This window comes from Mauremys mutica, chromosome 9 (assembly GCF_020497125.1).
Source record: "Mauremys mutica isolate MM-2020 ecotype Southern chromosome 9, ASM2049712v1, whole genome shotgun sequence".
NCBI classification, from domain to species: Eukaryota; Metazoa; Chordata; order Testudines; family Geoemydidae; genus Mauremys; species Mauremys mutica.
Genome location: NC_059080.1, coordinates 45,072,093 through 45,358,893, shown reverse-complemented (window position 1 = coordinate 45,358,893; position 286,801 = coordinate 45,072,093). Strand labels below are relative to the sequence as shown.

At 49.7% G+C, this 286,801-nt stretch overlaps 2 protein-coding genes and 1 long non-coding RNA gene across 19 annotated transcripts; 2 read left to right on the top strand and 1 right to left on the bottom strand.

Moving 5' to 3' along the window:
* The first annotated feature begins 53,519 nt into the window (after positions 1–53,519).
* On the top strand, positions 53,520–140,217 carry PHKA1 (phosphorylase kinase regulatory subunit alpha 1). Of its 6 annotated transcripts, none has more exons than XM_045030397.1 (34): positions 53,520–53,638; positions 56,874–56,981; positions 58,503–58,661; positions 65,665–65,712; positions 67,625–67,793; positions 70,442–70,524; positions 72,379–72,459; positions 74,035–74,133; positions 75,036–75,182; positions 79,539–79,592; positions 81,288–81,410; positions 82,435–82,530; positions 87,625–87,732; positions 90,516–90,594; positions 91,630–91,764; positions 99,916–100,025; positions 102,105–102,249; positions 112,702–112,780; positions 114,492–114,667; positions 118,068–118,229; positions 123,533–123,627; positions 124,372–124,511; positions 125,273–125,429; positions 126,018–126,097; positions 126,487–126,565; positions 126,686–126,815; positions 127,372–127,473; positions 128,080–128,195; positions 130,527–130,565; positions 132,118–132,162; positions 132,977–133,147; positions 134,288–134,341; positions 136,723–136,923; positions 137,355–140,217. In XM_045030397.1, exons 2-34 carry the CDS (start codon positions 56,904–56,906, stop codon positions 137,526–137,528), a joined length of 3,714 nt encoding a protein of 1,237 aa, XP_044886332.1. In that variant the 5' UTR covers positions 53,520–53,638; positions 56,874–56,903; the 3' UTR covers positions 137,529–140,217. The 6 variants fall into 6 exon arrangements, with proteins under 6 accessions (XP_044886332.1, XP_044886333.1, XP_044886331.1 ...); XM_045030398.1 differs by lacking the exon at positions 53,520–53,638 and adding an exon at positions 55,963–55,981; XM_045030396.1 differs by lacking the exon at positions 53,520–53,638 and having other exon boundaries at positions 56,369–56,981.
* Positions 136,921–138,956, bottom strand: LOC123377464. The gene is made up of 3 exons (XR_006582223.1): positions 138,814–138,956; positions 137,575–137,682; positions 136,921–137,105 (listed from the first exon to the last, which is right to left on the bottom strand). It is a non-coding gene; the product is annotated as an uncharacterized LOC123377464 (long non-coding RNA).
* Positions 140,218–154,915: 14,698 nt separating the features above from the next.
* On the top strand, positions 154,916–273,968 carry HDAC8 (histone deacetylase 8). 12 transcript variants are annotated; one of them, XM_045030402.1, is made up of 12 exons: positions 154,916–155,045; positions 157,114–157,166; positions 170,190–170,320; positions 173,044–173,185; positions 191,349–191,461; positions 193,563–193,640; positions 195,731–195,839; positions 222,317–222,489; positions 224,351–224,445; positions 240,714–240,805; positions 252,772–252,877; positions 273,437–273,968. In XM_045030402.1, the coding sequence occupies exons 1-12, from the start codon at positions 154,956–154,958 to the stop codon at positions 273,443–273,445; spliced, it is 1,191 nt and encodes a 396-aa protein (XP_044886337.1). In that variant the 5' UTR covers positions 154,916–154,955; the 3' UTR covers positions 273,446–273,968. The 12 variants fall into 12 exon arrangements, 9 of the variants coding, with proteins under 9 accessions (XP_044886337.1, XP_044886340.1, XP_044886341.1 ...); XM_045030405.1 differs by lacking the exon at positions 240,714–240,805; XM_045030406.1 differs by lacking the exon at positions 273,437–273,968 and having other exon boundaries at positions 224,347–224,445; positions 252,772–252,871.
* The last annotated feature ends 12,833 nt before the right edge of the window (positions 273,969–286,801 follow it).

The following is a 286,801-nucleotide window of genomic DNA, read 5'->3' as shown; positions in this document are numbered from 1 at the left end:
GCAGAGGAGTAGGGGGAGGGGTGTGCTGCACATCCACCTTTTAAATGGCAAACCCAACCGACATTGCTTGCTATGGGAAAGGAGGGTGCTGCAGTTTGAAAACATTCCCACATGTTATGAAGGCATTAGAAACCAAACCATGTACCCTTTGGCTTACCATGGCTGCCTGGAAACCGGATTCTGTTGGCCAGCCATGTGTGATGTGTCACCATACCAGCAGGCGCTCAATATAAAAGGCAAAATGCGACCTTGTACCTAAAGCATATGTGCTGTCTGCTGTGAATTGCATGATTCACTGTGAAAGAGTCTCCCTTTTGTTCTCAGAAATGTATCATCTTTAATTTTACTCTCCCATTTTATCCCCACACAGGTGCAAATGTTCTGTGCTCCCCCTATCATCTCCGTCCCTGAGGTTATTGCAGATTAGAAGGCGAAAAAAACGCACTCCTGATTACATGTTTTCTGAGCTCATGCAGTCGTCCCGCACTGATAAGGCACAGCTGAATGCATGGAGGCATTCAGTGGCAGAGTCCAGGAAAGCATTGAGTGCGATAAGAGGCAGGATGCAATGCTGAGGCTAATGGGGGAGCAAACGGACATGCTCAGGCATCTGGTGGAGCTGCAGGAAAGGCAACAAGAGCACAGACTGCCACTGCATCCACTGTACAACCGTCTGCCCTCCTCCCCAAGTTCCATATCCTTCTCACCCAGATGCCCAAGAACATGGCAGGGGAGGCTCCGGACACCCAGCCACTCCACTCCAGAGGGTGGCCCAAGCAACAGAAGGCTGTTATTCAAACAGTTTTGATTTGTAGTGTGGCTACAATAAGCAATGTGGCCTTGTCCTCCCCTCCTCTCCCACCCCACCCTACCCCTCCCAGGCTACCTTATCAGTTATCTCCCCTTTTTTTTAAATAATAAAGAAATAATGCATGGTTTCAAAACAATAGTGACATTATTTCCTTTGCCAGCTGTGATCGAAGGGGGGAGGGTGGTTGGCTTACAGAGAGTTAAAATCAACAAAGGGAGCGGGTTTGCATCAAGGCGCAACACACACAACTGTCACACCGTAGCCTGGCCAGTCATGAAACTGGCCTATCTGTGCTCTTCTAATCGCCCTGGTGTCTGGCTGTTCAAAATCGGCAGCCAGGCGATTTGTCTCAACCTCCCACCCCGCCATAAATGTCTTCCCCTTACTCTCACAGATATTATGGCGCACACAGCAAACAGCAATAACAATAGGTTTCAGAGTAGCAGCCGTGTTAGTCTGTATCCGCAAAAAGAACAGGAGTACTTGTTCCATTCTATGCATCTGAAGAAGTGAGCTGTAGCCCACAAAAGCTTATGCTGAAATAAATGTGTTAGTCTGTAAGGTGCCACAAGTACTCCAGCAATAACAATGGGAATATTGGTTGCACTGAGGTCTAACCTAGTCAACAAACAGTGCTACGGCTTTTAAACATCAAAAGGCACATTCTACCACCATTCTGCACTTAGTTGAACTGCTCTTTACTACTGTCCAGGCTGCCTGTGTATGGCTTCATGAGCCATGGGAGCAAGGGGTAGGCTGGGTCCCCAAGGATAATTATTGGCATTTCAACATCCCCAACAGTAATATTCTGATCTGGGAAGTAAGTCCCTTCTTGCACCTGCTCAAACAGCCCAGAGTTCCTAAAGATACGAGTGTCATGCACCTTTCCTGGCCATCCCACACTGATGTCGATGAAACATCCCTTGTGATTCACCAGTGTTTTCAGCACCATTGAGAAGTACTCCTTGTGGCTTATGTACTAGTTGTCAAGGTGGTCCGGTGCCAAGATAGGGATATGCATTCCGTCTATCGCCCCACCACAGTTAGGGAACCCCATTGCAGCAAAGTCATCCACTGTTACCTGCACATTTCCCAAAGTCACTACCCTTGATAGCAGAACCTCAGTGATTGCATTGGCTACTTGAATCACAGCCAGGGCCGGCTCTAGGCACCAGCAAAACAAGCAGGTGCTTGGAGCAGCACATTTGTACAGGGCAGCATAGAGGCCATCCTTACATTTCCCAGCAATCCCTTGGCAGCTATCAACAGGAAAGGGAGGGGGAGGGAGTGAGATAGCTGAGCCATGCTGCAGCTTGCTGTGAGTCAAGAACTGCTAGAAGGGGGTGACACTGTGAATGGGGAACAACTATGCCCAAGGAGTAGACTTTGCCGCAGATATCCCCTTCAGAAGACTTCCCCAGATTGGATTAGGGATACTGGTGTGACCTCACCTTGCAGCCCCTAAAGAAGGAATTGGGTGGATTAAATGGACAGTGCACCTCTCTGTCTGAAGCCTAGCAAGGGAGGTACGTGGATCCCACTAGAATTTAAAATGAAGCGTAAGGGAGGGGCGGCTCTGCTAGGGGACTTCGGCAGCTTTAGATACGGTACCAGGCAGGTAGGAGGATTTCCACTTCTGAGCCATGGAAGCAGAAATTGACGTTTCCTTTCCAGATTTAGCTAATATTCAGAAAGGGAATCTAGCACCTGCCTTCCAGATTTGACCACCCTCAAAATTCAGGAGTGCTCAAGCTCAATTTGGGAAGCTGTTACTTCGTTTCTCTCAAATCAAATATACTGATCCACTCACTGTAACTTGCTGTAGAAAAAGTAGGATAAAATTGAGCAAGAAATGCTTCCCACTGGTTTTTAGGACTGGAATTGCTATTTTCAACAGCTATTGCCTTTTTTTTAAAAAGTTTTATTTGTTTAAAAGGAAGACAGTGATATTGCATTGGCAAATTCCCCATAGAAACAAAGAGTGGAACAAAAGAATAATAAAGGCATCTCAACTTTTCCTCATTTATGTAGCACAGTCTTATAATATGCATCCAGATATCCTCCAATCACACAAGCTGAAAATTGTTCCACTTTACTGCAGTTCTGTAACCATATGGGAACCAATCCTGTCTGTGTTCTGTGCACATCCAAAATTCCTGCTGAATAACCCACACTGGGAGCGAGTTACCAGTGACCCAGGCAGGGCCGGCTCCAGACCCCAGCGCGCCAAGCGCGCGCTTGGGGCGACGTCCCAGCGGGAGGGCGGCAGGCGGCTCCGGTGGACCTCCCGCAGGCATGCCTGCGGAAGGTCCACTGGGACCGCGGCTCCGGTAGACCTCCCGCAGACATGCCTGCGGAGGGGCCGCTGGTCCCGCGGCTCCGGTGGAGCATCCGCAGGCACGTCTGCGGGAGGTCCACTGGAGCCGCGGGACCGGCGACCGCTAGAGCGCCCCCCGCGGCGTGCCGCCCTGCTTGGGGCGGCGGAAATCCTAGAGCCGCCCCTGGACCCAGGGCTGGGACAGCAGGAGGGTGCAAGTTGAGGGGAAGAGCCCAGGGCTGGGGCGGCAGGGGAGTGCGGGTAGGGGGAGGGCACTGATGGGGGGGAAAGGAGGGAGCCCAGTGATAGGGCGGCAGGGGTGGGGGGGGGAGCCCAGGGCTGGGGCAGCAGGGGAGTGCGGGGGGGGAGCTCAGGGCTGGGGTGGGGGGGCAGCCAAAAATTTTTTTGCTTGGGGCGGCAAAAAACCTAGAGCTGGCCCTGCTCACAGCAGTCCCCACAGTAGACTTGCCCACTCCAAATTGATTCCTGACCGGTAGCACTCAGGCGTTGCAAGCTTCCACAGGGCTATTGCCACTCGCTTCTCAACTGTCAGGGCAGCTCTCATCTTGGTATTCCTGCACTTCAGGGCAGGGGAAAGCAACTCACAGAGTTCCAGGAAAGCGGCCTTACGCATGTGAAAGTTTCGCAGCCACTGGGAATCATCCCTGCAACACTATGCAGTCCCACCAGTCTATGTTTGTTTGCCGGGCCCAGAATTGGCATTCCACTATATCAACCAGCCCCACTGCCGCCATGATGTCCCAATTGCCACATTCTGTGCTTTCAGGAAGGTCTGTGTCCATGTTCTCCTCACAATTGTCCTCGTGCTGCCATCTCTTAGCCAGGTTCTGCACATACTGCAGTATCATGTGCGAGATGTTTACAATGCTCGCAACAGCAGCAGTGAGCTGAGCAGGCTCCATGATTGCTGTGCTATGGCGTCTGCACGGGCAACCCAGGAAAAAAGGCGCGAAATGATTGTCTACAGTTGCTTTCACAGAGGGAGGGAGGGGAGACTGATGACGTACCCAAAACCATGCGCAACAATGTTTTTGCCCCATCAGGCACTGGGAGCTTAACCCAGTATTCCAATGGGCAGCGGAGACTGCGGCAACTGTGGGATAGCTTCCCACAGTGCATCGCTCCGTGAGTCGATGATAGCTACGGTAGTGAGGACACACTCCGCCGACTTAATGCGCTTAGTGGGGACATACACAGTCGACTGTATAAAATTGATTTCTAAAAAGCGACTTCTATAAAATCGACGTAATTTCGTAGTGTAGACATACCCTTAGTTGCTTAACCTGGTGTGGAAGCAGGGAAAGAATTAATAAGGATTTGAAGGGGATTTTAATGGATGTCAGTCAGTTAGCAAGAGTCAGGCCATACTGTAACCCTAATGACGTGAGACTTGTAGAAGCAAGGATAGTGCGAGGCGAGAGGACAAGAACTGTGTACAAAGTTATTACGACCTTGCAACAGTCTAACCAAATATGCAGGCTTGCTTTTCTTAGGAGTGAGACAAATAAGATAGCAGAAAGGCTTATGTATAAACAAAATGTATTTGTTGCTTTTTACCGTCTGTATTATTGCTAGAAATTGTCTGTAACAAAGGTATAAAGCTTGCTGTAATTGTTTACCAGTTGAGAGACCTGTCTGGGACTGGGGTGACCCTGTGTCCTATGGCACTCTCTCCCTCCATTGTAATTACTGGAGAAATAATAAAGTATTTGATTTTGCTGCACCCAAACAAAAAGCGAGAACTGAGTTTTTCTCCGACAATTTGGGGGCTCGTCCGGGATGGCAACGCCCATGGACCCACAGACGGCTACTATGGATCATTCCCCTTCGAACCCCATGGCGCCACATGAGAGGTATGAGAACTTTTGAAATCTCTATTGGGGTATCGGAGGAGGACTGTCCGTGAGGAAATAAGGAAACAGATCAACAGAGCCAGACGTGTACCCAGAAGCCTCCTACTGGAAGACAAACCCAAGAAAGAAACCAACAGGACTCCACTGGCCATCACATACAGTCCCCAGCTAAAACCCCTACAACGCATCATCAGGGATCTACAGCCCATCCTGGACAATGATCCCACACTTTCACAGGCCTTGGGTGGCAGACCAGTTCTCGCCCACAGACAACCTGCCAACCTGAAGCATATTCTCACCAGCAACTGCACACCGCACCATAGTAACTCTAGCTCAGGAACCAATCCATGCAACAAACCTCGATGCCAACTCTGCCCACATATCTACACCAGCAACACCATCACAGGACCAAACCAGATCAGCCACAACATCACCGGTTCATTCACCTGCACTTCCACCAATGTAATATATGTCATCATATGCCAGCAATGCCCCTCTGCTATGTACATCGGCCAAACTGGACAGTCTCTAAGGAAAAGGATAAATGGACACAAATCAGACATTAGGAATGGCAATATACAAAAACCTGTAGGAGAACACTTCAACCTCCCTGGCCACACAATAGCAGATCTTAAGGTGGCCATCCTACAGCAAAAAAACTTTAGGACCAGACTTCAAAGAGAAACTGCTGAGCTCCAGTTCATCTGCAAATTTAACACCATTAGCTCAGGACTAAACAAAGACTGTGAATGGCTTGCCAATTACAGAACCAGTTTCTCCTCCCTTGGTTTTCACACCTCAACTGCTAGAACAGGGCCTCATCCACCCTGATTGATCTAACCTCGTTATCTCTAGCTTGCTTCTTGCTTGCTTATATATACCTGCCCCAGGAAATTTCCACCACTTGCATCCGAAGTGGGTATTCACCCACGAAAGCTCATGCTGCAAAACGTCTGTTAGTCTATAAGGTGCCACAGGATTCTTTGCTGCTTCTCCTGTGTGAGTGCCCTGTAGGGAAAGATCCTTAGTTTCTGAGCCGCTAGCACGGACAGGGCACCCTCTCTGTGTGTGTAAGTGGAAAATGGGTAAGGGACAGTCTAAACATTCCACCTTACCCCCTAAGGGTACCCCAGCATATTACATGTATGTACATTATGGTCCTAAAACCTGCAGGTATTTAGAGAATTGGAATCTTCACACGCGTGAAAATCCATCTAAACAATGCCCATTAGAAGGTACCTTCAATCTAGATAAGATCATATATCTCAGAGGAGCCTTTAATCACCAAAGAAAAGCCTCTGACACAGTGTGAGCAATTTGTCTAGGAACGGGTTAATTTGAAATTCAGCTTAGCCCAGAGATAAAGGAGAAGTTGTTTTGTGTTCAAGGTCAAGAATCAGCGCGGACTATGCTAAGTGCAAAGAAAAACTGCTTTCAGCCTCAGCTGATGTGGAAAAATAGAGACAGAGGCAAACCAAAGGCAGTACAAGTTACAGAATTGGAATTATATTTGCAAAGCTTAACTTTCCAGTGAGACATGTGAGAGTATTAAAGTGGTTTAAGGCTTGGGGCATTCATATTTTTCCTGAGTGAGGTGGGAGCATTCCCAACACTCTCCATTGTTGTTTTATTATTTTTAATGAAGCTTTAAAATTTGGTTATATGGTGTGTTTTCTTCCCTCAACCTCCTGCAGTGTCAGTCTGATCACCTGACATGAGGGATAAATTGGTAACAGGAATTTGTCACAGTTTGGTGAGCAACTAATAATGGGGGAGCCCTGCAGAATTTACACCATCTATCTGTTTTACCCTTGTTATTTTATGTTTGCTTTGTTTGGTATTGTTGGTGTTATATGATAAGGATTGTATGATTAAAGGTGAGCCCTAATAGAATAAGGAAACACTATCTGGTTTTGGTGCACTATCTAGTTTTGGTTCTGTTCTGTTTAACCGGTTACTGTTGTTTTTCTGCTCTGTTCATTTGGGCATTGGGTGTGTGGGCGGAACTGAACTTCTCGTTCGTAATTCCTCAGAGTGGAAGCCATGTGTGCGATGAAGCTCTGAGGTTGTATTGAGATCTTTCTGTCCCGCCCCCTGTAACGGACAATGTAATAGAAGTAGAAAAATCTGGCTTAGACTGTAATTTTCTCTGCTTTCTGTGTAATTTTCTTTCCTGTTTAACTGTCAGCAGACAAGTGGGTGGGTCTCTGGGTAGACCCCCTATAGTGGTTTGGATTATGTGTTAAGTAAATGGCCTTTACCCAATGGCCATGTATTTTTGCCCAGGTGGCAAGCCTTACAAGGGAGGACTCGGGTAGTCTTGTGAGTAGAAATGTTTTGGGGAAAAGACCAGAAGGGTGGGGCTAGTTGAGAAGCTCACCATCCTAGCTAAACTGGTAATGGAGCAAATTGGTGCTAATGGAAGGGACGGCTCAGCAAGAAAAAAAGGATCGGGCCCAGGCGGGCAGGCAACAGACAAAGAGATTGGAAAACAGGTTGGAAACTTTTGAGGGTGTAGTGGAAGGAAGGAGTAAGTGAATATAAGCATGAGGATTTCAAATACTCAGGAGGATATTTGGAATGGTGATTTGAGTTGATAAAAGTGACTGTTGGGAGACAAGCAAGTGATTTTTAAGGAAAGTGAAAAGTTGACTTTGTAGTTGCTGGAGGGAACAGCAGTTGAACTTTGTAAAAATGCTAAAGAAAAGTTTTTGGTGTCTTTGAAATGTTTGTAGATAAATTCAGGCAAAGAAATTATTAGATTGCAATCGTTTGGCTATGAACAATTTTGTTAAATCAGTTGAAGAATGTATACAGTGCTATGTAATGAAAATTTTATTAGGCTCTAAAGGCACTATAAGTGGTGATGTTTTCTTTCAGTGTTTAACAGGAGGAGTTAAAAGTCAAAAAAAAGCAAGCCAGAAAGCATCTGTGTTAATGCAAATTAACTAACTGATAAGGTAGAGGCCGCTGAACCAGGGCTGTCTAAGAAACACATACGAGAAATATGGGGTAATTCCTCTATTTTGCCTGAAATCAACAAGAGTATTTGTATATTTTAAGTAATGATTGACTGCCCAGAAGGGGTAGACCTGTTTTTGTCTTTCAGATAATCAAAGACAACTAATGCCAGCTGCACAGCATTCAACGTACCATGATTTACTGGCACAGTCAAAAAATTATGTTGTGTGTTCTATGTTCTGTCTTGTGGTGTTTGTCTCGTGGCCAGAATTGTTGTGTTTAATATTTTCATGAGATGGTCTGATTTAAAATCAAGCGGAAGTGTTGGATTGAAATGCAGATACTTGTTTTGTTCAACTTAGAATACAAAGTGTTTGGTTACATCAGAAAAATGTGATATACTAAAGTCTAATACATTTTCTTAAGTAAGAGAAAGAAACTACATTGGCCAAATATTTTTAATTAGAATTGTTGTTAAAATTTGCATACCAACAGTCTTTGGAAGCAAGGACATGAAAAGTTAACCCACTCCCCATATTGTACAAGGGATCCTTCTGGCTACCTCAGACTTTTAGCCAGAGGGCTGGGGATGGTGGAAAGCTATTGGACTAGAGGTTATATTAAGTGAACTTCTCAAAGTGGGTGTGCTTGTCCTGGCTTGTTGTTCCAAAGTTCTGTAATAAGGTTATTTTAGTGAAAGGGTATATGTGGCATACATTGAATAATAAGACTAATGTACTGTATAACAGTAATGTTTATGTGTTCATGGTATAGAAGAAGGTGTATAAGTAAAGAGTAAAAGTTTCCTTTGTAGGTTAAAAAAAAAAAGCCAAGAAGGGAGAAATAAAAGAATAGCTAACATGCTCGGTTTAAGGAGAAGGCGCTGGCCCCAGTCAAGGACACCGCTCTCGGCTAAGACTTGGCTGACTACCAAGGAAAGGGGGGGATGGTTGCTGCAGTTAAACGAGATTGGTGTGCAGCGGGCAGCCCACCCTCCTCCTTGGGGACCTTTTGTAAATATTCAGACTGATTTTATTTAAATGTCTAAATGTTGTGGTTATGAATAGGTATTAGTTTTAGTTGATGTATTTACCAATTGGGTTGAAGCTTTTCCTTGCAGGAAAGCAGATGTCAGGACTGTTGTGACATTTTGCTTAAAGATTTTGAACCACGTTTTGGCATCCCTGTGAGTATCAACAGTGATCGTGGAACTCATTTTACTGGACAGATTGTAAAGGAGTTATGTGCAGCTCACTGCCCTCACCACTCACAGTCTGCTGGGACAGTGGAACGCCAGAACGGGATTTTAAACAAATAAACTGGCCAAGATTTGTGCTGAAACAAACTTAAGGTGGCCAGATGCCCTTCCTTTGGCACTGATGAGTATGAGAGCCCTTCCCAATCGAAAGACTGGACTCAGCCCTCATGAAATTTTGACAGGACGCCCAATGCGGCTACCAGCTGCACCCCCACTAACCCTAGCTCAGATGGACATTCATTTGATGGATGACATAATGCTTAAGTATTGTCAGGCACTAATGAAATATGTTAAGTCTTTTTATATACAGGTGAAGGAAGCACTACCGAAGGATCCTGTGCAACCTTGCCACTCGTTGGAACCAGGAGACTGGGTCTACATAAAGATCCATCAACGAAAGACTGCTTTGGCTCCACGCTGGAAAGGCCCTTTCCAAGTCCTGTTGACTACCAACACCGCTGTGAAGTGCCACAGACTGATTGCTTGGACCCAGGATTCTCACTGCAAAAAGACCCCTCCACATCAGGAGAATTTTCCTACTGATGATTAGCCTATTCTTTCTTCTAGTTCCACTGTGCTTCTGGACGGCAGGAAAAAGGACAAGGTGACGTGCTCGTAACCTCTTCCTTGTCCACTGACAGACCTACTGTGCCTTTGAACTTTTCTAGAAAAAGCTAAACCATTATAGGGTGATGTCCTGGTAATCTCCCCTGTAGGATGCTGAACCACGACTGCTTCGGGAAAGGAGAAGAAGAAACACTCACTCCACTGAAATTGCCAAAGTCCAGGGATTCCTGACTGAAAAGAACATTAAGAACTGATCCTGGTGAAGAAACAAAGAATTATACACTGGCAGGAAGGAATTTGTGGGACCCATGCTTGGGAATGTGGTATTAATTGGATTTTGGAGTTTATTCTACAGGCTGCGCCCTGTGTTCTGGATAAGTCCTTCAGTATGTATTGCCCTCCCTAATTGGATTTTAAATGACATTGCCCTTATCCAGTTTTCAAATCACTTCTACATACCCAGATTGCTCACAAGGGGCTGCCATTAGATTAGCACAACAAAAAGGCCTGGGTTATTTCCTCTGGACAAAAAGGGAATTGACCAGATCCCTGAGGGCTGGGGCCAATAGTGTAGTAGCCATTTGGACTATTCTTAAAGGCCAAGAACATGATAAGAAATTGGGCCAACTAGAAAAGGCCACTAGCCTTATTTTTGAAGCTCAGCTATCTTAAGTACAGGCTGGAGTTGGTGAGTTACATGTCATTTCCACCCTTAGTTCTATGACCCAGAAGTTACTGACAGAGATGGTATTGAATATCACTGAGGCTGGGAAGGCATTGCAGTGGGATCTAGACCAGACTTGGCCCACTGCCCTTACAGACACATCAGGAGTACCATCTGATTTATGGTCATGGAAACATACTTGGACACTTTCTGGATGGCAGTGTGAACATTTACAGTGCTCCTTCCAAGCATATGGACTGGTGAGGGGGGGTGTGGGCTCCCACATACCGAATCCTGCCAGGTCCATGGGGAGGATGCATGTGGGACTGAATTATTTACCGAGACATCTGGGAAATTAGACCACCTGGTGTACCTAACTGATTTATAGACAGTACCCCTAGAATAACACCTGACATTTTGGATAAGAGTAGAGAGTCAATGGACATTTTGGCCGTTAGAACCACCACAGCTCAGTGTATCTATAACCTGAAGCCAGGGGAAGTTGTCACTGTTTATGACAATATTTGCTGAGAGGGTGGAGGTCAAGGAACTACCCTGACGGGACACCCACTTTTTCATGCTAATGATAGCTGTGTGTACGTTAAAGCCACACATTGCAAGATATACATATTAATCTTACCACTGCTGCAGGCAATCATATCATTTCCTGGTCTGCAGAGAGAATGTTGCAAGTAGCTCTTAGATTTCAGGTATATTTTACTTGGACTGGAGTAGTGCCTGATCGGTTTCAAAATTTGCTTTCATTGTTACCAAAGGTTCAAAGAATCTCTGAATTGCAAGGGCAAATTCACATGCTTCAGAATATATATCAAGCTGAAAAGAATGCCTTTCATACAGCTTATAGAGTGTCTACTTTATGTACTAAGTATGATGTCTTGTGCTTTGTAACCAAAATTGTACAACAGCCCCATTATATTATTCCTATGGGAATGTTATTGTTTGTAGTGTTGTTAGTTAGCTTAGGATTATGTTATTGTTGTTGTTGAAAAAAACGTAATAATAGCAATACCTTTCATGTTCATGCTAATCATGCATTGTCATTACATCCAATCAAAACTCCTAAGGTTGAAACATCTGATGTAGAATCTGAAATCCACGAATTAATGCAAATAGAGATTTGAAAATATTTGTTGTACTAGAAGTACAAAAGGGGGGAGTGTGGAAGCAGGGAAAGAATTAATAAGGATTTGAAGGGGATTTTAATGCATGTCAGTCAGTTAGCAAGAGTCAGGCCATACTGTAACCCTAATGACGTGAGACTTGTAGAAGCAAGGATAGTGCGAGGCGAGAGGACAAGAACTGTGTACAAAGTTATTACGACCTTGCAACAGTCTAACCAAATATGCAGGCTTGCTTTTCTTAGGAGTGAGACAAATAAGATAGCAGAAAGGCTTATGTATAAACAAAATGTATTTGTTGCTTTTTACCGTCTGTATTATTGCTAGAAATTGTCTGTAACAAAGGTATAAAGCTTGCTGTAATTGTTTACCAGTTGAGAGACCTGTCCGGGACTGGGGTGACCCTGTTTCCTATGGCACTCTCTCCCTCCATTGTAATTACTGGAGAAATAATAAAGTATTTGATTTTGCTGCACCCAAACAAAAAGCGAGAACTGAGTTTTTCTCCGACAGGCTCCATGCTTGCTGTGCTATGGCGTCTGCACGGGCAACCCAGGAAAAAAGGCGCGAAATGATTGTCTACAGTTGCTTTCACAGAGGGAGGGAGGGGAGACTGATGACGTACCCAAAACCATGCGCAACAATGTTTTTGCCCCATCAGGCACTGGGAGCTTAACCCAGAATTCCAATGGGCAGCGGAGACTGCGGCAACTGTGCGATAGCTTCCCACAGTGCATCGCTCCGTGAGTCGATGATAGCTACGGTAGTGAGGACACACTCCGCCGACTTAATGCGCTTAGTCGACTGTATAAAATTGATTTCTAAAAAGCGACTTCTATAAAATCGACGTAATTTCGTAGTGTAGACATACCCTTAGTTGCTTAACCTGGTTACTAACAAATGATTGTTGCTACCAGCTGGTGGCTGTTTGGTAGCTCATGGGGAAGGAAGTACAAGGGACAGGACAGGCATGACAGGGCCTGTCTGAGGTCTGTGTTTCTCAGCATGGAAGGGGCTGGGTGCTATGGGGGAAAGGGGAGGGAATGGAGCCAGCTGGGGAGGAGATGGGTCTGTGGACTGTCACATATGGGAGGTGAGTGGGCAAAGTCTATGGCAATAACTTGGCACGTGTGTTATCCATCAGGCCAGAGAAATGGAAACAGAGGCATAGTCTGGAGACCTGGGCCATGGAAGGACCAGGACCACCCCCAAACTAGATGTGGGCTCAGTCCTCAGCTGAGGTCTTTGATCAGTGGAGGGAGGGGGCAAAGGTGGATTTATGCCTAGATCCTGGGGCAACCAGGGGACAGTCCAGCCCTGGCACAACCTAGAGCAGCCTCAGGGCTGTTCTGACTTATGTCTGAGGCCATTCTGTCAGCTGCAGATCACTGAAGAGCAACAACATTATGGCCATGGCACTTTCACTGGCTGCACCCCTGTGGTCACAGAGCCTGAGGATTCCCCTGGGCTGGGCAGATCACAGTTCAGCCCGTTAAGTCAGAGTAGCCCAGCGCAGCCAGAGTGGGGGCAGGATCTGGCTCTTTCTTTCCTCTGATTCCCAGTTTGGGTGTTGGGGAGGGGCTCAAGGGGTGCCCTACCCTAAATTGCTTGGACTCCCAGGAGACCTCAGCTCTGCTTGAGGGTTTGATCTGGTGCTGGCTCCTGGTGAGCAGATGTCTTCCTTGACAATCTGTGCAGGTTTGTGCTGTTAGTGGTGTGGGAGGGGCAAAGAGTGGGAATGCCTTAGCGATGCCCATCAACACGCTTTGGTGGGCCTGCAAAACCCCTGTCTAGGCTCCAGCTGTGCACCTGAGTGCTATCCAAGGCCCCATGCATGCCCATTGCATGGCTATTTATGGCTATCCAGACTCAGAGTGATGTGATCTCAGCTTCCTGTGGCTCTTTGAGACTTAGTCCAGCAGCCAAAAGCCCAAACCCTGGCCCCATCCCAGTCACGTGGCCTCGGGTCAGAGCAGGGGAAGCAGATTAGGGTTTTTTTTTAGCCCCAATGATCTCTCAGTGGTAAATAAACCTGTTCTGATAGCAGGTGAGGGCACAGGCTGGGAATTGGCCTGGTCAATTATTAAACAAAGCATATTGAATCATTTTGACCAGAAATGGTGCAATATGCTGGGTCTATCCAGTCCCAGCTCCAAGCCCAGCTCTGGTGTGTGCTGGAGAGTTGGTCCAGTGGGCTCTGGGCTTGGCCTTTTCAAATGCAAGCCATAGGCATGGGAAAGAAAGGCTATGCCCGATCTCCAGGTGCTCCATTCCTTACAGGACACGCTCTCTTCTGTGTTGTTGGCAGCTTCTCCTCTGGAAAGCGACTGTAGAAACAGCTACTGCACAGCTCTGTCCCAATGCATGGCAGAGGCAGTGCTGCTCCCTGTAGCTGTCAACCTGGCGGAGTCAGCACAGCTAGAGCCAGGGAGCCAGAGTGTAGCCTGGCTTGCCATCAGCTTCATTACATAAATCACCTGGATATGTTCCAAGTGTGGGGGAGACTGTGACCTCGGGGCAGCTGGGCAGCTTTGTCCCTGAAGCCCACGGCATTGCTCAGGGAGCACCATCGGAAGGTGAGGGGGCTCCCTGGCTGTTATCAAGGACAGACTCCAGCCCAACCTGCAGAGCATTTCAGGGGGGCCATGTCCTTGCTGTCCCAGTGTCGGATGTTGGGTGGGAAGGCCTTGGTGATCATATCACTCCTGAAAGCTGCCAGGGCACCTCTCTGAGGTTCAGACAGCCCTCAGCTAATGACAGGAATGGGAGTTCACAGTCCCAGGGCCAGATTCAGCCCTCAGCTGCAAATCTCGAGCAAGTGATGCTACACAGCAGAGTCTGGCCCTGAGCTGCATCAATGCAAAGGCCAGTTGGGTCCTTTCACATCCAGGAAAGGAGCTTTGTGCAGTGCTAGGTCTGTAATGGGTACGTTGAATGGGGAAAGAGCAGGGACATGGCCATGGGGAGAAAGCTGAGCTCAGGTGGCATACTCAGCCCTCTGGGGTGAGGAACATGCTGCCAGGAAGTGCCACACTGGGGCAGCACAGCAGACTTCTGCACTTCAGTGAGAATGGCATCATGGGCCCTCAGGATGGAGCACCTGGAGATCGGGCATCACATGGTGCCCAGCCACCCAACCATCTGTCTTGTAGATGGATGAAATGGCCTTCAACCTGCTGTTTGCTACAGGCCATTTAGTCCTGTATCCCTGCCTAGGGGAGGACAGGCAGGGTCACAGTGACTGGGTTCTGGATTTCCTGGGGGCCTTGGGATGCTAGGTCATGACTCAGCATCATGTGGTGATGTTGCATCTCTACAAAGTAACTTTTCCTCAGGAGGCTGCTACTCAGCACTGAGTGCCCAGCTTAGCAGGGCAGCTGGGCACCGCCATGTGCAGGGGTCATAGGAGTTCAGTTCCAGCACTACCTGCCCACTGGGGCTGTGTGGCTGGGGCAGCAGCAGAGCTTCTCCAAACCACATGACCCTGACCCAGAGAGGGAAGCCCAGTGGCAGATGTTCAGGATCTGCTGGGACACTCAGCTGCAGAGCTGGAGGTACCCCTGGACCAGGCCATGGCAGGACCACTTTTGGGCCAGGCAAAACCTAGGTGGTGCTGCAACCCTTTATGCCAGATCACACAGCCACTCGCAGATTTGGAGGGGATGGACATAGGGGCTCACAGGTTCAAGCTGCTGGAGCAGAGGTGGCAGCTCCTGAGAGGGGAAGAGGAGAGTTGGGGCAAACCAATGGCCCCCAACTTGAAATGGCTCTCTGCAGCCCCTGGCTGGACTCTACCCCTTTTAGCTGCACCCTGGGGTCTGGTTTGTGGCCCACAGGTAGCAGGTGGGTGGGCTCCTGGATTAGCACCCATGTGCTGCTAAATTAGCAGCTCACTTTAGAAACACTTGCTGCCTTCCAATTGCCAATACTCTTGGGCCTCCTGAACTGGCATGGGTGGTGGCAGCTGGGCTCTCAGATGAGCTGCTGGAAATGCCAGCTCAGTCCTCAGCCACCCCTGTAGCACTCAGGGGCGGCTCTAGGCACCAGCAAAACAAGCTGGTGCCTAGGGCGGCAAAATCTAGGGGGCGTCCCCTGCGGCCGGGGGGGGCGGCAGGCTGGGCCGGCGGACCTGCCGCAGTCATGCCTGCGGGAGGTCCACCGGAGCCCCGGGACGACTGGACCTGCCGCAGGCATGACTGCGGAGGGGGCGCTCGTCCCGCGGCTCGGCTGGACCTCCCGCAGGCATGACTGCGGCAGCTCAAGCGGAGCCGCCGGACCCGCGAACCGTCCGCAGCCGCGGGAGGTCCAGCCAAGCCACGCGGGACCAGCGGTCCCTCTGCAGTCATGCCCGCGGGAGGTCCGCTGCTCCTGCGGCTCCGGAGCGCCTCCCGCGCATGACTGCTTGGGGCGGCCAAAAACGTAGAGCCGCCCCTGGTAGCACTCAGGGCCCAGCATGCTGCCCTGGCCCAGGGATTCCACATGCTACACTGAGGAAGGTTTGGGGATTTTAAGCCATGTTTGACCTTTCACCCAGTATCAACCCGCATGTTGTTAGCTTAATTGCACTGATTAATTCCAGCTTGGGAACTGGCTTATCAAAGTCAGTTAAAGTGGCAAACCAAACCCGGGTCAGGTCTCTGGCCTGTGTTCTGCAGGTTAAACAGATGATCACAAGGGTCCTGTATGGCCTTACAATCTATTAACTCTACCCCACCGAGCAGCCTTTCCTGAGCTTCTGTGCACGGAGAGGGGGATGTGGAGCTGGGCACCCCCTGTGCTCCTGGCCGCAAGTAATGCCCTAGGGAATCACACCAGCTTCCACCACGTCAGAGCTGGGTCCATTGTCTCTAATTCCTCTTTGTGTGACAGTCACCCCGAGTTGGCCCAGCAGCTGTTGTGATGGGAGCTGCACCCACAGCTAGTGAGAGACAGGCTCTGCCCCAAAGAGCTCATGGGCTAAATAGACAAGGGGGAGGGGAAACTGAGGTACAGAGCAGCAGCAGAGGCTGGGACTATAATCCAGCTATCTAGGTGCCTGGCCCAGTACCTGCTCTGCTAGGCCTCACTGGTTCTGTTATAGCCTGGAGAGCATTCAAAGCCTGATCCTGCTGCAGTCACCGAAGCACTGCCCCACAGACTTCCTAGCCTGATGGGAGAACAGGGCCAGGGCCAGGGGCTGACGGGGCAGGTGTGCTCAGTGGCATGGAGTCCAGGAGCACTTGGGCTGTGTGCTGGGTGCCAAGTCTTCCTTGCTCTGCTGGGTCACTCAGCTGTGTGCCCCCCATGGTGGATCCTCATCTCTCTAGGTTGCAAGGGGCTGACTGGGGATCTGGCCTGGAGCCTTGTGGATTCAGTCACGGGGGGAGGGATAGCAGGGAAGCTGGATAAAAGGCAGGGGTGAGGGAGTTACCAAACAGCAGGCACCTGTCAAATATTTGATCACAGGAGAGACGGGTGCCAGGAAACCCAGGGGGACGGAGGAATCACATAGGAGCCCGGGGCTAGTGGCTGGTGTGTGCTGGGTGGGTAGCACCGGGGCCGTAACCACACATGCCCTCTTCCCCAGCCGTGAACACAGGCAGCATGGCCAGCGGGCTCCCCTCTGTGCTGTGGGGTGCAGGCACCAGGAGGGCACTGCTCATCTGCATCCTGCTGCTGCTGCTCAGCTCCTGGCAGGTGAGTTCAGTCTGTTTGCACAGAGCATGGGGGATCAAGGGCTGAGTGTTGCTTGGGGGACACCAGTGTGAATCTGGAGCCACTCTGGCTCTGCAGTGGAGCAGACTGCCCTGGAGAGGGGTATTAATATCAATGTGTGCGCTGGGTGATTGCCAAGAGAGAGCATCGCCACCTGCCCCCAGCCCGGAGCTTAGTCAGAGGCTTAGACTCACACAGAGAGCCAGAGCCTCAGTGGGTGAGGTGGGCACAGGGTGCTATAGGCCTGGGCACTGCTTAAAGGGACTATTCCTCTGCTATAACAGTGGGGAGAACACATGGGCAAAGCGCAGTGCAAGGAGGGATGGCTCCCCAAGACAGGGATTCTCAACATGTGGTCCCAGCACCCTTCAACAGCAGGGCATGGGGGAGAGGGCACCACCCAGCAGGAACTGGAACTGAGGAAGCTGTTGCCAGAATGGAGAAGCTGGAGCTGCACAAATGCTGAACTCCTTTGTATTTACACCAGTGCCACTGAGTGAGAGCAGGATGGGGCCCACTCAGATATTTATCTACAGGCATTTCTATGGGACTGATCCCCAGAGAGTCCCAGTGCTGTGCAGCCCCACACCCATCAGGGAGGGCAATACTGTTAGCCCCATGTTACAGTGAAAACTGAGGCACAGATTGGGGAGTGGACTTGCCAGGGAGTTTGACTGAGGCAGGGGTTGAATCCAGAACTCCCAGCACCTGCTCTAAGCACAGACCATCCAGGCAGGCTCACACAGGATAACCAGGCACACACTCCCCAAGTCTGGCTGTAGTTTTACCCAGGGATCCTCAGCAAACAGCAGCACAGAGCTCAGACAGCCCCTTAAGGCTCTCTCTGTTTTCCCTGGGACTGGCCAATAGAAGCAGAAAGCCCTGGCAGCCTGGGGCCAGGGGTTCATGTGGGTTTCCAAGTCACTGCAGCAGGACTCAGGGGTTTCGACTACCTGCAAAGATATTGCATGAGGGTCTGGTGCTATGAACCCAGCTCCTTTTCCCAGACTGCTCCTCTCACAGGGCACTATTGGATCCTACCTGTGCCTGTGAGAAACTGTACTTTATGGGCTTTCCACATACAGTTCTGCTGGTGACCCTCAATCCTGACCCACAGCCCCTTGCTAACCCAGCCCTGGATTCCTCCTCTCCCACCAGAGCTCTGCAGGTGACCCTTAATCCCAACCCATAGCCCATTGCTATTCCAGCCTTGGACTCCCCCATGACAACTCTGCCAGTGCCCCTCAATCCCAACTTGCAGCCCCCTGCTATTCCAGTCCTGAGCTTCTCACCCATCTCTGCTGATGTCATAGAATCATAGATTAGGGTTGGAAAAGACCTCAGGAGGTCATCTAGTCCAATCCCCTGCTCAAAGCAGGACCAATGCCAACTAAATTATCCCAGCCAGGGCTTTGTCAAGACTTTGTTAAAAACCTCTAGGAATGGAGATTCCACCACCTCCCTAGGTAACCCATTCCAGTCCTTCACCACCCTCCTAATGAAATAGTGTTTCCTAATATCCAATCTAGACCTCCCCTACTGCAACTTGAGACCATTGCTCCTTGTTCTGTAATCTGCCACCACTGAGTACAGCTGAGCTCCATCCTCTTTGGAACCCTTGTTCAGGTATAACCCTTGTTCAGGTATGAAGGCTGCTATAAAATCCCCCCTCACTCTTCTCTTCTGCAGATTAAACAAGCCCAGTTCCCTCAGCCTCTCCTCGTAAATCATGTGCCCCAGCCCCCTAATGATTTTCATTGCCCTCTGCTGGACTCTATCCAATTTGTCCACATCCTTTCTGTAGTGGGGGCCCCAAAACTGGACACAATACTCCAGATGTAGCCTCACTAGTTCTGAATAGAGGCAAATAATCACTTCCCTCAATCTGCTGGCAATGCCCCTACTTATACAGCCCAAAATCCCATTAGCCTTCTTGGTAACAAGGGAACATTACTGACTCATATCCAGCTTCTCATCCACTGTAATCCCCAGGTCCTTTTCTGTAGAACCGCTGCTTAGCCAGTCGGTCTCCAGCCTGTAGCAGTGCATGGGATTCTTCCTTCCTAAGTGCAGGACTCTGCACTTGTCCTTGTTGAATCTCATCAAATTTCTTTTGGCCCAATCCTCCAATTTGTCTAGGTAACTCGGATCCTATCCCTACCCTCCAGCGTATCTACCTCTCCCCCCAGCTTAGTATCATTCGCAAACTTGCTTAGGGTGCAATCTATCCCATCATCCAGATCATTAATAAAGATGTTGTACAAAACTGGCCTCAGGACCAGAGCCGTAACAAGGAATTTTTGTGCCTGAGGCAAGGGCCGGCTCCAGGCAATTCGGCGGAAATTTGGTGGTGGGTCCCTGAGTCCCTCTTGGAGAGAAGGACGTGCTGCCAAATTGCCACCGAAGAATGAATGAAGTGGCGGCAGCAATTGGGCGGCAGGTCCTTCCGTCCAACAGGGACTCAGGGACCTGCCACCGAAGAAGTGGTGGTGGTAGAGCTGCTGCCGAAGCGCCGCCGATCGCGGTAGGCCTGCGCCCCTCCGCTTTGTGCGCCCAAGGCAAGTGCCTCAGTCACCTCGCCCTTGTTACAGCACTGCTCAGGACCGACCCCTGGGGCACTCTGCTTAATACCGACTGCCAACTAGACATCAAGCCATTGATCACTACCGTTGAGCCCAACAATCTAGCCAGCTTTCTATCCACTGTGATAGACCCAGGCCAGTTGGGTACAGCAGAATAGCAGAAGGCAGATATACTGGCCACTGGATTAACAGTTTTCTGTTCCCTGACTGACCAGAGCAGGGGCTGCTCCAGGCTAATGAGAACACCTGACTCTAATTAACCTGTAAAGAGTCAGGTGAGGCCATTCAGTTAATGTGACCACCTGACTCTAATTAAGGCCCTGCTGATACTATAAAAAGGGCTCAGTCCAGTCAGGCAGGGAAGTCAGGGAGCCAGAGAAGAGGAAGTGTAGCTGAAGGGCTGGTTACTGAAGACACCCTCAAACCATCGTTAAAGGAGCCCTAAGGTAAGGGTGAAAAAGGGAGAAGCAGGAGAGCTGTGGGGAAGTGGCCCAGGGAAATGTAGCAACTCTGGCAGTGAAAGGTTGGCTGCCAACAACTGCTGCCATTAGGGTCCCTGGGCTGGAACCCGGAGCAGAGGGTGGGCCTGGGTTCCCCCCAACCCACCACTACAGGAACAGCTCCTGGAAGGGGAAGTCAGGTCCCTGTCAGGACAGGAGGCTGAACAAAGACTCTGGGAGTTCTCTCACCAACCTCCTTGCTGACCTATGATGAAAAGGGCTCAGTAGACTGTAACCCTGGTTCTAGAGGGAGAAGGGCTACGTGGAGGGTCACAGTGAGCCACCGAGGCTAGCATAAACCGCCTAGAAGCGCAGGACCCACGGGAGCAAGGTCAGAGCTCTGCCACACCACCTTATAGTCCATTCATCCAATCCATACTTTTTTAACTTGCTGGCAAGAATACCGTGGGAGACCATATCAAAAGCTTTGCTAAAGTCAAGATATATCATGTCCATTGCTTGCCACATATCCACAGAGCCAGTTATCTCATCATAGAAGGTAATCAGGTTGGTCAGGCATAACTTGCCCTTGGTGAATCCATGTTGACTGACTGTCTTTAAACCACGATTTGAGGACTTCAATAATTCAGACATAGGTTAGGGGTTTGTTACAGGAGTGGGTGGGTGAGATTCTGTGGCCTGCTTTGTGCAGGAGGTCAGACTAGATGACCATAATTGTCCCTTCTGACCTTAAGTCTGAGTCCCTCCATCCTGGCCTGAAATGGGGCATGGAGCTCAGAGTTTAGAAAGACTGAGAAGCCATGCAGATGGGAGGGGCTGGGACAGGAATGAGAGCTGCTCCTGTAACAGGGCTTAACTAAGGAAAGCTCATAGCCCAGTTTGTCCAGACTATTCCCCCACTCCCGCTCTGACCTATCTGCCTTTCCTCCTGCTGAGCAACTCCACACTGGGGCCACATTCTCAATGCTGATATTTAGATGACTAACTCCCCTTACTCCCTTTGAGGCTCTGGGTGCATGTGTACAGATCAGCACCACATGGGGTCTCCCCACACAGGGCACATCCATGCCCACACTCCCAATGCAAGGCACTTTGAAGTGGCAAGTGAATCCTGGCCTAACACTGTGAGTGGCCTCCTGGCGAAGGGTCCCAGCAGTCACACAGCTCCTCATCCTTGAGAAGAGATGGGCCTACCTGACTGAGAAGGGGAAGAGCAACTTTGTGCACCAGCTCGCCACCCTAGGGAGAAGGATTTTAAATGAGGTTGTAAAGGGCAGGTGATAAAAGCTCACAGGTCAGTACCCACCTTAAGAGAGGATTAGATTTTGGGGGAACATGGAAAATTACAACAAGGTCATAAAAACAACAAGAGGGGAAAGAGTAGGGGAATCTGCTTGACATCTTAGATGTCTGTACACAAATGAAAAGCATGTGGGGAATAAACAGGAAGAATTGGAAGTATTAATTTTGTAAGGTAAATTATTCCTTAATAGGTACCACAGAGACTTGGGGGGATAATCTCATGACAGGAATATTGGTATAGAGGGGTACAACTTGTTGAGGAAGGACAGGCAGGGTAAAAAGAGAGGAGGGGTTGCATTGTACATCAAGAATATATACACTTGTTCTGAGGTCGAGGTGGAGGCAGACCAGTTAAGAGCCTTGGAGTAAAGATAAATAGGGTAAAAAACAGGAACTACATCATGGTAGGGGTCTGCTACAGACCACCAAATCAGGAATAGAAGGTGGATGAGGCATTTCTAGAACAAATAACAGAATATCCAGCACGCAAGCCCTGGTAGTAATGGGGGATTTTAACTATGCAGACATTTGTAGGAAAAGTGATATGTCAAAACAACAAATTGCCAATAAGTTCTTGGAGTGTGTTAGGGATGACTTCTTGTTTCAGAAAGTGGAGGAAGTAACCAGGGAGACAGCTTTTTAGACTTGATTCTGCCCAACAGGGAGGAACTGGTAGTGAATCTCAAGGTGGAAGGTAATTTGGATGAAAGTGATCATGAAATGATAGATTTCATGATTCTAAGGAAGGAAGCATGAGTAGGGTCACCAACCCTCCAGCGTTGTCCTGGAGTCTCCAGGAATTAATCTTTAATTAGAGATTATGTCATGTGGTGAAACCTCCAGGAATATGTGCAACCAAAATTGGCAATCCTGAGCATGAGAGCAGCAGAATAAGGACATTGGACTTCAAAAAACAGACTTTAATAAACCAAGAACTGGCAGGTAAGGTCCTGTGGGAAGAAAATCAAAGGGAAAACAGAATTCAGCAGAGCTGACAGTTCTCAGGGAGAAAATATTAAAGGCACAATTGCAAAGTATCCCAATGCAAAGAAAAGATAGGAAGAACAGGAAGAGGTCAATATGGTTCCATCAGCTCTTTCATGACCTGAAAATCAAAAAGGAATCCTACAAAAAGTGGAAACATGGACAAATTGCTAAGGAGAAACAAAACATGTAGGAACAAAATCAGAAAGGCTAAGGCACAAAATGAGTTACAACTAGCAAGGAACATATAGGGCAATAAGGAGAGACTCTTTAAATCAGGGCCGCCCAGAGAATTCCGGGGGCCCGGGTCTTCGGCGGCGGGGGGCCCCGCTTCAGCAGTAATTCGGCGGCGGGGAGCCCTTCCACCCCTCTTGCCCCGCCCCCCCCCGCCTGGGCAGCCCTGGTCTCACGTCGGGCACAAGAGCGAGACTGGCCCCGCAACCAGCGGGTCCGTGCTGGGAGCAGACCCCGGGCTGCCCGGCTCCCCGCCCGCCCTGTACCTCAGCTAACGGAGACACGTCCTCCCTGATCAGTGTCCCGGGGCCAGGACAAAACTCCCGGGGCTCCCTGCCGCCTCCCGCGACCGCGCGCGCTGCCCCTCCCCCCCCCCCCGGGGCTCCCTGCCGCCTCCCGCGGCCGCGCGCGCTGCTCCTTCCCCCCCGGGGCTCCCTCCCGCGGCCGCGCGCGCTGCCTTCCCCCCCGGGCTCCCTGCCGCCTCCCGCCACGCTCCGCAGCCCCCTCAAGGACACACCGGCCCCGACCTCCTGGTGCTCTCTTGGTGACCCCGCCCCGCGGCCGCGCTGTGTCGGCACCTCCGGCGGGTCTCGAAGATGGCGGCGGCCCGGCTCCTGGCCCCGCGGTTGCAGTAGCCGCGCTCGGTTCCCTGCCGGGGCCCTCGGGCGCCCCCTCTCCCGCGCCGGCTGCCCCGGAGCTGAACGATCCCCCTCCCGCCAGCGAAGACGGGAGAGGAAAAGTTTTCCGGGCTCCCTGGAGTGAGTGAAGGACCCCGCTCCAGGGGCCCCGGAAAACACTCGTGGGGGCCCCTGCGGGACGCGGGGCCTGGGGCAAATTGCCCCTCTTGCCCCCCCCTCTGGGCGGCCCTGCTTTAAATACATTAGGGCAGGGGTGGGTGAACATTTTGGCCTGAGCATATGGGTATGGAAATTGTATGGAGGCCATGCTCACAAAATTGACAATTCAGTGATGTAGAGTTTATTTCTCTTTAAAAAAGATACATTAGGATGTTTTGTTGAAAAATGGTGACTCAAATTGTACTCCTTGAACACCATGATGCTCCCCTAACTGCTGCCCTTATTTCAAACTGCTGTTTTACAAGATTGCACACACTGTGAAAAAAATGGGCCCGCTCTGTAGGCTGGATTTGTTGGACGTCAGTGCTCCTGACAATTTTGAACCATAGCACTCTAGCCCAGAACCCATATGGATGGACAAGAGGCAGAGACAGGTGTAAACTCACTTGTAACTTTATGCCCCACCCTCCTCCCAAAAATGGCATATTTGAAGCAGTGCGGTGAAGTCACACCTGCAGTGTGGCTCTGTGTGCAGAAAGATGGTAGAATTGTGAGTCGGGGGCTGAGGAGTGCCAGGCAGAGCGGAGCAAGCCCCCAACCCTGGCTTCCTGGCCGGCGTACTGAGTGGAGCAGAGCAAGCCCCCGACCCTGCTCCCCAGCCAGAGCGCTGAGCTGAGCAGAGCAAGCCCCCAACCCCACTCCTTAGCAGGAGCTCGAGGGCCAGATAAAAAGGTCTGCTGGGCCAGAGGCAGCATTAGAGGCAGGAGAAAGATGAAGGAAAATGTAGGTCCTCTACTTGGCAGGGAAGGAAATTTAAAAACTGATGACATCAAGAAAGCTAAGCTGTTTAATGCCTATTTTGCTTCAATCTTTACTAAAAAGTTTAATGGTGAACAGAGGCTCGACATAGTTAATATTAACAAGCGGGAAGGGATGCACATCCCTTGTGGGGAGGGATAGCTCAGTGGTTTGAGCATTGGCCTGCTAAACCCAGGGTTGTGAGCTCAATCCTTGAGGGGGCCACATAAAGATTTGGGGCAAAAATCAGTACTGGGTCCTGCTACTGAAGGCAGGGGGCTGGACTCAATGACCTTTCAAGGTCCCTTCCAGTTCTAGGAGATAGGATATCTCCATTATAAAAAATCAAATAGGGGAAGAACAGGTTAAAGAGTATTTGAATAAGATAAGTTAGATGTATTAATGTCAACAAGGCCTGATGAAATTCATCCTGGGGTGTACATAAGGAACTAGCTGAAGCAATCTTGGAACCACTAGCAATTATCTTTGAGGGAAATCCCAAAAGACTGGAGAAGGGCAAATATACCTGTATCTGCCCTTACAAAGAGGACCAGGGAATTATAGACCAGTCAGTTTAACACCAGTACCTGAAAGATATTGGAACAAATTATTAAACAATCAGTTTGTAAGCACCAGGAGGATAATAGGGTTATAAGGAATAGCCACCATGGATTTGTCTTGAACAAATCATGTCAAATGAACCTAATTTCCTTCTTTGACAGGATTACTGGTGTAATGGATGGGGGAACCAGTAGATGTGATATATCTTGACATTAGTAAGGCTTTTGATAAGTCCCACATGATATTCTCATAAGCAAACTAGGGAGATTTGGTCTAGATGAAATTACTGTAAGGTGGGTGCACAACTGATTGAAAGACTACTCAGGGACTAGTTATCAATGCATAGTAGTCACACTGGGAGGGTGTATCTAGTGAGATCCCACCTGAGTCAGTCCTGGGTCCAGTGCTATTCAATATATTCAGCAATGGAGTGGATAGTATGCTTATAAAATATGTAGCTGACACCAAACTGGGGTGAGGGATTGCAAGTATTTGGAGAACAGCATTAGAATTCAAAATGATCTTGACAAATTGGAGAATTGATCTGAATTCAACAGGATGAAATTCAATGAAGACAAGTGCAAAGTACTACACATAGGAAAAATCAAAAGCACAACTACAACATGGGGAATAAGTGGCTAGGTAGTAGTACTGCTGAAAACGATCTGGCACTTATAATGGATCACAAATTGAATGAGACAATGAAGTGATGCAGCTGTGAAAAAGACCAATACTCTGGGGTGTATTAACAGGAGTGTCATATGTAAGATATGGGAGGTAATTGTCCTATTCCACTTGGCACTGGTGAGGCCTTAGCTGTATGGTGTCCAGTACAAATTGTCCGGGAGAAATTGGACAGCAACCAAAATGATAAAAGGTTCAGAACACCTGACCTATGAGGAAAAGTTAAAAACCTGGGCATCTTTAGTCTTGAGAAAAGAAGACTGAGGGGAAACCTGATCAGTCTTCAGATACATTCAGGGCTGCTCTGAAGAGGACAGGGGTCAATTGTCCTCCATGTCCACTGAAGGTAGGACAAGCAGCAATGGGCTTAATCTGCAGCAAAGGAGATTTCGGTTAGATATTAGGAAGAACTTTCTAACTCTCAGGGTAGTTAAGCTCCAGAATCAGCTTCCAAGAGAGGTTGTGGGATCCTCATGCCACAGAGTGCACCTCAGCTTGTGCCTCACTGCCTGGCCCATTGGAGTGGCCTCTTACTCACAGCAAATGCACAGGCCATTGCTTTGGGTATCTTTAATCTTTAGATTCCAAGCATTACAACAGTACAGGCATATCAGGAGCAGCCTCTCACCCAGCTTTTTCTCCACACCCAGATCCCTCTCTGCACTCTCCCACTTTACTTGCTGTTTTCCACATTATAGATCTTCTCCTTATTGAGCTTATTACACCATTAGCCTCACTATTGCCCCAAGGTGTCAACAATCCCCACCATAACAAGCTAATTGACCCAATTAAGCCTGTAATCTCTGTTAGGCAGTTGCCTAAGTGACTAGGGTGCTACAACCAGCACTCTGTCACACCCCATGGTGTTTAAGAGCAGGCTGGACAAACACTGCCAGGGATGGTCTAGGTTCACTTGCTCCTGCCCCAGTGCTGGGGGCCGGACTAGATGACCTCTCAGGGTCCCTTCTAGACTTATATTGCTATGATTCTATGATTCTCACCCTTTGCTTGTATAGGGACCATGGCCAGAAATCCCAGCCAAGTGGACAATGCTGGAGCCCACTGCTGCCCATGCTGGGACCATCTTGCTCCCTCCCTTTCTGATTGTGAGGCCACAGGGAGATCTGGCCCATCCCACCAGCATCAGTGGGACTCACACAGCAGGGGCTGCTGGATGGTGACCCCAGCCACAGAGACCGAGCTGCACTGCAGGGTAGTGGCCTGCATGGTCCCTCCCACCTGCTTCTTACTGCCACCTGGGATCTCTTCCTCTACCATGCTGCTGGAGCCCAACCCTGCCAGCCTGCATGTCCTAGCTGTGGGGCTGGGGTGACACTGATCTGTGGGCTTAACAGGCACACGGTACATACCCCTCTGCAGCTCCAGGAGGAGCTCTCACCCACTCAAGAGGAATTGCCATCTGCTAGAGCAGAGAAGGAGAGGACTCCTGGGTCCTATTCATGGCCCTGACGCTGCTTCCATGTGTGTCCCTACATGAGTGGCTTTGATCCCTCTGTGCCTCAGTTCCCTATCTGTTACACAGGGCGATGGGCATGGGGGCAGGGCTTTGGGCACCAATATGTGAGGCTTTCTGAGATGCTAGAGCCAAGTGCTTCCCCCAGAGAGCCCTGTATTGCCCCACCATCATCATGGATTGAACATCTTAACTAGCCTCCAGGTGGGGAAGTCCCTTCACACCCCATCCACTGGATCTCTCCACACCACAGCCAAGGCCTTATCCAGCTGCCTTGATGTTAGATCGACAGGCTGAGCATTAGAGGACAGGTGATGACTGAGGAGGAGGAGGTCCCTATACTGAGCTGGGAGGGCATAGGGCTGTGCCCTCCTGAACTTCTCCCAGACCGAGGCCAGAGCTCCCCCTGCCCCACCGCAGCGTGGCCCTTGGAATGCCAGGTGGCTACCTCTTATGTTGGTGCTTCTCCCATTCCAGCTTTCCTTGTCCCAGGGCCTCTGGATCACAAAGCCCATGCTGTGACTGGCCTGCCCTATTGTGGAGTATAGTGCTGACCTGATGCCAGCCCCAGAGGAGTTGGTGGGGACGGAGGTGAGCCCTAGCAACTCCCTCTGTGGGGCTGACCAGCCCTTTCATGTCACTCTAGGGAACATCAGGTCCTGCTGGGAGCAGGATATTGCTCAGCACCACAGCCAGCCAGGTCTCCTCCCCACCTGCCATTCTCAAGTCAGGCCTTGATGGGGGACCCGCACGCCACCGGGCAGTCAGGATGACACCCTTCTGGAGGATGGTGGGCAGCAAACCACTGGGAGCCTACTGCCGGCACGGCCTGGAGTGCAGCACCAAGATGTGCAGGTGAGTCTGGAGCTCCGGGGGAGCGCTATTATTCCAGCTCTGGGCTTTCCACCCCGCTCTGCTGGTGCCCCTCAATCCCAACCTGCAGCCCCCTGCTAACCCAGCCCTGGGCTCCCCACATGCACAGCTCTGCCAGTGCCCCTCAGTCCCGAGCCACAGCCCCCTTCTATTCCAGCCCTAGGTTCCCCCCCCCCAGCTCTGCTGGTGCCCCTTAGTCCCGACCCATAGCCCCCTGCTATTCCATCCCTGGGTCCTGTCCCCTGCACCCTAGCTCTGCTGGTGCCCCTCAGGAGGGTGGTTGGAGCTGGGGACTGGGTTTGGGCCTGTTTCTACAGTTCACCCTGTTGAGATGGGGGCACTGATAGTGGGTGTGCAGGGGATGGAGATGAATTGGGGAGCAGAATGGGGGCATGCAATCAGGAGATCCCACTGCCTAGGGTATGGGGGTGATGTACTCTCCCCCTAGGCTCACGGCTGCTTTGCCTCCCCAGGAACAGGCACTGTGCTCCCCCACAGTACGAGTGCTGAAAGCTGGAAGCTGATGCAATCCTGGCTGGAGACAATGCTCCCCATCTACCCCCAGGCTCAGAGCATCTGCAGACTGGAGGCCATCAATACTTGCCCCTGGGGTGGGACTGTGAGAGACATGACCCAGAGCCCTGCAATCACCACTTGGGGGCAAGGGTTCCAGCCTCCCCACACAGGTGGGAGTATGTCCCAGTTTCCTCACATGCACCCTCAGTGAAGGAGAAAGTATTCATAGTCCCAGTAGGGGCGAATTCCAAGCCTGACCCAGCATCCCCCCAGCAGCAGCCATCTCAGGGGCTCCCACAGCGAAGCCTGCACAGACCCAAGCTGCTTGCAGGGACTGCAGTTGCTCCTGATACTGAATGGGGGCTGAGAGTGCAGGGATGACCCCAACAAGAGCTGGGAGACCAGACCCTTCCTGGCCCCAGCATTGCTCTGTGCAAGGAAAATTGGGGCTCTTAAAGGAGCCACATGCACAAGTGGTTGCCACTCTATAGGGGCTGAGATCCCTCCTCAGAGCCAGCCTGAAGGAAATGCTCCCATGGCCCATACTCAGCAGAGGGATCTTTTTTGTGCCTTCCTGCCAAGCCAAGAAAGAGTCCCACCTTGGGGTGCCTCTCCTTCCCCAGGGGCTGGGCAGACTCCCAGCCTGCCCCTGGGGACAGGCTCTAGGTGCAGACTGGAAGTCTATTGGGGGGGATATCTTCCTGAGCTGGGGGTTCCCACACTCCCCCATTGCAAGGTGATGGGAAGCACCCAAACTGCCCCTGCAGGGACTTCTAAACATGGACTTCTTACTAGATCACCCAAGGCTCCTGGCTGGCTGTGTCACCTGCAGCACGCTGGGCACCCCACGTCTGCACCTCACAGACTGTTTGAACCTACGCTGCTTGCCCAAACAATAAATGCATCTGGCCTGAAAGTCTGACTTCCTGACTCTTTCTGAAGGGAGCAGAAAGCAGTCGCTCCCTGGTTTCCCCAGCAATGCAATCCTGCAGCTGATCAGCTCTGGGCAGCTATGCCTAGGAGCTGGGATGTGTTAGTTGCCATCAGGGCTGGGCAAATACCCATGTCCCCCAGTAGTCCCTTGGCTGCGAGCTGAGCTCCTTTGGCCTGTGTTCCCAGGGAACGTGCGTTAGTGGGACCATTCTAACGCACAGGTTTGTTGGCAGGGCGCGTGGGAACGGCAATGTGGAGAATATCAGCAGTCGGCAGAAGGCCAGTGTATGACCGCTTGGTTTCCACAAGCTCCCCCACAGCCAGTTAGGGACTTGGCCTCTGTGCTGTCTGAACTGCAAACACTGCAGGTTGGCAGGCCCAGGCCATACCACTTTGAAGAGATAACTGAGCCAATAGCACCAGGTCCGCTGATGTGGCTTAGCTGAAAAGCCAAAGAAATACGTCCCAGGCCGACAGAAGCACCTGTGCCAAGTGAGGCAGGGGAATAGTTTCCTGCATGTAAGGCCTGATCCCGAGCAGTGCTGAACTCACCCCACATGGCCTAAGTGTGCTCAACAACAGTTCTTTGCCCAGTTCTAAAGGCACTGTGTCAGCTTGGCCTGCTGCACTGCTCCAGGGACCAAGGCCAGCCTGGAAGAGGTGGAGTTGTGGCGCTTAGGGCAGCAGTAGTGCGCAAAACATTTTGCACTGTAAGGTATAGCCGCATGCTGGAGATGTGCCTGCCCAGCCCTGGGGAGAGGCTGACCTCAGGGGGTGCTGTTACTATAAGTAATGCTGCTGTACAGCTGCCCCCCTCCCTGATTCTCTAATATGCTTTGCATGGCTTTCCATTGCAGAGATCCTGCCCCACATGGGACTGGGGCTCCTGCTTTGGGTCTCAATACATGTCCCAGGTTCCAACACCCCCCACATGCCCACAGCAAAAATTCAGGTGACACCCCCCCCTTCAGTACGGATGGTCTCCAGCCCAGAACAGATGCTGCTGTAAGTTTGCTCCCATCACTTGGCAGTAGGGTGTCAAGGCATCCAGTTTGCCGACTGGGCCATTAAAAGCACAGCGGGGCCCGCTCCCTAGCTCCACGCAGCGCCTGGAAGTGGCTGCCCCAGGTCCCTGCAGCCTCTAGATGCATGGGCAGCCATGGAGGCTCAGCGAGCTGCCCCCACTCCGAAGGCCGGCTCTGCAGCTCCCATTGGCTGGGAATCGCGACCAATGGGAGCTGCAGGGGTGGTGCTTGTGGCCGTGAGGGCAGCGTGTGGAGCCTCTCTGGCCACCCATGCATCTAGGGACTGCAGGGACCTGGCAGCTGCTTCCTAGGAGTCACGGTAAGTGCTGCCGGGACCCCCTACCACAAACCCTCTCCTGTGCCCCAATCCCCTGCCCTATCCCAGGGTCCCCTCCCACATCCAAATTCCCTCCCGGAGCCCACCCCCCCCAACACCCTGTCCCAGTCCCCTCCTGCACCCCAAATCCCTCATCTCCAGCACCACCCCAGAGCATGCATCCCCAGCTGGAGTCCTTACCCCCCTCCTGCACCCCAACCCCCTGCCCCAACCTGGAGCCCTCTCCCGCACCCTGAACCCCTTATTTCTGACCCCACCCAGAACCCGCATCCCCAGCCCAAATCCCATACCCCCTACACCCCAACCCCCTTCCCCAGCTCTGAGCTCTCTCCTGCACCCCAAACCACTCATCCTCAGCCCCACTCCAGAGCCCACAGCCAGAGGACCCCCCACACACAATCCCATCCCCCTGCCCCAGCCCAGTGAAAATTTAAGTGGGGGTGGGGAATGGAGCGAGCGGAAGCAGTATCCCCGAGAAGGGGCAGGGCAGGGGTGTTTGATTTTGTGTGATTAGAAAGTTGGCAACCCTACTTGGCATTGGCAGGCTGGCACAAAACAGGGCCCAGGACTCCAACCTGTAACTTCTCATTTGCCAGGCTCCAGTGCAAGGGCTGTGTTTGCTGTGCTTGCACTGCCACCTGGTGGCTGATCTCAGCAGGTTCCGCTCTAATCTATAAATTCCCTTGAGATGGTTTGTGCAGTCACTGGGCTGTGAGTTTCTTGGTGCTGAGCAAGGCTGCTCCATCCACAGCATAGAGATTCATAGAGTCTAAGGTCTATGAACAGGGGCTGCTAACAGGGAGTTTCGCAAGGGAGTTTGGAAGGGGAGCGGGAAGCGGGCAAAGGCCCCTTGCTGCTGTTTGTGTTTTAAAACCTATAAACTAAACTACAGTCAAAACTTCTTGCTTTAAACAACCCCTTCATTAACTAGGAGACAATGCAGGCAGACCCCCAGCAACAGAGTGGGGGCTATCCAGTTTATTGCGCTGAGTGCAGCATGTATGATTACCTACCCTGTGGGCGGGTGGCATATGTGTGCAAGTGGTGCAAGGAGCTCCTGGCCCCCAGAAACCTCATACGGGCTTTGCAGGCCAGGGTGGCGGAACTGGAGCAGCTAAGGGAGGCAGAGAGGTATATTGATGAGGCTTTCCAGGATACTGTAGAATTGTCCTACCTCTGGTCAGACAGCCCCTGCACTGTTAAGGAGGATGAAAGGCCCAGGGAAGCAGAGCAGTCTATGGGAGCAGAGGGAAACCTTCCCATAGTTGGGACCCTCTTTCCAGATGGTGTTGGGGTATCCTCTCACACTGAGGTTACCTCTTCAGGGGAGGGAACACCAGTTACTAGGAAAAGGCAGGTGTTAGTAATGGGAGATTCAATCATTAGAAACATAGATAGCTGGGTTTGTGATGACCCGGAGAACCGTATGGTGACTTGCCTGCCTGGTGCGAAGGTTGCAGATCTCTCGAGGCATCTAGACAGACTTATGTGTAGTGCTGGGGAGGAGCCGGTGGTCGTGGTACATGTAGGTACCAATGACATAGGGAAGGGTAGGAGAGACGTCCTGGAGGCCAAATTTAGGCTGTTGGGAAGAAACTGAAATCCAGGATCTCTATGGTGGCATTCTCAGAAATGCTCCCAGTTCCGCGCATAGGGCCAGAGCATCAGTCTCAACGCGTGGATGAGACGATGGTGTAGAGAGGAGGGGTTTAGATTCATTAGGAACTGGGGAAACTTTTGGGATGTGGGGAGCCTATACAGGAGATATGGGCTCCACCTAAACCAAAATGGAACCAGACTACTGGCTCTAAACATTAAAAAGGTTGTAGAGTAGTTTTTAAACTAGGAGATGGAGGAAAGCCGACTGCTGCAGAGGAGCATGTGGATTGGACAGAGACTTCTCTTAGGGTATGTCTACATTATGGGATTATTCCGATTTTACAGAAACCGTTTTTTGAAACAGATTGTATAAAGTCGAGTGCACGCTGCCACACTAAGCACATTAATTTGGCGGTGTGCGTCCATGTACCGAGGCTAGAGTCGATTTCCGGAGCGTTGCACTGTGGGTAGCTATCCCAGAGTTCCCGCAGTCTCCCCCACCCATTGGAATTCTGGGTTGACATCCCAGTGCCTGATGGGGCAAAAACATTGTCGCTGGTGGTTCTGGATACAGCCTCACCCCTCCCTCCGTGAAAGCAGCGGCAGACAACCGTTTCATGCCTTTTTTCCTGGGTGAACTGTGCAGACGCCATACCACGGCAAGCATGGAGCCTGCTCAGCTCAAGACAGCAATCATGGATGTTGTAAGCACCTCGTGCATTCTTGTGCAGTCTATGCTGAATCAGGACCTGCAAAACCAGGCGAGGAGGAGGCGGCTACGGCAGCACGGCGACGAGAGTGATGATGACATGGACACAGAATTCTCTCAAACCGCGGGCCCCGGCGCGTTGGAGATCATGCTGGTAATGGGGCAAGTTCTAGCCATTGAACGCCGATTTTGGACCCGGGAAACAAGCACAGACTGGTGGGACCGCATAGTGTTGCAGGTGTGGGACGATTCCCAGTGGCTGCAAAACTTTCGCATGCGTAAGGGGACTTTCATGGAACTTTGTGACTTGCTTTCCCCTGCCCTGAAACGCCAGAATACCAAGATGAGAGCAGCCCTCGCAGTTGAGAAGCGAGTGGCGATAGCCCTCTGGAAGCTTGCAACGCCAGACAGCTACCGGTCAGTTGGGAATCAATTTGGAGTGGGCATTGGTGAGGCCTCATCTGGAGTAGTGTGTCCAGTTTTGGGCCCCACACTACAAGAAGAATGTGGAAAAACTGGAAAGAGTCCAGCAGAGGGCAACAAAAATGATTAGGGGGCTGGAGCACATGACTTATGAGGAGAGGCTGAGGGAACTGAGATTGTTTAGTCTGCAGAAGAGAAGAATGAGGGGGGATTTGATAGCTGCTTTCAACTACCTGAAAGGGGGTTCCAAAGAGGATAGATCTAGACTGTTCTCAGTGGTACCTGATGACAGAACAAGGAGTAATGGTCTCAAGTTGCAGTGCGGGAGATTTAGGTTGGATATTAGGAAAAACTTTTTCACTCAGAGGGTGGTGAAGTACTGGAATGGGTTACCTAGGGAGGTGGTGGAATCTCCTTCCTTAGAGGTTTTTAAGGTCAGGCTAGACAAAGCCCTGGCTGGGATGATTTAGTTGGGAATTGGTCCTGCTTTGAGCAGGGGGTTGGACTAGAGGATCTCCTGAGGTCCCTTCCAACCCGGATATTCTATGATTCTATGAAATCTACTGTGGGGGCTGCTGTGATGCAAGTAGCCAAAGCAATCCCTAAGCTGCTGCGACGAAAGATAGTGACTCTGGGAAATGTGCAGGTCATAGTGGATGGTTTGCTGCAATGGGATTCCCTAACTGTGGTGGGGTGATAGATGGAACCCATATCCCTATCTTGGCACCGGAGCACCAGTGCACCCAGTACATAAACCCCAAGGGGTACTTTTCAATGTGCTGCAAGCACTATTGGATCACAAGGAACGTTTCACCAACATCAATGTGGGATGGTCGGGAAGGGTTCATGATGCTCGCGTCTTCAGGAACACTACTCTGTTTAAACGGCTGCAGCAAGGGAATTACTTCCCAGACCAGAAAATAACAGTTGGGGATGTTGAAATGCCTATAGTTAGCCTGGGGGATCCAGCCTACCCCTTGATGCCATGGCTCATGAAGCCATAGACAGGCAGCCTGGACAGTAGTCAGGAGCTGTTCAACTACAGACTGAGCAAGTGCAGAATGGTGGAAGAATGTGCATTTGGACGTTTAAAGGGACGTTGGCACACATTACTGACTCGCTCAGACCTCAGCCAAACCAATATCCCCATTATTATTGCTGCTTGCTGTGTGCTCCACAATCTCTGTGAGAGTAAGAGGGAGACCTTTATGGTGGGGTGGGAGGCTGAGGCAAATCACCTGGCCGCTGATTACGCGCAGCCAGACACCAGGGTGATTAGAAGAGCACACCAGGAAGCGGTGCGCATCAGAGAAGCTTTGAAAACCAGTTTCATCACTGGCCAGGGTACAGTGTGACTGTTGTGTTTGTTTCTCCTTGATGAAAACCCGTCCCCTTGATTGACTCATTTCCTGTAAGCAACCCACCCACCCCCTTTGATTACAGCTTGCTTTCTAAGGAAATAAAGTCACTATCGTTTAAAAATCATGTATTCTTTATTAATTGATTATAAAAAGAGGGAGAGAACTGACAAGGTAGCCCGGGTGGGGTTTGGGAGGAGGATAGGAGGGAAGGAAAAGGCCACTAAAAAAGTTCAAAATAATGACAGCCTTTTGGTTGGGCTGTCCACTGGGGTAGAGTGAGTGGGTGCACGGAGCCTCCCCCAACGCGTTCTTACACGTCTGGGTGAGGAGGCTATGGAATTTGGGGAGGGGGGAGGGCAGTTATACAGGGGCTGCAGCGGCACTCTGTGATCCTGCTGCCATTCCTGAAGCTCCACCAGACGCCAGAGCATGTCAGTTTGATCACGCAGCAGCCCCAGCGTTGCATCATGTCTCCTCTGATCTTCCTGCCGCCACCTCTCATCTCGAGCGTCTCTCCTCTCCTCACATTCATCCCTCCTGTCCTCACATTCAGTGGCATCTTTCCTGTACTTTGATACCACGTCCTTCCACTCATTCAGATGAGCTCTTTCATTGCGGGTCACTTCCATGATTTCCCAGAACATTTCGTCTCACGTCCTTTTTTTTTGCCGCCTTATCTGAGATAGCCTTCGGGACAGAGGAGGGAGGCTTGAAAAATTTGCAGCTGCAGGAGGGAGGGGAAAAAAGGGAGAGAAGTATTTTAAAAGATACATTTTACAGAACAATGCTTATACTCTTTCACGGTGAACAACACTATTCACATTACATAGCACATGTGATTTCAGTACAAGGTTGCATTTTGCATCTTAATATTGAGTGCCTGCAGCTTTGGTGTTAGAGATCACAGACGCAGGTCCGGGCAACAGAATTCGGCTTGCATGCGGCCATGGTAAGCCATTGTCTTTCGGCTTCTGCAGCCTTCATATATCCAGCGCCCTCCTTTCCCAAATACCAAGCAAAGCCCGTTGAGTGCTGCGTCTTTCCTGTTAATGTGCAGCAGCAGAAACCAAACTCCCCCCACATCCAATTCTCTGGGATGATCGCTTTACCCCTCCCGCCACTGCGTGGCTGGTATCATGGAAGATCCCTGCTAGCCCTCCCCTGCCCCTCACCCCGTGGCTGGTATCAGGGAAGATCCCTGCTAGCCAAATGCAAAAAAGCTCAGTGCCAATCACCCCCCGCCTCCTCCCCCTGCTTGGCTAACTGCAGGGAAGGATTTTTTTTTTCAGCCACAGGCAAACAGCCCAGTAGGAATGGCCACCTCTGCTCCTTAATTAAATTCCCGTATTTCAACCAGGTTACCATGAACGATATCACTCTCCTGAGGATAACACAGCGAGATAAAGAACGGATGTTGCTTGAATGCCAGCAAACACCGGAACCATATGCTGCCAGGCTTTGTCATGCAATGATACCAGATTACTTGCTACTAGCATGGCGTGGTCAAGTGCAGGGGCAGCTCCAGGCCCCAGCATGCCAAGTGTGTGCTTGGGGTGGCAAGCCGCAGGGGGCGCTCTGCCAGCGCTGCGAGGGTGGCAGGCAGGCTGCCTTTGGCGGCTTGCCTGCGGAGAGTCCGCTGGTCCCGCGGCTTCGGAGGACCTCCCGCAGGCACGCCTGCAGAGGGTCCGCTGGTCCCACAGCTTTGGAGGACCTCCCACAGGCACGAAGCCGCAGGACCAGCGGACCCTCTGCAGGCAAGCCGACGAAGGCAACCTGCCTGCCGTGCTTGGGGCGGCAAAATGTCTAGAGCTGCCTGTGATGGGCCAGGTGCCCCAGCGCCCCCTCGTGGCAGGGGCGGGTTGGGGCCTAGCGCTGCACCACTCGCTTGTCCTTCGGTCTGCCCCTGGTGGCCGGCGTATTACGGCCTAGCGGCCAGAGTCTATGGACACCCCCTCCGGGGTGGAGTAGCGCGGCCTAGCGGCCGGAGTCCACAAGCGCCCCCTTCGGGGCGGGGTAGCGCGGCCTAGCGGCCGGAGTCCACAAGCGCCCCCTTCGGGGCGGGGTAGCGCGGCCTAGCGGCCGGAGTCCACAAGCGCCCCCTTCGGGGCGGGGTAGCGCGGCCTAGCGGCCGGAGTCCACAAGCGCCCCCTTCGGGGCGGGGTATTACGGGGTGGGGTAGGGGGGCTCAGGCCCTCCCTCTCCACCGAGCCCCGACCCAGGGCCCTGTTTGTGGCAAGTTCTCCTTGCCTCCCGCTCGGCGGGGATCCGCCCGCAACACGCCGAGCGGTACTGCAGCTTTAAGGCTGTCAGTCTCTACAATGCCCCTGGGTCACTTCCTACCCTGCCTGGCCGGACGTCTGCGTTGTGGGAGCGGCTCCCCCGTAGGTCCGTCGCTGCCGGCGTCCCTCCCCGGGGGCTCCGGGTCGGCCCCGGTTCGGCTGGCGCCCCGGTCCGAGCTCCTGGGCTCTCCCTCTGCAGAGGCTGACGGTTTACATCCTTCTCCCCCGGTGGCCAGCCCAGACTGAGCAGACCTGCAGGCTTTTATACAGGTCTGCCAGTTGGAGCATGCCCAGCAGAACTTCCTGGGCGTGGCTTCCTCTGCTAGTAGAGAAGGGTTAACCCCTGCTGTACCAGTGCGGGGCTGCCCTGCCCCGTCACACACCCTCCCCCTTAAGACAGCCGCCGAGGCCGGCCGACCCTGGACTCCCGCCTCCCCTTCCTCCTCCCTGATGCGGGAGAAGAAGTCCGCGTTCCCATGAGCCCTGCCTGGCCGATGTGACACGCGGAAGGCATAGGGTTGGAGGGACAGGTACCACCGCATGATCCGGTTATTTGTCTCCTTCATACTATTAATCCATCGGAGGGGCGCGTGATCGGTCACCAAGGAAAAGGGGTTCCCCAATAGGTAGTACCTTAGTGCCTCAATCGCCCACTTTACTGCCAAGGCCTCGCGTTCTATGGTGGAGTACCGGGTTTCGCGGGGGAACAGCTTGCGGCTGAGGTACAAGACCGGGTGTTCTTCGTCCCCTACCTCCTGTGACAGTACGGCCCCCAGTCCCACCTCCGAGGCATCTGTCTGTAGGATAAAGGGCTTTGAAAAATCCGGTTGGACTAGTACTGGTTCCCGGGTTAATTGTTCCCTCAGGGCGCGAAAGGCCTTTTCGCAGCCCTCCGTCCAACGTACTTTCTGGGGTTGTGAACTGCGTGTCAATTCTGTTAGTGGGGCCGCGAGTGTGGCGAAGTTAGGCACAAACCGCCGATAGTACCCGGCCAGCCCCAAGAACTGTCGGACTTGCCGCTTGGTTGTGGGCGTGGGGTACGTCCTCAACGCTTCCACCTTATCCACGAGGGGACGGATCTGACCCCGACCTACCGTGTAGCCCAGGTAAGTCACCTCCTTCTGGCCCAGGTGACATTTCGCCGGGTTCGCGGTGAGGCCGGCTTCGCCTAATGCCTGCAGAACTTCAGTCAGGTGTTGTAGATGTTCCTCCCAAGTGCTACTATAGATGACAATGTCATCGATGTACGCTGCGGCGTAGTCGTTGTGGGCGTTCAGCACCTGGTTCATGAGTCGCTGGAAGGTCGCCGCGGCCCCGTGCAATCCGAACGGCATCATCGTAAACTGGTAGAGTCCGAACGGCGTTGGAAATGCTGTCTTTTCTCGTGAGGCCGGTGTCAACGGGATCTGCCAATATCCCTTCGTCAAGTCCAGGGTGGAGATGAACTCGGCTTTTCCTAGCCGCTCTAGCAGCTCGTCCACCCGGGGCATGGGATAGGCATCAAACCGTTAAATGGCATTTACCTTGCGGAAGTCGATGCAAAACCTGACTGTTCCGTCTGGCTTGGGGACCAGTACTATGGGACTCCTCCATTCACTCCGCGACTCTTCCACCACCCCTAAGGCTAGCATCAGCCCGAGCTCCTCCTTCACTGTCTCCCACATCTTCCTGGGGAGCGGGCGGTGTGTGTCCCGTACTTTGTGTCCTGGAATGGTAGCGATGTGGTGGTTTGCTAACGTGGTTCGCCCGGGTCGCGTCGACAAAACCACGGGGAACGCCGCCACCAGTCGTTCTACCTGGTCCCGCTGGGTCGGGGTAAGCTCGCGGCCTATGTCCGCCGTCCCGGCTGCCTCGGGCTCTCCCACCAGCGGCCCCAATTCCGGTTCTGGCGGGTATGGGGCTATCAGCAGGCCCTCCCGGTCCCTCCAGGCCTTAAGGAGGTTCACGTGGTAGATCTGGGTATCCCTCCTCCGCCCGGACAACCGTACCTCATAATCGACCGGCCCCACCCGCCTGACCACTTCAAAGGGGCCCTGCCACTTGGCTAGCAGCTTGGACTCTGAGGAAGGAAGTAGCAAGAGGACCCGGTCCCCTGGCCCGAAAGTTCGTACCTTGGCCCCCTTGTTATACTGAGCCTCCTGAGTCTGCTGAGCTCTCACCAGATTTTCGCGGGCCAAGGCCCCTAGCTCCCGGAGACGTTCCCGCAGATGGAGGATATACTGCACCGATCCCCGAACACGGGTCTCCTGCTCTTCCCAGGTTTCCCTTAGGAGATCGAGGATACCCCTAGGCTTCCTCCCGTAGAGGAGCTCAAAGGGGGAGAACCCCGTAGACGCCTGGGGTACCTCTCGCACCGCGAAGAGGAGTGCGGGGAGTAGTTTATCCCAGTGTCGTGGGTCGTCTTCTACAAACTTCCTCAGCATGGCCTTCAAAGTGCCATTGAATCGCTCGACCAAGCCATCCGTCTGGGGGTGGTAGACGGAGGTCTTTAGTGCCCGGATGTTCAGCAGCCTGCACAGCTCTGCCATCAACCTAGAGGTCACGTTCGTCCCTTGATCCGTTAATATCTCCCTCGGGATACCTACCCGAGCGAAGATTTGTAATAGTTCGTTAGCAATGACCGGTGCCGTGGTGGACCTCAGTGGCACCGCTTCGGGATAGCGTGTGGCATAATCGACCACCACCATGATGTACTTATGACCCGTGCCGCTCTTTTCCAGGGGTCCCACGAGATCTAGGCCTATCCGGTCAAAAGGCGTCCCCACCACGGGCAAGAGTACGAGGGGGGCCTTTGGTACACCTTTTGGGCCGGCTCTCTGGCATTCTGGGCAGGAGGCGCAATAGTCTCGTACCTCTGCATGGATGCCCGGCCAAAAGAACCTCTGGGCCACCCTTTGTAACGTCTTCTCTCTGCCTAGGTGTCCGGCCCACGGCACCGAATGTGCCAGACGGAGCAAGTCCCGACGGAACCGCCGCGGGACCAATAGCTGGCGTAGTTCTTCTTTTGTCTGTGGTTCGGGCACCACCCGATAGAGTAAGTCCCGATGGATCTCAAAGCGGGGCCCTTGTGGCTGGCGATGGGGCGGGTCGTCCTCCCCTGGTGGACTAGTCGCCTGTTCCCAAGCCCGGCTGAGAGTGGCATCCCCTCGTTGCTCCTCGAGGAAGTCGGTGTCCACATCTAGCCAGCCCGGGCCCTCTGTTGCCGGCGCTTCGGTAGGGACTTGGCTCCTTACCCCTCTCCCGGAGCTCCCCGAGGGTCCCTCTAGGGGGTCCTCTGCCGTTGGCTGGCCTAGAAATCCCGGCCGTCTAGCCCGTTCCCCAGTTCTCCTCCCTGGCGGCGTAGCCCCTTCCCTCAAGAGGCTTGTGAAGCCCGGCCAATCACGCCCTAGGACCACGGGGTACGCCAATTTGGGAGCCACCCCCACTAGACACCGCGCCCGGTGTTGGGCCGCCTCCAGCTGTACCCAGACAGTGGGGTAAGGCTTCACATCCCCATGGATGCACTGTAGCTGGATGGGGGCCCCGGCAGGGCCGGTGGGCTTGATCAGCCCCTCCCGAATAACCGTCTGGCTACACCCGGAGTCCACTAAGGCCCAGGCAGACGTCCCATCCACCTTCACTGGCAGAACAATTTTCCCCGGCTCCCAAGCCCGGGCCCGGTGACCCGCAGTCAACACTTGCCCATAATTGCAATCCATGTACGGGCACTCCCTCCTGAAGTGCCCTACCTGGCCGCACTCGTAGCAGCGGTCCCGTCTCCCTTCTTCGGTAGGGTTGTGGCGGGGGCTGCCAGGCCTTGCGGGGGCCTCCTCCGAGCGTCGTGGGATATCGTCCCGGGGTGTCGCCCTAGGGCCCCGGGTTACTGGTATTTCTGGGGGCTGGGGTAGCCGCCGAGGGCCCCCCCGTCCCCTTTACGTGGGCCCTGGGCCTGTCCTGGGCTCCGTCTACTGGGCTCACCCCCCCTGGGGTTGGCCTTCACGTCCCCATCTGCTGCCTGGTAGTCCTCCATCAGGGAAATCGCGTCAGCGAGGGTCTTGGGGCGGTGTCGCTGTACCCATTCCTTCCCTCCCGGGGGCAGGGCTTGAAGGAACTGTTCTAAGGCTACCATCTCAGCCACCTGAGCGCCTGTCCGCCCTTCCGGTTCCAGCCACCGCCAACAGAGGTCCCGGATTCGCTGGGCCACGGCCCGCGGCTGGGCCCCGGGCGCATATCGTTCCCGGCGGAGCCGCTGGCGGTAGGTCTCAGGGCTGATGCCAACTTCGTCTAAGATGGCGGCCTTAACCTTCGGGTAGTCCAGTGCATCCTGGGAGCCCAAGTTCCGGTACGCCGCTTGGGCTGAGCCCGTCAGGTAGGGTGCCAGTATCGTGGCCCAATGAGCGAGGGGCCACTACATGGCGGTCGCGACCCTTTCAAAGGTCACGAGGAAGGCCTCGGGATCATCCCCTGGTCCCATCTTAGCTAGGCGCACGGGTAATCTCCCAAGACCCTCGTCGGGGTTGCCCCCGACGGCCCCTAGAGGCGTACCCGGTGCCGGTCCGATTAGCGCCGCCATCTGTTGAACCAGCCGCTCCTGGTTCGTCTGTTGCTGGGCCGCCAGTTCCCGGACCAACTGCTGCTGCTGTTCCTGTCGCTGGGCGGCTTGTGCCTGCTGTTGGGCCGCCAGCTGCTGGAGCAGCTGCGCTTGCTGTTGCTGCTGTTGTGCCCTCTGCTGCTGCTGATTCTCCAGCAGCCACTGTAAAAGCTTCTCGGGGTCCATCTTGGGCCCTGCGGCCTTATCTCAGGCCCGTTCAAATCTGTGGTCAGGTGCCAATTGTGATGGGCCAGGTGCCCCAGCGCCCCCTCATGGCAGGGGCGGGTTGGGGCCTAGCGCTGCACCACTCGCTTGTCCTTCGGTCTGCCCCTGGTGGCCGGCGTATTACGGCCTAGCGGCCAGAGTCTATGGACACCCCCTCCGGGGCGGAGTAGCTCGGCCTAGCGGCCGGAGTCCGTAAACACCCCTTCGGGGCGGGGTAGCGCGGCCTAGCGGCCGGAGTCCACAAGCGCCCCCTTCGGGGCGGGGTAGCGCGGCCTAGCGGCCGGAGTCCACAAGCGCCCCCTTCGGGGCGGGGTAGCGCGGCCTAGCGGCCGGAGTCCACAAGCACCCCCTTCGGGGCGGGGTAGCGCGGCCTAGCGGCCGGAGTCCACAAACCCCCCCCTTCGGGGCGGGGTAGCGCAGCCTAGCGGCCGGAGTCCATAAACACCCCTTCGGGGTGGGGTAGCGCGGCCTAGCGGCCGGAGTCCACAAGCGCCCCCTTCGGGGCGGGGTAGCGCGGCCTAGCGGCCGGAGTCCATAAATACCCCCTTCGGGGTGGGGTATTACGGGGTGGGGTAGGGGGGCTCAGGCCCTCCCTCTCCACCGAGCCCCGACCCAGGGCCCTGTTTGTGGCAAGTTCTCCTTGCCTCCCGCTCGGCGGGGATCCGCCCGCAACACGCCGAGCGGTACTGCAGCTTTAAGGCTGTCAGTCTCTACAATGCCCCTGGGTCACTTCCTACCCTGCCTGGCCGGACGTCTGCGTTGTGGGAGCGGCTCCCCCGTAGGTCCGTCGCTGCCGGCGTCCCTCCCCGGGGGCTCCGGGTCGGCCCCGGTTCGGCTGGCGCCCCGGTCCGAGCTCCTGGGCTCTCCCTCTGCAGAGGCTGACGGTCTACGTCCTTCTCCCCCGGTGGCCAGCCCAGACTGAGCAGACCTGCAGGCTTTTATACAGGTCTGCCAGTTGGAGCATGCCCAGCAGAACTTCCTGGGCGTGGCTTCCTCTGCTAGTAGAGAAGGGTTAACCCCTGCTGTACCAGTGCGGGGCTGCCCTGCCCCGTCACACTGCCCCTGGTCAAGTGTCCTACAATGGAGGACGGAATAAGGCTGCGCTGCCCAGAAACTCTCTGCAAAGGCTTTTGGAGTACCTCCAGGAGAGCTTCATGGAGATGTCCCTGGAGGATTTCCGCTCCATCCCCAGACACGTTAACAGACTTTTCCAGTAGCTGTACTGGCCTCGAATGCATCCCAAGTCCTCAGGGTAAATTAATCATTAAAAAACACTTGCTTTTAAACCATGTTTTATATTTACAAAGGTACACTCACCAGAGGTCCCTTCCATGGCTTCATTGTCTGGGATAGTGGCTTGGGAGGGCTGGGAGGGTAATTCCGTCAGGCTGAGAAAAAGGTCCTGGCTGTTGGGGAGAACGGTGTGCTGTGTGCTCTCTGCAAGCTCGTCCTCCTCTTCCTCCTCCTCATCTTCCCTGTCCACAGAATCCTCAGGCATGGCTGAGATTACCCCCACCTTGGAATCCACGGTCAGGGGTGGGGTAGTGGTGGCGGACCCCCCTAGAATTGCATACAGCTCAGCGTAGAAGTGGCATGTTTGCAGCCCTGCCCCAGACCTTCCGTTTGCTTCTTTGGTTTTCTGGTAGGCTTGTCTGAGCTCCTTAACTTTCACACGGCACTGTACTGAGTCCCTAGTGTGGCCTCTCTCCATCATGGCCTGGGAGATTTTTTCAAATGTTTTTTTCATTTTGTCTTTTGGAACGGAGTTCTGCTAGCACACAATCATCTCCCCATATAGTGATCAGATCCAGTATCTCCCCTACGGACCATGCAGGAGCTCTTTTTCGATTCTCAGACTGCATGCTTACCTGTGCTGATGAGCTCTGTGTGGTCACCTGTGCTGATCAGCTCTCCTCGCTGGGCAAACAGGAAAATGAAATTCAAAAGTTGGCGGGGCTTTTCCTGTCTACCTGGCCAGTGCATCCAAGGTCAGATTGCTGTCCAGAGCGGTCACAATGGTGCACTGTGGGATAGCACCCGGAGGCCAATACTGTCGAATTGCGGCCACACTAAACCTAATCCGAAATGGCAATACCGATTTCAGCGCTACTCCCCTCGTCGGAGAGGATTACAGATACCGGTATTAAGAGCCCTTTATATCGATATAAAGGGCTTCGTTGTGTGGACGGGTGCAGGGTTAATGTGGTTTAATGCTGCTAAATTCGATATAAACTCGTAGTGTAGACCAGGCCTTTGAGGAGAGTCTATTGATAGAGATTTTCTAGGTTACAGTCAGGAACAGAGGATGGAAGAGGATAATGTAAGGACCAGCTCAGACGAGAAACATTCACATAAAAAGGAATCGGACACATCAGAAAAGGGCAGACAAATAAACAGTGACACGTTTTTAAAGTGCTTGTACACAAATGCTAGAAGTCTAAATAATAAGATGGGTGAACTAGAGTGCCTCGTGATAAAGGAGGATATTGATATAATAGGCATCACAGAAACCTGGCGGACTGAGGACAATCAATGGGACACAATCATTCCGGGGTACAAAATATATCGGAAGGACAGAACAGGTTGTGTAGGGTGGGAGTGGCACTATATGTGAAATAAAATGTAGAATCAAATGAAGTAAAAATCTTAAGTGAATCCACATATTCCACAGAATCTCTATGGATAGTAATTTCATGCTCTAATAAGAATATGACATTAGGGATCTATTATCGACCACCTGACCAAGACAGTGATAGTGATGATGAAATGTTAAGGAAAATTAGAGAGGCTATCAAAATTAAGAACTCAGTGATAGTGGGGGATTTCAATTATCCCCATATTGACTGGAAACATGTCACCTCAGGACGAAATGCAGAGACAAAATTTCTCAATACTTTAAATGACTGCTTCTTGGAGCAGCTGGTACGGGAACCCACAAGGGAAGAGGCAACTCTAGATTTAGTCCTGAGTGGAGCGCAGGAGCTGGTCCAAGAGGTAATAATAACAGGACCGCTTGGAAATAGTGACCATAATATAATAACATTTAACATCCCTGTGGTGGGAAGAACATCTCAACAGCACAACACTGTTGCATTTAATTTCAAAAAGGGGAACTATGCAAAAATGAGGGCGTTAGTTAAACAGAAATTAAAAGGTACAGTGACTAAAGTGAAATCCCTGCAAGCTGCATGGGCACTTTTTAAAGACACCATAATAGAGGCCCAACTTAAATGTATACCCTAAATTAAGAAACACAGTAAAAGAACTAAAAAAGAGCCATCGTAGCTTAACAACCATATAAAAGAAGCAGTGAGAGATAAAAAGACTTCCTTTAAAAAGTGGAAGTCAAATCCTAGTGAGGTAAATAGAAAGGAGCATAAACACTGCAAAATTAAGTGTAAAAATGTAATAAGAAAAGCCAAAGAGGAGTTTGAAAAACAGCTAGCCAAAACCTCAAAAGGTAATAACAAAATGTTTTTTAAGTACATCAGAAACAGGAAGCCTGCTAAACAACCAGTGGGGCCCCTCGATGATAGAGATAGAAAAGGAACGCTTAAAGACAATAAAGTCATTGCGGAGAAACTAAACAAATTCTTTGCTTCAGTCTTCACGGCTGAGGATGTTAGGGAGTTTCCTAAACCTGAGCCGGTTTTTGTAGGTGACAAATCTGAGGAACTGTCACAGATTGAAGTGTCACTAGAGGACATTTTGGAATTAATTGATAAACTTAACATTAACAAGTCACCGGAACCAGATGGCATTCACCCAAGAGTTCTCCCAAGAGTTCTGAAAGAACTCAAATGTGAAATTGCAGAACTATTAACTAGGGTTTGTAACCTGTCCTTTAAATCAACTTCTGTACCCAACGACTGGAAGATAGCTAATGTAACGCCAATATTTAAAAAGGGCTCTAGACGTGATCCCGGCAATTACAGACCGGTAAGTCTAATATCGGTACTGGGCAAATTAGTCGAAACAATAGTAAAGAATAAAATTGTCAGACACATAGAAGAACATAAATTGTTGAGCAAAAGTCAACATGGTTTCTCTAAAGGGAAATCGTGTTTTATTAATCTATTAGAGTTCTTTGAAGGGGTCAACGAACATGTGGACAAGGGGGATCCAGTGGACATAGTGTACTTAGATTTCCAGAAAGCCTCTGACAAGGTCCTTCACCAAAGGCTCTTATGTAAATTAAGTTATCGTGGGATAAAAGGGAAGGTCCTTTCATGGATTGAGAACTGGTTAAAAGACAGGGAACAAAGGGTAGGAATTAATGGTAAATTCTCAGAATGGAGAGGGGTAACTAGTGGTGTTCCCCAAGGGTCAGTCCTAGGACCAATCCTATTCAACTTATTCATAAATGATCTGGAGAAAGGGGTAAAAAGTGAGGTGGCAAAGTTTGCAGATGATACTAAACTGCTCAAGATAGTTAAGACCAAAGCAGACTGTGAAGAACTTCAAAAAGATCTCAGAAAACTAAGTGATTGGGCAACAAAATGGCAAATGAAATTTAATGTGGATAAATGTAAAGTAATGCACATTGGAAAAAATAACCCCAACTATACATACAATATGATGGGGGCTAATTTAGATACAACAAATCAGGAAAAAGATCTTGGAGTCATCATGGATAGTTCTCTGAAGACGTCCATGCAGTGTACAGCGGTAGTCAAAAAAGCAAACAGCATGTTAGGAATAATTTAAAAAGGGATAGAGAATAAGACGGAGAAAATATCTTATTGCCCTTATATAAATCCATGGTACACCCACATCTTGAATACTGCATACAGATGTGGTCTCCTCATCTCAAAAAAGATATACTGGCATTCGAAAAGGTTCAGAGAAGGGCAACTAAAATGATTAGGGGTTTGGAGAGGGTCTCATATGAGGAGAGATTAAAGAGGCTAGGACTTGAAAAAAGCTTGAAAAAGAGGAGACTAAGGGGGGATATGATAGAGGTATATAAAATTATGAGTGATGTGGAGAAAGTAGATAAGGAAAAGTTATTTACTTATTCCCATAATACAAGAACTAGGGGTCACCAAATGAAATTAATAGGCAGCAGGTTTAAAACAAATAAAAGGAAGTTCTTCTTCACACAGCGCACAGTCAACTTGTGGAACTTCTTACCTGAGGAAGTTGTGAAGGCTAGGACTATAACAGCATTTAAAAGAGAACTGGATAAATTCATGGAGATTAAGTCCATTAATGGCTGTTAGCCACAATGGGTAAGGAATGGTGTCCCTAGACCAGGGGTCGGCAACCTTTCAGAAGTGGTGTGCCGAGTCTTCGTTTATTCACTTTAATTTAAGATTTCGCGTGCCAGTAATACATTTTAACATTTTTAGAAGGTCTCTTTCTATAAGTCTATAATGTATAAACTAAACTATTGTTGTATGTAAAGTAAATAAAGTTTTTAAAATGTTTAAGATGCTTCATTTAAAATTAAATTAAAATGCAGAGCCCCCCGGACCGGTGGCCAGGACCCGGGCAGTGTGAGTGCCACTGAGAATCAGCTCGTGTGCCGCCTTCGGCACGCGTGCCATAGGTTGCCTACCCCTCCCCTAGACTCTGTTTGTTTGTCAGAGGGTGGAGATGGATGGCAGGAGAGAGACCACTTGATCATTACTTGTTAGGTTCACTCCCTCTGGGGCACCTGGCATTGGCCACTGTTGGTAGACAGGATACTGGGCTATATGGACCTTTGGTCTGACCCAGTATGGCCGTTCTTATGTTCTTATGTAGGAGGAGCCATTGTGATAATCTAGTCTGACCTCCTTCTGACGGGTTCGGTCACAGAAACCCCCTTGGGACTGTCACCTGATGCGCTGAAATTACCTCTGAGCCCCTTTTTCCTGCCAGCGTGGGACTCCAGAACCCTGCCTTGTTGAGCCAGACATGCTAGCTTGCTGCAACACAGACCCAGGTCTGGTCCATGCCCCCAAAGCTGCAGACTTTAACCAAAAACTGCTCAGCAGGTCACCGATCTCCAGCACCCAGACACCCAGCTCCCAATGGGATCCAAACCTCAAATAAATCTGTTTTACTCTGTATAAAGCTTATACAGGGTAAATTCATACATTTTCCACCCTCTATAACATTGATAGAGAGATATGCACAGTTGTTTGCTCCCCCAGGTATTAATCATTTACTCTGGGTTTACTAATAAACAAAAATGATTTTATTAAGTATAAAAAGTAGGATTTAAGTGGTTTCAAGTAATAACAGACAGAACAAAGTAAGTCACCAAGCAAAATAAAGCAAAAACATGCAAGTCTAAGCCTAATACATTAAGAAACTGTTTACAGGTAAAATCTCACCCTCACAGATGTTCCAATAAGCTTCCATTCTTCCAGGGCTGGCCCGTATGCACCCAGGAAGGTTTGCAAGTAAACAGACCATTTACAACCAATCGTCCTAGTCAATGGGAGCCATCAACCACCATTAATGGCCCACACTTTGCATAATTATGATAGGACCTCGGAGTTAAACTTCATATTCCTAGTTTCAGATACAAGAATGATACATACATACAAATAGGAGGAATATATTCAGTAGGTTATAAATTTTGTTATGATACCTTACAAGAGACCTTTTGCATAAACCATATTCCAGTTACATCATATTCACACTCATAAGCATATTTCCATAAAACATTATGGAGTGCAAAGTCACACTGCTGTCTAACTCAGGCCGGGGAACTACTATGATTTCTCATCAAGCCCATAGCTTCTGGTTGACCTAGAGCATACATATAAAAAGACTTCAAGTGATGGAGAAGCCACTCTCACGCTGGGTAAATTGTTCCAGTGGTTAATTACCCTCTGCCATGGATCCACAGGATCAGTGCTATGCTCCCAGCTTTGGAAATGAGTCCCGCTTCGATGGTGCCTGACCCCCCGCAGTGGTCCCACTCTTCCTTCAGGATAGGCCACATGGCCTCATCTCCTCCTGAGACTGTATCTCTGGGCTCCAACCCTTCTGCTTCATGCTGTGAACTCAGCCCAGCAAGTCCAACTGAAATAGACTCACTCCTGGTAGAGACATGTACATCCTGCAGGGATTAATGCACTGCACCCAGTATTAGCTGTAACACTGGAGAAGCACTGTCAAAACAGTCAGGTTTATTAGCAACTGGCACACAGCAAAGGAAGTCCTTAGGTTAGCACAGAGGAATGAAGGTTAAAGCATAGTCCATTCTAGTCAGCCAAGCTATAGTGAATCTAAGGGCTTGTCTACACTATGCAGCTTTTAGTGACAAGGCTCTGTCGACACAGCCTTGTCGCTAAAAGTCAGTGTGTGTAAATGCTCTTTGTTGGTACTTTATCAGCACTTTTGCCGACAAAATACTTCCAGCCCCGTGAGCAGCGTTAGCTTTTTCGGCAGGAGCACTAGTCACGTTCACACTGCCACTTGCATCGGCAAAACTTTTGTCTTTTGGGGGGGGGGGGGAAGGTTGGTTAAGTAACCGTGAAAGACAAAAGTTTTGTCTTTCAATTTCTCAGTGTAGACATACCCCCATATTCAGGCTCTGTATGTCTCTCTCACTCTCACCTCCTTAGCCAGTTCCTAGGTGAGAGAGCCCCCAGCTTCCTCCAGAAGAAAACATTCCATCCCCCACCTCACACCTCTCAGTCTTTTATTCTCCAGATAGAGTCTCTGTTTGGCTTCCCTGCTGAGAGGTGGGGAAGTCCACCCCCTCTGGGTCATTGGTTGCTAGGTATCAATGTCTCAGTGATTGAGTTTTCCATTGTTTTCTCAGATTTTCCACTGATATGCCCAAGTAAATCTGCCAGTCTCTAAGGTGCCACAAGTACTCCTTGTTCTTTTCACAGATATGGGGTCATCCTCAACCAGTCCTTTTAATGACTCATTCAGGGACAGCTAGGCAACACACACAGAGCTACATCTCTTAGCCTGCCCTGAAAGCAAACTTACTCCTTTTCCCTCCACTGGGTAGCCATGCAAAAAATGTGGAAGCTGAGGCACAGAGTATTCATAAAAATATTACAGAAAATTCCCACTTCATCATACCCTGTCTTTTAGAAATAGACACTTTATTGCCAGCCTGAATTTGTATAGCTGCAGCCTTCAGCCATTGCAGACTGCCTTTGTCTGCTAGATTAAAGAACCCTTTACTACAAACTAATCCTCTCTCCCCCTAGATGCTTAGGTACTTAGAAACCATCCCCTGGGGAGGGGAGTCAGTCAAGGGATCACGTGGGCTCACCTTAGGCAGTGGGAGACAGGCAGGGGATCCCCCACACTCCCCTCAGGCAGAAGGAGACAGGCAGAGGATCATCCACACTCCCCTCAGGCAGGGGGAGACAGGCAGGGGATCACCCACACTCACCTCAAGCAGGGGGAGACAGGCAGGGGATCATCCACACTCCCCTCAGGCAGTGGGAGACAGGCAGGGGATCCCCCACACTCCAGGCAGGGGGAGACAGGCAGGGGATCACCCACACTCCCCTCAGGCAGGAGGAGACAGGCAGGGGATCACCCACTCTCCCCTCAGGCAGGAGGAGACAGGCAGGGGATCACCCACTCTCCCCTCAGGCAGTGGGAGACAGGCAGGGGATCACCCCACTCCCCTCAGGCAGTGGGAGATAGGCAGGGGATCACCCACACCCCCCTCAGGCAGGAGGAGACAGGCAGGGGATCACCCACACTCCCCTCAGGCAGGGGGAGACAGGCAGGGGATCACCCACACTCCCCTCAGGCAGTGGGAGATAGGCAGGGGATCACCCACACTCCCCTCAGGCAGTGGGAGACAGGCAGGGGATCACCCACACTCCCCTCAGGCAGTGGGAGACAGGCAGGGGATCGCTCACACTCCCCTCAGGCAGGGAGAGACAGGCAGGGGATCACCTGCACTCCCCTCAGGCAGGGGGAGACAGGCAGGGAATTGCCCATGCTCCTCTCAGACAGGGGAGACAGTCAGGGGATCCCCCACAGTCCCCTCAGGCAAGGGGATACAGTTGGGAGATCAGCAGCCCATGCTTACCTCAGATGCGGCCAGTCAGGGAATCACCCACACTCCCCTCAGGTAGAGAGATGCAGTCAGGGACGGCTCTTACTCCCCTCACACAGGGGGAGACAGTCAGGGGATCACCCCAACCCCACTCAGGTGAGGGTGTACAGTCGTTGGACCGCCTGCGCTCCCCTCAGGCCGAGGGAGACAGTCGGGGGACCAACCATGCTTCCCTCAGGCCAGGGGGAGACAATCAAGGGAACACTCATGCGCCCCTCAGGCAGGGGGAAGCAGTCATGGGATTGACTGCACTCCTTTCAGACAGGGGGAGACAGTTGGGGAATCGTCCACGTTCCCTCAGGCAGAGGGAGACAACAAATATGGTTGGCAAGTTGGCAACATTGTAAATGTGAAGTCATAAGATTTTCCTGTATGATGTTCAAAACTCATGTAGCGCAAACTGGTCAAACAGGCTTGTCTTGAATAAAGGATGTATGTTTGCCTTAAATTATATAGAAGCAGTAAACAGAATCATCAAGCAGAAAGACTAAACACAGGAAGCTCAAACAGGTGAAAAAGAAACACTAGGGAACATCCTTCCACACAGACTCTGTCTCTGAATTCCCAGCTGGAAATGTTTTTCAAGAGGGGGATTGAAACTATAAAATGAAGGGGCAAACACCCCAAGACACCACTCTCTCTTCCTGCCCCTTCACATTCTCTGATCCTGAGAAGACTAAAGGAAAAAGTCATGGATTTTGTGGGAAGGATCCTGACCTGAAGAGTTTGGTCAGTAATGTTGCTGGAAGCACGTGATGAGAAATTTTGCTTGAATCTAATGGAGTTTAAATTATGCACTAGTAACTTATGTGCTAATAACATGTTATTTATTTTTCTTTTAACCATTTTTTACTTATATGCCTCATTACTTGTACTCATTTAAAATCTCTTTGTAGTTAAATTTATTTTACTGTTTTATCTAATCCAGTGTGAGTAACTCTATTAGCTAATATATTATTCCCTCAAAGGAATAACGGACTTAAAATATTTGTACTGTCCAGGAGATGGCGGGGCAGTACAAGACATACATTTCTGGGGGAAAATCTGGGACGGGGGGGTGTTGGGATCACTCTGCAATGTAATCAAGGGCAGTGAGAGCCAGGGTGTAACTGGCTGGCTGCCGTTACACACAGACACTCAGGGTGTGGCTTGCATGCTGGAAGACTGTTTGTGAGCGGCAAAGGTGGGAGCTACTTCTGCAAGGCATTGTAAGGCACCCAGGGTTGCATGGCAGGGGTGACACAGCCCCCCCACCCCACACTAGTCTGGATTGTACCCCAGTATGTCACACCCAGGTTACATAAGGAAGGAATGCTGAGGATCATCCAGCCCTCTGACTACTACCCCACGCTGCTCATCCCTGTGGGCACTAATGGTACTGCAAGGTATGACCCTGAGCAGATCAGAAGTGACTACAGGGCCCTGAGCATGAGGGTGAAGGAGTTGGGGGTGCACGTGGTGTTCTCACTGATCCTACCAGTCAAGGGCAATGGCACATCCTGGAAGTAAATACATGGCTGCATGGATGGTGTCACCAGGAGGGCTTCGGCTTCCTCAATCATGGGATGCTGTTCTGATAAGGACTGCTGAGAAGTGATGGGGTCCAACTACTGAGGAAGGGGAAGTTTCTTCACATACAGACTAGCTAACCTAGTGAGGTGGGCTTTAAACTGGGTTCCACGGTGGGAGGAGACAAAAGGCCAAAAGTCCAAAACATGGAGACCTGAGTGAAGAGTCAGAATCTGGGGGGAATACGGGCAATCACAGCAGGGACAGAGGAGAGACAGGAGGGAATATAGAGAGGAAATCTAATGAACATTTTAGATTTCTGTATACTAATGAAAGAAGTTTGTGGAGTAAACAGGAAGAACTAGAAATACACCTCTACCCTGATATAATGCGACCCAATATAATGCAGGTTCGCATACAACGCGGTAAAGCTCTGACACGCTGCTCTGAGCAGCATGTTAAGGGTGCCGGGCCAGACCAGAGCCTAGGGGTTCGATAAGGGGCAAAGGGTCTCAGGGGCAGTCAGGGCCCTCCCCCCCCCCCCAGGATCTGGGGGGCAGGAGCTGTGGGAGGGCACTTTTCAGGGCCCCGCAGTCCCAGAGTGGCCCCAGAGATTAGCGGGGGGCCGGGAGCAGCCCCCTCTGCTTCCCTCGCCCCAGCCCCAGCCGTGTCGCTTGGGGGAGGGGGCTTGGGGGAAGGGATCCCCCCCGCACTCACCAGCAGCGGCGAAAACAGAGCAGCCCGGCCCCAGCCCGTTCCACTCTGCCAGCTCCCAACCGCAGTGCTCCACTTCCCGCCGCAGGTGAGTACGGGGGCTGTCCTTTCCCCAACCTCCCTGCACTCATCAGGACCGTGGGAGGAACTAAAAGCAGCCAGGAGATCCCAGGACCCACCTACCCAACCAGGAAAGGATCTTCATGGCCAATTTCCCTGTCATAGAAGCTGAGACAGTTGGAGTTTGAAATGGAACTGAAACTGAAAGAGCTGGAGGACCGTGAGAAGGAACAGTAGGATCATGAGATACAGAGGCAGCATGAACTGGCGATGGTGGAGCTGAGAAGCAAAGAGACCCGTGCTGGGGTGAGTGGGGATGGGCCCAGGGCCCAGTGTGGCTAAGCCCACAGGGAACTCTGATATAAAAGTGCTGGCTCGGTTTAAGGAAGGGGATGATATGGATGCCTTCCTCACTGCCTTTGAGAAGGATTGCAATGTGAACCAGGTTGACCTTGCAGACAGGCTTCAGCATCTCACCCCCTTAACTGGGTCCAAAGGCCTTAGGGATGTTCAGCCAGATGGATGGGGTGGAAGCAGGAGACTATGAACTGTTCAAACAACCCCTGCTGTGCAAGTTTGAGCTGGAGTACAGAGATCTCCCTGCCCACTCTGTGACACTTTTCAGGGTTAACTGAGGTGTCCGGGATGAATCACTGCTACCTGATTACAGGGTGAGAGAGCCTTGTCTGTGCCCACCAGGGGAACTCTCCTACAGCTGCACTGCTGGCTACTGGCAACACAAGCACTTTGCTCTGGGCTCCATGAGCCCCACTCTTTTTCTATAAACGTTACCAATTTACATGCCCCATTTTGTTACACTAGAGTGCTCAGTCCCCTATCTACTGGGCATCCGCAATGTACCCCAATTTGCTGCCTCTGGGGAAGCAGTGTACCCAGTTCACTAGTTTCACCTCCGTTCAACACTCTCTTCAGCTAAAGGCACTGAGGGCTGGTCTACACTGAAAAGTTCCATCTGCACAGCTATGTTGGTCAGCAGTGTGTAAAATCCATGCCCCTCAGACTCATAGCTAAGACAACCTATCTAACCCTCCACTGTAGACAATGCTAGGTGGATTGAAGAATTCTTCCGTGAACCTTAGTGGATTAACTATAGTTAGGGCCCTACCAAATTCACGGCCATGAAAAACGAGTCATGGACCGTGAAATCTGGTCTCTTCCCGTGAAATCTGGTCTTTTCTGTGATTTAACCTATACTATATAGATTTCACAGGGGAGACCAGCATTTCTCAAATTGGAGGTCCTGAACCAAAAGGGAGTTGCAGCGGGTCACAAGATTTTCTTTTTCTTTTTTCTTTTGTGTGTGTGTGTGCGTGTGCGCGCGCACGCATCGCAGTATCACCACCCTCACGCTGCCTTCAGATCTGGGCCTGGAGAGCCGCGGCTCTTAGCTCTGACGGTGGCGCTCCGCCAACAGCAATGCATAAATAAGGGTGCAATACTATACCATGCCACCCTTATTTCTGAGCTGCTGCCTTCAGAGCTGGGCAGCCAGAGAGTGGCGGCTGCTGACTGAGGGCCCAGCAGTACAGGCAGCAGCACAGAAGTAGGGGTGGCAATACCATACCATGCCATCCTTACTTCTGCGCTGCTGCTGGTGGCGGCTCTGCCTTCAGAGCTAGGCTCCCGGCCAGCAGCCACCGCTCTCCAGCTACCCAGCTCTGAAGGCAGCACTGCTACCATCAGCAGCACAGAAGTAAGGGTAGAAGTACTGCAACCCCTCCCCTACAATAACTTTGTGACCCCCCCAACTCCTTTTTGGGACCCCCCTACAATTACAACACCGTGAAATTTCAGATTTAAATTTCTGAAATCATGAAATGTATGATTTTTAATATCCTATGACTGTGAAATTGACCAAAAGGGACTGTGAATTTGGTAGGGCCCTAACTATAGTGATGGGAGAATGTCTCTCCTCCTGTAAGCTGCAGCTGTAGCATGTTAAGTGTAGGTTTATAGTAAAACCAAGGTGAAGTTTACTTAAGGCTTGAGCTGAAGATTCAAATAAAATCAAATATAAGGATTTAGAAACATAAGGTTACAGGTAAAAGAAAAACATAAGAGGCAATCTATAGCCTATACTTATTGACAGGTTACTTTCCTGTCTAACAATCTACTTCTCACCTATTCCCTGCAGTACTTGACCAGTCCAAGAGTTGGGAACCACTTTTCATGAGACATCCCCATTGACAGAAAGTCTCCTCATGTACTAGATACCAATTTGGGCCATTTCTTCTGCTCTCATATAGTAACCCAGGCCCAAGGGACCACCTCTTCAGAGAACCCTCCTGGGATGTGTTTGTCTTTGTCAGTGCTCAAGTCTCCACCTGGATCGGACGTTAAACATGGGCTGGCTCCGGGGATGTCCATTGTTCTCCCTGTTGATTGAGTTAGCCCTGAGACCTGCCTTAGGTGGCAAGTCTCACTTCAACAGTTTTGAAACCTAATGTTCTACATTTTACACATCTCATCAGCTATCGGCCTAGAAACATCTGGCAGTAACCAGGGCATTCTGCTAGTTCTTATCTCTCTGAAAAGACCACACGCAACCCCTTCGCTGTAATAGCAGGAAAATGGTCGGACACGGATGTGTCACACCCGCCGAGCTGGGTGCACACACCCGCACCCCAGGTAGGCTGGTGGCTCCGTGAACTACCCTGTGCTGTGGGCTCTCTAGCACACCAACAGGGCCCAGGGGTGTACGTGTATACCCCAACCCAGCGCCGTTCCCCCTCTGGTCTGCGCGAGGGTGCGTGCGACTCACACCTTCCCCGTCCTCCGAGTCCAGCACTTTCCCCACAGCCCCTAAAAGTAACAACAACATTCACGTAAACTTCCGAAAAAGACGTTGCCTCTGCTGGGTCCTGGCAGCTCAGTAGCTCATAGGGTCCTGACGGGGGCGTTCCAGTCGCTCGGGGAAATAGTGGCGTCGCGCCCAGTCCTTGTTGGCTCGGCTCACTCCGGCTCTATACACTCTGCCTTGCTCCGCCTTTCCATCCTTTAATGGACTCTCTGGGCAGCTATGGTGCTGCCAGGACCTAGGGAACTGAGGCCCCGTCCCCTCTTTTATCAGCCAATCAGCGTGTACCGGGGTGGCTAGCCGGGGTCCATGCGCAAGGGAAACTACTGGTGCGGGCTGTGAGCTTCGGCCGGGTTTAGTCTGCTCGGGCGGGGCAGCGGGGAGTGAGTGGAGCCGATCCTGGCGCGGGACCGACCGAGCGCTCCCCCCGCCGGCATGATCCGCGTCCCCGCCATGATCCCTTCCGGCCGCCGGTGAAGGGTCCCGGCGAGCTGAAGTCTGCGAGGGGCTGTGGGCGGCAGCAGGACCGCGCCCGGCGAGCTGCGCTCTTCGCCTTCCCTTCCCCCCACTGGCTTTGAGTAGAGGCTGGCTCCGCTTGGCGGGGGTGCGACTCGGAGCTGGCGCCTCGGTGTGTTCGGGCTGGCCGGAGCGCGCTGCCAGACTACAGCTCACCGGCGCCTCTCGCGCCTACAGCAGTGGTGTGTTGCTTATAATTGCTGGCAGGTTTGACGCCGAGACCCCTTCGACCAGGCCATGAGGAGCAGGAGTAACTCCGGGGTGAGGCTGGATGGCTATGCCAGGCTGCTGCAGCAGACCATCCTCTGTCACCAGGTGAGGTGGGCTGAGCTATCAGGGCGGCTGCTGGCGGCCAAGGGGAGGTGGGCGCCGCCGCGCTGACTTGGAGGCTGCTAGCTCAGCTCAGCGCTTTGCACTGGGGTGTCAGGCAGGTGGGATGATGGCACTTAGTGTTGGCAGTGTGCTGCTCCATTCTCGTGACACTTAGCAGACTCTACTAGATCATTGTAACCCAACGCTGGAAATGGGGAAACTAAGGTAGAGAAGAGTCTTGTGGCACCTTATAGACTAACAGATGTTTTGGAGCATGAGCTTTCGTGGGTGAATCCCCAGTTCGTTGGATGCACCAACCCACGAAAGCTCATGCTCCAAAACATCTGTTAGTCTATAAAGTGCCACAAGACTCTTTGCTGCTTTTACAGATCCAGACTAACATGGCTACCCTACTGATACTAAGGTAGAGAGCGTCAGAGGGGTAGCCGTGTTAGTCTGGATCTGTAAAAAGTGACAAAGAGTCCTGTGGCACCTTATGCTCCAATAATTCTGTTAGTCTATGAGCTTTCATGGGTGAATACCCATTCATCAGAGGCATGTGGTGGAAATTTCCAGAGGCAGGTATAAATATGCAGGCAGGAATCAGCCTAGAGCAGGGGTCGGCAACCTTTCAGAAGTGGTGTGCCGAGTCTTCATGTATTTGCTCTAATTTAAGGTATCGTGTGCCAGTAATACATTTTAATGTTTTTAGAAGGTCTCTTTCTATAAGTCTATCATCTATAACTAAACTATTGTTGTATGTAAAGTAAATAAGGTTTTTAAAATGTTTAAGAAGCTTCATTTAAAATTAAATTAAAATGCAGAGCCCCCAGGACTAATGGCCATTACCCAGGCAGTGTGAGTGCCACTGAAAATCAGCTTATGTGTTGCCTTTGGCACCCGTGCCGTAGGTTGTCTACACCTGGTCTAGAGGTAATGAGGTTAGCTCAATCAAGGAGGATGAGGCCCTCTTCTAGATGTTGAGGTGTGAACACCAAGGGAGGAGAAACTGCTTTTGTAGTTGGCTAGCCATTCACAGTCTTTGTTTGAGCTGCTTCAAGTCCACAGGTCGCATCTGTGTTAGAGCTCGGATTGTCTAGCTATCTTTAGTACTTGCCTAAATCAAGGTCCAGTTCCCCCCACTCTTCCATAGCTCCTTGTGTGACTTTGGCCAAGTCACTGAGACTCTGTGCCTCAGCTTCCCCATCTGTAAAATGGAGACAGTAGCACTGCCCTACCTCACGGGGAAGAGGGGTGGGGGTTGTAAGATAAAGACCTCGTGGTAATGGCGGGCCAAATGGGTAATCAGATAAGTATGCTGATGTTGCCTTGGCATATGATACTGAGCCCTTGCTTTCCCTTTTATTATTTGTTTTCTTCATGGATAAACAAGACTCTCTAGTTTTCCCCCCATTCACAACCTGTTTATCTCCCTAATGGCCAGCCTTCCCCCAAGTTTTCAGGGCTGGAAAGCTAATTTCATGTCTCTTTTCCTCCCTCACCTGACCTCCCCTCATGCTGCAGGACCCGGTGACAGGATTGCTCCCAGCCAGCAGTGATCACAAAGATGCCTGGGTCCGGGATAACGTCTACAGTGTGCTATCTGTGTGGGGCCTGGGTTTGGCGTACCGCAAAAATGCAGACCGTGATGAGGACAAGGCAAAGGCATATGAGCTGGAGCAGGTATGAGAAACCTACAGGAGGGATGGCTTGGAAAGCTCACAGCTGATGTCCCGAGACTCGCATGCAACTCGAACCCTCTAAACACTGGAAACTGAACTAAAGATTAAACTCTTCTTGTAAGCAGGGCCCCTTGTATTTCATCACACAGTAGTAGAGGAATTTGCTGTGGAATCTCATGTTACTCACAAAACAGTGCACCAGAATCACTGTTTCGTTCATTATTTTCATTAAATGGAGATATACCTATCTCCTAGAACTGGAAGGGACCTTGAAAGATATTGAGTCCAGTCCCCTGCTTTCACTAGCAGGACCAGGTACTGCCCCTGTTGATTTTTCTTTCAAGATTAAGGCTTCTAGCCCTTACAGTTGGCTCTGACGCGTAAGGTTAACAGGTGCACCCAAAGTCTGTCTGCTGACAGCCTGAAACGATGGTTCTGAGAGGAGTGAACTTCTCCAGTTCGACTCACCAGGGTGTTTGTCACCATTAGCCTTCAGAGTTAACATGACTGCTCTCCATTTGAGTGAAGCTTCTGTCTACAGTATCTATCCCACAATCCCCAAACGCTTCCTAGGAGCCAGAAGTCTGAGCTGCTGAACCCTCCAATCTCCCCACCTCTCTTCCCCCAATCCACAGAACCTTCTACATTGGCTTTTTTCAGCAGAGAATTTTGCAGCATGGTGGAAATGTAGGGGCAGTATTGAACTTAGTATATTGAATTACACAGTTGGGGATCTGATAGCACAATGACAGGCACTGGTGTAAGAATCATAACTAGGCAGATGGAAAAGGAATTCTGTTCTGAATGTCTTAATCACTTTCATATTTAATTCAGTAAAATCCCCTCCCCCTCTGTCTTTGTTCTTTACTCTATACTCGGGAGTAGAATCTAGTTCACTTGCCATGGGATCTTGTTTGTCAGACTAACATAAAATAAACCCCAAAAGGGTCTGACATTGGAGATGCACCAAGAGCATAGTAACAGACCCATGGAGTTTAAGGCCCAATCATCTAGTCTGTCCTCTTGTATATCACAGGCCCCAGCACCCACACACAATCTCTCCCTTTTGCACCTAGCCTTCTGGGATGAAAAACCTACAGATTGCTTAAATTCAAACAAATCAAGTGTCACTTGCTCTTTAAGCTATGCGGTAACAAATCCCTCTCTGAGGAGAGCTGTATATGATGGACAGGCTGTGTATTTGTTAAAGTTCCCATGCTGTATTTCCAATATTGTTCTTGCTCTCTTTCACGGAGGTCAGCCATAAGAAGAGAGGCAGGATGGTCCAGTGATTAGGGTGCTAGCCTATGATTGGGAGCCCCAAGGTTCAATTCTCTGCTCTACCACAGACACTGTGTGACCTTGAACAAATCACTCAGCCTCTCTGGGCTTCCGTTCCCCACCTGTACAATGGGGATGATAGCAATGCTCTGCCTCATGGGGAGTTATGAGGATGAATTTATTAAAGATTGTGAGGTTCTCAATACTTTGGTATTCGGGGTGGGGGGGGGACACGACCATAGAAATACCTTAGATAGAAGATTGAGGGAAGGAGTCTCTGTTAATCATTATCATTCAGAATTAACCCCAGAAATAGCCAAAGGAGATGTGGAGCCATTTTGGACTGGTGCTCTTCAAACTGCTGACAGTATCTTAAGGCCTCAGATGGGGAAAGTCAGGGATCTAAAAGCTGTTCTCGGCCAAAGGGTTTGTTCTCTGACCTGAAGCTTGCTGAAAAATTCCAGGTGAGCCACGGGAGTTCCCTGAGTGAGCCTTACTAGGATCAGAGGAGAACTCTGGAGTGCAAACAGTTCATGTGTGAACTGCTTAGAACTCTGGGGAATCTATATTTGTATCATCTGAGAAACACTTGATGACTCAAACATTTTAGAGCCTGGGCTATTTCTCATAGCACCCTAACCACTGGCTTCAGGTTAAATTCACTCCATGGGGAGCCCTGCAACCAGAAAAACACATGGAACATATAGTCTAACGGGGGAGCTGATTGCCTTGGCAGGATGGCATTTCAGACCCTCTCTTCCCATGACATGCATCACCTACACGTCCCTGGTGGACGGTTTCAATTTCCCTTGTATGTCTTTTCTGTAGATAGTTGGCTCTTTTGGGCAGGAATGCAGAACTCAATGCTCCCTTCAACGGGGTGGGCGGGAGAGAATCAGGCAACTCCCTGATCCTGCACCAGCCTAGCTCTGGAATCAATTATTTCAGCCTCGTGAGGAATGGAGGGTAGGCCCAGGAATAGTGTCTTTTGTGGCAGTGTAAAGCCTGCATTACAGGGATAGGAGCATTAAAACTGCATGGCTGGAATGCTTACAGCTCAATGCTAGCACTTCTAGTGAGAGAGACACTTAAGGTATTTCTGCACTCTCTATTGTGTGACATGAAAAACCCGAGTACACACTAGGGGAGAGAGAATAACTAACTACCCAGTTTCAGTGACACAGGGCAGTGGGATGTTATAGCTGAAGTACTGCATGCAGTGGGCAAGTATCTGGGTTACAGTTGGATGATTCACTTCTTGTGGATGACACAGAAGAATTGAACATTAAGAGGGCCTTGAATACAGCGAGGATTTGAGGCAGGATGGTGGGGATCTGCTGCTGGCAAGATGGTATAATTGCAGACCAAATGCAGGGGGCAGTTTGGAAAAGGTGCAGGGGTGGGAGTGGGTGGAGATGACAGGTGGGATGCAGAGCTGGCATTGTTAACAGAATAGACGTGGCTGGAGATACAGACCCAAGTGGGATTGTGTTGGGTAGGGAATCATTCAGGTGATTATAGAATATCAGGGTTGGAAGGAACCTCGGGAGGTCATCTAGTCCAGCCCCCTGCTCAAAGCAGGACCAACACCAACTAAATCATCCCAGCCAGGGCTTTGTTAAGCCTGATCTTAAAAACCTCTAAGGAAGGAGATTCCACCACCTCCCTAGGTAACCCATTCCAGTGCTTCACCACCCTCCTAGTGAAAGTTTTTCCTAATATCCAACCTAAACCTCCCCCACTGCAACTTGAGACCATTACTCCTTGTTCTGTCATCTGCTATCACTGAACAGTCTAGATCCATCCTCTTTGGGACCCCATTTTAGACAGTTGAAAACAGCTATCAAATCCCCCCTCATTCTTCTCTTCTGCAGACTAAATAATCCCAGTTCCCTCAGCCTCTCCTCATAAGTCATGTGCCCCAGCCCCCTGATCATTTTTGTTGCCCTCCGCTGGACTCTTTCTGATTTTTCCACATCCTCCTTATAGTATGGGGCCCAAAACTGGACACAGTACTCCAGATTCAAAATGATCTGGACAAATTGGAGAAATGGTCTGAGGTAAACAGGATGAAGTTTAACAAAGACAAATGCAAAGTGCTCCACTTAGGAAGGAAAAATCAGTTTTGCATATACAAAATGGGAAGAGACTGTCTAGGAAGGAGTACGGCAGAAAGGGATCTAGGGGTTATAGTGGACCACAAGCTAAATATGAGTCAACAGTGTGATGCTGTTGCAAAAAAAGCAAACGTGATTCTGGGATGCATTAACAGGTGTGTTGTGAGCAAGACACGAGAAGTCATTCTTCCGCTCTACTCTGCGCTGGTTAGGCCTCAACTGGAGTATTGTGTCCGGTTCTGGGCACCGCATTTCAAGAAAGATGTGGAGAAATTGGAGAGGGTCCAGAGAAGAGCAACAAGAATGATTAAAGGTCTTGAGAACATGACCTATGAAGGAAGGCTGAAAGAATTGGGTTTGTTTAGTTTGGAAAAGAGAAGACTGAGAGGGGACATGATATCAGTTTTCAAGTATCTAAAAGGGTGTCATCAGGAGGAGGGAGAAAACTTGTTCACCTTAGCCTCTAAGGATAGAACAAGAAGCAATGGGCTTAAACTGCAGCAAGGGAGATTTAGGTTGGACATTAGGAAAAAGTTCCTAACTGTCAGGGTGGTTAAACACTGGAATAAATTGCCTAGCGAAGTTGTGGAATCTCCATATCTGGAGATATTTAAGAGTAGGTTAGATAAATGTCTATCAGGGATGGTCTAGACAGTATTTGGTCCTGCCATGAGGGCAGGGGACTGGACTCGGTGACCTCTCGAGGTCCCTTCCAGTCCTAGAATCTGAGGCCTCACCAATGTTGAATAGAGGGGGATGATCACGTCCCTCGATCTGCTGGCAATGCCCCTACTTATACAGCCCAAAATGCCATTAGCCTTCTTGATAACAAGGGCACGCTGTCGACTCGTATCCAGCTTCTCATCCACTATAACCCCTATGTCCTTTTCTGCAGAACTGCTTCCTAGCCATTTGGTCCCTAGTCTGTAACAGTGAATGGGATTCTTCCATCCTAAGTGCAAGACTCTGCACTTGTCCTTGTTGAACCTCATCAGATTTCTTTTGGGTCAATCTTCTAATTTGTTTAGGTCCCTCTGTATCCTATCCCTACCCTCCAGCGTATCTACCGCTCCTCCCAGTTTAATGTCATCTGCAAACCTGCTGAGGGTGCAGTCCATATCCTCCTGCAGATCATTAATGAAGATATTGAACAAAACCGGCCCCAGGACCGACCCCTGGGGCACTCCTCTTGATACCGGCTGCCAACTAGACATGGAGCCATTGATCGCTAGCTGTTGAGCCTGACGATCTAGCCAGCTTTCTATCCACCTTATAGTCCATTTATCCAGCCTATTCTTCTTTAACTTGCCGGCAAGAACACTGTGGGAGACCATATCAAAAGCTTTGCTAAAGTTGAGGAATAACATGTCCACTGCTTTCCCCTCATCCACAGAGCCTGTTATCTCCTCATAGGAGGAGTGTCTCCAAGTACCTCTGTTTCCCCACCTGTCCAATGGCTTGAAATAGCTTTTGACTATTTAGGTGGTCAGGTTTGGGACTGTCTCTTAGTGTGCATATGTACAGTGACAGGCATGATCAGGCTCTGCGTTCGTTTGGGGTCTGTGCAGCGTCGGGCACAGTGAGGGCACCAATCTCAGTAAGTACCTGGCACAAGGAGCACACATTGGTGATGGGCATCTCTGCAATGCCTGGCACAATGGGGGGCCCTGAGCTCCGTTGGGGTTTTTCGCCTTCCTCTGCAGCATGGGGCACGAGTCACTTGCTGGAGGATTCTCTGAAGCTTGAGGTCTTCAAACCACAGTTTGAGGACTTCAATAACTCAGACATAGGTTAGGGGTTTGTTACAGGGGTGGGTGGGTGAGATTCTGTGGCCTGCATTGTGCAGGAGGTCAGACTAGATGATCATAATGGTCCCTTCTGACCTTAAAGTCTGTGAGTCTATGAGAAGGCAATTAGGTTAGTCAGGCATGACTTATCTTTGGTGAATCCATGCTGACTGTTCCTGATCACTTTCCTCTCCTCTAAGTGCTTTAGAATTGATTCCTTGAGGACCTGCTCCATGACTTTTCCAGGGACTGAGGTGAGGCTGACTGGCCTGTAGTTCCCTGGATCCTCCTCCTTCCCTTCTTAGCCTTTTTCTAGTCATCCAGGACCTCCCCCGATCGCCATGAGTTTTCAAAGATAAGTTTCCAGAAGCTAACGCCAGTGTTACTTGTGCTGGTGAGTAGCTTGGATGCTGAATGTCACTGCTGTATGGTGGAGGAGAGCTGGACCAAATCCCCACCACATGTGTTGGGGGCATCTGACTCTAGTCATTAACTTCACAGCTGGCCAAACTTAACCACTGGATCTAGATATCCTGCTGGGAATTCTGTGTCGTGTGCCTTTCTCAGAGTACAAATGCTAGGCCCCCTGAACCCTACCAGGTTTATTTCAGAGATCCGCAGTAGTAGGACAAGAGAGAGTCCACTACAATAAGGCACTTTCTTTGATTGATGTTAGGTTGTATATTAAATAGATGAGGTCCAAAGTGCTGGGCTTCTCTTCCCAATGTGGGGGTTAGTGTCTATCTGGCTGAGGGATATGACACAGCTAAATGACTTGTAACCTCTACCTCAATATAACACTGTCCTTGGGAGCCAAAAAATCTTACTGCGTTATAGGTGAAACCGTATTATGTTGAACTTGCTTTGATCCACCGGAGTGCACCCGCCCCCTTCCCTCCCGGAGCACTGCTTTACCGTGTTATATCCAAATTAGTGTAATATTGGGTGGCGTTATATCGAGGTAGTGGTGTATTTTTAAATCAGAATGTAGTGTTTGTACTGGGTGTGGTGTGGTGGGACCTGTTGATGATGCTGCAAACCTAGCAGCCATGGGTAAGGTCTGCTTTCAGTGAAGCATCTGCCTTCTGGATCCTCAGCAGGCCTGCTCCGAGCTTTGCATGAGGACCCAGACTGGCTGGTCAGCTGGGGGCTCCCTGGCTGTAGTGCCCAACATGCGGTGTGCAGCCTTGTTCCTCTTCTGTTAGGGAAGGGGTGGGCATTGCCCAGTCTGGGCCACCATCTAGGCAAAGATTCCCTGGGGAGTTCCAGGGGTTACTTCCTGGGGCTCTGGCAGCACCATATGGCATGGGACACGAGCAGTACATGTCTCAGCAACATCTGAATTTGCCCCAGGTAGGGTTGGGCTACCAAGGAAGGAGGGGTAGAGGGGTCCTGCTCCCTGGGGAACCATCAGATTGGTGTCTCCCACTCCCTTCTGGGGTCTTGCAGGTAAAGGCAGAGGTGTGCTGTGCAGTGTGGGACAGATTGGCTCTCTGACCTCTCTCTCTGCCCTCAGTCCTGAGCCTCTTTCTGTAGGTGTAAATGTCCTTTACCTTAACTGATTCAAGGCTGATGCAGTCCTGGGGATTTTCTCCTCCCGCAGCAGCAGATCAGGTTGTCCCTCGTGATCTGCTCTGCCCCAGCAGCTCCTTCCTCAGCCACTTGCCCAGAAAGTAAATGCTGTGGAGAATCTGAGCTGTGGGTACGATTACAGGCCGCAGGGCTCTCGAAAGGTCACGGGCCAGATGCCATTGCTGAGTCAGTGCTCTTCCCATCCAGGGATGTGTTTAACAGGCCTGTTTTTTGTTCCTTTCTGCAGAGTGTAGTGAAACTGATGCGGGGATTGCTGCAGTGCATGATGAGACAGGTATGGTACATATGGTGTATTTCCAGCTGAAATTCTCCTGTTGTAACACACTGACTCAGCAGAGATCTGCCATCAGACTGATCGCAAAAAAGCAGTCCTGGCCCAGGCACAAGGGTCTTTTGGGGAAGGCTTAAAACAAGCCTAGACCCCAGTATCCATCCAGTCACTGAACATTCTGTCCATGGCATGGATGTAGTGTTCTTATCTGTGCTAGCCTAGTGTCCTAAAGGAACCCTTTCCCCTACAGGCTGTCAGTGCCATTGCCCCACTGGCATTGCCTCCTTCAATCGCTTTGTGTTCATACCATCAAAGTGTGACCCCTTTCTCTAGGTGTGCCGCATGATGCAAACACACCTGGGAAGCTTCCCTCTGCGGCCAGAACTCCTCCCCTCATGGCAGTGGAGTTGTGTGGCCCTATAGCCTGTTGAGGCATGGAAAGTAAAGTACCATGGACCTGGAATTTCCTGTCCCAAATAGGATTAAAATCTCAGCCTTTCTGCCCTCATAATGATACCAAGTGTGAATGAATCACAACTCTGTTCCCATAAGGTCCCCTGGTCTCTGTTGCTGTCCTTCTGTGCTCTTGTCCTTCTCTGAATCACTGTTTCCCTTTTATTGCTGCTGCCCCCTGGTCTCTGAACCACCCAGTGGCTGTTTCCCAGCTCCTGTGTATCCTTTGGGCCCCAGCGTGTTCCAGCGAGCTGCCTCCTAACGGAGCAGTCCCCACAGCACCAGCTAGGGAAACGGAAAGGCTGCTACCCACAGTCTAATCCCTCCATGTAGATCTTCTCCATTCAATACTAAAGCCAGCTGTGCCAAGCCCCAGCCAGACACCAGGCTAATAATAATATCTTGCTCTAATATGACTCCTCCTCTCCTCTGGGCTTGTACCAGCTATGCCAGAGCTAAGGGCCCCTTCGTTCTCAGAATATGCGTGGCCAGAGTGGTATTTTTTTTGTTGCCCTCTGGAGTTCAAGTACAAAATGCTGCAGTGTCTCCCAGTGCACTCTCCTGTGTTATCTGCTGGATCAGTTACCATGATGTATGGGGTGGCATAAGAAGTGGAATAGACTGTTTGTGTCCTGGTATGACAGTCGCGCAGCAAACGGTTACAGCCTGTGTGAACCACAAAATGTCTGCCTGCTTTCCTCGCTGCCATCCAACCAGTGGCTGAAGTGAGCATACATGACCTGGAGTGCCTGTGCTGCTTGGGTTGTGGACATGCAAACCTAGAATGCTGTCCATCCTCAAAAATGGGTGCTGGGGGCTTGCTGTGACCTAGGCAGGGGGTGAAAGAATCCTCCTCCAGGCTCTGGGGACTGGGTGGATATTCAAGGTCTTGGGTTCCTGAAGAGCTGCTCCTCCCCCATTGACTCCAAAGAACCTATTTCATGTTAACCATCCTCCTTGTCAAGGAAGGCGGGACGCAGCTCCCTTCAGAGCCAGCGCACGCCTGCCCTCAGGGGCTGCTGGTGCTGTTAGAATGGCTGGATATCTTCCCTCTTCCCCCCTGCCCGCACACTCCCTGTGGGTACTGGGCTGCCATATAACTCACATGTTTCATATGATGAACTTGACTCCACTGAACTGATAGCAGTGGCCCCTCTTTGTGTTAGTCCTGGCATGCATGAAACATGCACACCTGTCCCTTGCATGTAGGCCCTGGAGCTATCCAGGAACCTCACTCTGGCCACTGAGTGCAGTTCTTAGCAGGCAGCAGTTCCAAGAAACCGGTAACTTGAAGCTGTTTACTCTGCAGCGACTCATAACCTGCCTACAGGGCTACATGGAGGGCTGGGCTAGGACATCCTGCTAGATCCCTCCTGTGCCCCTGGCCCGCCACGCAGCCCCAGCTGTGAGCATGGCACTGGGGAAGCTAACTGTCTATTCTTTTTCTAATGGAATGCTGCAGGTGGATAAGGTGGAGGCATTCAAGCACAGCCAGAGCCCCAAGGACTGTTTCCATGCCAAGTACAACACCCACACTTGTGCCACTGTGGTTGGAGATGACCAGTGGGGTCACTTGCAGTTAGACGCCACATCAATTTACCTGCTCATGTTGGCACAAATGACAGCCTCTGGTAATACTTGCATCTAGGCATCTCTCTAGTGCTAATTGCTGTGGGGTGTTAAGGAATTAAGCCTCTCTGCTCCCTGAGAACCAGGGAAGTATTATTATCCCTGGGGTACAGGTGGGGAAACTGGGGCACGAGGGGTGGGAATTGATTTATCCAAGGCTGCAAGGGGGTTGGTGTCAGAGCTGGGAAGAGGACACAGATCTACTGAATTCCAGTCCTGTGCCCTGTCCGTAACTGTGAACTACTACTCCTGAGCCTGACAAAATTCCTCTGCTCCCGGGTTTATCATCATGTTACCCTCAATGTGATCTAGTGCTTAAAGTAAAGCCTAGGAAACAGGGACAGATCCCAGATCTCCTGGCTTTGCTAAGATTTATTGTGCAGCCCTGGGCAACTTGGGTCTCACATCTGTGCCTCAGTTTCCTCATCTATAAAATGGAGGTGATAATGCTGACCTACCTCAGAGGGTTTGGGAGGCTTCGTGGATGACTGAGTGTAAAGATCTTTGAGGTGCTTAGCTGGAAGGCACTGAAGAAGGCCTGAGTATTATCCAGCACCACCAGCTGTCTTATTGCCTGTACAGAGAAACCCAGAATCATGGCTGAGACTGAGCTGTGCCTCTTGGGCGGGGGGGTGGAGGGGAGAGAGGGAACAGCACAGAGGGCACAGCTGGCGGGGAGGAGACAGCTTCCGGCAGTCATATGCTGTTCCTGCACTGAGGTAATTCACCCTCTGCTCCTTGCAGCATGTTTCTAGTGCGTACAGGGCTGGGTCCCCAGAGGATGTCTTGGAGCCCTAAAGTTCTCTACCCTGGCCTTACTAGCCCCGCACTTTAGAGAGCGCATGACTCTTGAGCAACAGTGAAACTTGCTTGATTGCTCGGCTAGCCAGCTGGAGGTGGCTTTGTAAGGAAGGTGGAGCATCACTTACTTTAGGGCACACTCCCAACACATAGTGGCCTCCTTCATAGGCTTCACGGCAGAGTGAGCTCAGCATGCAGAGCCACTGTTCAGAGATGGCCGGGATACACTGGCTGGTGCAGGACCTCCAAAGGCAATGCATGCAGACAAAGGGAAATCAGGAGGAACTGACAGTGTTAACAGGGAATGTAGACTCTTGAGCTGACAAGTGCCCAGCCTGCAACTACCGTGTATCCCCCAGTGCTCTCTGAATGCTGACAGATCAGATAACCACACTTAGCTGTGCACTGGTTCCCTGTATCTGTATGAAGTCCCTACTGCCTCTAATCTGCTGTCCTACAAGTACGGCATGTGACTGGCAGCTGCGGGCAACACAGATTCAAATTCAGCCCTAGAGTAAGTGGATGCAACAGGGCTGAAGCCGGCACAGCTGTGCCTGCTTATCCCAGAGCTAGACTTGGCTGGCAGTTCCCATAATATGGCAGTTCGGATTGGGTGGGTGCTGGGGACAGCAGGAGTCTGGTTCAGATTGAGCTCAGTTGCTGCTCTGTGGGCTATTTGGTGGTGGATGATTTGGCCTCAGATCAGTTCTTAGGAGACAGGTGCCCAAACGACACCAGCACAATTGGCAGCCTCAGAAGATGGACCTAGGACTGAGTGTGCCACGGAGCCAAGGTTGCCTGGGTCTGGGCTGAAGCGTGTTGGCAGGGGCAAGTGTGTGGAGGCAGCTTCTGTTGTTTCAGCCTGATCTGCACCTGTTCTGGGGATGGCTGGCTGGATGGAGGTGTCTGGTCTCCAGAGGTCTCAAGTTGGTGCCTTCAGTAGGGTGAAACTCGCTTTGTTTTTAAATGGCTCAGACTCCCCATTCTTGTCTAAGGTTGGTCTAAACTCAGAAGCTGCATGGGTTAAACTAAAAGGATGATGCTAAATAATACACTATGTTTAAGCTGCCATGAGAGCATACATGTGGGCAGTCACACTAGTTTAGCATCCCACATTCGGTTAAACTGGTGGAACTCCTAGACTCCGTGTACGCGTAACCCTCATTTGGGACTGAAGTGGCATCTCAGCTCTGTCACCTTCTCTGTTAGGTACAGGATGCTGGGGAATGTTAGAGAAAACAACCCCCTGCTTAACTCTCCAGTGGATGTTATTTGTAGCGCCCACAGGCTCCAGGCAGGCTCAGTACCTGGCTTGTGGCTTCCGTGTATCTTTGTGGTGCACTCTGAACACTGACAGATAAGATAACGGCACTTTGCTGCACACTGGCTCCCTGTATATGTGTGAAGTTCCTGCAGCCTCTAATCTGCTGTCCTACAAGTGCAACCCATGACTGGCATCTGTGAAACATACAAACACAGGGAAAAGAGCCACTGCTCCAAAATTGCTTCCAGTCCATGGCCTTGAGTCTGCAAGCTACTCCACTTGGGTGGACCCACATTGAAGTACCTGGGATTCCTCATGCTTTTATTGTGTGGAGTTAATTACAGGATTGAGGTCTTTACAGGGATGACACACAGCAAGGGGGATGGGGGGCTGTGAAGAACACTACAAAGGCTAGGGGTGGGGAAGAGATAAGAGACATGCTGCTTGAATTCTTATCTAAGTGTGTGATCTGGTGGCTTGCGTGTGTATGTATTTTAATAAGATAAATGGGTAAGAGTAATGGACCTCTAGCAACTGATTGGCTGACTGCTAGCCAATGTGTTCGTGGATTTTTCTCTGTTTCAGGGCTTCACATTATCTACAGTCTGGATGAAGTCAATTTCATACAGAACATTGTGTTTTACATCGAAGCAGCGTATAAAACTGCAGTGAGTAGCCCTTCCACAAACAGGCCTTGGCTTACTAAACAAATTGTTGCTGGTTTTCCTGCATCTGTTGCTGGCTGGCGAAGTAGTTTGGCCTCTGGGGCATGTGTGTTGGGGGAGTTGGTTTGCACTTGTGTAGGACCATAGGCATAGTGTGAAAAGCTTACTGGTCTCTTCCTAGCCCTGGTGTGACATGCCTGTGCTGCTACGATGCATGGAACTTACTGCTGGGGCTGGTCAAACAGCAAAAGGAAACATATTGAGCAGCTTTTTGTTGTCACAGCAGCACTGGGGAGCTCAGCCTCTCCATGCCAGCGCATTGGGGCTGGAAGAGCTGCTGTCTCTGTATGTCAGGGACATTAGCACCAGAGGAACCTTTCAGCTGCCAGTGACTCTGTGCAGGGATGCTGTGCTCCACTCCCTCCTTCTGACCCTGCTTAAAGCATAATCCATGTGGGCCAAAGGAGAATCGCTGTTGGTGTGATAGTTCCTGTGACACAGCAGCAGAGTTCTCATCACACCCACTAAAGGGAAGGGTTTAAGTAGAAAACGTTTCAGAATAAATTTTTTGCTAGCAGCAACGAAACCCCTGATATTACTTCAAAGTACAATGGTTGTTAGGATACAGTCAGATTTTCCTTTCAAGCATCCTGCATGGAAAGTAAGCCCAACCCTGAGTGTCTGCCCCCTTGAGCCTTCAAATGCACATTCCTATCCTCCAGCTATTTTTTTGAATGTGCATTTTTGCCTGTTACCTTGGGAGGTTTACTAGCACTCAAGTGATTGTCTAATTTTTCTTTAAACTTCATACATTTTGCCAGCATCAGTTGAGGATTTGGAAATGTTTTTCACCCATTTTTGGCTGGAGGGTGAAATGATTGAAATGGAAGTCTTCCATGGCCCAATGGCTAGGGGCACTGGAGTGTGAGTCAGGAGTCCTGTGTCTGGTTCTACTGCGGATGTTACTGAATGACTTTGGGCATGTTGCTGTTTTTTTCTGTGCCTCAGTTTCCCCACCTGTAAAATAGGGTTGTTATGGGGTTCCACCACTCTGAGATCTATAGGTGAAAAGTCCCAGTAAGTGCTTGTTTCAGATTTAGGATATAGTCACTTTAAAAATAATAAAATCCGTCGGTCTTCTAGTTCCCATAGAAATCAGCTTTAATTGTCATTCCTCCCAAGGGTGGCTGTACCAGGCAGCACAGCAACCTCCAGCCATTGTGTTTTTTTTGTTTGTTTGTTTGTTTTTAATGGACAAAATTCACATTTGAACAAGACCAAATACTGAAAACAAGACTTGAGACCAGCTGCTTGTCCCTGTTAGAGGAACGATGGCCTAGTGGTTAGGCACTGGCCTAGTGGTTAGGCACTAGCCTAGGACTTGGGAGGCCCATGTTCAATTCCCTGCTTCATCACGGACTCCCTGTGTAGCCTTAGCTACTTACTGTTTGGGCCTTAGTTCCATCTGTATAATGAGGTAACAGCTATGCCCTGACTCCCAGGGGGAGGGGAGGAGGGTAAAATCTTTCAAGATGAAGCACTTTGAGATCTAGTGATGAAAATCACTATGTAAGAGCTAGGGACTATTATAGAGGTGTTTTTAGGTGTCTGGGACCCTGCAGAATTCTTCTCTCTGCCTTGCGTGACTGTGGTATACAGAGATTTATTACTTCCATCCTATTTAGTGTGGACCAAGTGGATTTTTTTTCTACTCTCAAGCTGGTCTGTGACTCTGCCATGTGAGGTGCCAGGGCATTCCCTTGTGCAGTGACTCCCTGATATGATCTAGATGCTGACTATGCTGTGTCACTGCTGTTTCACCTGCTGCACTGATGTGCTGATGTTGATTCATGGCAGGACTTCGGGATATGGGAACGTGGAGACAAGACAAACCAAGGAATCACGGAGCTAAACGTGAGCTCAATCGGCATGGCTAAGGTAAGTCTGATAAAGGCGCTGGGAGGACATCTGGTGACCTTCAGCAGTTCGTCACCCAAGATGGATTTTGGAGGAGGATGAAATATAACTCCTCCCAGGGTACATTGAGAAGCTATGCTCTCTAGCCTGTTTGATGCAGCTACTCATTGCTTGTGAGACAGGGGGGGCATAAAACACCCACCAGTAGCAGCACCCAAGTTGTTAGCCAGGCTTGGCAGCTGCTAAATAGCAGCTATTCATGGGTACCCAAGTCTCAAGAAAGAGTTAAACCCATCTCCAGTTGGGATGTGTGTAGGCTCATCTCTATTTGCAGTGTATAAGGTGAGATATGGATCTTTCCCTATGTTATCCTAGCTTATTGTTCTTTGCAAATTTGTCAGGCCAAGATCGCTAGATTAGCAAGGAGAGGTCCTTTGAACAGCAGGTTAGTTTATCAGACCTGCTCTACACTGTGGGGGGAGGAGAGATTGATCTAAGTTATGCAACTTCGTAGCTGAAGTCAATGTACTTAGACCTATTCACCACGGTGTCTGCACTGTGGTGAGTCGACTGCTGCTGCTCCCCTGTCGAATCCTCTCATGCAGGTGGAGTACAGGAGTTGAGGGGAAAGCGCTCGGGGGTCGAGTTATCGCGTCTAGTCTAGACACGATAAATCAACCCCCGCTGGATTGATTGCTGCCTGCTGATCTAGTGGGTAGTGTAGACATACCCATAGACAGAAAGCACCTCTGTCTATTCAAGCTGGCATATAGAAGTCTCTGTCGTAGCCCATCAGTCTCGCTGAAGGGTCTGCACTAGAACCTCTTCATGCTTGGCCAGAGTTTCCTCTCCTTGTATTATCTTGGTTAATTCATCTTAAATCTTTCCCCAGATGTTTTAAAGAGGAAAGGGTTTCCAAGATTTGATCTCTCTGGCATGGGACTGGAGGATCCTCTGCAATAGTGGCGATAGCGTATGGCTATGTAGCCTCATACTGCCAAGCCTGGGGGCAGGGCAGCCCAGCAGGTTCTACTCCTGCAGTGAGACTTTTTTGTGTGTGACCTTGAGCAAGCTGTTGTCTTTCTGTGCCTCGGTTTCCCTACCTGCAAAATGGGGTTCTCATGTTTTGTAAAGCTGCCTATTCAAGGGCACTCTGAGTGCAGTCAAGTGATGAACATGTTGTAGGCTAGTGTAACTGCTGTAAAATTGTCCTTTAAAGTCAAGTGGTGGAGCCCCTAGCTTTCTGGCTACTGTTATTTCAAAATACCCTCTGCTTCTGGAGTCTCTTGGGTGAGATCCTAAGAGAGAGGGTCTGGGCTAATGGGGCGGTGGGGGGGGGGGGGCGGAGACAGGGACAGGGATGGAGTTCCAAAGTCCAAGCCCAGATCCAGCCCCTGGCTCTCCTGTGGTCACCTCTCAAATCTTGTCTTTATGTTCCTTACACTGGTAGAGGTTGGTGCCTGGGCTGGGAGGAATGCTCAGGTTTCAGGATCTGTAGCTGTCATACTAGAGCTACCATGTGGTGCTGCAGCATCAGCAACTGTCTTCACGTGCTCTATTCTCTGCCTGGTTTCCTCCCCCCATCCCTGGTCACAGGCAGCCCTTGAAGCCCTGGATGAACTCGATCTCTTTGGTGCCAAAGGAGGCCCTCAGTCAGTGATCCATGTCCTGACGGATGAGGTGCAGCATTGCCAGGTACGAGTGCTGCTCTGAGGGTCCAGCAACTAGTGCTTCCTCCTGCCAGTCCAGCAGCCTGGAGTCTTGCTCTTGTCCTACAGAGAGGAAGAGCTGTCTGACTTCTTTACTCCTCCGAGTTTAGAGAGGTTTGATCCTAGACCATGTTGCTCTTGTCTCAGCTAACTGCACTTGATTGATGGGAGGGAGATGTGTCTTAGGGCACAGCCCTGCACTGGCAGGGGTGGAGTAAACGATCCAATAGGTGTCTCATTCCAGTGATTCATCTCCATCCTGTAGGATCCCTCCAACTTGGTGCTCTGCTGAGGCAGAATGTTTATGCTGTAGGAAGCAGTAGCTCATGGCATGTGGCTCCCCCAGGAGTGCTGGTAGGGGAGTGGCAAAAATCAAGTTGGCAGGGGTGCAACAAGGGGGGATGCAGTCCTTCCCTTGGCTCTTGACCAGAGGTGGGTGGCGTAATGGTAGATCCCCTTCCCTGCAAGCATGACAGATGGGCTGCCAGGCCAAATATGAGTGGTTGGCATAGCAGCCTGGCTCACGGGGTCACCACACCACTCAAATCTGGCGCATTTTGGTTGCTTCTCCCCACCCTCTCCACATTGCTGCACTCCTTCCAGCACCATTGGGCTCTCCCAGGTCACAGCCCTTTATAAATTACAAATGGTTCCAGTCCAAGCACCCTGAACTCTTAAAGTTTGGATCTGAGCCTCCTGGCCCAGGCCCATCTCTAGAATAACCCTTGCTCTTCCCTCTGCCCAGAACTGCCCTGCAATTCCCAGGGCGCACCCCACTGCCATAACATGGTCATGCTGTGGCCCGTGGAAGCACTGACCCCCATTGCCTCGGCACTGTTAAATGTGCAGAGACCAGTGTTTGGTATCAGTGTTTCTCCTTCTTCCTAGTCTATTCTCCATTCCATGCTGCCAAGGGCTTCGACTTCCAAGGAAATTGATGCCAGCCTCCTCTCAGTCATCTCGTACCCCGCCTTTGCCGTGGAGGACAGTGAGCTGGTGGAGATAACGAAGCAAGAAATCATTACAAAGCTTCAGGTAAGCATTTCTCTAGGCTGCTCTTGACCCTTTCAAGGAGAGCTGTCCAGAACTGCAGGTCCTACTAATCTTCAGTGTCACAGGGAATAGCTGCTAGGGCTCTACCCCAACAGAGAAATCACAAACACCTCTGTCAAGACCAATTCCCCCCCCCCCCCCCGCCACTTTGAGTGCAGAAGGTGGGGCCCACAAGAATTTTAAAAATTAATACTTGTCACTCCAGACTTGTATTAAACGCCAAAGTTTACAACTTTTCTCTGACCTTGGCTTGGTAAACATTGCCACCACCCAAATGCAAACCCCTTGGAACCCAGAAAAGTGCACTTGGGAATTCCTTCCTAAGGGATACCCTCAAGCCCTTTCACCTCCCCTCCGGGGAAGAGCTGAGAAAGAAAACAAAAGAAATTAGCAGTTGACCCCTGCTAATTAAACAACATGCACAAACCTCTTAGGGACACACAAATCCAATCCTGTTCTTAAAAAAGGTAAATTTTATTTAAACCCAAAAAGAAAGGAAATACATTTGGAACTTAGGCTTTTTGCTAGATCTTAAAAGAAACAATTAAAAAAACTAAGCATCAAGATAGCTCTCTTGAGGTTCAGCTTAAAGGTTACAAGTAAAACAAAAGTATCTGGGGTTAGCACAGAGGAGTCCACAAGCCAATAAGAAATAACCCTAATCGCGTCTTTCTAGACATTCCCTAATTTACTTACATATCTGAGGCTTCAGATAAGTAGGTTTGAGGTATGAATTGATGATCTATGATCATACCTGGCTTAAAGCTGCATACAGCATTGCTGCTCTGTGTTTCTGCTCTCTCCCAGAGAACCACAACACACAGAGAAAGGGAAGTTTTTAAAATTGAGAAAAAAGTTCTAGCCTCCCATTGGCTCTTTTGGTCAGGTGCCCACTCCTTTTCCTTTACCTGGGGGACTTTGTTAACCCTTTACAGGTAAAGCAAGAAGAGAACAGCCACCAAGAGGGACTTGATAGCTAACTGCCTGGTTGGGTGTCCATAAAGGGGAGCTATCCCCCTTTCATTTATCACAACCTCCCTGAGACCTGTCCCTTCTCCTAGGACCTACAGGTCATTGAGCTCTGCTACTGTAGCCTGGCTAGCTAGCCAGTGGAGGTGCTGTAAGGGATGTAATCTCAACCCCATACTGACACACAAACCGAAGTGAGCCACCTTGGCTGGTGTACAGCTAATGAGAGGACAATGAAAGGGGATGGGATAGGTGAGAAAGAGGGCCTGAAAGCCATGGTGGGCTGTATATTGGGTGGCTGTTCTTTAGTGACACTCTAACTCTGCTGTACAGTAACTGCTCACTTAAAGTCATCCTGGTTAACGTTGTTTTGCTGTTACGTTGCTGATCAATTAGAGAACATGCTCATTTAAAGCTGTGCAATGCTCCCGTATAACATTGTTTGGCAGCCACCTGCTTTGTCCACTGCTTGCAGAAAGAGCAGCCTGTTGGATATAACTGGTGGGGGCTTGGAACCAGGGTGGACTGGCAGCCCCCTATCAGACCCTTGCTCCCCTAAGTTCCCTGTGCGGCAGCCGCCCAGCAGGCTATCAATTGCCTGGCAGTTCAGCTGTGCCTCCCCCCACTGCTGGCTGCTGCTCCTGCCCTCTGCCTTGGTGCTGCTCTCGGGAGCCTCCTGATGGCTGTGTGGGGGGATGGGGAGAAGGGTGATAATGTCAGGGTGTCCCCATCCCCCTGCTCCTGCCCCCTGCTTACCCCATCTTCAGAGAGCTGGGGTGGCATGGGGATGATGGACATGACAGGGCTCAGGACAGGAGGAGCTTGCTGGCAGCCGCTGCTGTCTCAACTTGCTGATCTACTTAAAAGGGCAGTGTACTTAGAGTTGGGTCAGCGTACTTAAAGGGGCAATGCGCGTGCTCTCTCACACACGGTCTGTCTGTCTCCCCTCCCTCCATTCCTGCTGCCTTGTAGAGTGTGAGGCTACATTGTTAATGTGTTAACCCTTGAGGGCTCAGCGGAGTACTAGTTCATCATTTAGCAGTAAGGCATTCCCTGGGAAATATTCCACCCTCTGACTCCACCACCTCAACCAAGCTTCACAGTCATCATTGCTGTATACAGTATTAAATTGTTTGTTTAAAAGTTATTGTGTGTGTAAAAATAAAAAATACAGCCTTTTGTCTGGCAAAAAAAAAAAAATTAGGTCTGGAACCTAACACCCCCTGCCCCTCCCCCATTTACATTAATTCTTAGGGGGAAATTGGATTTGCTTAACATTGTTTCGCTTAAAGTAGCACTCTTCAGGAACATAACTTGTGTTTGTCTTAAACACAAAAAAACAGCTTACAAGAAGTGGAAGATTGGACAAATAACCAGGGAGGAGTATAAAAGTATTGCTCAGGCATGCAGGAGTGAAATTAGGAAGGCCAAATCACACTTGGAGTTGCAGCTAGCCGGAGATGTTAGGAGTAACAAGAAGGGTTTCTTCAGGTATGTTAGCAACAAGAAGAAAGTCAAGGAAAGTGTGGGCCCCTTGCTGAATGAGGGAGGGAACCTAGTGACAGAGGATGTGGAGAAAGCTAGTGTACTCAATGCTTTTTTTGCCTCTGTCTTCACAGACAAGGTCAGCTCCCAGACAGCTGCACTCTGCAGCACGGTATGGGGAGGAGGTGACCAGCTCTCTGTGGAGAAAGAAGTAGTTCGGGACTATTTAGAAAAGCTGGATGAGCACAAGTCCATGGGGCCGGATGCGCTGCATCCGAGGGTGCTAAAGGAGTTGGCCGATGAGATTGCAGAGCCATTGGCCATTATCTTTGAAAAATCATGGTGATTGGGGGAGGTCCCGGATGACTGGAAAAAAGCTAATGTAGTGCCCATCTTTAAAAAAGGGAAAAAGGAAGATCCAGGGAACTACAGGCCAGTCAGTCTCACCTCAGTCCCTGGAAAAATCATGGAACAGGTCCTCAAGGAATCAATTCTGAACCACTTAAAGGAGGGGAAAGTGATCAGGAACAGTCAGCATGGATTCACCAAGGGCAAGTCATGCCTGACTAACCTAATTGCCTTCTATGATGAGATAACCGGCTCTGTGGATGAGGGGAAAGCAGTGGATGTGCTATTTCTGGACTTTAGCAAAGCTTTTGATACAGTCTCCCACTGTATTCTTGCCAGCAAGTTAAGGAAGTCTGGGCTGGATGAATGGACGGTAAGGTAGATAGAAAACTGGCTAGATGGTCTGGCTCAACAGGTAGTGATCAATGGTTCCATGTCTAGTTGGCAGCCGGTATCAAGTGGAGTGCCCCAAGGGTCGGTGCTGGGGCCGGTTTTGTTCAATATCTTCATTAACGATCTGGAGGATGGTGTGGACTGCACCCTTAGCAAGTTTGCAGATGACACTAAACTGGGAGGAGTGGTTGATACGCTGGAGGGTAGGGATAGGATACAGAGGGGACCTAGACAAATTAGAGGATTGGGCCAAAAGAAATCTGATGAGGTTCAACAAGGACAAGTGCAGAGTCCTGCATTTAGGACGGAAGAATCTCATGCACTGCTATAGACTAGGGGCCGAATGGCTGGGCAGCAGTTCTGCAGAAAGGGACCTAGGGGTTACAGTGGACGAAAAGCTGAATGAGTCAACAGTGTGCCCTTGTTGCCAAGAAGGCTAATGGCATTTTGGGTTGTATAAGTAGGGGCATTTCCAGCAGATCGAGGGATATGATCATTCCCCTCTATTCAGCACTGGTGAGGCCTCATTTGGAGTACTGTGTCCAGTTTTGGGCCCCACACTACAAGAAGGATGTGGAAAAATTGGAGAGAGTCCAGCGGAGGGCAACAAAAATGATTAGGGGGCTGGAGCACATGACTTATGAGGAGAGACTGAGGGAACTGAGATTGTTTAGCCTGCAGAAGAGAAGAATGCGGGGGGATTTGATAGCTGCTTTCAACTACCTGAAAGGGGGTTCCAAAGAGGATGGATCTAGACTGTTCTCAGTGGTAGAAGATGACAGAACAAGGAGTAATGGTCTCAAGTTGCAGAGGGGGAGGTTTAGGTTGGACATTAGGAAAAACTTTTTCACTAGTAGGGTAGTGAAGCACTGGAATGGGTTACCTAGGGAGGTGGTGGAATCTCCTTCCTTAGAGGTTTTTAAGGTCAGGCTTGACAAAGCCCTGGCTGGGATGATTTAGTTGGGTTTGGTCCTGCTTTGAGCAGAGGGTTGGACTAGATGACCTCCTGAGGTCCCTTCCAACCCTGAGATTCTATGATTGTATCATAACTCCTTGCTTAAAGTTATAGTTACTGTAACTGCATTGTATCCAGCAGTGAGGAATGGATCCTTGTCCCAAAGTGAATTTCCCTTTCTCTTCCAGGGGCGTTATGGCTGCTGCCGGTTTCTCCGAGATGGGTACAGGACCCCTAGAGAGGTGTGTATTATGGGGTTTGCTGGCTGGATTTTCCTTTGCTTTGCACCAGGCAGCTGCCTGATTGATGGGGTGGTGGTGGGGGTGGGTGTCTCGAGTTCCTTTTACTACACTTAAAACATCAGCCCTGAGATAGTTTAGGTTAAAGGAAGTCTGTCTAAGGCTGTCTGGCACAGGAGGAGATAATGGAGGGGCCCTTTAATTCAGGAATCACTAAAGCTTCCACGTAGTAACACAGCCAAGAGAGCCAGCGTGCAGTGGCCAGTGGAGCAGCAGTGTTGGGTCACAGAGGGAACCCTGGCGACTAAGGGCTATGGAAGGAGAAGAGGAGTGTTTGCTGTTCATTGCTGCTAGGGGATAATATCTATCCACCCTGGCGCTGGGGCCTGCTGTGGGGATGGGGCATGTTTCCTGGGTTAATGTCTCCAGGAGAGGTAGAGGGGACCTGCCATCTCTTGCAGGAGTCCTGCATAGTCAGGGCCTTTGGTCCCCTCCCAATCCTCCTCCTGCTCTGCTCTGTTTGGGCAAGATTAGCAGCACTTGGACAGCGACCAGCACTGAGCTCCATACTGATCTGCATCTGTGAAGACCCTTGCCCCTGGGAAATACGACCTTCCAGGAGGGGGAAAGTTGCTTGGGAGAAGCTCATTTTCTCCTCTTCCTCTCTAGCACTCCCATCCTGCCATCACACAGCTGAATGCCTGTGAAAGATGGAACCCTGCTCCTCACCATCCTTGGGGTTTCTGTAGGACCTGCCTCCTCCCCACTGGACTTCTGCTTTGAAGCTGTGTACATTTGTAACAATTACATAACAGATGCTGAGGGTGAACTATGTACAACTCCACTATACTCCCTGTTCCTGCATCTCAGCTTAACTCTGCCAAAGCCAGGCCAGACATGTCTCTTCTGGGCCTTGTGGGAACACATTATACAGAGTGAGGCTCACAGCTATTGTATGCAAAACCTTGAGCTTTGGTGTTAATGACAGCTACCAGTCAGCTGCCAGGAGAGGGAATCCTATGGTTTCTAAGTACATATTTTAATACACACATTATAAACAGTATTTGGAATACTTACACATTTTAAACAGAAGCTATTGGGTAGCAAATCTACTGGTGTTCCTTGCACTGACTTTCACCACTCTGCTGCTGTCACATATATTTCACGGTGAGCGCTACACTTTTTAGCAGGCACGTTCCCTACTGATCTTAAAATGTAGTCTGTGTCACCTGGATTCTTCCCAGCTTGAGAAGAAAGCGTTCCATAGCTTTGTCAGCAAATAGCAGTCTGGGGATCCTTTCAGCTAGCAGCATTCTAGTCCTTGGGTTAATAATGATGATGTAAACTGTAGTAATAGCTATGTAATAGCAATTTATATGGCTATGACCTAGGTATTGACTGGTCTCAGTTTCTGGGGAGATAGGAAAGCTGTAGCCTGTATCCAAAATGATATGTTGGGATCAGCGTGTAAAATCACATGCTTCCCTATAAACCTGGGTTATGCAGTCATGCACGATGGGCAGCTACCTCCTGCCTTTGGATACAGTTCCCAGGGCTGGAGCAGTTCATGGCCAGATGGTCACCATGTGAGCACCCAGCTGCTGAAGCAGTCAGGAGAGGGGGTTGGGCCACTGGGCCAGAACAAGCCTCCAGCTGTAGCTTTGCGTGACTTGACTCAGGAAACATGCCTTTGCATAGGACCCAAATCGCCTCTATTACGAGCCTGCTGAGCTGAAGCTCTTTGAGAACATTGAGTGCGAGTGGCCTTTGTTCTGGACCTATTTCATTATCGACGGGATCTTCAGCGGCAATGTAGAACAGGTAAGGGGTGGGATGGAGAGGGCACTCGGGTTGGGGAGGGGAGCCTGGCTTTAAGGGGAAAAATAAGCGAATTGCTTGCCTGTTAAACACAGTCCCCTGGGTGCCCTTGTCAGTCTCTCTATCTCCTCCGCTCCAGGTGCACTCTGCTTTGTTATCCTGGGGTCTCAGAACTGCTGGGCTGCCTTCGTGTTTGTTATTACTGTAGTGCCTAGGAGCCCAGTCATGGGCCAGGTCCCCCATTATGCTCGGCCCCATACAAACCGAGCAGAAAGACAACCCCTGTGCCCAGTGGTTTACAAGGGAATAAACACACTGAACTGCTGGCATGGCAGCTGGGGGAGCGGGGCCAGGCTCTGCGCTCCCCTGTGTGCATAGAGTGAGCACATCGGTTTTGCATGTTGCTATTTAACACTTACATGCGCATTCCTAATCCCAGCTGCTCCCGTGGGGGCGGGGAGGTCTGGGGCTAAATTCCCTGTAAGCCACATGGTCATGTAGCAACCTATTAAGTGCTGCACAAGCGCTTGGGGAACCCACCTGGCCGGGACCTGCCGCAGCCAGGGGAGGGGCACCCTGGACCCATACCTGGCGGGGGGGGGAGATGCACTGTGGGGAGTCCTCTCTCTCTCTCTCTCTCTCTCTCTCTCCCCTCTGTAGCCCTGGGGCAGCCTGCACCTCATCCCCCTGGCCCCATCCCAGAGTCCATACCCCCTCCCCCCAACCTTCTGTCCCAGCATTGAGCCCCTCATCCCAGGCCCCACCCCAGAGCCTGCACCTGAACCTTCTGCCTCAGCCCATAGACCTTCATCCCTGGTCCCACCCCAGAGCCCGCATCCCCAAGTGGAGCCCTCACACCCCTGCCCCCCAACCATCTGCCTCAGCTGTGAGCCCACACTCTGAACCACTCAGCCCCACCCCACCACATGAATTTTGTTATGCACCAATATGGAGGTGATGTGTCTGGGAGCTCTGCCCTTGGGGATGTTGTGTTGGGAGCTGATTTCCTGTGGTGCTTCCCCCTCAGGTCCAGGAGTACAGGGAGGCCCTTGAAGGCGTGCTCATCAAGGGGAAGAACGGAGTTCGCCTGGTGCCGGAGCTGTACAGCGTCCCTCCCAATAAGGTAGCAGGGCAGCCTCCATCTTGAGCACTTCCCTAACGGCAGGCTGTGGCATGACACACCTGCCTCCATTTCCCTTTCACAGTCTGTGTCTCAGCAGCAAATTCAAACCCTTTTATTCGTGTGAAGAGCCACAGTCTGCAGATCCCTCATGGTAAAAGGCAGCTTCTCCCTAAACTCCAAAGTAAAACACGGTCCCAGCACAGCAGCTCTTCAATCCCATTCAGAGGTCACCCACCAGAGTCATTAATCGTGATGTGATTGGAATAACAGAGACTTGGTGGGATAACTCACATGACTGGAGTACTGTCGTGGATGGATATTAACTGTTCAGGAAAGACAGGCAGGGCAGAAAAGGTGGGGGAGTTGCATTGTATGTAAGAGAGCAGTATGACTGCTCAGAGCTCCGGTATGAAACTGCAGAAAAACCTGAGAGTCTCTGGATTAAGTTTAGAAGTGTGAGCAACAAGGGTGATGTTGTGGTGGGAGTCTGCTATAGGCCACTAAACCAGGGGGATGAGGTGGAGGAGGCTTTCTTCAGGCAATTAGCAGAAGTTACTAGATCACAGGCCCTGGTTCTCATGGAAGACTTTAATCACCCGGATATCTGCTGGGAGAGCAATACAGCAGTGCACAGACAATCCAGGAAGTTTTTGGAAAGTGTAGGGGACAATTTTCTGGTGCAAGTGCTGGAGGAACCAACTAGGGGCAGAGCTCTTCTAGACCTGCTGCTCACAAACAGAGAAGAATTAGTAGGGGAAGGAAAAGTGGATGGGAACCTGGGAGGCAGTGACCATGAGATGGTCGAGTTCAGGATCTTGACACAAGGAAGAAAGGAGAGCAGCAGAATACAGACCCTGGACTTCAGAAAAGCAGACTTTGACTCCCTCAGAGAACTGGGATCCCCTGGGAAAATAACATGAGGAGGAAAGGAGTCCAGGAGAGCTGGCTGTATTTTAAAGAATCCTTATTGAGGTTGCAGGAAAAAAACATCCCGATGTGTAGAAAGAATAGTAAATATGGCAGGTGACCAGCTTGGCTTAACAGTGAAATCCTTGCTGATCATAAACACACAAAAGAAGCTTACAAGAAGTGGAAGATTGGACAAATGACTAGGGAGGAGTATAAAAATATTGCTCAGGCATGCAGGAGTGAAATCAGGAAGGCCAAATCACACTTGGAGTTGCAGCCAGCAAGAGATGTTAAGAGTAACAAGAAGGGTTTCTTCAGGTATGTGTTAGCAACAAGAAGAAAGTGTGGGCCCCTTACTGAATGAGGGGGGCAACCTAGTGACAGAGGATGTGGAAAAAGCTAATGTACTCAATGCTTTTTTTGCTTCGGTCTTCACGAACAAGGTCAGCTCTCAGACTGCTGCACTGGGCAGCACAGAATGGGAAGGCGACCAGCCCTCTGTGGAGAAAGAAGTGGTTCGGGACTATTTAGAAAAACTGGATGAGCACAAGTCCATGGGCTGGATGCGCTGCATCCGAGGGTGCTAAAGGAGTTGGCGGATGTGATTGCAGAGCCATTGGCCATTATCTTTGAAAACTCATGGCGAATGGGGGAGGTCCCAGATGACTGGAAAAAGGCTAATGTAATTCCCATCTTTAAAAAAGAGAAGGAGGAGGATCCAGGGAACTACGGGCCAGTCAGCCTCTCCTCAGTCCGTGGAAAAAATCATGGAGCAGGTCCTCAAGGAATGAATTCTGAAGCACTTAGAGGAGAGGAAAGTGATTCAGGAACAGTCAGCATGGACTCACCAAGGGCAAGTCATGCCTGACGAACCTAATTGCCTTCTATGAGGAGATAATTGGGTCTGTGGATGAGGGGAAAGCAGTGGATGTGTTATTCCTTGACTTTAGCAAAGCTTTTGATACGGTCTCCCACAGTATTCTTTCCAGCAAGTTAAAGACATATGGGCTGGATGATTGGACTATAAGATGGATAGAAAGCTGGCTAGATCGTCGGGCTCAATGGGTAGTTATCAACGGCTCCATGTCTAATTGGCAGCCGGTATTAAGCGGAGTGCCCCGATGGTCGGTCCTGGGGCCAGTTTTGTTCAATATCTTCATTAATGATCTCTGGAGGATGGCGTGGACTGCACTCTCAGCAAGTTTGCAGATGACACTAAACTGGGAGGAGTGGTAGATACGCTGGAGGGTAGGGATAGGATACAGAGAGACCTAGACAAATTAGAGGCGTGGGCCAAAAGAAACCTGATGTGGTTCAACAAGGACAAGTGCAGAGTCCTGCACTTAGGACGGAAGAATCCCATTCACTGTTACAGACTAGGGACCGAATGGCTAGGAAACAGTTCTGCAGAAAAGGACCTAGGGGTTACAGTGGACGAGAAGCTGGATATGAGTCGACAGTGTGCCCTTGTTGCCAAGAAGGCTAACGGCATTTTGGGCTGTATACGTAGGGGCATTGCCAGCAGATCGAGGAACGTGATCATTCCCCTCTATTCGACATTGGTGAGGCCTCATCTGGAGTACTGTGTCCAGTTTTGGGCCCCACACTACAAGAAGGATGTGGAAAAATTGGAAAGAGTCCAGAGGAGGGCAACAAAAATGATTAGGGGGCTGGAGCACATGACTTATGAGGAGAGGCTGAGCTAACTGGTATTGTTTAGTCTGCAGAAGAGAAGGCGGGGGGGGGCAGGGATTTGATAGCTGCTTTCAACTACCTGAAAGGGGGTTCCAAAGAGGATGGATCTAGACTGTTCTCAGTGGTAGAAGATGACAGAACAAGGAGTAATGGTCTCAAGTTGCAGTGGGGGAGGTTTAGGCTAGATATTAGGAAAAACTTTTTCACTCAGAGAGTGGTGAAGCACTGGAATGGGTTACCTAGGGAGGTGGTGGAATCTCCTTCCTTAGAGGTTTTTAAGGTCAGGCTTGACAAAGCCCTGGCTGGGGTGATTTAGTTGGGAATTGGTCCTGCTTTGAGCAGGGGGTTGGACTAGATGACCTCCTGAGGTCCCTTCCAACCCTGATATTTTATGATTCTATGAACCGCTCAGTCCCAGTTCTATTCCTCTGTCCCAGGGACCCACTCTCCAGGCCTCCCACTGAGAGTTCTCAGACCTGCTGCTCTCCCATGAGCCATGAAGCGTTGCTCTTCCTTGAAGCCTTGGGGCTCAGCTTTCTCCTGTAGCCCCAAGTCAGGTCTCCTGTGACAGGGGCTCCTCTGCCCTAGGGCTCCTCACCTGTGTACCCCATCCTGCTCCAGGGAACCTCCCTCCAGGGCCAACCCTGTGCTGCTGGGCTCCTCCCACAGCCCTCCCTCCACTCGGTTTTCTGCCAAAGGGCGCCCTGCAATGTTAGTCTCCTAGGCCTCCCAACTTGTGAGGCCTCCTCTGCTCCTGGGATCCACCCTCGAGAATCAACCCCTTGCTTCTGGGCCCAGCTTGCACTGACTAAGCTGGCTCTGCCACAAGCTCTCTGTCCCCTTGGTAGGGTCCTCCAGCTCTAGCCAGTGCTCCCGACAGTTTTCTTCTGGCGGGTCTCCTACAGTTCTTTCCCTCAGACAACTCCCTGCTTCTTCTGCCTGTTGCCTGGCCTCAGGCAGCTCCCACTTGCCCAGTCTTGTCTCCATCTCTCTGTGTATGTGGCCCAGGTGCCTTCTCTTAAGCCCCATTGGGCAGCAGCTGCCCTGTCAGTCACTGGGCCCCGCTCCCTCTTAAACGAGCCAGTGAGTGACGGGGCTGCACCTTATGCCCAGGGCCCAGGCTCTTGCTTGAAGCATTAGAGGTAACAGGAGTCAAAAGGGATCCAATCTCCCTTCCCCTGCCTCATGCTCTTGCTGCCACCCCATAGATGCTCCCTCTACCAGTGCTCGAAGTGGGGAGGGGCAGTGATGACAGCTGTTATCCAAGACACCTGTGCATCGCTGTCCATCTGCCTGGCCAGGGGCAATGTGGGGTGAAGCTGGGCACCCCCTGCTGGAGGCTCAGAACAGCTGGGGCTGATCCCTGCAGGAATCCCCCTGCTGACTTCCCCTCCCCCTTCTGCATGGGCTGGGTAGAGGGTGAGCATGGCTTGCTGGGTCTCATCTCCAGCATGCTTCATTCCTGGTCAGGACTAAGACTGGGCATTGCTGTGACCCCTGCCCTGTGAGTTGAGGGGATGTCCATCACGCCAGTTCTCTGGGTTAATGCTGCCCCCTTACCAACTGGTGTGTGAGGCTCGGGGGGTGGGAGGGTGGGCAGGGGCTGTGTGCTCCCTTCCCTCTGAGGTCAGAACATCTGGCTCCAACACCCCCTGACCCCAGGCCTGCTCTCCTCAGGATGGAGTGGGTACATCTGCGCTGCAGCTGAGCACGAATCTGTCTACCTGAGCTGGCAGGCTTGCCCCCAGCTGCAGTGTGGACGCAGCTAGCACGTCCAGCCAGGAAGCACAACTCCATCTACCTCCATGCCCTTCAGCTCATTGCAGCACTCACCGTGCACACGCCACTTGTTCCAATGGGTGTCGCTCGCTGTTGAGGCACCTGCCCTGCCAGGCAGTGCTTTAGCGGTGTTCTAAGCTCTGCTGGCTGCCCTTTGCCCCCCCTCTGTCAGTCTCTAGGTCTGTCTGCCTGACCCCAATGAACCAAATGTCTGAAAGCAGCCAAGGAGGAAGGGGCGTGCAGGGGCAGCTATGATCTCCTGGGGGTGGGTACTTTTTAAAATGTGTCAATTGCCTTTAAAGTCAGCATCCAGCTACCAAGAGTGAGAGGACGCCACAGCCACACTGGGGATCCTCTGGTAACTTAAGAACTCTGCTGCACTAAATCAGGAAGATCCATGGGAATGTTGCTACAATGCTGTGTGGAAACTCTAGCTGCTTCCAAGAGATTTGCACTGGGAGGCCCTGAATGTGTGGTATTGGCCTCCCCTAGCTAACTGGGAGGAGGTTGGGAGGGGGTCTCCCATCAGGGCATGGGAGGGGAAGCTTGCCTGGGTAACACCCCACCCCGATAAGAGAGGGGCCCCCAGGTATGTGATAACAGTTCTAAAGAAACGTTCCCTGCTGGGCGGTGGGTTGGTGCCTTGCAGCATCTCCTAGGCTGTAGCCACTGTCGGCTGCCCAATCTCACACTTTTTTTTTTCTTTTCCAGATGGATGAGGAGTATGTGAATCCCCACACTGTTGACCGAGTCCCTATGGGCAAGCTGCCCCACATGTGGGGCCAGTCTCTCTACATCCTGGGGTGCCTGATGGCAGAGGTGAGATCACACCTGTCACTCTGGCCTGTCGGTTAGTCCACACTTAGCAGCTCTGGTCGCTGAGGTATTTGTCTGCTCAGGAGTCAGTCTTTGTTCCTGTTGCATTAAACATCGAGTTGCTGAGCACTCTTGCCTCCACCATGGTCAGTGGGAACTGGGCGAACTTAGCACCAGGCCCGGAAGATCTTTACATTTGCAAGAATTGTCCATAACTTCATGGAATATGTGGCTTTTCCTTATAGCGCCCTACTCCTAGGTACTCTCTGCATCTGCCTCTGAGTAGCACTTGTCTTTCTGACAAACACATGGGGCTGTTCTGTTGCATTCTACTCAAGGCCTATCTCCAGCCTTTCTTCTTCTGGTCACTGCACTCTGCTTGGCCCTGTTTGCTGGCTGGTGTGTTGGGTGAACAACCTTTTCTGAAATATGCTCATATGAGTGTCTGGAGGCTTGTCTAAGTAACATTGTCCGCCACACCATCCCCTCTGCAGTAAAACATCCCTCCGCCAGGATAGTGAAGTACCCAGTCAGCATCCAGGGGCTGCTATTCAGCATAGCAGTGCGCTGTACTATGACCACTGTAGCTCGTGGCTACTTCATTCATCTTTCAGGCCTGTTTTTAGGAATTGCCCTGTCTGGATGAGCTCTCTTCCTGCCAAACTATAGCAAATGGGGGCTTGGTGGGATTAAAGAGTTAAATGTTCTTTCTCACAGACTCACAGACTTTAAGATCAGAAGGAACCATTATGATCATCTAGTCTGACCTCCTGCACAATGCAGGCCACAGAATCTCACCCACCCACCCCTGTAACAAACCCCTAACCTATGTCTGAGTTATTGAAGTCCTCAAACTGTGGTTTGAAGACCTCAAGCTTCAGAGAATCCTCCAGCAAGTGACTCGTGCCCCATGCTGCAGAGGAAGGCGAAAAACCCCAACTGAGCTCAGGGCCCCCCATTGTGCCAGGCATTGCAGAGATGCCCATCACCAACGTGTGCTCCTTGTGCCAGGTACTTACTGAGATTGGTGCCCTCACTGTGCCTGACACTGCACAGACCCCAAACGAACGCAGAGCCTGATCATGCCTGTCACTGTACATATGCACACTAAGAGATAGTCCCAAACCTGACCACCTAAATAGTCAAAAGCTATTTCAAGCCATTGGACAGGTGGGGAAACTGAGGTACTTGGAGACACTCCTCCTATGAGGAGATAACAGGCTCTGTGGATGAGGGGAAAGCAGTGGACATGTTATCCCTCAACTTTAGCAAAGCTTTTGATATAGTCTCCCACAGTGTTCTTGCCGGCAAGTTAAAGAAGAATAGGCTGGATAAATGGACTATAAGGTGGATAGAAAGCTGGCTAGATCGTCAGGCTCAACAGCTAGCGATCAATGGCTCCATGTCTAGTTGGCAGCCGGTATCAAGAGGAGTGCCCCAGGGGTCGATCCTGGGGCCGGTTTTGTTCAATATCTTCATTAATGATCTGCAGAAGGATGTGGACTGCACCCTCAGCAGGTTTGCAGATGACACTAAACTGGGAGGAGCGGTAGATACACTGGAGGGTAGGGATAGGATACAGAGGGACCTAAACAAATTAGAAGATTGACCCAAAAGAAATCTGATGAGGTTCAACAAGGACAAGTGCAGAGTCTTGCACTTAAGATGGAAGAATCCCATTCACTGTTACAGACTAGGGACCAAATGGCTAGGAAGCAGTTCTGCAGAAAAAGACATAGGGGTTATAGTGGATGAGAAGCTGGATATGAGTCGACAGTGTGCCCTTCTTATCAAGAAGGCTAATGGCATTTTGGGCTGTATAAGTAGGGGCATTGCCAGCAGATCGAGGGACGTGATCATCCCCCTCTATTCAACATTAGTGAGGCCTCATAGATTCTAGGACTGGAAGGGACCTCGAGAGGTCATCGAGTCCAGTCCCCTGCCCTCATGGCAGGACCAAATACTGCCCAGACCATCCCTGATAGACATTTATCTAACCTACTCTTAAATATCTCCAGAGATGGAGACTCCACAACCCCCCCAGGCAATCCACTCCAGTGCTTAACCATCCTGACAGTTAGGAACTCTTTCCCAATGTCCCACCCAAACCTCCCCCGCTGCAGCTTAAGCCCATTGCTTCTTGTTCTATCCTTAGAGGCTAAGGTGAACAAGTTTTCTCCCTCTTCCTGATGACACCCCTTTAGATACTTGAAAACCGATAGAAAGCATAAGAATGGCCGTACTGGGTCAGACCAAAGGTCCATCTAGCCCAGTATCCTGTCTTCTGACAGTGGCCAATGCCAAGTGCCCCAGAGGGAGTGAACTTAACAGGTAATGATCAAGTGATCTCTCTCCTGCCATCCATCGCCAGCCTCTGACAAACAGAAGCTAGGGACACCATTCCTTACCCATCCTGGCTAATAGCCATTAATGGACTTAACCTCCATGAATTTATCCAGTTCTCTTTTTTTTTAAATGCTGTTATAGCGTTATAAGCAAAATAACTCTGGGTGAAGGAGGGTCTGGCTCCAAATTGAGTCATCCATGAGTACCAGAAAGGGGAAGAGGTTTTTTCAAGCTATCTTTTTCCAGTAGGCTTTAAGAGCCCATTGTAATGCTGATTGACTGAACCTGACTGATGGGGGTTCTCCATCTGATCTGGTCCTCGGTGTGTGTGATCTGTGTTGCTGATGTGTTCTGCTGCTAGGGTAATGTTAGCAGGGGTCTCTGTAAGCAGCTTGTCTTCTCTGAGGGCAATTCCTCTCTCTGGTTATTTCTTCACGCAGGGATTTCTGGCTCCAGGTGAAATTGATCCCCTGAATCGCAGGTTTGCTACTGTCCCAAAACCGGATGTGGTAGTCCAAGGTGAGCATGGCAGTCTGATGTTACAGGTTGCTGTAGGTATGCTACACAAGAAGGGATGGAAACAGTCTCTGGCTGCAAAATGCAGAATGGCTTCCTGCCCACCAGCAGGGCTGGCAGCTTTACCACACTGGATCTGGTAACTGACTTGATTTGGCAGATGTTATTTGCGTCTGGCAATGGGTGGTGCAGCTGGTTGCCCTTTCAGGGGGTTGAAAGGCTTCATACAGGTGGTGAGTGGTGCCATGAGGTGATGGCAAAAGTAACATTTCCCCCTTACAGTTTCTCTGATCCTGTGAGATCACTCAAGCTAAGCAGGGTCAACTCAGATCAATACTTGATTGGAAGACCTCTCAGGTGTCAGTGTGTCTGTGGGGACTCTCCCCTCTGAGTCAGTGCTGAGCGAATGCCCCAGGCTGGTTTGCTGCCTGAGATGCTGTTCTTTTGGATGGCACTCTGAGAATGAAGGGGCCAGGACTCTGATTTAAAGATTCCTTGTCTCCCTTCAGTTAAACCAGCTGCTGTGGTGTTCTACAGAGGTAGCTACATTTCAGCAGTGGCCCAAGTGACATGGGAGCTATATAAAGGAATCTGTTTAAGTATGTAACGCTCTTAAGGGTCCTTCAGGATGGAAGGAGCTATAGAAATTTAAGTGCTCCCTTTAAACCATGATCTCCTGCTAGTGCCATTGCTGGCTCATATCGAGATGAGTCTTGCTCTCACCTCTGTCACCTGCTAACCTGGACCTCTCATCCAGTCCACTGGGCAATGAAAGCTTCAACATGGCAATTGTTGCTGCCAGGGGGATGGCTCTCAGACCCCTACCCGTCATGGCGGAGAGCCCAGGTTGTTCTCTAGGGTGCCAGGTTAGTTGGGATGGGTGCTGACCCTAACGATGATGGAACGCAAGCAATCATCGCCAAGAAACTTGCACCCAGTCTCTGAGCAGCCTCCACAAATGGAGAATGGCCATTTGGCAGTGAAGTTCCTGGCCTGAGATCTCCAGCTGCTGATACTACCCTCTCCGCCCTCACCCAGTGTGCATCCTAGCAGAGACAGACCACATCAAGGCCATCCTGAAGAAGCAGGGCATCGAGGTGGAGACAGTGGCTGATGTCTACCCCATCAGAGTGCAGCCGGCCCGGATCCTCAGCCACATCTATGCCAGATTAGGTGAGTGGCTGGAGCTTTGCCTACGCACCTGGGGTAGGGGGTGATAGAACATCTGGATGGGACAGGGAAAGGCAGCTTGGGAAATGACTCGATCCTCCCTGTGTCTGACTTTCCAATGTGCACTAATGGCCAGCGGAGCAGCAGGTCTTGTCTCAGCTGTGGCAGCGCCTATGACACACTATCAGCTCCTTCCCCCACACCCCCATTTTTTGTTGGAGAATGTCATGAGGCTGCCAGTAACCCTCTTTCCTGACTGAACACAGGTGTGTTGTTCTCTAATGGTCCCTGCACACCTTCTAACCCCCTCTTTTAGTGGGCAAAGGACTCTTGGGAGAACTCCCTACAGCCCTGTCACCACCCATTTCTTCCCCCTCCCCCCCCCCCCCCCCCCGAATCCCTCTTTCAAGCACCAGTGTCGGTCTCCAACCTGCTGACTGTAAGCCCAGGCTGCCGTCAATATGGCCATGTTGGTCAAGCTCGCTTCCAAATCTAGATCTTGTTATAACAAGTTTCAACAGAGCTGTAGATCGATGGAAATGGTTTTCCTCTCATTTAAAAACCTCACAACCTCCAGTGCGGAGCCTGCCGCCCAGATGCTGTGGTGCTGGGCTCCTGCATGCAGACCTCCAATGGGCTCTGTACCCTCTGACTGTCCAGGCAGCTTTCATGGGGTGAAAGTCTGACAAGGGGCATGGAGGGTGAAAGGTCAGTTGGAGTCTGAACTCCTTTGTCATCTAGATAAGGCAGGGGTACATGTATCCCTGGGGATACGCAGAGCTCTGCCAGGAGGTACATCAACTCATCTAGATATTTGTCTAGTTTTGCAACAGGCTACAGGAAAAGCACGAGCAAAGTCAGTACAAACTAACATTTCATACAGACAATGACTTGTTTATGCTGCTTTATATAGTTTACACTAAAATATAAGTACAATATTTATATTCTGATTGATTTATTTTATAATTACATGGCAAAAATGAGAGTCAGCAGTTTGTCAGTAACCCTCTGCTGAGACAGTTTTTTGTATTTTAGGTCTGATTTTGTAAACAAGTAGTTTTCAAGTGAAGTGAAACTTGGGGTACATAAGACAATCAGACTCCTGAAAAGGGTACAGTCAGCTGGAAAGGTTGAGAGCCACTGAGATACGGGAACACTTCAAAAAGACAGGAGCCCTGTTATCATCCAAAGCCCTTGACCTATCCTCTCTTCCTATGGCCAGTTGAATGCAGGCGAGGGGAGGTCTGAATTAATACTGAGACTCCTTCCCTCCTCCTCTGGAGACTGCTCGCTCTTCAGCAGTCCCCTCTTGTGTTGCTTGCTTGATCTCTAGAAGGGGCCTGTTTTGAACCAGATGCTGGGTGTTGTGAAGGGATTGCCTGGGGAAGGGAGACCTCTCAAGTCCTATCCCAACCTTTTGCTTTGTGTAGCTCCAGCCAGTACTGCTTCTGAAAGCCCTGTGGAGCGCATTGCTAGCACAGCCTTCAGCTTCTTGAAAATCTGCCTATAATGGGTCACAGAGACCCCCTTGAGACTGTCACCTGATGTACTGAAATTACCTCTGAGCTCGTTTTCCCTGCCAGCTTGGGACTTCAAGAACCCTGTTTTATTGAGCCAAACATGCTAGCCTGCTGCAACACAGACCCAGAGTCTGGTCCAGGCCCCCAAAGCTGCAGACTAAACTGAAAACATCTGAGCAGGTTACCTGTCTCCAGCACTCAGACACCCAGTTCCCAATGGGATCCAAACCCCAAATAAATCAGTTTTACTCTGTATAAAGCTTATACAGGGTAAACTCATAAATTGTCCGCCCTCTATAAATATATGCACAGCTGTTTGCTCCCCCAGGTATTAATCACTTACTGTGGGTTTATTAATAAACAGAAGTGATTTTTATTAAGTATAAAAAGTAGGATTTAATTGGTCTCAAGTAATAGAACAACGTAAGTCACCAAGCAAAATAAAGCAAAAACATGCAAGTCTAAGCCTAATACACTGAGAAACTGATTACAGGTAATATCTCACTCTCAAAGATGTTCCAATAAGCTTTCACAGCTCCTTCAAACTCTGGGCCTAATCCTTTCTCCTGGTACAGTCTGTGTTAGTTCCAGCAGACATCTCAGGTGGTAAGCAGGGGTTTTCTCATGAGTGGCAGCCTCTTTTGTCCTGCTCCCCTCCCTTTTACAGCTTTGACACAAGGCAAGAATCTTTTGTCTGTGCTTGTCCCCACCCCTGCCTCATCAATGGAAAAAGTACAAGAATTAAGATGGATTCCAGTATCATGTGACATGGTCACATGTCACTGTAAGACCCCTCTCGTCTCCATGCTTCCTGGGTTGGGCCACAGTACACAGGAAGTCATGCAGATAGATAAACCATTTACAACCAATTGTCCTAGTCAGTGGGAGCCATCAGCATTCTAAACCACCATTAATGGCCCACACTTTGCATAATTGCAATAGGACCTCAGTTATATTTTATATTTCTAGATTCAGATACAAGAATGATACATGCATACAAATAGGAGGAATATATTCAGTAGGTTATAACCTTTGTTATAGAATCATAGAATATTAGGGTTGGAAAAGATCTCAGGAGGTCATCTAGTCCAATCCCCTGCTCAAAGCAGAACCAATCCCCAACTAAATCATCCCAGCCAGGGCTTTGTCAAGACGGGCCTTAAAAACCTCAAAGGATGGAGAGTCTACCACCTCCATAGGTAACCCATTCCAGTCCTTCACCACCCTCCTAGTGAAATAGTGTTTCCTAACATCCAACCTAGACCTCCCCCACTGCAACTTGACCATTGCTTCTTGTTCTGTCATCTGTCACCACTGAGAACAGCCTAGTTCCATTCTCTTTGGAACCCCCCTTCAGGTAGTTGAGGATTTGATAGCAGCCTTCACTTCTACAGACTAAATAAGCCCAGTTCCCTCAGCCTCTTCTTGTAAGTCATGTACTGTTGCCCTCTGCTGGTTATGATATCTTACAAGAGACCTTTTGCATAAAGTATATTCCAGTTACATCATAGTGACATTCATAAGCATATTTCCATAAAACACATGGAATGCAACATCACACTGCCTCCTTCCTCTGTTCTGAGAGCACATCTTCATTTACATACCGAATAGCTTCCCCACTGCATGTGTCTGCTCAGAGAGGTGGAAGCATGTCTGTGCACCCCACTGCCTGGGATTTGCTGCATGCTGGTGAGGAAAACCTTCATTCAGTGGTGCCAGTATATTAACAAGGGACTCAAACATCTTGGTACAAGCAGTGTGGGACCTAGGAGTTCAAAGGAGGGAGCATATGATTGTTCTAGCAGCTGGATTTCAACTAAGCTACAAATCCTCAGTTTCCCCTACAACGATAACAATAGAGCCTGATCCAGTGGGAGGGCTGTAAATGTTTTAACTCTCCAGTGCAAGAAGCTTGTTGGAACAGGGCATAATAATGAGTCCCTAGCTCTTATCTAGCACTTTTTCATAGCAGTATTGTCCCAATTTTACAGATGGAGAAACTGAGGCATAAAGCAGCCATGTGACTTGCCCAAAATCATCCAGGAGGCCAGATGCAGGAATAGAACCCAAATCTCCAGAGTCCCGGTCTAGTGCTCAGATGGGCTATAATGCCTAAGGTGCAGCATAGCACATAGAATCTCAGGGTTGGAAGGGACCTCAGGAGGTCATCTAGTCCAACCCCCTGCTCAAAGCAGGACCAAAGCCAACTAAGTCATCCCAGCCAGGGCTTTGTCAAGCCTGACCTTAAAAACCTCTAAGGAAGGAGATTCCACCACCTCCCTAGGTAACCCATTCCAGTTCTTCACCACCCTACTAGTGAAAAAGTTTTTCCTAATATCCAACCTAAACCTCCCCCTCTGCAACTTGAGACCATTACTCCTTGTTCTGTCATCTTCTACCACTGAGAACAGTCTAGATCCATCCTCTTTGGAACCCCCTTTCAGGTAGTTGAAAGCAGCTATCAAATCCCCCCTCATTCTTCTCTTCTGCAGACTAAACAATCCCAGTTCCCTCAGCCTCTCCTCATAAGTCATGTGCTCCAGCCCCCTAATCATTTTTGTTGCCCTCCGCTGGACTCTCTCCAATTTATCCACATCCTTCTTGTAGTGTGGGGCCCAAAACTGGACACAGTACTCCAAATGAGGCCTCACCAGTGCTGAGTAGAGGGGAATGATCACATCCCTCGATCTGCTGGAAATGCCCCTACTTATACAACCCAAAATGCCATTAGCCTTCTGGGCAACAAGGGCACACTGACTCATATTCAGCTTTTCGTCCACCGTAACCCCTAGGTCCTTTTCTGCAGAACTGCTGCCCAGCCATTCGGTCCCTAGTCTGTAGCAGTGCATGGGATTCTTCCATCCTAAGTGCAGGACTCTGCACTTGTCCTTGTTGAACCTCATCATATTTCTTTTGGCCCAATCCTCTAATTTGTCTAGGTCCCTCTGTATCCTAGCCCTACCCTCCAGCATATCAACCACTCCTCCCAGTTTAGTGTCATCTGCAAACTTGCTAAGGGTGCAGTCCACACCATCCTCCAGATCGTTAATGAAGATATTGAATAAAACTGGCCCCAGCACCGACACTTGGGGCACTCCACTTGATACCGGCTGCCAACTAGACATGGAACCATTGATCACTACCCGTTGAGCCCGACCATCTAGCCAGTTTTCTATCCACCTTACCGTCCATTCATCCAGCCCATACTTCTTTAACTTGCTGGCAAGAATACTGTGGGAGACTGTATCAAAAGCTTTGCTAAAGTCCAGAAATAGTACATCCACTGCTTTACCCTCATCCACAGAGCCGGTTATCTCGTCATAGAAGGCAATTAGGTTAGTCAGGCATGACTTGCCCTTGGTGAATCCATGCTGACTGTTCCTGATCACTTTCTCCTCCTTTAAGTGGTTCAGGATTGATTCCTTGAGGACCTGTTCCATGATTTTTCCAGGGACTGAGGTGAGACTGACTGGCCTGTAGTTCCCTGGATCTTCCTTCTTCCTCTTTTTAAAGATGGGCACTACATTAGCTTTTTTCCAGTCATCCGGGACCTCCCCCGATCGCCATGATTTTTCAAAGATAATGGCCAATGGCTCTGCAATCTCATCGGCCAACTCCTTTAGCACCCTCGGATGCAGCGCATCTGGCCCCATGGACTTGTGCTCATCCAGCTTTCCTAAATAGCCCCGAACTACTTCTTTCTCCACAGAGAGCTGGTCACCTCCTCCCCATACCGTGCTGCAGAGTGCAGCTGTCTGGGAGCTGACCTTGTCTGTGAAGACAGAGGCAAAAAAAGCATTGAGTACACTAGCTTTCTCCACATCCTCTGTCACTAGGTTCCCTCCCTCATTCAGCAAGGGGCCCACACTTTTTCCTTGACTTTCTTCCTGTTGCTAACATACCTAAAGAAACCCTTCTTGTTACTCCTAACATCTCCGCTAGCTGCAACTCCGAGTGTGATTTGGCCTTCCTGATTTCACACCTGCATGCCTGAACAATACTTTTATACTCCTTCCTGATTATTTGTCCAATCTTCCACTTCTTGTAAGCTGTTCTCTTGTGTTTAAGACGAGCAAGGATTTCACTGTTAAGCCAAGCTGGTCGCCTGCCATATTTACTTTTCTTCCTACACATCGGGATGGTTTGTTCCTGCAACCTCAATAAGGTTTCTTTGAAATACAGCCAGCTTTCCTCGACTCCCTTCCCCGTCATGTTATTCTCCCAGGGGACCTTGCCCATCAGTTCCCTGAGGGAGTCGAAATCTGCTTTTCTGAAGTCCAGGGTCTCTGTTCTACTGCTTTCCCTTTTTCCTTGTGTCAGGATCCTGAACTTGACCATCTCATGGTCACTGCCTCCCAGGTTCCCATCCACTATTGCTTCCTCTACTATTTCTTCCCTGTTTGTGAGCAGCAGGTCAAGAAGAGCTTTTCCCCTAGTTGGTTCCTCCAGCACTTGCACCAGGAAATTGTCCCCTACACTTTCCAGAAACTTCCTAGATTGTCTGTGCACTGCTGTATTGCTCTCCCAGCAGATATCGGGGTGATTAAAGTCCCCCATGAGAACCAGGGCCTGTGATCTAGCAACTTCTGTTAGTTGCTGGAAGAAAGCCTCGTCCACCTCATCACCCTGGTCTGGTGGTCTGTAGCAGACTCCCACCACGACATTATCCTTGTTGTTCATACTTCTAAATTTAATCCAGAGACACTCAGGTTTTTCTGCAGTTTTTCATACTGGAGCTCTGAGCAGTCATACTACTCTCTTACGTACAACGCAACTCCCCCACCTTTTCTTCCCTGCCTGTCCTTCCTGAACAGTTTATATCCATCCATGACAGTACTCCAATCATGTGAGTTATCCCACCAAGTCTCTGTTATTCCAATTACATCATAATTCCCTGACTGTGCCAGGACTTCTAGTTCTCCCTGCTTGTTCCCCAGGCTTCTTGCATTTGTGTATAGGCACTTAAGATAACCCGCTGATTGTCCCGCTTTCTCGGTCTGAGACAGGAGATCTCCCCTCTTGCAGTCTCCTGCTTGTGCTTTCTCCCGGTATCCCACTTCCCCACTTACCTCGGGGCTTTGGTCTCCTTCCCCCGGTGAACCTAGTTTAAAGCCCTCCTCACTAGGTTAGCCAGCCTGCTTGCAAAGATGCTCTTCCCTCTCTTCGTGAGGTGGAGCCCGTCTCTGCCTAGCAATCCTTCTTCTTGGAAGACCATCCCATTGTCAAAGAATCCAAACCCTTCTCTCCGACACCATCTGCGTAGCCATTCGTTGATTTCCACGATTCGACGGTCTCTACCCTGGCCTTTTCCTGCCATAGGGAGGATAGACGAGAACACCACTTGCGCCTCAAACTCCTTTATCCTTCTTCCCAGAGCCACGTAGTCTGCAGTGATACGCTCAAGGTCATTCTTGGCAGTATCATTGGTGCCCACGTGGAGAAGCAGGAAGGGGTTGCGATCCGAGGGCTTGATAAGTCTCGGCAGTCTCTCCGTCACATCGTGAATCCTAGCCCCTGGCAAGCAGCACACCTCTCAGTTTTCCCGGTCAGGGCGGCAGATAGATGACTCAGTCCCCCTGAGGAGAGAGTCCCCGACCACCACAACCCTCCTCCTCCTCCTCTTCGGAGTGGTGGTCGTGGAACCCCCATCCCTAGGACAGCGCATCTCATGCCTTCCAATCAGTGGAGTCTCCTTCTGCTCTGTTCCCTCAGGTGTATCATCCACTCCACTCTCTGCACTAGTACCTGTGGAGAGAACATGAAAACGGTTGCTCACCTGTATCTGTGTTTCTGGTACTCTTTCCCCTTCTGGAAGTCACATGCCGCCACTTACCCTCGCTGGTCTTCTGTCCCCGCTGCGTAGCCTGCTCTGAATCTTCAGAACATTGTGCCCGCTGCAGCTGATCCTGACGTCTATCCAGGAAATCCTCATTTTCTTTTATGGAACGCAGGGTTGTTATTCGTTTCTCCAGACCTTGAATCTTCTCTTCCAAGATGGAGATCAGCTTGCACTTTGTACAGACAAAGTCGCTCCTATCCTGTGGAAGGAAGACGAACATGGCGCATCCTGTGCAGGTCACAACGGCAGATTGCTCAGCATCCATGGTCTCTTCCTTCTAAGAGCTCTCTCCAGGCGAACTCCCAGGCAAACTCCTTCTGTTTGCCTCTCTGCTGTTCACTGCTCAGCTGGTTCGCAGCTGACTGCCTTTTTATAACAGTCAGGCCCAGCTGGAACAAAGCACTCCCAAATCAAACTGGTCAAACAAGCAATCAAACAATCAAGCACACAGTCAAACTGCCAAACTGCCCCCCCAACAGACACTCAGATACTCACCAGCGCAGTCCCCCTACTGCAGCACTTAGCGTACCTCTGCTCAGAGGGATCCCAGGCAAACTCCTTCTGTTTGCCTCCAGAGTGGGGAGCTGTCCTCGGACCGAAGCGTTGTCCAAAAGTGACAAGATTATCATTATTGGAAACACTCTTGCTCCAGATGTGTCTTGGATCAAGTGGGTTTCTTTGCAAGTGGACAGCCGTTAAGCCTGAGCCTTTTTGCTCAAATGTCCTGTCTTAGGTGTCCTCTCAGAGCATTTCAGTAACAGAGGCATTGACCTCTCCTCTTTCCACTTCTCACAGGTCGCAACAAGCGAATGAACCTGAGTGGACGACCCTTCCGGTACATGGGAGTCCTGGGCACATCCAAGCTCTACGACATCAGAAAGAACATCTTCACCTTTACACCCCAGGTAGGTGGCTGGGCAGTGTGGCAGCTGAGTTGTGTGTCATGGTAGTAGATGTGTATTGACCATGCTGTGTAAGCGGTGCAGCTCCAACCAGGTAAGTGCATGGCCTTTATGAATCGAAGCACAGGCTTCTTTTTTAAAGGATACCGCAAACTGCTAAGTGTAGTTGTAGCCATGTGGATCCCAGGGTATTAGAAAGACAAGGTTGGGGAGGGAATGTCTTTTTACTGGACCAGCCTCTGTTGGTGAGAGCCACAAGATTTCAAGCCACACAGAGCTCTTCTTCTTAGTCTCTCTCACCAAGAGAGGCTGGTCCAATAAAAGGCTGGTCCACCTATCTGGTACCTCAAAGAGGCACAAAGTCAGAGATGGGACCTGCCAATCTTGACCCAGTCCACAGAAACCTCTGTCAGTTTCTCCATAGCAGGTGCTTCAATGCTGTTTTTTTTTTTAAAAGGAAGTGATCCATGGCAGCAGTCCAGGCCCTGTGTGGACCCTACCATAAAAGCAGTGTGTGCATAGGAAATGGAAGGAAATGTCTCTTTGCTCAGCCAGTCCTGGGAACAGCATGGCTACCTGTGGTACCATGTGATGCCATGGTGGTCAAGGCCCTGCAGCTGAATGTAGCACCAAAGCAGTTTGTGGAGAGCGCCTCACAAGAAGGGAAAGGGACCAGCTAGAGCCTCCTGGTTGGGGAAGCACTGGGTAGAAAGTGCTCCTGTAAGCAAGTCTTCCTTTTCTTTACAAACAGGGAAGCCCTCTAGAGGCTGCTGTGAATAGGGAGAAATTAGGAAAAGGACCTTGACTGTGGCAAGCTGTAAAACCTGATTTTTAAAGACACTAAAATCTCTTGGTTTCCTCCTTTTTAAGAACACCAAGAGGGATTGGTAATAGAGCAGGGAAATTTCCACCTCCTAGGTCCCTGGTTCTAGCCCCGCCTAGGGGTGCAATGATCAAAAGCCAGGGTGCAGCAGGCTGCCCCATGGCTCCTATATGCAGAGAGTAGGTAGGCAATTAAAATCTACCAACTGTCCCCCAGGCTGGCAGGCTTGACAGAGAACCTGAGGGCTGTGTGGGCAGAGGCAAGTCGTCCTCTTGCTGCAGCAGGTGACTTCTCTGCATCAGGGCTGTGCACACTGGAGAGGCTGTGAAGCCTGCACCATCTGCAGCTCTGTAGACAAATGGAGGCTGTCAGCCCAGCCTAAAATCCACAGGCTGTCAGGAGAAGTCAGCGCTCCAGTCACCAAGATGATACAGCAGCTACACTTGTGTCTCTTGGGCTGATGACTTGTGTTTATGGGTGGTGTGAAGGTAAGTGGGGAGAGAAGCAGACTGTGTGGGAATGAAGTGACACCCCCCCCCCCAATTGCCACCCCCATGAGGGCATTCATCTAACAGCGATTTAACTGAGTCTGTGTATGCAGCACCTGCTGTTAAATGCCTTGCTACAGAAATGTTGAAATCTGGTCTGTCTCTTTATTGATGTGTGCTTTGTCACTAAAGTAGCTGCTAGAAATGCAGTGGAAGGGCACTTCCTCTCACAGCAGGATGCTGCTCAGCAGTGCCCATTGCTCTTCTCTCCAGAAGTGTCACTGCCACAGATTCCCTGGTTAATTACTCTGTGACAGTGAGCAGGTTCCCACCCCTGTATGACAGCATTAGCACCTTCCCACACCTGCCTATCAGCTGGAGAGCTGGCAGCCATGCCTAAAGCAGGAGTCTTGAATCTGGGATTGTCAGTCTCCAGGCAGGTTATGTAGAAAGGATTTCCAGTGGGACCTAGCAGCCAAGAACTAGCTTCTCCCATACAACCTCTGTGATTCTCCAGTATTGCCTGTCTTGGCATTCATGCAGCCTACAGCACATGCCACCTGTAAGACCCCTAAATCCTGCAGATGCCCCAGAACCAATCCATGGCAATGGACTGACCCGCTTGCTGTGCTGTTGCAGAAGCCCTTTCTAGCTTTGCTCCTTTGTCCCATGAATGGTCCACTTCTCATCTCTCCCTGTGCTGCAGTAGCAGTCTGAGTCCTTGTGGCTTTCATCCTCTCACGCTCACCTCTGCTCCTGTGTCCCCTGCAGTTCATCGATCAGCAGCAGTTCTACTTGGCCTTGGACAACAAGATGATCGTGGAGATGCTGCGGACAGACCTCTCCTACCTGTGCAGCCGCTGGAGGATGACTGGACGGCCGACAATCACCTTCCCCATCTCGCAAACCATGCTTGGTAAAGGCCCTCTGGCCTGTCTCTCTGCGTATCCAGAAAGGCAAAGTCAATGCATCCCTTAAACACAGCGTAGCCTCTTGGCCCCAGCACCTAGCAGAGCTGCACTAAGAAGTTCTGTGGAGCTGGTCCAAAGGCCCCAGCTGATCAATGGGAAGGAGGCAGAGCTGTGCTGTCATGCTCTGATCTGTTGTAACAAAGCGGCCTTTGTTGGGGCATAACTGAGAGTATCAATTCAGGACAAATTGCTTAGAACAGGGCAGTCACAGCCGAAGGCTGGGGGTCCTTTACTACTAAGGCATGCCAAACCAGCCAGAGAGCACTTTGGTTTTACCCCACTGGCTAACCAGAAGTCATATAAGCAATTCCCTCAGACACTCCAGTTTCCCAGTATCACCACCAGCGCCACTTTGTATGGGGATGAATGGGATCAGGAGAACCTTTTTTCTTTTACTGGGGTATTGGTTTTCATAACCAAAGGACCAAGCCCCAGACCCAGCTCAATATACCAGTCAGATCTTACCCACAAATCATGCTGTTGCCCATCCTTTAGAATCTAAGGTTTATTCATAAAAAGAAAGAAATATAGAGTTAAAATTGGTTAAATGGAATCAAATACATACAACAATTGCAAAGTTCTTAGTTCAGGCTTGTTTCAGGCTTGATGGGATTACTGCTGATTTAAACCAGTCAAGTCTCTGGAGTACAAACATCCCAGCTTGGATGGGTTGCTCAGTCCTTTGTTCAGAGCTTCAGTTTCAAGCACAGTTCCTGCAGAGGTCAGAAGCAGAACTGAAGACAAAATGGAGAAGATGCAGCTGCCCTTTATAATCTCTTGCCATGCGGCCCGTACTTCCTTTGTTTCAAACACAAGCTGCCCAGCACATGGCTTGGAAGCCTTAGAGTTCTCTCCATAGGCATGTCCCTGCATGCCTTGGTGAGTCACAAGGTGCATCTGCCTTCTCTCAGTGAGTCAGTTGTATAGCTGATGATCCTTTATCTGGCCTGCTTGATGGCCCATTTTGCTGATGCCAAACTGTCTGGGGTGTCACCCAGAAACATAGCACAAATTTGAAATACATACTGTGTGACAGACCCAGGCCAGTGGGTCACAGGAGTCTGGTAAAGGGCAAATATACTGGTCACTGGCTGAGTAGTTTTCTGTTCCCTGAGTGACCAGAGCAGGGGCTGCACTAGAGTAATCAGGAACCTGCTAGAACCAATTAAGGCAGACAGGCTGATTAGAACACCTGCAGCCAATCAAGGCAGGCTAATCAGGGCACCTGGGTTTAAAAAGGAGCTCACTGCAGTCAGGGAGGGGGAAGCTAGAGGAGAGGAAGTGCGTGTGAGGAGCTGAGAGTGAGAAGGTGTGCTGCTGGAGGACTAAGGGTATGTCTACACTACAAGAGGTAGTTCGATTCAACTTAAGTTGAATTTGTGGAATCGACCTTACGAAGTCGAATTTGTGTATCCACACTAAGGACACTAATTCGAATTTGTGAGTCCGCACTAACGGGGCAAGCGTCGACTTTGGAAGCGGTGCACTGTGGGCAGCTATCCCACAGTTCCCGCACTCCCCACTGCCCATTGGAATGCTGGGTAGAGCCCCCAATGCCTGCTGGGGGAAAAAATGTGTCGAGGGTGCTTTTGGGTAACTGTCATCATTGAACCGTCACTCCCGTCCTCCCCCTGAAACCGCCGGCGGGCAATCTGTTCGCGCACTTTTCTGGTCAGTGACAGCGCGGACGCCACAGCACTGCGAACATGGAGCCCGCTGCAGTTATGGCCGTTGTCAACTCCTCGCACCTTATCGTCCACCTCTTCCACAGTCAGCTGCTGAGAAATCGGGCTACTTTTCAATGGTGCTGCATGCACTGGTGGACCATAGGGGACGTTTAACCAACATCAACGTTGGGTGGCCGGGCAAGGTTCATGACGCGCGTGTTTTCAGGAACTCTGGTCTGTTTAGACGCCTGCAGGAAGGTAGTTTCTTCCCGGACCACAAAATAACTGTTGGGGATGTGCAGATGCCTATAGTGATCCTCGGGGACCCAGCCTACCCGCTAATGCCGTGCCTCATGAAGCCCTATACAGGCGCCTTGGACACTGACAAGGAACTCTTCAACTACCGGCTGAGCAAGTGCAGAATGGTGGTGGTGTGCTTTCGGATGTCTCAAGGGGAGATGGCGAAGCTTACTGACTGGCTCGGATCTCAGCGAAACCAATATCCCCATTGTTATTGCAGCTTGCTGTGTGCTCCACAATCTCTGTGAGAGCAAGGGGGAGACCTTTATGGCGGGATGGGAGGTTGAGGCAAATCGCCTGGCTGCTGATTACGCTCAGCCAGACACCCGTGCGATTAGAAGAGCCCAGCGGGAAGCGCTATGCATCCGGGAGGCTTTGAAACCTAGGTTCCTCAGCGAGCAGCGTGACCTGTGACTGTTCAGTTTCTTTACAGAGAAGCTGAACCTGCCCCGATTTCTTTACCCAGTTACTGGTGACTATCCTCTGCAGTTACATACCCCGTTTCCCCCACTTCCAACACACGTGTAAAAATAAAATACATGTTCCATTGTTACTTAACAAAGGTTTCTTTATTAATGACTTTGCGTTAAAAGGGTTGAAACTGGGACGCAGACTGTGCTGGGTAGGGTGTGCGGTGATGTAAAGACCGCCTCTAAACTCGAGGAATGACAGGCTCCTGCTCCTAGAGCGGTCCGCAGTGCCGGACTGGTTGTTTCAATGGAGCCTGCCATCCCTCCTTTTTGGGACTCTGTGTGCGGGGGCTATGTGACCTTGTGGCGGAGGAGGACGGATACAGATTCCTCTGCTGCGTGGCTCTGTGGTCCAGGACAAGGACCGCTGCATAAGATCTGTAACCGCCCTCCCCCGCTACAAAGTCACGTACCCCCATACCCACACAGAACCTGGAAACCACCTCCCATACCGACCAGGCTGCCTACTGACTGCACTGTGTGTGTGACCTGCTGCTGATCCTGCCCCCATGTCTGTACCCTGGTAAAGGTGACTGTCCTATGCAATTACCAACCCCCTTCCCCACCCCTCCCTTCAAACACAATCTTCTGTAAAAAAAAACAAAAAAAAACATGAGGGAAACAGTAATTAACAGCAAAGTATTTTTAATAATCAACTAGACAGGGGATGAAACTGGGATTGGGGCTTGGGTGAGTCAGCAAGGGAAGGACTTTTCAAAATTTAGGGTATGAGAGCTTTTGGGTACTTGAGCACTCTGCTGGGGTGCGGTGACAGTTTTCACGGCCCTTGGCGCCCCTCCTTCTGGTTATTTTGGGTGCGGGGGGTATGGGACTTTGTGGCGGGGGAGGGCGGTTGCAGATACACTGCAGGGGGGCTCTGTCCTCCTGCCTGCGGTCCTGCAGAACATCCACAAGGCGCTGGAGCGTGTCCGTTTGCTCCCTCATTAGTCCAAGCAGCGTTTGAGTCGCCTGCTTCTCTTCCTCACGCCACCTCTCCTCCCGTTCGCTGAGTGAGCGCTGGTACAGAGAGAGGGTCTCCCTCCACTGGCTCTGCTGGTCCGCCTCGTCTCGGGAGCAGCCCATAAGTTCAGCGAACATCTCGTCCTGTGTCTTTTTCTTTCGCTGCCTAATCTTTGCCAGCCTCTGTGAGGGGGATGCTGTGGCAGGTCTGGAGACAGTCGAAGCTGTGTGATGGGAAAAAGGGAGTGAATTCCTTGCAAAGATACATTTCTGCGAACAATGAACACAGTGTAGTCTGTCTCTGTGAACAAGACCATGCACAGCACCTGTCTCATGCGCACTCCTGCTCCAGGCAATCCGGAAAGCATAAACTCTGCCCCTGTTCCACCCCATCGCAGTCTCCCCCGACCCTTGGAATTCTGGGTTGAGATCCCAGTGCCTGATGGGTCAAAAATCATTGTCGTGGGTGGTTCTGGGTAAATGTCGCCAGTCATTCCTTCCTCCGGGAAAGCAACGCCAGACAATCATTTCGAGCCCGTTTTCCCTGGATTACCCTGGCAGACGCCATAGCGTGGCAACCATGGAGCCTGTTTTGCCTTTTATCACTGTCACCGTATGTGTACTAGATGCCGCAGACAGAGGCGATTCAGCAGCGCTACACAGCAGCATTCCTTTGCTTTTGCATGACAGCAGAGATGGTTATCAGCCATATTGTACCATCTACCATGCCATTGTAAATTGGCAATGTGATGACGGTTACCAGTCCTACTGCACTATACCTTCTGCTGCTGTCATAGGTGCCCCTGGCCGAGATCAGCCAGGGGCGCAAAAGACAAAACTGGGAATGACTCCCTGAGTCAATCCCTCCTTTATGGTATCTAAAAATAGAATCAGTCCTGCCTAGAATATGGGGCAAGTGTACTAGGGTTGCAGTGTGGGGCAAGTGTACTAGGGTTGCAGTGTATCAGAGAACTAGAGAGCACAGCTGCTCTGTGTCAGATCATGCAGGAATGATGAGCCGCATGCCATTCACAGGGGGTGCCCCTGCAACAACCCCACCTGTTGCTTCCCTCCTCCCCCAGCCTTCCTGGGCTACCGTTGCAGTGTCCCCCCATTTGTGTGCTGAAGTAATAAAGAATGCAGGAATAAGAAACAGTGACTTGTTAGTGAAATGAAATGAGGGGAAGGCAGCCTCCAGCTGCTATGATAGTCCAGACAGGACAGAATCTTTTCTTTACACATGAAAGGCGGGGGCTGATGGAGCTCAGCCCCCTGTTGCTATGATGAAGACGGTTAGCAGGCCGTCTACTTATGGGCTGATGATGAGGACGGATAGCAGTCCTACTGCACTACACCATCTGCCACAAGGCTGATGATGAGGACGGATACCAGTCGTATTGCACCGTCAGCCACCCATGAGGTGGTGGGGGGAGGATGCTACAGTACAGTGCCAGCAGCATTCAGTACACATAGGGTGACATTTAAAAGAGTCAAGAGACGATTTTTTTTTCCTTTTCCTTCTGGGGGTGGGGGTACATTGACGAGCTATGCCCTGAACCACCGTGGACAATGTGTTTGACCGTACAGGTATTGGGAGCTCAGCCAAGAATGCAAATGCTTTTCAGAGACTGCAGGAACTGTGGGATAGCTTGCGTCCTCAGTCCCCCTTCCCTCCCTCCATGAGCATCCATTTGATTCTTTGGCTTTCCGTTACGCTTGTCACGCAGCAGCGTGCTGAGTCTCTGCTACGCCGTCTGTCTGGAGATTTTTTAAAAATACTTTGGACCAGGCGTAACATTACAGTAATTCCCCTAATTAGATGCAGGAGTCGCCGAGCGATATCACCCTGAGGAGGGTCACTGAAGGAGAAAGAGCGCATACTGCGTGAAAGCCAGCACAAACCAGGGGCCTATGCTGCCATGCTCGTGGAGGCAGTGCTCCCAGAATACCTCATGAAAGCCTGGCGCAGAAAAGTGTGCTACCACAGAGCACCCAATAAGGCAGCTCTCCCCAGGAACCTCCTGCGGAGGCTTTTCGATTACCTCCAGGAGAGCTTCGTGGAGATCTCCCAAGAGGATTTCTATTCTATCCCCATATATATAGACCTCCTTTTCACATAGTTCAGATTCCTGTTACATTAATAATAAAAGTTTACATGTTTAAAGCACTTACCGACTGATCCTTCCCCTGATTCAGGGTCTGGGGTAACTGCTGGGGAGGGTTGGTAGGGGATCTCCATGAGGGTGATGAAGAGATCCTGGCTGTCGGGGAAACCAGCGTTGTAAGCGCTGTCGCCTGCCTCGTCCTCCACAAACCCTTCCTCATCTTCCCCGTCCGCGAACATCGCCGAGGAACTGGCTGTCGACACTATCCCATCGGTGGAGTCCACGGTCACTGGTGGGGTAGTTGTGGCAGACCCACCGAGAATGGCATGCAGTGCCTCGTAGAAGCGGCATGTCTGGGGCTGGGCTCTGGAGCGTCCGTTTGCCGCTTTGGTCTTCTGGTAGCCTTGTCTCGGGTCCTTGATGTTCACGCGGCACTGCGTTGCATCCCGGCTGTATCCTCTGTCTCTCATGGCTTTGGAGATCTTCTCGTAGGTCTTTGCATTCCGTTTTTTGGAGCGCAGCTCCAAAAGCACAGACTCCTCGCCCCACACACCGATCAGATCCAAGACTTCCCGGTCAGTCCATGCTGGGGCCCTCTTTCTATTCAGAGATTGCATGGACTCCTCTGCTGGAGAGCTCTGCATCATTGCCGGTGCTGCTGAGCTTGCCCCGATGTCCAACCAGGAAATGAGATTCAAACTGGCCAGACAGGAAAAGGAATTCAAATTTTCCCGGGGCTTTTCCTGTGTGGCTGGTCAGAACATCCAAGCTCGGACTGCTGTCCAGAGCGTCAACAGAGTGGTGCACTGTGGGATAGCTCCCGGAGCTACTAAGGTCGATTTCCGTCCACACCTAGCCTAATTCGACATAGCCATGTCGAATTTGACGCTACTCCCCTCGTCGGGGAGGAGTACAGAATTTGAACTAAAGAGCCCTCTAGGTCGAACTAATTAGCTTCCTGGTGTGGACGGGTGCACGGTTAAGTCGACTTAACGCTGCTAAATTCGACATAAACGCCTAGTGTAGACCAGGCCTAAGGAGTACAAGTGTTATCAGACACCAGGAGGAAGGTCCTGTGGTGAGGATAAAGAAGGTGTTTGGAGGAGGCTATGAGGAAGCAGCCCAGGGAGTTGTAGCTGTCATGCAGCTGTTATAGGAGGCACTATAGACAGCTACAATCCACAGGGCCCTGGGCTGGAACCCGGAGTAGAGGGCGGGCCCGGGTTCCCCCCCCAAACCTCCCAACTCCTGATCAGACACAGGAGAAGTTGACCCAGACTGTGGGGAAGATCACTGAGGTGAGCAAATAAGCGCAGGACCCACCAAGGTAGAGGAGGAACTTTGTCACAATACATACAATTCATAATACAAAGGGGATACAAACATATAAACAAGATGATCATGTCTGGCAAATTATAACATTTTTGCAGATATCTTGCATAGCATATCTGGCTGATTACTTTGTGGGTGTTACCCCAGGAGCCAACATTTGAAACGGGTATAGGGCTAATACTTATGACTTTAAATACAAAAATTATACATGCATACAGTTAGTATAATCATAACCCTTTATAGATACCTTACTTGACCTCCTTTGTATAAGATTTGGTGCAACTTCTGTTAGTCTATAAGGTGCCACAGGACACTCTGTTGCTTTTTTATAGGACCTTGGTTGTAACAATGATCTATACGGTCGTAGTTCATGTCAATAATGTCACACCTGTGAAGAGCTTGCCTTGCTGTGGAAGGCACTGCATCATGAGGGAAGGGTCAGACTGGACACCATTGGGGCTGAGAGCTCAACTCGCAGTTGCCTCGGAATGCAGATCTTTGCTAAAGAGGCTGCATTGTGCAATATTGGCAAAACATCAGTGTTAGATGCCTCCCTCCCCGCCTGTAGGAAGTGCCTGTGCCTTGAGACATCGCGGGTATCTCCAGAGTCCATGCTAGCCTAGAGCTCTGCTGTTGGCTTGAGCTGGTTGAATTTTGATGAATGAAACACTACTTTGTAGAAAAAACTGCCTCATCTAGGACATCATAATTTGCAACAATTTCCATCTGAATTTTCATTTCTGTTTTTCCACTTCCCTCCCCTCCACCTTCCTCCATCACTTAAAAAAGAAAAAGTTTGTTAAATGGTTGTGAAGGAAAAAGAACCAATAAAATATTGGCAAAGTGAGCAGTGGCTCCATCCAGCCCAGAAACAAGGAGCAGAACCGGTCTTCCCTGGCCAGCCAGCCCTGCCGTTGGCCCTCCATGGAGAAGGGGACTTTCCTCATCCTGCCCCTCTCATTTTCACTGTTGCCCCAGTCTATTTTAAGCCCAGTCTGGGTATTTCTAATGTGCTCCTTGCTGTGGCATCCTATTGTTCTCCCTGCAGTTCCCCTGCACTCTAGTACCTGGGGATGATATTTCATTCCCCTGCCTGCAGCAGCCCTGTCCCTGGAAGCCCTCGAGTTGGGCTGGCTGTGCTTGCAGCCCAGGCCCTGTCAGTATAAATCCTAAGTGCTTAGGATGGGTTTGTTTTGCCTGCCCATGGCAGTCTGGCTGGGATTCCCCTATGAGACTGGCATCTGGGAAAGACTTTATATCCTGCCTACTCAGCATCTGTTTCCTTTTTGAAGACTGGCTGCCCTTGCTTCCTTCCCATATGGACATTCCTCCCTGATCTCCTCCAGCCTGTCAGGTGCATAAGTGGCCTGTGACGTTACAGGGAGGTTGTTTGATCACAAGGTAACTCTGGAACAAAGGCACTCCCTTGAGACAGCTGAGATTTGGCTAGAGGACAGCTCACCTGTGCTGAAGCCATTCCTGTTCCAGGGTGTGATCCCTTTCATTGCCACGTTTGGCAGAGGAACTTGCCCCTCATGACCTGTTGCTAGCTTGGTTCTGTAGTGAGACCTCTTGGCTTGGGGAAAGTGGAGGGAGCCCCATTGCTTGGCACAACTTAAATAATCAGCCTGGACAGAACCCAAGTCCACGCATGCTAGGAAACAATCCTGCACTGGAGAGAGAGAGAGGTTCTACTGGGTCATGGGTCCCTTTGATCTAAGGAGGGGATGAACCATCTCCTGAGGCTGGGTGGAGTCACCTTTGCTCTCACCCACTCTCTGTTAATTTCTCTCTTTCTCTGCTATTGATGACCAAGCTCATTCCCATCACTCAGTCCTTTAATGAGAGGCTTTCTGGCTATCCTCTTGGAGGTCTCTCTAGAAGAGCAGCTGGGAAGATGACTTGGTGCAAAAAAAAAAAAAGCCCTTTGGAAGCCTGTAGTTCTGTAGAAGAACTAGGATTGGATCAGCCAAGTGTCCTGGCTTCAATGCCACCTGCTTCAGAGGGCGTGCAAGAAAACTTGACAGACAACTATAGAATAACCTGCGATAACTGCAGTGCCTTCCTGGCCTTAGTGATTGGTTAATGCTGAGAAGCATAAGGGCTTACATCCTCATCATCCATCTATGGAAACATCTAACCCTTTTGTTTGAATCCAGCTAAGCTCTTGGCCTCTGTATCTAGTGGCAATGAGTTCCATATGTTATGCATTGTGTAAAAAGGTATTTTCTTTTATTGCCCTTAAATTTGCTGCCTTTGAATTAAATTGACTATCCCTTTGTCCCTCTTTTAGGGGAAAAGGTGACTAAGAGCATTTCCGTCTCTGTCCCACTCTGTATAACTCTCTCATGTCTCCTCACTGCAGTAGTCAATCCAGCTGACTTACGCTGGTGTCTAGTCTTTGAGCAACAGTATACACTGTCTGTTACAGTTCAAATGTCCATTGTTCTCCTAACATGATTAGGAAACCTCTGGTCACTTTTAGAGGTACCTAATCAACCTTGTTACACCTCCTAATGAGGTACCTCAATTATGGAGACTGCCTGTTGGGCAGAAGGACTGATCTCCTTGCCCTTACTAACTCTCTGTCTCTTTCACTATGTATCTTGCCACTGCATGGATGGTAAGCTGCAATGCGTTGACTATCACTCTGAGCCCCACACGAGGGTATAGGCCAGGCCTAGCACAGCACACAACTGCTTATGCCTGGGACTCCCAAGAAGTCCTGGCTGGGTGTGTCTTGGATGTTAAATTACCTTGTTACTGCTTGATGCTTCAGTGGAAGGCAGCCTGCTAAGAGCAAAGGGGAGCCTCTTTAGGCCTGGTCTATGCTACAAAATAAGACTGTGACCTGACCTAAACTAGAGTTAGGTTGACGTAAAGCAGCTTGCATTGATCTACGTGCCATACTGCATGTACGTGCCCTACTACACTGACATCATAACTCCACCTCCTCAAGCGGTGTAGGGCTTATGTTGATGTCATTAGGACGACACAGTGTCAGCTCCATTGGGTGTTGGCTGTCATTCTTGTCAATTTCAGGGTTTTGTGCTGGAGCTGTGAAATTGACAAAGTCCGCCTCACAGCTCGGGCTGTCTCCCTGGATGGATGAGGGGCTGCCCAGGGAGGAGCTGTGCATGGAGCTGAGAGCCCAGGCTCTCAGTGCTCCCACCTGCCACCCCTCTTAAGAAGGTAGAAGCGCTCCTGGTGAGGATGTGCAACAATGACTGACGGAGGGTAGTGTGGATGTGAGCTGGGCTGTAATTTGACCTAGCATAGGCTGATTGATTGATTTAAGTTTATAGTGTAGCCATGCCCTGTGTCCCAACACAACAGCTAGGTCTTTGGGTGACCAGGGAAGCCATTTTTTAGAATAAAAGGGAGGCGGGGAAAAGTCTGTGTGTTGGGCATGCAGGAAGGGGCCTCACAGAGTTGTATCCTTCCAATGGTTGGAGAGAATAATAAATGCTATAAAACAAAATGCCCTGTCTGGATTGCAGAGAGATTCTAAATGAATGTGTCTCCCTTGAGTCATTCTCATGGCCGGTATCTCTCTGTGACAGATGAAACTGGAACCAGCATCCACCCGACGGTGCTGGCAATGCTGAGGAAGCTGCAAGATGGGTATTTTGGTGGGGCAAGGTAAGCAAGAGCTACTGTTGCCATAGCGTGTACCCACTGGCTGATGGGTACAAGGACTGTGTGAAGCAGGGTTTGAAGGAATGCTCCTGTGGCAAAGCATTGCCAGCCAGCTCTGATCTGAGCAGATGCAGTCTCAGCTTAATAAACGCCCAGCAATCTCCCCGCATGGTGACATGTTTAAGCATTCCTACTTGGTAGTAACCTTGTCCCTCAGTCGCCACTCTGGGGTAATCCAAGGCCTTTAAAGCCCTAGGGGCAAAGTGGTCGGGTTTGGCATACCTTTCAGCTCAAAGAGAGGCCCTATTTTACCCTGTTCAGCTTGGGACGCGGTGGGGAGGAGGAGTGCTACTCCTACCCATGGGCAGAAGAGGTCCCAGAGAAGGGGATTTGAAGTGCTTTGCAACAGGAAGTGTTTTTACTAAACCTTCAGTTACAAAGTCTGCACAGAGACATAAACCAACACATCAGCTGGGAACCTGCAAAGCACTGCGCAGTCTTGCCCCAGATCACAGTGCCATGAGCTAACCCTACAAACCCTTATTCCCATTCCTAGTGTCCAATACTTTGATATTGCAGTGGTGGGTGTTTTATAAATAGCAGAGGTAGATATCAATGGGACTGCATTGCATCGGGGAGGAGGCACTATACATGGGGGTGAATAGTTTCAGGGGTTGGATTCGTATACTGCAGAAAAGAAAAATTCTCTAAATTTTCCCTTTGGTCCCTGAGTGACCTATGGGACCTGCCCTCTGTTCCCACCCCATGTCTGGTCCCATAGTCCAGTTTTGGCCATGTCTGGGTGCTTTGTCCCACTCTAGTGGCTGGATCAAAGAGGTGTTTAAGTCTACTACAGTCATTGAGCTACCAGAGCTGGGTCTTAGCTCAGGCAGGAGAGAGCTGTACATCTAGGTCCAGAGGTCCTAAGTTTCACCCCTACTGCCAACAACCCACCAAGAGGCATTACGTTACCTGGTTCATGTTGATTTGCAAGGTGATTTCAGGTAGACCCTCAGGCATTCCTCCCTCTTTCTGAAGTTCCAATTCCTAGCTGGAGGGGGTGGCTGTGGCACAAATGCTGCCTCAGCAGTGTGCCATGTAATAGAGGTTTCAAGAGACATTCACATTCTTAGAGCCTCTTCCTCTTTCCAGCTAACTTGGCATCTGTTTTTGTGTAGTGTTCTGACCTCCCAATAACTCTGTCCATCAATCTCTGTCCCATTCTGCTTTGGTGGCTGTGGATATCTTTCTCCAGTGGCCTTTCTTCTGATTCTCCCTCTCCCGCCCCTGAATTTCTAAGCAGAAGTAAGCATGGCTCCCTATGCTTGTTTGCATCCCCCTTGCTTAGCTGGGTCACTGTCAGGCGCAAAAAAAAATGCAGTACTGGATGGGTTTTCATTTATTGCTTCTCCAGGCCTGCAGAGGGCGCTCCTGATAAAGGTTAAAGCCATTAAAGGTTTGGCTCTTAAGAGATCTAAGGTCAAATCACACTTGATGGTCACAGTATTGCACAATATCTCCATTGAGGGCTGTAGTGGTCTAGGGCTCGCTGAGCAGTCTGATGTTCCAGCCAGTAGCGGGCAGTGCGTGTGGACACCATGCTAGCCAGTACGCTACAGTTCCATTGGCCCCATTGGGTCCTCAGCCTGATGCAAAGCTAGCAGAACAAGCCCATGGCACTTCTGATCTGACCTCTTCTCTCTGTCTCACCCAGGACCCAAACGGGTAAGTTGTCTGAGTTCCTGACAACTTCGTGTTGCACGCACCTCAGCTTCATGGATCCCGGGCCAGAGGGTAAGCTCTATGCCGATGATTACGGGCTCAGCATTGACAGCTACAGTGAGCTCAATCCCGAGGAGTGGCTGCATGGCTTTCAATTAGCAGATGATGGTAAGGAGGAAGGGGTTGGTGACCTTGGTGCGCTGGAATAGGCTGTGCTCAGGAGTGCTCTGCTTATCAATAAACCAATTAACTCTGAGGCTCTCAGCAGGGAGCCTCAGTAACTTATTTAGTGTACTTGGATTTCCACCTTGGTTTTGTTCTCCCTTGACCCCCCACCAATTAACTGTCTCTCTAACATGACTGTGATGTTAGGAGGATTGAGGGCTGGGTGGATCACTGGCCTGGACATTGAGTCTCTGCTTTTGTGGGTGTGGCAGGCAAAAGCCAAGAACAAGGGGAGGAAGTTCTGATTGGAAGCTAAGGAATTTGACTTTCTGCTTTAGGCCCAGTGCCGGGAAAATACAAAGGGTGATGTTGCACATTAGCATCTGAATTGCAAAGAACCTACAAAGGACCTGTTTAAAATCCTGGGATATCTTTAGGAAGAGATGGTACATGTCTGCATCCAGTTAGCTACATTAAATAGTCTGGAAGGAAGGCTTTAAGAACTGATGAAAGTGAACGTTTTCTAGCTCCATGTGGAGTCCAAGGTGTCAGTTTTAGGGGAAAATTTGTGAGACTTTAGGTCTTAAGTACTTTTGCTGAGTCAGGGCTCTGGTCTCTTGGGCTGTATGTCCTGATATGGAGCCAGGTGAGAGCAATCTGTTGCCCTGTTACAGAAACCACCCCGGAAGGGTATCCTCCCAGGTTGGGCCACTATAGCTGGCTGAAGTTGGTTGTTTCCTCTCCCGTGATGTTGTCTTCGATCTCCTGTTTGCAAAGATCTCTCATAACCAAGTGTCTGTCCCAATCCCTTTCCTTAACTCTCCTCTATTCTCTTGACTTGTTCCCTAACCCATTTAGACCATTAACTGCCTGTAACCAGCTTGCTATTGCATCTCCACCCTCACTCCCAGATAGCTGGTATCCCTGCTCTGGACTTGGCATAAGGTTTTCCTTTTAAGTTCTCCTTTTGCCTCTTTTTGGCGCATATGCTGCTAATCTAGATTTCCTTTTGCTGTGATGCCTGCATCTTATAGGCAAGGTGCCTGTGTCTGTGCCTGTATGCAGCAGCTGTAGGGCTAAGCTGTAGCCTCTGCTCAGGCCAAATGTGCTCTTTTAACTGGAACCTCCTTGAGGCAGCACAAAAGATGAGTGCTTCTGAAGCTTCCCAGATATCAAGGCTACAGTTCAGTTGCCTTCTGCAGCATCTCATAGCCCCACATAAGATGATTAAAAGTCTCCTGCACTGTATCTTTGAGTGGCGGCTCTGCTTATGACTATTGCAAAGAGCCCCTGTCTGAAAGCCCATCCAGATGCCTGCTAGCCAGGGTGCTAGGGAAGTGCCCCATTCAGACCTGAACATGGGGCAGATGCTGAAATACCTCTGCCTGTATGGACGCCCAGACCCCAAAACTGGCTAGACTGTTTGTACAGGAAATCGAATGAAGGTGTATATGCTCTAGAGTAAGTGTTCACATGAAAGCTGTATGGCCATGCTCGTGTACAGTTGAAGCAAGGGTGTTCCAGCATGACCTTTGCATGAAACTGTCATGGCCTTCATCCTGATGGCATTGCATTTACAAAGAATCCATCTATATTATGTTATACTATAAATGTTCTCCTGCAGAAGGCAGAGCGTTGCAATTCATGCATGTTCACTGTACCAGAAATCTGTATGGTGTTCTCCATGTTGCATGGCTAATTGACTTTGGTACTGCATGGGCTAGCAATCTGTCACTCCTCATCTGCAAAGACCCAGACCCTGCCATCCAAGGATGTTCAATTGCTGCCGCAGAGAGCGAGAGACAGCACGGCTGCATGCATGTGACTTTGTAGGCAAGTGGTGTAAATCACACTACAGGCTTGCTTCACTGTGGCTTGTGTGTCAAAAACATCTGAGGTGCACTCTTGAGAGAGCCCTGTCAGCAATGTGCTTCCATGTGAGGCAAAGCACAAGTTGTCTTTGTGTTGCAGCCTCTTGGCCCGCTGTGCAACGCAATAAGGCTTTGATGCGATACTGGTTCTGTTAACAATGTGGTGGTAATGCCAGAGTGGGGGAGGTGTTCAGCTAGCCATCATAGAAGGCGTAGGACAGGCCAGGAGTCTAATTGCATATAAGCCTTTCCACTCCACACCAGACTTGTCTTGGTTACTGCTAATCCTGAGCTGTGGGCAGGCAGCGAGGAGATCATGGGTCCAGCAGGTGCCAGGGCTATTTGGGTTTTGACTCCAGGCGGGAGGGCTAGTGGGATAGAAAAGAAGTGGATGAAGTGAAGGGGGTTTCCATTCTCACCTGTGATGGCTTGAAGGCAAACTTTGTCTAATGGTTCTCGATTATGTATTAGAAGTAATTTATTCATAATAAGAAATAGCATTTTGTGTCCTATCAGGGCCCTGCTGTGCTGAGTCTTGCACAACTAGGAAGAGACAGTCCCTGCTCAGAAGAACTCGGTCTGGGTGCAGAGAAGTAGTAACAAGGGGATGTATCAAATCAATGGGAAACATCAAGGCCGGGGGCCACAGGGCCCAGCAGACTTGCTTTGTGGGAGTCTTGCAGGGTTTGAGTTCATATCTCCTTTCTTTATATTAAAAGATATGAATGATATTGATGACCCCGGGCAGGAGCCTAATGGATGCAGTGCTCTGTTCACCAAGAGCCAGGCTGGAGAAGCGTATGAAGTGGAACCAAGGAGCATGGTCATGACTGTACTTAAGCCCACTGTGATCTCAGTAACTCTACATTGGCTGTTCCCTGGAGCGGCTAGGGTTGAATTGTGCTGGATGCTTGAGATGTGCTGAACTGATTTAATGTGGTGTTGTCTTTTAAATGGATACTGCTCTTGCTTTTAGAAACAGCATAAAAATATGCACCTGAAATACTTGGGCTAACCCAGTGAAAGGCTCCACCTCATTTCCCAGATGATGGATAAACTAGGCTTCCTTTGGGTTCTCACTAGGATCACATGCAGCCAGGGGAGGGGGCTGGCGAAGCCCAGACTGATTTAGTTGAGGGATTTCACTTTGGTATGTCTGTGCTGCAGCTGACTGCCTCACCCCGCATCAGAAAGGAGAACAGCAGCAGGATCGAAGGGACAGATAGCACTGCTGGAGTTGGATACTGGGTTTCTGAGGACTGGATTGATGGCAGGCATTGCAAGGTGTGGAGAGGAGGGACTAGGAACCATGTCCGATACAGGAACTGCTCTCTGAGGCTGCTGTTGGTTCTGTACCTGTGTCTGCCTAGTGAGTGAGTCAGGCATGCTGTTGCTGCATCGTGTAGGGAGACTGCGCCTTCTCCTGTTGCCTCCAGTGCGCTGGTAACATGGAGTTCTCCCTAAAGCAAGGAAAACCCAGGGGAGCCCAGGCATAAAGTGACTAAACCCCTCTCTTCTGCCTGCTCTTCCAGCTGACGTTTGTGATGAAGTGGCTCAGTATTTAGATCACCTTTTGGAGCACACAGCTCCCAAGGCTGCCCAGAAAGGAGGGCTGCATCGCTTCCGAGCCGCAGTGCACACCACTCGTGACCTCATGTCCCTGGTGTCCCAGGCCAAAGAGCTGCACGTACAGAGTGAGTAACACACCAGGTGCTGCCCCCGGGGAGCAGCCATGTGGCTGGGGTCGTGCATGGACTCTTCCTCTCTACAGAGCTGAGCTCTAGGCCCCAGGTGACTCACTGGGAGGTGGGAGACCTCCACCACCAATGGAGGTATTCCCACCCCTTGCTCTGGGGCAGGTTGGCACGACTGGCAGCCTCTGGAGCAGCAGGGGTGGCATTTCAGGCACGAGGTATGTTGAGGAGCGGTGTGGCATGGCAGGCCATGGGAGAGTCAGCCCTTAGAGAGGGTCAGTGCCACGGTGAATCTTTCATCCCTGGTGTCCCTGGAAGTGAAGATTCTAGCCCAGCCTGTATTACAGCACAGCTGTGAAGATGTGAAACTCTCCCTGGGGCTCCCTTCCCAGGCCCCCAGAGCTTTCCCTGGGCCAATGGCTGCAGGCTTCACAGCCTCATTGATTATGGAGGGAACACCGAGACCTGCAAGGGGTGGTGAGGGGGGTGAAGTAGCCCAGGTGGTAGTGCTGGCCCTGGCTCCTCTGCTAAGCAGTCACTGAGACCTCTCCCCACGAGGAGGGGTAGCTCAGATGTGTGCTAGCTGCCAGTGGATACCTGCCTTCCAGTCCCGACTCTGACACTGACTTCCTCTGTGGCCTTGGTCAGAATACTTACCCTTCCTCATTATTCTCCCCCAGATTAGAGGGGGAAGTGACTGCTCCCCTGTCTCACAGCAGATATGGCTGTTGGCATTTCTGTAGCTCATAATATCTATTCACCAAGTGTTAGTGTCTGACAGAAGCACGGGCGGGGGAGATGGCAAAGGAGCTCTGGGACTCACGGTGAGCAAAGGGCACTGAGCAACAGGGAAGAGGTGATGTAATGGGGAGTGGGGGTGAGTAGGCAGGATGGATTCAAAGTTAGAAATGGGACAGCTGCATTTTCCAATCCTTCCCCCGTGTTCCATTGGCTCCCTCCATCGCCAGGTTTTGCAGCCTGGTGTCTGTCATGCAGCCCCATTGATGTAGCGTAGTTTAATTTAGCTGGGAAGCTATTGGCTTCTCAGGAAGCCAGGTAAAGCCCAGGGCATTGGGCTGACCTCTACCACATGTGTGTCTGTAAGTCATAGGGCTGAAGCTGTGAGCTAATTAAAGATGTGTACACTGGAGGAGCCTGAACAGCCAGAGCAACACTGTCCAGGTGAGCGTGGAGCACGGCACCTGAGCTTTGAGTTCTCCTGTAGCGGTGACTTTCTCTGCCCGTTAGTCTGTTAGCGTTACAGGGCTGGTTGTTATGTATGGCTGAGACAGGAAGGATGGTTGCAGCCTGGTGCCTCCTGTGGCAGGGTGAACAGTGCCTGCATCAGACACTCGTGAACAGGCCACAAGAAGCAATCCTGCCTCGGCTGGGGCAAACCCAAATTTCACATGGGGAGCCAAAGGTCTTTTTACCACTTTCTGGCTTGTTCAGAAAGTTCTCACCTTGAAATGGCAGCACTCCTATGGCACATTCTGGAGTTCTCATGCTGCAGAAGTGAAGGGGTAGTGCATGGATGACACCAGCATACAGACAGCATGGCAGAGCTGTGCAGGCCACTGGAATCATGCATAGCAATGTCCTTAATGGAGCATGTTCCTCACACTGTGTCCTGGTGTTGATCCTTGCCCTCTTGCTTGTATTGGGAGATGGCATCTTAGCCCCACACCTGCCTCTGCACTGACCTAACCTCCTTTGAGCAGGTAAAGCTTCCTTAGGCCTAGAGCTCTGCAGTATCCTCTGCCAACTGCCCCCGATGAGCATGCAGCATCTGAGCGTTGGGTTCCCTAGGGGTTTGCTACAATTGCAGCCAGGGGTGGTGCAGACCATTGTAACCCAGTGCGGCTTAATCTAGCTTGAGGCAGGGGTATACTGAACTGGTGTAAACAGCAGTTTGCCTGTCTGCACTGGGGGGGTCCACACTTGTGGCTGGTCCCTAATGCCTGGAATTGGGGCTCTATCTATATTCCCCCAATGTAGATAGAGCCTTTATTTAAATCTGTATGGGGCCAGGAGCAGAGCCAGCCCCCAGTGCCCTTTCCCTTCTCTCTGTCCTGGTCTCAAGTTCCTCCATGGCTGGCACAGAGTAGGTCAGATGCAGGGGTTCTCCTGTCTGTCTCAGATATGGTCACCGATCAGGTTCATAAGGTGTTTCTTAGGGTACTGCCTTAGAGGTGAGGTGGTTGGGGCTTTTCCCCCGTTCTCTGAGTGGGGTTGTTGTGTTCCCTCCCCCCCCCTCCCACACACAGACACACCTAAAACTTAATATTTCTGCTGCTGACAGAGGAAGCTGCTTCACTGGATGCCTCGTCCCCTTTACATCCCATACTCCAGTTACTTCCTTCCCATTTGTCTGTTGTCCCACTATTTGTCTGTCACTGCCAGAGTTGTGCTGCCCAGGCTGGGATGCGAAGTGCTTAGTGACAGCCATGTCACGACACAGCAAGGCTCATGGCTACCGGAGTTCAACCACAGTAGCAACTAGTAGCACTGTGTGCCAGTCCAGACTGACCAAACCAGAAGCCCTGCCTATGCTACAGATGTTACCATGTTGGAAGCATCCTCCTCTCTCCACCAACTGTCTCTTGTCTGTGTAGACTGGACCTGTTGATACCTTGCGTGGCTTTGCCTAGAACAGAGTTCACTCAAAGAGCTTGTCTGCTCTAAGGAAATATTGTATCCCTTTTTCAGCATCCATGTGGCTGCACTGCCACTAGCAGTGATGTACATGCTAATGCATGTGGGCCTCAGCTGATGCTAGTATTTACATATTTGCAGATGCACCATTGCTAAAAAGCGGGTACAAAAACATCTTGTATAGATGCTAACTCTGTCTGCTATAAGAAAGGAGAGGTTGGCAGCAGCCTTCTGAAGTCTGTCAGAACCCTTACAAACAGGCGGCTCCAGGCCCCAGCACGCCAAGCGCGTGCTTGGGGCGGCATGCCGCGGGGGGCGCTCTGCCAGTCGCCGCCAGGGCGGCAGGCAGCCAGCCTTCGGCGGCATGCCTGCGGAGGGTCCGCTGGTCCCACGGCTTCGGTGGAGCATCCACAGGCACGCCTGCGGGAGGTCCACCGGAGCCGCGGGACCGGCGACCAGCAGAGCGCCCCCCACGGCATGCCGCTGTGCTTGGGGCGGCGAAATGTCTAGAGCCGCCCCTGCTTACAAATTGCTGCTTCCACAATGCCTCTTATTTGCAAAGACACTGGGACCAAATTATGTGTAACTGTGTTGCCAAGTTGTGTGCCAGCCCTGCAAAGGTCAGGGCTGTTGCTGTTTTGATAGCATGGTTATAATGTGGGTTGGGTCCAGCCTAGACAGAGAAGACAGATTGTGTTCACAATAGGATTGAAATCTGTAGTGGAGATGGATCCACTGACCACATACCTAGGTGGGCAGGTAGAGTCTGATGTGGGTTCTCGGTCTGTGGGTTGCAACCAGGTACCACAAATAGAGCTGGGCAAAAATATTTGGCTGCATCATTTATTTGCCACAAGATGCAGTTTTGGCTCAAGCAAAACTACTCACAAATTGGGGTGGAATTTGGCGAATACTTTCGAACAAAAGGAATAAAAACTTTTTTTTTTTGTTAAACTTTTGTTTAGAAATTTAGCTAGCTTTTTTTTTTTTTTAAACAAGGATAATTCCTGAAAACAAAACAAAATGAAAAACAAGGAAATTATTTGTTGCAGGTCAAATTAAACATTTTGTTTGACCTGAAACATACATACCTGTATATAGAGAGATTTTTCAGATGTTTTAGGCATGGCAACCAAAAAAATCAGTTTACCCTAGCTGAAGTTAGGGCCACTGGGCCCTTCCCATATGGCTGAATGGCAGGAGGGTCCTGGATAAACAGGTGAGGATTGGTCCATGAGCACCATCTAGAGCAGTGATTCTCAAACTGGGGGTTGGGACCTCAAAGTGGGTTGGGACCCCATTTTAATGGGCTTACCAGGGCTGGCTTAAACTTTCTCGGGCCTAGGGCCGAAGCTCAAGCACCACTGCCTGGGGCTGAAGCTCTTGGGCGGCTTCTGCTTTGTTCCCCCTCCCCAACCAGGGTGGTGGGGCTCAGGTGGGCTCAGGCTTTGGTCCCCCCTCCTGGGTCATGTAGTAATTTTTGTTGTCAGAAGGAGGTCATGGTGCAGTGAAGTTTGAGAACCCCTGATCTCTAGAGCATGCTGCCAGGATGCTGCTGTAGCAGTTTAACTGTTCGAATCCTGTTGGTCTGTAACCACTGGGAAAAGTTAAATGGGGTTACAAGTCATGGCAGTGCCATGACTCTCTGCTCTTGAGTTAACCCAAGTGTTACAACTGACCAAAGATTAACTGTGCTGTGTGCGAGGCATGGGGCATTGTCCAGGCTCAGTGTTCACTGTTAAATACAATGGGTTAAAAATCTAGAAAGAAACCTGACTGTCCTGATCAGCTCATTTGCACTTCCTTTCTCAAGGCTGATGACACTACAGTGAGTAGGTAAAGCTAATCTGCCTCTAGAGCGTTATTAGTGCTCTACAGAAATTAACCCATAAAGGTAAGGTGGGTAAGTATTACCCTCATTTTACAGATGGGGAAGCTAAGCGGTTAAGTGACTTCCTCAAGGCTGCAGAGGGGTCGGTGTTAGAGTCAGGCTTAGAGAGTTCCTGATTCCAGGGCTGCACAGCTGTTAATAAAACCCACAGAGTAACACCTCCCTGTGTCATGGCCAGCGTGCCCCAGCTGCCATTCTTCTCCTGCCCTCTTCTGCTGATCTAGCCCCTTGTTAAAGCTGCCCTAGGAAGACCCTCTCTCATCAAGCTTCCAAAGAGCCACTTATAGTAACTCACAGGGAAGGCTGCAGAGCGCTGCCCTCTCTGGTCTCCCCTCTAGGCCTCCAGTGTGTGTGAAATTAAGTAGTTCTTTTGTGCTGGATTAATCAAGCAATTAACTAGTGTATAAAATCCTGCAGTGCTTGAAGGCCCATGTAATTAATCTTGGCTGCAGCATATGCGCCCAAGTGTAAGCCCTCGTCAGTTAGAGTTCTGATGTCTTGCGGCCTCTACACAAATTCCTGAGAGATTAGGGGCTATTAAATAGCCATCAATTCCCCTCCCAGTCCTATTCACCTGTGGTGAGGCCAGAGGACTGCTTATCCCTTAAGCACAGTAGGCAGCAGCGCTGACTGGAGGCTATGAGTTAACAAGGATTTAAAACTCTCCTGAGCAGGATAGGGCCCCAGACACTGTTCTGGATAAATTGCAATGTGCTGAAGTCTAAAGCCTTCCAGAACAAATGTTGGTTTCTTGCAGATGTCAACATGTACATCCCGTCCAAGCTGTTCCAGGCCTCCCAGCCTTCAGTGCACTTGCTGGGCTCCACCCACACACCTGAACAGGACAGCCAGGTGACCCTGAGCTGGGAGTGGGGTGGGTACTGGGGGTGCTGAACACATTCTGGCTTGAGAGTCAGCTGCCTGGCTCCTAACAGTATCCAGTGTGCCAGGTAGGACATACACAGACTGCTGCCCTTGGGTGGAGCAGCAGAATCCATGGGGGGGAAGTGATCTGGGTGTCACCTGGGAACAGCTAGAGACATGGATAGTTCTGTTATCCAGCTGCTCTCCACAGCCCTGTGACTCACTGGCTGCAGGAAACTCAAGAGCCAGGAGGGGAGCAAACTGTAGCAGACAAGCAAGCAGGTAGAAGCCCTGGCCTTGGCAGAGCAGAGTCTGCTGGGGAAGAAGGGAAGTGCTGCTGCTCTGGCATGTAACATGAAGGGGAAGGGGGAGGTGAATCTGCAAGGAGCGGGTGTGGGGCAGGAATCTGCCCACAATAGAGAGGAGGATAGGTTGGGTGGGGAGTTATTAGCAGAGCATCCTGGCTCATAAGCCAGCCCCGAGCTGGGGTCCTTGCAAGCAGAATGCTGTCCCAGCCCCTAGCAGCGGGGTGGGTCCTGCTTAGTGGAGATGGCCAAGACGTTAGCTGGTGCCATGGCTCTGGCCAGCTTTAGGAGACAGCATTAACCAGAGAAGAGCAGAGCCAAGGGCCAAGTCATCTGTTCTAAGTGGGGTGCTCTGGGATTCTAGAGCAGGGGTTGGGACACCAGCTAGAGCTCTAACATGGAACCTAAGTGACCTCTCCTCCTCCAGATTCCCTCGCTCCACACCATGGTAAACCTCCCTCAAGACAAGGCTGGAAATGTGGACTGCAAGGCCCTGGTGGATCAGCTGCGAGAGTGCCCCACCCTACAGGAGCAGGCTGACCTTCTTTACATGCTCCACACCATCAAGTAGGAGCCCCCAGCCTGCATTACCCAGGAAGCCCTTTATATTGCTTTGCCCCTGGCTTTATCTTCCTGATCATGGCATTACCACCCCCAATGAGAAGCCCACTCAGGAGAGGCGAGATGGCTAGCTCCCTGTGTTTCAGCCTTTATAACTAGGTTGGGAAATGTTTGCCAGATGGGAGGCTGGTGTGAGTGTCTGAAAAAATGCCCTTAGCGTGGATTCGCCTCTTAGCCACTTTGATAATTATCATAGCAATGTAGGGCTGACAGGGACCTTGAGAGGTCATCTAGTCCAGCCCCCTGCACTGAGGCAGGACCACAAACCTAGACCATCCCTGAAGGGGTTTGTCAAACCTGTTCTTAGAAACCTCCAATGACAGGGGTCCCACAACCTCCCTAGGTCACCTGGTCCAGTGCTTTTGTGTTAGCACCTCTAATGAGATCTGGGCCTTGTTTTGCTGGGTACTGCACATGTAATAAGAGATTCAGAATTTGCTGTCTCTAAAAGGATTAGTTGGGTACAGTTCTCAAGAGCTGGTGCTTCCAAACAGATAGCTCCATTGCATTGCCTCAGCCCTGTGCATTGCTGAGCATACTATTTACTAGCTCGGAGTAAATAGTTCGGAGCTGGAATGTTATCATAGTGTTCCTTCTGAACAGTCATATGTTACTCTGTAATGGTGCTGCTGTAGAGTTTGTGGGGGCTGGGTAAATAATCCTGCTCACATAGCCTTTGCTGTGACCTGGCATCTCCTTGAACACAGGGGGCTTGACTGGGACACGGAGATTGATGGCCAACCTGGTGCTACAGTCAAGGACCTCCTCACTGAGCTATATGTCAACGTGGGGGCTACCCGACAGTGGGCCCTGATCCGCTACATCTCCGGGATCTTGAAAAAGAAGGTGGAAGCTCTCGATGAGGTGAGGACTGGGCACAGGGGCCTTGCTCTGATCCCTGGCTTGGCTGGTGGGACGAGGCAGCAAGTGGACAAATCAATGCCTAACTTCACAACTACCTCTGAGAAACAACTTACTTGTAAGAGACCTTTCCATCTGAGAGGTGGCCACTGAAATGCCAGACTTTCTTGTGTTTTCCCACTTCATGGAAAGTACGAAGGTCACTTAAATTTTTGAGACGCCACAGGGGCGTACTGATTTATGTGATCACTTAGAAGTATGTGGCCTGAATGTCCATGGCTCTGACAGCTGGAATGGGGAGCGCTGGGCCCTGCTTAAAGCCTGGCCCATAGTGATTTGGATTTGCAGAATGTACAGAAAATCCTGGTCTGGAGGCAGGGGCAGGGGATCTCACACCAAGCTGAGCCCAGTACAATCCCTGCAGTGAAGATGGAACTTCAGAAAATAGTCCAAAAGCCACACTGTGTGTCTTAGAGGTGTGCGTGAAGCTCTCGCTGGGAGGGAGGGAGGGAGCGCACTTGTAAGGCCGCTGTGGGTCTGTGGCTGTTAAGTATCCATAACCAAGTGTGTGGTGGTGATATCTCTGTCTAGGCCTGCACTGACCTCTTGTCTCATCAGAAGCACTTGACAGTGGGGCTGCCTCCAGAGCCTCGGGAGAAGACGATCTCTGCGTGAGTTCAGTGCCTTTTGCCTCAGTGTACCAAGGGGGCCGAAACCATTGCATTAGTCAGCCTGATCCGGGGGTCAACTTTGCAGGGGTGGGGAGGGGGAACATAACAGAAGGTGAGCACTGCCAGGCTCCGCCCACCTCTGAGGCTCCGCCTCTGCCTGCCCATAGGAAAGAGGCCAGGCTGGATCTGTATGAGCTCCCTCTCCCCTGAGCCTCGCTAGTTGTGCACATTGTGCTGTACATAGTGACCTCAAAGCAGGTGGGGCAATATGTGGGGGCTGTCTAAAGTCAGGCGAAGGGGCATTAGCCCTGCATTGAGGGGCTGTAGATCATGCCTGCCCTGTGTCTGTGTGTACTGGGATCTCCCCTTTATTCCCATTGTCTCCTCAGCCCTGTCCCGTATGAGGAGCTCACCCGCCTGATTGACGAAGCCAGTGAGAAGAACATGAGCGTCTCGATCCTGACTCAGGTGACAGGGCTGAGTCCAGCCAGTTTTCAGGCAGCCTGTCCATGCCCTCACAGGCCAGAGGATGCGCCTGTCCCACTGGGCGGCTGCCTTGTGACCTGTCTCCTTGCTTTTCCCGTTCAGGAAATCATGGTCTACCTGGCCATGTACATGCGTACCCAGCCCGCCCTCTTCGCTGAGATGTTCCGCCTTCGCATTGGGCTCATCATCCAGGTGATGGCAACGGAGTTGGCACACTCCCTGCACTGCTCAGGTACCCAGCCTGAGTCCGGTGTCCAAATAGTCAAGACAGACAAAGGGTGGGAGCATCCCTCTTAACTCCTAGCCTGCAAGTGGCTGACTGGGGGCCCGTGGTATATGGAACGCCCAGGCTTTGTTGCATGTTGCCTCACAACTGGCCGAATAGCAGAGTGGCTGCCTTTTTTCTGACACGAACAAGGTGGGTGGTGTGTCCAGCCCAGTGTCTCACACCAGCCAAACCTTCCCTGGGTAGGAAAGGGCTGTGATAAGAAACTCCCTCAAGCTTTCACTGCAAGACCTCTGGAGTATCTAGGGGAATCTCCGTGGGCCCATGTATGTGGGCACCTTGTGTCTGAGTAATGTGGTTCTACCGGTGGTTCTCAACCGGAGCCCATGGCCCAATTATTACTAAGCTGCGGCCAAGCTCAGCTGTGTGCTAAAGGCCTTGGGCTCCGGTTGAGAATCACTGATATAATCACATTACTGGGTTATACAGCAGATTGTAACCTGGGAGGGGAAGGAGGTGACCTTGTTGGCAGTCTCCCTTGCAATTAATCTCTGATCTCTAGCTGAAGAAGCCACTGAGAGCTTGATGAACCTCAGTCCTTCAGATATGAAGAGTCTTCTACACCACATCCTCTCTGGCAAGGAGTTCGGAGTGGAGAAGAGCGGTGAGTCTCTGTCTGTCTGATTAAGCTGAAATCTTGAAGTGGCTGCCTCTAAAATGGTTAGAGATGAAACTGCACCATAACCACCCTCTGGTCTGGCCTTAGTCTCATTTCCAGCAACTCAGAGGTGTCCATTTCTCTGATGTCTCAGGCACTGCATCTTGCCATTACTTACTCTGGGCTGCCATATCCTTCACACACCAGTGCCGTGGCTGTTGGCATCCTGAGGGACCCTGGTCGTTCATCCTCATGGTCCATTGCAGTTCAGGCTGCCTGAACACACACAGGCGTGTGTGTATGAGCCCAGTCCAAAATTCAGTATTAAAATAACTCCCCCTCCTCTGGTGGTGAAACAGGCCCTACCAGTTCATGGCGCAGGCATCAGTCAGGGATGACAGGACAGCCACTGGTGATAAAAGAAACTCCTCCTTCTGTGGCAGTAGTTTCTGTAGTTAGGAGCTTCTAAGAAGGTTAAAGCAGGGGCACCTCAGGTCCTGCTCACTGGAGGTGCTATAAGAAGGGCCTTGGGAGCATGAGGTGCCCTGACTGTTGCTGAGTCTGTGTCCTCAGAGCCCTGGCAGTGAATTCTGACCCCCTCCTCCCTTGCAGTGCGTTCTGTTGATTCAGCCCTAACCCCTGCTATTTCCATCCGCGAGGTTGGTGCTGTCGGAGCGACTAAAACAGAGCGAGCTGGGATAGTGAAGCTAAAGAGTGAGATCAAACAGGTGTGTGTTGGTGGGTGGAGGGGTGAGTTTGGGGAGAGGCTGGGATGTTGATGGGGTGGGGGTTGGGCTATGTGTGAGCCTGCTGGAGGACACTGATTGGGGATACCTGTGGGATGGGCTGTGGGCATTTTGTCGGTATATTGATTTTGCTTGTGTTTCAGAAGGCCATAGGTCAGGGGCAGGCAAACCTTTTGGCCTGAGGGCCGCATTGGGTTTCCAAAATTGTATGGAGGGCCGGCTGTGCCTCCCCAAACAGAATCCGCCGCCCCTATCTAACCCCCTCCTGCTTCTCGCCCCCGCTGGACTCCTGCCCCATCCAACCCCCCCGTTCCCTGAAAGCCCCTGGAACCCCTGACCCTGACTGCCCCCTGCTATCCCATCCAACTCCTTCTCTCATTCCTGACTGCCCCCCGGGACTCCTGCCCCCATTCAACCCCCCGTTCCCTGCCTTCTGACTGCCCTGACCCCTATCCACACCCCCACCCCAAACTCCCCTGCCCTCTATCATAGAATATCAGGGTTGGAAGGGACCTCAGGAGGTCATCTAGTCCAACCCCCTGCTCAAAGTAGGACCAATCCCCAGACAGATTCTTACCCCAGTTCCCTAAATGGCCCCCTCAAGGATTAAACTCACAACCCTGGGTTTAGCAGGCCAATGCTCAATCCACTGAGCTATCCCTGCCCCCTTACCGTGCTGCCTGGAGCACCGGTGACTGGCAGCACTACAGCTGTGTTGCCCAGAGCACCAGGACAGGCAGCCATGCCGCCCGGCTGGAGCCAGCCACACCACTACACAGCACAGAGCACCGGGTCAGGCCCTGGCTTTGCAGCTGCACTGCCCCAGGAACTTGCAGCCCCACCACCCAGAGCACTGCGCCGGCAGCAGGGTGAGCTGAGGCTGTGGGGGAGGGGGAACAGCAGGGGAGGGGCCGGGGGCTTGCCTCCTGGGGCAGGAGCTCCGGGGCTGGGCAGGTGGATCCTGTAGGCCATAGTTTGTCCACCTCTTCCATAGGTGGAGAAGCTGTAAAGTAGCAAGGCATGTGTGGCCTCTGCCCTCTGCTGGATGGGATGAGAACTACCCAGGGTTTCTTCTCATCCACCTGACTCTGCGAGCCCGCTCCTGTACCTTCCCCATGCATACTTGCTAGTGGGCTGCTGAGCCAGGCTTAGGAGACCCTTGAGATGGCAGTAACAGTCACTGAACGGACATTTCCGGGGCTACTCTTTAACCCTGCCTCTCCCTGGGTCCTTGGCTCCAGCATTGCATCTAAGGTATAAAGAAAACTAGGAATCCTGCATCCCAGGGTATATTTCACTGTGAAACCTGTGGTGCGTCTGTCTTCTGTGTACTCTGAACTCAGTAGCCTGGCAGTCTGCTGTGAGCTGGTTGCCTCAAAGAGTGAGGGATGGCACCCAACATGTGCTCCCCTGGTGACTCTGTAGGACTTGTTTGTGTGGAAAGCCAGATTAGCCCGAGGTATGAATCTGGACCAATGTTAAGTGCACTGGTGTGCACATCCACACACCCACTTGTGGATTTCAGTTTAGCTTAAGCTGGCTGGGAACAGACTTAAATTAAACAGAAATAAACTTGTCAATGCAAACCCCTGGATGGCCTTTCACATGTAGATAGACCCTTAGATCAGGGGTTCTCAGACTTTTGTACTGGTGACCCCTTTCACCTAGCAAGCCTCTGAGTGCGACACTCCTCCTTCCCCCCTTATACATTAAAAATACTTTTGTATATATTTAACACCATTATAAATGCTGGAGGCAAAGCAGGGTTTGGGGTGGAGGCTGACAGCTTGCGACCCCCATGTAATAACCTCATGACCCCCTGAGGGGTCCTGACCCCCAGTTTGAGAACCCCTGCCTTAGATTAAGAGAAATCAAACAAGCAAACATGCAGATTGTTCTGATGCAACAATCTGTTCTGAGTGTAAGTGGAAAAGCCATGAGGACTGGCGGTGAAGCTGGGCTCGTAAGAGGAAGGATGGCCCAGTGGTTAGGGCACTGAGCCATAGGACACCCAGATTCCATTCCCTGCTCTGCCAGAGCAAATTACTCAGTTCCCCACGTGTACAATGGGGATATAGCCCTACCCTGTGATTAGCAATGGAGACGTTCTGAGTAGGGCCATAGAAGTACCTTAGACAAAGACGCAGGCCTCGGAGTGAAGGGGGTGAAAGGGAATGGAGATGTAAATTATGTGGTCCTAGATGTAACTGCACTGTGGTCACAAGCCAGACTCTTCCTTGGGCTGTGGAATGCAGCACAGCTGTATTGCTGCCCCAATCATATCTGTATCGTGATCTCCTTTTTATCTTTCAGCAACTGGATAAACGTAGGCAGTCTCTGAGGGAGAGTAAGGTGAAACCACCAGTGTTCCCTTTAAGCCTTATCTTACTCAGCAACCTTGCACACCCAGAAAGCTTCTGAGCATGCATGAGCTAACGGGCTTGTTTCAAGCCGTAGCAAGCAAGCTGGCTTCCCCTCTGACAGCTTAGGGTTTGGGGCTCAGCTCTCCGCCTGGAGATACCGTGAGCTACAATTCGGTCACTTGAAAGGACTAACCAGCAAACAACAGTCCAGTGCTGTGAGCAAGAGTGTCTTGTGTTCCCTGAGCTCTCGACTGGTGGTGACTTGTTGCCTGGGAAGCTGTAAAGAACAGATGGGATCCAGTGTTGGGTCTCTCTAACTCAGACTAATAGCATTGCCATTCTGGAACCCAGTCTGGGAACTCCTGTGGTTCTCTGGCCAGAGGTCAGTGTGCTCAAGTTCTGGTGGGGCTGGGAGAGGAATAGGAACATTGGATGTACCATAGTATGCAATTCTGGAGGCTCAACACTGAGGAACATTCAGCAGGCCTCTGACCCTCTTTTTTTCTCAAAGCTCTTCCCAGGACCTTCCAGGGGAAAAGCTTTGTGCCAGAGAAGCCCACTAGTCTTACCCAGCTGTCTTAGCAATGTAGGCCTGGCCCACAGTGGGAGAAGGGGTGGGGAGACACAGAACAGAACCCAAATGATGGTGCTTCGTTCCATGCTGTAGGACAGACTGGGCCTGTCCACATAACCACGGATGTTTGACCTACTAGAACACACTGGGTCAGGAGCCTGCAGTGAAGCTAAGCAGACAGCATGTCCTGTAGCTAACTACGCTGTGCCCACCAGCCAGATTCTGCCTTGCACTGTGGAATGCAGCACAGCTGTATTGCTGCCCCTAATCACACTGCAGGACTCCTGTCTAGTGCCAAAAATGGTCAAATAACCCCACCAGCTAAGTCAACTTCTGCTCTCCCTTCCCAGCTGCCTGATAGAGCAGTAGGGAACATGGCTCCCTCTGAATCCACTGCCGCCTCCTGCGCACTCCCAGGCTGACAGTCTGGAACTAGCTAGCTACTACTGCAGTGCTGATGTGATGAGCTCACTGGCTCTCTCCAGGCCACACCTTAAATGGCCTCTAGTTGGGGTACTGTAAGCTTCTGTGCCTGAGTAGATCTAAACCTCCAGGACCACCCCCTCCCTGCTAGATTCTAACCAGACTGAGGGGCTGACAGTGCCCAGCCTGTAGCTACTGTGTCCTAAAGCCACAGTCTGGCACAGTAATTCTGGAAGGGGAGCCCAGCTGCTTGGATTTCACACTGTGCAGTGTGTCACCTTGTAAACACTAAACTGTTTAACTAGCATCTCCAGGCACCAACCTGGCTCTTTAATCTCCTGCCCTGGTATGCCCTCTTCCAGCTTTGGTTTAATGTGAATCTCTGTGGTGCAACTTCCTAAACTGGCTCTAAAGTCTCTGGCTAGCCTCAATCACCTGGGATAGACACTGAATGAATGACACCAAGCTTTGCCCATGCTTCTGCTAATGCTTCTGCTGCCTGCTCCATCCCATCAGGCTTTGACTGTCTCTCTCTCCTCTCTAGTCCTGTGGCTTCCACTCTCTGGAGATGGATTCAGGATCTCCTCTGGTAATGTGCATCTTATGTTTACACATGCAGTGTGTTTGTCCTCGCAGGTCCCAGAGCATTTTGCTAGCTAGAGGCAGGGCTCTCTTCACCCTGGGGTGGAATGCAGCCACCTGTGGAGTGGAATACAGTAGCCCGTTAGCAGTGGCTAGGAAAGCTACACAACCATTTAGGACAGGACACATTAAGCACAAGCTAGGGACACAGCCACTTGGGAAGACTCTTTCAAGGCAGGCTCTGACACTCGGGCCTAATGTAGCTCTCCTGAGGAAGCAGGCCAGGAGGAAATAGTGCTGTCTGGTCAGTCTCCCCAGCCTAGGCTTGATGGTGGAACCAAAAGGCAAGGTGGTGCTTGATACCCTGCAAACTGCAAGGCCAGCTGTGGAAATGGAGAATTCCATCTCCAGATGCAACTCTGTGGCTCTAGAAAGGTGGAATGTAATAACCCTCTCTGGATTGTCCCCCAGGGCACTGGACTAATGTCCTGACTTGGGCAGAGATTGCCAGGGAATCTCTAGTGGCCACAAGTGGCTTTGTCTCATCAGACAGCATTCTGTGTATCCTAGCCCATATTAGGACATTGGTTAATGCTGGTTGGGAGAGTGTCCGCTTCTGAATTGTGTTCCTTGGTCTCCCCTTCAAGTACTAGCCCGGCCTGATCCTTCTTGTGTAGCTTGAGAGCTGCTGAGATCACAGCCCAGGGGGAACAGAGGCCAAGTGCTTCTCTGCAGTTAGAGCTCCACAAGCTAGGGGAGTGCGCTCTCTAGTGCTTCATCCTGGTCCTGTTGCCTTTACTGTAACTCTGTTTTGTTCTCAGAGTTCTGGACGCTCCATCTTGCCTGCTGGCGGATCCTTCGCTAGCATGTTGGAAGATCAGGTCTCCAGAGATGGCCGCCATGGCCAGTGGCAGCGGAGAAGGCGACTGGACGGAGCACTCAACAGGGTCCCGGTGGGCTTCTACCAGAAGGTCTGGCAAATCCTGCAGAAGGTAAGCTGGTCTCATGTTGCCGTTGTTCAGCTGTCTCTTCCATGTGTGCATGCATGTATGTGTGAGCGCATATCCATGCACCTGGATCCCCCGGGCCAGTGTTTTCACGTCATGGGGATGATCCATCAGCAGCGCGCACACCTCATCGTTGTGCTTTCTAGCCAGCTGAGCAACTACCCTATCCCTGCCTTTGAGGGCCTATTCCAATAGCTGCCAGCCGTACCGGTTCCCAGGGTTTGCTTGGGAGCGCTATGACAAAAGCCCAGGTTTGGGCCCCATAAAGTAAGGTGCTTTTTATTACAGCTGGGAGCCCCGCCCTGTTGGCTGGCTTTGCAGCTAAATCCTGTTTCCAGTGCTGCATAGATGTAAAGGGCCCATTTCATCCCTGTGTTGGCAGAGGGAGGCAGTTTGTGACTCTCTTGTTCAGGGGCTGCAGGGGCACATGTGACCCCCTGCATTAGCCAGGACAGCCCAAATTTGCCCCTATGCTGTTTGTAAACTGCAGCTAGAAGCCCAGATGGGTTTACTGCCTGGTGCAGGCGGTGCTGGGGAGGAATTCCTGCACAGACATAGCTGCCAGTCTGGAGTGGTAGGTCATGGTACCAAACCTGCCAACTAGAAGTGCGGTCATACAGCAGGGCACGGATGTGAGACATATGGCACTAAACTTGGGGCTTGTGTACGTGGTAAATGGAAGCAAAGAGACTGTTGCAATCCACCCCTTCGTCATCATGCTGGACGTCTGGGTCTGGACATTCGCTTTCAGTAAAAGGGCTTTATCCTTCAGTAAAAAGCCTGTCTCTTGAGAGAACTTATCCAGCTTAACCAAACTGATATGAAGGCACTTGTACTGCAGTGTGTGCCCCTGCCCAGACTTCAGTTGAAATAGCTAGAGGGTGAGTTACAACTGCAATTGTTGTTTCAAGTCCCCTTACCATGTAGAAAAATCCTGAACTTTACCATGTGTCCACCACATCTGGGTGTTAACTGCATTTCTCAAGGCCGCGTGCTCTGCGTGGTGAATGGAAAATGCAGTTATTGGTTTGCTGGGTTTTAAACACTCCACTGGGGGGTGGATCCAGGATAGTGAACAGGGCCCTGTCTGGGCTGCAACCTCTAACCCTTGGTCTTATTCTGCAGTGCCATGGCCTCTCTGTGGAGGGCTTTGTCCTTCCAGCCTCAACAACCAAAGAGGTAAGAGCTTTGGGGACGGGGGTATCAACTGATCTTATGAGGGTAGATCCATGGGAAAGTGTGTGTGAGAAATAATGTCAAAAGTGTTAAGGTTGCAAATTCAGGCACTCAGGTTAGGATGTGCCAGAATTAAGGCTGCCCATACCACAAGCATTAGAATTATTATTTTACTGCTAACACAGCTGACCTTTCCCCAGCCTTATTCTCAAACAGCCAGACTGTCTTTGTTCTAACTCCATTGTCCTCCTCTTCCTCCCAACCCCCAAAATAAATCCGGCTCAGGCAGAGAACGCACGTGGAAAGGGCAGCCTGGAGAATTGTTTGTCAGTTTGCAAAGCAATTGAGAAGGGTTAGAATGAGAAGCATCAGGTACCTCTAATGTAGGTGTTGCTACCTCCCCACCCTGCAAGTATTTGCATAATGCACCTCTTCTTCTCCCTCCCTGCCCATCTCCTTTCATCTCCAGGGAGGACTAAACAGGGCCTGGCTCTCCCAGAATATCAGCCCTTCTCCCTTTTCCCCTGCCATCCCCTCACTGGGGCTCTAAACGATCCCCCACCCACTTGTCTGACTCTCACCAATCAGGAGGGGGAACAGTATCTCGCTGCTTCCTCCCCCTCTTGACTGTGGAACAGCAGGGTCTTGACCGCTGGTTTCCCCACGTGGGTGAGAGAAGGCCCAGCAACTCCCAACAGTTCTGAGCCTCTGGACTGGTCAAGCGCCTGCTCTCAGGCACGGAGCAGAGCGTTGAGTGGCTTTGCCATGTCATGAGCTAGACCAGTTTGTGATGGTGGCTGCTTCTCCCATATTGCGGCTGGCTGCTCTGTTACTTCTGGGGGAATTCTGGGCCAAAAAATAAAAAATTCTGTGCACAATATTTTAAAATTCTGCACAATTCTGCATATTTTATTTGTTAAAATAACAATATAATCACACCAGTTTCCATTATTTTTGGTCATTTATTTTGAAATACTTGTGAGCAAGTATGTCTGTAACAATATAGATAACAAAAAAAAATTCCTGAATATTTTGACAAATAGATTCCTTACTAGCCATATTAATACAGAATTCTGAGTAATAATGCATTTAAATTACAATACAGAACCGTATTTCCCACACCCCTCAGAAGCAGTGCAAAGGCCTGTGGGGGTCCGGGAGAGGGAAGTAAATTGCTGGGAAGGAGCCTGGGTGTGAACTAGGGTATGGGTGGGAAAAGTATGGAACAAAAGTATGGGGGGCGGGGAGGGATTGTTAGGGAGCTTCCCCCCCCATGCAGACCCTGGCTGACCCCTAGCCGCTCCCATTCAGTCAGGCACATCTGCCCCATCCCCATGTGTTCCTGCACCCCTATCTATCCTTGCACCCTTTGTCTAAGTGTCCCTCCACCCCCAATCAGACACCTACTCCCCCTCCATCCTCATATGGCCCTGCACACCCTCCCCCATCCCCATGTGTCTTTATGCCCTCCCCTGGCCCCATGTGGCCCTGCACCCCTCCCCTGTCCCCGTGTGTCTCTGTGCCCCCACCCAACCACCGCCTGTCCCTATGTGCCCATGTGTCTCTGTGCCCCCTCCACCTGTCACCATTTGTCTTTGTGACCCCACTCAGCCACTCCCTGTCCCTATGTAGTTCTGCACCCTCTCTCATCATCATGTGGCCCTGCACCCTCCTCCCCCCTGTAGCCCTGTGCCTCCACTCCCATTCAGCCCTACCTCAGTCTGTCCACCACCCTTAAGAGCCCGTCTGCCCCTCCCCCACCAGCACCCCATGGTGTCTGTCTCCCCATAGCCCCTGTCTCCTGACCTGGCCTGACAGGTACTGAAGGCTCTCTTTTCCTCGCTGGTTGGGAGCTGCTGCTTTGTTCTATCGCCACAGTGTCCTCTGGTGGGCAAAAGGCAGAACTGCAGCAACATTTCGGCAGAAGCTTTTTTTCTGTGCAAAAAATTAAAAATATGCATGGCTCATTATCATGGCATGCACGCAGTAGCATCGAATTCCCCCAGGAGTACTCTGTGAAGCACGATCTTCAGTGCTCCTGAACTCAGGGGTCCCACCAGCCTCAGTCAGCCAGTTGCTCTGTCAGCATGTCACCCCTGCACCGGCACGTCCCTTATAGAGGGAGGCACTCAGAATCCAGGCTCCTAGGTTCCATCCCACTGACTTGCTGGGGAACCCTGGGCAAGGCACTTTCCCTCTTTGTGCTTCTGTTCATCCACTTACACAACGGGGCTAAGGATACTGAGCGATTTGCTGCCTGCTATGAAATGCTACAAAGCGCTAGATTGCAGGTGCTGGGCTGGGCGTGCGCTGTGAGGGTTGTGGGGTTCACTGGAACCTGGGAGACACCTGCATGTGTATTAATAGGCTTTTGGTTCTCACAGATGACTCCTGGGGAGATCAAGTTTTCAGTCCATGTGGAGTCAGTCTTGAACCGTGTCCCACAGCCAGAATACAGGCAGCTCCTGGTAGAAGCCATTCTTGTCCTGACCATGCTGGCAGATGTGGAAATACACAGCATTGGGGGCATCATTGCAGTGGAAAAGATTGTGCACATAGCAAATGACTTATTCTGTCAAGAACAGGTACGGAACCTGCCCTCTGCCGGAGGGAATGAGTGAGACGAACCTGGCCTTGGTCTGTGCGGGGCTGTGGTGGCAAGCGTGCATGTCGTACGTTCCTTAGCACGTGTGGGTCCTGGCACAGAGAACTTGCAGCAGCAGTGCAGTCAAAGGCTTCTACTGAGTGTCCACTTGAGACCCTAGCCCTGATGGTTAAAAGCAATTTTACGTGTCACCTCCAGGGCATATTTCTAGCGAAGGTGATGAGGGTGGAGAGGAGGCCGTGGTGGCAGGGTTTGGGCAGTGGAAATGGGGATGCTGGGGGTGCCTGCTGCTGGAGTGTAGGCAGGATTGGCTCAGGCTGTGAGTGTGGGGTGGAAGTGATGTGGCACTTGGGGGTGCACAGGTGGCTGATAACTCCCTTCTCTCCTTTTCCCCACTCCTCACCCACACAGAAAGCACTTGGCGCAGATGACAGTATGCTGGAGAAAGATCCTGCCACAGGCATCTGTACCCTGCTATACGACAGCGCCCCTAGTGGCAGGTTTGGCACCATGACCTACCTCTCCAGAGCAGTGGCAACATATGTGGAGGAGTTCCTCCCCAGCAGTGGCTGCACCATGCAATAGACCCATTTGGGCTTGCATCTGGAGTTTACAAACTGCCTTGGGTTACCTTTTAGGAGTCAAAGGCAGGCGTTAAGCTAGCTTGCTGGTAGACTGTCTCCATGCCATGACAACTTGTTGAATTCAGCGGTGGAACCTGCCATTTCCTAGCTTCACCCTGGGGGAAAAAACTCTGCTGCAATAGCTGTTCTCAGCACAGGGAGTGTGTCTCTGCTGATGCCAAGTGATGTTTCAGGAGAGCATGTTTGTGTGATTAAACCATGGCTGTGTTTGCATACAGCCATCCCAGCTCTTTCCTGGCACTGAACCCAGGACCGGGTTCACATGTGAGAGGCCTGTGCTGAGGGTCCCGGGATTTGATCCCTGCTCGGCTCTGGGGTGTCTGTATGTGTGTTACAAGTCCGAGCTTGGGGTGGGTTTCACTCAGTGAGGTGGTGAATGGGGGACGGCTCTGCAGATGCACGCTATGGTGCTCAGGCTGGTCTCACCTCACTGGTTTCAAAACCCAACACACAATGGAGGGAACAGGCTCTTGCTGCTCTAGCCCCAAATGTGTGTTGAATTTTGAAGGAGGGTTTTATAAAGTGAACAGTAGCTTACCCTGTTGTCGTAGGAGCTTGGGCCCAGAGCAGACCCTGCTGGCATTAACTCGCTGAGCAACGCAAACCTAATCCCTGTGCCCTGCCAGTTAGTCCCATGGGCTTCTTCCCACAGTGCAGTCTGGACCCATAGGCTCCGACTCCATGGGTGCTCTGGGGCTGGAGCACCCACATGGAAAAATTGGTCGGTGCTCTGCACCCACTGGCAGCTCCCCAGCTCGCCTCCGCCTCCTCCCCTGAGCATGCTGCCGCGTCCTGCTTCTCCCCCCTCTCTTCCAGCACTTGCGCCATGAAACAGCTGTTTTGCGCGGCAAGCCTGGGAAGGAGGGGATTTGGAGAGGGCTCCAATAGGGGCACGGAGGGGTGGAGTTTGGGCGGGGACTTTGGAGCAGGGGTGGATTCAGGTCGGGGGTGCAAGCACCCACTGGCAAAGAAAAAAGTTGGCACCTGTGTCTGGACCCCCTGGCTCCTCTGCCCCCCAGAGATGTGAAGCTTTTAGAAACCAGACAGAGTCACTTTGGAAGGCGGGTGTATCGAGACCCTGACCCACTCTCCCCATCTGCTGGGAGCCGTGAAAGAGAACGCTGACTCTCGGCACTTTTGGCTGGCTCTCCAGCCCCATCTCACACCATGTTCATCCAGGCTTTGATGTGCTGTATTCCTGCCAATCAGGCCTGTTGTCGACTCACCCTCCTGGAGTGCCCCTTGTGGCCTGGCGTAGTGTTTTGGTGACTCCGCCTCTCTCTCCTCATCAGGACTTCAGTGGGGACGTGGCCCTCTGGCCAGGCTGCTCTGTTGCTCCTCCTCTTCCGGGGTATCGGTGTCACCAATAAATCCTATCTGACAGAATACCGGCAATGAACAAGTCTTCACCCCAGCCTTCTCTCCCGTCTCACTCGTTTGCCAGAGCAGTGACTCTGAGCTTCCCCCCAGAACCCCTCAGCAAAATACAAACCCAGCAACTTGTGCCCAGCCCCAGCTTGAGTTTGTAGCCAGCTTAGAAGAGCGGAGCACCGGGGAGAACCTACACAACAGTGACCCCCACCCCCCAGGGTTTCCTCCCTGGAGTTCTACCCCCTTTCGAAGGCCCACCACAAGCATGAATTCCACTCCTGGCCGTTTCCCACCATACTCATCCTGCTCAGCTCCTGCAGAGAGGGCCTCCAGACAACCTCTCCTGGTTTTCCCTCCCTCCACGGCACTGACATCCAGCCTGGCCCCCCTGCAGGTATAACAAAGTGGGGCCCCTTCATAGTGGGGGGTGGTTTATGCACCCCCTCAAGGCTGTGTCCAGCATGGTACAGATGGTTTGCACCTCTGAGGTGCAGGACCTGGGCACACAGGCGGTCCAGCTCCTCCTTACACTCGTTCATAGTCAGGAGCAGACAGTCCCTACCCTCCAAGGACTTCAACACCCAGAGCAGTTCTCCCTTTCACAGCGCCTGCTTTGATTCCAGCAGCTTCTTTTGCACGTTCTCTGCCATTGCAACTATATGCTTGCACCCTGTCCCATTCAGTGCCTCTGCAGTAAGGGCCTCAGTCTTTTCACCTAGCTCCCGGCAAGCTGGAGAGTTGGTAGTCACCCACACTTCCCCTGTTTTATTTAAGGCAGTGTCCGAGTCCCTGCTGCGGGCTATTCAGCCTCTCATGTGGGCTCCGCTCCCCTGTGCTCATCTCAACCCAGAGGGAAACCTGCTTCTATACCTGCTGCTGCTGCTTCCAGTGTTCTTCCTCTGCCATTGCCAAGGCTGGTTCTTTGTCTGGCCGCTTGGGCCATCACTTCTTTTCAGGCAGTAACTGTTTCCACCTGCTCTCACTTACAAGCTTTCAGCTGGCCAGGCAGAATCTGCAGGTGACTCATGGCTGCCGGTTGGCCTCCTTCAGCAGTCTCCAGCTGGGTTTCTAACACCTTTTGAGTCCTCCCCAGCCTCAGCGGTCCTGGGCTGCAGCTCTTCGTTCAACCTAGCCCTTCCCTTCATAGAATCATAGAATCTCAGGGTTGGAAGGGACCTCAGGAGGTCATCTAGTCCAACCCCCTGCTCAAAGCAGGACCAAACCCAACTAAATCATCCCAGCCAGGGCTTTGTCTAGCCTGACCTTAAAAACCTCTAAGGAAGGAGATTCCACCACCTCCCTAGGTAACCCATTCCAGTTCTTCACCACCCTACTAGTGAAAAAGTTTTTCCTAATATCCAACCTAAACCTCCCCCTCTGCAACTTGAGACCATTACTCCTTGTTCTGTCATCTTCTACCACTGAGAACAGTCTAGATCCATCCTCTTTGGAACCCCCTTTCAGGTAGTTGAAAGCAGCTATCAAATCCCCCCTCATTCTTCTCTTCTGCAGACTAAACAATCCCAGTTCCCTCAGCCTCTTCTCATAAGTCATGTGCTCCAGCCCCCTAATCATTTTTGTTGCCCTCTGCTGGACTCTCTCCAATTTTTCCACATCCTTCTTGTAGTGTGGGGCCCAAAACTGGACACAGTACTCCAAATGAGGCCTCACCAGTGCTGAGTAGAGGGGAATGATCACATCCCTCGATCTGCTGGAAATGCCCCTACTTATACAACCCAAAATGCCATTACCCTTCTTGGCAACAAGGGCACACTGTTGACTCATATTCAGCTTTTCGTCCACCGTAACCCCTAGGTCCTTTTCTGCAGAACTGCTGCCCAGCCATTCGGTCCCTAGTCTGTAGCAGTGCATGGGATTCTTCCGTCCTAAGTGCAGGACTCTGCACTTGTCCTTGTTGAACCTCATCATATTTCTTTTGGCCCAATCCTCTAATTTGTCTAGGTCCCTCTGTATCCTATCCCTACCCTCCAGCGTATCAACCACTCCTCCCAGTTTAGTGTCATCTGCAAACTTGCTAAGGGTGCAGTCCACACCATCCTCTAGATCGTTAATGAAGATATTGAATAAAACCGGCCCCAGCACCGACCCTTGGGGCACTCCACTTGATACCGGCTGCCAACTAGACATGGAACCATTGATCACTACCTGTTGAGCCCGACCATCTAGCCAGTTTTCTATCCACCTTACCGTCCATTCATCCAGCCCATACTTCTTTAACTTGCTGGCAAGAATACTGTGGGAGACTCAGGGCCACCCGGGGGGGGGGGGGGGCAAAGGGGGCAATTTGCCCCGGGCCCCGGGTCTCTGCAGGGGCCTCCAAGAGAACAGCTGAGGCTCCCGCCTCCGCCCCTCCCCTGGAGCCCTAGCGCATCAAGCGCTGTCCTCACACAGCGCCGCAGTGTGTCTCCGCCGGGGCCCCTGAGCCCCGCCCCGCTCAGAGCCGCGTTGGGAGGGGGTGGGGCTGCGAGCTCCGGGCTGAGCTCAGCTGCCTCCGCTCGTTGTGGAGCCGAAGACCGAGCGGGACCCGCCGCCGAACTGCAGCCTGGTCTTCGGCGGTAATTCGGCGGCGGGGGGGCCCTTCCGTTCTGGGACCCGCCGCCGAAGTGCCCCAAAGACCCGCGGCGGGAACCCGCCCGCCAGCCGAATTACCACCGAAGACCGGGCTGCACTTCAGTGGCGGGTCCCGCTTCGGCGGTAATTCGGCGGCGGGGGGTTCCCGCCGCGGGTCTTCGGGGCACTTCGGCGGCGTGTCCCGGAACGGAAGGGCCCCCCGCCACCGAAGACCCCGGGCCCCTGGAATCCTCTGGGCCGCTCTGGGGAGACTGTATCAAAAGCTTTGCTAAAGTCCAGAAATAGCACATCCACTGCTTTCCCCTCATCCACAGAGCCGGTTATCTCATCATAGAAGGCAATTAGATTAGTCAGGCATGACTTGCCCTTGTTGAATCCATGCTGACTGTTCCTGATCACTTTCCCCTCCTTTAAGTGGTTCAGAATTGATTCCTTGAGGACCTGTTCCATGATTTTTCCAGGGACTGAGGTGAGACTGACTGGCCTGTAGTTCCCTGGATCTTCCTTCTTCCCTTTTTTAAAGATGGGCACTACATTAGCCTTTTTCCAGTCATCCGGGACCTCCCCCGATCGCCATGATTTTTCAAAGATAATGGCCAATGGCTCTGCAATCTCATCGGCCAACTCCTTTAGCACCCTCGGATGCAGGGCATCCGGCCCCATGGACTTGTGCTCGTCCAGCTTTTCTAAATAGTCCTGAACTACTTCTTTCCCCACAGAGAGCTGGTCACCTCCTCCTCATACCATGCTGCAGAGTGCAGCTGTCCGGGAGCTGACCTTCTCTGTGAAGACAGAGGCAAAAAAAAGCATTGAGTACAGATAGCTTTCTCCACATCCTCTGTCACTAGGTTCCCTCCCTCATTCAGCAAGGGGCCCACACTTTCCTTGACTTTCTTCCTGTTGCTAACATACCTGAAGAAACCCTTCTTGTTACTCCTAACATCTCCGGCTAGCTGCAACTCCAAGTGTGATTTGGCCTTCCTAATTTCACTCCTGCATGCCTGAGCAATACTTTTATACTCCTCCCTGGTTATTTGTCCAATCTTCCACTTCTTATAAGCTGTTTTTTTGTGTTTAAGACGAGCAAGGATTTCACTGTTAAGCCAAGCTGGTCGCCTGCCATATTTACTTTTCTTCCCACACATCGGGATGGTTTGTTCCTGCAACCTCAATAAGGTTTCTTTAAAATACAGCCAGCTTTCCTCGACTCCTTTCCCCGTCATGTTATTCTCCCAGGGGACCTTGCCCATCAGTTCCCTGAGGGAGTCGAAGTCTGCTTTTCTGAAGTCAAGGGTCTCTGTTCTACTGCTCTCCTTTCTTCCTTGTATCAGGATCCTGAACTCGACCATCTCATGGTCACTGCCTCCCAGGTTCCCTTCCTTTACATCATCATCTTTTGTACCAGGGTTGGGAATTCCCACCAATCCCTCCCCAGGATCACGTGCTGAGGAAGAGTCTTGGCTGCTCCAACCTGCATATGCCACCCCTGGCCCCTTACCTCCAGCTCTAGTCGGTTGTGGGACACCCCCCTTCCCCTTTTCTTCCTGTACACAAGATGTGCATTGGCAGGTGTTGGTCCACATTTCCTTAGCCCAGCATTTGACCACACCCTGAACCCACCAGGACATCTACTGCTACTCCTCCCCCTTAGATAGCCCTGTGTTTGACAGCTTTTTAACCTTATCCAGGGAGGACCCTGCTCCACAAACTTCAGTGAAATAATTCATGTATCTGTGCTCCATCAATGGACAGTCCCTCCCAAAGCATCCTGGCTTGCTGCACTGACTTCCTTGGCTGCCCCCAGAGTAGCTCCGTTCAACTGAGGGACTGACCGGAAGGCTGGTAGATCTGGAGTGCCCTGGAGAAAACGTCCTCAGTTTCCTGGCAACTCCCCAATTGGGACACCTCATCCACCTGTCTCCCTTGCTTGGACACTCCCAGTCTGGCCCATCGTTCAGGCGTAGCCCTCTTGGCTTCAAAACAAGCTTTGGTAGGGTGGCCAATTTTGGTTGGATGTATTTCTGGAGGTTTCATCACATGACATAATCTCTAATTCCTGGCAACTCCAGGACAGTGCTGGCAGGTTGGCAACTCCAGGCTTTGGCCTGCTCTCATGTCACCTACTGATGCAGGCCAGAACCATCTTACCCCACTTCAGACCCCTCAGGGCAGGAGCTGTACAAATTACTGCAGGACCACATGGTCCATGACTTTTCCACTGAGCTCGTCAAGGCACAGCCATCAGGACACGAGGTCCTGCAAGCGTTGTGCCACTACTTGTGGCAGAGATTTTTCCCCCCCGGGGAGGGCTGGCCCCAGAACCAGAGCTGATATGCTGCTAGAGTCAGTCCTAGCCTGTTGGGTGCAGGGGCAGCTCTAGTTTTTTTGCCGCCCCAAGCACGGCAGGCAGGCTGCCTTCGGTGGCGTGCCTGCGGGAGGTCCCCGGTCCTGCCGATTCGGTGGCTTGCCTGCGGGAGGTCCACCAGTTCCGCAGCTTCGGCGTACCCGAATTGCCACCGAATCCACGGGGGACCTCTTGCAGGCAAATGGCCAAAGGTGGCCTGACTACCGCCCTCACAGTGACCGGCAGGGCTCCCCCCAGGGCTTGCTGCCCCAGGCACACGCTTGGAGCGCTGGTGCCTGGAGCCACCGCTGGTTGGGTAGCAAATGGTGCTGCTTGCTGGTTGTCCATAGTTGGAGGAGGAGCACCTGAGTGTGCCATTGCTGCTGTTGTAGCACAGCCATCTGCAGCTGTCACTGGGTCGCTGCCAGCAGATGTGCCAGCCCCACTCTTCTTTGCCTTCCCAAATTCTGGGCCAGGTTCCTCTGGCCCTATTTCAGAGGCTGATTTGAGGTGCTAACATGCTCTGTGTTCTATTGCAGATGCACTGTCCTGGAGCACCCCCTTGTGGCATGACATGGCATTTCAGCAACTCTGCCTTACTCTCCCCCCCTCTGGCCTTCAGTGGTCTGGTGCAGTGGCCCTCTGGCCAGGCTACGCTGTAGTTCCACCTCTTCCAGGGTATCTGTGTCCCAAACGAATCATATCTGATAGAATAATGGCAATGCACATAATGGCTTCTGCCCCACAGGCTCTTCTTCAGGCTCTCATTTGTCAGAGCAGTGATTCTGGGCTTCACACAGGAGCCCCTCAGCAAAACCTAACACCAACTGAAATACAAACCTAGCAACTTCTGCCTGGCTCTCAGCAGCCTTCACCTTCCCCAGTCTGGAATCTGCCAGGAGAAAGGGCCTACCCTGACAGGAGCTCTTAGCCCATCTTAGGTTCTCCCCAAGTGTGATCCCCTGCAGGTGTAACCTTGCAGGGTTGTTAATGCTCTCAGCAGTAGCTAACCCTGTGGGGCTGTTAAGAGTTAGCTACAGCTGAGACCTCTTGGTTGGTGTGGGATCTGCATCCCATCCCATCCCCTTTCATCTCCCCAGGTGAAACCAGCAGTAAATTAACTGCTTCCCAGTTGCTGCAGCAGTGGACCATGGTGGCACTGGTCCTCCCTTTCATCACCAGTACCTGGGTGGGGTGTGTTCACCTCTTGGACAGCTGGCTGCTGGCTCCAGTTCTTGAGTTTCACCACTTAGTGATGGTATCTGCTGCAGAGCTCTTTGGGGGCTTCAAATATTGTATGAATCTGCACTAGATCTTTCCTAATCTAACAGGCTAAACCCTCCCCAAAGTAGGTCAGTGCCACATAAAGCAAGTCAGTGCATGAGCAAACATCTCTTGCAGTCTGTGGATTTCTCTGCTGGCTTCCCAAGGCAGCACTGTGGCCAATAGAGTGAAATGGTTTTCCTGTACAGTAGCTGATGTCTTCGTTTTCTTTGCCTTTAACAAAGTGTATGCTCCCCTGGAGGCATTGGGTGGATTGTCCTCCTTGCACAGAAACAACACTAGAAAAATCTCCTAGGTGGTAAAGTTCTTTTTTTCCATCTTAACTTCTTTCCTCCCATAGTCCCCCAGCCACAAATGAACTCCCCCATCTGATCTTTTAATAGCATCAGAACATCTGAGGCCAGGGGTGTTAGCGCTGTGTGTGCTGTAGGGGTTCCCTACAGCTCCATGGAAAGGGAGGCTAGGATATCTGCACTGGCCAGAAACCACTTCCCCTCCCACCCTCTTCACGTAATATAATAACCCTAAATAGGGAAGCAAAAGCCATAGACTAAATGATGCTCTCTAATTGTCTGTCAGAGAATGATGTTGAATGCCATAGATGGGGCTGGTTCTTATTCATGCACGTCAAGTTCCTTTCAAATTTGGGAGTAGTTGACAGTGTATGCACTTTGCAGGCTGCTCTGGGGGTGATCGGAGAATGTAATGGTCAAAAACCAGCTCCTTATAGTACCAGAGATTTTTACCCACTATAAAAGGTTACAGTGAATGTATAAGGGGGAGCCTCTCCATTTGAAATGGTTCATATGTAGGATGCTTGTGCTCCCTTTGCAAGGGGAAAGTGCTGCTCAGCCACTGCTGAAAGCAGAGTTTGAAGTACTTGGCACCTAACACACACTGGTAATAAGGCCACCGTAGTTGGAGTCTAGGAATCAGGTGTCCTGGTGTGGGGCTTCTGTTTAGCTGCATTTTTATTGTGGGATTTCTCTTAAAATTTGCTTTTGGAGAGTTCCTGCCCAGAGAGCAGGAGCTGAGCTGCACCTCCATAGATGTCATGAAGTGCTAAAGCTTTGTAAACCCAGCTGAGGCCAAGTAACACCCAGTTGAGTAGGTAAATAGTGTTCCAGCATAAGGGCTGCTTGCTGCACTCCACTTTGATGGTTTACTGATTGTAAACAGTTGCACTCTCACACTTAGCCATGTAACATTTTCAAACTCCATTTCCTAGATCTTGCCTTTGTTTTCAGGGGATGAGGGCTGAGATGCATATAAACATTAGTCTTTTTTCTCTAATAAAACAAAAAAAGGCAAAACCTGCTGAAACCTGAAAAGCTAGAATAAAATGCCTCTATTTCCAACTTGCCTGTGTTTTCATTTCTAGCCCTGGGGGTAGTTTGTGAATGAGCTGTGTGGCGGAGAGGTGACTGAGCATCCTCGCGTGCTGCTCATAGTCTGAGTTGGGGGTGGGGTTGGCGTTGGCTACTGCTGAGGTAGAGCTACAGGCTCTGGCCAAGGGTAATAGCTTGGGACCAAAGGGAGTTTGCAGCTTTGAGTGGCGGGGGGTGGTTTATGTGTATTACTGTAGTGCCTAGGGTGCAAGTCTGATGGGGGCTTCTTTGTGCTAGGTGCTGTACAACTCCATCCCAGCCTCAACAGGCTCAGTAGAGCCTCCTGCTCTCTGTATTTATGTATATCTTAACCATGGCCCTTGTAGCCACAGGCAAGCTTAGCTAGGGTAAGAGCAGCATACCTAATTCATCAGCTGGGCTCCTGTTACTAATGTTTGTATTGCGGTGGGGCCTAGAACTTCTCAAGGATCAGGACCCCATTATGCCAGGTGCTGTCTGCGACTCTGACAAAAAGTCAGTCCCTAAGAGACCACATGTTCAGGGCAGGGTGGAGCCCAGGACAACAGCAAGCAATAATTTGTGTAATAATATCATTAGCCCAAGCCAGATCTAAAAGTGAGTCAGGCCACAAAATTCACAAGCTTGGTTTTAATCACATGTGGGTTGTGTTTTTTTAAATGGGGTGGTTCTCTGTGGAGACTGAGTAACATTGTCAAACTTGTTTGTGTGAGCAAGAGAGCTCGAAATGTACTTTTCCATATTCTAAATCAGGGGTGGCCAACCTGTGACTCCAGAGATATGTGCAACTCTTCAGAAGTTAATATGCAGCTCCTTGTATAGGCACCATCTGCGGGGCTGGGAGCTACAGGTACCAACTTTCCAATATGCTGGGGGGTGCTCGCTGCTCAACCTCTGGCTCTGCCTCAGGCCTGCCTCCCCACTCTACCCCTTCATGCTCCATCCCCTGAGCCTGCTGTGCCCTCATGCCCCGAGCCTCCTGCTTGCCACAAAACAGCTGAGGGGGAGGTGCTGATTGGCGGGGGCTGCTGGTGGGTGGGAGGTGCTGGGATTGGGGGAGCTGATGACATTTTACTGTGGCTCTTTGGCAATGTACATTGGTAAATTCTGGCTCCTTCTCAGGCTCAGGTTGACCACCCCTGTTCTAAATGAAAGCGATCATTCTCACTCTAGTTAATTTATCCCACTGAAAACTAAGGCTTGACTTGTTCATAGTTGATAGGTGCCAACAGGGTAAAGAGATTTCTGCCTGTAGAGGGCTCTTCAATCTAGCAAAGAAAGGTATAATGAGAAACTGAAGCTAGACTACAAATAAGGTGCATATTTTGAATAGTAAGGGGAATTTAACCATTAGAAAATACTGAGAGAGGGCTATGAGGGATTCTCCATCACCAGCTATCTTAAATCCAGCTGAGCTATCATTCGTAAAGGATGAATTATACTTCCACCCAGAAGTAATGTGCTTGATGCAGGAATTATTGAGTGGGGTTCTTTGGCCTGTGGTAAGCAGGGGCTCAGACTAGATGATCATGCTGTTCTGTTCTGGCCTTAAAAATCTATGAATCTTCACATAATCTGATGACTCCGGGAGCTGGGATTTGAAGAAAAAGACCAAATATAATGAGAACCTCACTGAATTGGTGAGAGTTAGCAACACAGGAGTGAGCAGCACATGAAGAAGCTGTTGCTGCACTAGCTTTGTCCCTGCCAGTTAAGGACCTGATTAGACTAGGACCAGAACCTTTAACTGCATGAACCACCTTTCATCCAGCAGAACCAAACACCCCCAAACTTACAGCTGTACCCAGTTCTGTCTCTTGCAGTGTTGTAACTCAGTTGAAGTGAATGAAGTCACACCAATTAGAGCAGTGAAAATGAGAGAATGGGGTGTTCACACTGCTGGCATGGGCTATCATAGGCTATTTACCAGCGTCAGCGACATTAGCCAGGACTCACTCATCAGTATAGAACTGCAGAAGAAATGTTGGGAAATCTAAGCATCCTTGGACTTTCAGGACCTTTACCTAAAGCTCTTAAGCAAAGGAAGCTGTCATGGCTCAATAACTGGTTAAAAGACAGGAAACAAAGGGTAGGAATAAATTGTCAAGTTTTCACAGTAGAGATAGGTAAATAATGGGGTCCCTTGAGGATCTGTACTAGGACTATTGCTGTTCAACATATTCATAAATGAGCTGGAAAAGGGGGGTAAACAATGAGGTAGCCAAGTTTTCAGATGATACAAAATTACTCAAGATAGTTAAGTCCAAAGCTGACCACAAAGAATTACAGATCTCACAAAACTGGGTGACCGGGCAACATAAGAACGGCCATACTGCGTCAGATCAAAGGTCCATATAGCACGTTCCCTAGAGGGAATGAACAGAACAGGTCATCATCAAGTGATCCATCCCCTGTCACCCATTCCCAGCTTCTGGCAAACAGAGGCTAGGGACACCATCCCTGATCATCCTGGCTAATAGCCACTGATGGACCTATCCTCCATGAATTTATCTAGTTCTTTTTTGAACCCTGTTATAGTCTTGGCCTTCACAACATCCTCTGACAGAGATCCACAGGTTGACAGTTTGTTGTATGAAAAAATACTTCCTTTTTTTTTTAAACCTGCTGCCTATTAAAAAATGGCAGCTGAAATTCTATGTTGATAAATGCAAAATAATGTACATTAGAAAACATCTTCCCAACTATACATAGAAAATGATGGAGTCTAAATTAGCTGTTACAACTCAAGAAAAAAGGTCTTGGAGTCATTATGGAAAACATCCACTCGATGTGCAGCAGCAGTAAAAAACAAAACAAAACAAAAAAACACTAACAATGTTAGAAACCATTAGGAAAGAGAGAGATACTAAGACAGAAAATATCATAATGTCTCTATATCAGTGGCCAAATCACACTGGGAGTTGCAGCTAGCAAGAGATGTTAAGAGTAAGAAGAAGGGTTTATTCAAGTATGTTAGCAAGAAGAAGAAAGTCAAGGAAAGTGTGGGCCCCTTACTGAATGAAGGAGGCAACCTAGTGACAGAGGATGTGGAAAAAGCTAATGTACTCAATGCTTTTTTTGCCTCGGTCTTCATGAACAAGGTCAGCTCTCAGACTGCTGCACTGGGCAGCACAGCATGAGGAGAAGATCACCAGCCCTCTGTGGAGAAAGAAGTGGTTTGGTACTATTTAGAAAAGCTGGATGAGCACAAATCCATGGGGCTGGATGCCCTGCATCCGAGGGTGCTAAAGGAGTTGGTGGATGTGATTGCAGAGCCATTGGCCATTATCTTTGAAAAATCATGGCGATCGGGGGAGGTCCCGGATCATAGAATCATAGAATCTCAGGGTTGGAAGGGACCTCAGGAGGTCATCTAGTCCAACCCCCTGCTCAAAGCAGGACCAAACCCAACTAAGTCATCCCGGCCAGGGCTTTGTCAAGCCTGACCTTAAAAACCTCTAAGGAAGGAGAGTCCACCACCTTCCTAGGTAACCCATTCCAGTTCTTCACCACCCTACTAGTGAAAAAGTTTTTCCTAATATCCAACCTAAACCTCCCCCTCTGCAACTTGAGACCATTACTCCTTGTTCTGTCATCTTCTACCACTGAGAACTGTCTAGATCCATCCTCTTTGGAACCCCCTTTCAGGTAGTTGAAAGCAGCTATCAAATCCCCCCTCATTCTTCTCTTCTGCAGACTAAACAATCCCAGTTCCCTCAGCCTCTCCTCATAAGTCATGTGCTCCAGCCCCCTAATAATTTTTGTTGTCCTCTGCTGGACTCTCTCCAATTTATCCACATCCTTTTTGTAGTGTGGGGCCCAAAACTGGACACAGTACTCCAAATGAGGCCTCACCAGTGCTGAGTAGAGGGGAATGATCACATCCCTCGATCTGCTGGAAATGCCCCTACTTATACAACCCAAAATGCCATTAGCCTTCTTGGCAACAAGGGCACACTGTTGACTCATATTCAGCTTTTCGTCCACCGTAACCCCTAGGTCCTTTTCTGCAGAACTGCTGCCCAGCCATTCGGTCCCTAGTCTGTAGCAGTGCATGGGATTCTTCCGTCCTAAGTGCAGGACTCTGCACTTGTACTTGTTGAATATCATCATATTTCTTTTGGCCCAATCCTCTAATTTGTCTAGGTCCCTCTGTATCCTATCCCTACCCTCCAGCGTATCAACCACTCCTCCCAGTTTAGTGTCATCTGCAAACTTGCTACGGGTGCAGTCCACACCATCCTCCAGATCGTTAATGAAGATATTGAATAAAACCGGCCCCAGCACCGACCCTTGGGGCACTCCACTTGATACCGGCTGCCAACTAGACATGGAACCATTGATCACTACCCGTTGAGCCCGACCATCTAGCCAGTTTTCTATCCACCTTACCGTCCATTCATCCAGCCCATACTTCTTTAACTTGCTGGCAAGAATACTGTGGGAGACTGTATCAAAAGCTTTGCTAAAGTCCAGAAATAGTACATCCACTGCTTTCCCCTCATCCACAGAGCCGGTTATCTCGTCATAGAAGGCAATTAGGTTAGTCAGGCATGACTTGCCCTTGGTGAATCCATGCTGACTGTTCCTGATCACTTTCTCCTCCTTTAAGTGGTTCAGGATTGATTCCTTGAGGACCTGTTCCATGATTTTTCCAGGGACTGAGGTGAGACTGACTGGCCTGTAGTTCCCTGGATCTTCCTTTTTCCCTTTTTTAAAGATGGGCACTACATTAGCTTTTTTCCAGTCATCCGGGACCTCCCCCGATCGCCATAATTTTTCAAAGATAATGGCCAATGGCTCTGCAATCTCATCGGCCAACTCCTTTAGCACCCTCGGATGCAGCGCATCCGGCCCCATGGACTTGTGCTCATCCAGCTTTCCTAAATAGCCCCGAACTACTTCTTTCTCCACAGAGAGCTGGTCACCTCCTCCCCATACCGTGCTGCAGAGTGCAGCTGTCTGGGAGCTGACCTTGTCTGTGAAGACAGAGGCAAAAAAAGCATTGAGTACACTAGCTTTCTCCACATCCTCTGTCACTAGGTTCCCTCCCTCATTCAGCAAGGGGCCCACACTTTCCTTGACTTTCTTCCTGTTGCTAACATACCTAAAGAAACCCTTCTTGTTACTCCTAACATCTCCGGCTAGCTGCAACTCCGAGTGTGATTTGGCCTTCCTGATTTCACACCTGCATGCCTGAACAATACTCCTCCCTGGTTATTTGTCCAATCTTCCACTTCTAGTAAGCTGTTATTTTGTGTTTAAGACGAGCAAGGATTTCACTGTTAAGCCAAGCTGGTCGCCTGCCATATTTACTTTTCTTCCTACACATCGGGATGGTTTGTTCCTGCAACCTCAATAAGGTTTCTTTAAAATACAGCCAGCTTTCCTCGACTCCTTTCCCCGTCATGTTATTCTCCCAGGGGACCTTGCCCATCAGTTCCCTGAGGGAGTTGAAATCTGCTTTTCTGAAGTCCAGGGTCTCTGTTCTACTGCTTTCCCTTTTTCCTTGTGTCAGGATCCTGAACTCGACCATCTCATGGTCACTGCCTCCCAGGTTCCCATCCACTATTGCTTCCTCTACTATTTCTTCCCTGTTTGTGAGCAGCAGGTCAAGAAGAGCTTTTCCCCTAGTTGGTTCCTCCAGCACTTGCACCAGGAAATTGTCCCCTACACTTTCCAGAAACTTCCTAGATTGTCTGTGCACTGCTGTATTGCTCTCCCAGCAGATATCGGGGTGATTAAAGTCACCCATGAGAACCAGGGCTTGTGATCTAGCGACTTCTGTTAGTTGCTGGAAGAAAGCCTCGTCCACCTCATCACCCTGGTCCGGTGGTCTGTAGCAGACTCCCACCACGACATTACCCTTGTTGTTCATACTTCTAAATTTAATCCAGAGACACTCAGGTTTTTCTGCAGTTTTTCATACTGGAGCTCTGAGCAGTCATACTACTCTCTTACGTACAACGCAACTCCCCCACCTTTTCTTCCCTGCCTGTCCTTCTTGAACAGTTTATATCCATCCATGACAGTACTCCAATCATGTGAGTTATCCCACCAATTCTCTGTGTTGACTGGAAAAAGGCTAATGTAATTCCCATCTTTAAAAAAGGGAAGGAGGAGGATCCGGGGAACTACGGGCCAGTCAGTCTCACCTCAGTCCCTGGACAATCATGGAGCAGGTCCTCAAGGAATCAATTCTGAAGTACTTAGAGGAGAGGAAAGTGATCAGGAACAGCCAGCATGGATTCACCAAGGGCAAGTCATGCCTGACTAACCTAATTGCCTTCTATGAGGAGTTAACTGGGTCTGTGGATGAGGGGAAAGCAGTGGATGTGTTATTCTTTGACTTTAGCAAAGCATTTGATACGGTCTCCCACAGTATTCTTGCCAGCAAGTTAAAGAAGTATGAGCTGGATGATTGGACTATAAGGTGGATAGAAAGCTGGCTAGATTGTCGGGCTCAACGGGTAGTGATCAACAGCTCCATGTCTAGTTGGCAGCCAGTATCAAGCAGAGTGCCCCAAGGGTGGGTCCTGGTGCCGGTTTTGTTCAATATCTTCATTAATGATCTGGAGGATGGCATGGATTGCACTCTCAGCAAGTTTGCAGATGACACTAAACTGGGAGGAGTGGTAGATACGCTGGAGGGTAGGGATAGGGTCCAGAGGGACGTAGAGAAATTAGAGGCGTGGGCCAAAAGAAACCTGATGAGGTTCAAGAAGGACAAGTGCAGAGTCCTGCACTTAGGAAGAAAGAATACCATGCATTGTTACAGACCGGGGACCAACTAGCTAAGCAGCAGTTCTGCAGAAAAGGACCTGGGGATTACAGTGGATGAGAAGCTGGATATGAGTCAGCAGTGTGCCCTTGTTGCCAAGAAGGCTAACGGCATATTGGGCTGCATTAGTAGGAGCATTGCTAGCAGATCGAGGGAAGTGATTATTCCCCTCTATTTGGCAGTGGTGAGGCCACACCTGGAGTATTGCATCCAGTTTTAGGTCCCCCCTCCCCCCCGCTACAGAGAGGATGTGGACACATTGGAGAGAGTCCAGCGGAGGGCAACAAAAATGATCAAGGGGCTGGGGCACATGACTTATGAGCAGAGGCTGAGGGAACTGGGCTTGTTTAGGCTGCAGAAGAGAAGAGTGAGGGGGGATTTGATAACAGCCTTCAACTACCTGAAGGGGGGTTCCAAAGAGGATGGAGCTCGGCTGTTCTCAGTGGTGGCAGATGACAGAACAAGGAGCAATGGTCTCAAGTTGCAATGAGGGAGGTCTAGGTTGGATATTAAGAAACACTATTTCACTAGGAGGGTGGTGAAGGACTGGAATGGGTTACCTAGGGAGGTGGTGGAATCTCTATCCTTAGAGGTTTTTAAGGCCTGACTTGACAAAGCCCTGGCTAGGATGATTTAGTTGGGAATTGGTCCTGCTTTGAGCAGGGGGTTGGACTAGATGACCCCCTGAGGTCTCTTTCAACCCTAATCTTCTATGATTCTATGATAAATTGCCCCGTTCTGTTCATTTCTTCTAAAGCATCTGACACCAGCCACTGTCAGAAATGGATCGTTGATCTGGCCTAGTATGTCCATTCTTATGTTCTAAATAATGTGACCTGGTGTTTAGTCAAGGCACTAAAGTGAATGCTTCTCTTGAAAGAATGTGATCTATAATCACTACACCACTGGGAGGGTTTGCAAGCACTCTGGAGGGCAGGATTAGATTTCAGAAGGATCTTGATCAAGTGAGGAATTGGTCTGAAATCTACAAGATGAAATTCCATGAAAATAAGTGAAAAGTGCAACATTTAGAAAGCAAAATTGAAATGCACAACCACAAAATGGGGAATAACTGGCCAGGTTTGCACTGTGGGCAAGGATCTGGGGTGCTAGTGGGTCACTGATGGAATATAAGTGATGCAGTTAATAATGTATGGAGATATACCGATCTCATAGAGCTGGAAGGGATCTTAAAAGGTCATTGCATCCAGTCCCCTGCCTTCACTAGCAGGACCAAGTAGTTGGTGGTGGTGTTTTTTTGCTTTTGCCTCAGATCCCTAAATGGCCCTCTCAAGGATTGAGCTCACAATTCTGGGTTTAGCAGGCCAAAGCTCAAACCACTGAGCTATCCCTCCCCCTGGTTGTGAAAAAGGCTCATATTATTAGGGGTGTATTAACAGGAGTGGGGTATCTGAGACAGGGGAGGGAACTGTCCCGCTCTGCTCGGCAGGGGTGAGACCTCAGTTCTGGGCACTGCACTTTTAGAAAGAGGACAAGTTGGAGTATGTCCCATGGGACTACAGCTCCCAGCATGCCCTGGGACGGGCAGGTCGCGCGCTATAGGACTACAGCTCCCGGCGTGCCGTTGGTCTGCACAGGCCGGAGGGCGCGGAGCCGGCTCGGGAACCGATGGAAGCGGCCTCGTCGCTGCCCCCGGTCTATGTCTGCAGCCCGGAGTACCTGGCGCTGTGCGACTCGCTCTGCAAAGTGCCTAAACGGGTGGGTGAGCGGGGGGCCTGTGGAGGGCAGGACACTGGAGTGTGGTGTGCGGAGCTTGGGGGGGCTTTGTGGGAGTTTGGGGGGGTGGCGTGGAGAGCTTGGGGGGCACTGTGGGGTGCAGATGGGGAGCTTGGGGGGCCCTGTTGGGGGCGGTGTGGGGAGCTGTGATGGGCTGGGTGGGAAGCTGGGGGGACGGGGTGGGGAGTTTGGGGCGTCCTGTGTGGGGTAGGGTTTCTGGGTGGAGGGTAGTTGGCCCTGGGGAGCAGGCTGTGACTTTCCCATCCCAGCTGAGACGGGGTTGGTGTAATCCAGCGGCCTGGGAGTAGCAGTAAGGTGGGTACAAAAACAGTGTGAAGTGAAGTGCCTCCCATGCCAGTCAGAGCATCTGTGTTATAGTTGTTGTTTGTACATCTGGAGGCCCTGCCTGAGATCAGGGCCCCCTCGTGCCCAGCCCCGCACAGACACATAGCAAGAGATGCTCCCTGCTCCAGAGCCTCAGCTGGCTGAGGGGAAAAGGGGAGCTGCCAAGTGAAAGAGATTTATGTGAGGAAATAGCAACATGGGAGCTAATGTACCCCAGAAGGCTTTGTAAGGATCTTTAAAACCTGGCTAAGGGAGAAATCAGGAGCAGGGAACCTTGTTTAGAAAAATGGGGCATAAATCTGTTTTGCTTTGATAACATTTATGTAAAAATCTTCTCCTCTTCCCTATGCTTAACTCCAGAGGGGGGATCTCAGCAGACCTGGCAGTCTCTAACCAAGCTGCTGTCTTCTAGTCTCTTGGATTGCCAGCCTCTCCTGGTGGGGAGGAGGGCACCACATGCTAGGACATTTTCAGTGTCCTCTGAGCCAGGGAAGCTTAAGAGCATACAAAACTTCTGGTAGTTGAAAGAGTGAAACAGGCTTGAGAAACTCCCCCTTGCTTGAGTAGTACCAAAATTAGGGTGTTGGCTTGAGACAGACAGCTTTCAAATAAACCTGGATAAAATCTTTATGCCAAACTCTGCACCCCCATGTATTCTGCAAATGCCACATTCTTCAGAAGAACTATTTCATGTGTGAATAAGAGTGAGTGGATGTTCAAGCCTTGTATCTGTATTGCTGTTTAGGTTTCTCCACGGCTGCCTATAACCATAGTTTTCAAGCACTAAACCCATCCAAGTCACACTGGGAAGGAAATCCACATAAGGGTGGGGGGAAAGAAATATTTGAGTGATTCCTTTTAATTAAAGAAAAGGAAAATAAAGAAAAGGCTCTTTGAAGCTTTTCACAGCCCAGGAGTGGTTGACATAGTCCCTGGAAGATGGATCAGTGGGCAGAGTCCAAGTGAGATGGTCAAAGATGCATGATAAATGCAGTGTATCACATGGATGTCACCTGTGTGGTATATATAAGGCTCTTGGGTTTGTTTTTATTTTATTTTTTAATTTATTTGGATTTTCATTTTTTATTAATGTTTTTTAAAAAAAAAACTGGAGAAAATAGGTAGAAACTGAAATCAAAGGGCAGAGTGGGGGTGGAGGGAAGCAGAGTCTCACCATGTGGCAGTAGCCTTCCACTTCCTATAGCGGTCCAGCCCTTTCAGTTTCCAGGGCCTAGCTCCCCGCCCATCTCATTCTGCCACTGTGCGGAGGAAGCAGATGGGGCCAGGGTGAAGGGCTGAGTTCTGAAAGGGAGCAGAAGGCTGCAGCCCTGACTACTGGCCCCTGGTGTATAGAGCCCCTCCTAACCTGGCTCACCCTTCCACACAGTCCCATCTGGTTTCCCTGCGAAAGATTCCTGGGTCCTGAAAAAGCCAAAATTTTGATGAAAATCAGTAAAACCCGAATATTGTTTTTTTTCAAAACCCAGGAATTTTGGGGGGAAATCAGTAAAGACTAATAATGAAGGACCTTTGGTACATATCAGCACCATTTCAGTTTAGGATCTCTGACATATCTGCTCTATGTTTGTGTGGGGGTTACGTTGCAAGCTTCTGGGTTAGGGACATTCTTCTACGTATGGCGCAGGCCTGCTTGGTAACCCTTGCATAACTTGGTAACCTGTGCTCTTACTTTTCTATTCTGTAGGCCAGTATGGTGCATTCTTTGATCAAAGCATATTCCTTACTTGACCACATGAGGTAAGTCACATCATCTATTTCCTGAAGAGTGTATGCTAATTGCCTGATCCTGTAGGTGCTGAGTATCTTCAGCTCACCAGGAACTCAGTACCATGCTGCATAGTGCAGGATTGGGCCCTGCATTCTGTGCATTCATAAAACCCATACACTGACGTCTAGTGTTGTTGATTTGTACGCAAAGTTTGCTTGTTCTGCTAAATGGACAGTGTTACAGTAGTTATGACAGATGTGATTTATCATCAGAATCTGATGAGAAAAGTCTTCCAGGTACTAAATATCTAGTGCTTTTTTTTAAATGTGCCATGCCATCTTCAACTTTTATTAATGAGTGACAGTGACCAAGCACTGATTAGCTTTCCCACTGCTAATAGAGCCTGATGGGCAGCTGGGAAACCAACATAGACCATGTCAGTTTCTCGTTGCTGCTTGAGAACAGTCTAGCCAGGTCTTAGAGCTATTCGTGGAGTACAATGGACTCAGAATTTGTGGGGTACAAAAGGACTCAGGCAGAGGTTTGGAGTAGGGTATTGAAGAGTCCTTCCCTCAGGAGGGTGTTGGGAATTGGGTAAGGAGGAAAAGAGGTTTTCTCTTCCCTTCCAGTGCTTAAGGGGGCTGGTGTATGTGTTCAAACATACTGGATGCCTGTTAGCCTGCTACAGATGATAGAACCTCTGAGCAGTGTCCAGCAATAGCATCTTAAAGGAATCCCGGCTCTTCTTCGAATGCTTGTTCATGTCGATTCTATTCTAGGTGTGCGCATGTGCATGGTCATTGGAGATTTTTTCTTAGTGGTATCTGTAGGGTTGGAAGTGGTGCCTCCTTGAGTGCCGTGCTCATGCGCTGGTATATCAGGCACTGATGACCCTACGTCCTCTCAGGGCATGGCTACAGTAGAGTGCTGTAAGTTAAACCAGCCCTTGGAGACTGCAGCAGGGTAAGCACTGCAGTGTGTTCACACTGTCAGCTGCAAGAGCACTGGCGTGGCCACATTTGCAGCACTTGCAGCGGCATTGGGAGCGGTGCATTATGGGCAGCTATCCCCCAGAGCACCTCTTTCTATTCTGGTGCTGTGGCTTGTGGGAAGGGGGCGGGGGGATGCGGGACATTCTGGGGCCTGTCTCAATACCCCGTGATGCATTGCTTCGCATCCCAGCAATCCCTGTGCTTCTGTCCACATTTGGCACATTTTCAATTTTTTTTGTACTGTGTGCTCTCTTCCCTTTTGGCATGTGGAAATGGATCCCGAACCGCTGAGGAATATGCTGATGGGTCTCGCTAGCACATCACAAAGTGCAGTCGAGTTAATCCTTAAACTACTAAGTGACAGTGAGGAGTCCGACAATGATGTCAACTCACATAATGCTTACAACACGAGATTGCCTGTGGCATTCACGGACATGCTCACCACAGTTGAACGCCGCTTTTGGGCTCGGGAAACAAGCACTGAGTGGTGGGGTCACATCGTCATGCAAGTCTGGGATGACGAACGGTGGCTGCAGAACTTTTGGATGAGAAAAGCCACTTTCATGGGACTGTGTGCTGAGCTTGCCCCCACCGTGCGGTGCAAGGACACAAGATTGAGAGCTGCCCTGATGGTAGAGAAGCGGGTGGTGGTTTGTGAAGCTACAGGTGGGCTGGGTGGTGAAGCTACAGATGTTGAAGGCAGTTGGTGGCAATAAGAACCCGGATGTTGGGGAAAGTGGGTTGGCAGTGACATGGAGGCACAAGGGAAAGAGTTTTGGGACAAGGGCTGCAGGGGGGGAGTGGGCGCGGACGTGCTCCACCTGCATTGCTCCGAGCCCCTGTGTCGAGTCTGCTTGGCGCTCCATGATGCTTAGCAGCTGCTCCATGCTTTGGTGCCAGCGATCCGCATTCTGCTGGCGGACCCTCCTTTCACTCTCCTGCCACACCTGCATTTTTTGATTTTCATTAAGGGACTGCTGCATGACTTCATGCAGCACGTCCTCTTTGCTTCTTCACGGATGCTTCCTGATTCTTTGGAGTCTTTCAGCCATTGATGACAAGGATGGCTGGGCTCTCAAGGTTGCACCTGTAAAGCCAAAATGCAACACTTAAGAGGCAGCATTGTTCACGCCAGACAGAGCAATGATTCGGCCGTACTTAAAGACAAGCACAGTGTACACAATAGTAGAAATTGCCTGTCCCAAAGCGAGCACACATAACCCACAGGAGCCCCAAAATGGTGAGTAAGCACAGGGGCAAGGAGGACTGATTGTTTCACAGCTGTACTGTCCTCTGGGGTTCTGTGCCTTGGGGAGAGCCAACAGCTGCAGGGGGCCCCTATACTCAACACTGTCCCCACATTTTCCACAGGATGAGTTGGTTCTGGAAGATATCTCGCTGCTGAGGGTGACCTGGGAAGCAAGGGAGGGTTTTCTACTACAATGCGGCTTCCGCCCTGGCCCATATGCAGCTTGCCTGTGTGCAGCAATGGTCCCTCTGCCCGTCACGGCACAGTGGTGTGGACATGTTAGCATTACTGGGATGAGGAGCATAGTAGCTGTGCCAAGGAGCCTGTGCAAGCAGATTGCCCAGCTTCTGCATGAGACCTTTGAAGAGATCACTGAGGCCGATTACCGCGATGTGAGAGAGCACATCACCGCCCTATTTCGCATCTAGGCATGCATGCAGTCCTAACCCTCCTTGCCCCAAGAGCCCTCACCAAAAAACTTCCTTCCCAAAATAAAAGCCGCTTACCAGGCACCTCCTCTGGTGTTTGTTCTTCCCCAAGCACCATCCATTGCAACTGGCTACCTTCCTCCTGGCTTGAAAACAGCTCCTGGCTGCATGCATCTAGGGATGCCGGGCTGTCTCCCTCGCTCCCGCTTTCCTCCTTGTTGAACTGGGCTCTGAAGTGTCCATGGTGGTCTTAGGAGTGGAGGTGGGGTCACCCCCAAGTATTGCATTCAGATCTTTGTAGAAACGGCAGGTTGCACGGGCAGCACCAGAGCGGCGATTTGCCTCGTGTGCTTTGCGGTACACATTCCGCAGCTCCTTCACTTTAACCCTGCATTGCAGTGCGTCCTGGTCATGTCCCCTTTCCATCATGTCCCTTGTGTTGGAGAAAAAGAGTTTTTACTCTCTGGTTGGGTGTAGCAAATCAGATACTTTATTATCTCTAGCAATTGCATGGACGGAGAGAGCTAAACAGGTCTCTCTCCAGGTAAACAATTACAGCAAGCATTTATACCTTTTGTTACATACAATAATAAGCAACAGCTGCATTTTGTTTATACATAGGTTATCTTGATATCTTATTTTTCTCACTTCTATTTAGACTATAGTCTACATTCCATATCTAACACAAGGTTGCAACAACTTCTCACACAATTCTTTCCCACTCGCCTCACACAATCCTCACTTCTACAAGTCTTGTGTTATTAGGGTAACAGCTAGCCTGACTCTTGCTCACAGAAGCGACTGTTTGCATTGAAATCCCCTTCAAATCCCTGTTAGTTCTTGCTCTACTTCCACGCTTGATATCTGCCCGAAGGTATCCTAATTCCTACGACTGGAGCGCAGCTGGGACTGGACAGCTTCCTCCCCCCAAACACTGATGAGACCCAGCACCTTGCCATTGCTCCATACTGGGGATCGCCTGGCGTGTGGAGGCATGGTCACCTGGAAAGATTCGCTGAGATCACTCCACGTCTGGCTGAGCAAACAGGAAGGGGATTTTCAAAATTCCCAGAGAATTTAAAGGGCAGATCTGACAGTTCGTCGCCTGAGGTCAGAGCAGTAGGGTTCAAAGTGATGACTAGAGTGGCTAGACAAGGCATTGTGGGACACTTCTGGAGGCCAGTCAGAGCGCATTAATAGGCCGGGGTATCCACACTGGCGGCGCTCTGGCCGGAGCGCAGCAAGTATTATGCCTCTCATGGAGGTAGATTAGCAGGAGCGCTCCAGCCGTGGAGTCCAGGTGCTCTACGTGCCTTGCCAGTGTGTACGCATCATGAGTTAGGGCGCCCGGAGCTGTTTTAATGCACTCTAACTCGAAAGTGTATCCAAGCCCATAGTTCCTTCTTAGTGCCTGTGGTGATTAGTTGGAGTGCCTTTCCTTGCATTGCTAGGGCTAGCGGTTTTCGTCTTACTGACTTCGAGCCCTAGGGCCTTGTAAATAGTTAGTTTATAGTAGTTAGTGTAAAGTAGTTGTTAAGTGTATTAATAGTTAGCAGTTAGAGTCCAGCAGGGACTTCACCCCAGGTAAGCCCTGCATGGACTGCAACAAGCCTATTCACCCACGAAAGCTCATGCTCCCAAACGTCTGTTAGTCTGTAAGGTGCCACAAGACTCTTTGCTGCTTTTACAAGCCTATGCTTGTGAGTGACCCACATAGCACCTACCTCAAGTGCCTGGGGAAATCACACGATAGAGATAAGGGCCGAATTTGTAAAAATTTGCACTCCCTCATGGAGAAGGAGCAGGATATTCATTTACTGGTTCTCCTCATGGAGTCCGCCCTTCGTCCGGCTTCCATGCCATCCCACCAGGACTCACTGAGTGCCTCGGTGTGCTCCCGGGCACCGGGCTCCGCCCAGCACCATTGCCCATCGCCCGTGCCCAAAAAGAAGGCTAGGAAGCATGGCTCCCTGGCATCAGGCAAGAAGGGATATGGATCATTGGGCAAGGGACCCACTTTGAGCCACACGGCCACTCTGGAGCCCCACGCTCGTCCCTCCCTTAGCCCCTTGAAAGATCCACCACCAACTCCTGGGAGCGGCGTGGGACCTAAACCCCCGGATGGCATCGACGCCTTCACAAGCTTCCCTGGGGCTGAGAGAGCAAAGGCTTCTGCCTGCGCCGCCGATGCATCACGTGTCTCAGAAACTGGTAAAGGCTCCCCATGAGGGCAAGCCAGCTGCTAAGACCCCTTGGGGTAGTAGAGCACTGCCGATCCCCCAGGATGAAGCAATGCTCTCCACCTGCGCGCCACAGATCACCGGAATCACAGCCCAGACTCTCTGGGGCTCGCCCTAGGTCACGGTACTGTGATCGCGGTCTCCACCATCTCAGCATGGATCGCCTAGAGGAAGACGCTGGTCTCCATACGACCAGCACTGTTTGCCCTCCCACCAGTTGTCCTCTCGGCGCAGGTTCCGGTCGCCTGCCTTTTGGGAGTGCTCCCCATTGCATTTCTGGTCCCACTGGCACCGGTCCCCTCGATACCGGCACTGATCCCCTCGCTCCAGGCACTGGTCTCCAATGGTGACAGTCAGCAAACAAACTCAGGCGTTGACGGCCCCACCGTGGCACGGAATCTCAGTTCAGCCCCTCGCCTAGACTGCACCAGTGCAAGTGGACACCCTAGGCAGCATGGCCAGTGGCCAGGGCAGTGGTTTACTGGAGCGCGTGGGGAGTGCCAGTTATGTCATTGCCCCCTTCACACCGCTAATCAGCAACCGCCTCAGAGCAACAGCTGGTGGCTCCAATGGTCGAGGTCGAGGCAGAGGAAACTGCACCCACCCCTAAGCCTCTCTCCCCCAGCGGTGCAATTGTCATCTTCGTCCCCAGATGAGGCTGTTGCGGGACCCTCGAGGGCCAGCCCACCGGATGATTTTAAAGAACACCAGGCCCTGCTTCGTCGGCTGGCTGAGAACTTGGGCCTGGAGGTGGAGAAAATGGCTGAGCAGGTGGACATCTTTTTTGGATGTCCTGTCAGCCTCTACCCTAGTCCGTGTCGCACTACCAGTGCATGACGGTGTCCTCAAGATTGCCAAGCTCCTCCGGCAAACCCTTTTACCCATCCCTCCCACCTCAAAAAGGGCCAAAAAGAAATACTTTGTCCCTGCCAAAGGATCTGAATAACTTTACACCCACTATCCTCCGGACTCGCTGGTGGCCTCCGCGGCCAGTGAAAAAGATAAACAAGGTCATACCAGCTCGATCCCTCCCCCCACTACCCCCTGCCCCCCAAAAGAAAAATTAATGAGGCCAAAAGATTGGACTTGTTCAGAAGAAAAATTCATTCGACTGCCAGCCTGCAATTCTGGGTGGCAAACCATCAGGCCCTCCTAGGGAGATAAAATTTTAATTTATGGGACTCCCTCCGTAAGTTCAGAGTCCCTCCCGTTGGGCTTGGCCCAGGAATTTGGCAACCTGGTGGAGGAGGGTGCTCCCTCCAGATGGTGTGAGACGTGGCTGACTCCACAGCTAGGGTGGTAATGTCAGCGGTGGTTATGAGGCAGACCTTGCTACAAGACCTCCCATTTGATGTGGTTGGTCTTTACTCAGAACAGAAGGATGTGAGGCTGCATGGGTTGAAGGACCTCGGGCCACCCTTCACTCGTTGGGCATGCATACAGCCTGCAAGAAAGCAGTTCTGGCCATCTATGCCTTGGCAGCCTTGTACGGGGTCTGCAAGAAGAAGGGAAAGAGATGTTTAGTTTCAGCCACCATTGCCCTTCCTCTTCCCGCTCACCTGTGCAGCCTGGCCCAGCAAAACACCTTTGAGGGCCAGAAGCACTCATTTTCAGGGTGCGGTCGAGAGCTACACGCCAGTCACCTCCCAGGATCCATCCTGATTTCCTCAACCATCTTCGTCCCTTCTGTTCGACCTGGTCCCGAGTCACCTCGGACGGTTGGGTGCTGGAGATAGTTTCTGAAGGTTACAGCCTGCTGTTTTTGGCTGCTCCTCCCTTCCACTCCCCGTCCTTCCTGTCCCTCTTCAGGGACCCTTCACATGAGCAACTCCTCGTTCAAGAGGGGCAGTGGAGGACGTCCCTCGGGACATGACAGGGAAGGATTCTAGTCCCGTTATTTTCTAATCCTGAAAGCAAACAGGGGCTTCAGACCCATTTTGGATGTGTGATGCCTCTGCAATTTTCTCAAGAAGTTGAAGTTTCTCGTGGTCTCCTTGACCTCCATCATCCCCTCCCTGGATCCAGGAGACTGGTATGTTGCCCTTGACTTGAAGGATGCATATTTCCATATTCAAAGTCACAGATGTTTCCTCCATTTCATAGTGGGGAAATGCCATTTCCAATTTATGGCACTCCCCTTTGGCCTCTCAGCAGCCCCAAGGGTCTTCACAAAATATATGGCGCCAGTGGCCACTTACCTAAGACGTTGAGGGGTCCAGGTCTTCCCATATCTCAACGATCTGGCTCGTCAAGGGCAGGTCTCAGGAACAAGTGCAGAGCAGCCTCGATCTGGTGCTTTCCACCTGCCGCAACCTGGGCCTGTTGATAAACGAGAAAAAATCCAACTTGAGGCCAGTCCAATGCATGGAGTTTATTGGGATGGTTCTCAATTCCACACGAGCCAGAGCCTTCCTTCCAGAGGCATGCCTGATCTCCCATGTGAAGAACCACCTGCTCACCATGGCTCACACCTGCCTGCAGTTGCTGGGCCACATGGCCACCTGTACATACGTGGTCAGTCATGCCTGGCTCTACCTCTGGCCTCTTCAAGCATGGCTGGTGTTGGTTTACACCCCCAACAGACACAACGTACACTGGGTAATCAGGGTGCCGGATCACATCCTGTCATCTCTGAAGTGGTGGTTGAACCCTGGGTTGGTGTTGGAGGGTGTTCCCTTCATGGCCCCATCCCCGACCTTGGTTTCAGATGCTTCTGACCTCAACTGGGGAGCCCACCTGGGCAAGCTCAGCGCTCAAGGCCGCTGGCTGTGGGACAGTCTGGCCCTTCACATCAATGTTAGGGAGCTAAGGGCGGTTCGCCTGGCCTGCCAGGCTTTCTTGTCCCCCCTGAGGTGCAAGGTGTTGCAGGTCCTTATGGACAATACTGCCGCAATGTATTACATCAACAGGCAGGGCAGAGCTAGGTCGTCAGCTCTTTGCCAAGAAGCTTTCAGCCTTTGGGACTTCTGTGTGCGGCATGCCATTCATCTGGTAGCTGGGCACCTGCCCAGGACCAAAAATGCGCTAGCAGATTGCCTTAGCAGGACCTTCTTGTCTCACCACGAGTGGTCGCTCCATCTGGAGGCAGCTAGTATGATCTTCCAAAAGTGGGGAACTCCCCAGGTGGACTTGTTTGTGTCCTGCTAGAACAGGAAATGCTATGTGTTCTGTTCGCTCCAGGGATGGACAGGGGTTCCATGTCAGATACTTTCCTGTTCCTGTGGTCGGGAGCCCTGATGTATGCCTTCCCGCCAGTGCCACTGATCCACAGAGTCCTCGTGAAGATCAAACAGGACAGGGCGAAGGTTATCCTGATAGCTCCCAAGTGGCCTTGCCAGCACTGATTTGGCCACTGCTACTCCCTCTTTGTCCAGCCCTGCTGTCCCAGGAGCGCGACAATTTCCTGCATCCAAACCTAGAAGTGTTGCACTTGACAGCATGGCTACTGCATGGCTGAATGCGGAAGAGTGGGAACGCTCGACCCAGCTGCAACAGGTCTTGCTGGGTAGCAGAAAGCCCTCCACCAGAGCAACTTACCTGGCAAAGTGGAGAAGATTCACATGCTGTGCTTTGGATTGGTGGGTCTGTGCCAAGCAGGCCTCGCTGCAGGTGATCCTGGATTATCATCTGCACCTCAAATTTCAGGGTGTGACACTGTATCTTGGGGGAACACCCTGCACCCCCATGTTCATCCTTATAATATGATTGTGTGGTATCCAATGCAAAGTTTGTCATGTCGGGTGTCTTTGGAAGGCTCATGAGGCATTGTTGTTATAGTAATGTTATAGGTTGTAATTTCATGTATATAGTTATGAGGCTGAAAATGTGTCCTCATGGCTTAAAACAAGCCCAAACAAAACTCTCCAGGAACAGAGCGGCAGTTCACACCTCATCAGGGCATGTATGGGACAAGCCCAGCCCAGCCTCACAGGAATAAAGGACACTGGCTTAGGCAACAACAAAGGATCTGTTGGGCTCTTGAGTGAGTCACCCCCCCCCTTTCCTTTGGTCAATTTGGGACTACGATGCGGTAATGCTCACCTGACCCTGAAGGGGGAGGGGGGCAAAGCCAAGGGGGAAGAAAGAACGTGATAAAAGGGAGAGACGTTTGCCATACTCTCTCTCTCTGCCACCTCCGTTTACAGACACCACCACCAAGCGACTGAAGCACTGATCAAAGGAGAGAGCCTGGCTGAAGGGCAACTAGCCAGCCTGTGGTGAGAAGCATCTTAGTTTGTAAGATTACTGTAAGTGTTAAGATCAACTTAGAATGCATTTTGCTTTTATATCAGTTGACCAAATCTGACTTCTTGTGCTTTGACTTATAATCACTTAAAATCTATCTTTTGTAGTTTAATAAATTTGTTTTATTCTACCTGCAGCAGTGTGTTTGGTTTGAAGTGTGTCACAGACTCCCCTTGGGATAACAAGCCTGGTACATATCAATTTCTTTGTTAAATAGATGAACTCATATAAGCTTGCAGCGTCCAGCGGGCATAACTGGACACTCCAAGATGGAAGTTCCTAGGATTGTTTCTAGGACTGGAGATATTGGCTTGTGTTATTCAGTTGTACAATCCAAGCAGCAGTTGGCCAAAAGTGCTCGCTCACGTGCTGGGAACAGCTTACATGCTAGAGGCTGTGCGTGAACAGCCCGGGATTGGGGGTTCTCCTAGCAGAACAGGGTAAGGCTGGCTCCCAGGGTCAAGGATTGGACTGACATAGCAGATCGCCAGTCCGGATAACACCAGGGGAATGTCACAGCGTGTCCCTGTCATCGATCAGGCTGGCTGCTATTTCGGTGTTCCGCCCTCTGTTCCAAGGCTTTCGGTCTTTACTCATGACATGACGGCCTGGTTCTTGAAAGGTCTGTGGCATCTTTGCCCTCACATCCGGAACCCTGTCCCTCCCTAGGATTTAAGTCTTGTGCTGTCGAGGCTCATGAGGTCTCCCTTCGAACCTCCTGGCGTCCCGCTCTTTTCTCTTTCTCTCCTGGAAGGTTGTGTTCCTGGTGGTGATTATGTTTAGCCACATAGTGTCTGAGATCAGGGCACTTATGTCAGAACCACCCTATACAGTGTTCTACAAAGATAAGATCCAGTTGTGATCGCATCCAGCGTTCCTGCCCAAGATAGTTTCCCAGTTTCATACTGGCCAGGACATTTTCTTACTGGTCTTCTTTCTGAAGCCCCATAAATCCAAAGAGGAGTGCAGGTTACACGCCCTGGATGTCTGGAGGGTGCTGGCCTTCTGTCTCGACAGGATACGGCCGTTCCAGGACATGGCTGTTCATTGCGGTGGCAGACAAGATGAAAGATCGCCCAGTGTCTGCTCAAAGGATTTTGTCCTAGATCACAGCCTGCATCCGATACTGCTGTGAGCTGGCGAGTGTGCCTCCACTGGCGATAATCAAAGCGCACTTGACAAGAGTGTAAATGTCATCAGCGGGCTTGGCTCAGGTGCCGATCCAAGAGGTCTGTAGAGCGGCTACCTGGTCATCTGTCCATACATTTACATCCCATTATGTGCTGACCCAGCACGCATGGAGTGATGCTGGCTTCGGAGGGCAGTGCTGCATGCTGCAAGACTGTGAACTCTGAGCCCATTTCCATTGGCACTGCTTGTGAGTCACCAAGCATGGAATAGACATGAGCAAGCACTCGAAGAAAAAACAGTTACCTTCCTTTTGTAACTGTTGTTCTTCTAGATGTTGCTCATGTCCATTTCATTACCCGCCCTCCTAGCCCTCTGTTGGACTTGCTGGCAAGAAGGAACTGAGAGGGTGTAGGGTCAGCGGCACTTGATATACCAACACATGATTGCGGCACTCAAGGGGGTGCCACTGCCAGCCCTACAGATACCAGTAAGGCAAAAATCTCTGGCCACGCATGTGGTCGCGCGCACAGCTAGAATAGAAGGGACAACAGTTATGAAAGTTAGGTAGCCGTTTTTTCCTCTTGCCCGATGGGGTGATGCCTAGAAATTCCCCAGGGGAAGTTTTGGGGCAGAAAAGGTGGTGGCGGCGGCCAGTGTCACGGTTCCAGGGCTAGCTGCATATTTGTCCCTTCTCTAGTCACACAGATGACATGCCCTGTGTCTTCAGCTCTCTTCTAACTGTCCCTCAACCCCTACTCTGCCCCTGCTCCTCCCCCTCAATCCCAGCACCTCCTTCAGGCTGTGAAACAGCTGATCGCGGAAGGCATTGGGAGAGAGGGGAGGAGTTGATTGGCAGAGCCACTGGCAGGCAGGAGTAGGGGGGAAGAGGGGAGTTTGGCTGCTGGTGGGTGCTAAACACCCACTAATTTTTTTTCCGTTGGCGCTCCAGCCCTGGAGCACCCACAGAGTCAGCACCTATGATAACCAGAGAAAGGGGTTTTAAACACAGTAAAAAATCTATGGTCACACATATCTCTCTTACTATAGATGTAGGTACTGGTAAGGCCTTGCTTATCCCAGACACCCCCATCTCTGAGTACAGCGGTTCAGCCTACTCCTCTGCCTCGTTCTCTCCTGTTCTTCAAGGACTATTCTTTGTTCCAGTTTTTCCTACTTGGATCCCCTTCCTGTAGTTTCCAGACTGTTGAAGTCTGCCTGGTGTCAGAGGTCAGACTTCAAAGTGATTGACACCTGCATTGTCCTTTCTGATGCTCTTGTCTCCTTTTCTTGCTATGTGCAAGCAACTCCTGCTTGAATGTTATCCTATAACAAACACAATAATAGATCGAACGGTGGGCATATGATATTCATAAAATTTTACAGGTGCTCCCTGGTCTTTTAGACCTGATTAATGTTCTCTAAGCCAAGGGGCCAATTCATCATTAAAAACAGGAGACTAGCTGGGGAGACTGGAGGCAGGAGTGACTTTGCTTCCTCCAGGAGCACTGACCAAACACAGAGACTCACAATGGGGTAGGGGGTGAGATAAGATTGAGGGGGGATGCGTTCAGGAGTTTTGCTGTTTTCCATTGATCTGTAACTCTTGTGCTTCATAACAGTAAAGTGTGTGTGTGTGTGTGTGTGTGTGTGTGTGTTAATGTATTTGTTTGTTAAGCCTGGATTTCCTTGCTTTACTGTGATGTTGCCCCTGAAGGGGTTAACTAGAAAGCAGAGCTCCCATAGCCAGGTGGACTCCTTGGAATTTGTCTAAACAACTAGGGATTCAGGAAGGCTATGAAATTGGTTCTGGAGTCTGGGGGGCCAGACTGTAGGGTTCTACTGCCCAAGAGGGGTATTTCTGCACTGGGGAGTGCACCTGAAAGACACAGAGTTGCAACCAGTCACTCTCCAGTCCCAGGGGCTTAGCAGCATGTGGCATCCAGAGATTGGATCCCATCATAATGGACTGGTGTCCATTCAGAGAGTGGGACTAGACCAGGCTGTGACACGCAGGTGTTATCATGGGTGGTGAGTATCATAGGCAGGGGGAGGCTGTGCCTCCCGAAACAGCCTAGTGTGGCTCCGCCTCCAGGCCAGGCCCCATCCTGCAATTCCCAGCACTCTGCCCTGGCTGGCTGGGGCTGGCTGGCCTGCCTCACACAGGGACTCAGGGTGGCTGGTGCTGGGGTCGTGCTGCCTGGTGCACTGTGGGTGGCTGCAGCCGTGCCATCTGGGGCTGGTGCCCGGGGGTTGGAGCCGCTGTGGCCGGGCCACCTGGCGTACCGGGGCTGGGGCCGGGGGCCATGGTGGGGGTGGTCTGGGCTCCTGAGGGGGAAGGGGGAAAGAAGGGAGTGGGAGAGGGGGACTGGCCGCCCATGGGTGTCACCTATCTGTGTGTGTGACCAAAATGTTTGGATCTGAAGTCAGCCAAACTCAGAACAGCATCAAATAAAAGTGAAAATAGAAATGGAATCCAAACAAGGGCAAAAGATTAATTTGCACAGTAATCTGAAGCCAGTGCTTGCATGTGATCCACATCAAAGGCAACCATGATAATGTTGCCTCACACCCATTAAAATCAGTGGCCCAGCTCAGAGCAGGAGGCTTTTTTCAGTAGAATGGCAACCTTTGCTGTGAGTTTTGTGTCCTGTGTATCCTAATAACATAAGTTAATTTGAGATCCCTAACCTGAGGAACTTCCAGTCAAGCAGTTCCTGCTATGCCTCGTGAATCTGCCTTACTGCTCTTGTTCCATCTGTCTTGCTAGGATAGTCAAGCCCAAAGTGGCTTCCATGGAGGAGATGGCAAGCTTTCACACTGATGCCTATCTGCAGCACCTCCAGAAGGTCAGCGAGGAGGGGGACGATGACCACCCAGAGTCCGTGGAGTATGGACTGGGTAAGGAGCCTTTTTAAGCAAAGATGAATGGAAGATGGTTGTTTGTTTTGAGGTTGAAGTCTTGCACATTTTCCAGAAGGAGCCATCAAAGATTTTCTCGTTTTCAGCCTTTTAAACAAAGTCCGTTTCTGCTCTAAGTGACTGTAAAAATGGGCTGTTCTTACTGCACAGATCTTCTCCCTGTGTTAATTGGCAGAACTACTAGCTTTCCCAGTGCAAACCTTTCTAAAAATTGCTCCTTTTAACCTAGAAGAGGCAGCACAGCTTTGCGAGAGGGAGCTAGATTCTATTCTGGCTCATGCATCATTAACATAATGCTAATGGAGTCTCAGTTCAAGAATCTATATTACTGCAGCCCAGTGTGACAAGGAATGATTCCAGCATTGCACTTAGATCACTGGGTGAGTTGGCAGGCTGACAGCTAGACACAAAACAATGGTTTACTTGGAAACAAGTGCATTTGATCTGGTATGTCTACACAGCCTGCGGCAGCAAGCCTCGCAGCCTGGGTCAACAGGCTTCGGTTGGTGAGTGGGGCTTGTGCTAGTGCTCTAAATACAGCTGCATAGACAATGCTTTGAAGTTGCAGCCTGGGCTCTGAAACCTAGGGAGGGGGGTGTCTATATAGCTATTTTTAGAGCTCTAGTGAGTCCTGTTAATATGGGCTGGGAGGCATGTAGCTGCAGACTGTGTAGACATACTCCCCAAGATGATAAAGATGGAGCCCCAAGAGACATTTTGACAAGGCCGCTTTCAGAGTAGAACTGTACTTCAATGGCCATGGCTGAACAAAGAGTGACTTAAACCTTGTCTAGACTGCACATAGGTCCCGATTCTAGCCATTGGTATAACTCCATCCATATACCTCTAGTGTAGATGTGCAAAGCTGCTATTTGAACTGCTGGAGCTTATATATCCGATGAAGTGGGTATTCACCAACGAAAGCTCATGCTCCAATACGTCTGTTAGTCTATAAGGTACAACAGACCTTTGCTGCTTTTACAGATCCAGACTAACACAGCTATCCCTCTGATACTGGAGCTTATGGGTTTCTGGGGGGTAGGAGAGGGGTATTACACAATGATCATCATGCAGAACTTGCAGTGTTCCTGGGATCTGAGGCTTCACTTTCAGTTTCAAACAAGCAGAGGGCACCAGAGAGTGGTCCATGGTATAACCTGTTCCAGTGTTTCTTAAGAGGTCTGGGAGCCAGGCTTCCTGAACCAGTGATGCAAAGGGGGTGGGTGTGAGGGTGGTGTCTTCCTCCTCCTCCTCCTTCTCCGTGGAGCATTAACTTGAAAACCTAATGATGGCTACTTAATTGCCAATGCCATTAACTTCTTCTCTGCTGCTCAGTATGATTCTTGGTTATTCGATTCTCCACTGGATGTTTTGACATGTCCTGATGTTCCAGGCGTTTGAAAACCGTTTGATAGGAAGCAGCCACCCAAACCCATGTGCCTTGCAGCAGCAGAAAAGGCAGATGTCCAACAAGCTGGGTCTGGCCTTGATTTTAGCTCCAGCATATGCAAGCAGGAATCACGGGAATAGCAGGAGCTCAGTGAGCTCCAACCAAGTACAGTAGCATTGTGCTCTATAGTGGATTTATACTGCTCACTTGCCTGCCATGGCACTTGCAGCTACTCCTTGAAGTCAGCACTCTGGAGGGCTTTAGCATTTCCAGCTGCACAGTGGGAGGTGAAGTTTGTCATCTTTGTGTGAGACAGTGGGAGATGCTGCCTCCTTCTTGATGTTACACTGATCCCAACTGCAGATTCCTGAGTTCTGCACAAAACACCCAAGGCTCTTCCAAGGCGACAGGTTTAATTCTAGAAACTGGTCTTGGAATTCTGTCCTGCTCTGAGGGTCTGTCTGCAGTGCATCAGAAGTGTGACTGCAGCACATAGTTGAAATAGCTTTGATCTAGCAAGCTCCAATCACAGTAGCAGTGAAGCCAGGGCAGCATGTGTGGCAGCACAGGCTTTGGAAGCCCTCTTGAGTGACTAACCTGTGCTGCTGCAGCTCACCGCTATTGTTTGAGCTAGCAAGAGCAAAACTAACTTGACGTGCTGCTGCCATATCTCTGATTGCAGTGAAGACATACCCTGAGATTTTGGATATGCCTGGAAAGGTCTCCAATGCGTGGGGTGGTGCTGGAGGTGAGAGAGTGGGTTACGTTCTCGGTCCGCATCCACTGAGTTCTCATGATAGTGTTCAAGTGTAGAAGAGCTCTGCTTCTGGAGACTAAGGATGTGCTGTGTGGCTGTTGGGCAGGTAGAGGGGTTGCAGGTACTCCATGTGAAAGAGGGGAAATAGAGCAAAGCAACCCAATGTATCTGGTAACTGAACCAGTGTGTGTGGTGCAAATGGGGCTAACTGACCTGGCACCTGCTCGTTACTGAGCCAGGAGGGGTCCATACAACCCCTGAGTATTCTTGGTCTGAGAAAGCCATCTGGCTTTTAATTCTTTTTCCTGTGGAGCAGGGTCCAAAGAAACCCACCTTGGAAAGCCAGAGGGTGGCATCTTCCATATGGACCATGCTCAAAAGAGGTCAGTCCCCTTGCCAGCAGCTTCACTGTGGCTTCCTACAGTAGCCAGAATAGGAAGCCAGAACTGTAACTAAAGTTAAATATAGTTCCCTGGTGTACTTCCACTAGGAATGCAGTGATGTTCCCACTGGAGTCTTCTGTCCTGAGTGATGCTCTCTGGTTCTTACCCCTAGGTTATGACTGTCCAGCCACTGAAGGTATCTTTGACTATGCAGCAGCTGTAGGAGGGGCCAGCATCACAGCAGCCCAGTGTCTGATGGACGGCAAGTGCAAGGTAGCGATTAACTGGCCTGGAGGGTGGCATCATGCAAAGAAGTAAGAAGAAAACCTGTTACCTTGTGCTTTCCAACCTGGTATCTGAATCGAGCCTGATAGCTCCTAGCTTTCCACACAGACCATCAGGGCAAGGAGAAACAATAGCATCCAAAGAGACCAATACAAATGAATTGGGAATTTTTGGGGGGTGGGGAAGAGAATGAGTGGGTTGAAAGACAAGAGGCAGCTGGGGAAGAAGTGGTGTGTAGTGCAGAGGCGGGACTCTTGGCTCCCAGTTATCTAAGTTCTGGCTCTACCATGGGCTTTGCTGTGTGACGTAGACCAATCACTTACTTCTCTATGCCTCAGTTTCTCATAGTACCTCATGTACTTCATAGGGGTGTTGCGAGGCTTAATGCTAGTAAAGTACTTTGAGATAGAAGTGCAAGCTGCTGGTGTGTTGCCAAGCACTGAAGAGAATCGAAACCTGGAGACATATGAAGTATTTAAGAAGAGGTGAGGTGAAATAGAATTGGCTCTTCATATTCCTTCCTATGCTCTGAAAGTATCTGTTAGATCTGTATTGTAATATCTGAGATAGGGCAGTAATGTACTGTCAATAGCAATATTTCAGAGCAGCAGGAGAGGAGATGGGAACTTTGCCCCTAAGTTTCTCTCATTCCCAGGAGGTCACAGGACTAAAAATGTTTATAAAGTTAGCTGTGGCTTGTACCCTTATTGCTCTCTGAGTTTCAGGAGAAAGTAGTACTTTATCTTCTGAAGCACAAGGGCTGTGTTTAATAGCATGTGCAGATGAGAAAGTGACCCCTCTTTCTAATAGAATCATAAGATTTTCCATACCAGATTGGACCAACAGCCTGTCAGTTTTGGTATACTGCCTGTGATAGTAATCTATAGCTGATGCATTGGAAAAAAATCCTCAGGAAGTACCTCATCAATTGTGGAATGCTGTATTTAGGGACAGGGCAAGATTTCTTCCTGACCTCTGCGGCCCAGTGTTTTCCTTGAAGCATGAGATTTGGTCCCTCTATTCTGTGTGTCTACCAGATGGGGTCATTCATAAAGTTATAATAAATAATAATAATTGGAGATATACCAATCTCCTAGAACTGGAAGGGACCTTGAAAGGTCATCGAGTCCAGCCCCCTGCCTTCACTAGCAGGACCAATTTTTGCCCCAGATCCCTAGGTGGCCCCCTCAAGGATTGAACTCTCAACCCTGGGTTTAGCAGGCCAATGCTCAAACCACTGAGCTATCCCCATCCTCTTGAAATCCAGCTGCAGCTTTTGCTTCCTGCAGCAGTGCATTTCCTGAGCTGACTGGGAGCTCTGGGAAGAAGTATGGACAATATGCACACTTTGGGGATCCATCTAAAAATACTGGCAGTTTAAGGTGAACCCCCAGGTCAGCATTAGAACTGTCCAAATCTGGATTTGGTTTTTGTTTCCACTGAGTGGGCGGAGTTCAGATTAGTCAGGCAGAACAGTCTATCTGCCCAGGATGAATGGCTTTTTAATGACTTCTTGTGCTGTTCTGTTTTGACTACACTGCCTGGGATCTCCCTCCTGGGTGATGCCTGGAACTAAGAAACAACCTCAACAATTTTGCCTCCTATGTGCTGAGCCATTCATGCTGTTTTTCTGTGAGCAAGGCTAACGCTAAAAGACATCATTGCATCATTGTCAGTGCAGCTGTCCTGTGAGTGTTAAGTGTGCACTAGAACCCCTTAAGACATTTTCAGTGAGACATTTGGAGACTGATTTCAAAATCCCAAATACTTACTTTTCTATTCAACGTATGCTATATTCTGACTAGTGCCAGACAATTATGGCTGAGCTGTTAACTCCTGAGAACAAAGGAAAAAGGACTGTAAGCTGTCTAAACTCCTGCCTGCTACATGGGGCCACAACCGTGGTACCCCTAACCCACCCAGCAATATCGTCAATCTATCCAACCACACACTCAGCCCAGAAGAACAGTCTGTCCTATCTCGGGGACTCTCTTTCTGCCCTGCCACCCCCACCAACATGATACAGTTCTGCGGCGATCTGGAAGCCTACTTTCGCCGTCTCCGACTCAAAGAATACTTTCAGGACAACACTGAACAGTGCACTGATACACAGTTACCCTCCCACCAACAGCACAAAAAGAAGAACTCCACATGGACTCCTCCTGAGGGTCGAAATGACAGTCTGGACCTATACATTGAATGCTTCCGCCGACGTGCACAGGCAGAAATTGTGGAAAAACAACATCGCTTGCCTCATAACCTAAGTCGTGCAGAACGCAATGCCATCCACAGCCTCAGAAACCATCCTGACATTATAATCAAAGAGGCTGATAAAGGAGGTGCTGTTGTCATCATGAACAGGTCTGACTACCAAAAGGAGGCCGCCAGACAACTCTCCAACACCAAATTCTACAGGCCACTTCCCTCAGATCCCATTGAGGAATACACTAAGAAACTGCACCATCTACTCAGGACACTCCCTACACTTACACCGGAACAAATCAACATACCCTTAGAGCCCCGACCAGGGCTATTCTATCTACTGCCCAAAATCCACAAACCTGGAAATCCTGGGCGCCCCATCATCTCGGGCATTGGAACTCTCACTGAAGGACTGTCTGGATATGTGGACTCTCTACTCAGACCCTATGCCACCAGCACTCCCAGCTATCTCCGTGACACCACTGATTTCCTGAGGAAACTACAATGCATTGGTGACCTTCCAGAAAACACCATCCTGGCCACCATGGATGTAGAGGCTCTCTACACCAACATCCCACACGCTGATGGAATACAAGCTGTCAGGAACAGTATCCCTGATGATGCCACAGCACAACTGGTTGCTGAGCTCTGTGCCTTTATCCTCCGACACAACTATTTCAAATTTGATGACAACATATATCTCCAGATCAGTGGCACCGCTATGGGCACCCGCATGGCCCCACAATATGCCAATATTTTTATGGCTGACCTGTAACAACGCTTCCTCAGCTCCCGTCCACTCACGCCCCTTCTCTACCTACGCTACATTGATGACATCTTCATCATCTGGACCCACGGGAAGGAGACTCTAGAAAAATTCCACCACGATTTCAACAGCTTCCACCCCACCATCAACCTCAGCCTGGACCAATCTACACAGGAGGTCCACTTCCTAGACACTACGGTGCAAATAATTGATGGTCACATTAACATCACCCTATACCGAAAACCTACCGACCGCTATGCCTACCTTCATGCCTCCAGCTTCCATCCCGGGCACACCACAAGATCCATTGTCTACAGCCAAGCACTGAGGTACAACCGCATCTACTCTAACCCCACAGAGAGAGACCAACACCTACAAAATCTCCACCAAGCATTCTCAAAACTACAGTACCCGCACGAGGAAATAAGGAGACAGATCAACAGAGCCAGACGTGTACCCAGAAGCCTCCTACTGCAAGACAAACCCAAGAAAGAAACCAATAGGACTCCACTGGCCATCACATACAGTCCCCAGCTAAAACCCCTCCAGCGCATCATCAGGGATCTACAACCCATCCTGGAGAATGATCCCACACTTTCACAGGCCTTGGGTGGCAGGCCAGTCCTCGCCCACAGACAACCTGCCAACCTGAAGCATATTCTCACCAGTAACTGCACACCGCACCATAGTAACTCTAGCTCAGGAACCAATCCATGCAACAAACCTCGATGCCAACTCTGCCCACATATCTACACCAGTGACACCATCACAGGACCTAACCAGATCAGCCACACCATCACCGGTTCATTCACCTGCACGTCCACCAATGTAATATATGCCAGCAATGCCCCTCTGCTATGTACATCGGCCAAACTGGACAGTCTCTAAGGAAAAGGATAAATGGACACAAATCAGATATTAGGAATGGCAATATACAAAAACCTGTAGGAGAACACTTCAACCTCCCTGGCCACACAATAGCAGATCTTAAGGTGGCCATCCTGCAGCAAAAAAACGTCAGGACCAGACTTCAAAGAGAAACTGCTGAGCTCCAGTTCATCTGCAAATTTGACACCATCAGCTCAGGATTAAACAAAGACTGTGAATGGCTTGCCAACTACAGAACCAGTTTCTCCTCTCTTGGTTTTCACTCAACTGCTAGAATAGGGCCTCATCCTCCCTGATTGAACTAACCTCGTTATCTCTAGCTTGCTTCTTGCTTGCATATATAAACCTGCCCCTGGAAATTGCCACCACTTGCATCCGAAGAAGTGGGTATTCACCCACGAAAGCTCATGCTGCAAAACGTCTGTTAGTCTATAAGGTGCCACAGGACTCTTTGCTGCTCCTCCTGAAAACAGACATTTATAATGGAAATACTGACACAACCTTCAGGTAGAGCAGTGGTGGGCAAACTACAGCTCTTGGGCCGGATCTGGCCCCTCAGGGCTTTGGAGCCGGCCCATGGGATTGCCCCCAATGGCACTGCGGGCCCCATGCTGCTCTCAGAAGCGGCTGGCACCAGGCCCCCACCAGTGCCACTGCGCTTCCTGGAGCGGTGCGGTGCCGGGGACAGGGCAGGCATGCAGGGAGCCTGCCCTTGCCCCAGTGTGCGCCGCTGCCACCCCGGAGTCGCTTTAGGTAAGTGGCGCTGGGCTGGAGCTTGAACCCCTCCTGCACCCCAACCCCCTGCCCTGAGCCACCTTCTGCAGTCCACACGCCTCCTGCACCCCTGCTCTGAGCCCCCTCCTGCACTCTGCACCCTAGCCCCCTGCCCTGAGCCCCCCTTACAGTCCGCACCCCTCCTGCACCCCAGCCCCCTTCTCTGAGCCCCCTCATATACTCCACACCCCTCCTTTGCCCCAGTCCCTTGCCCTGAGCCCCTTCCTGCACACTGCACCCCTCCCACACACCCTGCACTCCCTCCCGCACCCCAACCCACTGCCCCAGCCCTGCATACAATTTCCTCGCCCAGATGTGGCCCTCGTCCCAAAAAGTTTGCTCACCCCTGAGCTAGAGACACAATACATGACTAACAGACTCCACATACTGGCAGAAGTGGGGGGAAATCCACTGAAGGGTTAGGAAAACCCTCTGACTTAACTAGAGCTCTCCCTAGTGGTACTTTGGCTAAAGCCGGAAAGGACATTTTAAAATCAGTATGTGAAATGTGCACTTTTTAGCATTCAACATTTCATAGAATCGTAGAATATCAGGGTTGAAAGGGACTTCAGGAGGTCATCTAGTCCAACCTCCTGCTTAAAGCAGGACCATCAACTAAATCATCCCAGCCAGGGCTTTGTCAAGCCTGACCTTAAAAACCTTTAAGGAAGGAGGATTCCACCACCTCCTAGGTAACCCATTCCAGAGCTTCACCACCCTCCTAGTGAAATTGTTTTTCCTAATATCATAGAATCATAGAATCTCAGGGTTGGAAGGGACCTCAGGAGGTCATCTAGTCCAACCCCCTGCTCAAAGCAGGACCAAACCCAACTAAATCATCCCAGCCAGGGCTTTGTCTAGCCTGACCTTAAAAACCTCTAAGGAAGGAGATTCCACCACCTCCCTAGGTAACCCATTCCAGTTCTTCACCACCCTACTAGTGAAAAAGTTTTTCCTAATATCCAACCTAAACCTCCCCCTCTGCAACTTGAGACCATTACTCCTTGTTCTGTCATCTTCTACCACTGAGAACAGTCTAGATCCATTCTCTTTGGAACCCCCTTTCAGGTAGTTGAAAGCAGCTATCAAATCCCCCCTCATTCTTCTCTTCTGCAGACTAAACAATCCCAGTTCCCTCAGCGTCTCCTCATGTGCTCCAGCCCCCTAATCATTTTTGTTGCCCTCCTCTGGACTCTTTCCAATTTTTCCACATCCTTCTTATAGTGTGGGGCCCAAAACTGGACACAGTACTCCAGATGAGGCCTCACCAATGCCAAATAGAGGGGAATGATCACGTTTATCGATCTGCTGGCAATGCCCCTACTTATACAGCCCAAAATGCCGTTAGCCTTCTTGGCAACAAGGGCACACTGTCGACTCAGATCCAGCTTCTAATTGCTAAATAAAAATGCTTTGTGTCAAGACAGGTGCCCAAACCCAGTTGGACCTGCAGGGTGATAAGCATTAGGTATAGTTGGGGTTATGTACCTGGGTATTAGTCTAAGCGTGGGAGAATTGCAGGATTCCACCCGGAAGCAGATGAGGGCAAGAGGCTGAACACCTGAGGCGATAGTGCTCAGACAGCCCAGAACAGGGACAAGAGGTGCAGACAGTCCTGTAACTGTAACACCGCTGTAATGGATGTTCGCCACCTTTGGAGCGCTGCCACCGGAAGTTCCTGAGAAGTTGCCAGGAGGCACTGGCACCCAAACCGTGGCCCTGCCCCTGCTTGGCCTCTTCCCCTGTGGCTCCACCCATGATCTGCCACTTCCTGCCCTTGCTGTGCCTCTTCCCCCTGAGACCCCCATTGCTCGCTCCTCTTCGCCCTCTCCCCCCTGTTGCTCACCCATAAGGCAGGAGGGGGCAGAAAGGAGTGAGCAGGGACGGGGCGGAGAGGAGCAGAAGGCAGGTAGAGAGGAACAAGTGGCGGGCAGGGGGAGGGGGCAGAGTGGGGGTGGGAAGAGCAGAGTGGAGAATGGGGCCTCAGGGGAAGTCCAAGTGGGGGCGAGGCATCTGGGTGGAGCGGGGCCACAGTCCAGGCACTAGTGGTTCCTTCCACTTCTAGGGAGCTTTTGGTGCTCACATCCTGCCTCCCCAAACACAAGAGTCATGTGCTGCATATAGACAACTGTAAGTGAAACAGGTTAGCAAAAACTCTGTGTTTTGGGTTGTTTGTTTTTTTTCAGTTTCCCTTATGTCGTCAGTTTCTCTCCTCATTAAATGACCTTTAAAAATGAAAAGGGAGCCGAAAAACCCTCAAGCCTTTTTTAAAAAGGACGTTAAAAGGAAAATCCTCAGGCTATGCTGTTTAACAGATGTTTAGTCACAAACAAGGATTTTTTTTAAGTCAACTCCAAAAAAGTCAAATTGTATCTCTTTAGAACCTTAATTAGATCCACAACTTAATATTGGGGCTGCTAGACTGCTAATTTGTTTGCTATGTTTTGCGTTGTAATCCAGACTGAGACTACGGGTATGTCTACGCTACGGGATTATTCTGATTTTACAGAGCCCCAGACATCCCGCAGAAATGATGTGCTGTATGCCATTCTAGGGGGTGCCCCTGCGACAATACCACCCGTTGCTTCCCTCCTCCCCTACCCCTCTTGGGCTACCGTGGCAGTTATCCCCCCATTTGTGTGATGAAGTAATAAAGAATGCATGAAGAAACAACACTGACTTTATTGCCTCTGCAAGCAGAGATAAAGCGGGGAGGGGAGGGCAGCCTCCAGCTGCTATGATATTCCAGGCAGGACTGAATCTCCATTAGACATCAAAGGGGGGGAGGGGAGCACAGCCTCCAGCTGCTATGATAATCCAGACAGGACTGAATCTCCAGGAGACAAAGCTTAAAGAAGGGAATGACTGGGAGTCATTCCCATTTTTGCCCAGGCGCCCCCGGCCGACCTCACCGAGGCTAGCCAGGAACACTCACGGGACGACAATGATGGATACCAGTCATATTGTACCATCTGCCATCAGGAAGGGAAGGGAAGGGAATGCTGCTGTGTAGCGCTGCAGCACTGTGTCTGCCAGCAGCATCCAGTAGACATACGGTGACATTGAAAAAAGGCAAGAGAGGATTTTTTCCCCTTTGCTTTCACGGAGGGATGGATGGGGCGATGACATATACCCTGAACCACCCACGACAATGTTTTTGACCCTTCAGGCTTTGGGAGCTCAGCCAAGAATTCAAATGGTTTTCAGAGAGTGCGGGAACTGTGGGATAGCTAGAGTCCTCAGTCGCCCCTCCCTCCGTGAGCATCCATTTCATTCTTTGGCTTTTTGGTATGCTTGTCTCAGCTCCTTAAGTTTCACACAGCACTGTATTGAGTCCCTGTTGTGGCCTCTGTCCATCATGGCCTTGGAGATTTTTTTTCAAATGTTTTGGCATTTCGTCTTTTGGAATGGAGTTCTGATAGAACAGATTCATCTCCCCATACAAAGATCAGATTCAGTATCTCCTGTACGGTCCATGCTGGAGCTCTTTTTTGATTCTGGGACTGCATGGTCACCTGTGCTGATCAGCTCTCCACGCTGGGCAAACAGGAAATGAAATTCAAAAGTTAGCGGGGCTTTTCCTGTCTACCTGGCCAGTGCATCCGAGTTCAGATTGCTGTCCAGAGCGGTCACAATGGTGCACTGTGGGATAGCGCCCAGAGGCCAATACTGTCGAATTGCAGCCACACTAACCCTAATCCGAAATGGCAATACCGATTTCAGCGCTACTCCCCTCGTCGGGGAGGAGTACAGATATGGATATTAAGAGCCCTTTATATCGATATAAAGGGCTTTGTTGTGTGGACGGGTGCAGGGTTAATGCGATTTAACGCTGCTAAGTTCGATATAAACTCATAGTGTAGACCAGGCCTAAGGCCCAGTCCTTATGGCAGATAAATTGGTCTGTGCGGCTTTTTCGGGCTCATTGTGAAATCTAGTCAATTTCAAAATGGAGTTATAGTAGTAGATGTTCCCCTGCCAATTTTAATGGGTTTACAATGACATTTTTCCAATATATCAAGATGTTTCTCTTCTGTGCTGTGCAAAAGACCCATGTGAACAACAGAGGAACCTGGGTACATGGGAAACAGGGCAATGAGCTACCCACGAGGCATTGTCAAATGCACAAAAGTAAAGAAGCTGGGGAGGGGGAATGTCATTTTTTCTGAACTTTCAGTTGTAATCCTCTTAGGTGCTAGTTATAATCACAATAGGCCAAACACTTTCAGACTGTGGCTTTTAAAAAAGTTGACTGGGACCCTTTAGCACCAGAAGAGTGCACATTGATGGAATAATCTCCAAAGAGAATGTAGGGAATGAGGTATGAAATTCAATAGTTAAATGATTCCAGGTTTTTGTACCATCCCCCCATTTTTAATAGAGGAAATAATGGTGCTATAAAACCATAGAAGCCCTTTTCTGTAAAAGTCATTGAGTCAGATCTCACAAGAGAGCTATGCATTTGACAGGCAACTTGAACTGTGGTGCAGGGTGGGGAGTAGAGAAGGGGAGGCAGACATACTGGGATTTGACTTTCTAGTAATAAAATAGGTATTGGAAAAAAGGGAATCTGGCTGGCTCGATTCTGAACTTCCAGTTCCAGGGGGGTGACTATTTTGACAATGAAGGCTCAGGCTTGTTAGTTAACTTGCCCTTCTTCAACTCATTGCACTTATGGAAAAGGGAAAAAATCGGTCTGGAAGATCAGCTGTTCTCTGAAAAAAAATTCTGTTAAAACAGGGCTTTAACACCAAAGATCTCTTCCTTGCAATTATACAGACTCAGCTGCTGATGTTAAGGAGGAAAACAAGCTTTTTTACTTCTGGTAGGTCCGCAGAGCCTGCAAAGATATGGGAGAGTAGAATCCAAATCACTCTTTCTTGCGCATCAGTAGAATTAAATTCTAATGGGATATGCTGTACCATTCCCCAGGGTACAGTCTGGACTGTTGGATAACTGTGTCCCCTCAACTCTTCAATTGGGGGTGTCTTTTACACTGCTTCACTGTAACAACAACCACTCCTGGTCCATTGACATACAACCTCTAACATGCAAAATCACTCCCAGCTGAATTATATGAGTGCTTCTAGCCAGCCACTCACGAATGATATTACAGAGTGACACCAGCAAATTCCCAGTTCCAGACCTGTCCCCAGAAATATTCATCTTGTACTGCCCAGCACCCTCCTGGACAATACAAGCTCCTAGAAAGTCTGTCATTTTATTAACAGGGTTTGTGCATATTATTTTCTATGATCTCAAACGGAGGTTTCCAAATACTTCAGTCCAAGAACACATTGGTTTAGATCAGGGGTCGGCAACCTCTGGCATGCGGCTCGCCAGGGTAAGCACCCTGGCGGGCTGGGCCAGTTTGTTTACCTGCTGCGTCGGCAGGTTTGGCCAATCGTGGCTCCCACTGGCCGCGGTTCGCCACTCCAGGCCAATGGGGGCGCAGGAAGCCATGGCCAGCACATCCCTCAGCCCGTACCGCTTCCTGCCGCCCCCATTGGCCTGGGACAGTGAACCGCGGCCAGTGAGAGTCGTGATCGGCTGAACCTGTCGACCTGGCAGGTAAACAAACTGGCCCAGCCCGCCAGGGTGCTTACCCTGGCGAGCCGTGTGCCAGAGGTTGCCGACCCCTGGTTTAGATAAAACAATATAACAAGTTCATTAACTTACAGAAAGATAGATTTTTAAGTGATTACAAGGAATGAAGTATAAAAGATATTGTGAGACACTGCATCAAATGGCTTACTAAATCCAAATATATGATGCACATAGGTTCCCATAGCCTGCTGGCAATTTAGTAATTCTGTCCAAAAAAGTCAGTTTTGTCTAAAGAATTAATCTTTATAAACTCATGCTGCTTATTGCACATGAGTCCATTCGGTGACTTCTTTCTTCATGCTGGATGGTCCATCATTTCTCTTGGGGATTGCGTTTAGACTTTCAGATGGTTATTGCTAGGATCATTCTCCTTTTCTCTTTGAATATTATCTACTTGCTCTTCACTAGTTTTTGGTACTTCCCCAGTTATCCATGCCTTCAGAAATAATTAGCAGTACTGTAAAATCATTAGATTAATTGTATGATAATCCCACATATTTTAACATGGGTCTCTGTCTCAAATTAGGACTTGGCACATTGAAGGAACTGAGCAATATTCAGGCAAGCTGTAAGCATGGTGCAAAACAGAATGAAGGGAGACTTCAATGCAAACTTTATCTGTTGGGGACACACTGTCTCGGTACATGCAATTAACTAATAAGGATCCTTTGTATCTTAGAGGCAGGAGCTGCTGTGCCACACTGAAAGTGAATAAGTACACTCTTCAGCTTTTATCTTTTTTTAACTTGCTGCTTTTTCTGCAACCGTTGGTGTGGGTGTGGGTGTATACACACACACACACACACACACACACACACTTTTATTTTGGATTCCTAGTCAGATTGGTGTGTATCCAGAACAAGTGCCCCTTTGTCAAAATAATCTGCTTGTGGGGGAGGCTTCCTGAGGTCATAAGCATGGAAATGGAAACCACAGTCTTCATGGGTTCAGGGCTTGATGTTCAAGATAGTCTAGGATGGCTTGGAGCTAAGGGTTGGTGCCTTTTATTGAGCAAATGCTGACCTTTCAGCTCTGGAACCATGCTCAAAGCTTTCATCCAGCATGAATCTAGGAGATATTTAGTATTTTAAATTTGTCATCTGCTATATTTACATCTTCAAAAGACCCAAACAGCTGATGTTGCTGTCTTGTCTTTCAGCACAGATGGGACGTAAAAGGCCTCTTTGCCACTCATAGACTTTAAGGCCAGAAGGGACCATCCTGATCATCTAGTCTGACCTCCTGCACATCGCAGGCCACAGAACCTCACCCACCCACTCCTGTAATAGGCCCATTATCACTGGCTGAGTTACCAAAGTCCTCAAAGCTTGATTTAAAGCCTTCAAGTTACAGAGAATCAACCATTTATTCTAGTTCAAATCAGCAAGTGACCCAGGCCTCAAGCTATAGAGGAAGGTGAAAATCCTCCAGGATGTCTGCTCATCTGACCTGGGGGGGAAATTCATATCTGACTCCAAACATGGCGATCTGTTAGATCCGGAGCATGTGGGCAGGACCCACCAATCAGCCGCCTGAGAAAGAATTCACCATAGTAACTTCGAGCCCTCTCCATCTAGTATCTCATCTCCAGCCATTAGAAATATTTGCTAATAGAAATCGTGAGTGGGCCAGGTGCCATTATAGGCAATCTCATTATACCATCCTCTCCAGATGAGTCTTGAAACAAGTTAGGGTTTGGGTTTTTTTGCCCCCACTGCTCCCCTTGGAAAACTGTTCCAGAACTTCACTACTTTGATAGTTAGAAACCTTCATCTAATTTCAAGTTTTAACTTACTAATAGCCAGTTTATATCCGTTTGTTCCTATGCCAACATTGGCCTTTGCCTTAAATAACTCCTCTTCCTCCCTGGTGTTTGTCCCTCTGATAGGATTGCTCTTTCGAAACACATCTCCCCATAGCCTTCATTTGGTTAGACTAAACAAGGCAAGCTCCTGAAGTCTCCTTTCATAAAGTAGTTTCTCTATTTCTTGAATCATCCTAGTTGCCCTTCTCTGCACCTGTTCCAGTTTGAATTCATCTTTCTTAAACATGGGAGACAAGAATTGCACACAGCATTCCAGGTGAGGTCTCACCAGTGCCTTATATAATGGTACTAAACACTTCCCTGTCTCTACTTGCAATACCTCACCTGATGCATCCTAAAATTGGATTAGCCTTTTTCATGGCAGCTCAGAGTGATCCTGTGATTGAGAAATACACCCAAGTCTTTCTCCCCCTCTGTCACTTCCAACTGATACGTCTCCATCTTATAGCAAAATAAACTTGTGAGTCCCTAAGTGCATGACATTGCACTTTTAACTGTTAAATTTCATCTCCTTTCTGTTACTCCAGTTTTCAAGGTCATCCAAATCTTCTTTTATGATGTTGCGGTCCTCCTCCATATTGGCAATACCTCCAAACTTCTTGTCATCCGCAAATTTTATTAGCACACTCCCACTTTTTGTTCCAAAATCATTAATGGAAATGTTAAATAAGATTGGTCCCAAGATCAATCCCTGAGGAGCTCCAATAGTAACATCCCTCCAGCCTGACAGTTCACCTTTCAGTATGACCTGTTGTAGTTACCCCTTTAACCACTCTTATCAGCTAGGCACAAAAAATGGAAAGCACTTGCCAAAGTGCTCTCCTTAGATTGTTTTTGTGTGTCAGTCACCCTGGGATTGGAGCAGTAAACGCCAGCAATTCTCATTGTCCCTTCAGTAGTTTCCCTAAGATGGTTCTTTCACTGCTCTTATCTGCACCAGCTTTATCTTGGTCAGCTCCACTGGTGATAGCAATAGTGGGAGTGCTAGCATAGAGGAGATCCTGGTGGCCACCAGCATCTTAATCCATGTATCATCTCACTCTGTCATCTAGAAGAATTAGGCCTGTGTGTATGAATGGGATTAAGTGACAGGGTTGCTGGGGACTGGACTCTATGATCCTGGAGGACCCCTCCAGTCCAGTGCCTGGTTATGTAGACCCTACAGTGGTAACAATTCCCTTTGCTGGTCTACAGTGCCACTCCCACCTGGTGTAGAAGCTGTAGTCATGGTACAGAGAACAATGGTGTTTCCTTCCATTAGCACCTAATGCAAACTTGAGCCAATGTAACTGGGGATAGTAACTCTCTTCATGAGAGTGATCTAGCTGTTGGAAACCTACCCTGGCTTAGAGTCCAGTTGTGCTCTCTTTGGGGAGAGGAAGATTCATTATTTTAAAAAAGTGAATACATTTGATTCTAATAAAGATGGCCAAGAAACAGGTCAGGTGGATGCTGCAGGTTCCCTGCACAGCCCTGCCAATGCACCTCCCCAAGCCTGTCTTTGTGGCCTTTCCAGTGTGGGCTAATCCTGCACTGCAGTAACCCCTGCTACACCAGTCCTGAACTGCTACCTAGTTTTACCCATTAGCTAAGTGCCCAATTTCAGCATCCTCTGCTAGTCCAGTCCCAGAGAAGACTGTCAGTCATACTGTGAATTGTTAGCTCTGTAATGTGGGCCGTGGTCTATAAGAGACTAGTCCAGGAAGCCACTGTGGTATAAGGTTAGTATGCTAAAATACTCTGTCCCCAGTACATTAAGAGAGCCCCTGCTAGACTGTCCGGTTCTGTGGTGCGGAGGGACAGTCTAGCAGGGGCTCTCTTAATGTACTGGTTCAGCAGTTTTATTACTGTGGAGCCTATGTGAAGTTAAGCAGAAGCCATAGTCTTAAATGTCAAACATTTAAAATGCGAAAAATAGCCTGTATGTTAGTAAAACTAAAAAATGCTCCCTGGATGCTTTTAGAGAAGCAGTCCCCAGCGTTGCTCTGTTAATGGAGCTAGAGGTTCTCTGGATAGCACCAGTTCCCATCTGCAGCAGTGAGTGTTAGAAACTACAAGACTACTCTACAGAGCTTGTTTCCCATCTACCCCACAATCTTGTGCCGCAGAGGCGGAGAGTGGTGGTGGTGGCGGCGATACTGAGCAGAGAGAACCACAGGCTGAATATCCAGCAACATTTCCAGCAGTGAGGTTTGAGAACATGGACAAGTTTGGTAAAGGAACAGGGGAGGCCCTGTAACTTGAACCATAGTGGACGTGTCTACACTGCCACTGGGAGCGAGTCTGCCAGCCCTGGTCCACAGACTCACGCTGGCTATGTGGCTGTTGTGGCTCAGGCTCTCAAGCTCCCCCTCCCAGCCCTAGAGCTTGAGAGCTCAAGCTCCAGCCCAAGCTGCAGCATCTACACAGCTATTTTTAGCATGCTAGTGCGAGACTGTGGACCTGGGCTGGGAAGCTCATTCCCAGCTGCAGTGTAGACACACCCTTAAAAGTGGGCTAGAAAACACTGTATGGGCCAGCCTGCACTGAGTTACTCCTGAGGGCATTCTGTGCCAAAAGTTTTAAAATTCTGCACACAATATTTTAAAAATCTGCAAAATTTTGCATTTTTATTTGTCAATAAATAAATGTGGAGGCTCCAGCATGGCAATGGGCGATCACCCTGTCAGAGTGCTGGCTTCAATGGGGTGTGTGTCTGGGTGCTGACTTGGTGTGGCTCAGTGGGGTGGGGGTGCAGGGAGCTTGTTGGAGTGGTCCAGGTGGGATGAGACTTCTGGGGTGGGAGTTCAGTAGCAGATGGCAGTCTGGGTGCAGAGGTGGGGTCTGGATGCAGGGAGGTGGGGCTTGGTGGGGTGGGTCTGGGTGCAGGGGGTGAGGTTTGGTAGGGCGATCTGGGTATGAGGCGGGTCCAAATGCACGGGGATTGGGTGGATGGGAGAGCAGCTCCCCATACAGTGACACCCCCCACCCCACCCCACCCCAAGCTCAGGAGCGATGGAGGCAGGAAGCGGAGGGGTGTGGAGCTTCCTGCAGCTGGAGAGGTTTCTGGGGCTGGATCTGACCTAGCCCTGGCTGCTCCTTGCAGGGGAAGAGGAAGTCCCATCCTCCCCAGGCCAGCCGGGACTAGCAGCTGGATAGAAGCCACTGTCCCCAGCCCTTTTTCCCTAGTGATTTACACCTCTGCTAGCTGCTTCTGGCACCTGAAACGAAGCACCCTCACTGCTGGGGAGCGGCATGTGACTGTTCTTGCAGCTTCCCTTTGCTTCCCCATCAGATTGCACCCACAGGAGTAACTGAGTGGTGGCCAATAACTTCTACCAGGCTGGAAGACTTCTTGTGGTTACGCTCTAGGCATTTACTGTTGCATTACTGGTGCTCTGCTCGCAGACACTAGCTCCAAGCATGACAAGGAGCTGGCAATTGCTGCCAAAAAGAGCAAGGCCCTGGCTGAGAAGAAGTTATCTTGATTTATCGAGTGGCTGACTCAAGATAGGCAGGACTGCAGGTCAGCTTTTGTGACTGGGCTTTGAAAGTGCAGAAGGATTTTCTTCACAGCTTTGCTTTTTATTGGATTGCATCCTGTAAGAAAGGCACCAGCATTCCTTGTTCTGCTAGAATTCAGCACACTCGTAAACCTCCTGGGATATGGGTGTCCAAACTTTGGCCAGCCAACAGTCACATGGACAGTGTTCCAGAAGTTGGAGGGCTGCCTTTAACTTCCATAAAACAGAGAAGATTGAAGCTGCCCTTCCCTTTAGTGCAGTGGCATAAATATCAGGATCAAGATACTAAGGCTTGTAGCCCATGAAGCTTGCAGCTTTGTCTTAGGATATCAATAACCTAATATCTTTCTTTCCCTTTAATGGGCTTTATAGATGGATGACTGTTGTTACCTCCTGTCACGGTTCCTTCCCCACTCTGAACTCTAGGGTACAGATGTGGGGCCCCACATGAAAGCCCCCCTAAGCTTATTTCTACCAGCTTACGTTAAAACCTGGTACTCTGCCACCACCAAGTGCTTTAACAAGAAACAGGGAAAAGACCACTTGGAGTTCCTCTTCCCCCAAAATATCCCCCCAAGCTCTTACACCCCCTTTCCTGGAGAGGCTTGAGAATAATATACTAACCAATTGGTTACAAAGTGATCGAAGACCCAAACCCCTGGGTCTTTGGACAATGGAAAAATCAGTCAGGTTCTTAAAAGAAGGATTTTATTCAAAAGAAAAGGTAAAAATCATCTCTGTAAAATCAGGATGGGAAATAACTTTACAGGGTAATCAGATTCAAAGAGCCCAGAGGAACCACCTCTAGCCTTAGTTTCAAAGTTACAGCAAAACAGGGATAAACCCTCTAGCAACGGGAACATTCACAAGTTGAGAAAAACAAAGATAAACTAACACGCCTTGCCTGGCTGTTACTTACAAGTTGACATGTTCAGAAAGATTTGGAGAATATGGATTGATGTATGATCCCTCTTAGTCCCAAGAGCGAACAACACCAAAACAAAGAGCACAAACAAAAGCCTCCCCCCCCCACTCCAAGATTTGAATGTATCATAGTATTGTATACAGGAGGGTTGTTACCCTTCTCTTTATAGTTATGACACTTTACTTGGGGGAGAGGGGGAACTGAGGCACAAGGCAGTTAAGTGACTTCTCTGCGGTCACACAGCCTGTTAGTGGCAGAATTAGAACTAGAACTCAGGTCTCCTGACTCCTGCTGTGTGGTGCTGTGTTTGTTGTGCTGCCTCTCAAAGAGAACTCTAGAGGTTGCGCTTAGATGACTTCTGTATTAGATCATTAACATGCTTTCCACAGCAGATCTGAGCCAGCATTCAGCCTGGATCCTTACAGAGTAGTGATTTCCCCTTATTTCTTTTCTTGCTGCCTCCTTAAATCAGCCTTGTACATATGAAGAATTCCTGGGATAGTAAAAATGGGAGTTTTCTGCAAATCCGGTGCTGGGAATGTAGAAGTCCCATGCATTAGCTGAGGACAGCTGTTTCCCTATAGCAGCTTGCATTTCCTCCATTTATTTGACTATGTGACAGCTACACATGAGCAAGGAAAACATGTTTCATATTAATTTCATGGGCCCTCCTTTCCATGGGGGGAGGAAGGAAACCATTCCTACCAGCAGCTTAATTCCCACCCCAATGACTCTCTCGCTGGTGAATTTTCTGGAGGGGTCGGGGTGTTTAAAACTGTACTCCTCTTTCTCTGAACTGCATTCTGACACTTCATTGGGGGATATACACTTCTCACGTGTGCAAGCTGTGAGGTGGATTTCAACCATCAAAACTAAATGGAGACTGGGTGGCTGACGGGGATGGGAATGGGATCCAGCCCAGGACAGCAGTGGCCTGACTGCTGTCCTTGAAGTCAGGCCAATGCTGAGTACTTTGGCTTTATTTGTTGGGTGTCAGAGTTCTTGAGGGAGTTCCCAGCAGCATGAGTCCAGAGCACCAGACTGCTCACTTTTAGCCCATCAGCTGAGACTGACTACAAAAATTAGCTTGGACTTGTAGACCTCCATAGTGGGGGGGAAGGCGGGATGTGTCCCTCCAAGGCAGGGCTGAGGTGCATTGGCACGGGGAAGATTGTGCTGCAGTGTCTCAGTACTGTGCTGCAGACAGAGGAGTTTTAGGTGCTGGATTCTCAATCTGCCACCTTTCAGTAGGACCAAATTCACTTAGTGTTTTAGATTTGCAGGAGGCTAATGGCAGCTAAATATGTGTGTTTAACTGCTCTGTACTTCCCTCTGCTGTTCATCCCTAGGCCAGTCGAGCACAGTCTCTCCAGCCACCAGGGGCCATGATGTCTGATTTGGTGCGGGATAACACCAGCAACCTCATATTTAACATTTCAAGCTGGACATCAAGCCCAGGTTTCCAAAGTCCCATGTAACTGATCAGATACACTTTGTGTCTTGTGGCTGGCTCTCATGTTGCTGCTCCTGACCAGTGGGACTAGTTGACACCTATGCCTTAGTGTTCCTCCTTTTAGTCCACACAAGATGGAGGCTGTGCTGCTGGATGGGGGTTGTGGAGGGCTCAGGGGGCAAAGGTTGGGGCGAGCAGCTGTCTTGTCTCCGCTTGGGAATGTTGAACTTCCTGAATGTTTCCTTGCAGAGATGAAGCTTCTGGCTTTTGCTACCTAAACGACGCCGTCCTGGGCATCCTGTGGCTGCGTCGGAAATTCGACCGCATCCTTTATATTGACTTGGACTTGCATCATGGGGATGGTAAGGCAGCCATGCGGGCTGCTAAGTGGTCCTGGCAGGGCAGTGCTTCGGGGAAGCTTTGTGGGAGCCAGGATCACCGAGGGGCTGTTACTGCAATGGAGATTACCTGCAGCACTTTGAAGATAAAGTGGCAGGCAGGCAGGCTTTGTGCCTGTTTGTTTGGGTTTATAAAACCATAAGAAAAGCCCCAGTGTGGCACTCTTGACACCTCAGCCATAAAATAGAAATACACTTCTTCAAACAAAATGTACACAAATGAACAGCCTTGCCCCTTTACCGCTCTTTCATAGATTCCAAGTCCAGAGGGGACACTTGTGATCACCTAGTCTGGCCTTCTGTGTAATGCAGGCCACTGGACTCCCCCAGTAGAATTGCTGTTTAAACATCCCTGCTATTAATCAACCACAACTAAGGGAAAGAAAGCAGTTCTGCTGCCCCATAGAAGAAGGGTGATTAGGGCTGCTCTTCAGGCTGTGAAAACAGATGAGATTTGCATCATGCCCTGAAGTTCTGCAGTTTCAGGTTACTTTGATTATTTAGGTGTGGGGGAGGAGGCTATGCAGCTGAGGGTGCCTCTAGAAGAAGACCCTGCCAGTCGATCCTTCTCTCTAACACCAAGGGGACTTGAAATCAGCAGATGCACTGGAGCTGAACTCCAGCAGTATAGCACAAGGAGTGAGAGGTTCTCTTAAATGGGAGGGGCCAAACCACTTAGAGCTTAATGGATCAGAGCCCAAGCCCGCTGCCTGGGGCTGAAGTTGAAGCCCGAAGCCCACCGCCTGGGGCCAAAGCCGAAGCCCAAGGGCTTCAGCCCTGGGCTGCAGGGATCAGGTTACATGCCGCCTGGCCGGGCCTGACGCCTTTGAGCTTTGGCTTTAGTCCCCCACCTGGGGCAGTGGGGCTCGGGCTTTGGGCCCCCCAACCCGGGGCAGCAAGCTCAGGCTTCGGTCCCCACTCCTGGGGTTGTGTAGTAATTTTTGTTGGCTGAAAGGGGTCACAGTGCTATGAAGTTTGAGAACCGCTGCTGTAAAGAATGTTTATTTCTCCACTTAGCAAGGTGAAGTTCCCTCAGTTTACTTAGGCCCAGGTCTTCAAGGTATTTAGGACCTAACTCCCACTGATTTTTTTTTTAGTGAGAGTTTAGGTGCCTAAATACCTTTTGAGCACCTGGGGCTAGTCGCTGACTCGTGTTAGGAGCTGCCTTGCGTGTCTCTCCCAGCCCTGGTGCTTGCTCTGTGTTATTAAAACATACGGCCCTGTGGTGGTGATCTGAGCAACGGTGGAATATTAAAAACAACAAGCTCTGTATTAACAAGCTCTAATTCTATTAAGCCCCTCCGCCAAGGGGTCTCAAGCAAGAGGATTTCCTCACTGCCCCTCACCTTCCATACAGGATGCAGGATTGTGTCATGGCCAATCCTAGAGCTTAATTGCTTAATGTCATCAATGCAGATTTGTGATGTTGCAGCAGTCCGTACTAAATGATGATTCTATAAAACTAAAGCCGGAACGGTCCTTGACTGAAGCTGCTCTCTGCATTGGGGCCATTATTTCAACACTATTTAACGTTTCCTGCTCTCCTAATTTTTATGGTGTGTTTCATTTTGGTCCATTTCCACCCCCCCCCCCCCACATTTGGTTTGTGTTAAGTCTTCTGCAACTTCTTTCCCAATGTCTATGTATATTAAAAAGAGGCTTGATGAACTGGAGTGCTGCTTAAAGGGATGGACCATTAACTCTGGTTCTAATCAGGGACAGGTCTGTCCTGGGGCACCCTAATTCTGAGCTGCCAGGCTGCCCTCTGCTCTTCCAGTCTGAGCAGACAATACCAGTGCTGCGGACTTTTAAAATGATTTGTGATGTGGAGATGCATTCGCCAATGATTAGGTTGAGACCAACAAAACTCATTTCACTTGTGACCCATGCCACATTTGAACTAGTCTCCATTTGTTAAGGAAGGATTTACTGTGTCATGTCTGCCTTTTGCACATTCTCTCCCCCTCCCCCTACTGCTTGTTTGAGGTGTGCTCTTGTGATTTCTTTGTAAGTTGTAGTTCATGTGAGTAATTGACACCTGAGTTTCTTTCTTTCTCTCTGCTAGGTGTGGAAGATGCCTTTAGTTTCACCTCCAAAGTCATGACTGTGTCTCTGCATAAGTTTTCACCAGGATTTTTCCCAGGCAAGCAATCTTATTATGGCTTCACTAACTAGCAGAGTTTTTGCACTTGGGTTAAGTCTTGTTCCCTTCACTCTTTCTAGGTTTCCCACCACCCGTCTGTGTCTGCATCCTCTCTCTACCCAGAAAACAATACAACAGCAGCCCATACACTCAGTAGTGCACTTCCTCAGCCTCTTCCTGACACTAAACCTCAAGGGCACGACCACTGCTGGGTCCATTCCACTGTGCTGCCACTTTGTCTACCTGGGCTGGTGTCCTGCTTTGTAGCAGAGAAAAAAGCAGAACATCAGCAGGGCTTGGATGAGCCCAGAAGGGGCACTGAGGGCAACCTCACCCTCTGTGTACCTTTAGAGGGGAGAGGGGACAATGCAATGAGATGCAAGGCACCCTTGCTTGTGCCTTTTTCAAGAGAGGGAGGCTGTGAGGCTCTAATGTGGGACTCTCTAGAGCTATGTCTTCACTTACTGCAATGTGTCAAGTACAGACACTACATGGTGCAGTGAAAGGCTCTGGCAGCGAGGAGACAGCAGGGATGCTATGCTGTTAAAAATAGCAGTGTAGACACATGAGGCACTGCTTGGGCTGTACACAGCCCATGTAGAATATCTACCATGAGGGTTCAGACACGTAGGGCATTCTTATCTTCTTGTCTAAGCCCTGTCTCACCGTCTCTACATTGCTACTTATACCCATGCTAGCTGGGTGGGCAGTGTCTGTACTCTACACGCCACCATAAATGTAGACATACTGTATGGGTTAGCTTGTCAATGGCTAGGGAGGACTCCGTTGGCACTAATGAAAGCTTTGCAGGACTCTGTCAAGAAACGTCTGCAGTCCTCTTTACCTGCTTTCAGTTATGATATGATTAGATGTACAGAAGCAACTCTTACCAGAGTTTTCCGCTTTTTCATGTGACACACTGTTTGCTCCAATCAGAAGTAAAATTTTAAAAATAGCTTTTTTGTTTAAAGGGAACATTTAACCAGTTTTTTAGGTTTAGTGTTAAATAAATCTTAAGAGCTTCAATTCACGTCCACTTTTGTAATTGAAGGAAAATGTAATACAGATGTCCCCTGCGATGTTGGCAACTCAAATGCAACAGTGCTGTGCAGAAAGTGTAACTGACTATGGAAACCCTGCATGAAACTGGCGAGTCTAGTTTTAGTGACTGAGCTGAGTGAAATGTAAAGTCAGTGAAGATCGTAAATGATCAGTAAATCTTTTTAAATCCATTCCGGTTTAGTGTTAGGAAATGATTTTCAGTGATACAGACCATGAAACCTCTTAAGACAAGTTTTATCTTCACTATGCCCTGTGCATAGGTGCTGTGCAACCCATGTAGGTCTGTCCTGCCAGGTGCTGAGCCCTCTCACCCCAATCCAGCAAAGCACGTAAGCATGTGCTTAACTTTGAGCATTTGAATAGTCCCATTGATTTCACTGGGACGATTTACGTGCTTAAAGTTACAGCCATGGTTGTGAGAGAGGAAATATTGTCCCCATCTTACAGATAGAGAGCTGAGTACAGAGAGACAGAGTGACTTGCCCAAGGAAGTCTGTGACTGAGGTGGGAATCAAACCCAAATCTCCCCAGTCCTAACCACAGGACCATCTTTCTGTCTGCCAGAATGGTATTTATTATACACCTTAGGGAGTGTAGAGCCTTAGCACTTGGATAGGTCAGCGGCTTTTATCCAAAACTTCAGCAGTATCCCTTTAACTGTCTCCCTTTAACATCAGATTCTACCAAAACCCCTTTCACTGTCAGTTGCAGCAACCTGTGTGTAGATCAGGGCATACACACTTCCCTCTCCCACTGTTGCTAATGTATTGAAGTCTCTGAACTCTCTCTGGGGCTGTAGTTTGCAGAGTTTGAAATCTTAGAAGTATCTTCCCCAGGGCAGATACTTCTTGAACAAGGTAACTCAAAAACCTCCCCTGTTGGAAATAGAGTGCAGACTTCTCTGAAGGTGTACTGTGCCTCAGATCTTCCCATCCTATGAAAGACATCCCAGATCTGTTCAGCCAATGTTATTGAGCTCATTTTCTCCTTAGCTGACTGATAGTTTTGGTTTGTTTTTTGTTGCTCAGGAACAGGAGATGTGTCTGATGTTGGCCTGGGGAAGGGGCGATATTACAGTGTCAACGTACCTATCCAGGATGGCATTCAGGATGAGAAATATTACCAGATCTGCGAGACGTGAGACCCATTTTCTATCTGTTTTGTTTGAACAGAGGATTTCAGAGAACAGAACCTGTACAGATTATTACAAATCTTTTTATATTTAAGTTTTGGCCCCTTTATGGTGTCAGTTTAAAGACACAAAGCTATGTTAACTGGTGAGTTTACCTTGTAGGATCCCAATCCCTATACAGATTGTATATACAGAAGCACTGAGCAGCAATGTCATCCACCTCTAGGTGGAAGGGGACAAGCATCCAGTTCATCTGTGTGTATTTATTTTGAGGGGCAGAGGGTGTAATTTTAACCAAGCACAATGGGTCAAATATCTACTCTTAGACTAAATGCCATGGGTTCTCTAGTGTCCATACAGAGAGGGATGTGGTTGGGGGACAAGGTTAAGGTTGTTTGCAAAGCATTTCAAGTGCAAAGCTCCATTGAATTTATTTTATCTATCTTGGAAGGATTAAGGACTGAGCCATCTTTGCTGGAATTGGAACGGTTGGTTCTAAGGAGTCTAATTCTGCACCTTCACAGGTGCATGGCACAGCCTTTCTGGCAAAAAATGAAATCCAGGGCCTGTTCTTTTCTAAAGGTGATTAACTTTAGGACACTGCTGCTGCATGTATTTGTATGTCAATCTAGTGCTCATGATAGCCAAGGGCTAAACCAGTTGCTAGCTCAAGACATGTGATAGGCAGTCATTGTGCAAGCTTCCCAGTCCAGCTCTGGCAATACATGTTTGTCCTGACCTATATAGTACCCGACTTCTGCCACTACCTCCATGATTCCAATTCTGGATCTCTTCTGAGCATACTGTGTCAAAATGCAAAGTGATTTTAAGATTCCAATAAACATCCACCCAAGAGTAGGATGAGATCATCAGATTTGTTTCTACTTGTGACTCAAGTTGGGATTTAAACCCAAATTCAAAACTATTCAAACAGAATACATTGGAAATATAAAAATAAAACAGTTGTGAAGTCCAATGTGTTAAATGGGAAAATCTTACATTGACCTGGAGAGCGTTAAATAAGCTAAAAGATCCCTTCCCTCTGACTTCTTTTTTGACCTACAACAATGATCATAGAGTCAAATTATCCATCCATTTACAAAATGGTCATGGTATTTGATTCTGTGACCTCTTGTGACAATGAATTCTGTAAACTGACTACTCCCTGTGCAAAGTATTTCCTTGTATTCTTCTCATCAGTGACCCCTGCTGGTGAGAGAAGCCCCCTTTCATTGGCCGCCTTTTCCTCTTTGGCAAATAGCTGGGCTCCAGACTTGCTCTTTGGCGTTCCCACAGCCAAGCACTAGTAAAAAGTTATGCAAAACCATGCCATTTCCCACCGTCTTGGTGGCAACTGCCTTCCTCGTCTCTATGGAAACTGACCCATTGCAGCACAATGATATAAATAAATAAAAAGGAAGTTTTGCTACTGGAGTCTTAAACCATGTGCACTTTGAACTTGCCTCTCTATAAATAAGAGTGCTTGTGTTTGAACGCTTTTGTTGTAGCTGATAAACTCCTATCCTGCTCTTGGGTGGTATGGCATATGTATAATTGCCTATTGTTTCTGCAAATTGAATGACTCAGACTCCAATTAAATGTAATTGTTAGTAATAGCTGCTGTGTGGAACAGAGGCCAAGGTGTGACATTTGTTTTTTTAAAAGTCTGACATGTCTTTAAAATGTTGTAGATAAAGGCAGCCAGAGATGAGACGTTTGAGACCGACAACAGCAGAGCTGGATACTCATCTGCAGCAGTATGCATCAGTCATACACAGTGCAGAGATGTCCAAGAAATCTGTACGCACACAGTGCTCTGGAAACTTAGGCACTTACCTATTTCCTCCATCAAAAGAGAAAGTTTCATGAGTTCTAGCTAATCAATGACTATCTCTTATTCATAAGATCATCCAGAATAGCTAACTTATTTGAACTTCCTGAAAAAGTGCTCTAATTAGTGGGTCAGATAGGTTCTGATAAAATGGCGGGTACCTTCATATCTATTTTAAATATTAACCTTCTGAAGATAAAAATACAGCACCTGAACAACATTACAAATGTGGAGAACCATACTAATAAATAATCCAGAATTTGCAGGGGCATTTTCTGAATTCAAACAAATATTTCACAGCACGTTTATTCAAATTGCTGTAGCAGTTAGTATGGTACATTCACATTTAATGATGTGAGGAGGAGAAATTTAGTTCATTCTCATCTAACAGAGTCAGTGATGTACAAAAGCAGTAACTATGTGTTCAGTAGGGTCATACATAGTAGATTCCAGTGCATAGCATATTACTATACACATATGTATATGATTATATATTAGCAGGACATGCTGAGCTGCGGTATCAAGTTTTTCTCAGCATGAGTTTGGGATTGTTGCATTACTCTTGACTGGAAAAACCACGAGTTATGCAGGTCACCTCAAAAGAGTGAATGTGAAACCTTTATAGCACAGATACCTTTGTATGTTCTGTTTTTAGTAGGGAAGGAGGTTTAAAATGTATTAGCAAGTTTAAGAAGGGTTGGAACTGGATGTTTGTATCCCATCACTGAAGGTCAGGAGCCTTAGTTACTTTGAGCCTAGTGATAATACCAGCAGTTACATTATATAGGATACAAGTATAGAAATCTTCAGATTTCCGCATGTGTGTTGACCATTGATTGCCTGGGGTTAAGAGGAAATGGCTGCTGTGGGCTGGTTATTCCATATTATTGTGCATGTTTCTTGCCCCTACCTCTGAAGCGTCTGGCAGTGGTCACTGTCAGAGGCAGGATGTTGGACTAGAAGAACCAGATCTGATCAGTTGTGGTGGTTTCTTCTGTACAGGCTTTTGAGGGAAAGAAAACTATAGTACATCTTAAAAATAATCTAAGCTATCTTTTCTAAGCATTAGTGCCTTAGTTTCAGGACCTTTCAGGATCAAAACAAGGGTTGAGCCCCCTCTCTGTGAAAGTGGAATCACCCTTTCACAATGTCACAAAATGCCCATTTCTAGCTTTGATGAGTCAAGCAATATCAAATCATAAACCATCTGCTGACCTAGACTGAACAGTCAGTGAACATGAGAGGTGGGTGAATGTAAAGGAGAAAATATTTTTGTGGCAGATTGAGTTTTTTTATTAAACAAGACACCTGTTTAAAGCACTTCAGATTTTGGAATGTTAGGCCCAGTCCTGAGGAAATGGGATCAGAGGATAGAGAGTGCAAGTGAGGCAGATGGAATGTGCATTTATCACATGTCTCTGTAACTTACAGTTTGCAGTGTTGTTGTAGGCCTGTTGGTCCCAGGATATGAGTGAGACAGGTAGGTGAGGTAATATCTTTTATTGGACTAACTTCTGTTGGTGGAAGGGACAAGCTTTTGAGTGTCAGAGCTCTTCCCCAAGTCTCAAACAAGTAACCAGAGTGTCCAAACTAAATACAAGATGTGGCAGATTGTTAAGCATAAGGGGTTCATGCATGCTGCATGAAATGAAGTGGACAATTAATACTTAGCAGGTGGGTGACCAGTTGGTGTAATGAGCCATAAAACCAGTGTCCCTGTTAAGTCCATGGTTTTTAGTGTCCAGCGAAAGTTATGAATTTAAATTCCCAGGCTCTTCTTTTGAAGGTTTTGTGCAGGTTTCCTTTGAGGATGAGGACTGAGAGGTCGGATATGGAGTGATCGTTTTGTGAAAAGTGTGTGCCCTTGGGTGACAGGATGATCTTGTCTTATAGCTTTTCTGTGAGAGTTCATTCGAGAGCATAGTGTTTGGTTTCACCCACATGGTTATTGTCGGGGCATTTGATACACTGGAGGAGGTATACCACATGTTCTGATAGGCATGTGTAGTACCCAGGGCTCTTGAAAGTGTGTTGGGTGGGGGAGTATGATCATTGTAGCAGTGGATATATGGCGGCAGGTTTTGCATTTGTTGTTCTGATAGAGTCTGGTGCTGCTTTGAGATGATGTGTCCTGGTGATGATGAGCATGGGGATGTTGAGTTGCTTGAAGGCCAGAAAAGGAAACTTGGGAAAGATTTATTTCAGGGTATGCTCCCCATCAAATATGGGTTGTAATTGTTTGATACCCCGCATGGGTTCTAATGTGGGGTGATAGGTAATAACTGGGGGTGTGCAGTCAGTGCGTGTGTGGGGCCATACTGTATTGCATCAGGTTCTCCTGGGGTATTTGGGTGACCTGTTCCATGATGTGTTTGTGACAGGTTCGGTCACAGAGACTCTTCTCGAGACTGTCACTCGATGAGCTGGGATACCACTGAGAACACACTTCCTGCCAGAACAGGCTCCCCTCCACTCCTGTCTTGCTGAGTTAGACGCTCCAGTCAGTTCCAGCACAGACCCAGAGGTTGGGCCACGCCTCTCTGCAGTTCACTGAAACTGAGATTCAGTCAGCCCAGGGGCTTCTCAGTTAACAGGGACTTTTCTAGCACCCAGTGTTCAGCCTTTTTGGGAGCCTGAACCCCAAATAAATCCATTTTACTCTGTATAAAGCTTATACAGGGTAAATTCATAAATTGTCCACCCTCTAGAACACTGATAGAGAGATATGCACAGCTATTTGCTCCCCCAGGTATTAATCACTTACACTGGGTTTATTAATAAACAAAAGTGATTTTATTAAGTATAAAAGTAGGATTTAAGTGGTTTCAAGTAATAACGGACAGAACAAGGCATGCAAGCAAAGTAAAGCAAAAACAGGCAAGTCTAAGCCTCAGACATTAAGAAACTGATTACAGGTAATATCTCACCCTTAGAGGTGTTCCAATAAGCTTCTTTCACAGCCTACACTCCTTCCTAGTCTGGGCCCAATCCTTTCTCCTGGTACAGTCCTTGTTAGTACCAGCAAACATCTCGGGTGGTAAGCAGGGGTTTTCTCATGACTGGCAGCCTCCTTTGTCCTGCTCCACCCCCTTACATAGCTTTGGCACAAGGCGGGAATCTTTTGTCTCTCTGGGTCCCCACCCCTCCTCAGAGGTGAAAGTAAGCTGGTACGTGCCGGTACAGAGGACCGGTAAGAAAAGGAGACTGACTGAGGGAGGGAGAGAGAAGCCTGATCCCTGCATAAGAATAGTTTAAACTCAGCTGTTCCCTGATGGTTCAGCTCCCAGGGCTAGGTTTCTGGCATCCTTGTTAATTTCACTCACAGTAGCTAGGGGGAGGGAGTCGAGGAGAGGGTGTGTTTGACCATGGCAGGGGCAGTCTTTGTCTGCCCCCGGGGATGAGGGGATCTCTCCTACTAATATACACAACAAATACAAGCATTTGGCTGCACAGCTTAAATCCAGAGCTAATAAAAGCAGGTGGAAGGGGAAAACTCACTGTCACATTGGTTTCTCGTCTCCTCCCTCCCCCTCCTCCAGCCAGGCTGCAGACAAGGCTCTGCATTCCTCCCCATTCCCTCCCCACCCCCCCGAAGGGATTTTTCTCTAGGCTCTAGCTTGCAGTAGACTGGCTGAGATGCCTGCTGCTGCTGCCTGCAAAAGAACAGTTTAAACTCAGCTGTTCCCTGTGCAGTTCAGTGCCCAGAGTTAGGAGCGGTTTCTGGCATCCTTGTTAATTTCACTCCCAGTTGTTGTTGAGTGTGTGTGACCATGGCAGGGGCAGTTCTTTTCTGCCCCCGGGATGAGGGGATCTCCTAAACACAATCAAAATCAGGAACCATTTCCAAGTTCAAATCTATCCCATTCCCTCCCCAGCAGAGGGTCATGGTTGTGATGTCCAAACTGCTTTGAAATGTTATTGTTTAAAAAAAACAACACAAAAAACATGGAGAACATAGTGGAAAGATGTGTCATGATGATTAGGGTTTATTTTGGGCAAAGCAATTTTGCTAAAGCAACTAAAGATTTACAGGGAAAGCAAATAGCCCCCATTGACAAAACCACAAAGGGATTGGAGGGGAAAACTGAATATTCAGGGAAATTATTGTGCCTCCTCTGAAAGAAATAGTAGTTTTCATTCTAATCCACCCTCTTTATATATTGATTTAAACACCTGAAATGTCCTTAGGACATCGGGTGCAATCTCAGACCTCTTTTTGTTTTGTCCTGCCTGCAGAGTGCAGAGGCTCAAATTGACAAAACTTTCTCTAAATATCTTGTATATTTCATGAAGGCTATTCCAGTTGTCCTTCATTCACCCCTCACTTCCCCTCCCCTCCCCTCCCCCCGGGCTGTCTGGCTGTGGTTTTTGCCTTGGTTACTTACTCCTTGGCAGACCCAGCCCAGCGGCACCTGCTGGCTCTCTGCAGGCAGCAGCCCACAGGAGCCAGTTGCTGGGGTGGCTGCTGGTCAGTGGCAGGCTGCAGCTGCATTGTTTGTGACACATTCATACACGTACACATAATACAGTCAGAGGTGAAAGTAAGCCGGTCCGGTCTGGTACGGCGTACCGGCAAGAGCCAGTACACCGTGCTGGACCGCATCGACTTCCACAGCGGGGATTGAAAGGGCTCTGGGCTGCACGCGGCTTCGGGCAGCCCAGAGCCCTTTCAGTCCCGGCCACAGCTGGGATTGAAAGGGCTCAGAGCTCCCCGCAGCTGCGGGCAGCCCAGAGCCCTTTAAATCCCAGCCACGGCTCTGGCGGCTGGGCTGGGGCGGGGATTTAAAGGGCTCAAAGCTCCCCGCGGCTGCGGGCAGCCCAGAGCCCTTTGAATCCCGGCCATGGCTCTGGCAGCCAGGCTGGGGCCAGGATTTAAAGGGCTCCGGGCTTCCCTCAGCGGCAGGAGCTCTGGGCCCTTTAAATCTCTGCACCAGCCCCACAAAGTTCGGGGTTCCCCCTGGCGGCCAGAGCCCTGGGCCCTTTAATTTGCCCCTAAGCCCCGGGGGGCTCCCAGCCACCTCTGCAGCTGGGAGCCCCTGGTTGATTTAAAGGCTTTGGGTGTACCAGCCACAGCTGTTTCCCCAGGGCCTTTAAATCTTGAGAGGCCCCGCCTCTTCCGGGTGAGGCCACGCCCCCATCAGCACTCCGGCAGTACCGGTAAGTCCTGTAAGTTACTTTCACCCCTGCCCCTCCTTCCAAATGGAAAAGTACCAGATTTAAGATGGATTTCATTATCAGGTGATGTGGTCACATATCACTGTAAAACCTCTAGTCACCATTCTCCATGGGCTGGAAGAGCAGGAAGGCTTTCAAGTAACAAAGGCCATTTACAACTGATTATTTCTGGAGCACCCTTAATGTGTTTACATCAGTGATACAAGTTTATATCTTATTCTCCTAACTCCAGATATAGAAATAATACATGCAAATAAATAGGATGAACACACTTAGTAGATTACAAGCTTTCTAATGACACTATACAAGGGGTATTTAGTATAAAGTATATTCCAGTTATGTCATATTCATAAGCATATTTCCATAAAGCATATGGAATGCAATGTCACAGTGTTGATCTGCTTCTCTGATGGAATGTGCTTGTTTGGTGAGGGTGTTTTAAGGTGTGTACCCTGGACTTTCTCGTCAGAGAATATTCTGTGGTATCTGAGTGCCTGGCTGTAGAGAACAGATTTCTTGAGATGTCTAGGTCAGTGGAAGTAAGTGTGGTCATCTGTGGGGTTCTTGTATATGGGTATCTGTAGGGTTCCATTGTTGAAGCTGATTGTGGTATCCAGGAAGTTGATGCTAGTGTGGATGTGTTCTAGAGCGAGTTTGATGGATGGATGGTGGTGGTTGAATTGTGGTGGAAATCTGAGGGCGTTTAGGTCATCTGTCTAGTGGATGAAAATATCATTGATGCATTGTTGGTTTTATGATGCATTTTCCAGAAATTCTGGCCCATGAAGAGGTTGGCATATTGTGGAACCATCCTAGTACCCAGGCTGTTCCCATGGAAAGTCCCCACAGACTTGGGGACTACATTTGTCTACATTTAAACTTGTGCTGATGCAGTGCGTCCATGTAGACACTCACTACAGCAATGTGAGGATTTTTTCCATCACTGTAGTCAATTCACCTCCCTGCCAGCCCTTAATTGCCCATTTTAAGTGGTCTACGACAGCATGTGTGAATCTGGCCCACCTTGTATTTAGCTTGGACACTCAGGTTACTTTCTCCAGATCTAAGGTAGAGCTCTGTGATTCTCAAAACTCGTCCCTTCCACCAACAGAAGTTTGTACAATAAAAGATATCTCACTTACCTCGTCTAATCACATGGCTAGTGGTCCTGATTCACTTTGCACAAGTGAAAATGGAGCCAGGTGGGGAGAACTGGGGTCTCCCCTCCAAGTGTGGTGCATGCATAAACATAACTGTGTAAAATACAAAGTAAGACTTAAATAGATACATGCCTCCAGGGCTTAAATTCTCAGAGATTATTTCCCAGAGCCCCCCCATGCCCCTCCCCATTTGGGGGGCTCTGGGGTTCAGCTGCAGGGTGGAGGGTCTCAGAGCTTTAGCCCCATGGGAGGGAGGCACGGGGGCTCAGGGGTTTAGTCCCATGGGGGTGGGATCATGCCCAGGCTTGGGGCTTCAGCCTCATGGCAGGTGCACCAGGGCTCCCATGGGTTTGAAAATATTTTCCAGAGTTCTGCTTCAGGGGGCTCCGGCTGAATTTAAGCCCTGCATGCTTCAGCTGTTGTATTGCAAAGCCATGTGATAAACAGTTGCTAAAGGATGCAGAAGGTGGCTGCTGCTCCTGTTAACTGTGATGCACATTGAAATGTAGAATGACTAAAAGAATAAGCATGGTACCCTGTACCCACTCAAAGACAATCTGTTTTCAAGGCTTTCCATGAAATAATGTTGGAATTAGGCTGGAGCCACATCTGCTGCTGCTGTGGAAAGAGGAGATGTGCTAATACAGACACAAAATGGCCAGCTGAAATGAAGTGATCAGGCAGCCTGATTTTTATGCCTGACCTGTTTTAAACACACTTTTTATCATTATTATTTTTCAAGTTATTGTCCCAAGCAAAACCACTGCACTTCTCCAGTCAGCCTGCCACCTCCACTCTTCAGTCCCTGCCATCTTACTCAGCACGCCTGATAACCAGGACTTCCATCAGTCAGGAGGTGGCGGGGGGGCTTCTAGAAAGCTTCCTGAGACCTCAGAATAAAGCTAATGACATGCCAGGCTTTGAAAGCAACCATGGAGCATGTGGGAGGGAAATGGAGGATCTCTAATTAGAAGAGTCCAAGCTCAGGACCTGGGCATCAGGATGGGGTACAAGCAGTGCAGCTCTCATAAAGAGAGAGGTTTATTCAGGGTGCCAGACCCAACAGGTAGGAATGGGAACACTGCTCGAATGCTAGGCTTGGCACCTGTTTGGGGGGTAGCCTTGGAAGGTCAGGTGCCTTAAGCTTATAGGGGTTGCACCCAGCAAAGCACCTGCAACAATTGCAAGATGGCTGGCCCACCATCTGGATTTCTTTGAGTTGATCTGGATTTCATCATGCAACAAGACACTGATTCTAAGTGCTCAGCCAGACTCTGTAAAGTTGACATGATTAAAAATATACTGCCCTGCAAAAATAACCGCTGCAACAATGGTAAGATTTGCACTTAAAACCTACAGAGGCCACAGCGTTTGAAATGAGGCCTGAAAACCCAGATCCAAGCTTTCATTTCTTTCTGTTTGAACACAGGCCCTGGTTCTAATGTGGGAGTTCAGTCACCCTGACATCTGCTGGGAGAACAATACAGCAGTGCACAGACAATCCAGGAAGATTTTGGAGAGTGTTGGGGACAACTTCCTGGTGCAACTACTGGAGGAACCAACCAGGGGCCATTCTCCTCTTGACCTGCTGCTTACAAACAGGGAAGAATTGGTAGGGGAAGTAGGAGTGGCAACCTGGGCAGCAGTGACCATGAGATGGTTGAGTTCAGGATCCTCACAAAAGGAAGAAAGGAGAGCAAAACACAGACCCTGGACTTTAGTAAAGCAGACTTTGACTCCCTTAGGCCTGGTCTACACTACGAGTTTAGGTCGAATTTAGCAGTGCTAAATCGAATTAACCCTGCACCCGTCCACACAACAAAGCCATTTACTTCGACATAAAGGGCTCTTAAAATCGATTTCTGTACTCCTCTCCGACGAGGGGAGTAGTGCTGAAATCGACATTGCCAGTTCGAATTAGGGTTAGTGTGGACGCAATTTGGCAGTATTGGCCTCTGGGAGCTATCCCACAGTGCACCATTGTGACCGCTCTGGACAGCAATCTGAACTCGGATGCACTGGCCAGGTAGACAGGAAAAGCCCCAGGAACTTTTGAATTTCATTTCCTGTTTGCCCAGCCTGGAGAGCTCATCAGCACAGGTGACCATGCAAAGCTCATCAGCAAAGGTAACCATGCAGTCCGATAATCGAAAAAGAGCTCCAGCATGGACGTGCGGGAGATACTGAATCTGATCGCTGTGTGGGGAGAGGATTCCATGCTAGCAGAACTATGTTCCAAAAGATGGAATGCCAAAATATTTGAAAAAGTCTCCAAGGGCATGATGGAGAGAGGACACAATAGGGACTCACTACAGTGCCGCGTGAAAGTTAAGGAGCTCAGACAAGCCTACCAGAAAACCAAAGAAGCAAATGGACGGTCCGGTGCAGAGCCGCAGACATGCAGCTTCTACGCTGAGCTGCATGCAATTCTAGGGGGCGCCGCCACCACTACCCCACCCCTGACCGTGGATTCCAAGGACGGGATACTCTCAGCCATGCCTGAGGATTTCACGGACGGGGAAGATGAGGAGGAGGAGGAGGACGAGCTTGCGGAGAGCACACAGCACACCATTCTCCCCAACAGCCAGGATCTTTTTCTCAGCCTGACTGAAGTAGCCTCCCAACCTTCCCAAGGCGGTATCCCAGACCATGAAGCTATAGAAGGGACCTCTGGTGAGTGTACCTTTTGTAAATATAAAACATGGTTTAAAAGCAAAAGTTTTTTAATGATTAATTTGGCCTGAGAACTTGGGATGCATTCTCGGCCAGTACAGCCACTGGAAAAGTCTGTTCTTCTTCGAGTGATTGCTCCTATGCATTCCAGTTAGGTGTGCGCGCTGCGCGTGCACGGCTCTTCAGAACATTTTTACCCTAGCAACTCCGGCGGGCCGGCTGGGCGCCCCCTGCAGTGGCGCCGCCATGGCGCTGAATATATACCCCAGCCGGCCCGTCCGCTCCTCAGTTCCTTCTTACCGCCCGTGACGGCCAGTTGGAACAGTGGAGTGCTCCCTTACCTCCACATCCCTAGCATTTCTCCATTTCTTCAGTGTACATAGTTGGTTAACTTAGTTTAGTTGTTAGATTAGTTGGATAAGTTTAGTTAGATATAGTATAGTAAGGGAATTAGGGGGGTTAGCCCCTCTTCTTCCACAACTGGTGCGGGCTCATGCCCAAGGCACCGGGGTTTAAGCCCTGTGCGGCTTGCCAGCGGCACATGCCCGTTGGCGACCCGCACGACTCCTGCCTGCGCTGCCTCGGGGAATCTCACAGGACAGATAAGTGCCCGATCTGCACGGCGTTTAAGCCGCGCACCAGAAAGGAGCGGGACTCTCGCCTCAAGCAGCTCCTTATGGAGGTGGCACTTCAACCTCCCGCGCCGTCCCCAGCGGCACCGAAATCGTCCTCGGCGTGCAGCGCACCAGCGGCACCGAGCCGCCCCGGTACCGACACTGCTCGGTCTTCGCAGACGGCACCGACATCCCGGCACCGTTCCCTCTCTCCACCGAGGAAGCGGAAGACGGCGCACTCGGCTTCTAAGCCTCATGCTCCGGGACAGCTTACCCAGCCATCACCGGCACCTCCGGCACCGGCTGTGGTAGTGCACAAGCCGTGCATGGTTCCGTTGACTCCGGCACCTCAAGAGCCGTCGAGTCCGGTACCTCCCTGCTCCCCGGTGCCAACCGCGGTCGAGCTGCATCTCCCGTCCACGCCCGAGACCTTCTCGACGGCGAGAGAGCTTATCGAGCTCACAGAGGCACCGAGCCTCCGGCCCCTGGCACCGCCGGTGCGGGCTGTTCAGTCGGTGGGCAAGCCGGCAATGATGCGGCCCCCGACCCCTGACAGACGGGATAGACGGCGCTCCAAGTCTCGGTCCCGGTCCCGATCCAGGAAACAGTCGCCGTCACGCCGATCCCGATCCCGGCACCGATCAACGTCTCGGTACCGCTCCCCGTCTCGGCACCGGTCACAGTCCCGGTACCGCTCAGCATCGCGGTACCGGTCGCGCTCCCGGTCCCAGTCACCGGACCGCCGGTACCATAGGAGGTCTGGCTCCCGGTACCGTTCTCGGCACCGCGACTCCCGAAGCCGCTCCCGTCACCGTCGATCGAGGTCGCGGTCATGCTCCCGGTACCGAGGCAATTGACGGTCCCGATCTCCATCCTGGCACCGCGACGGTCGGCACCGATCCTCGGCACCGTCCGGGGACAAACTGCCACCTTCCACGGCGCAATCTATCAGCGCTTCTGCCCCCCCGTGGCCTTCGCGTCAGCCGTCAGTCGCCTCTCAGGCGGGCAGCGGAAGAGATCTCCGGGCTGGCACCCAGAACCAGGACCTTGGACCACAGCAGTGGGGTTTTTGGGTCCCCTGGGCCTACCACGAGCCCCAAGGGCTCCCTTTCCCCCCGCGTCCCGCGGGTGCTGAACACAGGGTGCCAGAAGCCACAGTGAGCAAGCCTCCCCCATCACCACCGGGTGAGGCCCTGTCGCCACCTGGTCCCGCAGAGCATCCGGGGCACGATACAGCTTCCCACCCTCCTGAGCAACCACCGGCAGATGTGGTGGTCCAGACTCTATCCTCATCTTCCTCACCGGATGAGGCGGTGGCGGGGTCCTCTACGGCGGACCCTCCTCCGATTGACTTGCGGGCACACCAGGATCTTCTTCGCAGAGTGGCAAAGGCTATTGACCTCCCGGTGGCGGAAGTCCCGGAGGACGAAGACCCGGTGACCAACGTGATCGGAGCCGAGGCCCCGCTGCGGGTGGCCCTCCCGTTCATCCGGACTATCCAGAAGAATGCCACTACCATCTGGCAGTCACCGGCGTCCGTCCCTCCTACTGCACGGGGTGTCGAACGAAAATACTCGGTCCCCCCCACCGGATACGAGTATTTGTACACCCACCCCACTCCAGACTCCCTCGTAGTGCAGTCTGTTAATGACCGCGAGAGGCATGGACAGCCAGCCCCGGCGTCAAAGTCCAAGGACGCCAGGCGCATGGACCTGTTGGGCCGAAAGGTGTATTTGGCAGGGGGTCTCCAGCTCCGGATTGCCAACCAGTTGGCCCTCCTAGCTCGTTACACCTTCGACATTTTCGTGTCCCTGACTAAGTTCTCGGAGCTGATCCCGACGGCTTCCCGACAGGAGTTCTCCGCTCTCGTCGAAGAGGGCAGAAAAGCCTCCCGGTCCTCCATCCAGGCTGCTCTGGACTCGGCGGACTCAGGGGCCAGAACTTTGGCCTCAGGAGTGACCATGCGGCGCATCTCCTGGCTGCAGTCCTCCACCTTGCCGCCGGAGGTGCAATATACCCTACAGGACCTCCCCTTTGAGACTCACGGTCTGTTCTCGGAGAAAACGGACTCCAGGATTCAGACCCTCAAGGATGGTCGTATCGCTATTCGCACTCTGGGTATGCACACACCGCTACCCAGAGGTGGTCATTCCGGCAACAACAGCCCTACCGGCCTTTTACCCAGGCCAGATCGCGGCCGTATAATAGTCGGCGAAACGGTCTAAACCGCCGTAGGCCATCCGGCAGCAAGCGCAACCAGGCCCAGGCGTCGTCCAAGGCCCCGCAAGGGCCCAAGCAGGCGTTTTGACGGGACGCCCGAGGACGGCCCATCAGTCTCTTCCCCGGATCCTTCCCATTTATTTTGCAACCGCCTTTCTCACTTCCTCCCGGCGTGGTCCCGAATAACGACAGACAACTGGGTACTTCATACTATCCAGCACGGGTATCGCCTTCAGTTTATTTCGCCCCCACCCTCCCACCCACCCTCCCCGTCCCTCTTCAGGGACCCCTCTCACGAGCAATTCCTCCTACAAGAGGTCGAGACTCTGTTGAGCTTGTGTGCCATAGAGGAGGTGCCGCACGATATGCGGGGCAGGGGATTCTATTCCCGTTATTTTCTCATCCCCAAGGCGAAAGGAGGTCTCAGGCCTATACTGGACCTCCGGGAGCTCAACAAGTACCTGGTCAAGCTCAAATTTCGCATGGTAACCCTGGGGTCCATTATCCCCTCCCTGGATCCGGGAGACTGGTTTGCCGCCCTCGATATGAAGGACGCGTACTTCCATATCGCGATTTACCCTCCCCATCGACGCTACCTGCGTTTCGTGGTCAACAGTGCGCACTACCAGTTTGCGGTACTACCCTTCGGCCTGTCCACCGCGCCGAGGGTCTTCACCAAGTGCATGGCAGTAGTTGCTGCAGACCTCCACCGTCATCGCATTCACGTCTACCCGTATCTCGACGACTGGCTGGTTCGCGGACCATCCTGACAACTGGTAGCAGATCAAATGTCCGAAATACTATCCCTGTTTCGGGTACTGGGCCTCCTCGTCAATGCCGAAAAGTCCTCTTTGACTCCATCGCAGAGAGTGGAGTTCATCGGAGCAGTCCTCGACTCCATGGTAGCCAGGGCCTGCCTCCCTCGACCTCGGCACCAGACGATGGTCTCCATCATCCGAGACCTGCACACCTTTCCCACTACAACAGTTCGGTCCTGCCTACGCCTCCTGGGTCACATGGCATCCTGCACGTTCGTCACCGTCTACGCGAGACTGCGCCTTCGCCCATTTCAATCCTGGCTGGCGTCAGTGTACCGCCCGCACCGCGACTCCATAGACATGGTAGTCACGGTCACGAAACCGACCCTCAACTCCCTCAACTGGTGGCTGGACCCAGAGGTTGTATGTGCAGGAGTTCTGTTCCGCCCCCCTCACCCATCCGTCACCCTCACCACGGATGCCTCGGCGTTGGGATGGGGGGGCCCACCTGGGCGACCTTCACACCCAGGGTCTCTGGTCGCCCCAGGAGCTCTCCCTCCACATCAATGTCAGGGAGCTGCGAGCAATCCGCTTGGCGTGCCACACCTTCCGCGCCCGTCTGCAAGGCCGATGCATAGCGGTGTTCACGGACAACACGACGGCGATGTTGTATGTGAACGAGCAGGGCGGAGCCCGCTCCTCCCCGCTCTGCAAGGAAGCGATGCTCCTGTGGGACTTCTGCGTGACCCACTCAATTCGCCTGGAAGCGTCCTTTCTTCCAGGAGTGCAGAACACGCTGGCCGACCATCTCAGCAGGTCGTTCCTCTCCCACGAGTGGTCCCTCCGTCCAGATGTCGTGCACACAATTTTCCGGAGGTGGGGGTTTCCCCAGATAGACCTGTTTGCCTCCAAGGAGAACAGGAAGTGCCACCAGTTTTGTTCGTACCAGGGTCGCTCTCCAGGCTCCCTATCGGACGCATTCCTCTGCTCCTGGACGGATCACCTCCTCTACGCCTTCCCTCCTTTCCCGCTCATACACCGGGTGCTGCTCAAGCTTCGGAGGGACAGGGCCCGCCTTATACTCGTCGCTCCGGCCTGGCCGAGGCAGCATTGGTACACCCTGCTGCTCGAGCTCTCCATTCAGGATCCCATGACCCTTCCGTTGAGGCCGGACCTCATCACGAAGGACTTCGGCAGACTCCGCCATCCGAACCTGCAGTCCCTCCATCTTACAGCTTGATGCCTGCGTGGTTGACCCACGCAGAGAGGGACTGTTCGGCGGCAGTACAGCAAGTCCTGCTAGAGAGCAGAAAGCCTTCCACTCGCTCCACCTACCTCACGAAATGGAAGCGTTTCACGCTCTGGTGTGATCAACACGGCCTCAATCCCTTCGTAGTCCCTATCCCTACAATCCTGGACTACCTCTGGTACCTTAAGGAGCCATGGTCTTGCGGTCTCCTCCTTGAAGGTGCACCTGGCAGCAGTGTCCGCCTTTCGTCCATCCATGGGAGGTCGGTCCATCTTCTCCAACCAGATGGTTTCCCGCTTCCTTAAAGGCCTGGACCGCTTGTACCCGCCGGTGCGGCGTCCTACCCCGACCTGGGATTTAAATCTCGTTCTGGCCAAGCTTATGGGACCGCCCTTCGAGCCTCTGGCCACGTGCTCTCTGCTCTACCTCTCCTGGAAGACAGCCTTCCTAGTCGCAATTACATCGGCAAGACGAGTTTCTGAGCTCCGTGCATTAACGGTCAGCCCACCATACACCGTATTCCACGGAGACAAGGTGCAGCTTCGGCCACACCCAGCCTTCCTCCCTAAGGTGGTGTCGGCCTTTCACCTCAATCAGGAGATCTTCCTCCCGGTCTTCTTCCCGAAGCCGCACGCCTCACCTCACGAGCAGCAGCTTCACACCCTGGACGTCCGCAGGGCCCTCGCTTTTTATATCGAGCGCACGAAGCCCTTCCGGCGTTCGCCACAGCTGTTTGTAGCAGTTGCCGACCGCATGAAAGGCGAGCCGGTCTCCTCGCAGTGGATTTCCTCCTGGGTAACGGCATGTATCCGGACATGCTACGAGCTTGCTTGCGTGCCACCATGCCGCCTCACCGCTCACTCGACGAGAGTGCACACCTCGTCGGCCGCCTTCCTGGCCCATGTCCCCATCCAGGACATCTGTAGAGCGGCCACCTGGTCTTCTGTCCACACCTTCGCTTCCCACTACGCGTTGGTGCAGCAATCCAGAGACGATGCAGCCTTCGGCTCAGCAGTCTTGCACTCTGCCACGTCTCACTCCGACCCCACCGCCTAGGTAAGGCTTGGGAATCACCTAACTGGAATGCATAGGAGCAATCACTCGAAGAAGGAAAGACGGTTACTCACCGTAGTAACTGTTGTTCTTCGAGATGCGTTGCTCCTATCCATTCCAGACCCGCCCTCCTTCCCCACTGTCGGAGTAGCCGGCAAGAAGGAACTGAGGAGCGGACGGGCCGGCTGGGGTATATATTCAGCGCCATGGCGGCGCCACTCCAGGGGGCGCCCAGCCGGCCCGCCGGAGTTGCTAGGGTAAAAATGTTCCGAAGAGCCGTGCACGCGCGGCGCGCACACCTAAATGGAATGGATAGGAGCAACACATCTCGAAGAACAACAGTTACTACGGTGAGTAACCGTCTTTTACCGTGACTGGGGATGGAGTGGAAATCCTCCAGGGACATCTCCATGAAGCTCTCCTGGAGGTACTCCAAAAGCCTTTGCAGAAGGTTTCTGGGCAGCGCAGCCTTATTCCGTCCTCCACGGTAGGACACTTTACCACGCCATGCTAGTAGCAAGTAATCTGGTATCATTGCATGACAAAGCATGGCAACATATGGTCCCGGTGTTTGCTGGCATTCAAGCAACATCCGTTCTTTATCTTGGTGTGTTATCCTCAGGAGAGTGATATCGTTCATGGTAACCCGATTGAAATACGGGAATTTAATTAAGGGGACAGAGGTGCCCGTTCCTACTGGGCTGTTTGCCTGTGGCTGAAAAGAAATCCTTCCCTGCAGTTAGCCAAGCGGTGTGGCGGGGGGAGGGCATTGGCGCTGAGCTGTTTGCGTTTGGCTAGCAGGGATCTTCCCTGATACCAGTCACACGGTGTGGGGGAGGGGTAAAGTGATAATCCCAGAGAATTGGATTGTGGGGGGGTTAGTTTGGTTTCTGCTGCTTCACGTTAACACGAAAACTGCAGCACTGAATGGGCTTTGCTTGGTATGGGAAAGAAGGGCGCTGCTTTTATGAAGGTTGCAGAAGATGAAAGACAATGGCTTACCAAGGCCGCATGCAAGCTGAATTCTGTTGCCCGGCCCTGCGTCTGTGATCTCTGTGATCTCTAACACCAAAGCCGCAGGCACTCAATATTAAGATGCAAAATGTGACCTTGTGCTATGTAATGTGAATACTGTTGTTCACCGTGAAAGAGTATAACCATTGTTCTGTAAAATGTATCTCTTTAAATACCTCTCTCCCTTTTTTCCTTCCCTCAGCTGCAAATTTTTCAAGCTTCCCTCCTCCGTCCTGAAGGCTCTCTCAGATAAGGCGGCAAAAAAAACACATGCGAGATGAAATGTTCTCTGAGATCATGCAATCGACCCGCAGTGAAAGAGCTCCTTTGAATAAGTGGAAGGAAACAGTATCACAGTACAGGAAAGCGGCCAACGAACGTGAGGACAGGAGAGCTGAACGTGAGGACAGGAGGGATGAATGTGAGGAGAGGAGGATGCTCAAGATGAGAGGTGGCGTCAGGAAGATCAGAGGAGGCAGAATGCAATGCTGCAACTACTGCAGGATCAAACGGACATGCTCCAGCGTCTGGTGGAGCTTCAGGAACGGCAGCAGGATCACAGAGTGCCATTTCAGCCCCTAACCGCCCTCCCCATGTTCCATAGCCTCCTCACCCAGACGCCCAAGAACACAGGGGGGAGGCTCCGTGCACCCTGCCACTCCACCCCAGTGGACAGCCCAAGCAAAAGGCTGTCATTCAACAAGTTTTGAAGTGTCCTTTTCCTTCCTTTCCTCCTCCTACACCCCACCCAGGTTACCTTGTCAGTTCTCTCCCTATTTTTATAATCAATTACTAAAGAATACATGGTTTTTAGATGATAGTGACTTTATTTCCTTTGAAAGCAAGCTGTGATCGAAGGGGGGAGGGTGGGTGGCTTACAAGGAATGAGTCAATCAAGGGGTCAGGTTTTCATCAAGGAGAAACAAACAGAACTCTCACACCGTAGCCTGGCCAGTCACGAAACTGGTTTTCAAAGCTTCTCTGATGTGCACCGCGTCCTCCTGTACTTTTCTAACCACCCTGGTGTCTGGCTGCGCGTAATCAGCGGCCAGGCGATTTGCCTCGACCTCCCACCCTGCCATAAATGTCTCCCCCTTACTCTCACAGAGATTGTGGAGCACACAGCAAGCAGTAATAATGGGAATATTGGTTTCGCTGAGGTCTGAGCGAGTCAGTAAAGTACGCCAGCATCCCTTTAAACGTCCAAATGCACATTCTACCACCATTCTGCACTTGCTCAGCCTATAGTTGAACAGCTCCTGACTACTGTCCAGGCTGCTGTGTATGACTTCATGAGCCGTGGCTGGGTCCCCAAGGATAACTATAGGCATTTCAACATCCCCAATGGTTATTTTCTGGTCTGGGAAGTAAAAATCCCTTGCTGCAGCCATTTAAACAGATTACTGTTCCTGAAGACGTGAGCGTCATGAACCTTTCTCAGCCATCCCACGTTGATGCTGGTGAAATGTCCCTTGTGATCCACCAGCACTATTGAAAACTACCCCTTGTGGTTTACGTGCTGGCTGCCCTGGTGCTCCGGTGCCAAGATAGGGATATGGGTTCCCTCTATCGCCCCACCACAGTTAGGGAATCCCATTGCAGCAAAGCCATCTACTATGACCTGCACATGTCCCAGAGTCACTACCTTTGGTAGCAGCAGCACAGTGATTGCTTTGGCTACTTGGATCACAGCAGCCCCCACAGTAGATTTGCCCACTCCAAATTGATTCCCAATCAACCGCTGGCTGTCTGGTGTTGCAAGCTTCCACAGGCTATTGCCATTCGCTTCTCAACTGTGAGGGCTGCTCTCATCTTGGTATTCTGGCACTTCAGGCCAGGGGAAAGCAAGTCACAAAGTTCCATGAAAGTGGCCCTATGCATATGAAAGTTTCGCAGCCACTAGGAATCATCTCACACCTGCAACACTATGTGGTCCCACCAGTCTGTGCTTGTTTCCCGGGCCCAGAATCGGCGTTCCACGACATGAACCTGCCCCATTAACACCATGATTTCCAAAGCACCGGGGCCCACGGTTTGAGAGAATTCTATGTCCATGTCCTCATCACTCTCATCGCCGCGCTGCCGCCTCCTCCTCGCCTGGTTTTGCAGGTTCTGGTTCAGCATAAACTGCACGATAATGCATGAGGTGTTTACAATGTTCATGACTGCTGCGGGGAGCTGAGCGGGCTCCATGCTTGCCGTGGTATGGCATCTGCACAGTTCACCCAGGAAAAAAGGCGCGAAACGGTTGTCTGCCGTTGCTTTCACGGAGGGAGGGAGAGGGGGACTGACGACATGTACCCAGAACCACCCACCATTGGGATCTCAACCCAGAATTCCAATGGACGGAGGAGACTGCGGGAACTATGGGATAGCTATGGGATAGATACCCACAGTGCAATGCTCCTGAAATCGATGCTAGCCTCGGTACTATGGACGCACACCGCCGAATTAATGTGCTTAGTGTGGCCACATGCACTCGACTTTATACAATCTGTTTCCAAAAGTCGAATTCTTTAAAATCGGAGTAATCCCGTAGTGTAGACATACCCTTAGGGAACTAATGGGCAGGATCTCCTGGGAGGCTAATATGAGGGGGAAAGGGGTGCAGGAAAGCTGGCTGTATTTTAAAGAAGCCTTATTGAGGGCACAGGAACAAACCATCCCGAAGTGCAGAAATAATAGCAAATATGACAGGCGACCAGTTTGGCTTAACAGTGAAATCTTTGGTGAGCTTAAACTCAAAAAGAAAGCTTACAAGTGGAAACTTGATCAGATGACTAGGGAGGAGTATAAAAATATTGCTCGAGTATGCAGGGGTGTCATCAGGAAGGCCAAAACACAACGAGTTGCATCTAACAAGGGATATGAAGGGTAACAAGAAGGGTTCCTATAGGTATGTTAGCAACAAGAAAAAGGTCAGGGAAAGCATGGGACCTTTAATGAATGGGGGAGGCAACCTAGTGATAGATGATGTGGAAAAAGCTGAAGTACTCAATGCTTTTTTTTTTGCCTTGGTCTTCACAGACAAGTTAGCTCCTGCACTGCTGTCCTGGCCAGCACAGTATGGGGAGGAGGTGAGCAGACCTCAATGGTGAAAGAACAGGTTAAGGACTATTTAGATAAGCTGGACATGGGTCCAGATCTAATGCATCCGAAGGTGCTGAGGGAATTGGCTGATGTGATTGCAGAGCTGTTGGCCATTATCTTTGAAAACTGGTGGTGATCGGGGGAGGTCCGGGATGATTGGAAAAAGGCAAATATAGTGCCTATCTTTAAAAAAGGTCAGCCTCACCTCAGTCCCTGGAAAAATCATGGAGCAGGTCCTCAAGGAAACCATTTTGAAGCACTTGGAAGAGAGGAAGGTGATCAGGAACACTCAACATGAATTCACCAAGGGTGTCATACCTGACCAACCTGATTGTGTTCTATGGTGAGATATGGGGATAGGGGTGGACATGATATATCTTTACTTTAGCAAAGCTTTTGATACGGTCTCCCACAGTATTCTTGCCAGCAAGTTAAAAAAAGTATGGCTTGGATGAATGGACTATAAGGTGGATAGAAAGCTGGCTAGATTGTCGGGCTCAACGGGTAGTGATCAATGGCTTGATGTCTAGTTGGTAGCCGGTATCAAGTGGAATTCCCCAGGGGTCGGTCCTGGATCCAGTGTGGTTCCCATAAGATGTATTGAACAGCCTTCAGATGATGATCAGGTTTGGCTATTCCTGGCTGGAGCTGGATTGTGGCTGATGGCTTGCTATGCACAGGTGTTGCAGAGCTCTCCAGGCAGTAAAAGATCTTTCATACCAGTGACCTGCATTAAATGAGCCTAATGGGAAGATTTCAGCCTTAAATCATTGGGATTTTGAGAAGGAAGGAGAATCAGAACAAGGATGCCTTTGTTTAATCTGGAAAGGAATGGGTGTCATCTGTAAGGAGAGAAAGAAGAGGCTGAGTGGGGAGAGAGGCAGAATCAGTTAAGGTTGAGTGTAGCGGCTGTTGGGAAGGAGAATGGATTCGGGGGGTGGAAGTTTGGTGGGTTTGGGACACTGATTCATGAGGGTTAGGGGACCTTCATTTTCTGAAGGTCAAGGTAAATGCTTGAAGAGGAGTCCAAACTTTGGGAGCTCTTCCAGATTTTTCAAAACCACAAACCGTACTGAGATTCACCTGTGACTAGCCAAGAGAAGGTTTGAATGCCTCCAGTTCTTCCCTGTGCCTGTGTGATCCCTAATGAGGGTAATCAAGGCTAGATAACATTTTAGCTTCCATTCTGTTTTCACTCAAGAAACTAGAGTGGTTGGCTTTCACATCCCACCCCAACACAAACCCACCCTCAGCTGCAGTCCAGTCAGGAGGCTCCATTCTTCTGTCCTTTCAGTATGTAACAAAGGGGCACTTATACTTCTGCCACTTTCTTGTTTTGAGTGAATTTAGAGCTGATGAAAGATGCTGGCTTGACAGCCCTGGGGACTGAGGGCCTCTGTTTAGCCACACAAAGCACAGCACAGGCAATGCCATTTTCTCCCCATATGCTGCCCTGATGGGATTTAATCAGGTGGTCGACACAATGCTGATCCCAGTTTGTCCTCGTCTACGCTGCCCACTAAGCTATGATCATTGTCACCTTGCTTGATTGTCCACAGTCATGGTCAGGCATGATAGAATCCTGTGAGATAGACAAACCTTTAGAGTGTTGGGCTCTCTGGCCACCTGGAGTTGGTTTCTGTTACATTCTTGTATAGCTTGAAATTTAGCCTGTTTGCCAAATCTGGCACCAATATCAGAGGTTGCCTAGAGAAGAAATTCTTCCAGAATGTAGATGGAGCTGACTGTAGAGCAGCACTTCTCATCTCTTCCCAAATCAGTAGAAAGAGTTCCTCTCTCCTTGAGCATGGGGCTGAATTATCAACGTGCTCTAACAGAGATTCCAGGAGCTTAGGCAGTATTGATGTTTATCATTTAGGTAAGATCTGCAAAGTGCTTTGAAAATGAAAAGTGCTGTTTAGGATGAGTGTTGAAGTTAAAAACTTTATATTGTGAGCAAAAGGGTCAGAGCAGCCTGCAGGGACGCTTCACTGTCCTAACTGGGAGCCTTTGCTGAGAAATGTTGGGAAGACTTGGGACCTGGATTGGTTGTGTGTGGCTGGAAACAGATTGAATGTGTTCAGAGTAGCTCTTTTAGGAATAATCACAGGGCTTGTATGGTAGCAATTCTTGCCTTCTGTGGAAGTGGTGGATTCTGCCACAAGAAGAGAATGTCTCCTAGATGAGGCAGGATTAAGGAGAACCAGACCTGTGCAAACGTTTACAGGTTCCAATGGGAGCTGTCGTTGGTGCTGGAGAGCTCTCACAAAATTGCCCATCAAATGAAACTTCTTCAAAATGTGTATCTTGGAAAGTGGCTGTTGGCAGCAATTTCAGCCCATCTGACATTGGATCTAATGGCCTCGGTAACAGATCTTCCCATTCTTCTCTAGCAAGAGGCAAACATTCCACTGGCCATAGCGTTTCACGTGTCTGCCCTTTGCTAATGGAGCCTCGAGGAATGCAGAGTACCTTGTTAGGAGAGAGCAAGCTGTTCGAGGTAGCCAGAAACTAGTGTGTGTCTAACAGAAGTAGAGAACCTCAACAGAGGGGAGTGTCCTGGGGAAAGGTCAGTTGGGATAGTCGCACACAGGGATGAGAGCAGCGGGGTGAACAAGCTCTAGCACTAAGGAGGCCAGTGTGGAGGCAGTATCCCTAGCCCTGGAGAAGGGAGTGACTTGCATCACTCTGCAATGACCACCGTTCCCCATCCCACTCCCCAGACAACTGAAGGAGCAGCACTCGTGGGTTTGAATGAACCCTTGCAGGAGGGAAGATTACCACAGTGTGGGGCCCTTCGGCAGAAGGATGTGAATAGTCGGGGCCACTCAAGTGTGATGAGAAATCTGGGTGAGATATTGTCTGTGCAAACAGACAAACATCAACCTCCTGGCATGTCCTCCCCAGAATGCTGGTGTTACTCTCGGGAGCTTGTCTGGGAGAGAGTACACACCCTGGGTGGTGTGTTTGAGGTTAGCTCTGGATTGACAGCCCAGGGGACTGAACTGTATTATCAAGAGTACAATTGTAGCACAGGCAATCGCAGTGCATATCCTCCCCAACCTCAGTCGTTATTATCAAGCCCTCAAAGAGCCTCCGTTAGTGATGAGAGAGGAGTCTGGCCTCCAGAGGCCATCCAGCTGTTCTCCCTTCTGAGCCTGCCAGCCATGGGGCCTAGTTTTGTGTCAATTGTGAGGGTGGGGTTTTGTTTACCCATTCAATTATCCACTAAATTATGATTCTTCTCTCCCCCCCCCCCCCGCTGTCTACCAACTAGCCCAGGGGTTCTCAAACTGGGAGTCAGGACCCCTCAGGGGGTTGCGAGGTCATTACATGAGGGGTCGCAAGCTGTGAACCTCCACCCCAAACACTGCTTGCCTCCAGCATTTATAATAGTGTTAAATATATTTAAAAGGGTGTTTAATTTATTAGGGGAGTCACACTCGGAGGCTTGCGATGTGAAAGGGGTTGCCAGTAAAAAAGTTTGAGACCCACTGAACTAGCCCTTGGATGGTAGCAACTCTTGGTCATACCTGCCTTGGGCTGGCTCTGGAGCAGTGGCTTGCTGTAGAGTTGAAGAATCCATATCCTATTGCTAATCCCCTAAGACTTCCACTCTCCCACACTGTGTCCTGGTGACATTCCCATTTGTGCCGCTCTGCTTGCTGAATGCACCTGAACCTGAGTCAGCCATGCTGTGCAGATCATGTTTCCCGGTTACATACCAAATTTGAGATGGGCACCTCATGTGCTTAGAGGGAAGTTACTAATGTGCTGTAGCCTGATGCACTCCCTACATTCCTTCCCTTTGGCAGGGGTACAAAACCTCAAACCCATGACTTGCTGGCTGGGTGTGGTCAGCTCCCTCCTGAAACACCCTGGTGTGGATAGTGATATTGTATGTTTCAGTAGTTTCACATCATGGTTGTCAGATAGACTTACAAATTATTAGAGTTCCTACAAAATACAAAGACTTGACTGTCTCATGTTATAGATCAGTGAAAATCCCCAGTGTGTGGCAAAAAGTGGGTCAGGCAAATTGATCACATGTGATACTTGTGTCATAGGAGCAAAAAAAAGTACAATGCCAAGGTTAGCAAACCCCGCAATGCCCTTTGTGACTGTATGGGGAGGTGCAGTGTTTACTAATACAGTTTAGATCCTGTCTGCTGCTCACAGGAAGAAAGAACTCGTTTGTTTGTTTTTTAATAGGGTGATGGTGGTATTTTGAGGCTGCTCTTTCAGGTTATTAATCTGCTAAAATCATCATTTTCCTCATTTTATACTAAATCCCACTCCACTGAGAAGTTCTGTGCCCTTGGGCCAAGCTCTCAGCACATATGGGGCATCTTTAGGGTGTGCTGCCTTCTTCCAACACTTCTCAGCACTCTGCAGGTGTTAAGTTTGGGATATTTTCATAGGTTTGAAAGTACATTGTATATTCATTGTATAGTCTGTCTACGTAATGTTTATTGTTTGTGTGTATTTATTCCTATTTTAACAGCCATAAGGCCATTAAAGATCTCATGGCATGTAGTAAGATTAGGAGTCTTAGCTTTAGTTTTCCTCCCAAATTTTGTGTGGGTAATTACCTACTATTTACCTCTGCAGTCAGACATGGATATAGCTCTTCCCTTCCTATCCTAAACTATTACTGTGTAGATGCCATATTCTTCACTATTATTCATGAACTAACACTGGACACTGCTGCACTCTTAAACATTTGTTGCGTTTCACCCAGAGGTGGGTGCACTTCAGGGCTTTTCTACACGGCAATGTAGCGTGCAGCAAGGGTGTGAGTGTACAGCTCACTAGCCTGCTGCATGCTAAGTTGCCATGTGGACCCTGCTGCTGCACACTTAAAGAGCCATAGCAGTACATCAGAGTGCACTCCAGAACAGTTAGTTGCAGTAGTAGGGTTTGCATGGCCAGTTAGTGCGCTGTAGACTTACACCCCAGCTTGGCATGAACTAAGTCACCAGGTAGACAAGCCCTCACTGGTGAGTGAAGTAATGCTTTCACCTGAAGCTCATAAAACCCAGTGCCTTGGTCCTGCAGACACGTGTGCACACAAATAACTTTGAGCTCAGTGGGACTGCTCACATCTGTAAAGTTACTTAGGTGAGCAAGTGTTAGTACAATTGGGGCTGAAGTTTCACTAGTGTTTGGGATATGTCTGGATGAAAGTCATGTAAATGTAAGATCATTATCACATAGGAGCTGTTACTTGTAACCAGCTCTCTGATTTATCACACTGTTTTATGTTTATGTATCAAGTGAGATGTGGATATATTTTTCTCCCTGTTTGCTGAGGTAGAAGTGTTTTGGTGCCTCTGGCCTGGATCTTTGTTGGTACTGCAAAATCACTTCCCATTTCCTTACTGTTTTTAGGCTCTTTTAACATGCAATGTGACTGAAGAGCGGAGTCCAGGTCTACCATGTCTGTCATAACTTTGTCCAAAGTGGCATTCTGGGAAATAGGAAAGTACTTCTCTGCTCAAAATGTAAAGCCTAGAAAATGATTGGAAAGGCAAAGTAACAGTGTGGTTTAGCTGGCTGAAATGGCCTGCACACATCACACTGTCTCAATGTTCCATGGAGGTGTGGCCATTTGTGGGAACTCTGTTTTGTTTTATTGCATGCAGTGTGTTGAAGGAGGTGTACATGGCATTCAACCCAGAAGCGGTAGTCCTGCAGCTGGGAGCAGATACGATAGCCGGGGACCCCATGTGTTCATTTAACATGACTCCAGTGGGGATTGGCAAGTGTCTGAAGTATGTTCTCCAGTGGCAGCTGGCTACTCTCATCCTGGGAGGAGGTAAGTGCATGAGAGACTTATTCTGCTCTTCAAGTAACAGGTTAATACGGCTTGCTCCCCTGAGGCTGCTCTTTGAAAGTGAGCCCTTCCGCTTCTGAAAGCGGCATCATTTGAGAAGGGCAGCTGAAGAAATTGAGCACGCATAGCATAAGGGGGGCACTGTATTGCTGATGCAGTGCTATTTGTACACAGACTTCAACTTCTTGGTACCAACAAGTCCAAGTCTCAATTCCTGACTTCGAGATCCTGGGTTAAAGGTTGCTTGGCCCCTCCAGAGATCAGAAGCTGTTAACCTCAGTCACCTCTGACCCTGTCTGCTCAATGCCAGCTTTGAGTCCCAGCTCTCATGATCTGCGCTGCGGGGCTTCTCTTTAAAAGTAAGCATTATGCTCCCAGACCTACCTTGGGCATCTGGCAATGAATTATCTCATTTGGATTCAGGCAGCGTTTGAATCTTTTATTGGCTTCATTCACAATAAAGCAGAATTTTGATACCTAATGGAAGCCCCTTGAGTGCTTTTTGGCTTGTAGCACATTCTGCCACTCAATATTACTAGCTGCTTGTCCAGTGGATGGGAAATAAGCAATTCTATGTCAACAAAATGGGGCAAGGGAGGAGCACTTTGTCCCAGGAAATCTCCTCAACTTCTTTTGGAAGATGCCTTACCCACTGCATCAGCTGCTCGAGTAGCAGCTATCATTTTGGGGGCTAGGTTGTATCATTTAAGGGATATCACCAAGTACAACCGATTGGGCCTAAAATTTAACCTAGCTACTGCTAGTTGTTTGGTGAATGTTCTGAGTGTTCAAACCAGCTGTTAGCCTGAGGAGGAGAGGCACAGAGAATTTTGTTTTATCTACCACTTCTTGCCAAGAAATGAGGAAAACTAGCCACTGTCTTAGGGAAAATAACAAAACTAAGTACCCCCGATGGCTCAGTTGTGAGCAGGGAGATTGATGTTTGCCAGAAGGCAAAGGGGGAGAGAGATTGTGAAACTGTTTTCAGTCTCCCAAAGTGGAGTTTTGATTAAGTTACTCTTTATTGTTTGTAAGAATTCCTAAAAGTTTCTGATGGTTATTTGAGTGGAAAGATTCCCCTTGCACAAAGTAGGAACACCAGCAGTGCTGATTGCAAATAGATTGTTGCTTTTGACTTGCTAGCCCCAGAATGAGCCCCACTTTGGAGTTTGTGTTAATTTGGGGATGCTCAGATGCTGAATCTAGTCACGGGTTGTTTCACCACTTTAGTTGGCTTCATATTTTGGTCACTACTTTTAAATAAGAGTAAATTCCCCTCCAGAGGGATTCTTGCTCAGAAGGTGGCACGGATGGAAATTTTATCAGCGAATGATCAGTGTTGCTTATCTTTGATTTCATTTTGGATCACAAGCTAAGTTAAAAGGGAGATCCCAAACTGCTGTACCTGATTAGTTTGCTCTGCTCCACTCACGTTAACTCCTTCCATGCTGAGCCTGAGCATCTCCCTCCCCACCATGTCACCTTAGGAAATCTTGACCCTTGGAGTCAAAGGCTTGCAGCTTGCAGGTATCTCTTGAAGCCAGATCTGGAGGGGTGGATGATATTGCATGTGCAATTGCTGAGATGACCTGTGGGTTCAATTTTGCAAGTCTTCCTTCTTAATACAGGTGATTAACTGCTTTAACTTAGCCCTATGCATCCAACAGGTGCAAAATACAGTTACTGTGCATGACTTGGGAAGACCAAATAAAAAGCCTTATTCATATGCATTGCAGATATAAAGTCTCTTGCTTCTCAACAATGCATTCCTTTCATTAAAACTGTCTCTCTCCTTCTCTCTCCCTCTTCCCCTTCCTAATTTCATGATTCTTGCTGGAGACAGGAGGCTACAACCTTGCCAACACAGCCCGCTGCTGGACATACTTGACCGGGGTCATCCTGGGGAGAACGCTACCCTCCGAGATCCCAGATCACGAGGTAAGGCTCTGACAAACCATCCCTTCTCCTAGAATGAGAGCTGAGTCATTCCACCTAATCAAAACGGCATCCTTGCCACTCAATACTGTTTTGTTGAGAGACGCCCCTGTAACAATAACACACTGTCCCAGCAGCATAGTGGACTCTTGTTCCCAAAACCCGAGACCATCTGCATCTTTTTACAAGGGATCCTGGAAGCCAGTCGTTTTCAGAGAGAGGTTCACCTGTTTGCACAAATTGCTCTTTGGGACATGCACATATTTTCACCAGAAAAAAGCAAGCCCTCTCTCAAGTTAAATTTAGCCTTGTTTTCCCTGGATTTATAGAAAGTTCCAGATGCAACTTCCAAACTGTACCAACTGCTGCTATTCCAAAGGGTCATGGGGCCAGGTGGTGTTCTTTTAACACAAGCTATCTTGAAATGCATGATCTGAACAATGGTATCCTAAAGTTTTGAACAGGGCAAGGGGATCAGCATGAAGGAATGCTGTCTAGATAAAATTTTGCACCTGTCAATCTGTTTGCTGAATCCAGATAACTAGGTGTTTCTTCCCAAGCCACATGCTTCAGTGCTCTTCCATTCCCACATCAAAGTTCAGTGCTAGCAACCCTACCAAAACAAACCAGAGTATTCAGCCCAGCCCTACAATAACAGCACGGTACTTGGGACTTCTGTACTGCCTTTCATCTTGAGGATCTAACCAACTAGTACGTGTAGAATGAGGTAAAGAGCAAATTCATGGAAAGGAAAGGAATTTCAGATTCAAGCTTGAAAAAGGTGATTAGCCATTTAAGGGTGTCCTATTTAAATGTGAACCTCTGACCACAGCTGGGAAACATTTGAATGAACCTTGAGTATACATGGAGAGTAAATAAGGTATTATTTCAGAAATTCACAGGTATCAGTCATTACCTTTCTTTTCTTGTTAATCTGAATATTCAGCATTTCTAAACAGTACTGAGGGATTAGTGTAATGCAGAAATGGAACAGTTGGAAGATGCTGCTATGCATATAACGTTGCATCATTTGGCTCCAGGCCTTATGACTTCTTAATCTGAACAAGCTTGGCCAGGGAATGGGTTATGGAAAGGGAGATGCTTTGCCTGTGGAGCTGGGATTGCTCTGAGTTTAGGGTCTGAAATTGGCCAGACCAGATCAGCAGCAGATTCCTGTTGTAGCATTACAGTGCTTGTAGTTTTCAAGGGTTGAGATGAAGCTGATGTTCAAAGAGCTGTCTTGAATGCATGTTCCCAGATGGGCGTGCTTGGAGGTGACCCTAGATCACAGTGGTTGAAGAGGCATGGGATCTGGAGGAGGAGTTGCATTGGCTGCCTAGCAGCCATCCCCATTCCAGTTGTAGAGCCAACAGCTCAGCTTAAGAATTCTAAGTAGGTTTTCTGCAGTAAGTTCTTTGATCTCAATGCCTGCCAGAAGCATCATGTCTGGCTGTCAGATCATGAAAAGGATGGTAGTAAAAGAATCTCTACATTTCAGTGTGGTGTGGCCACCAACTGGTTCAGCCAACAAAACAGGTGTTGGACAGAGAAAGTGTAGAATCTGTTTCTTTGTAAACTGTTTCCAAATCTAAGACCCTAGGAATGATCATAGTGTGATGGTGCACTGATCCTTCTGGTCTGATAGCCCTGCTAACATCTCATTACTTCTGCCTTCTTATATCCTATTTCCCAAGTTCAGCTATTTCTCCTTAAAGCTTTCTCACATTCCATATTCATATCTCCTCTCATGCTGTCCTTGGTGCCCGGAACAGCCTCTCTTTCTGGACATGAAGCAGTTTCCCTCTCTGCTTAAAGCCCACTTTGATCACCTAGGTTTCTATTGCCAATCAGCTTTCTTGTACCCTAGTCTTTGTATTGCACCATTTATACTGTAAACTGTTCAGGGCAAGGAACGTGACTATGATGCCTTATTTAAATACCAGGTAAATTGGCTGAAAAATAATGAATAAAGCTATAAAACACCTATATGAACAGAGCATGGAGTGAAAGGATTTACTTTTGCAGAAACTGCGGCTCAACTCCATCAATCTATTAGAATACACTTGTGTGTCATCAAAATAGTGGATAAAGTTGAGTCAGTTACATTTGTTTGGATTTTAAAATTGACTTTTAAAAAGCTTATGACAAAGTCCCTCTCAAAAAACTATTAAAGAAAGATGAAGTACTGTCATGGGTCAAATGTTGGCTGAGGTGATGAAACCAGTGTGAAGAAATGGTCCATTGTCATCATGCAGAAGGCTAGCAGCGGCATGCCTGCCACAAGGTCACATACCAGGACCCCTTTTATTGAATATCTGTGATGATCTAGAAAAAGGGGGTGAGCAATGAAGTGACAAAATTTGTAGGTGACATAATTATTTAGGTTAATTGAAACCAGAAAAGATCGAAGAGCTGCAGAAGGACCTTACCAGGCTAAGTGAATGATCAAAACAATGCATTTATCAACAATGAATTTCAGCTATTAAAGTGATATGCAGTGAGTCATTCCAACTATTCCTTGCCTACACATAATCACACAGGAAAAAGACTTGGGCATCTTTATGGCTTGCTGAATGAAAATATTTGCTCAGTTGTATAGCAGGGCCAAAGGAGTAAATAATGTTAGGATGATATTGAAAATGTTTAGAATCAGTGATACTGTGTTCAGTTATGGCCTCCTTCATCTCAGAAAGACCAGAAATGAAGGGGTCCAGAGATGTTCCTTCAATGTGGTTAGAGGACTGGGAAGACCTTCATAGGAAGTGATCAAAATGATTGAGTCAGTTTAGGGATTTGATGAATATGAGGAGAGATGCGGATGGGAAGAGAGAAAGAGATTCCGTATATTGATTCTTTCTGGGAGGTGTTCTGAGACCACAGTGATGGGCATCATGTAAGGTAGATGTAAGTAGAGCCACATTGAGTAGGATAAAGGTAAAGGGTATGAAACCATCTGGCTTCAGAACACAAACTGACCACTTAATGACAAGGGTCAAGTAAGAAAAGTTCCCCATGGGCAGGTATATTCCATAATTGTCCGCTACAGGGTTTCTTGCACTTTCTTCCAAAGGGAGGCACACATGCCACTGCTGAAGACAGGATTGTTGATTAGTGCAGTTCCTATGTAATTTGTAAAGTCCCATGCATGTCCTATGGCTGTCTGGTATAAGTAAATCTCCTATATTGGAATAGACCAGGGGTAGGCAACCTATGGCACACGTGCCAAAGGCGGCACGCGAGCTGATTTTCAGTGGTACTCACATGCCCAGGTCCTGGCTACCAGTCCGGGGGGCTCTGCATTTTAATTTAATTTTAAATGAAGCTTCTTAAACATTTTAAAAACCTTATTTATTTTACATACAACAATAGTTTAGTTATATATTATAGACTTATAGAAAGAGACTTTCTAAAAACATTAAAATGTTTTACTGGCACGCGAAACCTGAAATCAGAGTGACTAAATGAAGTCTCGGCCCACCACTTCTGAAAGGTTGCCAATCCCTGGAATAGACCAATGAGCCAGCTAGCCTGCTAGTATCCTCTCTCTGAGAATGGCCAATCCTGGATGCTTCAGAGGAAGGAATTATTTTAAAAGTGCATCTATTTGTGTGATACTGTCTGGGAGGGAGAGTGAGTGTGATCAGCTTGGAATCCGTTTTTTGCCCTGAAGCATGAAGATTGAGCCATGATTTTTATTCTCACTAGACCACAGATGCTGTTTTTCATATAAATGCATAATCCTGTTTTGAAACTGTAAGCAGTTTGCATCAATAATATCCTTCAGCCCAGAGCTCCCCAGGCTAATGATGATATTTCCTTTGCAAGGATTTCCTTTTTCAGTTTTTAAATATACTTTTCCAGTTCTCCCCATCAGAGATTCCATGTGTTTCTAGCTCTTGAACTATAACCAAGGACAACAATTTCTGCAACTGACTGTCTTGACAAGAAGTCTGAAAGATTTTGTTTGTTTTCTTAACATCACCTGCCCCCCTTCCACCTCTCCCTGCTGAACAGGATCATTTCAAAACGCTGAACATAGTATTTATTTGGCTAACAGTAAAGATCCTGCCTGTGCTTTCGCATTGGGTAGTGGAAGATCATGTGCACTAAAGCTGAGATGTCCAACCCTTTCCCATTGAAGAGCCATACTGTCAACTTGTGATAAGTCTGGGGGTCTCACCTAATAAGCTCTCACATACCACATGCTCTTATATTTAATACATAAATGATGTTTATAAACATTCTTCATCCCAGCATGCAGTACTGACTTACAGTGTGATCATCCTCTTTCCAAATCCAGATGGAGCATATTTCTTCAAGCCATTTTACCAAGCCACACTGTGTCCACCCTCTCAACAGGCAGTTGAGCCCATCAACCGGAATCTTTTAAAATGTCTTTCATTAGCCTACTTCAGGTCATGAACAAAAAAAATGAACTGAAAGTGGTAATGTTATAGACTTGCTTAACAAGAGAAGTGTGTGGAAAAGGAAAGCGCATGCATCAGTGTGCTAGGCTATTTGCTAAACCTACAGGATGGCTGGATCCCTGCTTTAAGGAATTTACAATGTAAATTACAGAGGGCATGGTATAGGCATGAAATATACCAGAGGAAGATGCAATCTCAAATGAGTTTTAATGAGCTCTCAGCCAAGCATCTTGTAGCTTATGTGCTACATCATGTCCTTTCAGGGTTTATTTACCAGGACAAACCTTGAAAAGTAGATCTTGCCGCATGGGACAGTGTGTTCATTCTGCACCTGCAGTGACTGAATTGTTTGCATTACTGATTGCAAGTATCCAGGCAGCAGCAAGCCTGCAACGCATTCAGTACCAGGGCCACAAAGCAGCTTTAGTGGGGCATATTGAGCTCTGTATGTGGGGGGAGATGGGGAGGAGCAGGGGGGATGTTGGCATCTTAATGAAAGGGACCGACAGCCAGTGACCACCACAGGGGGAGGTAATAATATAGGGCACTTCTACTGCAGGAGGAGGTCCTGTGGCAGACAAGGTCCCTGTAGCCAGTTTGTATAGATCTTCATTCTTTTATTCAGTCTTTTGTGCTCTTTTCATGAGCAGGGATCAAAGAGACACTGCTGTGGTCCTGCTTAGATACCACAAACAGAACCTAGTCATTTTACTGAGGCACTCCTCCCCTTCTCCCAGAGCCCTGAGGAGCAGCAGCTCAGCACTGTCTGGGGAACAAAAGAGACTTTGTACCTGCTGAATAAACTCCACTCCACTCCACCAGCTGCCACGATGCTGCCAGAAGTGAGCAAACAGGAGGCCTGCCTTTCCAAGACCATGCAAGGGGGTTGGGGTGGGGAAGAGAGAGATTTGCATTTAGGATGACAAAAAAAAAAAAAGCCATCACAAAGCCTGATTGTAAGCATAGTGTAGCCCTTTTGTTGTTTCCCCTGTGTGTGTTTGGGCTTGTTCTAGTGTCTCCTTGCTGCTTGGCGCCTTCTACCTATGAGGCTGGCTAGCCCCGGGGATTGCGTTTTAAAAAATGAAACTATTCAATGAGGGTGAGGCAAACGGGGAGCCCTCTTCTGAAGTCAGCTTTTCTGCCCCACCACTGGGCAAACTTTCATTCTAACCCCAGCACAGCATGTCTGGGACTTTCCTTCTACTGAACTACAAATGGAGTTTCCTTTATATCTCAACTCACTGCAAGGGGGGTTGATCTCTCACTTCCTGTCCTATACCTATGCAACCTGAATTCAGCCCCCTTGTGCATACACATTATGATGCAGTCTTTAGTTACATGATTACATGCAGTTTTTTCCACAGGGCCTCTACCTTATGGGCTTTTTTTGTGAACCACAGAGAGAGTAAATCGTGGGTGTCTGATTTGAAATTCCTAGGACTTAATTTTACAGACTTAGCATTACATAGCACTTTGTATTTTCAAAGCACAGCTTCTATTGATTTCATCTGTAGCTGCAAGTGCTCAGCACTTCTGTAAATCAGATCCATTTCTCTTCCCACAGTCTTCTCCCTCATTCATGATGCACTTTCCAACTTGTGCAACAAGCGAGGTAGGGGTCCTACAGACAGCAGCCTTCTTCAGGTCACAGCCCCAGTGTCTCCCCAGAGCACTATCCATCCTGGGTGCTGAATGAGGCGAGGGGTCTGTGGAAAAATAGTATCCATAAAACAAATCCAGAGAAGTGAGGTCTAAATTGATGTGTTAGCACCTTTTTAAATGAATCACTTTAAACCAGTGCGACTTCTGCATGTCTAAGAACTGCACTGCTCGATAGACCTCCTCCATACAGCCAGCATTTGAAGAGGGCAGTAGTTAGCCCTGTGACTAATTGGAATATAGTGGCATTGGGCCTACCCTGCTAAACCTAGGAGTGCATATTGTGATGGAGCAAGGCCGGATGGCTACAGGAAAGTACTCAGGAACAGGTATGTTAGCCCCAGGCTAAGCAAATCCCTAGTACCATGGGAACCAAAATGGCAGTTGCTCCAGGGTAATTAAGGCACCTGGGGCCAATTAAGAACTTTCTAGAAGGCACCGGAGAGAGCTACATTGATTGGAGCACCTGCAGCCAATCAGGGCAGGCTAATCAGGGCACCTGGGGCCAATTAAGAACTTTCTAGAAGGCACTGGAGAAAGCTACATTGATTGGAGCACCTGCAGCTAATCAAGGCAGGCTAATCAGGGCACCTGGTATAAAAAGGGGAGCTCACTCCAGTCAAAGGGGAAGGAGCCAGAGGAAGGAAGAGCGTATGAGGAGCTGGGAGCCAGAGACACAAGGAACTAAGAACTGAGAGGGTGTACTACTGGAGGACTGAGGAAACACCATACAATCAAGCAGTATCAGACACCAGGAGGATCCTATGGTGAGGATAAGAAAGATGTTTGAAGGAGGCTATGGGGAAGTAGCCCAGGGAGCTGTAGCGGTCAAGCAGTGGTTACAAGTAGCACTATAGAGACTGCTGCAATTCACAGGGCCCTGGGCTGGAACCCGGAGTAGAGGGCGGGCCCAGGTTCCCCCCAAGCAGGGGTGAGCTGGAGCCGGTTCGCACGAACCCGTTGTTAAATTTAGAAGCGGTTTTAGAACCGCTTGTTAACTAGCTTCCCTGCGAGGGAAGCTTTGATGGGCTCTGCCTGGGAAGCCTGTAATTCCTCCTCCTGGCCGCCGGGGGGCGCTGCGCTGTGCTGTGAGAGCCATGTGAGCTGCCTCCTGGCCCTGTTGCTGCTGCTGCTCCTCGGACCTCTGGCCCTGGGGCTCCTGCTGCTGCTGCCTGGTGAGTCCCCGGCTGCGTCCTGCTACTCTCAGCTGCTCCCCCCGTGTGAGTATCTGCGCCCCTACCCCGCCTTCCCTGCCCCCAGCCACAGCCAGCCCCCGCCCCCCAGCCTGCCCCCAGCCAGCCCCTGCCCCCCTGCCCGCAGACATCCACAGCCGCCCGCAGCCCGCCCGTCTGCATCACCTGCCCACAGCCAGCCCGTGTCACTCCCTGCCTCCAGCTAGCCCTGCCCCACGCCCCTATCTGCAGCCAGCCCCACATCCACTGGTGCCCTGCAGTTCCCAGGGCAGTAACCCTGCACACCTGCTTTAATGAGGGGGGGGCAGGGAGCAGCTGGGACCCACACATGTGCACACCCTAGAGTGACCAGACAGCAAGTGTGAAAAATCGGGACGGGGGTGAGGGGTAATAGGAGCCTATATAAGAAAAAGACCCAAAAATTGAGACTGTCCCTGATCACCACCCACACATGTGAAACGGAGCTCATTTCTAGTTCAGCCCCATCTTTTTAAAAAAGAACTTTAGGTAGGGTTAAAATACATCTGTATTTTCCTGGACATGTCAGGCTTTCGGTTCTTAATCACCTCCTGGGAAAATATGGACGTATGGTAACCCTATTGGTACAAAAAATACATGCTGTTGCACATCCCTTAAATCAGAACTTTTTATAGGGAACCCGTTGTTAAGATTTTGGCAGCTCATCACTGCCCCCAAGCCTCGCTACTCCTACTCAGACATAGGAGGAGGTGATCCAGACTGTGGGTTTCATCCAAGGGGAAGACCACTGAGGGGAGGAAATCCGCCAATAAGCGCAGGACCTACTAGAGGAGAGGAGGAACTTTGCCACAATATGTAGCATTTAGGTCACTCTCTGCATGGAAAAAAATGTTTATTAGGAGTGACAGAGCAAGACTGAAGGTTGCCAACAGGTAAAATTGGGCTGGTAACGATCACTAATGGCTTCTCTAAAAAACAGGTTCACTGAAATTAGAAATTTGGGGAGACAGGGAGGGAAGCATACTGAGGTAGGTCTTATCTAGCCCTCCCTGCCAAAGCGAACTCTGGCCACTGCACGAATGATCCCTTCAGTTGACTCTCTAGGGTTTTATTCAGTTTTACGTGATGGAAGCAATGAGGTTTCCACCACTTCCCTTAGGAAAATGTTCCTCCTTTGAAAAGATTTCCGTAACGGGAAATGCTCAGATACTCTGCTTGATTCCCTTTGTTTAATTTCATCCCACTACCCCATTCACCCTTGGACCAGACTGTCCTTTGTGTTTACACCCTTCACATCTCTTGTTGTTCAGTGTGCACTCTATTCTAACCTTTCCTCCATCAGTAAATCTCTTTCTTCCTTTCTTCCTTCCAAATTTACATTGTGATTTAATAGTTATACTTTTTGGGGGACAAATAAAATGTGACGTGTGCATCTGCTCCTGATGAACCTGGGAATGACTCCCCCCTCCCATCAGCTTGCAGTTTAATCTAGAGGACACTGGGCAATGGGTACACTGGAATTTACCAGAAACCTACTGACCGCTATACTTACCTACATGCCTCCAGCTTCCATCCAGGACACATCACATGATCCATTGTCTACAGCCAAGCTCTAAGATACAACCGTATTTGCTTCAATCACACAGACAGAGAAACGCACCTACAAGATCTCTATCAAGCATTCTTAAAACTACAATGCCCACCTGCTAAAGTGAAAAAACACATTGACAGAGCAGGAAGAGTCCCCAGAAGTCACCTACTACAGGACAGGCCCAACAAAGAAAATAACAGAACGCCACTAGCAGTCACCTTCAGCCCCAAACTAAAACCTCTCCAGCGCATCATCAAAGATCTACAACCTATCCTGAAAGATGATCCCTCCCTCTCTCAGATCTTGGGAGACAGACCTGTCCTTGCTTACAGACAGCCCCCCCGTCCCCCCGCAACCTGAAGCAAATACTCACCAGCAACCACAGAACAAAAACACGAACCCAGGAACCTATCCTTGCAACAAAGCCCGATGCCAACTCTGTCCACATATCTATTCAAGTGACATCATCATAGGACCTAATCACATCAACCATGCCATCAGGGGCTCATTCACCTGCCCATCTACCAATGTGATATATACCATCATGTGCCAGCAATGCCCCTCGGCCATGTACATTGGCCAACCGGACAGTCTCTACGCAAAAGAATAAATGGATACAAATTTGACTTCAGGAATCATAACATTCAAAAACCAGTAGGTGAACACTTCAACCTCTCTGGTCACTCAGTAACAGATTTAAAGGTGGCAATCTTGCAACAGGAAAGCTTCAAAAACAGACTCCAACAAGAAACTGCTGAACTTGAATTAATACACAAACTAGATACCATCATTTTAGGCTTGAAGAGAGACTGGGAATGGCTGAGCCATTATACACATTGAATCTATTTCCCCATGATAAGTATCTTCACACCTTCTTGTCAGACTGTCTGAAATGGGTCATCTTGATTATTATTACAAAAGTTTTTTTTCTCCTGCTGATAATTGCTCATCTTAATTAATTAGCCTCTTAGAGTTGGTTGGGCAACTCCCACCTTTTCATGTTTTCTATATGTGTATATATATCTCCTTACTATATGTTCTATTCTATGCATCCGATGAAGTGGGCTGTAGCCCACGAAAACTTATACTCAAATAAATTTGTTAGTCTCTAAGGTGCCACAAGTACTCCAATTCTTTTCATTAGGAGGAAGCTCATCAGTGTTCTGAACTCCTGCTACTGCACAGAAAAGCTGATGATGATGTCAGAATAGTGGGAGTGATATTTTCCTAACTAACCAGAGAGCTGTCCTTGGCCATTTCTGACCACTCTGTCCCTGCTTGGCTGAATCTGTCTGGCAAAAAGATTTTGTACTAGGGCTGCAGCAGCAATAAAATGCCCACTTTATTGACACAGCTTTTAACATATACAGGTTAATGGTAACGTAAGACCTGGCTTCCAGAGCAACACCACTTCTAAACCTCAGGAGCTTTGCTACTGAACCATAAGAGATGGGCAGTTGTTTCCAAGGATGGAAAGCTCTGTAAATACAGCTACAGAACCCCTTGCAAGGTTCTTAGCAACTTTTGACAACTAATTAAAGACTTATCTTTAGAAGCTGCAAGGCCATTCCAGGCAGGATGGCAAGAGAGCAGAGATAATCTGCCTGTTCTGTGCAATCTACATTTGGGCTAACAGGCTTCCTTCACCTGCTCTACATCCTGTTCAGCACGAGAGATCAAAAGAAGCAACTCAGCCCCAGCAGCTTGTGGGTGTGTCTTCACTGCATCGTGAACTCCAGTCCTTACTCTGGTGTTGATACTATCCCAGCTCCGGTCCACACCCACAACCTCTGACTTGAGGTGTGCTGGTGTTTTATACTCAGACTAGCTGGCCGAGCTGAGGATATTGGCTAGAGCCTGGGTGCAGCTTTCACTCAGGCTGGTAACCTGCCCATTTTGCAGTGAAGTTGCAGGCCAAGTCACATGGATGCTGCTAGTCCTCCTGTGCTGCCTTACAATTCCCTCTGTGCCCAGAAGGACAGGCGTATTCTTCCACAATTTGCTGGGAGATAATCCATAGAGCAGCTCAGCTCACTGCAGCAAAAAGGCCCATAGGATACGCCCCCAGCAGTCCTAGTGCCATGCAGGGGAGTGCCCATCCTGGCTAGTAGCCATTGATGGACCTATCCTCCATGAACTTATCTGGTTCTTTTTTGAACCCTGTTATAGTCTTGGCCTTCACAACATCCTCTGGCAAAGAGTTCCACAGGTTGACTGTGCATTGTATGAAGAATGCGGAGGGGAGGGATAGCTCATTGGCCTGCTAAACCCAGGGTTGTGAGTTCAATCCTTGAGGGGGGCACTTAGGGATATGGGGCAAAAATCTGCCTGTGGATTGGTCCTGCTTTGAGCAGGGGGTTGGACTAGATGACCTGAGGTCCCTTCCAACCCTGATATTCTATGATTCTAAGAAATACTTCCTTTTGCTTGTTTTAAACCTGCTGCCTATTAATTTCATTTAGTGACTCCCAGTTCTTGTGTTATGAGGAGTAAATAACGCTTCCTTAGTTACTGTCTCCACACCAGTCATGATTTTATAGACCTCTATCGTATCCCCCTTTAGTCGTCTCTTTTCTAAGCTAAAAAGCCCCAATCTTTTTAATCTCTCCTCATATAGAAGCTGTTCCATTCCTGAATGGTTACGCTGTTTTAAAGTTACATTGGGGCAACCTTTGTGTGTAGGCAAGGTCCAAGTGATCTGTATATACAGTAACTTGGAAAGAAAAGGGGCTTTTAGTTTTGCTAAGTCAGTGTGTGGTGGTGTTGAGGAGAGCTGGAGGAAAGGCTTAGGCGATGAAGGGGATATGCGTGGGCAAGGGAGGCGTTTAGCCAGATGAGGGTTTATTAACTTGAGTTGCGATGGCCAGCTGAATGAGAGGTTTGCAATGATGCTTCCCCATGTATCCTGACCTGTGGGAAGTGATTCAGAGCTGGATTTACAAGCTCAGTAGGTTGGATCTGTTTCTCTAGGCAATGGTTTCGCACATCCAGCTGCTTTTCATAATGAGTCACGTGATAGACTTCTTAGGGTTCATTGACTTAATTGTAGGCATCTAGGGCCAAACTCGAACTTGATGTAAGTGGGTGAAGCTGCCCGGGATGTCTCTGGGCTAAGATCAGCAGTAGTGTAAGTGACACAGTAGCTGTCTGGTGGCATAGTGCAGCTTGAACTTGTTTGCCCATCCAGTGGGTTTGCAAATTTCGTAATTTACCTGCTGCCAAGAGGGGTGGTGGTACCTCAGGAGGAGGTATAAGATGAAGCAGATGTCCTCTCCTTACGCCGTCCACCATCTCAAGAGAGATGAGGCCACGTTCAGACCCTCGCATGTGCAGGCACAATTCTGGTTTCAGTGTTTCTGCTGGTTTTAATTGGTTTCAGTCATGGCTATTCTCAGATTACCAGTGTCAGCCATGTAGGGAAGTAATTGGTCCTCTCTTCCTTTCATCTCTAGGGATCGGCTTCTGCACTGCAGCACTGTGCTTCATAAAGGAATTGTTCCTGTCCAGCTGCCTGTGCTGAGGGGTTGGGCTCTCTGATCACAAGTTCTCCCAGGCTTCAATTCATGGTTGAGTTCCCCAAACATTGTGATTAGATCTGGAATCCTGAAGTGCTTTGGGCCAGGCTAGCTCATGTTGTCACTGCATACGTACATGCAAATGGTCAGTTTTGGGTATTATCTAAGTCCCTGAAGTTTTCATGCACCCCTCAAAGCTCTGTTCCCCTTGAAAGCTTGTCTCTCTCACCAATAGAAGTTGGTCCAATAAAAGATATTACCTCCCCCAATTTGTCACTCTAATGTCTCTGTTTAGTCCAACATCTTGAAGGCAAATTCTTTCCCTCTCTGTCAGCTTTATAACCCTGAAGAACAGCTACCAGTATTTCCCTTCACATTCAACCTGATCCAAAGGTGAATTCTCCAGCGTATACAAATCTAGGGCTGTGTCTGCTGCACAGGCAGGGAGGAGATGGGGGGCACTTTCCATCCCCCTCTGAAATATCTCGTGATGGGATGGTCATCCTGGGACAGGCCATGCCACATGTGTTGGCAGTGTGCTTTTAAAAAAAAAAAGCTAAATATCTCATTCTGAAGTGCCCCATATTCCACCGTCTTCCCCGCTGCAGATTAACTCTCCTTGCACTGGGCGGAAATAGGACTGTTTTTATTTCATTTTTATCTCTTGCTCACTGTAGCACCAGGCAAATTCTCTTAAAAACTCCAGCAAGAGAAACAGTCACATGCCACCTCCCTCCCAAGCCAATACAAACATGCCGTCCCACAGGAGCATTGGCTGTTTTCTTTGCCTCTTCAGAGGATAGAGTTTACAACAGGAAGTGGCTCTGTGGTGTTTTCCAGCCATTGTTTTGCAACCCCTCAGCCAGTGCAGGAACTGATGCATCCGCCTGTCACTCAGAGGAAGAACAGTCGGCTGGAAACGTTGCTGATTGAAATTGTCTACCTGTCAGGGAGAAATTAATAGCCAGGACTGATAAACGAGTGGAGCTGTGGAAAGACTGGTTTGCATATTAGTTAGGACTTTTAAGCAGTTATTGGCGCACACAAGCCTAGAACTAACACCCAGTCAGGACTCTTAAAGAAATGGTGTCAGTTCACAGAAGGAATGTACAGGAGGGCTCAGCTTGGCAGTGTGCTGTGAAAGAAGAGAGATTTGGAGACTGTTAGATCACTCTTTAATATTCTTCAGTGCAATGAGATAGGAAAGCAAAAAGTAAAGGCCCCTTTCTGCCTGTTGAATGCAGTGGATACAGTGAAGTCCTGGCATGACTGGTAATATGCCATTCCCTCCACCTTTCTTAGCAGATCTTGTTCTTACCTATTTTCAGTTTTCCCATTCTGTATATACTCAGCAATGCTCTGGGCTCTGAATTTTCTCATTCCAAGGGATGAGATGATTTGGGGGTGAGGATTAGGCATTAGCAAGACACACCTACCCTACTTCAGCACTCTCACCCAAAATGTTTGAGAAAGTTCACTTGAACTATTTTTTTCTTTCTTCTTATGGCTGTTCTGCTTTTGCTTTTCCTGATTCCAGCCAGAAATGACACAGGGCCGGGATTGCAGCATCTATCCTCACAATATTCCCAATCCAATCAGCAGTATAAAGCACTGGCAGTTTCATGAAACTTCCAGCCTAGTTTGGAGAATTTAGCAGAGATTCTCAGCTTTGGGTGCTCATCTGAACCAGACCTTAGCGCCTTCTGAGATCAGCCCATCGCTAGTCATGGCATGTTGATAAATACTGGCTGGGGATTTGCAGCAGGCTGTGTTCTGGCTTGATCTCCATAATCCTCCGTATTAAAGAAGCCTTTCACCCCTAGAGATGGCCCCTGCAGGCTGTGAGGCATTGTTGCGGTCAGGGTGGGACCGCTTATACAACTGCTGCCCACATTGTACTGCTCCCAAGAACAGATATTCATTCTCCAGGGCTGTAAATCTGGCACTTATCACCAGCACTGACAAGAGGAAGCAAGTCAGAGCATAGTTTCAGAAGATGATAGAAGCCAATTCATATTATCACTAATCTCTCCTAGGAGGCTCATTGCTGAAACCTTGTCTCCAGAGATGTATGCAGTTTTGCTTTAGCATCTCAGTAGTGCTGATGCACAGACAAAGGAGCAAAAAGTGAGGCATGTTGGCTCCTGTTGATTAGCTAACCAAAATACTATTGTCATAGGTATCTACATGAACTGCCTGTGATGGGAGAGGCAGAGAGCAGGGTGAGGAGCACAGTATACATTTCTAGATAGAGGCATCCACAGCTGCGAATGCTAGTAAGAAGAAAAGCCCATGTCTGTATGCCTGGAAAACCCCTTTTTGTTTAAAGAGAACACGCCTGAAGTGCTAGAGACACCCAGATGCATTCGGTTGTTTGTCTAAGTCTTCACAGTGAGGTACTGCGTGGGACTTCAGCAACATGTGACCATTTTCTGTAGGCAAGAAGGTGAGGTGACTTATTTTGATTTGGGTCTTTTAGTTTTAACAGTTAATTTAGACAATGCCCAGTTATGTACAGGGCCGCCCAGAGGATTCCGGGGGCCCGGGGTCTTCGGCGGCGGGGGGCCCCTTCCGTTCCGGGACCCGCCGCTGAAGTGCCCCGAAGAAAAACCCGCCGCGGGTCTTCGGGGCACTTCGGCGGCAGGTCCCGGAACGGAAGGGGCCCCCCGCCACCGAAGACTGGGCTGTGCTTCGGCGGCGGGTCCCGCTTCCCCCCCGCTCCGGCCCCAGCCTCTTACCCCCGGCTCCCTCCTCACCCGGAGTCTCAGCGCCTCGCCGGAACAGCCGCAGCGTGTGGCCGGCGGGGCCTGAGCTCCGTCCCGCTCAGAGCCGCGTGGGGAGGGGGCAGGGCTGGGAGCTCCACGCCGAGCGGAGGGAGCTGAGATCAGCCCGGAGCTCCCGGCCCCGCCCCCTGACGACGCGGCTCTGGGCGGGGCTCAGGGGCCCCGGCGGAGACTCGGCGCTTGATGCGCTGAGGCTCCAGGAGAGGGGCAGAGGCGGGAGCCTCCGCTGTTCTCTTGGGGGGCCCCTGCGGAGCCCGGGGCCCGGGGCAAATTGCCCCCTTTGCCCCCCCCTCTGGGCGGCCCTGGTTATGTATTGACCATGGATTCAGTGCATTGCTGTTTGGAGTTCAGCAAAGCCAGCCAAGCTTATCCCACCAGCTAATTTACATAGAATCATTGAATATCAGGGTTGAAAGGGACCTCAGGAGGTCATCTAGTCCAACCTCCTGCTCAAAGCAGGACCAATCCCTAGATTTTTACCCCAGTTCCCCAAAGGGCCCCCTCAAGGATTGAACTCACAACCCTGGCCAATGCTCAAACCACTGAGCTATCACTCCCCCTACATCAACTAGAGTGGGTAGCAGCTACCCTAGTCTTCCATACATAGTCACAGTATGAATTTCTCCATCTTGATCGGAGTGGCCTGATGGCTCGGCTCAGCCAGGAACATTGCACAATGCACCTCAGTGTTGAAGCTGAGGATGGCTGTGCACTATTTGTCTGAGCTCACTGGGCGGTCTGGACTTAAAGTACCATGCATGTAACTGTGACAGATGTATCTCCCAAATGCTCAACTCACTCTTATGATGCAGCCTGAACTTAGAAGGGATGTCCAGGGCTACACCAAAGGGAACTCAGAGCATACTGGGGTTGTAATTCAAGGACTCTCCTGTTCTTTCATTCCACGAATGGCCAAACAGGTTTATTATTAATGGACACGCTTTACAGTGTCCTGTGGAAAGGGGCAGCAAGCCTGAACGCCCTTAAACCAGGATACCGTCAAAGATGGTATGGATATAATGTGTACAGATTCCCAGGCTGTTTACAAAGCCACCACATGGTCTAAAGGAAAGAGGACATTTAAAACAACAATTTATCCTAACCTCTGAGTCTATCCGAAACAGGATGTTTCCTGCTGGGTTCAGACACAGAAAGATTCACTCTTCTCGTCTGCTGGAGAAATGAAGGAGTGTGTGGGTGGCCAGGAGTTTGCTAGGTAAGGGCTCATGTGTAGATGGCTTTATGCACGGAAGTCCTGCTGAGCTGTCAGCCCTTGGGGAAGTGGGCTGGCCACCCTTACTCCCCTCTGCTTCCTGTGGAGGAACTGAACATGTTGTTAAAAGGGAATCTCCCATCCCAAGATGCACACAATAAGGGGAACTGTCTTAGCAAACTCTGGGATCTATATCCCCAGTAATCTAGTGGTTTGTGTTCCCCTTCAAGGTTCTGCTTCACCACAAAACTAGCTGGTAGATTGTTTTGTGCTGGCTAACATTAGCCCTACAAAGCACAGTAAGATCGGAGACTGCAAATATGTCTTGGAGGATTTGACAGTTCCAAAGCATGGAGAGGGTGCAGAATGGGGAGAAACACATCATCTGCCTCTTTCAGGTCTTCTTTTCCTTCAGCCCCGCCCCCCCCCCCGCCCCTCTTTACTTTCCAAGAAGCTCTGACCAACTCAGTCTCAGTTGGTTAATTTAAATTTACTGTTTATTTCTTACATAATGGGTTCCTCTATTTGTGGCTAGCATGCTGGCCTGGGTTCTTTTTCCAGCTCTGCCACTGACCTGCTGTGTGTCTTTAGACAAGTCACTTTCGCTCTCTGTGTCTCAGTTTCCTCTCTCACATTTTGTATGTCTTGTCTACATAGATCATTAGCTCTTCAGGAAAGGGGCTGTCTTACTATATGGTTGTACAGTGCTTCACATACCGGCCCTGACCTCAATTGGGGCTGCCAGATGCTACTGTAATCTAAATAATCTATCATTCAAGATGGTTTCTATTCCATTGCTCCTTGGGTCTGACATCATCTTTCCCCTTTGTGCGCTGCAGACTTAACTTCTTCACAGTATTATTCAGGCTCCAAGATAACAAAAATTCTCTCCTCACTCCAGTGTAGGTACAAAGCTACTGCTTTGAGCAGGTATGTAACAGTTTACCTTCTAGTCTCTTAAGTAATTAAATGGTAGGGGGAAGAAAAAGAAAAATCTCATCATGTGTCATTAACTTTGTAATGTCTTCTGGGAGTTGTCCTTTTTCATGCATGTGCACCACTTCTGTTCTGTACATGCCTGCGCTTGGTAATCTTTCTGGATGCTAATCCAGGCTGCCTGCATTGTACTTTAGGGACAAGTTAGCGTATTTATTGTGAACTGGTGGAAGCCGATTTAAAAAACACTGATGTGTGGGAAACTGGTTTGGATCTAATGGAAATGTCAGCTGAAATATTTACACAGCTATGAGATAACAGCATGTACTTTCTCTGTGTATATGTCTCTGTGCACAGAGCTGCTGTCCGTTTGTCAGGTTCCCAGATTTATTCTGCTACTCCTGGCAAGGAACCGCTAATGATTTAATAGCCTGTCAACACCTCTACAGAGAAACAAGGGCTGGCACTTCCTGATTCCTTATTTTCTTTGCTTTAAATAGGAACTCCTATTCTGATTAACTGAAATCTGGAAATCAAGCTGTCAGGCTGGGCAGCCTTTTGAGATCCTTAATCGGAGCAGGTTGACAGTAATCCAGGGGCCACTTTCCTGCTATACAAACACAGGCTTTGCTCCCCTTTCTAAGGAAACAGTAAGAGTTCATGGCCTGGGAGAGAGCATTTGCTGAAACATGTTGCCACAAAGCATTTTAAAGTGGAACAACCGGATATGTACCGGTCCTCAGTGTTGCTAAGTCTTGTGATATTTGGTGCTTTTCTTAAAGCCCCCAGTTCCTTGAGTCACATGGCTGTGAGAGGAACTCAGTTTCATTTAAAAATTAAGTTTCTAGCTCTTTTGGTTGTGGAGAAAGGCTTGAAAATGTCACCCCTAAAGACTCGGAAAAAAGAACCCCACATTTAATGTTTTTAAATAATCTCATGATTTGGGGGGGGGGGGATTCATGATTTTTGCGTGCTTTGGGTTGGCAATACAGTGGGCCAGGTGGTAAGGGTAGGACTGCATGCTCCCCTCCATCTGCTGCAGTCTTCTGTTGATGTCAGGGAGAGTTTTGCGGTAAGATTAAGGATAGAATCTAGCCTTTTACGTAGTAATTGAAGTTTGTTTGTTTTTTGTTCAGTATTTTGGTGTTGCATTTGGCCTCCTCCATTTTAGGAGCACTGCTATTTCTACCCTTTATTTCTTTTCACTTCTCATCCTCCTTTCTCTCCCTCTTTCCTTCTCTTTGAATCTTTTCATTTCTCCCCTCTCTATTTCCTTCCTGGCAGCAGCTCCTACATCCAATCTCCCATGGCATCGCTCCCATCCCCTTCATCTTTCCATCCATTAGAATGATCAGCAATGGAATTGTAAATATTGTTACTGAAATGTCATAGGCTTGACTCACCAGGGAGGCAGACTCAGGCGCACATTACTCTCATTTCATTTAAGTAACTTTCAGTTGTTTTACCATTGTAGATTTTTAGAATTCTGCACCAAATGATTTCTGCTCTTTGGTATTTCTATAATGTTTGTACCCACAATTTTAAAAATCTGGGTTTTTAACATCGAAGGTGTTTTTTTGCCAAGGATATCTGAATGTGAAGCAAAATGAAGGCATCTGTCTTTGTAATTATTGGAGCACAAAGTTGCCTTCTCTTGACGTTCTTGTTCTGCCAAGAGAAAAATCAAAATGAGTCTTTTCGATGCCTTGAATACCATCCCTTGGCAACATCCAGCCTGTGAGGGATTGATTTCAAGATGGCTGATGCGACTGGGTTGTTTGTAACGGTTTTGGAAACATTAAGTCTCATAAAATCCACCATCTCAAAGAGAATCAAAGATGGCCTTTTGATTTTTTTGGGGTTGGTGTGTCTTTCCGCACTTGGCCCTCCATAGCTCATCAGAAATAAGCAAATTCCCATGAGTCGTTTGCTGCATGTTTAATTGAGGAGTGGCTGGGAGAATTTATTTAGACATTGCTTTTCTGTGCTTATGTAAAAAAGCTATTTTAAGATTCACAAAATTTGTTCTAAAACAGAAAATAACTTAGCACAGTTGAGCAGTCACGTGCTCTGCATTCACACAGTCTTTGGAACCGTCTGCACATGAAGCCACTTTCAGGATTGGGATATTAGTTATTAAATACAAAAAAATTGCATTTCAATAAACAACAAGATATATCTTGGTAATTAATTGCTGTATTAACTGTATTCATGTGCAGTATTAATTAACTGTATTCATGTAGAGTTTGTGACTTTAATAGTATTGTGATTTTAAAGTCTGGAAATGCAAAAGTTAAGGCTCTGACAACAGTACTATCCTCATTGTTGTCCATAAAAATGAGTTATGGGCATGTTATACTTATGTCCAGGGCCGGCTCCAGGTTTTCTGCCGCCCCAAGCGGCGGGGGGGAGCCAATCGGCAGCACTTCAGCGGCAGCTCAATTGTGCCACTCCATTTTTCGACGGCAGTACGGCGGCGGGTCCTTCACTCCCTCTCTTCCTTTTCAGTGGTACTTCGGCGGCAGCTCAAAGAGGAAGAGAGAGACTGAGGGACCTGCCGCCGAAGACCTGGACGTGCCGCCCCAATAGCGGACGGAGTGCCGCCCCTTTGTATTGGCCACCCCAAGCACCTGCTTCCTTAGCTGGTGCCTGGAGCCAGCCCTGCTTATGTCATAAACCATGATATACTTTTACAGAAAAAAAAGGAATAGAAAATAGTGCAATTGAGGCAACTTTGCTGTTAGAACTGTAACCTTTTCATTTTCTAACTTTTTGTGACTTAACGCTGCAACCCTAACATTGCAGTGTTTTGCATTTTATTTCCTGTTTCTTTTATAGAAATGAAATTAAAAGATCTTATTGAGCTTAGCAGCTTTTTCAGCTGAATGTGTAAATTCCTTGAAATAACTTGCTTTGCACATTATTCCATGCTAATGCATGCATTGCACTAAGCTCCTTTGCAAACTCAAACCAATCAAAGGCTCTACACCAGTGGTTTTCAACCTGTGATCCATGGACCCGTGGGGATCTGCAGACTGTCTAAAATTTCCAAAGGGGTCCGCACCGCCATTTGAAATTTTTGAGGTGTCCGCAAATGAAAAAAGGTTGAAAAACCGCTGTTCCATTCAAGTGTCAGTTGTTTTTGCTGTATCCCTGTTAAGCAAGGTAAGAATGCTTTTTACCATGGGGAAAATATTCATAGTTCTCCCACAATGTGAACCGGAGGTGAATTGGAAAACCCTTTCCAAATTCACCTCAGGGCACAAACCAAGCAAGGAAAATGTCCCGCTCTTGAAAGGTGACTATTTCAGAAAGTTGTGGACATGTGAAAAGTAGATGTGCATGGAAACTGTATTGTAAGTTTATCATTAGTAGCCACTAGGATGGTAGTGTGCTATAACAACCATGGAGCATTCAGAATATAATGTAACTAGTGGAGATGCCGTATGCATTTGAGGTATGCATATGATAGAAATTACCGTTATTATCATGACACTCGGACCATCAGTAAAATCTAAGACTTTATTGAAGAGCGAGGTTAAAATTTTCAGAAGTGATTTAAGGCCTTAGTCTCTTCTGAAAATGGAAATTAAGTGCTTCTGAAAATCTTATCCCTAGGAAAAATGACCCTTCCCTTTATATGACCTTCACCTCCTAACATTCTAGGAGGAATCTGTGTGTCTTGTTCATACAAGCAGAGTGCTCAAATTATAGTCTAAATGACTGAGAAGATCAGTATTTCAATCTGCTGTTCCATTGCTGTGAGAATTACTATAGGTTCTTTTTAGGGCTGTCAATTAATCGCAGTTAACTCATGTGATTAACTCAAAAAAATTAATCGCGATTAATCGCACTGTTAAACAATAGACTACCAATTGAAATTTATTAAATATTATGGATGTTTTTCTACATTTTCAAATATATTGATTTCTATTACAACACAGAATACAAAGTGTATAGTGCTCACTTTATATTTTTTATTACAAATATTTGCACTGTAAAAATGATAAAATAAATAGTATTTTTCAATTCACATCATACAAGTACTGTAGTACAATCTCTTTATTGTGAAAGTGTAACAAAACAATGTAAAACTTTAGAGCCTACAAGTTCACTTAGTCCTACTTCTTGTTCAGCCATTTGCTAAGACAAAAAAGTTTGTTTACACTTACGGGAGATACTGCTAGCTGCGTCTTATTTACAATATCACTTGAAAGTGAGAACTGGCATTCGCATGGAATTTTTGTAGCTGTCGTTTCAAGGTATTTATGTGCCAGATATGCTAAACGTTCGTATGCCTCTTCATGCTTCGGCCACCATTCCAGAAGACATGCTTCCATACTGATGACGCTCGTTAAAAAAATGTGTTAATTAAATTTCTGATTGAACTCCTTGGGGGAGAATTGTATGTCTTCTGTTCTGTTTTACCCATATTCTGCCATATATTTCATGTTATAGCAGTCTCAGATTATGACCCAGCACATGTTCGTTTTAAGACCACTTTCACAGCAGATTTGACAAAACGCAAAGAAGGTACCAATGTGAGATTTCTAAGGGTATGGCTACACTGGCGATTTGCAGCGCTGGAAAGCCTCCACCAGCGCTGCAATTAGTAAGTGGCCACACCTGCAAGGCACTTCCAGCTCCCTGGCTGCAGCGCTGGCCGAACACCCCTCTCGGCATGGGGAATAAGGATTCCAGCGCTGGTGCTGCAGCACTGGTCATCAAGTGTGGCCACACACCAGCGCTGTGATTGGCCTCCAGGGTATAAGGATGTATCCCAGAATGCCTGTTCAGCCACTCTGCTTATCAGGTCAGACTCTACTTCCCTGGCCTCAGGTGACCCGCCCTTTAAATGCCCCGGGAATTTTAAAAATCCCCTTCCTGTTTGCTCAGCCAGGTATGGAATGCAATCAGTGAATCTTTACAGGTGACCATGCCTCCATGTGGCAAACGAGCCCCAGCATGGAGCAATGGCGAGCTGATGGACCTCATCAGTGTTTGGGGGGAGGAATCTGTGCAGGCACAGCTGCGCTCTAGCCGTAAGAATTATGATACCTTTGCCCAGGTATCGAGAGCCATGATGGAAAGAGGCCATGAGCGTGACGCAGTGCAGGGTAAAAGTAAAGGAGCTGCGGAGTGCCTATTGCAAAGCATGCGAGGGAAACCGCAGATCCGGCAGTGCCCCCACGACCTGCCAGTTTTACAAGGAGCTGGATGCGATTTATGGGGGTGACCCCTCTGTAAATCCAAGGACCATGATGGACAGTTCAGAGCCGGTAGAGGAGGGGGAGGGGGAGGCAGACAGTGAGGCTACTGTGGTGGGGGAAGCCAGCCCGGAGGAGGCATGCAGTCAGGAGCTCTTCTCAAGCCAGGAGGAAGCTAGCCAGTCGCAGCCCCTGGAACTTGGTGCAGAAGAATCACAAGAGCAGGTCCCAGGTAAGCAGCTTTTATTGCAATGCAAAGGTTTTGGGAGAGTAGGGGGGATGGTATGGCTGCATGCCTGCATGCCTAGACATGGAATATCCCATTGATGTGGTCTATCACGTCGCAGTAATCTGCCTCTGTAATCTCTTCAAAAGTTTCTGCAAGAGCATAGGCAATTCGCGTGACCAAGTTTAAAGGGAGAGCCATTGTGGTCCCTGTCCCATTCAGGCTAACGCATCCGCGCCACTGTTCCAGGAGGGGTGGGGGAACCATGCTTGCACAGAGGCACGCTGCATAAGGACCCGGGCGGAATCCGCATTGTTGTAGGAGACCCTCCCTTGCTTCTTTGGTAACCCGCAGAAGGGAGATATCTTCCAGTATTAACTCCTATGGGAAATGGAGGGAGTGTTTCAGTGCTGGTTTCCCCAACTGCATAGCGCGGCAGGCAGGAACCCCAGGAACCCCAGGGTTAACAAAGCCCCGAAACAGGCAGCCTAGCCATGAAGCAAGAAGCACCCTGCTCGAGCACACCGCGGAAGGAAACCCCAGGGCTAATTCCTGAGGGAGATGGAGGTGCTGCGTTTAACAAAGCACCAGCACCCTGCTCGAGCACACCGCGGAAGGAAACCCCAGGGTTAATTCCTGAGGGAGATGGAGGTGCTGCGTTTAACAAAGCACCACCACCCTGCTCGAGCACACCGCGGAAGGAAACCCCAGGGTTAATTACCATTACCATTTCTGGGAGGCTGTGATTTCTCTAGCAGTTGCTGAAATGTGTGAGGAATGCTTGTGAGACTTTAAAATAACTTCAGATTATACACAATGGAAGCTCTCTTAAAATGTATCATTTGCTGCATTTTTACAGTGACCTTGAGTAGTCCTGGGCCAGTCTTATCAGTGACTGAAAGAAAGCTGCAAAACCTGAGGAGGAAACCGAACAAGAGCAAAGAAGAACTGGTGAAGGCAGTTATGAACCAGTGTGCAACAGAGAATAAAAATGCGCAGGAATGGAGAGAAAAGATGCATCACTGGAGGCAAACAGAAAGCAGGAGAAAGGCGTTGACGCTGAAGAAAACCACGAGGCAGCTTATAAACCTCATTGCGCGCCAAACAGACTGTATGCAGTCACTGGTAGCAATGCAGGCAGAGCACTACCGTGCCAAACCCCCACCCTCCCAAACCTCTTTCCCCTATGCACCAATGTCAGCTCCAAGTCCCGTTCCCCAGCATCCAGGTTCTTACCTACACCATCACCAGCTGCCCCCGACACCTGTACGGTCACCTATGAGCCCAGAGAACTACGACCCTTACCCTCTGCACTCAACCCCCATCACCATGCAACAGTACAATCCTGAGGTGCACAGCACTCCTGGCAGTACATATGAAAAACTATGAATGTACAGTTCAACAACCAACCCCCCTGCCCGTGTACTTCCTTTTTTTAAATAAATGATTTTTGATTATGAATCAGTTTTTATTATTGCATAAAGTGAAAGATAACAAACCCCAATTAAAACACAGGTAACAAACATCAAGGAAAACACAGGCACTTAAAAGCACTGTAACCAGTGCACGTCACTCCTGGTCAAGGCAAAAAAACATTACTGTTGGCTTTCAGCCTCAAATTTCTCCCTCAAGGCATCCCTAATCCTTGTTGCCCTGTGGTGGGCGTCTCTAGTAGCCCTGCTGTCTGGCTGTGCAAATTCAGCCTCCAGGACTTGCACCTCGTTGGTCCATGCCTGGCTGAATGCTTCACCCTTCCCTTCACAAATATTATGGAGGGTACAGCACGCGGATATAACCGCAGGGATGCTGCTTTCCCCCAAGTCTAGCTTCCCATATAGACATCTCCAGCGAGCTTTTAAACAGCCAAAAGCACACTCCACAGTCATTCGGCATCGGCTCAGCCTGTAGTTGAAACGGTCCTGGCTCCTGTTCAGCTTCCCTGTATATGGTTTCATGAGCCAAGGCATTAATGGGTAAGCGGGGTCCCCAAGGATCACAATGGGCATTTCAACGTCCCTTACTGTGATCTTTCGGTCTGGGAAAAATGTACCTTCCTGCATTTTCCTGAACAGGCCACTGTTCCGAAAGATGCGTGCATCATGCACTTTTCCAGGCCAGCCTGTGTAAATATCAATGAAACGTCCACGGTGATCCACAAGCGCCTGGAGAACCATAGAGAAATACCCCTTGCGATTAATGTACTCGTAGGCTAGGTGGGGTGGTGCCAGAATAGGAATATGCGTCCCATCTATTGCCCCTCCACAGTTAGGGAAACCCATTTCTGAAAAGCCATCCACAATGTCCTGCACGTTCCCCACAGTCACGGTTCTCCTCAGCAGGATGCGATTAATGGCCCTGCAAACTTGCATCAACACGATTCCAACGGTCGACTTTCCCACCCCAAACTGGTTCCCAACCGACCGGTAGCTGTCTGGAGTTGCCAGCTTCCACATTGCAATAGCCACCCGCTTTTCCACCGTCAGGGCAGCTCTCAATCTTGTGTCCTTGCGCCGCAGGGTGGGGGCGAGCTCAGCACACAGTCCCATGAAAGTGGCTTTTCTCATACGAAAGTTCTGCAGCCACTGCTCGTCATCCCAGACTTCCATGACAATGTGATCCCACCACTCACTGCTTGTCTCACGAGCCCAAAAGCGGCGTTCCACGGTGCTGAGCATTTCTGTTACCGCCACAAGCAATTTCATGTCACCCGCTTTAGGCAAATCCATATCATCATCGGAATCCTCACTGTCACTTTGGAGCTGAAGGAATAGCTCAACTGCCAAACGTGATGTGCTGGCGACAGTCAGCAGCAAATTCCTCAGCAGCTCAGGCTCCATTTCACAGCGTGCTGCACTCACAAATGGCAAGAAACGTGGACGGCGAAAGTGTGACTGCTGGGAAGTGAAGCGATGCACCACGGGGCGTTGGAACAGGAAGCGGAATGACCCACACACTTCCTTCCCCTTCCCACAATACTCAGCGCCAAAACGGCGCCAAAACGGGATGAGGTGCTCTGTGGGATAGCTGCCCACAATGCACCTCTCAGTACAGCGCTGGAAATGCTGCCAATGTGGCCACACTGCAGCGCTGGTAGCTGTCAGTGTGGCCACACTGCAGCGCTGGCCCTGCACAGCTGGATGACCAGCGCTGCAAACTACCAGCGCTGCAAACCGTAAGTGTAGCCATAGCCTGAAACTAACTACAGCACTCAATCCAAGATTTAAGAATCTGAAGTGCCTTCCAAAATCTGAGAGGGACAAGGTGTGGAGCATGCTTTCAGAAGTCTTAAAAGAGCAACACTCCGATGCGGAAACTATAGAACCCAAACCACCAAAAAAGAAAGCCAGCCTTCTGCTGGTGGCATCTGACTCATGATGATGAAAATGAACATGTCAGTCCTCTCTGCTTTGGATCATTATCGAGCAGAAAATGGATGCAAATCCTCGAAGGATGGATGAAGCATGAAAGGACATATGAATCTTTAGTGCATCTGGCACGTAAATATCTTGTGACACCAGCTACAACAGTGCCATGCGAATGCCTGTTGTCATTTTCAGTTGATGTTGTAAACAAGAAGCAGGCAGCATTATCTCCTGCAAATTGTAACCAAACTTGTTTGAGCAATTGGCTGAACAAGAAGTAGGACTAAGTAGCCTTGTAGGCTCTAAAACTTTGCATTGTTTTATTTTTGAATGCAGTTATTTTTTGTACATAATTCTACATTTGTATGTTCAACTTTCATGATAGAGATTGCACTACAATACTTGTGTTAGGTGAATTGAAAAATACAATTTCTTTTGTTTCTTACAGTGCAAATATTTGTAATAAAAAATAAATATAAAGTGAGCACTGTATACTTTGTATTCCATGTTGTAATTGAAATCAATATATTTGAAAATGTAGAAAACATCCAAAATATTTAAATAAATGGTATTCTATTTTTTTTTAATCACTTGACAGCCCTAGTCCTTTTGTATTGTTTTATGGGCTGAAATGAGGGCATGAAATGATGAAAGATATGCTGCAACTTCCTCTGAAATACGATATTTATCCTTTAATGGAGGGTTAAATAAACAACTCCAATACTGTTCCACTGTAAAGCCATCCAGCACTTCTCTTAGAACACAGTTACCCATATTTGTGTTCCTCAATCATAGCACCCGTACGTGGATAGTTTTAGGAGAGTGGAAACCAGAAACAAAACCTTTCAACTCTGTCACAGACTCAAATCCCACCCAAGTCAATAATGAACTGAATGAAGTCTTAGCTGTGTGTTGAGTGTCTGGTCTATGTGATCTGGAAGCTATGTCCTAGGGAACAGGGGTCCATGTCAAAATTTGTTGTCACAATTGGCACTTCTTGCCAAGGCTGCCAAGAAAGTTAAGAACTAACTGAGCTATGGAGATTTCTCTTCTCCTCTCCTGGAGATGGTTGCTGATCATCAGAATTGAAGCACGTTATTGGCTCAATGGGGGAAAGCTTTCACAGCTGCTGCCTGTGCTGTACGTATTTGTAGATAAACAGGGGATCTCAGCTGCTGGAGCTGCCAAATGACACCTTTCCTATATTCCCCCTGTGTATCATTTAATCACATGGGGAAGTACAGCTAGTTTGGCTTTCCCTTAATTTTATAGAATAAGCCTGATTCCTGCATGCTTAATTACTTTCTCGTAAACTGGCCAATCTTTTAGGCTAAGTTTAAATTCAAATGTATACATTTTTTTAACACACTTAACTCAAAACCAGCTGAATTTTTAAAACCTCCCATGTGCTGGTTCTGTGCTCAGTATTGTGTGCTCATGCAATAATTTATGGTATTCTGTATTAATATAAAAAACTGCAGTTTTTCTCCTATAGACTTAGTTGCACATCTGTAGCACGTTGTATGGAGAGGTATGTTAACAGCCTTGTGCATAGCCCTGTTCCTTACTGTATTTCCTATCTGATGTAGCACCTTCCCAGTGTGCAGGGATGCCAGTGAAAGAATGTATTGTGTTAGAGCTGTGCAGGGGGGTGGGTTCAAAGTGTCACCACTCTAGCACAAGGAAATCCAGCCAGAGTGTTGATTTCATTGTGTGTTCTCATTTAATACGGGAAGGTGTGCAGGTACCCATGTGTGTGATATAACAATGCTAAATGGATTTGCCGTATGTGCCATGGGGGATGACAAATAAAATTGTATTCACAGCTGCAGTGCTGTAAAATATGGCTCATATATGGAACTTGAATTGTTAGAGTTCAAGCAGGTAGAAGCTCCGTAACACATGCATTAATTAATTAAGTTATGTGAGCCACCTTGGAGGGGAAGAGGTATTTTACAGATGAGTGGATCAGTGGTAAAGCTGGGAAGAAACTCCATCTCCTTAATAGAGATGGGGAAATAGCACTAAATTAGAGAGAGACAAAAGCTCTTTCTTTGGGATATCAGGAGCACACTTGGAACCTAGCGAACAACAAGGATGGGAGTCTCTTTACTACCCTAGTCCCACCTCAGATGCTTCCGCCTACTGCATTGTTTTCAGGACAGTTCTCCTTGAACCTCACCCAAACCATTTCTGCCCTGCACAGTGACGACTTTGCTGATTTCCCTTTCCCTGCAGTTTTTCACAAAGTATGGTCCTGATTACGTGCTGGAGATCACACCGAGCTGCAGGCCAGACCGCAACGAGCCACACAAAGTCCAAGAAATCCTCAGCATCATCAAAGGTGAGCTTCCCTCACCTCCTGCCACCTTACTGTTCTGAGAGACAGACCACTAGCTGTTGCGAAATCCAAAAATAATACATTGAGGAGAATATTTTTCTTAGTATCTTTATGGCTCTGGCTAGGAAGCTGAACTCCATGTGCTTGACAAGTCATAATATACAATGACATCCATCTTCTGCCCAGTGTTGGATGTGGTAACGGGTTGGTTGTGAAGTGCAAATGTTTCTATAGGCGTGACCGCTGCACTGTGGTCTGTGGCCTGTGGAATTCTAGAAAAGGTAGTCCACAGCTGTCGTCTTCAGTACGAAAGGGCAGCCTGCAGAAACCCCAGGGCCTGGTGCTTGTTTATTTTTCATTGTTTTAACCTGTCTGTGGCTGCTGTACAGACACTAAAGCAAGCACACAGAATTAGTTAACAACAGAGCTCACGTGTCTGCTAAAGCTAAAACTCTGAGCACCAGCCAAGAGAAATGTGTTTATCCCATGCCCCAAAGGTCAACAGATCTGGGTTCTGCTGGACCAACAGGGGACTCTTAACTCCCCACTCTTGCGCACACACCTCTCAAGATGCCCAATTCTGGGGACATTTACTGAGCACACTTCAGCAGTTCAGAACTGTCCAGTGGCGTGTGCCCGGCCCCTGAGCTCCTGGCCCGGGAGGCTAGCTCTTGGCCCCTCCTGCGCAGCCTCAGCTCGCCCCACCGCTGGTGCAATACTCTGGGCGGCGGGGCTGCGAGTTCCTGGGACAGCACAGCTGCAGAGCCGGGGCCTGACCCGGTGCTCTGTGCTGCGCGGTGCGTGGCTGTCTCCAGCTGGGCAGCCAGTAGCCACAGGTGCTCCAGGCAGCACAATAAGGAGGCAGGGAGCAGGGGTGTTGGAGAGAGGTCAGGGGAGTTTGGGGTGGTGGTCAGGGAGCGGGGCGGTCAGAGGGCAGGGAACGGGGGGTTGAATGGGAGCAGGGGTCCCGGGGGGGGAGGAGCGGGCAGTCAGGAAGGAGAGGGTGGGTTGGATGGGGCGGCGGGGGGCAGTTGGGGGATGGGTTCCAGGGGCAGTCAGGGGACAGGGAGAAGGGGTGGCTGGATGGGGCAGGAGTCCCTGGGGGGCAGTCAGGAATCAGACGAGGGGTTGGATGGGGCAGCAGGGGGCAGTCAGGGGTGGGTGTTCCGGGATGGTCAGGGAACCGGGGGGTGGGGGGGTTGATGGGGCAGGGGTCCAGGGGGGGGGGCGAGAAGCGGGGGTTGGGGGTGGATAGGGGGCAGGGGCTGGGCCATGCCTGGCTGTTTGGGGAGGCACAGTCTCCATACAATTTCCGAAACCCGATGCGGCCCTCAGGCCAAAAACTTTGCCCGTCCCTGCTCTAAAATGTACCCTTCTGCCATGCTGGATACACCACAGGACCATGTGCTGCAGGGAAACTGAAACTGAGCAGTTTTGTTTTACTGAATGAACCATAAGTGGTTTGCAGAAAGATCACCAAAAGCAGTACTGGGGAACAGTGAATTTGACCTTAGTATTCAGTTTTAACAATCTTGTGTAGAGGTAGAAACACTGTAGAAAAGATTTGTGTCACATCAGTGTCCATTTAAAACTCCTGGTATCAGCTGGATCAGTTAAAATACAAATCAGAAGGTGTGTGCTGGACTGCACAACACAAATGCCTATTAACAAACCTATGAGAAAACAGTGGGTGTTTGATTAGTGCCGATGCTGTTTTGTAAGAAAGGGACTCCTGAAAAGTATAACATTTTATGTTCTCTTGTGAACACACACAGTGCTACAAGTCATTCATGCTAGGGAGATAAATGAGGCTCCGTACAGAAATACATGGTAGCTCACAGGAGTTGAGGACTACATATGATGTAAACTCGGGGAGCAGATTATTTTGCATCATGTATTCTGTTCAATAATGTACTCTTCCCCCCATAAATTTGATTAGAGTCTAACTTTAGGAATGTCTTGGCATTCTGGAGTGCTGTACAAACTTGTGGTTTATGATTACCACCTTGGATTTACAATCACCTCTAAACAGTTGTGGGGAAGGAAGGAAGAAAGAACTTCTGCCTCTGTATTGTACATGATAAATCATTCAAAATGTATGCAAAAGGCATGGGGCCTTTGTGGAAGATCCAGATGGACATTCTTAATAGGAACCATGTGCCCAGAGCTCCATTTGCCAAACTGAATTCAGATCCCTGTCTCTCATGCACTCTAAATTAAAGCCTGCTTTTACTGAAATCACACCAGAGAAAGGACTGCTGCTTCTAGCATGAACTGTAAATTGGTGGTTTATACTTCAGTGTATATGTTTAGAATAATTTTTTCAGTTAAAAGAAGGTTGAAAAATAAAGATGATGGAGTAGAATGGGGCCATGTGGTATGATCATATTGTTAACTGGATTGTAAGAGCGTTTGGGGGATGGATTCTAGTCACCTAGCTGTAATCATCTTCCAAACACACACAGGCATCTCTGCTAGCAGAAGGGAGCCCCTGAGGAGGACAGATGGAGGGCAAGCTAGTTATACTGCAAACAGAAAAATTGTGTATACATGCGGCCTGTGTCTATCTAGTCACAGGGTTTTCTATACCGCCTGTTACCCTAGGAAGAAAGGGGAGAAGTCTCTTAGCTCACTACCTACTTGTCCAGGGTTAGTACAGACCTGGAGGCTTAGCAGCAGTTAAGAATGGAAGGCAGATGGATGGGAGGGAGGTGCTTTGGGGTTCAGCTATTTCCTTAGGATGTTTTCTCTTCCCAGCCTGAGCTCAGTTTGAGTCAGCTGCTCTCCTGGTGCTGATCTCTTGAAGGTGCTGGAACATCCTTGTGGTGGTGCCGGTTGCATGTTAAAAAACCAAATGTCCAGCTGAACATTGTTGGTATATTGCTGGCAGCAGAGCCCAGGGTGTCTTGGCATCTTTCCAAGTGGTTCCATGTAATACTGAAGAGGAGGGTAGGTAGGACATATCCCTGAAGGTGCTCTTGGGGATGTGGAGCTCATCCATTAGAGCGGTGTCTGTTCTGTGTCCCAGTCTAACGCCTGGGTGCAAAGAGTCCCAGATGACCACCAGTGTCGCCTGTTTTCGGATCTTGGTCGTAGCTACTTTCTCAATGAGCTGGCCTAGGAAAGGAAAGTCAAAGAAAGGAAGATAGTTGGGAAGATTTTATGCATCAACTATTGGGTTTATTTTGGTTATGTTGACTTGTGTTTTCAGAGTGGGCTATAGCAAGTTCACTTCCAAGAGAAAGGGAGTCACTGATGATCACTTTTTTAGTAGTTTGTGTCAGTTGTTTTATACTGGCTCTCATCATCCAGGAGGGGCTGAAGGAAGAGAACTGTTCACTAAACCTGAGGTGCTCTTTGGCCTTGACTAAACCTACACCTGAGCTGATGATTTAAAGAGAGGGTGGAGTCAAACAGAGATAGACCGGGAGAGACAGAGAGAACCTTACAAAGGGACACAGAGGAAATGGGAAATAAAATATGATATCCTGGGAAAACAATGAGTGACTGCATGGTGGGGGGGCAGATCCAAAGCACAGATATTCCATGGGAGGGAGATGCAGGGCATGGGAAAGCAGCAGTAACTAGGCAAATTAGTGGAAAACAATTGAGACAGAGCTTGGAATGCAATATAGCAGTAAAAAAGCCAAAGCTTTGCTGGGCTGCATACATAAGGTTGCCTCACTGAGCAGAAATCTAGTAACCCATCAGTATAGGGCCCTACTTAGAACAACCTATGGTAGGGCATAAGCTGCCGGGCACCTTCCTCTCAGAAAAATGGGATAGGAGCTAGAGAGTTTGGTTATGAGGAAGCATTACAAGAAACAAATATGTATAGCAAAGCGACAGCCAGTCAGTGGTAGAAATGTGCAGGTGCATGAAGGATGGAAAGCAGCAGGGAGAGGAGTTATATAAGATGGTGCAGGAGCTTAACTGGGAGCAACAGGGTGAAAACCAGGAAGAGGAAGTGGTGAGATCTACCACTGGCTAGGGAATTTTCTCCATCCTTTGGGTCACTTAGAATGAGACTGACCAACGCCCTGGAGAACACGTTGTAGGGAGCGATCCTGCCCTGGCTAGCAGCTGAGGACAGAATGACTTCATACATACGCCTCCCCTCAGGCCTGCTGTTCTTGCAGGGGAACTTCCTCCTCATCTAGCTTGATGGCAGAAATCTGAGTTGCCATATTGGAGCCCTGTGCTCAGCAGCAGCACTGCAGCATGTGTCCCCACAACACATGTTGCACAGCCAGTGTGCTTAGGTTTTGGGAGCAGAAGGAAGAGATGGGGCTGCTACACTGATCCTTGTGAGCAGATTGGTGAGACAGCACTGGCTCGATGTTCTAGCCCATCTGTAAAGTGGGAATTAGTATTTTCTCACCTCTGTAAAGCCCTTGAGACCTGCGACCGAACACACCATGTAATCCTAAGTACTCGTCTTCCAATGGACTCTGCATGTTTCCACCCTCGGGATATGCCAGTGGTGCAGTGTGGACCAGTGGAACCTTCTCAAAATGGTGCCCGTCAGAGCGCTCCTCTGTTCCAGACTGTTCTGAGGGTAAAGCTATAAAAGGTGATGCTGTGTTCTGCCTACCTCAGTTCCCTCCAGCCACAGTAGCAGACAGACCAGGAGCCTCACCAGAGCTCTGTGTCCCAGATTTGTCAGAACAGATGATTCCCAGTACCACTTTAACTAGCTTTTACACTGATGGATCAGTTCTGCAATTTCAGCCTCATGCCTTGGAACCCAGATGCACATCAAGGGGCAATGTGGAGGGCAAAAGCCTTTTTTAAGACTTATATTCCTGAGGAAACAAGGCTTTGGGTTCCAGAGGTGTTGCCAATGAAGCACTTGAAGTCACCTTGGATTCATTGGTCCCTCCCAGGTCCATGATTACCATAGTCGCTTAGGTTCAGCACCTGGATCCACAGTCGGATCAGAAAGCCCTTCACACAACATGGAACACATTGTCCTCAGGGCAGAAAGATACTGGAAAGAAACCACAGATGGTTGGGCCAATTTCTCTTCTTTTGTTTTCCTCTCTGGGGAAACTTACTAAACCCACTCCCTGGCAGGTGCAGGCTTCCCCAGATATACAGGAACCCCTCCCTAGAGCATGTACCGACTCCCCTGGGGGAAATACCTCACCTGGCTCAATCCTTCCTTTATCAGGGCTGGTACTGCCTCTCATACAGCCACCTCAGATCCACAGTCTGAGGCTAGATCAGGCTCTACCTTCCCCTTTGTGTCCTGAGTATTTGCACTGTAAAAATGATAAAAGAAATAGTATTTTTCAAGTAACCTCATACAAGTACCATAGTGGAATCTCTTTATCGTGAAAGTGCAACTTATAAATGTAGATTTTTTTAAATACAGTTCTACATTTGTAAGTTCAACTTTCATGAGAAAGAGATTGCAATACAGTACTTGTATTACGTGAAAAATACTATTTCTTTTATTTTTACAGTGCAAATATTTATTATAATAAATATAAAGTGAGCACTGTACACTTTGTATTCTGTGTTGTAATTAAAATCAATATATTGAAAATGTGGAAAACATCAAAAAATATTTACCAGTATATAAATAGTATTCTATTATTGTTTAACAGCGCGATTAATCCCAATTCATTTTTTTAATTACTTTACAGCCCAGATTTAGTCATGATGCAGTACAGAGACTTTTGAAGGGACTGATGAATGTCTATGCTGCAGTCAAAGAACCCACCCAACATGGGACCTCAGTCTTGGTACTTAGCTCATGGAGGCTCTGTTTGAGCTTTGGAACAATGTTCCCTGTTTCACTTTTCAGTTGACAGGTTTCCTTGTGACCATGGCATCTGCTAGAAGAACAAGTGAGCTAAAGGCTCTGACAGCTGCCCCATCTTTTATAGCCCTCCACAAACAAAGTGGTTCTTCATCCACACCATCAGTTCCTCTCTGAGGTGGTGACAGAATTTCACTTAACCAGTCCATTAACTTGCCGGTATATTTTCCCTAGACCTCACTCAGGGGATGCAAAGTTACATGCTTTAGATAGCAGGAGAGCCTCAGCTTTCTAGCTGGACAGGTCTGAGCAGTTCATAAATCACCCACACTGTGCAGCTCCTCTGGGGAAAGAATAGAAATCAGTCGCATCAGAGTGCCTGTGTATGTGGGTGAGGCTTTGTGTGGAGGAATGGTGCAGCAGATCTCTGTTCCTGTCCCAATGGGGCTTGGATCACACTGCACAAGGGCCAAGGCAGTGTCCGTGGCCTACCTTAGACCTGCCCCAACTTTAGAGATCTATAGCGCTGCCACCTGCAGCTTGTGATACGCCCTTACGAAACCCTGTTCCCTTGATCTGGCAGCCAGATTAGAGGCTCAGTATGACAGTCAGTGTGTAACTAGCATGCAGTCCAGAGGCAGGAGTGCTGTGGATCTGACATTGCAGAAGTCCTGGGAATGTGTAACGGCCCCTTGAAGAAGAACTGAAGGTTACTCAGCTGTAACCGGAGTTCCTTGAGATGGACTTTGCATGTTCACACTCCCCACCTGCTGCCTTCTCTTCCTTGGAGTCCGGTTTGGATCAAGGAAGGGGGCCAGAGTATAGCATCCCCTTTTATAGTCTTGCCCTAACAGGATTCAGGAGCACTGAGAGAAGCGGGTGGGAGGGCTTTAGTGGGCACTGCTGCTAGAAGGTTCTGCCAGTTGAAGCTGCGCCATTGGTACATCCCAAGCATGAGAATGTGCAGAGCCCATCTCTGACTCCGGTGATAGGTGGGTAATATTCATTGCTGCAAGCGCCTGTTGTTTGGGAATCAGCTGTTTTCCTCCAGGTGCCATAGTGCCCTGGGAACTGCACTTACTGGATGTGATGTCAGTCTTGTTTATCACTGGAAGAGGCTTCAGCACTGGGAGCGCAAGGCCAGCTTTAAAGGAAATGGAATTTCAGTTCATGAACTTGAGGGAGACCAGAGGCTTAAAGATTCATATATTCCAGGTCCTGAAGGGACCATTTGTGATCATATAGTCCGACCCTGGGTGTTCCTGTCCTCCCTGCCTGTCTATCTCTCAGTAGCCAGACAGTGGGAAGAGACCCCTGCATGCTGGAGGGGGCAACCTCTCTGCTTTGGTGAGGCTGCAATTTGAGTCAGTGCTGAAGAGAATCATAGAATCATAGAATCTCAGGGTTGGAAGGGACCTCAGGAGGTCATCTAGTCCAACCCCCTGCTCAAAGCAGGACCAAACCCAACTAAATCATCCCAGCCAGGGCTTTGTCAAGCCTGACCTTAAAAACCTCTAAGGAAGGAGATTCCACTACCTCCCTAGGTAACCCATTCCAGTGCTTCACCACCCTACTAGTGAAAAAGTTTTTCCTAATATCCAACCTAAACCTCCCCCTCTGCAACTTGAGACCATTACTGCTTGTTCTGTCATCTTCTACCACTGAGAACAGTCTAGATCCATCCTCTTTGGAACCCCCTTTCAGGTAGTTGAAAGCAGCTATCAAATCCCCCCTCATTCTTCTCTTCTGCAGACTAAACAATCCTAGTTCCCTCAGCCTCTCCTCATAAGAAGACTCAGCTGAATGGAGAAGTGCAGTAGTGCAAATTAATTCCTCCAATCCCTACCTCAGATCATAGAATCATAGAAGATTAGGGTTGGAAGAGACCTCAGGAGGTCATCTAGTCCAACCCCCTGCTCAAAGCAGGACCAACCTCAACTAAATCATCCCAGCCAGGGTTTTGTCAAGCTGGGCCTTAAAAACCTCTGAGGATGGAGATTCCACCACCTCCCTAGGTAACCCATTCCAGTGCTTCACCACCCTCTAGTGAAATAGTGTTTCCTAATATGCAACGCAGACTACTTCTTCGAAAGATGTCCCTGTGGGTGCTCCACTCTAGGTGTCGGTGCGCCCCTGCGCCTTTGATCGGAGATTTCTGCAGCAGTACTCGTACCGGCCACGCATGCTCAGAGCCTGCCCCCCCGCTCTGAGTATACCCAGTGATGAGCTGCCAAATTGTTAACAACGGGTTCCCTCCTCCCTCCAAATTTTTAACAACGGGTTCCCTCCCCCCCCCCCGGGGGGGGGTCGTGCCCCATCCAACCCCTCATGTTCCTTGACACACACACACTCCGAGACCCCTGACCCATCCCCCCCTTCCCTGTCCCCTGACTGCCCCTTGCCGCCCCACCCAACCCCTCCTCTCATTCTCAATGGCCCCCCAGAACCCCTACCCCATACAACTACCCCTTCTCTCTGTCCCTGAGTGCCCCCACCACCTCATTCAACTCTGCTCTTTCCTGACTGCTCCCCGGGACCCTTGCCCCCATTCATTCAGCCTGTTCCCTGCCCTCTGACCGCCCTGACCCCTATCCACCCCCCACAACCCACCCCCTCCCTGCCCCCACACTGCCTGGGGCCGGACCGGGTCCACTCCCCCAGGACCAGGACCACGACCGCGGGGGGGGGGCAACTCCCAGAGCCGTTTGGCCGCCGCTGCGGGACCCGACTCCCCCGGCCAGCACGGGGGCTGAGCCACCGCCGCGGGACCCGACTCCCCGGGCCAGCACCGGTGGGGGGTGGCCGAGCCGCCGCCACGGGACCCGACTTCCCGGGCCGGCACCTGGGGACCGATTCCCCGGGCCGGCACCTGGGGACGCCGCCGCGGGACCCGACTCCCCGGGCCGGCACCTGGGGACCGATTCCCCGGGCCGGCACCGGGGGACGCCGCCGCGGGACTCGACGCCCAGGGCCGGCACCGGGGGGGACCCGAGCTGCCCGGCCGCCGCCGCGGGACCCGAATCCCCGGGCCGGCATGGGGGGGGGGGCCGAGCCACCGCTGCGGGACCCGACGCCCCGGGCCGGCACGGGGGGGACCCGAGCCGCCCGGCTGCCGCCGCGGGACCCGACTCCCCAGACCGGCACCGGGGGACCCGAGCCGCTCGGCCGCCGCTGCGGGACCGACTCCCCTGGCCGGCACCGCGGGACCCGACTCTCAGCCGCTTCAGACATGCCTGGCTCCACAGGCTTTAAGCACTGCTCCTCCTGTAAGGATGCTATCCCTCTCTCGGATGGACATTCACAGTGCATAAAATGTTTGGGGGAGACCCACATTCCCCAAAAATGTACTCACTGCACTTAACTAAGCTCCAGAGCGAGAAAAGACAGGGAGCTAAAACTTAAACTTATTCTACTTCAAAAATCCTTAGGGTCCACCTCAGACCCTGGCGCAGACTCTGCCTCCGCTCACCGACACAGCTCTCCCACTTCTAAAAAGCAGAAGAAAACAGCAAAACGAGGGCACCTTCTGTCAAATTCAAAAGAAGCCCTTAGACACAAACCTTCTCCGGTCAGATCCATGGTCTCCTTACCGGTGCTCCCCCGCCTGAGCACTTTCGACGAGCCGGGCTCCTCCGGCACCGCATTAAACCCGACTGTGCTTTCGGCGGCAGCGCAAAGCCCCGGTGCCAAGGCGACAGGCTTTCAGTTGCCTGCCTCGATTATGGCACCCATCGGCACTGCGACAAACGCGGTGCCGACATATCAGGTTCCCTCACAGCAATTCTATCAGCCTTCACCTTCAGCTGCCTCAGCGCTGCCGTTTACCCAGTCAAGTGACCTCTTAGAGTCACCTATGCTGCAATCGCCCTTCCTTAAAGACTGCTTCTCCCTTATGAATGATTCAGGGTCTGAACAGCCTTCCTCCAGTGAAGAGGAGTCTGAACTACAGGGTGATGTTTCAATGCAATCAGAATTCCATCCTCGGACTCCTGTCACCCGCGGGCACAGGAAAATTGTCTCAGACTGTCCTCGAGACCCTGCCTCCTGGTGTGTTAACCCCTGGATGGCACCGCCTATGCCTTGTCCACAACCATGGCAGTATTGGGCCCCATGGGCATCTTTCCCTCGGCAGCACACCCACTATTCCAATTCGACGAGACGCGAACGTCCAAATGATATGACTCACTTGGCGGCACCCTCCCATTCTCAGGATCAATTAACTCCTGCTCCTGACCCAGTACCAACTGAAGTACCAACTGAAGTAATGCCTGAAGAAGCTTTACTTCCCTCCCCTCTAATGTCCTCAGATGATTTTTTGAAATTCCAGGATCTCTTTAAAAGGGTTGCCAGTGAGCTTAGAATCAATCTACAGGAAGTACCAGACCAACAACATGAGTTAACGGACATCCTGCAACCCTCTTCTTCATCCAGACTGGCATTACCAATCAATGCAGCCCTTCTGGAACCCGCTAAGTCCATCTGGCAGGCTCCAGCCACAAGCCAGCCTACCTGCAAACAAGCGGACCGTAAATACTTCATTCCCTCTAAGGGCTCTGAATTCCTTTTCTCACATCCTGCGCCAAACTCACTGGTAGTGGACGCAGCCAATCAAAGGAACAAACAACAGTATTTCCGCCATACCCCAGCCAACAAGGAAAGCAAACGCTTAGACCTGCTGGGTCGCAAAGTGTATGCCTCTTCAACCTTACAATTTCGAATTGCTAATTATACCGCAGTTCTGGCAAAGTACGACCATAGAAACTATAAGAAGTTCATGGACTTTATTGAACACATTCCAGACCAGAAGAAACAACAGTTTACAGCTTTAGTTTCCGAGGGCCAAATCATATCACACAAGGCTCTTCAAGCAGCTCTGGATGCAGCCAATACCGCAGCAAGATCCACCGCTACGGCGGTGGTCATGCGCCGAGGTTCGTGGCTCTTCTCTTCCCTTTTTCCTCGCGAGGTTCAGAGTACCATAGAGGATCTCCCTTTTGATGGTGCTAAACTCTTTGCTTCCACCACGAATGAGGTGCTTCACTCAATGAAGGAGTCAAGGGCAACTCTTCGGTCCTTAGGAATCCAAACCCCTATGACCAGAAGGCGACAGTACAGATATCGACCTTACCACCGTCCACGCTACCGCCCATATACTCAGCATTTCACAAGATCTCAGGATCAACAACTGCAACACCAACGCTAGAGATCCAGATATCAGCGGCGTCGCCCCAATTCTTCCGGGATGCTCCAACTTCCTCCAACTAATAAGCAGATTTGAACCTTTGGTCGAGGGTCTCATAAACATCGTCCCAACTTCAGCGTATGCACCACCTACAACTATCTTTGGACACCGCCTACGGCCATTTTTGCACCAATGGCAGAATATTACCACTGACAAGTGGGTTCTAGAGGTCATCACAACTGGGTATTCTATCCCCTTCCTCTCCTTACCTCCCACCCACCCACCCTCCCTGTCCCTCTTCAGGGACCCCTCTCACGAGCTACACCTCCAGCAAGAAGTACAACATCTCCTTCATCTGGGGGCTATCGAACTCGTGCCCGAATGCCACAAGGGGAAAGGGTTCTACTCCCATTTTTTAACAGAAAAGAAAACTGGAGGATGGCGACCGATCCTCGACCTCAGGCGGCTCAACAAATTTATCAAAAAGCAAAAGTTCAAGATGGTTACTCTCACCACCATAATTCCAGCCCTGGAGCAGGGCGATTGGTTTTCAGCCCTTGACCTACAAGATGCCTATTTTCACGTCACTATCCACCCGGCCCACAGACGTTTCCTTCGTTTTACCCTCGGCTCAACGCATTTCCAATACAGAGTTCTATCCTTCGGGCTTTCCACTGCCCCCTGAGTTTTCTCCAAGCTCCTAGCGGTAGTCACTGCCTACCTCAGGAAAAAAGGGGTCATAATATTCCCTTACCTCGACGATTGCCTTCTCAAGGCCTCCACATTCGACGAAGCCCTCCGCTTCACACAACTCACCATCGATTGCTTCCAATCTCTGGGCCTGCAAATAAACAGAAGCAAATCCATATTAAGTTCTACCCAGCACCTGGAGTTTATAGGAGCGAGCCTCGACTCCACAACCGGGCTGGCATCTCTCCCACCCGACCGATTCAATACCATAAAACTGCTGGCTACGAGACTTCGCAACAGCCCCCGGGTCACCGCCCGAGACTGCCTCCAACTACTAGGGCACATGGCCTTGTGCACCTTCGTGGTCCAGAATGCACGTCTCTACATGAGGTGCTTCCAAGCTTGGCTGGCCACGTGCACTCATTAAACAAACACCTGGCCATACCCTACCGAGTCAAAGACTCTCTCCTATGGTAGACAGTCCCCTACAACCTCTGCTCTGGAGTCCCCTTCCTCCAGACCTCCCCAACTCTGATAATGGCGACCGATGCGTCTCTCACTGGCTGGGGGGCCCACATCTCTCACCAAACAGTCCACGGGCTATAGTCTCCTTCCGAGACCTCCCTGCACATAAATGTTCTAGGTCTTCGAGCTATACGGAATGCCTGCCGCCACTTCCTGCCACTAATCAAGAATCAGCATGTACGCATAATGACAGACAACATTGCCTGCATGTTCTACGTAAACAGACAAGGAGGGGCTCGCTCCCACTCTCTTTGCTCAGAGACCATAAAACTCTGGAATTGGTGCCTTGCGAACCACATCCGCATATCAGCTGCTTATCTCCCAGGGGTGATGAACACCACTGCCAATAAGTTAAGCAGACGTTTCCCTTCGGAGCACGAATGGGAGATAGATGAGGGAATCATTTACAACATATTTCGCACTTGGGGTCACCCAACCATAGATCTCTTTGCAACCGCGAAAAACACGAAATGCCTCAATTTTTGCTCCAGGGCGGGACTGGGCAAACACTCCCTCGGAGACGCATTCATGATCCCATGGCACCGGGACTTATTTTATGCATTTTCCCCAATACCATTGCTCAACAGGGTCCTCATAAAGATACGAACGGACCTTGCCAGGGTGATCTTGATCGCACCTTCATGGCCGAGACAACCGTGGTTCCCTTTCCTTGCTAGAATGTCAATTCGACCACCGATCTCACTGCCTCTCATCCCGAACCTTTTATCACAGCAACACGGCCGGCTTCTTCACCCGAATCTCTCCATGCTTCATCTCAAAGCCTGGTACCTGCATGGTTCTCCCAACGAGAACTAGACTGTTCTGACCAAGTTCAGAGGGTGCTTCCACACAGCAGAATACAATCCACCCATACCACCTATCTCCGAAAGTGGAAGTGATTCACAGAATGGTGTTCAACTAAACAACTGTCTCCTACCTCGGCACCTCTTCCCTGCATACTCGACTACCTATTGGACATTAAGCAATCCGGCCTTTCCTTCAGCTCCATCAGAGTCCACTTAGCTGCCATCACAACCTTTCATGATACAGTTGACAATACCTCGGTCTTTGCTCATCCCATCACCAAGCGTTTCCTTAAGGGACTCCAAACCTTATATCCAGACATTAAGCCACCTACTCCTCCATGGGATCTTCACCTAGTATTGTCCTCTCTAACTCATCAACCCTTTGAGCCCTTAGCCACCTGCTCCCTATTGCACCTCTCGATGAAAACAGCCTTTTTGGTGGTGATTACCTTCGCCAGACGGGCAGGAGAGATAGCAGCCCTTATGGCAGATCCACCATATACGCTCTTCTTCAAGGACAAAGTTACCCTATTCCTACACCCGAAATTCCTTCCAAAAGTTCACGCTTCATTTCACATCAATTAACCAATACATCTACTAACTTTCTTTCCGAAACCACATGCAAACTCCTTCGAAGCCACAATACACACACTTGATGTGCGCAGGGCCTTATCCTTCTATTTGGACAGAACCAAACCCTTCACAAACTCTCCTAGACTCTTTGTCTCCATCGCGGAGCGTTCCAAAGGCATGCCTATCTCTACCCAGAGACTTTCAAACTGGATCTCCGATTGCATATGACTCTATCAGATAAAAAACGTTACACCTCCAGCATTGATCAGAACACAATCCACTAGATCTGTATCTACCTCTGTAGCCTTCTTACGTAAAGTACCATTGATTGACATTTGTAGAGTAGCCACTTGGTCCTCCGAGCACATATTTGTCAAACACTACGCCCTTACTCAGGGCCCTCTCTCTGACACTCGATTAGGCAGGGCAGTATTATCTACTGCATTCCTACCAGATCCGAAGTCCCAATCTCCTTGAGATACACTGCTTCGAAGTCACCTAGAGTGGAGCACCCACAGGGACATCTCTCGAAGAAGAAGAGGAGGTTACTCACCTTGTGCAGTAACTGACGTTCTTCGAGATGAGTGCCCCTGTGGGCGCTCCACTACCCACCCTCCTCCCCTCTACTTCGGAGTTGGGATAGCCTCCGTTGTAGAGAAGGAACTGAGGGAACCGGCCGTGCATGCTCACTAGAGGTATACTCAGAGCGGGGGGGCAGGCTCTGAGCATGCGTGGCCGGTACGAGTACTGCTGCAGAAATCTCTGATCAAAGGCACAGGGGCGCACCGACACCTAGAGTGGAGCACCCACAGGGACACTCATCTCGAAGAACATCAGTTACTGCACAAGGTGAGTAACCTCCTCTTCCCCCACTGCACCTTGAGACCATTGCTTCTTGTTCTGTCATCTGCCACCTCTGAGAACAGCCTAGCTCCAACCTCTTTGGAACCCCCTTTCAGGTAGTTGAAGGCTGTTATCAAATTCCCCATCATTCTTCTCTTCTGCAGACAAAATAAGCCCAGTTCCCTCAGCCTCTCCTCGTAAGTCATTTGCCCCAGCCCCCTGATCATTTTCATTGCCCTCTGCTGGACTCTATCCAGTTTGTCCACATCTTTTCTGTAGTGGGGGTGGGGGGCAAAACTGGACATAATATTCCAGAGGTGGCCTCACCAGTGCCAAATAGAGGGGATTAATCACTTCCCTTGATCTGCTGGCAATGCTCCTACTAATGCAGCTCAATAAGCCATTAGCCTTCTTGGCAACAAGGGCACATGCTGACTCATATCCAGCTTCTCGTCCACTGTAATCCCCAAGTCCTTTTCTGCAGAACTGCTGCTTAGCCAGCCGGTCTCCAACCTGTAGCAGTGCATGGGAGTCTTCCGTCCTAAGTGCAGGACTCTGCACTTGTCCTTGTTGAACCTCATCAGATTTCTTTTGGCCCAATCCTCCAATTTGTCTAGGTCATTGAGGACCCTATCCTTACCCTCCAGCGTATCTACCTCTCCCCCCAGCTTAGTGTCATCTGTGAACTTGCTGAGGGTGCAATCCATCCCATCATCCAGATCGTTAATAAAGATGTTGAACAAAACCAGCCCCAGGACTGACCCTTGGGGCACTCCACTTGATACTGGCTGCCAACTAGACATCAAGCAGTTGATCACTACCTGTTGAGCCCAACAATCTAGCCAGCTTTCTATCCACCTTATAGTCCATTCATCCAATCCATACTTTTTTAACTTGCTGGCAAGAATACTGTGGGAAACCAGTGTAAATCAGTGGGAATCTGATTAACACCCTGGCTTTATACAGGGGGCCAGCCCCCTCATGAAGAGATCCTGCACCCTGACTTCTGTCAACAAAAATGTGCATCCTCTCCTCTGCTCTTAAGCAATGACCTCACCCTAAGGTGTGGCTGACTAGCCCTCACACCTAGCCAGACACTGGCTGTTGCTAATTTTGCTGGTCCTGCTGCAGCCTGTGTAACATCACTGTAACCGCCTCTTCCTGTGCACCCTTGCTTGTGCACTTTAGGTGCCAAGAACTGGTTCGCAACAGCTGAGAGCTGTGTTGGTAATTTGCTAGGAACCTGAGAACCTCACTTAATTTGCATGAAATGTTGCCACTTGCACCCATGCTCAGTCCATGTTGAGTACTAATGTGCAAACTGCAGAGAGTACAGCTCCTGCCATGTTATTTTCCATCATGACCCAACTGCAGCTCTATGTGGAGCATTGTATGCTGGGAGCCTGTAGTTCTGTATTAAAGGTGAAGGCAGTTATGTGTCACATTATAGAATCCTTTAAATGACCCGTGAGACAGGCTTCAGCCACCCCAGTTTAAATTATATTTTGATTAAGAGCGGGGATGTGAACAGTCTTGAGGGGCACAGTGTTCCCAGCGTAGAGTAGGATGTATATAAACATGCACTCCTCTCCCTGCAGTTCCAAGCCGGAATCGCCTAAGGGTTCATTTCTTTAAATGAAGTTAGACTGTCAAGTCTGTTGAAACGTATGCAGTTCAGCTGGCCGTTGTGTAAGAATGCAGCATGTGCTCGCCAGTTGGCACCAGTCTTGCCAAGTGTTTAGAGGCTGTCTGGCCGAAACAAATAAAATGAAAGCATCACTGATTAAATGTGCCTGAAATGCTTAATTGGCTGCCTGAAGAACAGAAAATAAAACAAACTGCTTTCCATGGTGCCAAAAAAGCAGAACAATGGAGAATAACAAAGGCCTGGGACAGTGAGCCATCAAACGCTGGGGCATGCAGGGCAGCAGCCCAGATCGAAGTGTCCTGTTCTGCAGTAAGGTGTGTTTTCTTTCTGCCCTCTCCTTTCTTTAGAGCTTTAATTTCATTATTTAGTAAATATAAATCAATTGGTGAACAAGCCAACCAAACGATCCAGAGCCAAGATGTGTGTCTGCCTGAGAGAGGGCTTCAGCCCAGTGTTTACACACCACTTGCAGTCATCTCAGCTCCTCTTCTGGGGTGCATGTATCTGGTCAGCGCTCAGCTCATTCTGTTCAGTGCCCTGGACCATCAAGAGCAGGCAAGTCCCTCCCTGTGCAGTGCTCTGCCCTCCTTTAATAGTGGCTGAGCCTGGACCAGCCTGGGTTAGTCTCTTAACTCAGGCAGGAGAGGCTCATGCTTTAAGATCCCAAGGTGCCAGGTTCAGTCACACGGCCAATACCCCACTCAGGAGCATGGTGGTATGCTGCCTAGTGCACATGTGGCTCCGGCAGAGCAGAAAGCTACTGGGATTAGCTTCTCAAATGCTGTCCTCCCCTCCATACCAGCAGGCATGTATTGGGTCACAATCCAGAACTGGGAGGAGGAGAGGAAAGAGACCTCTGTCCTCCCAGCAGCTAGGGAGAGACCCAAATGAAGTGACATTGTTAAGCTGCTGTGGTGTGATGCACCATCAGCATGCGGTGACGTAGCGAGATGATGATAATTTCACGAGTCTCCATCTGTGAAAAGCAGAGGGTCCCACTGGCTTTGTTTAGGGCAGCGATGACCATGGGCCAGCAATTCTGAAACACAGTCAAGTCTGTTCTTAATTTTAGTCTTTGCTTTGCTGACTGCTCAGTTGTTCTGGCTGCTGTCGGCTTTTCCAGCCAAGTCTGTGCTGGTCATAACAGACCCTAACTACTGTGCAAAGCAATAAATTTACACAGTGGTGCATCCATTCCTCGGGCATGCAATAAAAGCCTTTATGATCTGTTTGGGATGTAAAGCAGTGAGTCTACAGAGAAATTGGTAGTGTTAAAATTGGGGGAGGGAATCCCAGCGCAGGCTTGTGTGCCGTCTTTATCAGTTTGTAGTTGTTGCATATTTGAAAGTAACTGAGCTAGAGTTGCCAAATTGTTTGCCAAGAGTCCTGGGAAGCCCCAGGCACTTCTTCCTGTATGAGACCTAAAGAATAAAAGCTGTAGATCGGCCCAGATCCTCAGCGCCATTGATGCCGATTTACATCTGCTGAGGATCTCACTTAGAGCTTCACTTGTGTGTAGATAGAGAATTGCCATTCACCTTTCTGGCACTGCAGCTGCTTTGAGGAGATCCAAGGGCTTACAGGGGTTTTTGCTCATCAAAGGGAGACGAGATTAGTCTTCTGTTTCCCACGATGGCTCAGTGGTTATGGCACTAGCCTAAGACTCTGGAGACCTGCTCCACCCCAAACTGCCTGTATGATCTTAGGCACATCACTATGGGTTGGTCTGTGCTACAAAGCTAGGTCAGCTTAACTACATCACTCAGGACTGTGGAAAATGTTGTGTCCTGTGTTATTTAATGAAGCTAAGCCCTTGGGTAGACACCACTACCATCTCTCAGAGAGGTGGAGTTACAACAGTAATGGGAGACCCCTTCTATTGCTGCAGTAAGTGTCTACACTACAGCAGCGCAACTGCAGCCCTACTTCTGTATGACTAGCGTTTCTGCGTGGATGTACCCTTGGCTTCTCTGGGCCTCGGTTCCCCATCTGTACTACCTCTTCCCTGCCTCCCAAGAGTGGTGGGGATGATTATGGATGGTGTTCCCATCACAAAAGCCACTGTTACAACTGGGGCCTCAGCATGGAGGAGTAGGACTGAATAACCAGTGGAGTCTGTCACCCATTGGGAAGATTTCTCAGGGTCAGGGACCAGGTGAGTCCACAGGGCAGTGGGAGGGAAGCTTGCCCTGTATATGTTGTCGTGTCACTAGAGAGGGTATCCATTTGTATGTAGGGCTGTCAGGTCAGTAATCGATTCGCTTATCAGTCCATACGTGGACTTGGGCCTCCTGACTTTCACAATTTAAGCCCACGTGTATTTTACCATCTTATGGCCTGATCCCTTCACCCACTGAAGCCTAGAAAATGGAGAAACTCCCTTAGATTTCAGTGGGAGCAGACCACTGATCTTGGCTGGGAAAATTGAGGGTTCTCACACTGCGCTCATCACTGGAGTACCTGAGTACCTGCTAGTCATTCAATAAGCAGCGGCTAACGTCTGTCATGTCCGCTCCCAGGAGGAGAAGTGTGCAGTACAGTGCTTGGGTCTGCAGGTTTGTATAATTCTGTACATGCTGCCACCTGTTTATATTAGAGAAGACAGGCCAAAGAAATGTGTCTGGCCCTTTGAGCGGATGGAGGGGAGGTTTGTGATGGTCCTTAGTTCCTGGGGGAATTTGTTCCACAGACTCAGGTTGGCCCCTGAGGAAGCTCTCTCCTGCGCAGACGGTAGAGAGATCCAGCATGCCAGAGGAGCAAAGTTGTTGACAATAGTCTCATCTGTTCGATCCAGATTGTGGAACGCCTTGAAGATAAGGACCAAGGCCTGGAACTTGAGTCAGTATTCTGTGGGAAGTCAGAGTTGTGCGACAGGCAGGCAGCAACACACTGCTCCTGGTGGGAGGACTGGACCTTTGAGCCTTGCTGACAGGAGATGGGGACCTGGCTGAGGATTTCAGCAATAGTCATGCTAGCATGTTGCAGAGGGATGATGGTCAAGCCTCAGAAAAAGAAGTCAGAGAATCACCAGCATCACTTACTGCAGCACCTTGGTGTCCTATCACGGCCTCACATTTGCATGCCAGCCAGTCCTAATGCTGAGTAGTGGGCAGATCTACTACGGTTACAGCTCTTGTCAGCAGGGCTGCATGTTTAGGGGTTATGTGAACATAAGAACAGCCATACTGGGTCAGACCAATGGTCCAGTGTCCTGTCTCCAACAGTGGCTGGTGCTAGGAGCTTCAGAGGGAATGAACAGAACAGGGCAGTCATCAAGGGATCCATCCCCTTTCATCTACTCCCAGCTTCTGGCAAACAGAGGCTAGCGACACCCAGAGCATGGGGTTATGTTCCTGCCCAACCTGGCTAATAGCCATTGGTGGCCCTATCCTCCAGGGACTTACCTAATTCTTTTTTGAGTCCAGTTAGAGTTTTGGCCTTCACGGTGTCTCCAGTAACAAATTCCTCAGAGTGACACTGCGTTGTGTGAAGAAGCATTTCCTGTTGTTTGTATTAGACCTGCTGCCTGTTAATCTCATTGGGTGAGCCCTGGTTCTTATGTTATGTGAGGAGGTAAATAACACTTCACTTTCTCCACACCAGCCATGTGGTTCAAACCCAGGCATTTAATCGACATGCCCCTTAAAACCCGGGTCTTGAAGACCTTTTTCTAACCCTAGCTTAAAGCTGTTAAAATTCCAACAGAAGAGTGATCAGAGAACTAAAATTCAAAGCTTGTTGTGATCCAACATGATTCCAGTTAATAATCAGATCCTGCGTCCCTTACCCAGACAGAATCATTATTGACTTCCAGGGAGGGTTGTCAGAGAAAGGAGGCCAGGCAGTGCCTCCAGCCCTATAGGACATCCTGAGCAAGCAAAGACCTAAAGAAATTAAGGGTTCATGGCTGATACATCTGAACTAATTATTAGTCTCCAGTCTGAATGCTTAATGAAAATGGTTTGTTCCCCTTAGCAGCCCCTTAAAGCTGGGTTTGAGAGAGAGCTGTGGAACCCTGCACAACCCCCCTCAATGAGAACAAGATGTTGTCTGGCGTGGTGGGAATTCAATCTGCTTTGAGAGCTAGTGTGTCTGTATCACTTACTGATTTGTCAGCTCTGCCAGTGACAGGGGAGGGACATGTCATAAGCAGCGCTCTAATCTCCCAGAGGTCAGCCCTGCTGGATTTCACATCAATGCTTTTCCAACACACTTTTCGAAAATCCCTTCTTCCTGGGGTTTTTAAGGAGAAGAACAAGCCCCAATCAGAATACAGCAGCATTGAAGACAAAGCAAAGGGCTCTATTAGGGTGACCAGACAGCAAGTGTGAAAAATTGGGAGAGGGGGTGGGGGTAATAGTAGCCTATATAAGAAAAAGACCCAAAAATCAGGACTGTCCCTATAAAATCGGGACATCTGGTCACCCTAGGCCCTGTATGCAGCCAAAAAAATACCTTGGTCTGCCTCCCTGTGAGACTGAAGCTAGTCTGAATGTAAATGTTGTTTTCTCTCTCCCTTTGTTTACAGGGAATCTGAAGCATGTGGTTTAGCTGAAAAGGAAAGCTCATGTTTCCACAACAGTGGAGCGTTTCCTGTGCCAAAGACAGTGTGTTTATGTGAGCAGCTTGCGGACTTCATGGCTGCAGGGGAAATTTGGAAGAAATTATTTTTTTTTTGACGTTTCCAAGCAGCAGTGAGTGGCCCCAGTGCTGGGGGGTAGGGGAGCTCCCAACTTCCACCCCCTTGTTCCAACAGATTCCGGCTTATTTTTTACAAAACTGCTTTTATTCTTGCAGATGATTTTTCTAATTATTTTTTTTAAGGGAGGTGGTGGGTGAGGGCCGCTCTGAGCCACAGACTCTCCACAGTCTGGCACCTGTGCCACTTGTACTGGGCCGCCCTCCTGGTGGGACCACAGGCTGTAGGTGTAGACGCTGTGACATGAACTCCAGAGGGGATACATTGAGCGATAGGCACAGGGCCTGTAATCCTGGCTGCAGCCTTATCTGGGGAGGGAGCCACAAACGTGTTTTTAAACAAATAAAAGAATTGAAATATTTCTGCGGTGTCCCGTGTCCTTGCAAGCTGCCTATCACCCTGCGCAGTATCAGCTCCCTGTGCCCCTGGACTCCCCCTTTGTCTGTAGCCATCTGTTGTCCTATACATGCGTTGTAAGATCTGTGGGGCAGGGACTGTCTTTTTTGCTTTGGGTCTGTTCAGCACCTAACAGAGTGGGGTCCTGGTGCATGACTGGGGCTCCCAGGCAGCCTAACCGGGGCACTGCTAGCTCTCAGTGACCCAGGCTACCCCGTGTGGAATTGGGCCCAGCATCTGCTCTCCGTCGCTGGGGAAAGGGCTTGATTGGTCTGTAGTTGCCGGAGGAAGAAAGTGGCTTACTGGAGCTCGTTATCCAGACTTCTGCGCTCTGCTGAGGGAGCCGGACACCACAGTTAACCCTTTGTTCCAGGGGTTTGGCCTCCGGAGGTTGGCTTCACCTGCTAGGAGCCACCTTCTCTAGGAGCACTTGCACTGACAGGAGTACGGCTAAGTGCAGGCTGAGCACCCAGTGCTTTTGTCAGTAGATGTGGTTTTGACCCATAGTGATGTCAGTGCAGCCCTCTGGCTCCTGATGAGCTGCCAACATGGCCCTCTTTGGTGCTCTGTTCACAGCTAGTGCCTTGTCACCACAGCCTAAACCTCCTGCAGCCAGGAAACCAACAGGCAGCTTGCACTCAGACCCTGGCTGGGGGCCAAGATACAAGCTAAGCTGCCAGTGAGCCCCAGGAGGCCGTTTATTTCTGTTGCTGATAGCTGGGACACATCCCCTGAACAGGCAGTTACTGTATAATCACCACCAGAAGCTGGAGAAGTGGATCCAGCTGATAAACATCTGCCATGCCGCAGAAAGTACCTTGCGTTCACCATAGGGCCTGTTTGCCAATCAACTGCCACTGCTAGAGTGGCCTCTCTGGAGACGGGCTCTGCTCTTCCAGGCGATTCCAGCAGCATGTGAAGTGTGGTGGTCTCTGAATGCAGGAGCAACAGCAGAGTGCCAGCCAGCCACGCCAGCTCCAGCCACCCTGAAATGCAGGAGGGTTTGACTCCAGATCTGAAAATTTATGAATTGAGCCCAGTGCCAGCAGGAACATTTGCTGACAAAATACAGTGCAAACAGATGTGAATGGCCATGTAGCTCACGGATACTAGCATCTAGAACCCTGGCCCTGGAAGCCCCAGCTCTTTGTGCAGGGCTGTGCAGCGCTTGCTTGGAGACCTGGGAGTGAATGAGTTGCAGATGGGGCATTCCCCTATAAACGTCTTCCAGGTGGGAGGTTATTTTTTGAGGAACGTGATGAAGGCAGGGAAGGGAGAATGTCAGAAGTGGTGCAAATATAACTCAACTTCACTTAAAATGTGCTTCCTGTTTTATGAAGAGTGAGATCCTACGCTGTCCCCTGCCACCTCCCGCAGCTCTGAGCAGTCCCCTTCACACACACCAGCCCTCAAGGAAAACGCACAGAGGTCTGTCTCCTGGGGCAGATGAACAACTCGTAGCAGAACCTGACATCAACCTCTCTCCTTTGCCCTAGGAATCGGCAGATGGAAAACAAATTGTGAAACTGGAAAGAGAGAAATTCAGCTGGAAAACACGTACTCCCAGGGGGATTCTGTGGGATTATTAGGAACAGAACAGCAAGAAACAATGTTTAAAATTAGTCGTGTCCCTTTAAAAACAAATCCCAGCCCAACTGGAGAGTGATTTTTGCACTGTGTATAAAGCTGTTAGTGCCTCCTGCCCCTGGGCTGCAGCAGGGTGGTCCAAGCAGTCAGCTTTGTCCTGCTGAGTTGGCATTAGTTGGTTGTCTATTGGTTTAGAAGTTCCTCCTCCCCCTCTCCCACTAAAAAAAAGAAACTCCAACGAATCCTGGAATCCGTAAGGGAATAACTAGCATGGAGCAAACATGGGGAAAGGCAGCCTGGAACAGGGGAAGGGGATTGATTGTCTCTGGGGGTTCCTTTGCTCTCCTTGAATAGAAGTGTGACAGCAAAGGCTGTCCCCCATGTACCCCCCCCCCCAAATCTGAAGTCATAATACCGGGTTGCTTGATATCAGTCAGTGTGCTGCTGTGGAAATCAGTGTGAGGTGTCAAAGCTGTGGTCATGACATCAGGGCAGGAAAAGCTAGGTTGGAAGGGAGCAGATCCTGTGGTTACATTTAAAGGTGGCAGTGTGTCTGAGGAGAGCGACTAGAAAGAAAGGGTTAACTTTTTAACTCTGTTTGAAATGGCCATGAGCTGCAGCCCTGGGAGCTGGGGTTTGGGCCTGGCTCTGAGCCCTCAGGTGGGGCAGCTCGCAAGATGCAGCTGCTCTGAAGCCTAAAGCAGCCTTGCTAATGTCCTTAAAGACCTGTGCAAAGCACTTGCCAGCATTAGCGTTACCGTTGGCAGAACCCATTTTCTGCCTGGCACACAGAGATGTGCTGTACCCGTGAGCCCTCCATGGGGTGGCTAGAGCAAGGCACATGTGCTGTTTGCACATTACCTGCGCCAAAGAGAGGGAGCCAAGCTGCAAGGATTGTGGGTCTGGTATTGGAGACAGGAAGACAGGGCCGTGCATGGCAAAGCACTGCCTACCCTGCAGTCCCCATGTCTGTTCCACGGAGAAGATGGAAGCAAACTTCAATATCTAGATGCAAAACAAGACTATGTGGTTACCAAGCTGTGAAATGCTAGCTCCAGCTGGTTTAGACCTATGACCCTGGGGGAAGCCAAGTTCCTCCCCATGCCTGCCTTCTGCTTAAAGTCGCCACCTCTGCTCTAGGCGCTCCCTTAAACATACAGAAACAGGAGTCCCTGCCACTGCAGCTGTTTTTAATGATGGTTATCTAGTCAGTGCATCTGTCCCCCTGTATATCTGTCCGGTGGTTTTGGCTTGTACATGGGTTTGGTTTGGGGTGTACATGCATGTGCATTCATTCACATACAGTCTGAAGGACATAGAAACATAGGGGCAAGAGCCTTTGATTTATCCCTGGGTACTAGGAGCCCATCGGTGGTTGCTTTTTGCAGTGTCTTTGCGTTGCAGCAACAGAGCTGGGGGAAGCCAGCTGGCAGTGTTAAATGGCTCAGCTTGGTCAATGCAGCCTGGCAAGGCACCAAAGGGACAGACTGCTTCGTGGTGTGTTTTTCAAGGGGGATTGGGCTGGCAAAAGGTGCTTCCTGGTGTCCTCGGTCCATAGCACCGGGCGCAGCAATCCCTGCATCCTGTGCAGTGCACTCCCCTTTTACTACAACTGATGTGGAGGCAGGGCCAGCTGCAGGGTAAGCAGGGCCTGCATCGCTCCTTCACCCCTGTCATTCCTACCCACCCTGATGGACACTTCCTCCGCTCCTCCCCAGCTCTGGTCTGGGTGCAGGAATCACTGGGTGGATCGTCTGGCTGGCATTACACTGGAGATAAGAGCAGATGGTCAGAATGGTCCTGTTTGGCCTTAAAATCTATGAATCCCCATTGCACCTCCACTGCAGGTTACCGAGCTCCAGCCTCATGCTCGCGCTAAGCTGTGGGACCATCTGTAGGGGCAAGAGGGGAATCCACTTCTCAGCCTCTCTGCCAATACCAGGGGTATGCAGTGATGTAGTCGTGTCGGTCCCAGGACATTAGAAAGACAAGGTGGGGGAGGCATATCTTTGATTTTCAGCTTACGTTTCTCTTCCCACAGCAGAAATTGGTCCCATAAAAGCTATCCCCACCTTGTCTCTCCAACAGCAGGGGTAGCGTTTAGTGCCAGCTGCCTCACTGGCCATGCTTGGGGCCTGCTGTTTAAACAGCCTCCCTGTAGCAGTGGGGCCTGATTCTTGGGTGCTGGGTCCCCCCCTGCCATCAGCTGATGCAATGGGGGTGCAGCGTGAGCCTCCTCCATGGCTGGCCTGACTTACCAGCAGGGTCACTCACTGCCAGTGATGCTGCTGCAGGACCACCTGGAACCTGCCAGAAGCTAGGCAAGGGGAAAGAGACCTTCACTGTGCACCCCCCGCTCTCAGGCTGCATCAGGCCCTGGCTGTGCCTATCCCAAGAAGCACTTGACCCTATAGTTAGGGCCCTACCAAATTCACAGCCATGAAAAATGTGTCATAGACCGTGAAATTTGGTTTTCCCCCATGAAATCTGGTCTTTTGTGTGTTTTTACTATATACCATACAGATTTCACAGGGGAGACCAGTGTTTCTCAAACTAGGAATCCTGACCCAAAAGAGAGTTGCAGGGGGACTGCAAGGCTATCTTTGGGGGGTCGTGATATTGCCACCCTTACTTTTGCATTGTCTTCAGAGGTGGGCAGCTGGAGAGTGGAAGCTGCTGGCCGGGCACCCAGCTCTGAAGGCAGCAGCACAGAAGTAGGGGTGGTAATACCATACCATGCCATCCTTACTTCTGCGCTGCTGCTGGTGGCGGCTCTGCCTTCAGAGCTGGGCTCCCGGCCAGCAGCCACCGCTCTCCAGCTGCTCAGTTCTGAAGGCAGTGCTGCTGCCAGCAGCAGTGCAGAAGTAAGGGTAGCAGTACTGCAACCCCCACACACATACACACAATAACCTTTCAACTCCCCCAAACTCCTTTTTGGTTCAGGCCCCTACAGTTACAACACCTTGAACCTTCAGATTTAAATATCTGAAATCATGAAATTTATAATTTTTTAAATCCTATGACTGTGAAATTGACCAAAATGGACTGTGAATTTGGTAGGGCCCTAACTATGGGCTTTGGCCTGCTCTGCTTTGCACCTTTGTAGCAGCAAGGGGTGGAGCTTCCTTGTGGTCAGCATTGGGGAAATTCCCATCCTGGGCCTGGTTTTAAATCAAGCCAGTAAAGACAGCATGTTCCCGGGGGCCTGATCCCCCACCCCACATGTTCCCTGGCCCTTCTCGCCATTTCTTCTTAAAAAGCCACTCATGCAGAGTCATTGGCATCCTCCTGCAGTTGCTCCAGGAAAGCTAATTTCCTGCTGCTTTAATTAGATTGCGAAGGAATAAATAGAGGGTGATAGGACTCCCAGTGTGGCCGGTCTTTGTTTTTATCTGTGCTGTTTTTCCCTTTGGACGCAAACAACAGGAAATCCAACGTAGAGTTATTTCAGCTGGATTCAGTTCCCGTGTCCCTGTCTGCCCACTGAATGCCCCCTGCCCCTGCTGCCCTGAACAGGACATTGAGTCCTGGGTGCTAGAGAGCTCCCTCCTTCCTTCCTCAGGGAGATTATTCCCTTTGGTCTATAGTTAAACACTTATGCCCAGATTAACATCGCCTCTCCCCTCTCCCCCCAGCTGCCCATATTCTGCTGATTGGTTGGAATGAAAGATTGACAGGCAGTTGCCCACTAGGCCTAGCAGTGGGGCTGCACACACCTCCCTCCCCAACAAGCACTGGACATGGGGCCCAGGGGCCTAGGGAGAGCCAAACTGAGGGGCAAAAGGAAAAGAACCCATTGGTGTGTGACCTCCCCCCAGCTTTTCAATCCACATGGAGCTCTGGTTTTGGGGATGTGGGTACCACGCTGGTGAGTGTGACTTGGGCTTTGGATTCACGGCCTACTCCCGAGGATGCTTCTGTAAACCAAATTGTGGCATCCTGCCTACGGCACACTTAGGGCTCAAGGCTTGGGTTCTCTTCCAGGCTCTCTCATGAGCTTCTCCTGTGACCCTGGGCAAGTGGGGCTCAGTTTCCCTCTTGAGAGGGTGATGGTGGCCCCGATCCACCTTTGCAAAACACACTGAGACCAGCAAAGAGTTCTGCACAAACCACGTGTTACTAGTAATGCACTTCTTAGCGCTAGCAATGCCCTTGGGGGCCTGACCTGGGAGAGGCCATGGCAGAGCACAGCTGTTATTGACAGGGTTAGTTCCTATGGGTTAGGAGCTAGTCTAGTGAAGTCCACAGTTGAGGGTGACGTTCTCTCCAGTGTGAAATGGCAAGACAGTGAGCCACTGTTCAGACTGGCGGTAAGGTGCACATTTTAACAGTGGAGCAATTAGCCATGGGAACAATTTATCAGAGATCGTGGTGGTTTCTCCATCACTGACCACTTCAAATCCAGATGGGCTGTTTTTCTGCTGCAGAAATTGTTTTAGGGAAGTTCTGTGGCCTGTGGACAATAAGCCCCCCCACCAGCGATTGTAAGTTACACGGTGTGGACAGTCATATGTTGTCCGGAGAGTTTCTACTGCCGACACAGCTACCGCCTCTCGCAGAGGAGGAGGAGTTATGCTGATGATGGAGGAGCTCTCTCCTGTCAGTATGGAGTGTCTTCACCAGATGTGCTGCAGTCATAGCACTGAGCGCTCTGAGCACCTCCCCTCCTGCTCTGCACATGCCCCTCTGCAGGTGCTGGAATGTGCATTGTCTGGGCGCTTGCTCAGCAGCTGAGGAGGATCTGTGGGATGGTGCAAGCCTCAGAGACACAATGAACACAAGTAGTCCCCGAGTCTTAGGAAAGGCACATTCCAATCACAGGAGAAGGGACACCTTGAGCACCTCACAGCTTTGGACCCACCCCAGCACTGAGCTGTTCCCTCTCCGGAGGAACAAGCCGTAAGCTGCTGCTCCTGTTAGAGCCCCGGGAACTTTTGAATTTTCATTTCCTGTTTGATCAGCATGGAGAGCTCACCAGCACAGCTGGTCATGGTGACTCAAGGCCACAAACATGCTCCAGCATGAAGTACAGAGGAGGATGTGGATCTTATTGCTGCGTGGGGAGAAGTCTGTGCAGACAGATGTCTGATCCAGCAGAAGAAACTCTGACATCTATGTCAGGTTGTGCGGGGCATGGGGGAGAAGGGCTACTCCAGGGACACACAGCAGTGCCATGTGAAAATAAAGGAGTTTCGGCAAGCGTACCAGAAGTCAAGGGAGGCGAACAGTCACTCTGGTTCTGCCCCACAGACATGCCGCTTTTATGAGGAGCTGCGTACAATTCTAGGCGGTGACCCCACCCCTACCCCAAAACGCTCTGTGGAAACCTCCCAGGAGCCCTGGGCGACCTCGAGCAACAATGAGGAGGACATTGTTGATGAGGACGAGGAGAATGTGAGGCAAGCAAGCGGAGGATCCATTCTCCTCAACAACCAAGGACTATTTTTAACCCCGGAGTCCATACCTTCACAGGACCAGTTGGTGGCGGACTGTGATGCCGGGGAAAGCACCTCTGGTGAGTACATATTTCCAGTCAAACTGTGTAGGGGTTACATGCTATTATTTTTTATGTTTAATCTGAACAAAAAAGTAGGTATAGTGGGTATCAGTGGCCACTCCAGCTACGCAGTGGGTGCTCTTTGAAAAAGACTGTTTATGTGCATGGGGATGGCCCAGGAATCCTCCATGGAGATTTCTAGGAAGTTTCATAGAGGTACTCTGCAATCCTTTGCAGAAGGTTTCTGGAAAGGGCTGCCTTATTTCGTCCACCACGGTAGGACACTTTCCCGTACCACTCCAGTATTAACTCTGCTGGCATCATTGCGGCACACAGCATTGAAGCGTAAGGATCAGGTCTGTACCCAGACACTTGCAGCTCCCTCACTGCCGCTGTTACCCTCAGGAGAGTGATATCACATAGGGTCACCTAGGGTAAATGGGAGAAGTTTTCAATGCTAGCCTTTAAACCGCAAGCAATTTGAAAAGTAATCTGCTTCCTGTTTGGTGAAATCTGGGTCACACAGCCACGCTTTCCCAAACATGCCATGGCTGTAGTTGGAAGGGATCACCATGTATGGCAAGCAGCATTGGAAAAAAAAGGGGGGAGGGGTGACGGCTTCCTGTTTGTCTCCTCTCCCCGCCCAACCTGGTGCCAATTTTGTAAAAAAACAAAGTATTTGGGGGGGCTTTACACTGGTGCCTTCTCAAGTTCCAACAAGTGAGCTCAAGGATGTGTTCACAAAAGCTGCAGCACAAGACCTCTCACCCACGCCTCGTGGCCTTACTCACCATGGCTGGAGCAGCAAACCAACTCTTGCAGTAGCCAGCGGTTGTGATTACATTGTGGCTTGCAGTGAAGTGTATTGAGGGGTGTTTTTTTAATAAAAAAAATTAACCCTTGCACCAGAAACAATGTATGCACTGTCAATGCTACCCTTGTGCTTTGCATTCCTTGCAGCTGAAACCTTGTCTGTCGGCCCATCTTCCACACTGGGTCAGAGACTTTCCCAGATTAGAAGGCGGAAAAAGAAGACTCGGGAGGACATGTTCAGTGAGTTAGTGCACGCTTCCAAGAGTGACAAGACGGAGCTCACAGCATAGAGGATTACACTGTCCGATAACCTGCACATGGTCAGGGAGGAGGGAGAGCATGCAGGGAACATGAGTGTGCCACAGAGGAAGAGATGCTGTGGATTATGAAGGAGCAATCAGACATGTTGAGGCATCTGGTTGAGGTACAAAAAAGACAGCTCGATGCTAGAGTCCCCCTGCAGCCTATGCTGAACCTGCTGCCACCATCATCCAGTTCTACATCCTCCTCTCCCAACTGGAGGGGGGGGGGAGAAGGAGGAGGATGTTTGGTATCCCTTGGACTCAATACCAGGGGAGAGTACAAGGACCAGAAGGCGCCCATTCCCACACCTTTGATTGTTGTTGCAGTGCATCTGTGTGATGTTATTAATATAAACTGTAACTGTATAGATCATTGTTGCAACCAAGGTCATATAGTGGCACCAAATCTGGTACAAAGGAGGTCAAGTAAGGTGTCTATTAAAAGGTTATAGAATCATAGAATCTCAGGGTTGGAAGGGACCTCAGGAGGTCATCTAGTCCAACCCCCTGCTCAAAGCAGGACCAAACCCAACTAAATCATCCCAGCCAGGGCTTTGTCAAGCCTGACCTTAAAAACCTCTAAGGAAGGAGATTCCACTACCTCCCTAGGTAACCCATTCCAGTTCTTCACCACCCTACTAGTGAAAAAGTTTTTCCTAATATCCAACCTAAACCTTCCCCTCTGCAACTTGAGACCATTACTCCTTGTTCTGTCATCTTCTACCACTGAGAACAGTCTAGATCCATCCTCTTTGGAACCCCCTTTCAGGTAGCTGAAAGCAGCTATCAAATCCCCCCTCATTCTTCTCTTCTGCAGACTAAACAATCCCAGTTCCCTCAGCCTCTCCTCATAAGTCATGTGCTCCAGCCCCCTAATCATTTTTGTTGCCCTCCGCTGGACTCTCTCCAATTTATCCACATCCTTCTTGTAGTGTGGGGCCCAAAACTGGACACAGTACTCCAAATGAGGCCTCACCAGTGCTGAGTAGAGGGGAATGATCACATCCCTTGATCTGCTGGAAATGCCCCTACTTATACAACCCAAAATGCCATTAGCCTTCTTGGCAACAAGGGCACACTGTTGACTCATATTCAGCTTTTCGTCCACCGTAACCCCTAGGTCCTTTTCTGCAGAACTGCTGCCCAGCCATTCGGTCCCTAGTCTGTAGCAGTGCATGGGATTCTTCCGTCCTAAGTGCAGGACTCTGCACTTGTCCTTGTTGAACCTCATCATATTTCTTTTGGCCCAATCCTCTAATTTGTCTAGGTCCCTCTGTATCCTAGCCCTACCCTCCAGCGTATCAACCACTCCTCCCAGTTTAGTGTCATCTGCAAACTTGCTAAGGGTGCAGTCCACAGTTATGATTTGCTGGTTATGATTATGCATGTATCATTTTTGTATTTAAAGTTAAGTATTGGCTCTATACTGTCTGTATTTCAAACTTGTGCTATGCTTCTGGGTGACACCCCAGACAATTTGGCATCAGCACTGCCTAGCCTGCTTGATGGCCAATGAAGGACCATCAGCTATACAATTGACCCATTGAGAGAAAGCAGATACACCTTGTGACTTAGCAAAGCATGCAGGGACATGCCTATGGACAGAACTCTAAGGTTTTTCCATGCCATGTGCTGGGCAGCTTGTGTTTGGAACAAAGGAAGCACAAGCCACATGGCAAAAGGACTATAAAAGGCAGCTGTGCCATCTCCATTTTGTCTTCAGTCCTGCTTCTTATCTCTGGAGGAACTTTGCTACACTGAAGCTCAGAACAAAGAACTGAATGACCCACCCAAGCTGTGGATGTATTCCAGAGACTTGATTTGAGCCTGCAGTTTATTCCATCCCCGCTACAAGCCTGAACCAAGAACTTTGCCATTACTGTATGTAATTGATTACTTTGACCAATTTTAGCTCTCATCTATATTTCTTACTTTTGAATAAACCTTTAGATTCTAAAGGATTGGCAACAGCATGATTTGTGGGTAAGATCTGACCTGTATATTGACCTTGGTCTGGGGCTTGGTCCTTTGGGATCAGGAGAACCTTTTTTCTTTTACTGGGGTATTGGTTTTCATAACCATTCATGCCCATAAGGAGTGGTGCTGGTGGTGGTACAAGGGAACTGGAGTATCTGAGGGAATTTCTTGTATGACTTCTGATTAGCCAGTGGGGTAAAACCGAAGTCCTCTCTGTTTGGCTGGTTTGGTTTGCCTTAATAATAAAGGACACCCAGCCTTGGGCTGTGACTGCCCTTCTCTAAGCAATTTGTCCTGAATTGATACCCTCAGTTGTGTCCCGCCAGAGGCTGCTTTGTTACAAGCTGTAAGCAAGCTGTCCTTTTTTCTCCCCCCACAGTGTTATCCGTCCTTTTGCCCCAGGTTATCTTACTTTTCTTTGCTGTCTCTGTGTGCACAATAAAACTTAACGGAGTGAGGAGAAAAGGCTCTTTCTTCATTCAACACACAGTGGTTGGTGGGGGTGGAGTTTACAGGGAAGAAAATGCAATGGAGGGGATAGTTTGGTAAGGAACAACACAGATAAGTGTCCCATTACTCTGGCTCATTGCTGAAACCAGCTTTCAAAGCTTCAAAGAGATGCAAAGCCCCTCAATGTGCTCTTCTTATTGCCCTAGTTTCTGGCTGTGCAAAATTGGCTGCCAGGCAATCTGCCTCAACCCCTCACCGTGGCAGAAACTTTTCTCCCTTTGTTTCAATATATTATGGAGCACACATCAGGCAGCAATAACAATGGGAATATTGCTTTCACTGAGGTCTAACCTAGTAAGCAAACAACGCTAGCGACCTTTTAAACATCCAAAGGCACATTCCACCACCATTCTCCACTTGCTCAGCCTATGGTTGAACTGGTCCTTACTGCTGTCCAGGCTACCTGTGTACAGCTTCATGAGCCATGGGAGCAAGGGGTAGGCTGGGCCTCCCAGGATCACGATTGGCATTTCAACATCACCAATGGTTATTTTGCAATCTGGAAAGAAAGTCCCTGCTTGCAGCTTTCTGAACAGATCTGTGTTCCTAAAGATGTGCACATCATACTCCTTTCCCAACCATCCCACGTTGATGTCAGTGAAACAGCCATGTGATCCACCAGCACCTGCAACATCATTGAGAAGTACCCCTTTCAGTTTATGTACTCTTTGGCAAGGTAACCTGGTACCAAGATAGTGATATGCGTTCTGTCTGTCGCCCCTCCACAGTTAGGGAACCCCATTGCAGCAAAAGCAGCAAAGAGTCCTGTGGCTCCTTATAGACTAACAGACGTTTTTGGAGCATGAGCTTTCATGGGTGAATACCCACTTCGTCGGATGCATGTCACCCACGAAAGCTCATGCTCCAAAACGTCTGTTAGTCTATAAGGTGCCACAGGACTCTTTGCTGCTTTTACAGATCCAGACTAACACGGCTACCCCTCTGATAATTGCAGCAAAACTATTCCCTATGTCCTGCATGTTGCCCAGAGTCACTACCCTTCTTAGCAGAAGTCTGTTCAGGCCCCGCAAACTTAGATTGATCCCATGGTAGATTTACTGAATCCAAATTGATACCCCACTGACCAGTAGCAGTCTGGCATTGCAAGCTTCCACAGAGCCATCACCACTCGCTTCTCCACTGTCAGAGCAGCTCTCAGTTTAATATTGCTGCACTTCAGGGCTGGGGAAAGCTCTTCACACAGTTCCTGGAAATTGGCCTTACGCATTTGAAAGTTGTGCAGCTACTGCTCATCATCCCATAGCTGCATAACGATGCGGTCCCACCAGTCAGTGCTTGTTTCCAGGGCCCAGAAATAACGCTCAGCCATGTCAAGGTGATGCGTGACTGTCGCCAGCAACTGCGAATTGCTCTGTTCTATGTCTTCTGGCAGGGCGGCTTGCATGGGATCACATTGTTCCATGTGGCGGCTCCTGTACTGGCTGTGTAAATACTACAGGATAAGGCGCGAGGTCTTTGTAATGCTCACAAGAACAATGTACAGCTGAGCAGGATCCATACTTATCGTGCTATCGCGTCTGCATGGATAACCCAGGCTTGCGAAAAAGGCTTGGTTTGTTTGATATTGATTTGCGAGGGAGGGAGGGAGATAAGTGCATCATGGAGGGAGGCTAACGCCATGTTTCCATAACCACCCATACCAATGTTTTGTTGCAATCCCAACCCAAAATTCCACTCAGCTACGTGCACTGTGGGCTAGCTATCTACTGTGCAGTGTTCCATGCGTGGATGCAAGCCCTGCTAGTGAGGATGCACCCTGCCGACACAATGAGCATAGTGTGGACATGCAAGATTGATTTACTTAAATTGGAGGCTCAATGTCAACTTACATGAAGTCGACTTAACTTTGTAGTGTAGACGTGGCCTCCATGGCTCCCATTCAGGTTTTCTGCTCAGTGGGTTGCAAATGGTGCAGCAGTCAGTGGAAGAGCTGAGATGAGAACTCCTGGCTTATTAGTCAGGGCTCTGGGGTATCTTGCAGGGGAGTTTTTGCATGTGTCTCTCGCACACACAGCCATACACACCAACCAACAGGTGACAGTTCCCTGCAGATGCAGGAATGTGTGACAGACCTGCCAAAGTTATGAGGTC

Bases quoted from the DNA above. Each gene is read 5' to 3' on its own strand.
- HDAC8 (XM_045030402.1), top strand. From the start codon at position 154,956: ATGGAAGCGGCCTCGTCGCTGCCCCCGGTCTATGTCTGCAGCCCGGAG. The intron at 155,046-157,113 runs GTGGGTGAGCGG...TCTATTCTGTAG, and splicing joins TCTGCAAAGTGCCTAAACGG to GCCAGTATGGTGCATTCTTT. The intron at 224,446-240,713 runs GTAAGGCTCTGA...TATCCGAAACAG, and splicing joins CCGAGATCCCAGATCACGAG to GATGTTTCCTGCTGGGTTCA.
- PHKA1 (XM_045030397.1), top strand. From the start codon at position 56,904: ATGAGGAGCAGGAGTAACTCCGGGGTGAGGCTGGATGGCTATGCCAGG. The intron at 102,250-112,701 runs GTAAAGGCCCTC...TCTCTGTGACAG, and splicing joins CATCTCGCAAACCATGCTTG to ATGAAACTGGAACCAGCATC. The intron at 118,230-123,532 runs GTGAGTAACACA...GGTTTCTTGCAG, and splicing joins CAAAGAGCTGCACGTACAGA to ATGTCAACATGTACATCCCG.